The sequence below is a fragment of the Ylistrum balloti genome, unplaced genomic scaffold, assembly GCF_031769215.1.
Source record: "Ylistrum balloti isolate Yb309-2 unplaced genomic scaffold, AGI_CSIRO_Ybal_v1 Utg370668, whole genome shotgun sequence".
NCBI classification, from domain to species: domain Eukaryota; kingdom Metazoa; phylum Mollusca; class Bivalvia; order Pectinida; family Pectinidae; genus Ylistrum; species Ylistrum balloti.
In genome coordinates this window covers 147,223-367,359 of record NW_026782404.1, presented here as the reverse complement: position 1 = coordinate 367,359, position 220,137 = coordinate 147,223, and the positions used below count along the sequence as shown (strand labels likewise).

Genomic DNA, 220,137 nt, shown 5'->3' with positions numbered 1-220,137 from the left:
GCAGTAAACCTGTAGGACAGGCTCATACTTCTTCGTATTTAGGCCTCTAATATAGCTAATACTTTGGAACATGGAATACGTTAATGGCACAATATCAACATCTTACATTTAACATTGTTCAAACAACAAGTTACAGGTTTATAGCTTGTAGTCTATTGGACATATTGAATATGTCGACGTAACACGAAAGAATTAAAGTAAGGCAGCACAGTTACTTGAACACCATCTTTACAATAACATACATTATGCATAAGTGGTAGTGATCAAAGTTTCACACTTCTACTGTCCCATAGATAAATCTAAGTGTATACAGTTGAGAATGACGAAATTGTGTAATAAGTGGAAGAATATAAGATTATGACGTTACCATTTGCAAAATTACAAAACATGAAAGTTGTGAACACATAAAGAATATGTTGAAGGTAGTTATGTCATTTGTTGGTGTTTATTGTTTGAATAAAAATCTGTTAACCGGTACTCCTACCTTCATAATGAAACCTTCCTGATTGTCACCTCAGGTCCAGCTTCAGACTAGGACGACCGACCAGCGTTACCGTGGGACGATTGACGCTGTATCTGGAATTAACCAGACCGGTTGGGTTGGTGACCTAACAAAATATACTGTATTTAAGGAATAAGATTGATTGATTTCTTTGTTGTTTTTGTCAACAACACAATTAAGGTAGTTCCATTCAAAATCATTACAGAAGGACAAATTGGGAAATCAACGAGACATCAAAGATAACTCATATGAACGTCCATCAGGACATTTAAAGATGTTATAGTGTAAAGTCATTAAATTCTGTAAGGCTGTAATGATACTCTGATTTTAAATAACCAAACGGCTGAATTTACAAAGAGTAAGCTAATATGCATGTATATATTTCCTTAATGTGAAAAATGATCGTAGTGATTCTTAAATTCATCAAATTCATTTATTTATGGTGTGTGTTTTAGGTTCGAGGTTTTTTTCGAGGACTGTCATGGCCTTTGTTTACCTTCGGTATAGTTAACAGCATACTTCTTGGTGTCTATGGAAACACCATGAAGATTTTAGAAAAGAACGATCCAGAAGACCGGAAGAAGCATTATATGAATGTGTACTTCGCCGGATGTACCGGCGGAGCAGCGTTCCAAGTGGTGGCAATACCATTTGATTACATAAAAGTAGTTCTTCAATCTCAAATTCAGCGCAACAATGGAGGTATACAACATTGTTTGAAATTATGGACATTTTATTTCAGTCCGAGTTTTCATTATTTTCGTTACCGTACCTTTATTTCTTTTCTCTTGAAATGTAACGTTATTGTCGAATTCTCTGTTTTAGGCTCAGTGGAGATTCAAAATCGGGTGCGGTATTTTCGTGGACCTGTAGAGTGCACGGTCCACACCTACCGTACACTAGGTCTGTCAGGTCTGTATAAGGGTGGAACTGTGATGGCAGTAAGAGACATTCCGACTTGTGGCCTGTATATGCTCACATATTCCTACATCGGCGACCTTCTCAGGCGAAAACGGTGGACAGATAGTCGAGGTGTCATAGCTGAACTCATTTCCGGAGGATGTGCCGGCAGTTTGGCTTGGTTTGCGACCATGCCATTTGATGTTATTAAGAGTCGGTACCAGGCAGACTTTGATGGTGTTTATAAGCGACCTTTAGATTGTGCCATAGCTAGTTATAAAGAAGAGGGTTTCCGAGTGTTTTATAGAGGAACTGTTGTTACTTGTTTACGCGCTTTCCCGTCATGCGCAGTAGCAATGCTGGTTTATTCATATGTTTTAGATGTATTAAAGAAAACATGAACTCTCACTTGTTATTGTTCTTGGTTAACAAACGATCATCTTTCCTGCCTGGACCAGTAACAACCCGTAAAAGATCACTTAATTAATGTTGGTTTTACAACGTATCCAATCTGACTTGGATAAATATTATTCTGAACAACCCACAGAGGCAAAGAAAGTAATGGAGGATAGAAATACAATACAGCAGAATCAGGGAAGAAAATTCAAGAAAAAAAAGTGAAATGATGAGAAACCGAAGAAGCTACATGAAAATTTGAATACGAAATTAGACGCCATGGCATATGACACAGTCTCAAACAAAAGCCAACACAGAAGGAAATGTTCATGGTAGGGTCCTGAACCATCATGTTTTATTTTATCAAAGTATTTTTTATAAAGTAATGTAGTTTCAAATTTGAATGTATACTCTCAAATTTACATGTACAAAGTATACTCTTTCTAGCGAACACATAATTAACTTACACATGGCCAGCAATCTTTGTCGATCTACAAGTAATGTTACACGTAGTTAATTAACTAATAACTAGTGCACGTGTCAACATAAGTAACGCCATATGAATGACATGTAATCAGTATAACAATACACATCTATGTATCAGTACCTTATGTTACTTATATAACACTTGTTTGTTCATGTTCTCCCCATCTTACCTCTATCTGCCATCTCGGCCATTATTGTGTCATTTTTAAGTAATTGATTTATTTGAAAAAAATGAGTAAATATATTTCTCATCAGTACATTAGAAGTGAAGGCCCCATGGCTATAGAGCTGGTGACTTACAACATGGCCATCAGGTTGTGTCTGTAACTGGCCAATGTGCCATGTACATGTATCTAGAGATATTATTGATTGATACATTGGTACATTGTGCAATGGTTTACTATGTTATGTCACTTTATTCATTATTAACTGTATAACATGAAAACACACAGAGAGGTTGGAAGAATTAGAGGGTGGTTCTACGTTCGCTCTGACTTTTACCGAGGAAGTACAACTAAACATCTTAACTTAAGTATTGTAAAGGCATGTTTATTGTAAATATTTACCACACTGTTTACATGATTAGTGCATATATACTGAGAGTAAAAAGAAACGCAATAAGGAATTTCCAGGTCAACTATGGGAAATAGAAAAGAATTTTAGAATGTAATTATGGTATAACTGGAAGACAGTTGACCACACTGTCATCTACGAGAATTTCATTAGTGTACGTTAAGTAAACCTTTCAAATTTGACGTTGATTCAAGAGTACACCACTCAAAATGAAGTGCGTTCTGGACCCATCAATATCGTGTGTGCCCCCCGCGAGCTGCAGTAACTGCACGAACTTTTTTATGCATTAAATTGATCGGGGTATTAACCTTCCTCATTGGTATACGACTCCATTCCTCATCCAGCGCCAACGCCAACTGAGCGACGTTGCTTGGAGGATTCGGCCTACGTCTTATCCTTCTGTCCAACTCGTCCCATAAATGTTCTATTGGGGAGAGGTCAGGGCTGTATGGGGACCAGTCAAGGGTGGGGACATTGTTTGCTGCGAGATAACCACGGCAAACCCTCGCTACATGCGGCCGGGCGTTGTCCTGCTGAAACGTCAGTTGACCCTGCTGTACCAGAGAAACAATATGCGGCGTTTGGACTTGATCTCTATAGCGGACGGCCGTGAGATTTCCCTGAATAACGACCAGAGGAGTCTTGATACTATGCGCAATCCCTCCCCATACCATGACCGATCCTCCTCCAAAGCGGTCATTCTCTATAATGCAAGCATCTGCATAGCGCCCGTGGGTACGTCTTTAGACACGACGTCGGCCGTCTGCCCGGTAAAGCGAAAACCTGGACTCATCTGAGAACACAACCCCACTCCAACGTTGCATTGGGAAGCGTCTTACGGAATGTGCATTCAGCCATTGCATTCGTCTGGCACGTCGCGGCGCATTAAGCTGTGGTCCAACATATGGCCGCCGCGGTCTTAGACCGAAGACACGCAGTCGAGTACGCACTGTCTTTGGATGAATTGGAATATGATGACGCCCAATTGTGTTCCTTGCTGTTTCTGTGGCCGTCAGAAAGCGATTGCGTAGGTGCGAAAGTCACATTGCGCTATCCTGCCGACGCGTCGTCACACGAGGACGACCGCTTCGGGACGCTTTGCAACCCTTCCGGTGGCATGTAGTCTTTGGATGAGACGGCAAATGTTCGATGGATGGACTTCAAATTGATTAGCGACCTGATTTTACGGGGTACCTTGCATAAGAAATGCAATGGCACGACCCCTGTCAACTTCGGACAGTCGTGGCATTTTGAATGGTGAACTGTTTATGCTTAAAATATGAGAAATCAAGACGGATATGTCTGAAGATTCGCACACACAGATTTTGATCCAATCCTTTATACTCGGTTCGAAATATCGTGCTTTTGTCTCTTATTCTTTTGTACAAGCGGCGTGCGCAGTTTAGTTATGCATCAGTGATTTTAATACGGTACCATAGGGACACTTGTCAAGTTTCATGGTGTACGTCAAGGATTTAATTTACAATATTAACTTTCTGCTAATTGCGTTTCTTCTTCTTCTCAGTATAGTTAAATACATGCAAAGATTAAACTTTGTTCAATAATGACTGTTTGCATCAACTATTTTCAACATATTTAAAATATGACAGGATTTCATCCATACTTTCAACATATTTAACATTTAACAAGCTTTGATTACACATTACCAGACTAATGGTCTACATTTGTTATATTATCATGCCTCATGCATACCTCGGTTGTATATACTGTTCAAACAGGATCGCACTTGGTTGGTCGCGCACTTTGTTAGTCAACCAGACGCAACACTCTAAATCCTTTTCGGACGCTTACATGTAAAACCGTACAGTACTCTAACTTCTTGTTATTAAACTTCTAAATCTTGCGAATATACACCATAAGATTTACAACATAAAACAAAGATATAACTTTAAATGATATGAAAAAATATAAGGCGAATCATTTTATGGAAATTTAGATAACGTTTTTAGAAAATTATTTAGTGTCGGCCCCGAAATCGTATAGGAATTATAAAATCTAGCTGTCTGTAGAAATTCCTCCTCTGACTGATCCTACAAGTGGTTATACTGTATGTAACGATTGTGAAAATGCTGCCTTATTGAATCATTCTTTTTGTCTATACGCAATTAAGATGACTCGAACTTGCATGTTCTGCCTCTAGCTCCTAAAACTAATACATCACAAACTTCAGTGCACATAAACGTAGGTGTGTTAATGTTAAAGGTACTCAAATTAGGGAAAGCTTCGGACATAGATGGTAAAAGTCACCATATGGTACGGTATACAGCTTAAACCATCTGTAAACCTATGCAAAGTTTATTCAAGAGATCACTGTCAGAATGTATATATTAAGATTTGTGGAAACGGGCTATAGTTTGGGCAGTATTTAAACAAGATGAGAAAGAACTGCAAAGTCTTCGAATGTTATTGTTAAACACACACGTAAATATTTCAATGAAAATAATCTGTTTTATACCAAGAAATATGGATATATGCCAAGTTATAACACAGCCAGTAGAAGATTTGAGTGTGACGTTTCGATGACTACACGGTCACCTTCATCTCAGAACGCAACCAGTAGAAGATTTGAGTGTGACGTTTCGATGACTACACGGTCACCTTGTAGTTTTTAAAACACAACCAGTCGCAGATGTGAGTGTGACGTTTCCATGACTCAACGGTCACCTTCATCTCAGAACACAACCAGTAGAAGATTTGAGCGTGACATATCCATGACAGCACGGTCACCTTCGTCTTAGAACACAACCAGTAAAAGATTTGAGTGTGACGTTTCCATGACTACACGTTCACCTTCATCTCTGAACGCAACCAGTAGAAGATTCGAGTGTGACGTTCCCATGACTACACGGTCACCTTCATCTCAGAACGCATCCAGTAGAAGATTCGAGTGTGATGTTCCCATGACTACACGGTCACCTTCATATCAGAACTCATCCAGTAGAAGATTCGAGTGTGACGTTCCCATGACTACACGGTCACCTTCATATCAGAACGCATCCAGTAGAAGATTCGAGTGTGACGTTCCCATGACTACACGGTCACCTTCATATCAGAACGCATCCAGTAGAAGATTTGAGTGTGACGTTTCCATGACTACACAGTCACTTTCATCTCAGAACGCATCCAGTAGAAAATTTGAGTGTGACGTTTCGATTACTACAGGTCAGCTTCATCAGACAAATGACCAGTGTATGGCGTATTAGTACTGACGTAAGTAGTATACGAGGTGGTAAGGAATTTAAATTTCCAATCATTTTTTTAATGTAAGCGGGTTGCAACCGGCTCGTTGGTCTAGTGGTATGATTCTCGCTTCGGGTGCGAGAGGTCCCGGGTTCGACTCCCGGACGAGCCCAATTTTCGTTCCTACTTTTTGTCGCTTCGTTTCTAAAATTCATATCCGATGTAAGATTAAAGATGATGATATGGCTGTAACATAATTGTTTGCAAGTTGGTCATTCTGCAATTTTCAATGTGTTAATAAAATGAATTAATTAATCCAAACTTTATTAAAGCGAAACGCAGTGATAAAATTTTTTGTCCATCACCAAATAAAGTAACATAGTCCTACATCATTAGTGACTACGTTGTAATAGCAATTCAACAATGAGAAATCGTAACCAAACCTCTCTTTTGTCTAAACACAGATATCAGATATGTTGGAATATGAGCCATACGACGGACAATACTTCAGCTCGAAAAACACTGTATGTTGATTTGATACCAACAAAATATTCTTTCTGGGTCATACAAGATACCAAATACAGAGGATACCGAGGTGCTCATTCAATTACTTTCGAACTTTTTCGACATTGACCACTCATTGTCTTTACAAGATATGACGCCATTTGATAGAACGCGGGTGACGCCTGGTATTTTTTTCGTCGGCCAGTAAGTAGAGTACCCGTTTTATAGGTGTTCACGAGACTAGCTATAAACCATCCCTAACTTCTAAATACCCGTGAGGTTGCGTAGGTCGTTATCCGAGAGGGAAACTAATAACATCACCTTAATTCCTTCTTCCATCCCTTTTTTGTGTGTATGTTTTCTTCACCTTTCTCGTTCCTGCAAGCAGAGGATTTTTTTTTTTCGATTACCTGCACATTTTGATTAAAAAAAAATAAATCAGCAGTGTACATTACATTATAATGTAGTGTACATGTAATGTTGATCTTTATCTCTATCAGATTGATACTGACAGACAGCACTGTCCGCATGAATTTATCGTCCATAATGGAGAATAGAAAGAAAAAAATTATTCATCGGGCTCGTCCGGGATTCGAACCCGGGACCTCTCGCACCCAAAGCGAGAATCATACCCCTAGACCAACGAGCCGTTATACATCCATTGAATAGTTACAAATTAATATTCGACATCATATTGTAAACTCGGCACAAGATACACTGTGTGCTCTTTCATTATACTGAACAGAGTACTTGATTATTAAACAGGTAATTCATTGGATAATCGCCGTGGAGACCTAACACGCTGGAGCAGCATTAAATATCAATGTTCGTTTTAAATACCAATTGTACCAATTGAAAAAAAAATCTGCAAATCAGTTATATGAATGGGAAACTTAAGTTCTCTCATGGTCTTGTCAATCTACAGTAATAGATAATAAAACCGTTTACATGACAATGATAGCATCTGAACGAGAAACATTTAGCAGTACCACTGGTCCCTTTCCTATAGTTACGATATGGATTGGACCTGTATATCAGAACACTTTTATCTACGTAATTAAATGCACAGATATTATCTATCCTACAACGTAAAATATATGTTGTGATTTCGTCATCCGAGAGTGTTCTCCGATAAAGTAGGTAAATAGAAAAACGACTACAGTACACGTATACACCACGGAATCATTCGTGTTCACGAACATAGCTTCTTATCTTATTGATAAATGTTTACAGATAACACCTCTCCGGTACATCAAATTTTCTTTTCTTTCCGGTGTTGTTAATAGGTTACAAAATGGGTCTTAAATTAAACCAACCATTTTACTTGCACAAAAAAATTATCGAACAGAAATAAAGATAGAAGATTTTATTGATAAAAAAAACATAACAAAAAAGCACAAAATTAATTCGGGCTCGTCCGGGATTCGAACCCGGGACCTCTCGCACCCAAAGCGAGAATCATACCCCTAGACCAACGAGCCGCTCTTAAATACCAGTTGCCTGTCACGATATTTTAAATTTAAATATGACAACATATAATCAGGAATTTGGAGACTAATGTAGACTGTGGCTTTGTAATACTTTAATATAACATAGGTAAGTCAATGGTTAATTGTCTTATTTCTTAGTAAGTCTTACCTACAATAAACTTTAACAAGCATACTGGATTATAACAGATCACACCTGTAGAAAACTTCAAACTAAGAAGTAATATGAATAGAATAAAGTACTTTAATTACTTTACCGACTTACATATATACACATCACAATTTACATAACAATGATACAATCGGAATCAGCTGTATTTATCAATACAAATCACTAATAACGAGATCCATATCGGATAATGACCCACTTATATGAATATGAAGAAAGATTTCACCTGTAGAAAACTTCCAAATAAGAAGTAATATGAATAGAATAAAGTACTTCAATTACTTTACCGACTTACATATATATATTGTCTAGAAAAGAAAAGTGTCAGTGAGAATACATTAATGAAATGAATTTACATTTTATTTGATTGAAAAAGGAAATTGTATAAAGAATTTGGGAACGTAGTCTGCGATGTAAAAGTATCAAATGATTTCATCATCCGAGAGCATTCTGTGACGTAGGGGTTCAACAGGTAAGCGAATACACATATATACACTCGTTTGGTTCATTCACAACTTGGACTCTTATCTATGAGAAAATGTGGGTCGTATTCATGGCTCGTTGGTCTAGGGGTATGATTCTCGCTTAGGGTGCGAGAGGTCCCGGGTTCGAATCCCGGACGAGCCCCACTTTTGCAACTATCAACTTTTCCTACTCTCTCTCCTTCGACCTTCATCTGTCACATATGAATATTTTACAATAATTATTATACTGACCAACGAACTACAACGATTATTTGTTAAGCCCAGCCTGTGTAGCATTTTTACCCATTTCATTTGTAAGTATTTTATTTAAAAAAAAACAAACAGTTTTTGTAATAAATTCCGGAAGTAAAATTTAAGTAAACACATATGTTTGCAAAAAGTCTCGGATTTTAACGTTCACAGGAATGCAAATAACACAGAGACATTTTATAAGCCAACTAAAAAGTAAAAAACAAACTAAAACGTGGTATGAAGTTTCCTGGTGTGTTCTCCGGTCACTAACGTTTTTCTTCAACAACAGGAAGGTGTTGTTGGCAGGAAATAGGGTATCATTATACTATTCAAAACACATTCTATTATAAAGTGTACAGAGTTGATGAATTCTAACAATGTAAAAAGTTTATGAAATCTATTTCAGTTTACCAAAGTCGTGTTTGAAAATGTCTTCCAATTTCTTCTCCATATCTATCATTGCGTTTTTCTCTGTCTATACATTGATATTTTTTAAAGAGAATGAAGCTAATCAAGCTGGAAGTAGAAAGTTAATACTAGTCACCAGCTGGACATAAGAAACAATATTAAAATACATAATTCCAAATACTGTCAAATTTTATAAAACATGGATTCCAGCCATGCTATGCCCTTAAGATAACTATGAATTTATCAAAATAATCTTTAGTAATATGTGTCCTCCATGATATGATGTAAAATGTAGTATGTAATGATATATGTAATGACATACGATATGATAGGACATGATATGTGAAATGGTGTCATATGTATTTTCTGGTTAAAGAAAAGAAAATTAGTTTTAGAAAAAAATATTCACATATCCGAGATACTTATGTAAATTAAGTGAACTATCATTATGATATTAATTAGAGTTGGGAATTTATAAAAAAAAAAGTAATCATGTGTAATCTGATAAGTTAATCGCATGCTATTAACAAATGATATATTTCTGGATCAATATTTTTACAAAAAGTGTCATAAACTTTCAAATTATAACATAAAAGATGAAAGTAATATATAAGTTGATGTATACAGCAGGTAAGTTATATACATTGTAGGTAAATTTACCTGTTGAAAGTAACACTACTTTCAGGGAAAATATTGTAATCCATATAAAAACAAATTATCCTGAAGCGATTTTTTAATGTTATATAGAGATACACCCAGAACAATGGACCTATGTAAGTTTTCAGTAATAAAAGTCACTTCCGCGAATTGATTAATGAGCAGGACATGTCAAACCTGTCTTAATAGTGTTGGTCTATAACTACAAGGCAGTCCAATAGGCTGACATCATCAAAATCAGCCTTGGGGAAATGACCCATACAAAGGACAATACATTGAGCACGAGATACATTGTGTATAAGGGATTCTGCCAAGTTCCTCATACCAGAAATCGTTCAAGATGTCTAGTATTTCTTCTGTCTCCGAGACTTTAATAGGTTTCAGTCTGGGCATTAGTATAAAACAGTTATTTTAATTGTACAAAGTAATCTATCCAACAAATATGAGGAAGATTTATTTTTTCACATTCTTCTCGGTATAATACTTTTTAACCCGATTCGAACCCGGGACCTCTCGCACCCAAAGCGAGAATCATACCCCTAGACCAACGAGCCGCTGTTAAATACTCATTATCTGTTCTTCTATCGTTTTATATATATATATATATATAACAATTGAAGGAATTTCTTATTTATATACAACACAATTTACATGACAATGATACAATAAGATTCAGCTAAAATTATCAATACACATAAAATAGAGATCCAGATTATCGGATTACGATCCACTTGTATAAAGAATATTGAAAAGTGTCAATGAGAATACATTAATGAAATTAATTTTACATTTTATTTGATGGAAAAAAGAAATTAGATAAACAATTGGGAACGTTGTCTGCGATGTAAAATTTTCAGGTGATTTCATCATCCGAGAGCATTCTGTGACGTAGGGGTTCAACAGGTAAGCGAATACACATATATACACTCTTTTGCTTCATTCACAACTTGAACTTCTTATCTATGGGTTAAGCAGGCTGTATTTATGACTCGTTGGTCTAGGGGTATGATTTTCGCTTAGGGTGCGAATCCCGGTCGAGCCCCACTTTTGCAATTATCAACGAACTTTTCCTACTCTCTCTCCTTCGACCTGCTTCTTTCACAAATGAATATTTTACATTAATTAGTAAACTGACCAACGAATTACCTTATTTGTTATTTTTTGTTTAATTCGCAGAATTGAAAATCATATTAAAAAGCTTCGGCGGTGAGAGGTCATGAGTACGACTCTCAGGTGAACTTAGCCTGTGTAGCATCATTACCTGTTTCATTTGCCAGTGTTTTACTTTAGAAACTGTTTTGAATTAAATTTCGAAAGTAAACATTGAGTAAAGAAAATATTTCTGCACAAAAATAAAGGATTTCGAACGTTCACGGGTTTGCAAATTTCAGAGTGACATTATATAAGCCGACTGAAAAGTAAAAATAAACTAATCAGTGTTAGTGAACTTCCCTGTTCCATTACTACGTGGATAACAATGGAACTATGTCAGTTTTTTTATTTAATTAAAAATGTCATTACCACGAATTTATCAAAGAGCAGGGCAAGTCTAATCTGTCTTTCAGTAGTGTTGCTGTGTAACTACATGATTATCAAACAGACTGGTGTTAACAAAATCAGCATCTGGAAATGATCCGAGAGGCATCGTCTGTAAGAGATTCATCAAATTTCCCCATACCAGAAATCGTCCAAGGTGTCTAGTACATCCTACTTGTCAAATTAAAGGGGATACATGGGCACAAACTCAACTACACGTACTAGAAATCCAGTTTACTGGATCTGCTTGTTTGAAGAGATTACACGGTGTTATCTCTGCTGCTAGTCATTAATTCCCGAGGTGTTACATAATGTTGCACGAAACGTTTTCATTAATTGGAATAACGGCACGTTTCAAATTATACAGATGTACTTGAATTCGGATCAAAGTGGGCCTCTGCTGATTCTTAGAATGACAAGTTAGTTACATGACGCAGTGTAATTAATTTTCGCTATATATACACACTAGTAATGCACCAAATGTTGCCTTTGTATTGGTGTTTACTTTTGTGTTATTTGTATATTTCTAATTCTACCAAATTCTCCTTTTTTTCTCCGAGGCTATAATGGGTTTCAGAAAGTTTCTTAGATTACACCCTTATTTTAATGGTATAAGAAATCTATACTAACGGAAAAAAGAAACGCAAGTTTTTGTCCGGTGGTAAATATTTCAAATGTTTTATGGATGATCATATCATTGTTAAGATGTTTATATTAATTCCTCATAACTGATTAAAATTTGATAAGTTCTGTTGTCTTAACACAGACGGCGTTGGCATGGATAGCGTTTAAACGTGAATACCCTACGCCATTTCCTGATCAAAATCAATAGCGGGTGTGCCCACCTCGAGCTGCAGTCGCTGCTCTAACTCTCCTTACCATTGACCCCATCAAATTGTTTATGGTCCTTTGTGGGATGTTATTCCACTCCTGAAGAAGGGCCTGTGTGAGCTGAGCGACGTTTTTTGGGACGTTGACGCGCTTCCTGAGCCTCCTGTCCAGCTCGTCCGACAAATGCTCGATCGGGAACAGATCTGGACTGTAGGGTGGCCAGTCGAGTACTGGGACATTGTTTTGGTTGAGGAAGTTACGGCACACCCTACTAAACGTGCGGCCTCGCATTATCCTGCTGCAACGTAAGGTTTCGCGCTTGGATTAATGGAAGGACATGAGGAATGAGGACCTGATCCCGATATCGGACAGCTGTAAGATTGCCTTGGATGATCACGAGAGGAGTTTTCACGCCATGAGAAATCCCCACCTAAACCATAACAGACCCTCCCCCGAATCTGTCGTTTACTTTAACGCATGCGTCAAAATCTGTTCAAATCGTGCAGCGTCGCCCGAGGTCACAGTTGACCGAATTTAAACCGACGATTATTTAGACAGTACACTGAGGTATTTATGTGTCACATTTCACAACATTTGGTCCACGGATAAAAAAGTTGTATTATTAAAACTAAACTTGCGTTTCTTTTTTCCACTAGCATATTAGTATAACATTTTTGAAATAAAAATAAATCACCGGGCTCGTCCGGGATTCGAACCCGGGACCTCTCGCACCCAAAGCGAGAATCATACCCCTAGACCAACGAGCCGCTGTTAAACACTCCTTATCTGTCACGATTAACATAGGATCAGTATATTGTAGACTCTAGTATAGACTATACCACAGTAATACCGAAATACCTTAATATAACATAGGTAAGTCAATGGTTAATTGTCTTCTTTCTTAGTAAGTCTTACCTAATATAAACTTTAACAACCATAATGGATTATAACAGATCACACCTGTAGAAAACTTCCAAATAAGAAGTTATATGAATGGAATAAAGTACTTCAATTACTTTACCGACTTACATATATATATTGTCTAGAAAAGAAAAGTGTCAGTGAGAATACATTGACGAAATTAATTTTACATTTTATTTGATTGAAAAAAAAAATAGATAAACAATTGGGAACGTAGTCCGCGATGTAAAATTTTCAAGTGATTTCATCACCCGAGAGCATTCTGTGACGTAGGGGTTCAACAGGTAAGCGAATATACATATATACACTCTTTTGGTTCATTCACAAGTCGAACTTCTTATCTATGAGAAATACGGTCTATATATATGGCTCGTTGGTCTAGGGGTATGATTCTCGCTTAGGGTGCGAGAGGTCCCGGGTTCGAATCCCGGACGAGCCCCACTTTTGCAATTATCAATGACCTTTACGTAATCTTTCTCCTACGACCTGCTTCTTTCACATATGAATACCTTACAATAATTATTATACTGACCAACGAATTACAGTATTTGTTAAGCCCAGCCTGTGTAGCATTTTTACCCATTTCAATTGTAAGTGTTTTACTTTAAAAAAAAACAAACAGTTTTTGTAATAAATTCCGGAAGTAAAATTGAAGTAAACAAAATATGTTTGCAAGAAGTCTCGGATTTCGAACGTTCACAGGAATACAAATAACACAAAGACATTTTATAACAGTTTTTGTAATAAAATGTTGACATTTGTATTATTTTTATCGTATAAACAAATCTGTCCAAGTAATGTGAAGGTTTGTTTTCTACATTTTGTCTGTTTATGATATGTTTAGATTAAAAAAGGAGAATCATACCCCTTGACCAACGAGCCATTGTTCATGGCTGGACACTGAAGCTATTTGTTACCGAAATACCTTAACATTACAATGCTAATTCAATGGCTATTTCTTAATGCATCTTTCCTCCAATGAACCTCAGCATTTATCCTTAATTTGAACAGATTACATAAATAGAATACTTCCTCCTGATAAGCAATGTAAAAAGGATAAAGTTCTGTTTACAACACAACTTACAAAACAAAAATGCAATAAAAATCAATTACATTTATAAATACAATTTTTTTAAAACGATGTCCAGATTGTCGGATTACGACCTACTAGTATACATATAAAGGAATGAAATGTGTATTAAAATATCCCGATACTTCCACTGCTTTTTGGTATTTCTGGGTATCAATTCTTCTGGTAGTCAGTAGTGATCTTTTTCTATAAAAGCTGCATGCCACATTTTAATGATATACAGATGTCCTTGAATTCAATGGCAGTGCTTATAATGACCAATCATTCGTATTATGCAGGATCAATTAATTTTATAATGCAGATTTGCTGATTTTAGCTTCGTATACATAATGCATCAAATGTTAAATTTGTCTCGATATATGTAGTTTACTTGTATGTCTCTTTTATATTCCAATTTAAGACTTTTTCTCTGAGGCTAGAGTAGGCTTCAGAAACGGTCTTAGAATAAAACCCTTATTTTTTGTACGAAGACAATTGTCCAAAAGATACGAAGATCGATATTTCACATTCTTTTGTTTATGAAAAAAGAAAAAAATCTTCGGAGTCGTCCGGGATCTCTCGCACCCAAAGCGAGAATCATAGCCGTAGACCAACGAGCCGCTGTAAAACACCACGATCTGTCAGCTTTAACATTATAAGTTCAAATTTGACAAGATACAATCGGTGTATTGGATATTCTGTATTAACGAAATAACTGAATATTACACAGGTAAGTCAATAGTTTAGTGTCCTATTTCTTGCGTGTTACCTATAACAATCTTTAACAATCAAATTTGATTTAACAAATATCACCTGTTGAAAACTTCCACATAAAAAGGAACATAAAATAATATAGTTTTTCAATTTGTTTACCTACTTACATACATATACAATGCATTTTACATAACAATGATACAATAGGAATTAGCTACATTTATCAATACACATTGCTAAAAACAAGATGCAGATTATCGGATTACGACCCAATTGTATGAATTTAAAGAAACCTTTCAACGAGAATAAGTATCAAATAAGTATTTTTTATAGAAAAAAGGGAATCAGATATAGAATTTGGGAACGTAGTCCGCGATGTAAAATGAGTTTCAAGTGATTTCATCATCCGGGAGAATTGTCTGACACAGATGTTTAACAGTTAAGGAAATACACAATACAATGATTTGGTTCATTCACAGCTTGAACTTCTTATCTATAACAAATGTGATTGATATGTATGGCTCGTTGGTCTAGGGGTATGATTCTCGCTTTACCTGTTTAATTTGCCAGTGTCTTACTTTAACAACTGTGTTAATTTGAAATAATTTCGGTAACCGACAACATTTTAGTAATCTTCCCCTTAAGAAGCAATATGACAAGAATAAAGCTCTTCAATTGTTTTACATTGAATTCGGGCATTCATTTGCAAAATCAGGTGTGAATAGTTACAGTACCATTAAAGAAAAAGTGGGGCTCGTCCGGGATTCGAACCCGGGACCTCTCGCACCCTAAGCGAGAATCATACCCCTAGACCAACGAGCCATATATATAGCCTGCATTTGTGATAGATAAGAAATTAGTTCAAGTTTTGATTAAACCTACGGATTGTATAAACATTTATGTGTATTCGCTTAGCTGTTGAACTCACTCAAAATTTATTTAACATTGCAGGCTACGATATCAAAAATCTGTATAATATATTTTTTTCTTTCCAATAAATATATATTAAATTCATTCACCTATTCTCGCTGAAATCTTTCTTGTATTCATATACAAGTGGGTCGTAATCCGATAATCAGTCTGGATCTCGTTTTTAGAAATGTGTATCGATAAATATAGCTGATTCCTACTGTATCATTATTATGTAAATTGTGATGTGTATATATGTAAGTCGGTAAAACAATTATAGTACTTTATTCTGTTAAAATTACTTCTTATTTGGAAGTTTTCTACAGGTGTGATCTGTTATAATCCAGTATGTTTGTTAAAGTTTATTGTAGGTAAGACTTACTAAGAAATAAGACAATTAACCATTGACTTACCTATGTAATATTTAGGTATTTCGGTATAACAGTGGTACAGTCTATACTAGAGTCTACAATATGCTGATTCTATGTTAATCGTGACAGATAAGGAGCCTATATGATTCTCGCTGCGAGAGGTCCCAGGTTCGAATCCCGGACGAGCCCGGATTTATTTTTTTTTATTTAAAAAATTATATGATAATCTTCATATCTGCTAAATTTATTTTTATACAATTAAAATAAGGGTTTTTATTCTAAGACCCATCCTAAAATCTATTAAACCGTCGCGAATTTGGTGAATTTGGTGAAATTGGAATATACAAATAATACACAAGTAAACATCATATATCAATACAAAGGCAACATTTGGTGCATTACTAGTGTGTATATATAGAGAAAATTAATTACACTGCGTCATGTAACTAACTTGTCATTCTAAGAATCAGCAGAGGCCCACTTTGATCCGAATTCAAGTACATCTGTATAATTTGAAACGTGCCGTTATTCCAATTAATGAAAACGTTTCGTGCAACATTATGTAACACCTCGGGAATTAATGACTAGCAGCAGAGATAACACCGTGTAATCTCTTCAAACAAGCAGATCCAGTAAACTGGATTTCTAGTACGTGTAGTTGAGTTTGTGCCCATGTATCCCCTTTGATTTGACAAGTAGGATGTACTAGACACCTTGAACGATTTCTGGTATGGGGAACTTTGCAGAATTTGTTATACACGATGCATCACTCGCAAAATATATTGCCCATCGTATGAACCATTTCCCAATGCCGATTTTGTTAACACTAGTCTGTTTGATAATCGCGTAGTTGTACATCAACACTACTGAAAGAAAGAGGTCTTGTCCTGCTCTTTGATAAATTCGTGGTAATGACATTTTCACTCAAATAAAAAAATTGACATAGGTCCATTGTCTTCCATGTGGTGATGGATTAGGTAAGTTCACTACCACTGTTTACTTTATTTTTACTTTTCAGTTGACTTATGTAATGTCACTCTGTAATTTGCATACCTGTGAAATCCGAAACTTTTGTGTAGAAATGTTTTCTTTACTCAATGTTTATTTTCCGAAATTTATTACGAAAACCGTTTTTAAAGTAAAACAATGGCAAATGAAACAGGTATAGATGCTACACAGGCTATGCTCACCCGAGAGTCGTACCCGTGACCTCTCGCAGCCGAAGCTTTTCAATATGGATTTTCAATTCTCCGAACTGAAAAATAAGAAATAAGGTAATTCTTTGGTCAGTGTAATAATTAATGTAAAATATATCTATGTCACAGAAGCAGGTCGAAGGAGAGAGAGTAGGAAAAGTCCGTTGATAATTGCAAAAGTGGGGCTCGTCCGGGATTCGAACCCGGGACCTCTCGCACCCTAAGCGAGAATCATACCCCTAGACCAACGAGCCATACGTATCAACCAATTTTGTTAGAGATAAGAAGTTCAAGTTGTGAATGAACCAAACGAGTGTATATATGTGTATTCGCTTACTTGTTGAACTCCTACGTCACAGAATGCTCTCGGATGATGAAATCACTTGAAAATTTTACATCGCAGACAACGTTCCCAAAATCTATATCAATTTTGTTTTCTTTCAAAAATGCATATTAAATTCATTCACGTATATTCTCGCTGAAATCTTTCTTCATATTCATATAAGTGGGTCATTATCCGATAATCAATATGGATCTCGTTTTTAGTGATTTGTATTGATAAATATAGCTGATTCCTATTGTATCATTGTTATGTTAATTGTGTTGTGTATATATGTAAGTCGGTCAAGTAATTGAAGCACTTTATTCTATTCATATTACTTCTTAGTTTGAAGTTTTCTACAGGTGTGATCTGTTATAATCCAGTATATTTGTTAAAGTTTATTGTAGGTAAGACTTACTAAGAAATAAGACAATTAACTATTGACTTACCTATGTTATATTAAGGTATTACTGTGGTATAGTCTATACTAGAGTCTACAATATACTGATCCTATGTTAATCGTGACAGCAGCCTGGTTTTAACAGCGGCTCGTTGGTCTAGGGGTATGATTCTCGCTTTGGGTGCGAGAGGTCCCGGGTTCGAATCCCGGACGAGCCCGAATAAGATTTTTTATTGAAAAAAAATATATCTATACCGACAAGAATGTGAAAAATACCCATTCTTCAATTCTGCAATTAAAATAAAGGTTTTATCCTAAGACCCTGCCTGAAATCTATTACAGCCTCGCAAAAAGAAAGGCGAATTTGGTGAAATTGGTGAAATTGGAATATACAAATAATACACAAGTAAACATCATATATCAATACAAAGGCAACATTTGGTACATTACTGGTATGTATATATAGCGAAAATTAATTACACAGCATCTTTTAACTGACTTAACATTCTAGGACTCGGCAGTGATGGGAATGTCCAGAAGTTCAAAAATTTTTAGAAAGTTTTGCTGGAGGCTCTTTTTATTCCATTTCCCTTCAATAAAATAAGTTTTCTGTTTGGTTTCATTGCTAATAAAAATCAGTTAATCAGTAGCAAACTTGACAATGAAATCTTAATTATCATTAAATATTACATATATAAGGCAAGATGTCAACACAAAGCCTTAAGTGTATATAGTCTTATTTATTCATTCAGGGAATTTTATACCTTTCAGAAATATATTGCCAATAGTAAAGGTGAACAGGCACAGTTAAGTTTTAATGATGAATGGAGAAAATGGAGAAAATTATTGGAATTGGCTAATTCTTAACTTTAAATACATTTACGGTCATGTAGTATGTTTTACCGTATTTTAGTATTCTCTGTCTTTACAGTATAGCAGGCCCCTTGCTTACCCTTATAGTATTTATTTATTTATTTATTTATTTATTTATTTATTTATTTATTTATTTATTTATTTATTTATTTATTTATTTATTTATTTACCAGGTATTTTTCTTTATACTCGAGTCCCTATTGTTTCGCTGATTATTGCAATTTTTACTAACCCAGATCACCTCTCTCCCCCCCTCTCTCTCTCTCTCTCTCTCTCTCTCTCTCTCTCTCTCTCTCTCTCTCTCTCTCTCTCTCTCTCTCCTCTTTATCTTTATGTGTAGTATTGATGTATGTGTAGGAGTGGGTGTGTAAGGGTAGTGTTGTGATGTTAGTAAGGGTGTTGGTGAAAATGCCAGGCGATGATGTATGGATGGATTTCAAGTTATAATGACAAATTGTGTTGATAGTTAGGTTGATGATGAGGTGCATATGTGATAATGAATGCTGAGGATGAATCTATTGACATGAAGGTGGTGACAAAGGCATATTGAATATGACAATGATGAAGAATGTATTGACATGATTACTTGATTGAGATCATGATGACTGATGATTATGATGAGGAGGTAATGTTTATAATGAGGAGGATAATGATGATGAGGTAATGTTTATAATGAAGAAGATAATGATGATGGTAATGTTTATGATGATGATGATGATGATGATGATGATGATGATGATGACGATGATGACGATGATGATAATGATGATTATGATGTTTATGATGATGATGATGATGATGATGATGATGATGATGATGATGATGATGATGATGATGATGATGATGATGATGATGACGATGATGATGATGACAATGACGATGATGATGATGATGATGATGATGATGATGATGATGATGATGATGATGATGATGATGATGATACAACTTAATCGAGATTATGGTGATGTGTGAGTGAGCATATTGTATGTTGTATGTTTGATGATGTTTTGTTGATGTAATTGTTATGTACATAAAAACTCTTGAAAAATAAAAAAATAAAAAAAAACCAAAATTATCTATAGATAAGAAGCGTTGTGCGTCAACAAGAATGATTCTATGGTGTACACGTGTATTCGCTTACCTACTTTGAATGACGAAATCACTTGACATACATTTTATGATATAGACTACGATCCTAAAATGTGCATTTAATTAAGTGGTTCCAAAACATATCCCGATGTACAGATGGAGTCCGTATTTAAAAACTCTCTTCTATATGTCAGCGTGAGTCCCATTATGAACGTATTGTAATGATAAATGTTTCCCGTTCAGATGATTTCAACTGTAAACAGCTGTATTGTCTCTTTACGTAGATCGGTAAAACAATCCTGAAAGTCAGATTCATTTTCGTATAACTGATTTGAAGGGAAGTTTTTAAATGTGAGATCAATTAAAATCGAAAAGAATTTTTTATTGTAGAAAAGGTGTCTCAAGTGTCAAGGTGAAATAAAGATAAAATAAAAATTCCTTCCCAATGACTAATCTAGGTAGGTCTACATAGTGCCGAGTTTATCTTGTCGAATGTTCAAATATCGATGATGACATATATCGACTCGTTGTTCTGCGGATTAATTCTTGCTTTGGGTACGAGAGGTCCCGGGTTCGAATCCCGGACGAGCCTGAAGATATTCTTTTTGTAATATCATCTTTCAACGCCAACAAGGGCTGATAGTTATATAAGGTTTGTTCTGAAATTCTCGCACAAGACATCAGAGGTCCAGGGTTCAAATCAAGGACAAAACCGGCTTTTTCCATCGATATAATTTTTCACCTACATCATATAAAAACAGTATTACGGAAATAGTGCGGCTCGTTGGTCTAGTGGTATGATTCTCGCTTCGGGTGCGAGAGGTCCCGGGTTCGACTCCCGGACGAGCCCAACTTTTGAAACATTTTGCAATTTTATCAAACTTGTCAAGGTGAGTACTACATGGGGCACTCAATGGGGTGGATTTTGGCAATTGATACATTAGAACAGGAACGATTATAATGTACCATTGACGTTCTTGTCTTTCGTAACCAATCATTTAAGCTATAGATATAGGTAGGAGTTGGAGAACGGTCCCAGACTAAGAGATTGTAGCAGCAGGGGAAAAGGAAAGGTCGATACTCGCAGGGGCTATCACAATGTTTCAGGGGAACTTGTATGATATAATATAAATGGTACAGGCTGTAGACACTGATCATAATGCTGTGTCCACTATTATTGTTGGAACAAGGATAGGATGTTCTCATAAACACTTGTTAATGGGGTTACCTTTATAATAGGTTGATATATCCTGCGTGTATGTAAAGATATGAATACATATGTGCAAGGACAGTTTCATAACACATGGATCATGACCGTATGACATGTTCTAAGATTCGGTAGGGACGCAGTCAAATAATAGGGGTAGAAAACAAACGTTGGAGTGAGATACATTAAAGTAATCGATAATTTGAAAATATTTTATGTTTGCGTCCGGGAGGAAGAACGATATGAGAAAACATTGAAAACTAGAATATTTACAAGTGTCTAAGGTCTTGTCTAGAGAAAATCGGCAACACGAAAGCAATTACAATTTCACAACGTCTGCAATAGTGTGTATAGTATTTAACGCGTGGGTAGGTTTTCTATTTGCCAAATGGTACGTCTGTTTCTACAGTGTCATACAAAGACGGAACAGCTGTCAGATGCAGTTTAATTCATTGTTTGGCTCTACCGTGTTTTATCTCAAATTGTATATAAAAAAAACGCTATTCACTTGCGTGACTTTTGTACATTCTTCAATACTGCAGCGACGTATGTTTGCATATTTATATTGCTCTGGAGTTTTAATTTGCCTTCTCACTGGTTGTAAAAGAAAACAACAAAGTTTTTAATCAATCTTACGGTCACGACAAGGTTTTTTCTTGGCGTACTGAGTCTAGATTTACATTATACTGTTAAACACAAAAGCTCGGTTTCACAAATGCCTCTTTTCCATAAAAAAGGAAAGAAAAAAAAAACATAATCTTAACTTAATTAAAGATTGGATTAAGGAAAGCATCCCCTTCTCTTTAAAATAGGACAAATGTTTCTATGTCTTATTTTGATCTACGGTATGATATATGCTTCCTGTGATTTCACCGTCCTTGAACATTTTCGTGACAGTAGGCGAAAAATTAGATAAAATAGATTAATACTTACACCTATAGTGATCGTAAACATAACACACAAGATAAATACATACGTCGTAGTGATTATAGGTTAAGATACGTTTATGATACAATTCTCCTTATAAAATATTCTGTCAAATAATGTGTTTTAAACATTGAGAATTTTTTTGTGATTGTTTTCACTGTTTTTCTGTAGAGTGTACCTAAATTCATACTCGTGAAAACCACCTTTCAATACAAATTAAGAATGAGATACAGTAGAGTCAGATAATGAATGAATACTGGAAAATATATCGATATTTTCACAGATCCCCCCTCCCCTCAAAATATTCTTGGGGATTAATTGTCTTGTAGATTTTGTCTCGATTTTCATGTTGATTATCAAGAATATCATAGCAAAAAGATTTACGGGCTCGTCCGGGATTCGAACCCGGGATCTCTCTCACCCAAAGCGAAAATCAAATACCTAGACCAACGAGCCGCTCTTTCGAAAGCATAGATTGAAACAAAACAAAATGGAAATGTTTTATCGGGAATAATTGGTCTTGAGTTGCTACATCGATACTGATGTTTCTATGTTATCTTCAATCTTCAAACAATACATACAATATTGATATGATCAAGGAGAGAATTTACACATGTAACATTTGAACCTTATCATGGTTGATTATCAGACGTATGTAGATTCTGGTACTAATACACGCGCTGTTTATAATGATCGGTCACAGACTTCAGGAGTTCACCGAAGGAACTACCAGAAAAAATCCAGATGATTCTTCAGGAAGCGGCAAGCTCACGACTGGTATTGTTTAGAGATCACTTACAGTTAATTCGATTGGCAGCAAATCATATCCGCTATTTTAGTGCCAAGGTCAGATATACGAAATTCCCTGGATAGACATGGTGGTAAACTGTTTAATCTCTAACAAGATATATGTGGAGCTACACGTCGTGATCATTATCTCAATGACGACCCTGCAAGTAGAGCGTAGGCATTGTACCTGTTAACCCCATTTCATTATCATATCATTTCATTATGACACTACCAACTCTTGTTGGCATTTAAAAGAGCGTTCGCTCCTGTTAAAGAGGGTTTGAGTTCTGTCCCCTGGCCAAGATTCTGCTTCAGTGTTGTGTTGTTCTAGGACTGATTCGCTCATTGCCGGTATATTATGATCGGGAGGGGTGATTTGTTTTTTCCTACAACGAAACCATCAAGGACAGCTTTCACAAAGCTGTGTAATAAACCTGATGAATTCCATTTCCCTATTGCGAATTTTCGTTTCGGGATTGAATTCCCAACACATGGTGTTTACATACCGTATTTGATTCAATATTCATAGACCTGTTCCCAATGTCACACAGGCATACATATAAAACAGGGTTTTAAGATTTGGAATTTGATGGAAGATTTACGGTCGTCATACTGATCTCATTGAGATGCTCGTTAGTTTGCCTTTTGGTTGCGTTGTTGTATACCTTGTTCTCATTGAGAACGTGACATTACTTACATAAATTGACATGGCAGATGCCTACTGGAACATCGTACTGACATTCGTACAGAAGGAAAATTTGAAAGAATGTCATATTCCCTTATTGAGCCCTGTCCTTTTTGTCCCAAGGGAGACAATCCTAACATCCCTGCAGAAAGGATTTTACTGAATAATTTGCTCTATTTCCCCTATGCGGCTGCGTCTCAAGGCCTCAGGGGGTTAGACCCACCTTATATACAAAAATCAGCCCGTTTTCCCCCAAGATGCTTTTAACCAAATGTGGTCAAAATCTCCCCAGTCGTTCATGTCTAAAAGCGTTTAAGAGTAATCGATTTAAGTAATGTAGAATGCAAATCTATGGACAGCTTCTCCACATAGAGAACCTTGTATGTCCTGTATGTCGTGTATTAAGTATCCTTACTAACTAAACCTATTGGAAATAACACCAAATTGGTCTTATCCCGGAGTTGCACCAGTGTCCTCTTGCTGGAATCGCACAACTAGACCAACCACCCGCTTAAACAATTATAATGGCAAGTTTTCAAGTTTGGTTAATCATATCTTTACGGAATCTATATCTATAAGTGAAAATTATACCAAGATATTTTAGGAAAATGTTTTATCTGTAGGATAAATCTTTAAACAGGTACATGTAAGTTTGAAAAAGTTCTTGTGTGTAGATATGATTGGAAAATAACAGAGAGAAGAAAAAGTCGGACTCGTCCAGAATTCGAACCCTAAGCGAGAATCATATCCATAGACCAACTAGCCATACACGTCAGAGAACACTCTAGGATGATGAAATCACTTGATTTATATGTTGCTCATAGCCTGGTTCATAAATCAGTTTGTTCTGTAATGGATATGATAAAGACATCTGAACATGCCAGTAGCAGCGTTGGTTATCCTTGAATAGGAAATGACCCGGGACCCACCCAAGTTACATATTTGATAAACAAAAACTTCTTAGATATTGATCACCGATTAAACATATCCCATCCAAGTTCCGGGTTCGAAACCCGGTTACCGTTTAAACATACCCCGTCCCAAGTTCCGCGTTTGAATCCCGATCACCGTTTACACATACCCGTCCCAAGTTCCGGGTTTGAATCCCAATCACCGTTTCCACATACCCCGTCCAATTCCGGGTTTGAATCCCGATCACCGTTTACATACACCCCGTCCCAAGTGCCGGTTCGAGTCCCGGATGAGCATCACTTTCGACATGCTCAGAACTTTACCAAATCTTTTGCAAACCAAGTCTTTGTTTCAAGCATGCCTATTTTACCCGTAAAAGTTCTTCTAATCCTTTTATAAAATGTGCAATCATCACAATTCATGTCTGTTGCTACCAAACCAAAACGGATTCTTTAAGCGAGTAACAGACTTTGAGTTGAATGCATTGCTGTACAGACCGAAGACTTTTCTGAAGTACCTTTGTATCATGAAATTTCTTCTAACAGGTTGTGGAAAATTTTATGTCGGAAAAGAAAAAGTGGGGCTCGTCCGGGATTCGAACCCGGGACCTCTCGCACCCTAAGCGAGAATCATACCCCTAGACCAACGAGCCATGTTCAAACTATTTTCTTTGCAAGGGAGGTTTCTCAACTTGTACGTAGAGGTAAGACAATTTACCTACTGCCTGAGCTATTGATAAGGTAGATAGTCACGTGTTATGTCTGAGTATTGATGACGTGGCTCCTGATAGATAAAATATCCCTGTAATACCACTGTCTGGTTGTGTGTTCATCTCGCAGTGATACACGTGGCATATACATTATGTATTTAAACTAGAAGAAAACCCCGATCTGTGATTGATAGCTCTGCACAGTAACCTGAAAATACCGAATCCTGTTTATCTAATGTGTGAATGTAATGTTTCCTTGTTATCGAGTAAATCTAGTGTTTTGTGAACAGGCAGAATGGTAGTATCGTTTTCAAACAATCCCTCGACAAGTTTATTACATTGATATTTAAGGAAGTGGTTTTGTTATTGATAAATACAGCTGATTCCGATTGTATCATTGTTATGTAAATTGTGATGTGTATATATGTAAGTCGGTAAAGTAATTAAAGTACTTTTTACGCCTTTTCATATTACTTCTTAGTTTGAAGTTTTCTACAGGTGTGATCTGTTATAATCCAGTATGCTTGTTAAAGTTTATTGTTAGGTAAGACTTGACTAAAAATAAGACAATTAACCATTGACTTACCTATGTTATATTAAAGTATTAGTCAGCCACAACTACATTGTCTCCAAATTCCTGATTATATGTTGTCATATTTAAATTTAAAATATCGTGACAGGCAACTGGTATTTAAGAGCGGCTCGTTGGTCTAGGGGTATGATTCTCGCTTTGGGTGCTAGAGGTCACTAGAACGTTCCCGGACGAGCCCGAATTAATTTTGTGCTTTTTTGTTATGTTTTTTTTATCAATAAAATCTTCTATCTTTATTTCTGTTCGATAATTTTTTTGTGCAAGCAAAATGGTTGGTTTAATTTAAGACCCATTTTGTAACCTATTAACAACACCGGAAAGAAAAGAAAATTTGATGTACCGGAGAGGTGTTATCTGTAAACATTTATCAATAAGATAAGAAGCTATGTTCGTGAACACGAATGATTCCGTGGTGTATACGTGTACTGTAGTCGTTTTTCTATTTACCTACTTTATCGGAGAACACTCTCGGATGACGAAATCACAACATATATTTTACGTTGTAGGATAGATAATATCTGTGCATTTAATTACGTAGATAAAAGTGTTCTGATATACAGGTCCAATCCATATCGTAACTATAGGAAAGGGACCAGTGGTACTGCTAAATGTTTCTCGTTCAGATGCTATCATTGTCATGTAAACGGTTTTATTATCTATTACTGTAGATTGACAAGACCATGAGAGAACTTAAGTTTCCCATTCATATAACTGATTTGCAGATTTTTTTTTCAATTGGTACAATTGGTATTTAAAACGAACATTGATATTTAATGCTGCTCCAGCGTGTTAGGTCTCCACGGCGATTATCCAATGAATTACCTGTTTAATAATCAAGTACTCTGTTCAGTATAATGAAAGAGCACACAGTGTATCTTGTGCCGAGTTTACAATATGATGTCGAATATTAATTTGTAACTATTCAATGGATGTATAACGGCTCGTTGGTCTAGGGGTATGATTCTCGCTTTGGGTGCGAGAGGTCCCGGGTTCGAATCCCGGACGAGCCCGATGAATAATTTTTTTCTTTCTATTCTCCATTATGGACGATAAATTCATGCGGACAGTGCTGTCTGTCAGTATCAATCTGATAGAGATAAAGATCAACATTACATGTACACTACATTATAATGTAATGTACACTGCTGATTTATTTTTTTTTAATCAAAATGTGCAGGTAATCGAAAAAAAAAATCCTCTGCTTGCAGGAACGAGAAAGGTGAAGAAAACATACACACAAAAAAGGGATGGAAGAAGGAATTAAGGTGATGTTATTAGTTTCCCTCTCGGATAACGACCTACGCAACCTCACGGGTATTTAGAAGTTAGGGATGGTTTATAGCTAGTCTCGTGAACACCTATAAAACGGGTACTCTACTTACTGGCCGACGAAAAAAATACCAGGCGTCACCCGCGTTCTATCAAATGGCGTCATATCTTGTAAAGACAATGAGTGGTCAATGTCGAAAAAGTTCGAAAGTAATTGAATGAGCACCTCGGTATCCTCTGTATTTGGTATCTTGTATGACCCAGAAAGAATATTTTGTTGGTATCAAATCAACATACAGTGTTTTTCGAGCTGAAGTATTGTCCGTCGTATGGCTCATATTCCAACATATCTGATATCTGTGTTTAGACAAAAGAGAGGTTTGGTTACGATTTCTCATTGTTGAATTGCTATTACAACGTAGTCACTAATGATGTAGGACTATGTTACTTTATTTGGTGATGGACAAAAAATTTTATCACTGCGTTTCGCTTTAATAAAGTTTGGATTAATTAATTCATTTTATTAACACATTGAAAATTGCAGAATGACCAACTTGCAAACAATTATGTTACAGCCATATCATCATCTTTAATCTTACATCGGATATGAATTTTAGAAACGAAGCGACAAAAAGTAGGAACGAAAATTGGGCTCGTCCGGGAGTCGAACCCGGGACCTCTCGCACCCGAAGCGAGAATCATACCACTAGACCAACGAGCCGGTTGCAACCCGCTTACATTAAAAAAATGATTGGAAATTTAAATTCCTTGCCACCTCGTATACTACTTACGTCAGTACTAATACGCCATACACTGGTCATTTGTCTGATGAAGCTGACCTGTAGTAATCGAAACGTCACACTCAAATTTTCTACTGGATGCGTTCTGAGATGAAAGTGACTGTGTAGTCATGGAAACGTCACACTCAAATCTTCTACTGGATGCGTTCTGATATGAAGGTGACCGTGTAGTCATGGGAACGTCACACTCGAATCTTCTACTGGATGCGTTCTGATATGAAGGTGACCGTGTAGTCATGGGAACGTCACACTCGAATCTTCTACTGGATGAGTTCTGATATGAAGGTGACCGTGTAGTCATGGGAACATCACACTCGAATCTTCTACTGGATGCGTTCTGAGATGAAGGTGACCGTGTAGTCATGGGAACGTCACACTCGAATCTTCTACTGGTTGCGTTCAGAGATGAAGGTGAACGTGTAGTCATGGAAACGTCACACTCAAATCTTTTACTGGTTGTGTTCTAAGACGAAGGTGACCGTGCTGTCATGGATATGTCACGCTCAAATCTTCTACTGGTTGTGTTCTGAGATGAAGGTGACCGTTGAGTCATGGAAACGTCACACTCACATCTGCGACTGGTTGTGTTTTAAAAACTACAAGGTGACCGTGTAGTCATCGAAACGTCACACTCAAATCTTCTACTGGTTGCGTTATAAGATGAAGGTGACCGTGTAGTCATCGAAACGTCACACTCAAATCTTCTACTGGCTGTGTTATAACTTGGCATATATCCATATTTCTTGGTATAAAACAGATTATTTTCATTGAAATATTTACGTGTGTGTTTAACAATAACATTCGAAGACTTTGCAGTTCTTTCTCATCTTGTTTAAATACTGCCCAAACTATAGCCCGTTTCCACAAATCTTAATATATACATTCTGACAGTGATCTCTTGAATAAACTTTGCATAGGTTTACAGATGGTTTAAGCTGTATACCGTACCATATGGTGACTTTTAACATCTATGTCCGAAGCTTTCCCTAATTTGAGTACCTTTAACATTAACACACCTACGTTTATGTGCACTGAAGTTTGTGATGTATTAGTTTTAGGAGCTAGAGGCAGAACATGCAAGTTCGAGTCATCTTAATTGCGTATAGACAAAAAGAATGATTCAATAAGGCAGCATTTTCACAATCGTTACATACAGTATAACCACTTGTAGGATCAGTCAGAGGAGGAATTTCTACAGACAGCTAGATTTTATAATTCCTATACGATTTCGGGGCCGACACTAAATAATTTTCTAAAAACGTTATCTAAATTTCCATAAAATGATTCGCCTTATATTTTTTCATATCATTTAAAGTTATATCTTTGTTTTATGTTGTAAATCTTATGGTGTATATTCGCAAGATTTAGAAGTTTAATAACAAGAAGTTAGAGTACTGTACGGTTTTACATGTAAGCGTCCGAAAAGGATTTAGAGTGTTGCGTCTGGTTGACTAACAAAGTGCGCGACCAACCAAGTGCGGTCCTGTTTGAACAGTATATACAACCGAGGTATGCATGAGGCATGATAATATAACAAATGTAGACCATTAGTCTGGTAATGTGTAATCAAAGCTTGTTAAATGTTAAATATGTTGAAAGTATGGATGAAATCCTGTCATATTTTAAATATGTTGAAAATAGTTGATGCAAACAGTCATTATTGAACAAAGTTTAATCTTTGCATGTATTTAACTATACTGAGAAGAAGAAGAAACGCAATTAGCAGAAAGTTAATATTGTAAATTAAATCCTTGACGTACACCATGAAACTTGACAAGTGTCCCTATGGTACCGTATTAAAATCACTGATGCATAACTAAACTGCGCAAGCCGCTTGTACAAAAGAATATGAGACAAAAGCACGATATCTCGAGCCCAGTATAAAGGATTGTATTAGAATCTGTGACATATCCGTCTTGTTTTACCATATTTTAAGCATAAACAGTTCACTTAAAAAAATGCCACGACTGTCCGAAATTGACAGGGATCGTTCCATTTCACTTCATATGCAAGGTACCCGGCAAAATCAGGTCGCTAATCAATTTGGAGTCAATCCATCGAACATTTGACGTCTCATCCAAAGACTACATGCCACAGGAAGGGTTGCAAAGCGTCCCGAAGCGGTCGTCCTCGTGTGACGACGCGTCGGCAGGATAGCGCAATGTGACTTTCGCACCTACGCAATCGCTTTCTGACGGCCACAGAAACAGCAAGGAACACAATTGGGCGTCATCATATTCCAATTCATCCAAAGACAGTGCGTACTCGACTGCGTGTCTTCGGTCTAAGACCGCGGCGGCCATATGTTGGACCACAGCTTAATGCGCCGCGACGTGCCAGACGAATGCAATGGCTGAATGCACATTCCGTAAGACGCTTCCCAATGCAACGTTGGAGTGGGGTTGTGTTCTCAGATGAGTCCAGGTTTTCGCTTTACCGGGCAGACGGCCGACGTCGTGTCTAAAGACGTACCCACGGGCGCTATGCAGATGCTTGCATTATAGAGAATGACCGCTTTGGAGGAGGATCGGTCATGGTATGGGGAGGGATTGCGCATAGTATCAAGACTCCTCTGGTCGTTATTCAGGGAAATCTCACGGCCGTCCGCTATAGAGATCAAGTCCAAACGCCGCATATTGTTTCTCTGGTACAGCAGGGTCAACTGACGTTTCAGCAGGACAACGCCCGGCCGCATGTAGCGAGGGTTTGCCGTGGTTATCTCGCAGCAAACAATGTCCCCACCCTTGACTGGTCCCCATACAGCCCTGACCTCTCCCCAATAGAACATTTATGGGACGAGTTGGACAGAAGGATAAGACGTAGGCCGAATCCTCCAAGCAACGTCGCTCAGTTGGCGTTGGCGCTGGATGAGGAATGGAGTCGTATACCAATGAGGAAGGTTAATACCCCGATCAATTTAATGCATAAAAAAGTTCGTGCAGTTACTGCAGCTCGCGGGGGGCACACACGATATTGATGGGTCCAGAACGCACTTCATTTTGAGTGGTGTACTCTTGAATCAACGTCAAATTTGAAAGGTTTACTTAACGTACACTAATGAAATTCTCGTAGATGACAGTGTGGTCAACTGTCTTCCAGTTATACCATAATTACATTCTAAAATTCTTTTCTATTTCCCATAGTTGACCTGGAAATTCCTTATTGCGTTTCTTTTTACTCTCAGTATATATGCACTAATCATGTAAACAGTGTGGTAAATATTTACAATAAACATGCCTTTACAATACTTAAGTTAAGATGTTTAGTTGTACTTCCTCGGTAAAAGTCAGAGCGAACGTAGAACCACCCTCTAATTCTTCCAACCTCTCTGTGTGTTTTCATGTTATACAGTTAATAATGAATAAAGTGACATAACATAGTAAACCATTGCACAATGTACCAATGTATCAATCAATAATATCTCTAGATACATGTACATGGCACATTGGCCAGTTACAGACACAACCTGATGGCCATGTTGTAAGTCACCAGCTCTATAGCCATGGGGCCTTCACTTCTAATGTACTGATGAGAAATATATTTACTCATTTTTTTCAAATAAATCAATTACTTAAAAATGACACAATAATGGCCGAGATGGCAGATAGAGGTAAGATGGGGGAGAACATGAACAAACAAGTGTTATATAAGTAACATAAGGTACTGATACATAGATGTGTATTGTTATACTGATTACATGTCATTCATATGGCGTTACTTATGTTGACACGTGCACTAGTTATTAGTTAATTAACTACGTGTAACATTACTTGTAGATCGACAAAGATTGCTGGCCATGTGTAAGTTAATTATGTGTTCGCTAGAAAGAGTATACTTTGTACATGTAAATTTGAGAGTATACATTCAAATTTGAAACTACATTACTTTATAAAAAATACTTTGATAAAATAAAACATGATGGTTCAGGACCCTACCATGAACATTTCCTTCTGTGTTGGCTTTTGTTTGAGACTGTGTCATATGCCATGGCGTCTAATTTCGTATTCAAATTTTCATGTAGCTTCTTCGGTTTCTCATCATTTCACTTTTTTTTCTTGAATTTTCTTCCCTGATTCTGCTGTATTGTATTTCTATCCTCCATTACTTTCTTTGCCTCTGTGGGTTGTTCAGAATAATATTTATCCAAGTCAGATTGGATACGTTGTAAAACCAACATTAATTAAGTGATCTTTTACGGGTTGTTACTGGTCCAGGCAGGAAAGATGATCGTTTGTTAACCAAGAACAATAACAAGTGAGAGTTCATGTTTTCTTTAATACATCTAAAACATATGAATAAACCAGCATTGCTACTGCGCATGACGGGAAAGCGCGTAAACAAGTAACAACAGTTCCTCTATAAAACACTCGGAAACCCTCTTCTTTATAACTAGCTATGGCACAATCTAAAGGTCGCTTATAAACACCATCAAAGTCTGCCTGGTACCGACTCTTAATAACATCAAATGGCATGGTCGCAAACCAAGCCAAACTGCCGGCACATCCTCCGGAAATGAGTTCAGCTATGACACCTCGACTATCTGTCCACCGTTTTCGCCTGAGAAGGTCGCCGATGTAGGAATATGTGAGCATATACAGGCCACAAGTCGGAATGTCTCTTACTGCCATCACAGTTCCACCCTTATACAGACCTGACAGACCTAGTGTACGGTAGGTGTGGACCGTGCACTCTACAGGTCCACGAAAATACCGCACCCGATTTTGAATCTCCACTGAGCCTAAAACAGAGAATTCGACAATAACGTTACATTTCAAGAGAAAAGAAATAAAGGTACGGTAACGAAAATAATGAAAACTCGGACTGAAATAAAATGTCCATAATTTCAAACAATGTTGTATACCTCCATTGTTGCGCTGAATTTGAGATTGAAGAACTACTTTTATGTAATCAAATGGTATTGCCACCACTTGGAACGCTGCTCCGCCGGTACATCCGGCGAAGTACACATTCATATAATGCTTCTTCCGGTCTTCTGGATCGTTCTTTTCTAAAATCTTCATGGTGTTTCCATAGACACGAAGAAGTATGCTGTTAACTATACCGAAGGTAAACAAAGGCCATGACAGTCCTCGAAAAAAACCTCGAACCTAAAACACACACCATAAATAAATGAATTTGATGAATTTAAGAATCACTACGATCATTTTTCACATTAAGGAAATATATACATGCATATTAGCTTACTCTTTGTAAATTCAGCCGTTTGGTTATTTAAAATCAGAGTATCATTACAGCCTTACAGAATTTAATGACTTTACACTATAACATCTTTAAATGTCCTGATGGACGTTCATATGAGTTATCTTTGATGTCTCGTTGATTTCCCAATTTGTCCTTCTGTAATGATTTTGAATGGAACTACCTTAATTGTGTTGTTGACAAAAACAACAAAGAAATCAATCAATCTTATTCCTTAAATACAGTATATTTTGTTAGGTCACCAACCCAACCGGTCTGGTTAATTCCAGATACAGCGTCAATCGTCCCACGGTAACGCTGGTCGGTCGTCCTAGTCTGAAGCTGGACCTGAGGTGACAATCAGGAAGGTTTCATTATGAAGGTAGGAGTACCGGTTAACAGATTTTTATTCAAACAATAAACACCAACAAATGACATAACTACCTTCAACATATTCTTTATGTGTTCACAACTTTCATGTTTTGTAATTTTGCAAATGGTAACGTCATAATCTTATATTCTTCCACTTATTACACAATTTCGTCATTCTCAACTGTATACACTTAGATTTATCTATGGGACAGTAGAAGTGTGAAACTTTGATCACTACCACTTATGCATAATGTATGTTATTGTAAAGATGGTGTTCAAGTAACTGTGCTGCCTTACTTTAATTCTTTCGTGTTACGTCGACATATTCAATATGTCCAATAGACTACAAGCTATAAACCTGTAACTTGTTGTTTGAACAACGTTAAATGTAAGATGTTGATATTGTGCCATTAACGTATTCCATGTTCCAAAGTATTAGCTATATTAGAGGCCTAAATACGAAGAAGTATGAGCCTGTCCTACAGGTTTACTGCTTTAACTACTTGTTTACTTATTCGTCTTGTATGCTTTTCATCGGAAAGTGCAGAACCTTTTGTGTTGAACTGGTGGGTAGCAAGACTCAAGGTAATACAGAATTAGGTACTTGAATGGATTGTACAAAAGACGCACAGGGAAATACTGAACAATAGTAGATCCAGATAATGAATTAAACGACACAATACAGCTTTCATTCCATTCTAGTACACATCAGTCAGCTATTGTCGAAAATCAGAAGAAATCCAAATTCTCTACACACCTTTACGGTATCAAACGGGTGGCCAACCAACAGACCTGCTGCGCCTAAATAGAAACACGGAAAAGATTCATGTCTATTGGGTATAATGTTGTTCTGAATGGCATATCTGATCTCCTTTCTCATGAATAAATAAATAAGTCGTATAGATTAATGTTTGAAAATTTTATATCACAAATGCATTTACATTGTATATGTATGCATTATTCCATGGATTACTCGTACGTAACACATTTCAGAAATATTAACTTGTTAGAAATTGCTGTGGTAAAGTTTTATCTTGAGGGTCCAATAACATACCAATTAAATACTAAAGTGATGTATATAATTTCATATTATGGAATATAATTACTGTTGTATGGTATTTATAATTACTGTTGCATATTATGTTATATTTACTGTATGGAATTTATAATTACTTATGAACAGCATATACTTACTTCCTATCTTACCTCCCAATCCTCCTGCTAGATAGTCATGTGACCAGTGCCCCGACATCTTCTTGGGTAGGTACAGATGTAGTCCTTTTATACAAAAGTTTTTAATTATTTATGATTTCCATCTATCTAGTTAGTGATGTGCCATTCTATCGAATGTGCTTTTTAAAGTAAACCACTTTCATTCGGCATTTCACCATAAAAAAGCCTTTAGATGGTTTCAGTAAGTAATGAACTACATGTCTTTTGTGTGCTTTGGTAAAACAACAACAATAAAAACAGTGATATGCCAACAGAATCCGAATTCAAACTCATAACCGTTGAAACTAAGGAAAACATGAATAAGAGAGATTTACTCTGAAAAATATAAAGATAATAAGACCAGGTGTTCTGGGAGGGTAAGCATCTACAACTTCATTGACAATCAACATGTAAATCTTGGGCAGCTCAAGGTCCCACGGTCCCAAAAAACAACAGACATACTAACACGCACCAAATATATCCAACCTCAGATCGCACAAGAAGAATAAATCCAAATGTGATTATTACGACCATCGAAACTTACTAATATTTCTTACTGCGATTATTGTAAAGGCTGTTATTTTCAAAGATGAAATAACGTCGTTAAAACGAATTACTTGAAAACAAGTTATAAAATTATTATTACTGTTCGTTTCAGTAGCAATAAATCCTTTTATCACAAAACATCAAGAATTTGAGCCGTCGATAAAGTCAACCTTTATCGTAATGCCAACTATAGACAGTACCCACTTTGTTAATCGTCTTCAATTAACCAGTGTTAGGAGTACAAAACATGCCATACAGCTGTTTCGCTCTTCTTGGACTCGTCAGTGATGCCTAGGACGATTTTTAAACGTAAGAGGTGACCAATGAAAGTCATAAAAAGTCGAACAGAAAACTACAATGGGAAACGCAGTAATCCGAAAAGGCAGTGGTGCCACTATGGACCAATTTCATCCACTCGGTAATAAGCTTAGTTTTATTATGCTTTTTTTGTTTTATTTTTCTTTGACTTCCAAAATTTATTAGAGTCCCCACAAAAAATATGTTTTGAATAGCAAACTATAAAAAATATGATCTTAAAAAGTCTTTCTGGGGAAAAACTAAACGGAGACAGAACGGCCCAATTTGCTACCCCTCTTTTCGTGATTTTCAACATTATATACTATCAAGAAAAAAAATTAAATTAAATGTTTATGTTTTAAACTGCATCACTATTCCAGTGAATTAAAACACGACAAGCAGGATATGTTATTATTAATGCTGCTTACATGATATACACTAGTAGTACGTATCACGTCTTACCTGTCGTGGAGGACTTCTACTGGAGCTAGACGGCTCTCTACATCTATTCCGAGGAAGTCATTATCATTGCTTGTATTATATACATATGGGAAATACCAGATGAAGGTGTTCCTCCTTATCTGTCGTATCTACTAGCCATCCAGATAAGGTAATGACACTATTCTCTATAAAATCCCTAAATCCAGTTTACATGTGATAAACCTATATCATTCAAACTGCTCAGAAAGCTTACAGCAGTCCAACAGGTAATGGTCTATAAATAATCTTTGGAGTGATGGTACATTGTGTCCTGTCTTCAGCTGTTGTATCAAGCCCAAGACATCGGGAAATTGATTCCGATTCCATACGGAATATTGTATATTCATCAACATGAAAGTCTACTTCAACCAGTTTCTAGCCCTCCTATTAATGACACTTTATGAGACATTCAGTAACTTAAATCAGAAAACGATATCTATCATGGTGATCATTTAGACCAAGGATTGTATATTGATGTATATAAGCTTCGTTGAGATGACGTTAAACTCCGTAAAAAAAACGGCTACTACAACTTTAATTCTTTTTCATGATTCATGCATTCTGAAAGGTCGATGGAAGTAGTGTTGAAATTTATGTGATTACAGTATTTAGTGATGTCTGTATGTAACGCCTGTTATTTGATTGAAATCTCGTCAGTACGGTTACAACCTACCACACAATGTCGATTTCTATAAGTCACCCTTCCCTATTCTCTACTGCAAACCCCATGATTCACTGACGATTCCTAGTATAAAGAACAGTTAAATCAGTTGGCTACATACAGTATCTATCACTTAGTTTGTCATACTCACTTTTAACAAGGTAAACTCTAATTGTGGACCCTATATCCAAGGTGTGTATGGAACTGTTGTACTGATAGGGTATAATTTGTTGATTAGTGACAGAGTTCACCTTATAGAACTCTTTAACCGTCCGCAAAATCGAAATATAGTGCATTATAGGATAGCTTTTCACGTCTAAATAAAGATATTTCTTATGTGTTGACTAAGATAGCATACGTTTACGAAAACAATTTTTTGTGACTGTTTATTACATACATCGACGTTAAGGACCTGTTAAAGCGCCAATGTTTATAACATGCATCAATCCAATGTTGGATGTGACGACTTTTGCATATAGAACCTACCTGAATATGAATTTTGATTTCTTTGGCTGTTGGATTTCATAACAATGATTATTTATCTTTAATATTTCATGTGGACGCAGGAGTTTGTAAATGTGTGAGCCAGGTGGTGTCTAACACAATCGATCTTTAACATTTTCTGGTCAATATTGCCAATTTAAGCTATATTTATATTGAAAATAACTCCGTTTAGCAAATAAATTTCCGTATAGGACGGAGGACGACCTTATCCAAGTTTATATATACTAATGCAATTTGTAGAACTCGGACAGATCATAAGTGTAAATAAACTTGGATATTGTCATCTGCCTTCCTAACCAAACATTGTATTTGAAGTTCAATAAAACTATGATTTTCATCAAATTATGTTTAGGAAGGAACCTAGTGTATTTCTTAGAAATGAGAGGAAAGCGTGTTTTAAAAGATAAGTTTATTTCTGGTTCAGGACTTGTCATAGTCCTCTATACCAGACTCATTACAATACAGTATGAATACATAATAAAATACATATATCCAGTACTGGATTTGATATCTAATTCTGGATTGATGCTTCAGAATTAAAGAAAAGTTCTTGGTTTTTCCAGTGATCATCTAGTCTGTTTTTAAATAAATTAACATTCCCAGCAGATACAACATTTTCTGGTAGTTCATTCCAAATTTTTGCTGTTCTGTTTGAAAAATGTGTTTTTTTCTACCATAGTTGTGGATCGTTTAGGAAATATTTTTTGAATGACCTCTGTGACTATAGCGATCTGAGGCATCTCTCCATAATGTAATATCAATAAAACATTCATTATCATAAATTGGACTTGTTATTTTATACAGTTTTATCATATCTCCCCTTATTCTCCTGAATGCCAATGTTGGAAGCTTTAGTTTCTTCAACCTCTGACTGTAGACCTGGCCCCACTTGTATAAAACATCTCAACTTGAGATTTCCTCAAGTCGAGATTTTCCTCAGCTGATATCTCCTCAAAAACGGCTTGTATAAAATTTTCTCAAGGAACAGGAGGAAGGCATCGGCTAGGATGTCCTGAAATTCCTTGAGGAATTTTCATACAAGATATTTTCAAGGAGATATTAGCTGAGGAAAATCTGGGCTTGAGGAAATCTCAAGTTGAGATGTTTTATACAAGTGGGGCCAGGTCCTTCATTCCTGGAAGACACTTGGTTGCTCTTCTCTTGACTCCCTCAATCTTCTCAATGTGTTAATGAAGATATGTGGCCCAAACTGAACTGGTATAGTCCAGCTGTGACCTCACTAAGCATTTATATAGCGGAATAAATGACTTGATGTCAAAGAACTGAAAGTCCCCAGGAGAAGTGCAAACATGGAGTTAGCTTTTTTTACTTTTCTGAGATGTGTTTATCAAATGATAGATCAGCATCTATAATAACTCCTACATCCTTTTCTTATTTTGATCTCTGCAGATGTTTAACATGAAGATGGTGAGTTGGGTCTATATCATTTGGACCTCTACCTCTTTCCTTGCCTATTCGTATATGTTTATGCTTATCTGGATGCATCTTAAGTAGCCACGTTTTACTCCACTCACACCGTGTCAAGGTCCTTTTGAAGCTCCATACTATCCTGTTAATGCTTAATTATTTTATATATTTTTGTGTCGTCTGCGAATAGGTACATATCTGACTGGACCGTTCCTGGTAGATCATTTACAAATATTACAAACATCAATGGCTCTAGCACGGAGCCTTGAGGATTCCCGATGTAACTTCAGCCCAATCTGAATCCGCACCATTGACAGATACTCTTTGCTGTCGATCAATTAAAAATGCTGATATCCAAGAGATCATTTGATTTAAGAAATTATAAGCTTTTAACTCACTTAGGAGTAATAGTGATATATGAAACTTAGTTCTGATTGGCCCATCTTTGTCGAGAATTCTGAATTAACCGTACATAATTCGATCTCAATTATGGGCTTAAGAGATATCGCTGCGATCCGTGTGCTATAAGAAAAGTACAAAATGATATTATTTGGAATGATATGAAGTCCGTTTCTTAACTGGCCCCTTTTTACACGCTTCGATTTGTACACCCCATGTTTTTGGAGACCATGATGTGGCGATTGGAGACGGTGGAATCAGGACAGAAAAATCGAAATGTTCAAGCTCATCATACTGTTTGTTGGAAATTGGTCCCTGTTGGGTTCGTTATAGAAAACGGTCGAGGTAAGCGGCTGATGTAAAAACTAAAAAGTATTTGGTGTCCTTGATTGTCAATCCTGGTGGGTATATACGATAGGCATGGTCAATAAATTCCTTGTCTCAAAAAAGTGAAAATGAAGGTTTTGGTAAGGTATTTGTGACCTGTTTTGATAAGTTCTTAGATAAAAGTTAGCCGCGAGAGAGAGAGAGATCCCTTCCATTTGTATGGTAGTGTACATGGTGGAAAATCAAAAGTTCCTATATGTTTCTTTGAAGAGGGCTTTAACAATGTAAAAAAACTCTTTAGAGTTTAAAGCTGACATACCCTTCATTACAAGTTTGAAGAAATCTTATAATAGCAGTGAGGTAGGCATCAATGATTTTTCTTCATCCCAACACAAATCAGTTTCTTTTTGTTTTCAGATAAACTCTCACAGCAATGATACTTAATATGGTTGGTTGAAGGCTTGCTTTCTGTAAGTCTATCTAGGATAGGTATGAACACATTCTGTGAGGAGTTTCTAGGGACATTCCTGGGTTATTAATTGCATTCCGGTTCTTTGTCTGTAATTCTAGAAGCATTCATTTCTACACTTGTACTATAATAAATAATCCATGTCTGCAGTATCTGGACATAATCTGTGTATAAAATCAAAGTAGTTAGATAATAGTCCTATTTTATACACCTGTAAGGCCTGTATGTTAATGAAATATAAGGTCTTGATAAAGCATTAAAAATAGTGACAAAGTCTCCGATAAATACATATATTTATTATGTAACAACAATAGGGAAACTAAAGAAAAATAGTTTAATATTAATTGAAACAAGACATACATGACACAAGGAATTAAGCAGTCTCTATATTTACTGGTTTTGTTTAAGAATATATGATAACATATTCTCCATTGTTTTACTTGTAGCCATATATGCTCAATTATATTTCAAATTCTATCAAATGAGCAACATAAGATTTACTCAGAATTTGACGTATTTTTGAAAATAATAACACCTTGTTGATATGAATTATAATTACGTGACTTGTTGAAGGCACATATAACATCCGTACAGTAAATATAAAGGCCTAACAACTTGGAAGTGCTGACAAATCAATAAGTGCTGTATTACAGTGTTCAACTGTATTGATAGCAAAGTGCTGTTTTACTGCAATCCAATGTATTCAATAACAAAATACCATTTTAATGTGGTTAAATGTATAACGTATTCAATAACGAAGTGTTGTGGTAAACGATATTCAAAAACAGTAATTTTTTGCTGTGGTCAACTGTATTCAACAAAGTACCATTTTGCTGTAGTCAAATGTCTTCAATAACAAAGTGTTGTTTTGTTGTGGTCAACTGTATTCAACAACAAAGTGTTGTTTTGTTGTGGTCAACTGTATTCAATAAAGTACCATTATGCTGTAGTCAAATGTATTACAAAACAAAGTGTTGTTTTGTTGTGGTCAACTGTATTCAACAACAAAGTGTTGTTTTGTTGTGGTCAACTGTATTCAATAAAGTACCATTATGCTGTAGTCAAATGTATTACAAAACAAAGTGTTGTTTTGTTGTGGTCAACTGTATTCAACAACAAAGTGTTGTTTTTTTGTGGTCAACTGTTTTTAACAAAGTGTTGTTTTGTTGTGGTCAACTGTATTCAACAACAAAGTGGTCAACTGTATTCAATAAAGTACCATTTTGCTGTAGTCAAATGTCTTCAATAACAAAGTGTTGTTTTGTTGTGGTCAACTGTATTCAACAACAAAGTGTTATTTTTTTGTGGTCAACTGTATTCAATAAAGTACCATTTTGCTGTAGTCAAATGTCTTCAATAACAAAGTGTTGTTTTGTTGTTTTCAATTGTATTCAATAACCAATTGGATGGTTTATCGTTAGCTTCAACAGTTTTTATAGGTATGTTAAAGTGTGTAGTCTTATGCTTACTTTAATTTCCAACATAATTGTAAAACAATTTAAAGAAATTGGTATTAGAATTAATCCAAACTACCATTCTAGTTTACCAATAAATTATATCGATAGAATAGAAATTATGTGATAACAACTTACGGTGAAAATCAGAGAGACAGAATGCCTGTATACACGTATAGATCAGTAAGTGCAGGCTTATCACAAAGCTGGTCTAAAAAATGCAATAAATATGAACTAGTGATTTTTTCCATAAAATAGATAAATGTAAAAGGACTGAGCAGTATCAATCTGACGATACTATCAGGGAACTTAAATCTACATCTATCCACAGCTTGGATCTTGTGTCCCTATCTGACAAGTTTAATATTCTGTCAATCTTGTGTCCACCTCTCAAAGGACTTAAGACAAAAACCAATTAAAGCATTAATCTTCCTTTTTTAACCAGGCATTGTTTTTCTGTTCCCGGAACCATCATTTCCTGACTCTCTATACAATTTTATGTACAATCTATTAAAAGAAATTATACCATGGTTTTTTTAGGGTCTGCTTTGTCATAAACTCGTCTTCATTATGTAAGTCAACCTGACAAATAAGCACTATGTGAATACTACGGTAATTTATCTTATGATTTCTCATAAATTAACATCAGATTTTACAATCAATAATGTCTAGTTCATGAAAAGTAATTTTTAACCTGAAAATAGAACATTGTCTACATATATATTACATGTATTTCAAACCTGATTCAAAGACTTTGGAAAACAAATATTCAAAAGGGACATGACACTACAGGTTGTGGAATCTTAATCTGATTTATAATCGTGAAAATAAATAGAAATGTAACATATTATGTAAATAATGATTTGTTGATAGCACCAAATGTAACTGTATATACACATTAGAGTGTACCATTAGACCTAAATGCATCAATGAGTAAGGAACGTCTCACAGTGTATTTATAGACACAGAGACAAATGAAATTACCGGGAAACCCAAAATCCATCTCCCCAGCAATATCATCTGAAGGTAGCTATAAATAATCTCAGATATATATAATATGAATTACTTATAGGATTGCATTGGAATTGTTAGGATCAGACTAAAAAGGCATGACACACTTATAAACACATTGGTAAGGTATCTTCATACATAATTAAGTTAAACCACAACCTCGATATGTTAGAAGTAGTATGCAGATTCACATAAAAATCATACAAACAAATAGGGTCTTTAATGCACATGTTCATTTTGTGAATCTCACCAATAGAGAAAAATAAATAAATTTTTAGCAGACATTTGTTATAAAAAAAGATAATACATTAAGTTGTAAAATGGCTATGATATTTTGTGATCTTTATCAATATGATAGGAATCATGTCTCTAGCTGGTACTAGTTTGGAACAGGATAGGAACATCTGTCGCTAGATAATAAGGCTTGGAATGAAATAGAAATTCTGTCTCAAACTGGAACTTGTCTTCATTGCAATAGGAATGTTATCTCCAGTTGGTGCTGGCCGGGTATGAGACAGGAATTCTATCTCCAAATGGTATGAACTTGATAAAGATAGCAGTTCTGTCTCCAACTGGTATGGATCTAATTAAGATGGGATAGGAATTCTCTATGTAACTCATTTGGACTGAGATAGCAAAAGAATCATACCCCCAACTAAAATGTGGATTTTGTAGGATGGGAATTCTGTTACTTACAGACATGGCACCTACAGGTATGGAATTAGAAAAGGTAGGACTGTTACGGACCTGGGATAGGAATTCTGTTACCTACAGACATGGCACCTACAGGTATGGAATTAGAAAAGGTAGGACTGTTACGGACCTGGGATAGGAATTCTGTTACTTACAGACATGGCACCTACAGGTATGGATTTAGAAAAGATAGGACTGGTACAGACCTGAGATAGGAATTCTGTTACTTACAGACATGGCACCTACAGGTATGGATTTAGAAAAGATAGGACTGGTACAGACCTGAGATAGGAATTCTGTTACTTACAGACATGGCACCTACAGGTATGAATTTAGAAAAGGTAGGACTGGTACACACCTGGGATAGGAATTCTCTTTCTTGCACGCGAGAATCAAAACATCCATGAACTCAAGTGGTCAAGGAGTTCTGTGACATAGTAAATTGTTTAATTATATGCTGTCAGGATTTGTACTAGAAAGGACTTCCGTCTTCATGTGTCACAAGTCTGGGATAAGCTACAGGCTTGGAATTTTAACACTTTCACAGAATGACCAGCAAACACAAAACATTTCAAAACTGCATAATGTTGTGGTCATCACTATCTGAGATTGAAAAACATTGCTTAAGTCTAAAAGGAATGTATTACCATAACTGGTACTTCATATATCACCATTGGGAATGTGAAGGAGTATTGACAAAAACCCAAATTCCATATGTCCACAAGTGGGAAATATAAACAGACTTTAGCACTGAATTGGATGACCCGAGTTGATATCAATTCACAGGTTTCTTCCAATAACAAAAGATAACACATAAAATTTATTCAACAAGAAGTCACAAGTCATCACTGGAATATTGTAATGACTCGGACGAGTTTCATGTGACCTTCACAAGAAAATATATTGACTCACACTAGTTTTAAAAATAATGAATGAGTAACATTATAAACACAAATGAGTTCCCAACCATCATGGTTGGAGTGATAGTATGAACTCATTAGAGTTCCAAACTATCATCACTGGAGTTATAGAATTAACTCAGACGAGTTCCCAACCATCATCACTGGAGGTACTGGTACCGCGCCTGATGTGTTTTTCAAGGAGTGGATCACTGCCTGCTCGTTTGCGTAATAAAAACCTGGTCCTTCGCCTATAGATGTGCCCTTTCTGATTGATGGCCCATATATCATCTAATGCTGAAGCTGTTACGATAAAGAATTCAGGTAATTACTATATATCATAAACATAGGATCTAGGTAACAAAGAATTCAGGTAATTACTATATATCATAAACATAGGATCTAGGTAACAAAGAATTCAGGTAATTACTATATATAATAGGATCTAGTTAACAAAGAATTCAGGTAATAACTATACAGGATTAACCTACTAGATATATGTATGAAGATTCCAGGAACTTTTCTCCAGTAGTTTCCAGTAGGGTTCTCTGGTGTGACACCATACCGACACAGGATCTCTCCAACAGGATTCAATGCCCAAACATTTCTCTCACTCATGGTTATCTGTTGGGCCAGTGTTCCTGTAAAACAATCCTCAACTTTGACCTTTCTTTCTTTTATTACCTTAATAAGAACCGAAAGAGGTCAACTGAAACAATTTCGATACAGTAAAACTTCGGAGACATCCTTTCCAATGATATGTCTGGGTACTGATGGGTAGTCAACGAATCTGTGCATGAAAATCCTATGCATATATTTTGAATTGTAGTTTTATGAATCAAAATGTTGGAACAAGAGGCTCCAACAGTTTATCATCATTAATTAAGTTTTTATTTTGAAATATCTTCCAAGCTTGTGAAATAATATGTGATATCTAAGCACATCATCTTGTGGTCACAGGATCTAGAATCCGACACTTAAAAGTCATAGCTAATCTTTTGTAAACCAAAAGACTGAACAAAGATACATGGTCCTAATAGGATTCTGAATACACCTGTAAGTAAAGCTCTACAGCAATGACCATCGTTGACATCAAAGTCATTCTGAAGATGTCATTGATGTTCACCTCGGGAATTCTTTAATTAAAATAAAAATGAAAAGAGTCCTAAGAGAGAGCAACCAGGTGGTACTTTGCTATACGCAGCTCTGCTCCATCAGCACAAATCTCTATTGTAGACCATGTGTACCTATCTGAATGATTTGTCAAAAGTTATCAATCTCAGATATGATAAGTTATAAAATGAAAGAATAGAACCTACCTGGTACATGAACCCAGTTAGTACCAATAGGCATTCTGTCTGTAATACCTGTCCTGGTGTAAACCTGACGACGATTGTCTATAGCCCACACCTGTAAACAATCATGCATGTACTGGTAATATTATAGAACATTATTATAAATAAAACTGCTTCATGCAGTAAAAACTTTAAAGTAGTACACTTAACTACTGTGAATTGTAGAGTAGGTGTTACCCAAGTTTTGACTGATTGAGAGAAATTCCTAACTGAAGCTGGAGAGAACCCTGATCAATTAGCTTTAAAGCTTTTAGTTGTGTAGAATTTCCTCACACTCATCTATACTTTTCTTTGTTGATGAATATTTATGAAACTTAGGTCAGGACTACTTTTGATTTCTAGCTAGAATTCAGTCAATTTTGAAATGAGATACCCTTACTACTACATGGCATCGGATATCATCGAAAAATCAAAGTAATTTTCATATCATTGTTGTTCACTTTTACAATGGATATCACCCCTGTACATACCATCCAGTCCTTTGGCCCACTACAGATTTGTATAAAGGTTGTTCCGCTGGCCCCCGAGTCCACCGGAAGCCAGGCCTGTGTTAGGGAGTGAGAAGAGGGTGCCTTTACACCGATTCTCTGGTACACTACTCCATCACTATCTAAAGCCCACACATTTGTTTGTCCACATGACACACTCATTAGATGGACATCACCTGCGAAAGCAGACAAAAATGGAGAAATCTTTATAAAGGAATTTAAAAGAGAGTACAACAATACTGGTTGTTGTCTTGTTCCCAATTTGATTTTATAGATGAATTTTGAAATACAAATTGTTCTGAGAAACAACATTAATCTAAGATAGAAATTTATATTGTAAAATATTGCATTTAGAAACAACAAGCTAGATCTGCTATAAAAATAATGACTTAAAAATAACAAATTTGATCGTGAAGGATTTTGTCCCATTGCCAGAATCGTTTTCAAGAACATGTACAAATTTTTATCTAAATACTGGAATCTAATTTCTTAGAAGCATTTTTCATTTTTCATGAAGATATATTTATTTATATATTTATTAGTTATATTATACTGAGTGAATGGAATTAAAAAGTTGAAGCTCAGTATGGTAGTTACTGACATACATGATTTTGTGTCCATGGCTATATGTCCAATAAAATTAATTTGCATTATTACAAAGAATTCAAACTGAAGAGTAGGTTGTTGAGATAAGCTGATATGAAACAATCCAATTGTTTTATAAATGACCTCCTTACCAAGCTGAAGTAAGTCCAGTTTGATCCACTCAGTACCCTGAGGACAGTCTGGTCGGATTCCACCTCGTATGAAGACAAAACCATTCTCTGTGAGTCCCCACACAGCATCAGGACAAGCACTAAGCCCCACAAGTCTGTAACGGGGTGCCGGGTTTTCCACACTCTGTGTGTGGCCTGTAGTGGGTGACAGTGTGAACACATCACCGTTAGGCTGTACACACCACACAAGACCTGAACAAAACAGTAATCACAATCTTGGTTTTAGTTTACTGAGGGAACAAGGAGAAGACACCATTTTAAAGGAATTTACTGTATTACAAATACTGAATTTTATTGCTTTTTAAGTATTCAATGGTCATAAGGAATAATTACAGCTAACAAACGTTTGTCCTTTTTAAAATCAGAAGGTCCATCAAACAGCAATCACATAGCTATGCCATGGACATGTACATTAAGATCTATCATTGCTAGTTTAATAGTGTGGCTTTCAAGATTTTGTACTTATCTTATTTCAGTTAGTATTCTATCACACAATGACTTAATTGCAGATTCTTTACTATCAAGAAAATGGCCAAATGATCTGGTGCCAGTGATGTTTGGATTAGATAGAATCCACCTATAATTAAATCATTACCATTGTTATCATATTCTTAATGGCCCATCACCATAGGAAAGGCCATGACTGCCAAAAAAAAAGAAATTGTTTGATATTCATTTGCAAATGAAACTTAGATCTTTTCTCTTCTTTTCTCTTCTCTGTTTTTGCTCTTAATGATAAGAAATTTGAACATTCCTTTACAGAAATAGTGATAATAATCTTTACCTGCCAACACAACACAAACTATTCTCCTTGATGGAAGTCAAAGGTCAAAATGTAGGTCAGTGACCTTTTTTTTTTATATATATATGACAAACCAATACATCAAAGTGAACCTTTACCCAAGGCATTAAGTTCCAGTGACTAGTAGACAAACTATTTGTTTAAGTCAAAGGTTGAAATATATGTCAGAGTGACCTACTATTACTTCATGACACACCCATTCACACAGGTGAACCTACACCCCAAATATGAAGTTCCAGTGACAAATAGTGCAGGATGACAGAGGAGACAGCGAATAAGCAGACAAATGGACGGATCAAATGCAAACCTAAAGTCTATCCTGGTTCCTGGTGGGGAACTAATTAATAATGCTAGACAATCTATGGGCTATTCCAATAAATCTTTAAAGTAAGGGTAGACATGATCAAGCTGTACAAGATAAAGGAATGTTGTAATTCCATCATATTATGAGAGGGTGTATCACATAGACAGTGGAAGAGGCCACTCCATATACAAGAATTACATGTAATCTTGTTTCCATGCTTCTCCATTCCATCAGGATTATATAAATATATACAAAGGGAGAAATCAAGCTCCATGTAGAGCTAAACTAAAAACTTGGAACAATTAATTAACAAAGTTCAATGAATGGTAAAGAGAAGGTGAAATTCAGAATTGGAGAAATGTGTTGGAATGATCATTTCTAGTATATCCCAGGTCTGGATATTATAGCTAATTTACCTGGAGGGAAACATAGCCTGGTGCAAAGCTAAATAGAAAACTTTGACATGGCCCAATTAATTAACAAAGTCCATGTAACAGCAAACTTCAGGCGAAAATCAGAATCAGAAATGTGTGTTGGGATGATCAAAGATCTATATATATTTCAAGTTTGTTATGGTAACTTAAAAAGCTCAACACAACACTAAACTGAAAACTTTATCATGGCTGAATCAATTAACAAAACTTATTAACAGCAAACTTGAGGTGTATAGTTTAGAGTTAAACACAAATGTTGATGCTGCTGCCACATAATACCTAAGTCTTGTTTTGGCAACTCCATTGCACACCAGACAAAAAAAAATGATCTTTGTCAATGAAAGTAGGAGTATATGGTTACCGTGTTCCTGGTCCGATACTGAGGCTGACAGGAGCTTCCAGGCAATGGAGGAGGTGAAACCTGCCATGTTCACCTCCCTCCAGCTGTGACCTGTTAGAAAATGTCAAAGGGCAAACAGAATAAATTTCAAAAAACATTTTGGGAAAAAAACTTAAAGAAGGTATGATAGTCTTGTCAGTGGTATGAAAATTAGTCAAATATTCAGTTCCTATTCTAAAGCACCACAGAAATACATCAATCTCAGTTTTTGTTTGGCAAATATGACATTGTGTTCAAACAATATAGACTATCAATTTTAGTCCAATGACTAAGTCATAACAAACTGTGTGGCCATTAATGGACTTCAAGGATTTGAAATATGTTTTGCACTTTAAGAAACTTAACAACCCCATCTTCTTAAAATGTCTGAAGACCATTTTGTGTTATAATAACCTGATCTTATTTAGGAAAATCAATCACAGATGGTACACTCTATAAAGATAAATGCTTTGCATCTAAAACATTGAAGCTAATTTTATCCCATCTTCTATATGATCCAGGCAGGCTTGTATATGTGACATTTCCTAGCCTAGCTCCTACATGCGATATACTCTACCTTGTATACTTCCTCTACAGATCTGTAGTGTATTTTTGAACTCAGGACACACCCAGACACCTCCCTCCCCTGCGGTGATGAGTCCTCCACCTTGTGTACTGAGAAGATGAGCTAACTTCTGAGGGTCAAATTTCCTGGCAAGTGACAGTAAAGAGTCCATAGCTGTTTCATCCTGGACAAGTATTTCACTGACCGGTACCTAGGAAATAAAACAGCACTAGACAATGCAAAACTGACCACTAATTATTGTACCAATACTGATGTGCTTACTTAATAGAACTACATGTTTTTTCAACAATAGCAATATTTTCCTGGTATCAGCTCCTACTTGCACACATTCTGAGTTAAAGAACACCTAATAGTCAACACTGCATGGACAGTCAATCTCAGGGTAAAATATGTTACGTCATCGAATACATACCTGCCACCAACATTCCTGACCCATGGGTGTATCCATGGTTACTCCAGTAATAAACCAGATCCTGCCTAACAGATCTATTCCCCATCCAATGTTTTTATCTCCAAGAGCAACATATGAGAACATGGTATCCTCCCCAACACTGCAACACAACACGATTATACATTCACAATTACTTGAAACTATTTCACAATAAAAAAAACCTGAAGAATTTTAGATTGGAACAGGAACATAGCATTGTTGTTTTAGACAGCACTAAATGCAGGAATTTTTTTTAACAATGTGAGTAGACACACATCTTTCTTATCTGAATCAAATGGTACTTTACATAAAAAAGGAACCAGTAAGTAATTCCCTTAAACTGACAATATTCTAAGAATTAGAGATTTGGAGAAAAAAAAAGAAGTTTATTATAATCTATATATATATTTACTGGTCATTATGCTGCCAGGTCTTGCCTGCTGGACACACATCACTGACTCCCTGTCGGTACATCAGCTTACACTCTTCTGTCACTCCCCACACAACTCTGTCCTGACAAGCCACCTGCCTAAATCTCAGCGATTCTTCTCCTGGGACGTTTATTGACTTAAAGCATGGCCGATCCATGGACAGTCCATTTTGTATCATTATTTCCCCAGATACCTTTACATACCTGGACAGTAATTAAATTCAACAATTGTTTAAAAATGAAAAACAATTCTATGTATAAATATTTTTATCAGATGAAATAACCTTTGCATTTGTTGTTTATAATATCTAATACTAGGGTGAATGTATTTGTGAAGAACTTATTTATCTAAAATATCCCTGACTACATCTGAAGAAGCATGGCTTACTGAGAGGTTCATACCATTCTGAAAATAATCGTGTGAGATCTTCAACCATTACATGTTACTTTGACTCTGAAAATCCTATCAGTTGTCAAATATCATGATAAAGTAAATGCAAACCTGATATATTGAGGGTTCACAACATATCTTAACACACAAAAGTGAATATGGTTTAAAACCCCTGGTGACTGAATGCTGATGTCAGCAGTATGAGATCTGTCCTTAACAAAACCAAATTGTCTTACCAAGCACAGTTATTGTCTACAGCCACAAACAGCACATTACGTACAGCCTCAACCCACTTCATGCCTTCTGGATGTCTGGTAGTAATTTTAGTGCCTGCATAAACAGTATTCTTGTAAAGTCGCCACACAATAAATCCTGACCTTGAAACAGCAATCTGATGGCCAGGGTCCTTGATCTTCTGCCATTTGAGGCGCCCTCCCTGTAGACTACTGTAATACACATTACAGCTCTTGTCTACCACCCACACATGACTGTTACTGATAGCAAGACTTTGAAGGTTTCCTCCCGTTGTTGCCTCTCCCCAGTTATTGATCAGGGACTGTGGTATATCCTCACTAGGGTCGCTTATCTGTTTTATTTCCTTTTTATCTTTCATCTTTGAGGAAGATAAGCCTTTTGTTGGATCTGATGGAGAAGGAGTCAGACCACCAGTTTTACCATAAATATCCTCCATTGATGCATCTGGAGTCTTGTAGGAGAAAAATTGTTGTGTGTTATTGACTAGGTCATCCATCTTATCCTTAACAGTTTCTGAAGAGGTTTCCTCTTTCTTCTTTACTGAATATATACTGTCTTCCTCCTCCTCCTCCTCTGACACTACTGAGGGACTCTCGGTAGTGGGCACTTCCTTGGAATCTAGAATTGTACTAGATGTGAGGATTTTTCCAGAAGAGTCAAGTGAAAAATGAGGAGTTACTGCTACATCAGAAGAGGCTGTCATTGTAGTCATGGTTACACTAGAGTGTAACAAACTTGCGTCAACTTTGTTTGCACATTCAACAGTCACACATTTCTTCTTTGGCTGTTCAGTATCAATTTCATTAATTTGCATTCCAGGTGTCATACTACCTCCATGGCAACTATCCTGTGTATCGGTCACATCATGCTCACTAGTATTCACCTCTGCTGGAATAGGACTTGATTGGAGCCCTGGACTTTCAGCTCCTGAAGTCTTTGTCTCAATTTCTTGTCTGCCAACAGACATATTTACATTCAAACTTTCTAGATCATCTTTCTTGTGCGCTTCAGCCTCTATTGCATCCTGGGTCAGCATGGATTGCCCAGGAAGATCTGTCAGTGTTCTCTCAAATGACTCCAGCTCTTTGGACATTTCTCTGAATTTTTCTACATCATCTGGTTCATCCATGATGAGAGGTTCATAGACAGGTTCCTCAGATTTACTATCTGGACTGATAGATCTTGAGGATTCTTCCTCCTGTTTATCCTCCGGCTGGAGATCGGGACTTACAGATGTCACTTCAGTTCTTTGACTCTGCGATTCCCCTTCACCTGTACATAATAAACAACATGTTAAAGGCATTAAAAGGACAAAGTAAATAATGCAAGAATATGAAACACAATCCAGGAATAAGAGGTCTATAAGACCTGTAATATTAACTTCATTTATGAAGCGGAATATAAACAAAACTGATTCTGTTTCACCCAATGACACTTTTGTCCAAATATGGATCTTTTGACTAATCTAGACTAATCATAAGAAAAATTTGAGGGCAGGACAATGAACACAGCACCATCCAATAAGATCGTCTGTCTTGTGGACAAGAAAAACTTAAAATCCTTTTTGCTTGCAGAATATAAACATCTGTCTCTAGAATTTTTACTGACAAATTTTCTAAAAAAAAAAAAACAATAATATCTATTACAAATTTTAGATAGATGGTCACAGACAAATGGGACAAAAGTTTCTTGGTTTTTCTGTCGATCATAACTGTCTGTTATGCAGCCTTACTCATTTTTTTTTATTTGTAGAAATTAAGTTACAAAAGGGATCACTTCCTTTTAAAATTTAAACTGAATTCATTTGAGAGATATAATAATGATAATAAATTGTCACAAAGATATCTATGAATATAATGCAGCAATAGTTAGTGTGGCAATGTCATGTTTCACATCATACATACCATCTTTCTCCTTTGTAGCTTTTTTCTTTTTCTTTCCTTTTTTGTGTTTATGAGTGAACACAATATCATCACTTGAAGTCTCATGTTTCAGAACTTTATCCAGTTTTTCTATCATGAATTTGGGTTGGGGACTTGTTGGTTCCTCTGGTAGTTTAAGGTTCTCGTCATTCTGTGACATGGAATCCAAATTATCCTTCTCACACTGCTGACTTGACACTTCTACTGTACCAAAAGTATCAGTACATATCTCCTCTGATTCATTATCAGACACAGGGTCACTTAAGAATGGATTAAATCGTCCTGTGTAGGGACTAGATTTGTAAGTATATGGTTTATCATTTGACAAATCTTTTGCTTGTGGGGGAATTCCAGAAAATATTTCTATTGTGGGAAGGTCTGGAGAATCTAATTGAACAACTGGTGGCAAGATTTTACCGGGACTAGGACTGTCAGGAGTTCTAAATTGGTCAGTTCTATCTATTTCCTGTGAGTGACCTTCCATTTCATCATCATGTCCAAATCGATCCATAGAAGAGACAAGATGAGACACAGAATTCTCTACCCCTGTTCCGGCCACTTTAAACTTGTCCAGTACATTTGTTTGAAAGAACTTGAGTGGAGATTTGGATGGCTTGTCAGATTTAGGCCTGACATCTGGGTCTTTAGTATTGTCTGTGCTGCCTTGCTGCAAGTTTTTGTTCTTAACAGCATTGGCTGCTAGCTGTCTTTCCCTGACAAGACGCTCATACACACTCTCTGTGGAAATGCAATGATGAAACAAAATTTTTTTTTTTCTTCAAAATTATATGACTGATAATTCAAATTACATAATCATCATCTTAATGTGATATGGACACACTTTCTTTTGACTAGCTAGCTTCTAGTTTGATCAGATTGTATATCACAGTACTATAAAGTGTATAACAGTAGTCTGATGAAGAATCTAATAGCCAATCACAGTGCTGTATCATATTCCAGCAGCTTGATCAGAAATATGATACAAATACACTAAGGTTTCCAGTTAATGTAACTTTATACTAGTAATGTTTTCTGATATCTCACTATGGAATATTCTTTAACTAATTTCAGAACAAACCCATTACTAGCTAAAACAGAAATACAAATTATGGACTCTTTTAGGTAGTACATTGTTGCAATGTTCCAACAATATTCGTTTTTATATGTGGTATAAATATGAATATATCAATATTGTAATAATTAATTCCGTCACAAAGCTGGTGATTGTTCATTATGTAGAAACAGCTAATTTACTGTTACATTTTCATATCTGTTGCTCCCAAACCTACCTTGTTTTACTAGAGGCTTCAAACCAAGTCTTACTACATTTCTGCTTGTGTTCCTACGTAAAATAAAAAGGTCATCCTTGGTGACTACGACACCTACGAGGATGCCAAGTCGTGCTTGGCTGGCTATGACTGTATTATTGTCAGGGTTTAGTAGATACAAATGGCTGCTGGTCCATGTCACCAAGTACTTTTCCTGATACAAGAGAAGTGTTCCAAACTGCTGGTCAGAAGACTTGAGTTGTGATCTTGTTTGACCCTCGTATGGAATTATTGGGATGTCACGATGGGGCTGAGACAATATGTCTTTGTACAGGTTAGTGTTCAATACAACGCCATTGATTCCTGCTTTCCAAACACGCAGACCAGGACGAGCAGCGTACAGCTGTGCATCTTCAGGTCTACAGAGACCAGGGATGAAACAGGCCCCAAAGTTACCTAGTCTGTAATAAACAAGATCGTAATGACTGAAACGAGTATATAATTATATATCTTATTTTAGTGTTGACACTGTTAGCTACATCAGAATGGTTTTCAAAATCCTCTATCTACTACTGCTTCATGTGTTACTTTAACATTTTGTACGTCATAACAATGCATCTATAGTTTTCCTCCAGGTTTGAGACTTAGAATGTATCAAACATAAAAGTCATCCAAGACTTACATTTTCCGGTCCTTCTTGCCAACCTGAACAAGTTTGTTATCTGTGAGTTTGGGCCTGTAGACGAAGGAGCGGTGCAGTGTGGAAACCAGCAAGGACTTGTGGGCATGATGGAGCTGCACAATCTCCGACTGTTTCTCTTCATGTGACACACTTGACTCACAATGCCTCTGTACAGGTATATTGACAACAAACAGTTTTAAGTTCTATCTCTCTTAAATTGTTCAATGATGTATTTGTTGTACAAATCTATCTGAAAGTAAACCAATATTTTCTGAAGTCTTGTTTATTGGATAAGGGAACTAGTTTGTGTGAAAAAAGTTTGACAGCCATCTTTTTTTCACTCAATACAGGATAGAACTCTGGATTGTTTACAATGTATACAATGTTTTAAATACAGGATGGAACTCTGGATTGTTTACAATGTATACAATGTTTTAAATACAGGATGGAACTCTGGATTGTTTACAATGTTTTAAATACAGGATGGAACTCTGGATTGTTTACAATGTTTTAAATACAGGATGGAACTCCGGATTGTTTACAATGTATACAGTGTTTTAAATACAGGATAGAACTCTGGATTGTTTACAATGTATACAATGTTTTCAAATTTAATGGACAGTTGGACTAACAATACAATTCTGTTTGGATAATATTTTTTTTAATGATTTACCTCATAAAAGTCCACCTCTGTACAGACAACCAGACCTTTCTTGTCACCACTGAACAATGCCATTCCATTGAGACTCCAGGAGAGACAGGTGACACTGCTGTGGTGTAAATTCCGCACCACAAACTGTTGAAGCTGTGGGAATAAAATGTTCTTGGTAATCCAATCCGAACCTAACAGAGCTAAGTGTATCTGAGAATTCCAGCTGGATGAAACCAATGTAAATGCTGCAGATGCAGTGGAAATTTATTAGATCAGAAATACTAATCTGATTGTCTCAAACTTCATCCTTTAGAAATGTTTCGTCACATCCCATTGTTATATTACATTGATAATTACATGAAATAGCTTGATCTAAGACTGACACTTGATTATATGACATCTGATGACAAACCAAAGCATTTAAAATTTACACTTTATTTCTCCACCAAGACACCACCTAGATAATTACATGAAAGGACAAGATATTATGTACACAGACTTTAAGGCCAAACCAGCCATTACCAGAAGCCAAGCTGGCCTAATGTCTTTCTAGCTCGATGTAGAAGAGACTTCGGAAGCCTGAATCAGAAAACAATGCAAAGTAAGTAAGATACCCAATTAGTTTACAGTGAAAAGAAGAAAAATACTAATGCAGCCTGTCTCTTATCACTTAAAGAAGATCTGAGGAGACATACACACAGGTTGGAAGGTAGTCATCACTAACTTGTTTATTCTGCCCCGGTAATGTGGATGGCAACTGGAAAATGTAGATAATTCCACCATTTGTTCCCATGGCAACCTGGCTGTCTAATCCTTTATGCAGCTGTACAACACTAACAGTGTCATTATTAGACTGAAAATGAAAATATCCTCAACAATATTTTTGGTAGGATTAAGGATTTTGACACACATATAGGTATACTAAGATTCGTCATGCAACGTTACATGTCTGTTGTTTAGAAATTTCTAATTTCCAGCCTAGCATACACTGACTTAGGAACTTTTGGCATCAACCGTGCACCTATTGTGGTCAAAAGATGTAATAAATGAAGACTAATGGAATGCACAATTTGGACATCATATGATCAAGTAAAAAGAAATTGCTGGGCCCATAAGGCATTGACTTGTTCCTTACCTCTGTCCTGAGTTTGTATTCTACAGTACGTTTTTTCTGGTCAAACACAAAAACAAGGCCAACATTACAACCAAGAGCTATATAGTCTTCATTAGCATCTATACAGGAGAGAACCAGATCACATTGGGTAAGCATCCCTTTCTGGGCCTTTCGCGGAATCTGTGACAGCAATTCCTCCAAAGGTTCATGTTCACGAATGGCTGACAACTCATCTTGTGTTGTTTCAGTGGGTGTTACAGGGTCTGGACCCTTTGGACTATCAGATTTCACTTCGGTTTCCATCTTTTATAGAAGGTCATTCTGGTAAAACAACACATTTTTATATGAAGTGTCTATATTGTCAAATTAAAATAGGTTGTTTAGAAGTATTAAATTTAAATCCAAGATCATACACAGAATCCTGGTGAACGATCACATGCTTATTGTAACTGGCTGTCACAAGTTTATAACACCTCTGTTCCATCTACAATGTAGGTCTACATGTACAACATGTTATATAAGTATATGTCACCAAGGCATGGAAATGGGATGAAGTTCATAATCTTTTTATTATAATATCCCAACATAAAAAACCTACTAAGACAAGGCAACACATACACTTTCAATATCTTTAGAAACGACTGTCATACATGTAAAATATACACATCATCAGTACTGCATTGTCAATTTATCAGGCTTTTATACGGCAACAGGTGTTTTGCAATACCTCCATAACTGCAAATGTGTAGTGCTTCACTGCTTGTGCAGATGTCCAGCAACAGAATGAATGGTAGATGAAGAGAGATAATAGAAAGCCAGAAGAAAAGTGATGTAACCAGGTGTCAGAACGCAATAAGAATGCAACGCCAGTGCAAGCGTTGAAATGTTGAGATGACCATGTCACATTGAACTGGTTCAGTTACACACTACACATTCCACTGGACCTGTACACACACAGTGATGTAAACAACATGACACGCAAGCACAGTAACAACACATACATGTACAGAATACATATAAGCAAACTGGTACCGCAGGAGGTATACTATATATACATATTACATATAGATAATATAAAAATGGCACCTAGATTACATATATACCTGTGCAATACTTAAGTTCTAATTTGTGTACGTGTACATTACTTCATTTCTATGGTCCTGTAACTTTATTCCATAAACTACATGTATATCTGTGTTTAACATGTATTTACACAGTACAAATGTTAAACTTTGTAAATTACGTTGAAGGAACAATTTCATCGATGAAGGTTCACTAATTTTATGACTTTTATATTAGATTTACAAACTGTAAGTACATGCTCATATTGTCATGCTACGATAGAGGCCTCTGACACTAGTGACAGCTGCCTCATAAAGGTTTCCTCATCTGTTCTCATCACTCATACAACTGTTGCTTGGACTACCATATCGGAAGTCGACTTTACCTGCGTTGACAGTCTGTGTTGTTTATTCCATGCTTCCTAAATAAAGAAAATCTTCTGGAGTGTAGTCGATAGAGTTCAAGGTTGCCGTACCTATTCTTGTCCCGGATACTTTGTGCGTAAACCCGTGACTGTGAATTGTGAAAAGGTTTTTCCAGATGGATTTAAAGAAGTCATGAAAAGTCCCGAGGCTTCCGAAGGTATCATGAAGTGGAGCTGTCTAAAATTCAGATAAACAGACTATCTTTTAAAATATAAGTACTAAGATGCAAGGTGCATGACTAGTTATTAATGCATTGGTTTTGGTTTGATAAGCCTTCGGATTGATACTGCTGATTTAAAGAGATTGCTCAGCATATGTTTACCATTCAGTTTTAATTTCTGTCAAACTGATTTAACCTAGTACACTTCAGCCTATTTTAATCCTGAAACTAGGCTTTCTCATTTCTACTTTCACTTTTGAATTCCACGAAGCAGATTTATTGCAAGATTCACAGTAATTTTATATATCCGGTAACATTTGCGTTTGAAAGTCAATTTGGACGTCGCCGTTGAATTACTCGTATCACTGCTCTCGTTTCCAGTAAAATAAGATCAGGTATGCACACATCACATGTATAACGTTTAAGGGGTGTGACCATAGGATATTACAGATCTAGAAGAATCACGTGCCCATTTGGGATTCCTCCCAGGGACTCGTTTATATCGGCCGATTGACAATGTTCCTCGTCGTAGGGATCAACATTTAACCAAGTCCTAGACAATCGTGGTTGAATGTAGCTAGATTAATATAATCTTAATTCTCCATGGGATGAGATTGGATTATCTTAAACCTAAGGGGAAGATTATAAGTTATAAGGTGTACAACCCAACAATTCCACAGACATGGTAAAAGCCTGAAAAGTCTTTTTACGTTACAAAGTCCCAAAACATCCAAATGCTTTTACTTAAACCTCTGTATATATAAAATTACTAAAAAAACCGCTAATATGTACACAGCCGACCAAATGCAAACCTGGGGCATTATTTGAGCCCACATTTATGGATGTATTGCACTTAAGTTACAAAAGCCAAAATTTAGTCAGTTGTTTTACCATTTCATTTTCTACCAAATTTGAAATCTTTAAAATGCACTATCTCATATGGCACACATGTTTCTGGGGGCATTTCAAAAGCCAAAAATATGCATGTACCACTGGGTCACATTCTTACACTTCCAACGGCATAACAGATACCCAAAATGTTTCATTGGGATTGCAAATATTCACACTACACTTGCAAATCCAGGGGTGCAAAAAAACATCAATTTGTTCTACAAAATTACAAGACCTAATTACTAGCAAAAAACACCCAAATGATTCAAAGTTACTGCAAAAAACAAAATTTACTTTTGTATCACACTCCTATAGTGTTTTGAAAACTGTAAAATATCTAAAAAGCAGAGGGAATTAAAAGTGACATCATGTGTATCAGTATTCATAACCCTGCTATTCCAAGAACCTTATAAAAAGATTTGTGTATGTTGTTATACTAACGGACTATTTTTAACTGACAACTTTCAAGACAGTCTTATAGGTTTTTTTTTATTCTGCTGTTGTTTCTTGGTTTTCGACAAAAGGCAACAAATATTCATAGTCATCATTGTAAAGTCAACCAATTTTCAATTTGAAACACTTTTGGCTTGAATATGAATTTTAACCAGCTTTGTGAACAGACACAAATAACAAAGTCCATAGATAATAATTATGTTGCACACCTGAAGTATTATGTGTTAAAACAATAGACTCGCATCTATGTTCTCTATCCTTGTAAGTGTTTTCTCCGTAGTCGCGTCTTGGTAACTCAATTTAAGGTTAATGTAGATGAAAGGCAATCGCATGCTATGTGTCAAGGTTTTTACATGACAGTGAAAGTGCTTTTGATATAGACTGTAATTCACGACCACAAGATCTAAAAAAAAATGTTTTGGAAACATTTTATGGAGACCATCATTGATGCTTCTTAATTAATATATACAATGTATATATATATATATATATACTCCCCTTCCCTTTAAAACTATGATAAGGCTTTCAACAGAGGCTAACTTACAGACAATCATGCTGAGAATATGACAAAATTATTAGCAATGTTGGATCGCTGTTTAATGTCATTAATTAATTATTAAGGTATATACTGATGACTGTAAAGTTCATCTCAGGCAATAAATAGGAGTGGCCAACTTACTTCTTGGTGGAATAGCATAGCAGGTAGGATTTCTCATGGAATAGCTCCAACATGCTGAGAAACAACGAGAATAAAACGAAGATAACATATCCACAGAGACATTTATAGAAAGAAGTACCCTTTTGTCCAAGTGCAAAGATGTTGAATTTGACAACACTCATGCAGACAAGATTTGAGATTGTTAGTTATATGAATGGTTTTGCTGTGATGCACACCCTTTTGATTTGCTACTGGAGTTTTTAATCCATGATATTGGTAGTAAGCCTGCCTACATTACTTAATTTGATAATGTCCACACATTTCTTATTCTTTCCCAGAATCGATATCAAATTGAATGGATTTTACACTGATTAAGAATTGAAGTTATCAGTATTTATTTCCCCACCTTTATCATGAAAGAAGAGTCTTATAGATAGCAGGTATATGGTCAAGCTTTGTTAGTCAAACAATTTTTTATTCAATGTTCAACAATGTTACACATACAGGTATTGCTTTGTTAATTAATATCTTTTACTTAAAGTATGTTGTTGACATAAGTGTATGCCTTTTCAACAATATGTAGAGGGTGGTAATATATGTATGCTCATAATGAATTGATATTTCAATATTGATCAGCCCAATTAAAGACTTACAAATACATTTTTAAAAAATACATACATTATGAGATATTGTTACAGAATAGGACGGCATGATGATGGACCTGTTGTATCTTCTGGTTTAATGAGATTTTTTGCTACAGTATACGAAGGCTTGATGATGGACCTGCTGTATCTACTGGTGTGGCTGGTTGTCCTCTTTAATGTTGTCGCCATTTTGATGATATTGTGTGGGGATGCAGACATTGCTCTTCAAATTAAGTCCAAGTTTGGAAAGTCTGTCGGTAAGTCTGTGCAACTGTATTTCCATATTTACCTGTATTAGTCTTTTATGTAATAATATCTGTATTTCATTTTATTATTTAATGATTAGGAATTCAGTATCATTGTATTATTGTTTACATCAGATAAAGTAAGAATTTGTTTTGCTGAATTGTCATGCTAAAAGTCAATTAGTTTGTCCAAGTCTTAAAAAGTAGTGATGAATTATTGCTGTATTACCATAGAAGTATTTACCTGTAAAGGCAGTGAAACATTCAGGAAAATAAACACCTTACAAAGCAAATAATGCAAAAGTTGCCTTTTGCTGGTTCTTTAGATTTTCTAGTGAAGCAAAAAAAAATATTTTCTCATGGACATAAACACAGGTTCTCTGTTAATTTTACATTCAAGGTGTCATGTTTTCACGAAAATATAACACTTTGAAAATTATTTCTACAGTGAACAATAGTGACAAGAAATACTGTAAAAACATTTCTTAGGACTGTATTATTGTAAATGAGTATGATATCCATGTTATGGTTTTTCTTCAGAGTCACTGGCTGGTCAAGTTGTTTGGATCACTGGAGCTTCTAGTGGTATTGGGGAAGAGCTGGCCTACGAGCTGGCTAGGGCAGGGTGTCGACTAGTTCTATCAGCACGAAGGACAAAGGAATTAGAGAGAGTGAAAAAGGAATGCATGTGTATGTAACTATTATAGAAAAAAAAAGATTCTGGTAAAACTGTTCATATGCTAGATCTCTTTTAGATGGAATGTTCATCTAGGCGCTTTGGTGACATATGAATTCATAAGTCAATATGGTGTTCAATCTGTTAATATTGTCTTGTAGAGATTTCTGTGGTAAGCAGATATTAATGTTGATAACACAATTAAATGTGAGAACTTGTAGCACTTTCTGCTGTGCTGTATAGCAGCTGATGAGTACTCTTCTGTCTGTATTATATGGGAATGTACACAGTAGTAACTTAGGATAGCAAACAGCATGCGATACCTACTATAAGGAGCCTCTGTTCTTGTGCTAAGGACTAGTTATCTCACAAGTTTGATGAATGATACATGTAACACATGAATACACTTAGTGGTGGTGTGAGCGTTTCCTGTTACGTTTCTTTATTTCTGTTTTAGTAAGAGGGAGTGTTAAAGATGAGGACATTCTCATACTAACCCTGGACTCTATTGACTTTGCCAGTCATAAAAGTGCTGTTGACAAAGTCCTTGCACACTTCAAGCATGTAAGTATAATTTGATATCTTGTTATAGAATTATTGCTGAAAGAAAACGGTCAACCCTTCGCCATGGTCATTTTGAGGCGGGTCTCCTTTCAGAAGCTGATGGTTATCTTACTGTACAACATAAGGGACCAGGAGGTCTGTCTGATGCGAACACAGCACGGAATGGTCCGATTAATCAGCTTCCAGAGACACACAAACCACTTCGAGTAGGGGTTCCTGGACCTTTGTTAGCTTTTACAGCCGGTGGAGAATTTGTATAATATTCAACCATTTTGGCATAGTTTGTGACCTGTTTGGTGTACCTTAGTAGCAGGAAACATAGGACATATAGTGACAACTTATCCCATTGATCTCCAGATAGACGTGTTGGTTAACAATGCTGGTCGGTCCCAGCGAGCGGAATGGATGAAGACAGCACTCCAGGTTGACAGGGATATGCTTGAGCTAAATGTTCTTGGTGTACTTTCCCTATCCAAGCTTGTACTCCCCCATATGGCTGAAAGGAAGTCGGGACATATTGTCAATGTTTCTAGCGTGGCAGGAAAACTGGGTTTGTATTCATTTAGTAATAGATCTAGGGATTTTACTTTCAAAATAAAACTACATTTATGCATGTGGAGGTCGTTTTTAAGATATGTTCTTGTCATTGTCACCTATTATCAACCATTTACCTTGGTATATGTGTATCATGTTTATAGTCTTCTCTCGATAAGTGAATAACACCTTTCAATTCAAATTTAGAATTAGACAGGGTCTTTGAACCGTTAAAATCATTTTTTAATAGAAATTTACTGTATTTGTTCAGGTGCACCACTTTCAGGATCCTACACAGGTGCAAAACATGCTGTACAAGTAAGTATGTCATCTTAACAAATCCTTAGTTATGGTTGATAAATAATCATACTGTGGTAAAATATGTCAGGTTAGCATTCTAAACGTACAAAACGTATACAGGGTAGGTATACACAGCATTGTATTAAACAGGTTATACATGATAGCATTACAGTATAGTATTCAAGGGAACTTTTCAAACAATGTGTAAAATGTTTTCAGTATTATAAAGTCTTTAAAGTATTTATAAAGCTTCATGTTTACAACATGTACTTTTGCGAACATAGAACTGTGAAATGTTTAATGATTGGTTTGCAGGGTTGGTTTGATGCATTGAGAGTAGAAGTGGGTGAGAAGAATATCTATGTTACCAACATCTGCCCAGGCCCAGTCTTCTCTAACATCCTGGCGGTCGCTTTTACAGAAAATGCTGGCGAGGTACATCCACACAATCTTAAACAATTATTGTAGACTATATTTTTCAAATCCTTATGATATAAACTGTAGATGTTTTCAGTCCTTATTATATAAACTATAGATGATTTAAATCCTTATGATATAAACTGTAGATGTTTTCAGTCCTTATTATATAAACTATAGATGATTTAAATCCTTATGATATAAACTGTAGATGTTTTCAATCCTTATTATATAAACTATAGATGATTTAAATCCTTATGATATAAACTGTAGATGTTTTCAGTCCTTATTATATAAACTATAGATGATTTAAATCTTTATGTAAACAATAGATAATTAAAGTTCTTATTATATAAATGATATGTTAGGTAATTCCCTATACAATCACCAACCATTGACTGGCATTTGTTTTGATTTGTTTTCTTATATAATTATATTAACATTTGTATCGTATTAATTAGGAATTAAAGAGTCAAATGAACCCAAATGAAAAGCGGATGAAGACAGACCGCTGTGCTTATCTGATGGGGGTCGCCATTGCCAACAAGATGTGGGAAGTTTGGATCACAAGGAACCCTGTCCTTCTGTTTTGCTATGCAAACCAATACCTACCCAATGTCGCAAAATGGTGAGACACAATTTCTCATAAAATAATTAATATAATTTTTGCAGACTAACAGATCATTCAGAAACAAACTGATATATATTTAATCCTTTTTTTTCAGGATGGGCTGCAGAATGGGCCTTAAGGCTATTCAGAAGATAAGAGAAGGACAGAATTGATACTTCTTGGAGGAAAACTCAGATATCATAACTTTTTTATTGGGCCAGTCTTGACACCTATGGTTTATACTATTTAGTATTCAATGCTTACACAGATCCAATATCTAGATATCACTGTGAGTTATAAATGTTTATTGTTGAATTTTGTAACGTTTATGTGAATGGTACTTATTTAAAGTAAAGATGAACTTGTTTAAAACCCCGGTAAAGAAAGTAAAATATACTTAATATTGTGATGTATGACCAATTTTATCCACAGAGGGTTACCGGTGATTTATAACAACTGTAGGATTTGAAATCCATGATTTCAGTTTTCTGTAGCATATGTAGAAATAGTGAAAGTTGTAAAGGGATAGGTGTGCATGATAAGTTAGACTTCTTGGTACACACAGTAATGTGAATCATGTCATTCTAAAAACATCATACTACAAGTTTAGGAGATGATGTGGCATTTACCAATTATGAAATATTATTGTAAAGAATAGAACATTCTTAAGATTATTGCACCAGTTAAAAAAAAAAGTAGAGCTAACATTGTTTTATCATCTTATCGATATTGATAAATGAGTGGTACCAATATTTAAAAATATTTTTAAAAATCTAAAACTTTTCATTGTTTCTCAAAACTATTGCTTTATCAAAAACACACATATTTTACAATGTTTTTACATGTAGGTGTATTTTTAATGGAAATATTTAGTTGAAATGTCAATGGAAATGTTTTGTGTGGTGTAAGTCTAATTGTTGTGAATTAAATTTGCATGCAAGGGCTTTGTTTATTGTTTAGAAATATGCTGCCTGTCTTCAGATGAAGAGATGGTTATTGTTTCTATAAGTAGCACACAGTTACTGTTAGGACTCAGTATATCAAATTGAAACTTTATTATTCAACGTTATTACCAGACATTCTGTCTACTGTTTCTTTAGACAGTTATGGAAATTGATCTGAAACTTGTATATGTTCACTAAATTGCTGTAACCTTCAGACCACAATCTTAATTCATTTGAATAATAACAGTTAAGAATATGCACAAGACTACATAGCTTAGTGTGATGTCACTTGTCTGGTAGTGTGCTGGAATTAAGTACCCAACCATTTCTATAAGCAAGTGTCCTGAAGCAATCTTCAGTCTAGATGGATTGAATGTGTTTTAAATGTCGATCATGAGAAGTGGAGTAAAGACAAAAGGTTTAAGGTCTTGGTCATTACAATGATATACATATATATATATATAGTTTTTTTTTTTATAATTTGCTACTTTAGAGAACCATGTTTTATACCCAAAAATCTTATGTAATAACAATCTGGAATGTCACAAATATCAAATGTATTTCAAATTCTATCAACTGTTAGTAAAGTTATTTAGTATGTGTCTACACATTGTAGATGATTATTAAGTTTTCTCCTCTGTTTTTACAAAATTGTTGACTTTCTACGTCATAATGATTGTCAACATATTTTGTTTATGACTCTGTGTGGTTTTTTTTTACTATGTTCCTCAACTGAAATGTCAACACAATTCAATGGTAACAATACATAAAGCTTAAAAATTATTTTACATGCATGTACATTTTATGATCTAGTCAGTATAAAAAATCAGTGTTTTGTACGATGTTACATTACCTTTTACAGCAGGACTGAAATATCTTGTTAAATCATAAATGGCAGTGAAATGACCCAATGTACAATTTGAAGCAGTATTTGTAAGTGAAATGTAACGATGTGCATAGCAAAAATGTGCTATCACATGTCGTTGAAATGTTATTTTTATCAGACTGCTATATGCAAGTTCAGTGTGATAATTGTGATTTTCAGGGTTTTTTGTTTTTTGTTTATTTATTTTGCTCATTTTATGCAAATGAGATCATTTAAGATTAAAGAACATTAAACTAAAATTCAATGTGTTTGGCATCGAAGAGCAGTAAATCCAGAATGCTAATTAGTGTCTGGTGGAACAACACACTATTTACTTAGTTCTCTCACCGTTTTCTTCTATTGGTATTCTCAAGCTGATTTTCTCAGAATGTTTATGTAGACAGTAGCTGAACATATTTCTTTCTACTTCTGATCCATGTGATAGATGTTGTTTCAATAGCTAAGTGAGACTATTAAGCGTCAAGATGTGTGTGGGTGTTGTAGGTTGTGAATTATATAGAAACTCAGTATTGTGTTTGTAGAGCATACTGTTATGGTAATGATTGTACTGTATTGTCACAATGAACCTTGTAAATTATGTTCTGGATTACAAGATGAGGGACCTGACGACTGAAACAAGTCAATGTCGTAACTTTGCTTGGACTAGAGTACCTACAGTGATTTTTAGTTTTTGTCTAATTTTGTTTTTCCATCTCTTCTTTATCTAAATTTATAAAAGTCGATGACAAACATTAAATTTCTTTAGGAATATGCAATGACTTTTTTGATATCTTAAACTGCACTATTTTGTCCATTAGACAATAAAAGAAAATGTGTCTGTTCCAATAAAGAACTTTAAAAAGACTGATAACTGAATTATGTTCTTGATTTGTGTATAAAATGTCTGGAATAACAAAAATTCATAAGTACAAGCTGATTAAATTTGTCTGAAATCCTATACCAATTCCAAGGACCACAAATGGGAGTATCGAGCATGACATATCACTAGTACACACTCTATATTGCAATGTTTAGCATGATGTTACAATTTGATTATATCAAAACAATCCGAACAAACAAATTTTCATTGGATGCCTGTTATTGAATACTAAAGATGTGTCTCTATCTATGACAGGTGACTGATGTCAATGTACAATCAATAGCAACATCCAATACATCCATACATATCTCACCTTACTGGCGATAACTACATGTACACTGTACATAGTTTTGTACTTAACATGGCTCATCAGGACATAGTTACAACCAATATTTCCATCCCTGATATACCCTTATCCTGTGACATATGGTTACAGGGGCAGTAACTCCAAATTAATAATAAACATTCAGTATTGTATATTATATTGGAGAGTTAGTTACATCACTTATTGTAATTAGTTAATTAAATTATATGAACCAGTGCGTTGATTATCTTTACATATCCGATTTTCAGCGATTTACTACCTAAGGATCTTGCCTATGTATCGGACTGGCATTGGCTCTTTCCCCCATCTTTTGGCTCGCTTTTTCTATGTATCTGCTTTAGGAATCACAACTTCTCTGTGGAAAGTTAACGCAGTAGAATCTGGCATAAGCAACAACTGCCAACATATATGTAGGGAATAGAATTACCACCAACTATGAACCAGTAACAGGCAAAGACACAGAAGATACAAATGTGTACTTCAATCAATCCAAAGTGCACAGAGTTCGTTACAGAATCAAGGCAGCAACTACACACTCTGCATTATGCAAAATACAGCAACTTGTCTTTCCTCTCTTCCGTCCCTGCTGTCAATGAAGGACCATTGTACATTTAACATTGAAGATGCTGCTTCAACATAAAATATAACATCACTGTAGTTAATGTAATATTAATTTTGTCATATTACAGAAATGTCAGTTAAAACTGAAGTTTGTGAGACAGATGAAATCCAATTACAAATACACTTTACCTGACCGGTGCTGTGATACATATGCTATGCACTATAGTTAAATACTGATATTTCTTATTTAATCTACTTTATTGTAGGAATGCATTTTGAATGAAACTGCACCTGTTATGAAAATCATTATTTGATTTAAGATACTTAAAATCTTGGTTGAAATCAGATAATGATAAGGAAGCTATATACGAATAAAAGAAATATTTACATGACATATCTTGAAAGTACTGATAGTGTTCCAGAAGGTTCAGCGTCTTCTACTTTGTCAATAACACCTGTCATGTAACAATGTTAATGAAACGACCGGGTATACTAATGAACATCAAATACATCAAGTTTCGTATCACATGATCATCATCAATCTGCATCATCCATCAGCTGTCCACGTCTTTCATGGACATTGTGATACTGGGAACAAGCTCTTCAACATGGAATCAACTGTGACATGTTAACAATATAAGTTAAGGAAGTAAGGTTCTTTCCATTGAAAAAAATACAAATTCAAAAAATCTAAATCATCATGCTTGTCATATATCTGAGTGTCCCTGTTGTCTGCGTTGTAGGTAGAGATCAAGTTCCCAGTTCAAAAGGTCACAACCAGGGACCAAGGGGAACCATCATGCGCTTTTCCAGAAATACTGATAACAACCTATAGCAGCCAAATTAAAAGATGCCTCCTGTCATTTTGTTTTTCGTTATCAGCCCCAAAATGGAAGAGTGCACAACCATGGACCTGCAAGTTTAACTTACATTGCGACATTTGAAAATTATCCATCACTACTTCTCAGGAAATAGCTATAACAATTACATAAGGACAGACCAAGGACTAGTGTGACCATGAATGAAGGGCGATTTGAACAGTTTGATCATAAACAAATGTCATTTCTTAGGTGACACTAAGGCATCTTATGCTACCAGGAAAAGCATTTGTTTATATATATTCACATTATACAATACTCATCAACATGAATTTTACATAATATACATATATAGAGCAGGCCTATACAATTTACAGCATTTAGAAAATGTGACTTTATCATAAGGGATACGGGTCAGAAAATAGGGTGTTTTATAAGAAGTATTACAATTCCCAAACAATTAATGATATTACATTTATATATCAATACAGTGGATATAATCTTATTCTGATGATTCAAACCTGAGACATCTGACTTATAAGTCTTCTAATGGCAATTATTTTACCATTATAATTCATCTCCCCCTCCAGGAATAACTGATTTGGCATGGAGTTTCTGGGGGTTACAGCGAAGTTTATGAAAGAACTAAATCTTATTCAAGAGTCCCTACAAGGGTCCCAATGTGTTACAGCAGTAATCTTATTTTCATGTCTCCACTTTGATTTGAACCCGAGACCACTCCCTTACTATTCTGATGCTCAATCAAGTAATTGCGCTAAAGAGAAGTTTTCTCTATGTGAACGTTATATTATGGCTAGTGTTTTACCAGGATTACATACATTTATTATTAAAATTGCAAGAAAATTCATTTATCAGGGCATAAATCTGTCATTTTTTAGCATTTCGTTTCAACAAGACTAAGTTTCTTTTTTATCACATTAATTTTTTGTCCTAAACATTCATGTGTCCTGGCAAAACCGCGTTGGCGCCGTGTCTTTTCACTTATTGGCGGTAAATTTGTTCCTTCCGGTGAATATCTAGCTCGTATAACACCGGAACTACTTCCGGTAAAATAAAAAAATGAGTTCAAACGGTAGAATATACGAGCAAGCCGAAATTAATTGTTGACAACACAATATGCTCTAAGAGCAAAGACTACTGAAATACATGAGTCAACTTTGGTATTCAGACGATGATTTGCAATCTGAAAGTAAGTTTGAGACCTGTGTTTATTTTTTTTTTAATTTCATTACGTCCTACACAACGTTCTATATTTTGACATGGACTGTCAGACTGTTACCGGTCAAATAAAATGTGCCACCACGATCAAATCGACGATATGTTGACAGTATATTATACTTGCTCTATTCTTTGTTTTTGGCTTTATCGATGGAACTGACAATGTATAAGATAATCACCCTATACAGTCTTGACAGTGAAACTATTGTGCTAGTAATATTATGCATGTTATGTAAAATTATAGTAAGACTTGAGTATATTTCTGTGACTAAATAACGATACCAGTATTTGTGATAAAATGGCTGCATTTTTAATCGTTCTTCAAAGGGATTCTTTGAAAGGAAGCTAACTAGTTTTAATAATACAACTATTTGACTAAGAATTCAATCATTTCACACATGTATATTATATATTGTCACTGATGATAAATGGATAATGTCAGCATCATTGAATGTACAAGAGTTATTTAAAGTACATATCAGTCTGGATATTATTGTCTATGTCAGGAAAATGACTACTACAATGTGATTTCAGACTTTGTAAAGTTACAGTGGTTGACAATGGTTAGTTTATATGCATGACTGGAACCAAGAATCTACTGTATTAACTCTGATAATGTAACACCACATTAGGCCTACACATAACACAATACTGACTTGAGTAACCGGATACACACGGGATCGAAATTGAAACGGGTGACCCAGGTTCTCATTACAGCCCTAATTTTAAGTGATACACGAATGCCAATCTACATTACTGTAGCTTCTGCTTGAATATTGTATGAAGTGGCCTCCTCAATGTCGTCTTTGTTAAGACTTCTCATAATATAAACTTGAATTTTAACCAAAAATGATACAAAATTATCTTCATATAATAAAATCTGACATACATGGTAATAATTACATTGTGTTAAAAAAAAAAAAAAGAACAAAAAAAACCACCTGTGTTATACACGTCTTTGGTCAAGATTTTTTCCCGTTTTCTTCCTATCATGAAATGTGACGATACAGATGTAAATGTATTTAATATTGCATTATAATAAACATGTGTAAATTACATTGATTAGGAGTTATGTCATTATATGTGTCATAAAGTTTTAGCAATTTCAACTTCTTCTGAAAAGCTCCTGAACAAACTTAAATGAAATTTTACAAAAACCTTCCATGGCTAAAGGTGCAACAAAAATTTAAATGATATGGTCCTAGTCCCACAGAGGCCTGAGGAGCAAAGCCAAAAATGGTCGAATTGATTTAAGCTTCAAATATTTTCTTCTCAAATCCCAGGTATGATAGAATCACGTACTCTTCATGGATGGAAAGGCCTTCAGTTACTCTACCAAAATTTTTTTTTTATGACCCCAGGGTCTCACATTTCCCCCAGGGGAGGGGGTAAAGTTAACTATAGTTATATAGGAAAATCACGTTTTTGAACATTATTTATTTATTTTCAACTGGAAATAGTTCAAATCAGGTAAGAATTCATAGTTTAAGACTATAGATTAATGAGATGCACATATTGGTCTCAGCTGACCACCAAGGGCTGATGGGTAAGGCCAAAAATGGGTTAAAATGACTGAAATTTCAAAAATCCTCTTCTCAAATCCCAGGCCTTCATATGCTTTACCAAATTTGTAAATTTCATGACCATGGGATCTCACATTTCTCCCCTGGGGAGGGGGTAAAGTTTATTTATGTTACAGGAAAATTACATTTTTTAGCATAATTTGTTTAAGGGGGTATTATCTTTCAGAAATAGTTCAAACTTGGTAAGAATTCTTTTTATTATTAGTATAAGCTGACAGCTTGATGAGATGCACATATTGACCTTGACTGACCCCAAGGGGCTGATTGGCAGGGCCAAAAATGGGTCAAATTGACTAAAATTCCAAAGATGTTTTACTGTCCCTGGATGGAAGGTTTTATATTGGAAAATTCAAATCTTTAATGTAATTTCTTTCAATTCTTAACTTGGTTAGAAGCCTTAGTATGGAACAGCAGTTAATGTTATGCACAGTTTACATTTGCATTATGTGTACAATATAGATAAAGGTATATTACTTTTTTAACAACATTATTTCTATGACATATTATAAGAAGCTTTTTGACTGAGGTGACCATTAAGGCCCTTGGGGCTCTTGCATATTTTTAAAGGAGATGATTGTAGGATAGCACTAGCTATTGCTTTAGAACATTAACTAACAGCTGGGCTTATGCAAATTTGCAAACAGAGCTCAAGGTAACCATTACAATTTAGTGTTATGTATTTGTTTTCATCTAAATGTATAACTGCATTAATTTGATATTTTATTTAATTACCTTGCATTATACAGAGCTCAATAGTATCACTAACAGGCAGTTAGTACATCAAGTAGCAACAGGTGGTTCTACTGATTTTCCATGAGATGGAAGATTCCAATAAGCTGTCGGTCAAACAAGTATGGGATACATACAGCAGACTGGCATCAGCTGTGGAGACCGAGCCGTCACACTACTACCAACAGGTAATTTTAATCTCCCTATTTTGCTTAAAGTTTGCTCAAAGTAAACTGGTTACCTTTAAATATCTTGGTTTTTTTGCAGATAAATTAACAATATATTCTGAAATTTCCTTTATTATTAATATCACATGCAACTTTCCCTTAGATCAGAAAAAAATGCCCATTTAGTTTCTTTCATTAAATCTAATCTATTTATCAATGTGTATGACCTGGTGTAATTATAGATGAAGAAGGCGTCCTTGGATTTGTCACTCCATCTGGTATACCTACATCTCAGTAATGGAGGAGAGATTTCACACATCTTGTAAGTACAATTTATGTGAATACATGATAATAAGCAGTTACAAATAAAGCCTGATTCTCAAGCACATGTGTAAAAGAAATGAAATCTGGTCACCTTGCTAGTCTTGACTTGTTGGAAACCCAGTTTTCCATCATTCAGTGCTCAGCTTCAGTCCGAAAAGTTGCTACTTTGATCCCTAGCAGGAGCAGGACTTTTTTTTCAGGTTAGAGAGTGTTGAATACTCTATGTGTAAAGCATTTCATTCAGATCTTGTACTGTTGACACTCCATGTGTAAAATAATTAATTCAGATCTTGTACTGTTGACCACTCCATGTGTAAAGTATTTCATTCATATCTTGTACTGTTGACACTCCATGTGTAAAATATTTCATTCAGATCTTGTACTGTTGACACTCCATGTGTAAAACATTTCATTCATGTCTTGTACTGTTGACACTCCATGTGTAAAACATTTCATTCATATCTTGTACTGTTAACACTCCATGTGTAAAATATTTCATTCATATCTTGTACTGTTAACACTCCATGTGTAAAATATTTCATTCAGATCTTGTACTGTTGACCACTCGATATGTATGGCATAAAAACAAAATACCATGTACATGTGTTTTCACTCATTTTTCACATGCCAGAAAAAAGAATGGTCAGGAGATCTTGTTATTTGTTTCAAATCAGTAGATATGAGGAAGGAATGTTGGTATTGATAATCCTTCCTTAAAAATTGTCAACAAAACTTTAAAGTAGATTAAATGGAAACACAAGCATTTTTTGTCAGGCCTGAACCAAAATGATTTAGATGGTTTGTTGGAGCCTGGGCTTAAGTTGTCATTCATGACAAGTTCAAGCGATTCAGAAAGTTTCTGAGAAAACGTGATAATTATTTAAAGATAACATCAAGATATACTTAAGGTTAAAGGCATCAATTAATAAACACTTTGTGGGAATAAAGTAAAACATTGAAATTAATAAAAGTATGTTGGCTCTATAGGGGAAGTAGGCAAATTTCTTAATATCATTCTTCTCATGTTGGAATGACTTGATTCTGTCCCTGTTTGGTGTGGGACATACTTGGGTAAAGGGAATTAATTTTTTTATGAAAAGTAGATTCTGGCCCATTGGGGCCAGAGGGGCAGGGCCAAATAATGGAAATAGAGCAAATTCTTTAAAATCTTTATTATGTTGGAACTGAAGACATTCTTAGTGAAGAGAACTTCGTTATTTGCAAACAGCTGCATCTAACCCCCTTTTTGAGGAGGGTCGAGTTTATTATGAGGAAATAGATATCAGTGTTTAATTACTTTATTTAATTATTTATTTTAGTGTGGATTGTGAACAGCCTTATGGCTATGAGTCACCGGGGGAAAAACCAATAGATTCACTGGAACCAATAGATTCAATAGATTCAATGGAATCTATTAGTTGCTTTAATGTACTCGAAGACAGAATCAAAGATTTTAGTATTTGTTTTGCTATTAAAAGTGTCAGGCCAATAAAGAAGGAAAGAAGAAAGTTGGGTTGGTATCAGGTGTAAAACGGTTAGTGGATTGACATTTGGTGAAATTTAAAATACTTCTTTTTCAACAACAATACAGGTCCTATGTGCCTCTTGTCATTATGTAGAGTATGGCAATATATCAGCAGTTGCTAAATACATAATCTATATATGGATGTTACATGGCTTTGTGTATGATTTTTTTGTATACTTGACATGAATCCTTGTGGTGATTTAGTTTGTTATTTGTTTACCAGATGTAATCAATGTTTATCCTGCAAGCAGGTCAAAGTTTATGTTACAAACATCCATGTGTTTACAGTCTGTCTATATATATTCATGTAATCATTTATATAATCATTATACTTAATTTAGTGTTATAAGGGAAACAACTCTGTTACAACTTCAGGCAAGAACACAGTCACAGATACAACTTTATGAAATATGATCAAATACCAGACTTGATTTAATGTTGCTGATAAGCACAGTATATATATTCAATATGTATACATACTTCATCCATATTTTTTATAAACTTGATTACTTTGAAAGATGAAATATCATCTTCATGTATGATATGCCATTTTTTTGTATTTACAAAATGGGATATCTCTAATTCTACTTAAATTTATATCACTAATTCAGTTATGTAATAAATTGAATTAATGTAGATCTGACTTATGTGAAATATTAATATTACTAGATATTAATCCCTATAGTTGTCTGCCACGAGATGAAAACCCCTGCAATAGGTAAATACTTTCAAGGTCAAAGGGGTAATATATGTTAAAATCTTGTAACAACTTCCTCTCAATAAACAAAAGGCCTAGGATGCTGATATTTGGCCTGTATCATACCAAGATAATGGGCTATAAAACTTGTTGATATGAATTACTTTGACCTGTTTTCAAGGTCACGGTTGTCAAATATGTTAAAATGTTAAATCAACTTCTTCTCAATAATCAAAAGGCCCAGAGTGCTGATATTAGGCCTGTAGCATGCTGGGATGATCGCTACCAAGTTCGTTCATATTATTGACATTGACCCACTTTCAAAGTCACAGGTATCAAATATGTTGAAATGTTTATATGATTTCTTTTCAGTAACCAAAAGGCCCATGTTTCTAATATTTAGCCTGTAGTATGCATGGATGAATGACCACCAGTTTTGGTAGAATGAATGACCTTGACCACCACAGTCACAGGAGTCACATGTGTTAAAATCTTTAGATAACTTCTTTTCAATAACCAAAATACCTGGGGTGTTGATATTGGCCCTGTAGCATTCTGAGATGGAGGGCTACCAAGTGTCTTAATATGAATAAACTTTGACCTGTTTTCAAGGTCACAGGGAATAAAATGTGTAAATAATCTTTAAGTGATTCCTTCTCAATAACCAAGGGACCAAGAGTGCTGATATTAGGCCTGTAGCATGCTGAGAAGAACGGCTACCAAGTGTATCCATATTTTTGACCTTGACCATTTTTTTCAAGGTCACAGGTGTCAAATTTAAAAAAAAAAAAAATAGATTTAAAGAAATTCTTCTCAGTAATCAAAATGCCCAGGGTGCTGATATTAGGTGTGTGGTAAGTCGGGATGAAGGATTACGAATTTTGTTCATGTGATGACCTTTATCTTTCTAAAAGTTACAAGGGTCAGATGTGTTAGAATCTTCAGGCTGTTTATATTGGTTCTTTAACATAAGTGGATAAAGAGCTAACAAATTTGTTCAAATAATTGACCACTTACTTATATTCAAGGTTTCTTAGGTCAAATGAGTTGAGATATAAAATATCTTTTTCAACAAGCAATATGTCCGGAGAAATGACATTTTTGTATATTATGAATAAGATTTCACACTTGCAGAAAATGTTTTTATGAACGAACAATATCTTCTTTGTGAACTATAGAGTAGTTGAGCCATTTTTAGGCCTATTTGGCCTCTTTCATATATACGTCTTTATAGTCAGATAACCGTTAACGCCAGTACTTTGATAGTTAGAAAATTATTATTAATGTTTAATTGAAAGAAAATACTTCACCTGTTTATAACCATCATAATAATCATTGATAACAAAAGACAACCAATCCCCTACTCCCTAACTTATTTCAACTGCAAAGCATATATCCAAAATATGGAAGCAATCAAGAATATATGATGTTTGAAGATTGACTCTCAGTAACCTTAGCATTTTGTAAGTTTAAATCTATCCCTTGTTATAGATAGGGCACAGTACAATTTGTAGAATTAATGTAATGGGTTCTGACTATCTATCTACGATTTCAATTTTTGTACTGGTTTAGGATATCAGTGATGCAGAATGAGAATTACTTGATACATGCAATAGTCGAGTTTCACGATCCCGACTATTTGACTTTTTGAACACTGAGTAAGGAGAGTTCCATTCTAAAAGAAGGCGCAGGGTGTCAAAACTTCCCATTCAACATGGCTTCAAATGTAAATCTGCGCAATATTGATATGGGAGACATCGGTAAATTGAGCGTTGCGGTTTTGAAAGACATGTTGCAAGAGCATCGTGAAGGGTTAAAAGGTAATAAGGAAATGCTGGTTAGAAGATGTATTGCTCTGAAGTCCTGTTTATTTGATGAGCCGATATGTGTGAATTCTGAAAAAGATGGCCACGACTTTACGCATCAGCTAAAGGTCGTGTGTGGTCCGATGGTTTGAGAAGACTATGTGAGTGTAATTTTCATCAACTTTATAACTATTTAGTTGTGAGGACACAAAAGTTAGATAATGTGGAAATGGAGGGTTGATGTTACAAAAAATTCCAGTTGTACACCTATTTATTGAAGGAAATGTTTCCTCTGTTGAAGTCGCAAGGGGTCATGGATATACCTGGGTAAAATGAAATGTGTTTGCATCCATGAAGAAGACCTTCACAGTCTGCCATCCGCTTAACGGCTTTAAGATGTACAACGTCAACTCAGGGTACTGTTGGATGAGAGCTGTCAAACGGGTTGTCAACACCTCGCGCCTCCTTTTCATTTTTTAACCGGAGATTTTTTTCAAAGGGAGATAATACGAAGTTAGAATGTGAAACGAGTCTATTTTATATGTATGATGTATACACAGATAGTCTGTCAATTAAAACACAAAATCTTTTTCAAAAACCAACATCAAGAGAGAGACTGCTTATCAAGAGATTGTAGAATTGCAGATTAAAAAATCAATGACATTAAATAAACTACCAATTCTCAAATCATTTGTCAATTTTTATCTTGTGTAGTTTTGCATTTATATATTTGTTTTAGTTATCAACACAATTCAGAAAGAAGAATTCACTTAAATCTTAATTTTCAAGATTAACACCAAAGAAAGTACATCAGTTTATCAGCTTTGTTTTGTCAGATGATTGTGTAGTGGAAGACATGTTTGATTGTCACATCAGACTGAGAAGGACTTTCACATGAGACAGATATCCCCATTATATTACACCAATCTCCCTATCAGTACATAAGAGTTGACAGTGTTATGAAAAAAAGTGAATTTTTAAGAGCTTATTAAAAGTCACATGGTAAACATATAGTAGATTAGAAAGACAAAATGAAGATGATATTTATCTATATTAGTTTCAAATTGTTAAATGATCAAGATGTAGTCCTGGATATTAAAGATCTGTTCATCTTTACATATTGAATCTCAAACTAAAAATCATGTTGCAAGAGATGTAATGGGACTACATTCATTGAGTATTTGTAAAATGAAATTATTAAAAAGAAAAAGAAAACTTTTTTGCTGAAGGTCTGAAATTAATTAAAAATATTTATCTGTTAATTGTACCAGGCTTGTATTGATATTAGGTTTATCAAGTTCAGCTGTTATCATCCCTGGTCGGTAGGTTTGTATCATCCCTCTACAGTGTCTTCCCGGGAAGATAGCTGGTGCTGTGTTCCAATCAGTGCCAGTGTCCTGAGATAACTTAGATACTGCTGATGGTGAGATAACCCGTTGGTCTTTATGTATGAAAGGCAATTTGTACTTGAACATAAGCAGTCAGCTCCTGCTTTCTCCTGAAATCTACCTTTTCCCAGCATTTCTTTACATTAAATTCATGATATGTGTTCTTCTTTTTGTCACAGTATTAAAATGATATAACATGTATAACCAAAATTTGTCTTTGAGATTTCATATTTGCAATTATTGCAGGATAACTTTTTCGAAGCATGTAGTAGTAATCACATAATACTCTTTAAGGATTTTATAACTTCATATATTTCAAGTTAAGGAAGGTCAGAAAATTATTTTTTCATTTTCATTTCCATACAATGAGAAAACAGTTTCTGTTCTAGTAAATCAAATTAAAGTATTCTATTACCGGAAAAAACTGGTTTTTTTATAGTATTGTGTCATATTATTATTTATTATATAAAAGATGGCATGTGACAGTTGTGATAATTATCCAGTAGTAAATTATTGAAAATATCCTCTACTGCAAAGTGGTTGACTTAACTTATCTTGACACAGGCATCAGTTTGCAATATGAAAGGTGATCTATGTAAGGGAAAATATGACGGTGGAATGAGAAATGTTTCAAATATGTACATTTATACTGACTGTTAAAATACTGAATTAAGATTAATTAACATGGTTAAATAAACCAAGGGCTATCTTTTACAATACTACTCACAAAAAAATATGTGTTTACAGTCTCTATCACTGCTGTCAATTGCAAATTACTGGTATATCTGCCATTATGCATACAAATAGGACTGCCTTGTATACAGATTTATGTGCTGTTATCGATGCTATATCAGAGAGTTGCCCGAAGAGTTTTAGTGGTCAAACTTGATTAGAATCAGATTATTGCAACAGCATTACAACTTGGAGTAAAAACAACATGTTTTCACAGTAATGTCGCCTTAACTTCAGACTTCATGAATTTTCAAATTTTGTATCAATACATCTAAAAGCTGCTCTCTCTCTCTTTCTTTCTCTCTCTCTCTTTCTCCCTCCCGCCCTCTCAAAATAACCAAATGGTTCAGGATCATGATATTGAACCAGTAGCATGCTTGGATGAAGGACTATCAGGTTTGTTCAAATGAAAAACCTTGACCTCATTGAAGGTCACAGGGATCTAATATGCCAAAATTTTCAAACAACATTTTTTAGCCGCTATCATCAGATGGTTGGGTATTCAAATCGCCCTGCGTCCGTGGTCCATCATCCGTCAGTCCGTCCGTCTGTTGTCCGTCCGTCCATAAACAATTCTTGTTACCGCTATTTCTGGAAAAGTACTGGATGGATCTTTCTCAAATTTCATATGCAGGTTCCCCTTGGTGCCTAGTTGTGCATTGTACCTTTTTTGGATTGATTCGAATTCAAGATGGCTGACAGGTGGCCATCTTGGATTTTGGAAGTAAAAGTTTGTTACCGCTATTTCTGAGAAAGTACTTGATGATTCTTTCTCAAATTTCACATGCAGTTTCCCCTTGGTCCCTAGTTGTGCATTGTACCTTTTTTGTACTGATTCGAATTCAAGATGGCTGACAGGTGGCCATCTTGGATTTTGGAAGTAAAAGTTTGTTACCGCTATTTCTTGGAAAGTACTGGATGGATCTTTCTCAAATTTCATATGCAGTTTCCCCTTGGTCCCTAGTTGTGCATTGTACCTTTTTTGAATGATTCGAATTCAAGATGGCCGACAGGTGGCCATCTTGTATTTTGGAAGTAAAAGTTTGTTACCGCTATTTCTTGGAAAGTATTGGATGGATCTTTCTCAAATTTCATATGCAGTTTCCCCTTGGTCCCTAGTTGTGCATTGTATCTTTTTTGGACTGATTCGAATTCAAGATGGCCGACACTGCAGGAGGCCATCTTGTATTTTGGAAGTTAAAGTTTATTACCACTATTTCTTGGAAAGTAGTGGATGGATCTTTCTCAAATTTCATATGCAGGTTCCCTTTGGTTCCAAGTTGTGCATTGTACCTTTTTTGGACTGATTTGAATTCAAGATGGCCAACAGGTGGCCATCTTGGATTTTGGATGTAGAAGGTTGTTACCGCTATTTCTTGGAAAGTACTTGATGGATCTTTCTCAAATTTCATATGCAATTTCCTCTTGGTCCCTAGTTGTGCATTGTACCTTTTTTGGACTGATTCTTTCTCAAATTTCATATGCAATTTCCTCTTGGTCCCTAGTTGTGCATTGTACCTTTTTTGGACTGATTCGAATTCAAGATGGCCGACAGGTGGCCATCTTGGATTTTGGATGTAGAAGGTTGTTACTGCTATTTCTTGGAAAGTACTGGATGGATCTTTCTCAAATTTCATATGCAGGTTCCCTTTGGTTCCAAGTTGTGCATTGTACCTTTTTGGACTGATCCGAAATCAAGATGGCTGCCTTTGTCGACAGTAATACAGCACAAGCATATTGTCCATTATCCACCTGTAACTGACTGCTATCTAATAATACTTTGGGATCTTTTTCAAATGATATTTGCTAATAGGTGCTAAATAAAAATATCTTGTGCCATCATTGAGTACATTCAATGAAGACCAGTTCATGAACATTTACAACACCTGTAACAAACAAAAAAAAATAAACAAATCTTCAAGAACTGAAAACAGATCCTCAAATGGTGGGCGCCAAGATCCCTCTGGGATCTCTTGTTTCAATAACCAGGAGGTATAGGGACTTCATATCAGCTCTGTAGCATGCTGTAATGAAGGGCTACTAAGTTTGTTCAAATGGGTGACCTCCATTCAAGATCATAGGTGTCAGATGTCTGTTAAGGCCCATGGGCATCTTGCTATATTGATTACAGATAAGTAAATAATCATATGAGGCAGAGAATGTATATTGTTAATCCATTACTTATTGAATAGATGTTCTGGTAAGTGCATTGCTCTTTTAAGACTAGAATATGTAATTATTATTTGAAATTTAAGTTTTAGTTTTCAAGTATATTTTGTGATAAGGAAATGCAGTAAGTAACAAATCAAGATGAAGAATGTATATCTTGTCCTTTTCTTGGGAGTGAGAAAAATCGGTTGTAAATAACTTCTCTGGTACCCATATATATTCTGTTTAAATGGAAATTATTCTTCAATGAAAATATATTCTTGAATCACTGATTATATTTGTATCTCGATGTAATCAAATCAAAATAGAGAAGAAGTCACACCACAGCATCGTATGTGGTACATTATTGTAAGGGAGGTAATTTTCACAGAAACAAAATTCTGTGGCATTGAGTGCTTCTTTTTCCTTGTTTCAGCCTGTTCAGTGTTTACATATGTACAAGTTAGCAAATGTTTCCCTCTCTTAAAAGCTTTTTCATTTACATATTATTACAACCTTGCTATTGGAAAATATATATGAGATGTTTAGATGACTGCACTGTCATCTTCATCAGACAAATGACTAGTGGGAAGCATACAATTTGCACTGACGCAAGATGGTAATGAAATCCTAGGAGTTTTCTCTTTTAATTATTTACACTAAAATGGAAAGTAGTGTGATGAGATGGTGATATGATTTTATAGAAAACAGGTGGAATTGTTGAGCTTCCATACATAATTTATTGCTGTCTTATCACACTACTTTTTGTTACAATGTGTACTTCACCCAGAATATTGATAAACTGATTTTATTATCAAGTTGGCTGTAGACAGTTACAGTGATTGTGTAAGTCATGGATGTGAGTTATTTACCTGTGCATCAGAACAGTTACAGTATTTACAAACAAGTAGGTGACATGCCTTACTCTATGTACATATATCTGGGGTCATCTACCCATGTGTTATTCTAATAAAGATGTGTACGTAGTTGGGGGTACACAAACTGTTAAGTACCCTACACACCTTCACAAGCAGACATGAGGATGATAGGTTGTGTACCTTGGCTCGAGGTTATTTACCGTTGTGTGATTAGACATTTTACTTCAGGTCCTTCACATCTTACATTTTGAAGTTTTTTTTATTTATTGTACAATAAAAAAAAGAAATAAAAATCTGTTTGTTCCTGCCTTATGATAATGTTTGTAAAATATGTAGTATTTTACCATCCTATCAAGAAAAACAGGCAAACATACAATATCACATTATACATTTCACTTTCTGTAAACACAAAAGACTTACAGGATTTACATGGAAATATAAATTTTATTTAGAATATTTACAAACAGTTAGTGGTAAAAGTGAAATCAGCACCTTGTCACTTGTCATTCTAAAATGATTTTGACATACCTGGTCAATACACCTGAGTCATCAACCTGTATGACATTTGTCTCATTATCTATGATATATTTATACCTACACATTCTAAAATTCATCAGTGATACAACTATTCCTGTTGTCACCTAACTTATATAAGATGTTTGTGAGGATTTGGCACAGTAAACATATTGATGTGAATCCTAGTGCGTAACAGTTACTATAGTGCATATACAGGAACTCTTCGGTTCCATCTGCATCTTGGTATACCTTACTTATGAAGAAACTAACTGATCATTGTGGATACTTGTCTGTTTATGAAGTTATAAGCTGGATATGCAAGTTCCCAGATGAAGCTGTGACATTGTGTGTTTACTGTTTTCAAAGATAAACATGATGTGCTGTCTTATATATCTGTGGCTTTAACCTAGGATAATGTAAGTACTTGTTTAATATCAATTATTAGATGAAAAAACCCTACTTTATGGTCCATGTAAACTATGTCACTATTACTGAATGGGTTTACAACAGTTTCCATTTTATTATAAACTAAGGACCTATCATAATCACAGTACGTACCAGTTTATAATGAATGGATTTGATATGTCCTGTAAAACAATGAATAACATAGTCGGAATCTGTATAGTAAGTGGCCATGTAGTCATCCAGTCTGGTGTCTGACCAGTGTCGAGATAGGACCCTAAATGAAGTCCATTGTTGATGGACTGGTTATAAAACAATATGAACAAAAAAGTTGTCCAGATTTTCATTCTCCATGATAACTTTTGGGATGATCTGTTTTCTTCAAATTAAATCTCAGTATCATTATAAGGAAGTCCTTATGTGTCTCAGCCATTTTCAATTCTTATAATCATACATTCCATCTTACTGAAAGATCATGTCAAGCATTTCAACTAAAATTACAAGCATTATGACATCAGAGCTGCTGCAAAGATACAGACAACTTTCTATGTGATACAGAAAAGAGTTTTCTTTCTTCAGTCATCTCCACTACACCAGTGAAATAGGGAAATATTTGATGAAAAATTGTATATATCTTTTATGTGTATGGTATATGAAAGGAAAAACTTTGCAATTGTTGTAAAATAAATGGAGTTTATTATTATATTATGAATGGAAAAAGGAGTTACCATTATATGCTTTTGATGTGATAAGGTATATTGTGTAATGAGTTTCATAAACCTCATACATATGACATGGATACAGATATAAGATTCTGTTTATCAGGTAACCAGTATTCATGAAAACAGCATTTCTTAAGTATCTTGGAACATTTTCTATTGGTTTCTTACTTATATAGATATACTTAATTAATATGAAATCCAGCTAGAAAGTTATTCTAGCAAATAGTGAAAATAAAAACATTTATTCATTCAGCATATTTTTAGAGTGATCAATAATATAAAATCTAAATGTGTGATATTTTCATTCCATTACAATTATAACAGGGCAGTGATGTGATACAAATAGTAACTGTATGTGTTGAAAATATAGAGCAATATATATTGGTTTGCAGTTTCAGTGCTGAGCTTGACAAGATTTTCAGTCTCTTAATTTATTAGAAAATAAGAAATTAAGATAAAATCTTATAACTCTGTAATAGATCTGTCAGCACATTTAACTGACATGTCTGTGATACACAAATCCAAAACATTTGTATGATAAGTTTCAAGTACACAATCATTTGTAAACTAGTAAAACCCATTAAAACCTGTGTGAAATAATGACACACTGGCCAATTAACCTGTCATGTTCTTCAGACCATGAACACAGCCACATGATGTGAAGGGGTTTAATACACATGATAAACACACGGTAGCTAGCATCATGTGACGTTTCTCTAGCAGACAGTGTAGTGTATGTAGGACGTTTACAATACTTTAATACTTTATACTAAGGTAAGTGCAGTGTTATTGCCTTTGGGCAGTTGGTTAATTAGGGTCTATATTGAAGTGTATTATACAAATGTATATAGTGTCTGTCAACATTCAACCATCATCTCCTTCATGGTTCGTTTTATTTTAGGAACAATGTACTTTCTTTTTTATGGATTAATGCATGTACGTATGTATGTGTAAATGGCATACGCAGTAACAGTAACGTTTTGACAAACTTTCAGTTTCTGATTTGAAAAAGTCAACTTCCAGTTTCTGATTACAAAATGTCATTAAATCTATTGATAAATAAGTGCTGTCATCAATGCAGCATAATTGATAATGATAAAACTGGAGCAGCAGAAGAAATTTTAATTGAGTATAAAACAATAATGTAGAGGTAAAAACCTGTCAGTTCCTATAGGTGTCAATGACACGAGAATGTAACACTACTATAGACATATATCAGCTGGTAAGATACAATCTGATAGTCAAGATCCCTATTATATTACAATTATTTAATTACACTGTCCATTTGTGTATTGGTATGATTTGGAAAGCAAGCAAGCAAACAGATGGCTTAACATTTCTTGTTGTTGTTGAATATTTTTTTCAAGATAAGGTATTGATGGTCTTAACCAGGACCAGGTTCAGATATCTGAATCTCTAAAACAGGACCTCCAAATATTGGTGGATGTCTTGATGTTATGTCCTTTGTCTGCTACAATATCATACTTTTATGGCATATTATGATACACACACATTCATATTGTTTAATTATTAAACAGGATAGAGGTCTAGTTTTTATTATGCAAAAGGAATTACATTTTTGTGTAGTTTTTTGTTTAAACCTCTAGAGTAGAGAGCTATTATCAAGAGGAAGTTGCCCACTTGTATGCATGTGTGTACGTAGGCTATACTTGTATCATTATGTATTCCAGGAATGTCAATTCTACACTGTTATGTTTGTGAACGGCCATTTTACATGCTTTACACTTTAGTGCACTGATTGTAATGTCTGACTATATTCATAAATATATAATATCAGAAAAAAGATTGTTGATATATTTACCTATAATTTGATGCCAATATTTACATTCATTATGTCTTTGATATAACATACAGTTTCTGATGATTCTTTTTTACACTTTTCTCTTTTTTTCTCTTTTTTTTCTCTTTTTTTTCCTTACCTTTGAACTCTTTATCTTTTTTAAGATATGTTCTATTTTAGTTGTTTCTCTTACATTATATTTGTCTTAAAGTGACAGAGACTGCTTAAATATCACAAACATAAAAACAAACAGAATTTAGACGAGCATGATTAGATAAGGTAGACAGAAACAACATTGTAACGGAAATTTAGGAATGAGATAAGACACTAATTGTTTAAACATGGTGTCAAAATGGCATAAAATTATCAATTTGACTATTTTTACAATTCCTATTTGTTAACATGCACAGATATTAAATAAGATAATGGGGTTATCTAAACTACATCAGTCTGACAAGGAAAAATGATAAGAATATAAAAACCACTCACATTTTAGCAGGAAATTTTATATCAGGAAGTATAAACCACAGCGTTGTTTGAAGGAGGATGTAATCCAAGGCCTAGGATCTCTCTGGATAAGAAACCTTATTAAAGTAACCCAAGCATTTGACATGATATCAACAAAAAGATATCAACAAATGCAGACCGAAATTTTATGTTATGTTTTTGTTGTGTTTTCAGTGAAATGAGGAGTGTGGTAAACTCACTCTGTCAGGAGTTCATGAATGACATCATCCAGGTAACCAATTGTGAGGATGATGATGATGACCCTTCTGCTCTACAGAACTACCTGGAGAGAGGCAGGGGCTGGCTACTTCTCCTACTCATCAGTAAACATGGAGTACAGGTATGTATAAATCCCCTCCCTACAGAACTACCTGGAGAGAGGCAGGGGCTGGCTACTTCTCCTACTCATCAGTAAACATGGAGTACAGGTATGTATATAATCCCCATCGTTGTGGATTAAAGTTGTTTTCATATAACAAGAAATTAATTATTTGTTTTAATTCAATACAGGCAAAACTGATGTTTGAAATCATTTGAATTATGAAAATAGCTTGTAATAACATTACTGTTTTTTCATACACAGGGACTATCAGTGGGTCGAGACTTCAGTAACTTGCTGGTCACCCTTCTTCCCTTCTGTCTTAGATTCAGAGAGGACACCCTCCTCCCTGGAGAAACCAAGGCTGGTAAGTAACTATAGCAGAATATACTAATGAATATATACCAGTCATTCTGTTTTCCTTTTAAAACTTGGTTTAAAATTGTTGTATGCTAAAATTATAATAGAAATTAGGTTAACAATGAATGGGCCTTGTAATGAAAAAATGATTACTAATTTTACCTTGACAAATTCATATCATGGTATCATATATTATTGTTAATTTATCAGCCCTATACAAAAGGTTCAGTGATAAGCTGAAGTTGAACATGATTCTACACCGAATTTTGTAACTGTTGAATAATGGACCAGAAAAGATTAGCACCAGCACCACAAATTTCAGTTCTTAAATGGTATCCCAAAGCATACATTAGCATCCTATGTGATACATAGTATTAAATTGATGATCACGTCTATGTATAGGATTTAATTGTTTTTTCTTCAACCTTTATCGACTCTTGTTTGCTTTTCCTTGTGTTGAGAACTATTTATTACCACCTAAGGTATTTACCTTAAGATAACTATCACCAATATGAAACTTATCTCCAAGCAACTGTTACTAGTTTTTTTATTGATTTTCAGATATGCTGACATCTAAATCATCAACTGATTGTCTACCACCAATAGGGAATGTGTTCTCCCAACTTGAGGTGTCATATAAATGGCAGAAGTCTTCCCAGACAAGAGACAAAGCAATCCCCAAACACAAGCAGGTCAGGCATCGCCATACCAACAAACCAGATAGAAAGCTTCGGAAGCAGGCCCATAAAAACCAGAGAGCTGGAGAAACTTCGGACCAAGATGAAGGGAGTAACCATTCAAATGAAGACCAAGCACCGAGGATAAGACGGAACAAGAGGCTGATTAGAAGATGTTTAGTGTCAAGTTCACGATTCCAGGAGAACTATACTCGACAGGATTCCATGATAGAGGAAAATGAGCAAGAAATTTATGCCATGTTGACGGAAGTTAAAAAAGATCCAAAGCTTTGTAGTACACAGGACCTGTGCAGTCTGATACTCAACCTTATCCAGTCCTTGTGTTTACTAGACTTAGACCAGGTGTCATTGATCAAGGTCATATCGCCCTCCATCTTGCCACACTTGTTGCATCTGTTAACTGGCATGTATCCCTCAGTAACCACTGAAATGGATGAGTTGTTAGCTTCTTCCTGGAAAAAAGATGACAGTATTTTCTTCCAGCGACAGTTGTTACGGGTTGTTCTGTCCCTGTGTGGAGTCATATCTACTCAACAAAATGGTGTTGGAGTGATCCTGGGTCACAAGGTTACGTCAGTCTTGTTGGATGTGGCCCAGCAGGTCAATCACTTCCAGGAAATCAAAATCCAGTTATCCATGACAAACCAGCCAAGCAGACTGGAGTCAGGGAATGTCCAGGTTGTAGATCAGGAATTCTGCTTGTTTTCAGAGATAAACATTGGTCTGCTCATGTGTTTTGACATGATATTTCAAAACTTGCCTTTCAATCTAGTGTATATTAAAAATGCTGTTGAACTTGTAGAAGATTTTGGCCAAGGACAAGGATTCAACTTTTTAGAATGTGTAATTAAAGAATATGACAGACAACAATGCAGTAAGGCTGGCGAGTCTTGTTTCATGGACTGTATTGATGTAGAGCCAATTAAGATCATCAGTTCTTTCCTCAACACCTTAAAGTCGGTCAAGGTGAATTACATCCACTCAGTGTCCTGTCTGAAAAGGAAACATCAGAAATGTTACTATGGTTCCTATTTTGACCACCACCATGACATTCTGGGTCAGCCATTTACGTTGAAGTCCGAGAATGAGGTAGATCATTTAGAACATTCCACAACACCCTTACCCGATTCTTGCTGTGGAGTTTGTCTGGTAGCATCCTGGTGCTCCTTTCTGCTCTCTATTCTTCCCACCATCAAATCTAAAGTGTCCCAGGTAGATGTGCTCAGTACATTGCACCTTTCTTCCATGTGTTGTTGTGTTCCACTGGAGTCCATTGTGTCCTGTATTACTGGCAGTATGTGTACATTCTCTTCAGCCATCCAGAGTTATGCTCTGGAAACACTTAATAAGATTATCTTGTTTCCTTATCTAGGAGGGATGGACAGTTATAGAAGTACTGGCAAATCAGTGTATTGTAGTTCTCAATTTTGCCAGAAGTATTCAAATTATTCTCATTCTGACTCTAAAATGGCAAAGGCGAATGACACTTTCCAAACAAATATTGACAGTGGTTTTTCAAGTAGAGATGTATCAAGAAAAAGTTTGACACAGTGTACAGAACCAGTTTCAAGGTGGTCATCTATGGAGTATTTTAGAGCACTGATGTTTTCCTCAAATGCACACCTCAGTGAATTGACAGCAAAACATATTCAGGTATTGGTCATAGGTGCAAAACCTGACTTGAAGGAGGAAATTTTCTTCAGAGTGTATCTCCCAGCATTCAGATCATTCATTGGAACATGGGGAAAAGTGTCACAGAGCTCATCAGAGGAATGTGATGGGATCCAGTTCTCCATAGCTACTAAAGTACATTGTCTGTCAGCCTTGCCCTACCTTCTACAGGTAGACTCTGTGCTCAAAGTGTTTCTCACCAAGCGGGGACTAGGACAGATCTGTGGGATTCTGGAAGATGATGCTCTTCGTGAACCAACCCTAAAGGTGTTCGAGGCCTTAGTTCTTTTAGATGAGAATCGACTAAAGTGCAATGAAAATGAAACAACAGATAGTGATACTCTTAAAGGTGGAATGGTCATAAAAGCATTTATAGATGGTCTAGCTGTGAAAACAAAAGGGGATATCAATGAAAAGTCACTTTGGCCAGGATGCTGCTCCACCACAGACAGGTTTTCAGAGACAACAAAGGACAAAGAAGGGTCTAGAGTGTGCCTTAGAAACCTAGCTTTGATGGTTGACATGTGGGAGACCTGTAGCAAGCTGTGTATTAACAGTGATAAGTTTGTGTCTCATTTTAAGGATTCAGACTCTCTGATCATAGCAGAGGATATATTGATGGTGATACTGAAGCAGATGTATTCACCAAACTGTGAGATGCCATCAGACACATCAGAAGACTCTGGTGCGGAGTCCATTGGATTTGGGAGAATTATGCCTCCTGTGGGTTGCTTCATGTGGTTATCCTTACTAAAGGCTCTCCTAATTGTGTGTAGTGCCTGCTACAAGAACACTGGGCACCAGGTAAGAATCTTATGTTCTTTACATGCTACTGGAACATTGATCATTAGGTAAGACTATGTACTTTACACGCTGCTGGAACATTGATCGTTAGGTAAGACTATGTACTTTACACACTGCTGGAACATTGATCGTTAGGTAAGACTATGTACTTTACACACTGCTGGAACATTGATCGTTACGTAAGACTATGTACTTTACACACTGCTGGAACATTGATCGTTACGTAAGACTATGTACTTTACACACTGCTGGAACATTGATCGTTAGGTAAGACTATGTACTTTACACGCTGCTGGAACATTGATCGTTAGGTAAGACTATGTACTTTACACGCTGCTGGAACATTGATCGTTAGGTAAGACTATGTACTTTACACGCTGCTGGAACATTGATCGTTAGGTAAGACTATGTACTTTACACGCTGCTGGAACATTGATCGTTAGGTAAGACTATGTACTTTACACGCTGCTGGAACATTGATCGTTAGGTAAGACTATGTACTTTACACGCTGCTGGAACATTGATCGTTAGGTAAGACTATGTACTTTACACGCTGCTGGAACATTGATCGTTAGGTAAGACTATGTACTTTACACGCTGCTGGAACATTGATCGTTAGGTAAGACTATGTACTTTACACGCTGCTGGAACATTGATCGTTAGGTAAGACTATGTACTTTACACGCTGCTGGAACATTGATCGTTAGGTAAGACTATGTACTTTACACGCTGCTGGAACATTGATCGTTAGGTAAGACTATGTACTTTACACACTGCTGGAACATTGATCGTTAGGTAAGACTATGTACTTTACACGCTGCTGGAACATTGATCATTAGGTAAGTCTATCTAAAATTCTGTAGGAGCATTGACAATCCAGTTAGAATCTTCAGAATGCCATTTGCCATCAGATAAGAATCTTAAGGCTGTTATAGAAACATTGGTCATCAGGTAAGAATGTTTAGGTTGCTATAGAAACATTGGTCATCAGGTTAGAATCTTAAGGCTGCTATAGAAACATTGGTCATCAGGTAAGAATCTTCAAGGTTGCTATAGAAACATTGGCCTTTCATTAATCTTATGTACTTTAATATTTCTGAATAAGGGAAAAATTTTCAATGTTAGTATGATATGTAATTATTTTATATTGACTGTATGTTAAAACTGGGGATTTTTCTAAAAAATAAATCCGGTAAGTGTGCTACTTTTGGTTTATCAAAGTACATGTCAAGGCCAATATAAAATGGTTATCATCTGTTTTATGTGGTTTTGTAAATGATAACCTTTTTATCATCGATAAACCCAAGATTTGTGTTATACAGGGTCACCTGGGATATTTTTATATATGTTATAATGTACAGATTTTGTCGGGATGCTACATTTTGTACATTGACATATAGATAATGCCCTGAAATATCTTTAGTTGAATTGAAGGAGTTAATCTATAAGTAGGATTATAACAAAGTCATAGGTTCTTGACAAAGATTGGTTCTCATTTCTGTCCTATGTGTTCACATGTTAATCTTGATTCTTGCCCAACTTTTCATTTCCCCGTTGTTCTAGGAAACTGAATAAAAATTATAGACATATGTGTTACACACACTGAAGACCAATATCCAGTCTGAGGATGAAGGACAATGCCAGGTCTGTCCAACACTTTGTCCTTCACTTATTCTGACATTGTTCTTGCTTTTTCAAGGTTAAATAGCAAATTTGGCTAAATAATACCTTGTCTCTCTCTGAACTTCATTGTTGTATGTGGAGTCCCACTCCCATATAGGTTGAGTCTAGAACAGTATTTACCTAGATAAAAATCTGCAAAGAGGTACAAGGACACAAAGTCTTTTTCTTTCTTGTTTAAATAATATGTTTTGTATTTAGTCAAGTTATTGGTGCAAGGCCAAGTCATAGTTCAGATCTGGCTGAATAACACCCCATGCCACACTATCCAGTTTCATCATGAGTAAATATTCTATTATTACTATAAGTGAGGAGTACATTTCATGGATCCATCAATATGTAATCATACCATTTCTGTGTAACAATCACTGTCAGATTGTACTGTTTCCATAGCACAATTTCCCCATTGTAAAGAAATGGACTTGACCTACCTGAGCTTAAACAGTTTATACATCTGTTACAATATAACTGCAATATTTGTAGATAACCCAGATTAACTTATCTATTTCATGCTTATTTCCTAAATAGGTCATGATAACTTAATTATAGGTGTACCAGGTCAAGTTCAGTGGTCAGAGATATGGTCAAGTTTAAGGGGTCAGTGTCAAGTTCAGTGGTCAGAGATGATGGCCTAAATCTGTCATGGAAGTCATTACATGTGAACGAGTCACTGTTAAGTACTCATTAAGACAGTGATCACAATGTAGACAAAGTCTGAGTAGATCTGTCTGTCTGTTCGACACACATTTCTTTATTTTGGTTGAGAAGGGGATTTTATATATAAATACCCTGGTTGCTCAATAACTAGTAAGAGTTAACTCGTAGCTAGTGAAAAATTCCAAATTGGTGCCACTGAACTAATAAAAGTGTAAAATTAACCTTCAGAATATATCAATCTGACCTTTCTCAACAAAGCTATGACTGTGTTATGAAAAAGAATGTTTCAAATTTAGTTAAATTCGTTTTAGAAAATTTGCACTAACCACTGGTTATCTCTAACCAGCCCTTGAACAACTGGGACCAGTGCATCAGATTTATCGTTACTTCTTCTGTAAAGTGTTGGGATAAATGGATACTGAGTCCATAAATAATACTGGTGTTTTTTTCCACACTGCTGATATAGACTTAGACACTGAAAGAAAAGTAATCATATTACAAATACTTATTTTTCAAATATTTAGGTTATAATTTCTGACCAAAATTGTCATGACGAGTATCAGGGTGTTTTTAATGATGTAACTAGGCATTTTCCAACCCACATTACCTTGGCTGTTGGTAGAATATCAAACACAATCATCAAAATTAACCCTCATGCGTCTATCACCTATTTCTTAAATGACTTTTCAAGAATATGACCCTGAAGGCCACTGAATTAAACATTGTACATCTTGTTATAACAAGAATAAAGTATTGTTTGGGTTGATTGTAATGACTATATGGATACCTGTTACAGCCAGAGGAGAATGACCTGTCAACTACTCGCGCAGAGTGTGAGGAGGTGATTATAATTGTAAACAAATGGTGATGGTTCCGACCCTCTCTATCTCTAGTCTTTAACATTACTCAACCATCTATACCTGCAGAAATGTAGTACAGAGACATTACAAATTATAAACCATTTTCCGTTGTAGAATTGTAGTCACTGGTGATGGGACAATGATCGGGTATAATCTGTTATTTCTTGATCGATTAACGGTACCCTAATATTTTCCTGGGTGTTTTTTTTAGCAAAAATAAAATTAATGTTATGCATAATAAAGATGGAATTTGCCAATGATATTCATTCTGTTATCAATTCTAGGTAAGTGAGGTATTTCATTTTTAAGTTACAGAAAAGACAATATTGCAATGGAGAATACATTTACTTTCTATGGATATTGAACTCACAGTCAGTCAATTATGTAATCGATAAACTACATTCAACAGCCTTTCCAATTTTAACCTATAATTGATTGTGGATTTTAACTAATTCCCACCATTAGTAACTAGTAGAGTGAGAGACTACAAATCAAGGACTATCTATAGGATTGAAGCTAATAGAGGGCCTTCCATAACTAGAATAGTGAGAAAAAGAGATTCCTTTCCTCTAGACTTCTGTATTAAGCTGTCTATTGTAGTGAACTGTCTATAACTGTAGAATAGTGAGAAAGAGAGATTCCTTTCCTCTAGACTTCTGTATTACAGCTGTCTATTGTAGTGAACTGTCTATAACTGTAGAATAGTGAGATAAGAGAGATTCCTTTCCTCTAGACTTCTGTATTACAGCTGTCTATTGTAGTGAACTGTCTATATAACTGTAGAATAGTGAGATAAGAGAGATTCCTTTCCTCTAGACTTCTGTTTAACTACTTTTGCTGTTTGTAATTCATTAAGGTTGTAATACTGACAAGTGACATGTTTTATGTACTTGCACTGTGTTGCAGTTGTATTATGCAAGTATTGCAAGCCGATTATTCCCAATAAAGTTGATATCATCATAAAGGTAACCTTTGGCAGCAAGGATAGCTATTATACATGTCTTCCTTACATTATTTCAGTAAATGTAATTTCAACCTGTTTCATTTAATATTTTCTTTGTATTCTGTGTAGGATAGAATTCAAATTACAATAAAAAGACAAATTGAAAATTAGATTAATTGAGAAAATTATTTAATTCTTAATTTCAGCAAATTTGGTGTAAAGAGAGTGAACATTTGAACTGTTATAAACATGATGTTTACAGCATTATAAAATAAATAGACAATCTCTTTATTCAACTTAATATGTTAATTTACTGACATTACAGAAACATCTTGAGGAGAGGATTTGGCAGAAGGTAAACAATGCCTTCCTTGGTTGTGCTCAACTCCCAGTCTGCAAATTGAAAATGCTCTTTGACATTATTTTGTCATCAGCCATGCCAAAAAAAACAAGTGTCCTAGATGTAACACAGGCCATGAACTTATCTCACCAGGTAAATGACAGTGTCTTTCGTCGATTTTTTTCCTTTCGTCATTTTTTTATTCTGTTGTGATTGCTGTTATTTTTTACAGCAAACCATGTGTTTCTCTGTCTAGTTTTACTGAAACACTTATACTCAAACGAGTGTAATGGGTCACTATATATAGTTACTAAACACAGAGTCTGTTCTGTATACCATTTCATAAAGAAATTATGCTCTCTCTTGAATGGTGTTTCACTATATATAGTTATTGATTTTGATTAAAACTTTTAAAATTTTGTCAGCTATTTTTTTTTTATTATTAAGGAGTTATGTCCCTTGGTTCTCTGCTATTGATTTTGAAGGAGTTATGTCCCTTGACTAATATTGCATTTTCTTTGTTTTTCTCACAGTTTATTAAGGAAGACCATATAGATGATGATGATGTTAGACAGATGTTACAGAGTCATAGTGATGATGACCTTGAGTACCATGGGTCAACAGAACGAGGATATGATGCTGACACTGAGGTAATGTCAGAGGATGATCTACGCAAGATTGGCGTGATGGATCAACAGGTGCAGCGCGAGTACTTCCCAGCCGTATTCCGCCTAGTGGTCAACCTTTTGGTGGCCTCTCAGAGACAGGGAGAAGGATGCGAGATTCTACCAGATGTCCTTGTCAAACTTTTACAAACACTAGGTGCCAACCATGTGGCAGTGTTGGCTGTCAGTGAAAAGGTGATTGTGGCTGTAAAATGATGGTTATAAAAGTCCTTTCTTGAGTATTCTGGTGTTTAAAAAAAAATGGATGAAAATAGCTGTTCAATATGTAAATGCAGGTGTACAATTTGTGTTCCTAATAGTGTCATCAGTCAGCAGTTGAGTGTTAATGTGATGAGAATGTTCATTCTCATGTACTATTCTATTTCTAAAATCCTGTTAAACATCTTACAAGAGTTAATGACATAAAGCTATTGTCAGGGCTTGTCAATAAAAAATTTTGAAATGTGTTACATGAAATGAACCCAGCTGCTATTTGTAGCACACATTTTAAATGTTTATTTTCAACTCGCCAGGGTCTGCTACATGATATTTTGGTGGGATTCTGGGAAGAATTAGTATCAAAGACAACTGCAGAAATTGGTAAGAAAAAAACATGTATTGCAGTGTCTGGATCAGAAGTATGCACACTGTGCCTGTGTACTAGTCCAAAGAGTTCTGACTATCAATCTGCAGATTTGTCATGGTCATTAGTGAGAATTCCAAACTATATAAAAACACAATGTTTTAGTGACTCGTGTATGGGTCGGTATTCAGGCAATGTTTTATATAGTTTACAACAGAATGGTAGTCTCTTCCTTGCTTATATGTTAAGGCAATTAATTAAATGTTGTTCTTTAATTTTTCCAAACATCATATGCTGTGAACCTATATGGTTGAAGTGGTACAGTACTAGTACATATATAATTATAATGCTGATATATATAATTATAATGCTGTGTCCCTATATGGTTTTAGTACAAAAGGCTCTGATGTCCCTGATACAACTACTTGCTCAGCATCAAGTGACAGCCAAGGAACTCCAGATGATCATCCGTCTGCTGCAACATCAAGGGATACCACAGGTTTGTTAAAGAATATAATACAATTTATCAGCCTTTATACATCTATAGGTGACATCCCGTTTGAGGAATTTTTTTGCATTATGCAAATGCAAAATTTTTACACTTCTGTATTTGACAGGATCTTGTGGTGTCTACATTGCTGTCTATTGTGGAGAACTCAAGGACCATGCCTTACCACTCAGTGACTTTTCCCTGTAAGAGAAAGAAAGTTAAGGACACAAAGAAAAAGAGGATGTCATCAACTCTACAAGGGAAACACTTATTATCAGAGGGATCAGCAGAACATAACAGGGTTTCCTCCAATCCATACGGGAGTGTATCCTCAATACCCATGTCTACTTTTTCAACCTCAGTAGATACCGCTGATGATGTTGTCAGGGACATTGATGACCTTGAAGGAGGTGTGAAACAAGAGCCATGGCAACTAGCAGCCATCAGCCAGGAGGTGCATGGAGGTCTGGTGTGGCCTCCAGGGATAGAGGGCTTCAGTTTGGCAATGTGGCTACAGATATCTGATAGAGCCGTCCAGACTCAGGGACATACTTGGTCTAACAAGACCCAAGACTATTCCACTTCAATGGAAGGTAAGACTGCTATATATCTGAAAAACTGCAATAAAGCATCTCTATATTCTGCTCATTTGTTGATTTCTACTTAATTATAAATATCCACTAAAACCTTAGCAACAGAGCAAATCCCTATGAATCCATACATTTGCTGTACCTGTAACATAATTAGTAGCTTTTCTACTTCAAACCCAATCTGAAATTTCTCCTGGGCAATTTTTTTCAGACAAGTAAAGGCAAGGATAGAACTAAATAAAATTACTTTGAAATCTCTGACATGGCTCATGTCTGCTGATATTTAATTGGATGAATTATGGTCCTTCATACCTGTCCACTTAGTATCGGGAATAATCAATCAAACTTAATTAGATTTCTCTATTAATGTAAAATCTTTGACATGTTTGATATCCACCATAAGACAAGTATTCAATACTCTTAAGGATTTCTCATTCAGTATACTTCGTATGTTTGTATCATTTCACAGGAACTTAGTATACATTGGTAGTAAAAGCAACACAGTGTTTTCATTCTTGCTGAGAGAATAGTTAGACAAATAAAATACTGAAGATTGTGTCATTGTAGGTGAGCATTTGTCTGACACCATCACGCATAGAAAACAGTCTGAACTTCTGGCCTCAAAAAATCTCTTCCATGTTGTATCCATTGGCAATGAAGACAAATTGTTGGAGATTTGGGTGAACATTTCCAGTAGGAGTCTCTTGTTCAGGTAAGCACCATACGACTGTTTGTTTATCCTGAATCCTTAAAGCTTCATTGTATGTAGAGGAAACAAACAAAAAGTTTGTGGAAAAAAGACAGATTTTGTCTGTATATAAAACTTCAGTTATTGTTATTGAATCTGAAACAGACACATTTTGATATTGTCTGTATTGAAGGTTAATACTGAAGAAAACATTTGTAATTTCAAAGTATGAAACCTGGTTTGTCATAGGGTCACATCAGAAACAATACAAATCACTGGATCAATGCAAAAGGAGGCGGTTTGCAAGGATTGCCTCCGTTTGGAACAGTGGCATCACCTGGTGGTCAATTACAGTGAGGAACATGACAAAGAATTGAGCAGTGATGACACTAACCCAAAGCTGGAAGTGCTGAAAGGCAAGGTATGAGCAGCAAAGAGAGTTGGTCAGCATCACATGTACCTGTAGTTACTTGAGGCATTTTTTGTCTGAGATTAATCTAAGCTAGATACATAAACATTTAATTTTTTTGAAAATTAAAATTGTAAAATTTGAATTTTTCACAGAACCAGAGAACCAGAACATGTTGTAATGAATGCCACAACAATAACCACTCTAACAAAATACAGCACACCAATTGACGGAGAACAGTATCGTGTATTCTGTAGGAACTTAAGCTTGACATGCTTTACATACCTCAAATTAATGATTTTATGCATTCTCAACTTAATGTTAATTTGTATCAGGTGACCTTGACCTTGGATGGCTGTAGGACACACACTCTTTGGCTCCAGCACCAGGTGGCACCATCTCCTAAGAAACATGCTCACATTGATACCCAACATCTTACTGTTTGTCTGGGACACTTGTTAGATGAGCAGTCAAGCACAGATCCTCTTGCATCTTGGTCCCTTGCATCCTTTATGCTCTTTCGAGGTAAAATCAGTCAATTATTTGCTTAATACTATGAATTTTTTATTGGTATCACTGTGATCTTGGCATCAGTTCTGCAACGGCTTATTGATAATGACTTTTTCCAGAATGTTTTCAATGTTGTTTATGATTATCATGGAAAATGTAAACAAAAAGTGACTTTGCTGTGAAATAATTCAAGGTTGTTGTGTTGGTGGGGAAGAATGCCTGCATCTGTACACCCTTGGGCCAAGCTGCCATACACTGAGTAAATGTGACAGTTCAGGTGTGGGTCGCTCCTACCCTCCCAGACTGTCCAAGGCCACTGTGGCGAGTGGAGGGGTTGCCATGGATACCCTAGTGAGCCTCAAAGATGATGACCTTGACAGTCTCAGAGTAAGTCTTTTTGTATTGATATTATTTTCTTTGATCAAAATATGACTCTGATGTAAATCTATAGCAAAAACTTCTTGAATCCTCAGGTTTATCAACAGGTTGGAGACAATAGACTATGCTACATAGATTTTATGCTAACAATGATATTTTTTCATCTTTTTTAATTGTTTGTAGTCAAGTGTAGTTCTTTCATACGATGCATGGAACTCTGACCAGATGGGTTATTACTCAACCTTTGGTCCCACCAATGAAGAACCTGCCACTATTATCACTAACCTTGGGCTGACCAGTGTCCACTCCAGCCTGCTGTCACAGCAACCAACCAACATCCCCACTGAAGTCCAAGGTGAGATAACTGCTCACACTCATTATATCTTAGAGAAGGCACTAGAAGAGGTCGGAGGAGCATCCGCCATTTTGTTCCTGGTTGCGAAGGTATATGAGGATAAGGGTGAACAGTACACGGACTTAGAGGTGCGTCAGTCTAAAGCTCTACAGCTGTTGTTTGCCTTTGTCAACCATTCATCCTACATAGGACGGGACTACATAGCCTGTTCTGGTCACCAGCTCCTCACCAAAGTCCTGACTAGCTCTCACAGTTGTGTTGGCTATCATACTCTCAAGGTAACTTTATTGAAAAATGTCAGAAGAGTAATGCTGCAGAGACAGTATTACAGCTATAGAATTTAGAAGTAAAGAAAATTCCCTGTCTTGAAATACAAAAAAATATTTCTTCCCAAAGTAGATTCTGTTAGTTCAATATTCATAATAGAGCAAAATTTCTCATTTTCTTTAAACAATTTAGTGAGATTATAGATACATCAATTCCATGTTGTTACCATGTTCTTACAAAATGATAATTTCACACAGGTGTTGATGGATGCTAGTGTCAGTGAGTCACTGTTCCGTACTGACATGGGTGAGATTCCCTTGGTGTTGCGCCGTAAATCTGAGGCAGTGGTGACCAACATGTCCGTGATTGAGGAACTGCTCCTGAACTGGCGGATCTGGGAAAATTCTGAATGTGGAGTTTTACTCCTCATGTTCCGTGCTCTTGCCTCACTGATCAGGGAAGATCACCCTCTACAAGCCTTCAATATTAAGCAGTTCCAGTCTATCAACATTCTTAACAAGGTTTTCCTTATGTACAGGGTAGGTTTACTCTCTCTACTCTACAGGTTAGATATTCAAACTTTAAAATTATGAGTACTATTAAATACTAGATGCACTCATTTTATATTTACTTTAATATTCTCAAAATTGTTCAATAATGATAGTATGAAAAAGATTTGTATGCATCATGAAATCCTTGGCGCATTTGTCTTGTCAATCACAGATTGGTAAGATTTCATTACCGTGCAATGTTGATTAACATTGCACTGCACAATTAGGAATTATTTCAGATTTCTGATATAAGAGTTTCCTTTTTTCACATTTGTACAGGCCCCAAAAATCTCCCTTAACTTAAGGAATTTTCCTTAACTTAAAATCCCCAAAGGAAAGCATGTAAAATTATGTAATACTTTTCTATGGTAGTTAAAATTTCCTGAAGTTAAAGAAGATTCAATAAACTGGAGTCAGTAGGAGAGGGTATCTTTGCTGTTCAAAAAGTAATTGTAATATATTCTTTATGAACTAAGATATAATGTACCTGATGCTATCAGTTCAGGTCTACTAATAGGACCTGCTTTATATTCCTTGTTGCCAAAGTGTTGTTGTTCTTTTTTCTCTTTCTATGAAATATGTATATATCTAATATAAGATGAATTTGGTCCTTTAAAAAGTGCTTTTTTTGACAATATATTATTTCTGGATTTGCAGGAGAGAATTCAGGATGCACGTCCTTCTTTCTCTACAGACATCGGTCAGTCAGTGGTCAGTATATGCCAAAGCATGATGGGATCGCCTCCTGATGTCCATCTGATTGTGTCTATGTGTGATTTCTTGTTAAATGTCCACCCAGCTGCGAGCACATACATCAATCATGCGAAGGCAGACTTCTACTTCAGCCTGTGGTGGGGTAAGTCATTAAATGATGACTATTGGAAGGATAAGTTTTTCAGTGTATTGTATAAAAAACACAAGTAATCAATACAAGTTTAGAATTAGATACTGTAGAGCCAAATGATGAATTATGCGGTATTAAGCCTAGACTTTGGAAAATCAAGATTGACTGGAGAAAAAAAAGGAATTTCTCTCAGACCTTGGTCTGATCATAGTTTACCATAATAATCTCAAGCTGAGGTCTCATCATAGTTTATCTTAATACTAGATAATTCAACATTTAGTATGCTTTCAATGTTTTAACAAGCAATCATGCTACACTCTGGATGACAAAATATCTGTAGTTCATGCCTGCATTGTTCCAGATCTACCTGAGACAAATGCAATGAAGAAAAAGGATTATTTGTCCCAGATCAGACGCCCAAGTCATCAGGATACCCTGTCAAGTATTTCAGAATCAAAGTCAAGCTCCAACACAGGTATATAAAAAAATTATGCTCTGGAAACACACCTGATGCTGCCAAACTGATACAAATAACCTGAAGACATCAGTCTTACTGTTGTCTGAAGGTTACTAACTGAAAACTGAATAGGAAGTCTGTTCATCATTTATCTACACAAGGTTCACTGAAATTGGTTTTGACATAAGGCACTAACTTTGACTGTGTCAAATTGGTATATTGTTTGATGGTTAACAGATCCTTGTATATTTTACAGCCCCTGAGTTATCTGATGAGGCCAGTAATGTCGCCATGAGCCCAGAAGACGCCCTGTTACCAGAGAACAAGTGCCCTTCTGTCTCCCAGACAAGTCCTGTCCCACCAGACAATGATATCAAAACAGAAGGTATGGTTGCCTTGTATGACTAACACTATTGATAATGTTGATGATAATAGTTATATAGATGTATGATATTGATATGTAGCAACTAATAACAATACTTCTGAAATTCCTAGGTATTGCTAAGTTATCGTCACAGAAAAACAAGGATATCATTAATACGAAAATCCAAAATCATTTTGAATAAGAATAAAATTATAAACTTTTACATGGCTGTTATCTGTATTACAGTTTGGGCAACATGGTCAGCTGTACCAGGAGTGAGTGACCACAGCAGTGTCCAAGTGGATACATCAGAGACTGTTTCTGATTTCGAGAACAATGAAGGGAAGCATCTTGTTATCAACACCAATACCACAGACATAAGCTCACTCAGCTCCTCACTCAACGAGGCATCCGACTCTTCATTCGACAAAGTTACAAACAACTTTCCTGTGATTTTACAAGAAAATTCACTACAGATTTCCACATTTCCACGACAATCTGAGAATGAAGAGGAAGGGTTATATGCACCAAGGTCGGACGTAAATTTTGATGTACCAGACACTGATGCTGATGAATCGGAGAGAGAAAGAGGGCTCACAGCCCTGTGTGTTGGTAAGTATAGTGGAGATTATGACTCTGTATGAGATATTTGATAGGAAAGTTTATTTTTCTCTTTAGTAGTGGTTTATTATTATTTTTTTTTTGTGTAGGTAGGCAAAGAGAGATAGATAGCTTATTGATATAAGGGTGGGTGGTTCGGTGGTGCAATCGTAACGCACTTGCCTTTCACCTACCTGTCTGGGGTTCAATTCCTGGAATGGACATGAAAAGGTAAAGGATCACTAGCCAGACAATGTGGATTTCCCATGAGTACTCCAGGTTCCTTCCAGAGTAAGACCCCTGTACGGTTCCAGCTGGACCAACAAGAGTGATTGATAAAAGCTGATAGCTTGTTTTGCAATTGTTGTAAATAAATTAAGTTTATATCAATAACATAAGAGTTGGGTCTTACTAATTTATACATAGATAGGGAGTAGGTAGAGATCTGATGCATTATTGGTAGATTAGGTGTAGACTCATCCTATTTTAAGTGGATTCAATATTGAGCAGATACGACATTTATCCAGTAGGAAGAAACAATGTGGAAAATGGGTTGTCTTATTTTCCTGCAGGTGGGTTGTTTGCTATACAAAAGTGCTTATTTTCTTGTGTGTAGGAGATGCTTGTATCTGGGAATTAAATGGTTTGTAACAAAACTAAGTGATTATTAAGTCAGATGCTAAATGAAATAATTTCCATGTGTGTACAGAATTGCTACGCTACCTCTTCTCTATACCATGATAAATTTTGTTTCTTCAGGATTACTCCAGACCCTGTCAAATGTCTTAGTAACCATGCCTGACAGTACAACACAAAAGGTTTTTAACAAAGTCCTTAAGCCAGATATCCTCATTGTCCTGGCACACAACAGTTCTCCACAAATCAGGACAGCTGTACTCAAGGTAAGGTTCTCTGTTTAAAGGAATGTATTCAATATGAACTTTTTTCTATTCAATTCAAATGAATCGGTATGTTATATTACCTGGTGTAATGATTTCTTAACTGTGACTCCTCACCTCTTTGTCAGTTACTGATGGCCTACCTGAAGCGAGCTACACTGACCAACTCAGAGCTGGTGGACACTTTTCTCCAGAAGATGGGTTTTCTGCTGATTGGTGCTCAGCTCTATCAGTATCCTACCCACCAGGAACAGATAGAGGAAGTCATCTCACTCATCATGGACCGACCCTTCAACTTCACCAGCAGGTACAAAATGTTCATACATAATAGAGGATCTAGTTATGATTTACAAATATCTCTGCTGAGTATATTCCTTTCATAGGTCTTTGGATTTGTATAACCATTTTTCTTGTAGGTTGGACATGGAAATTTGTCTGGAAGACTTGTCACCACTACAGCAAGCAGCCATTGGTCTTTTTACATCTCTGCTCGACATGACTGTGTTTGATTCTGAGCTTTGTAGTAACAGTCTTCTTCTCACTCTACAGGTAAGACTTAATTGTAATTTACTCACAAACACCTTTTACAGTTGAGTTGTCCAGCTTGTATAGGTAAGTCATTTTTAAGATTATGGAGATGAGACATATTAGTCAACAAATACATGTGTTATACAGGCCACAATACACAGGTGATTAAAATGGTTTATATGTTACCTATGTACTGTGACTTGTGGTCCACTAACAAGGGTGAGCTACTGACCACATATCAGCTAGGCCATCACACAGGTGATTTTCTGACCAACAGACATGTACATATGTGAGCTGGGCCATCACACAGGTGATTTTCTGACCAACAGACATGTACATATGTGTGCTGGGCCATCATACAGGTGATTTTCTGACCAACAGACATGTACACATGTGTGCTTGGCCATCATACAGGTGATTTTCTGACCAACAGACATGTACATATGTGTGCTGGGCCATCACACAGGTGATTTTCTGACCAACAGACATGTACACATGTGAGCTGGGCCATCATACAGGTGATTTTCTGACCAACAGACATGTACATATGTGTAATAGGCCATCATACAGGTGATTTTCTGACCAACAGACATGTACATATGTGTGCTGGGCCATCACACAGGTGATTTTCTGACCAACAGACATGTACACATGTGAGCTGGGCCATCATACAGGTGATTTTCTGACCAACAGACATGTACATATGTGTGCTGGGCCATCATACAGGTGATTTTCTGACCAACAGACATGTACATATGTGTGCTGGGGCATCACACAGGTGATTTTCTGACCAACAGACATGTACATATGTGAATGTTAAGCACTTGTGAGTTACTGACCACTTCACATAGGTGAGTCCGACCATCATACAGATGAGTTTACAGACCTCTAGACACATACGTTGCAGACCAAATTCATAAAATAAGTTATTTATCAAATACACAAGAGTGGCACAAATCACTTTACTATAATGAGTCACAAGACATCTGACACCAATTATTCAACTACCATCTCACTCAAATAAGTCACCTACCATCTCACTCAAACAAGTCACCTACCATCTCACTCACTCAAACAAGTCACCTACCATCTCACTCAAACAAGTCACCTACCATCTCACTCAAACAAGTCACCTACCTTCTCGCACAAACAAATCAACTACCATCTCACTCAAACAAGTCACCTACCATCTCACTCAAACAAGTCACCTACCATCTTGAACAAGTCACCTACCATCTCACACAAACAAGTCACCTACCATCTTGAACAAGTCACCTACCATCTCACTCAAACAAGTCACCTACCATCTCACTCAAACAAGTCACCTACCATCTCGCTCAAACAAGTCACCTACCATCTTGAACAAGTCACGTACCATCTCACTTAAACAAGTCACCTACCATCTCACTAACTCAAACAAGTCACCTACCATCTCACTCAAAACAAGTCACCTACCATCTCACTCAAAACAAGTCACCTACCATCTCACTCAAACAAGTCACCTACCATCTCACACAAACAAGTCACCTACCATCTCACTCAAAACAAGTCACCTACCATCTCACTCAAACAAGTCACCTACCATCTCACACAAACAAGTCACCTACCATCTCACACAAACAAGTCACCTACCATCTCACTCAAAACAAGTCACCTACCATCTCACTCAAACAAGTCACCTACCATCTCACACAAACAAGTCACCTACCATCTCACACAAACAAGTCACCTACCATCTTGAACAAGTCACCTACCATCTCACTCAAACAAGTCACCTACCATCTCACTCAAACAAGTCACCTACCATCTCAACAAGTCACCTACCATCTTGAACAAGTCACGTACCATCTCACTTAAACAAGTCACCTACCATCTCACTAACAAACAAGTCACCTACCATCTCACTCAAAACAAGTCACCTACCATCTCACTCAAAACAAGTCACCTACCATCTCACTCAAACAAGTCACCTACCATCTCACACAAACAAGTCACCTACCATCTCACTCAAAACAAGTCACCTACCATCTCACTCAAACAAGTCACCTACCATCTCACACAAACAAGTCACCTACCATCTCACACAAACAAGTCACCTACCATCTCACTCAAAACAAGTCACCTACCATCTCACTCAAACAAGTCACCTACCATCTCACACAAACAAGTCACCTACCATCTCACTCAAACAAGTCACCTACCATCTTGAACAAGTAACGTACCATCTCACTCAAACAAGTCACCTACCATCTCACTCACTCACCTACCATCTCACTCAAACAAGTCACCTACCATCTCACTCAAACAAGTCACCTACCTTCTCACTCAAACAAGTCACCTACCATCTCACTCACTCAAACAAGTCACCTACCATCTCACTCAAACAAGTCACCTACCATCTCACTCAAACAAGTCACCTACCATCTCACACAAACAAGTCACCTACCATCTCACTCAAACAAGTCACCTACCAAGTCACCTACCACACAAACACCATCTCACTCAAACAAGTCACCTACCATCTCACTCAAACAAGTCACCTACCATCTCACTCAAACAAGTCACCTACCATCTTGAACAAGTCACCTACCATCTCACTCAAACAAGTCACCTACCATCTCACACAAACAAGTCACCTACCATCTCACTCAAACAAGTCACCTACCATCTTGAACAAGTCACGTACCATCTCACTCAAACAAGTCACCTACCATCTCACTCAAACAAGTCACCTACCATCTCACTCAAACAAGTCACCTACCTTCTCGCACAAACAAATCAACTACCATCTCACACAAACAAGTCACCTGCCATCTCACTCAAACAAGTCACCTACCATCTCACTCAAACAAGTCACCTACCATCTCACACAAACAAGTCACCTACCATCTCCCACAAACTAGTTACTAGTTATCTGACACAATGAAACAAGTCTGCAGTTAGCTATACATCACTCACAACCTCATATGCCTTATTAAAATGGGAAGTTTTCATTCATGGAGTAATTTTACTTTAATTTGTATTTGTAGAAATTTGTTACTTTAAGTTAAAAGTTTCAATGTGTACAGTAATGTTGTTGATGAACGAGTACTGAATCACAAGTTTTGTCATTGACAGCTGTTTACCAAAGATTCTACTTTTGGATCCATGATGTTAGAGGTTGGTCTAGTAGAAACTCTCACCAACATGCTGGCTCGAATAAATCGATCCTACAGGTAAATATATACCAGGAAATTTTAGTTCCCTTGTTGAATGCTTCTTCTTACTTTGTGTTATATTATATCCATCATACCTGTTGTTTTATTATATCATACTGTTGTTATATTATATCATACCTTTTGTTATATTATATCTTACTGTTGTTATATTATATCATACTGTTGTTATATTATATCATACCTTTTGTTATATTATATCTTACTGTTGTTATATTATATCATACTGTTGTTATTTTATATCATACCTTTTGTTATATTATATCTTACTGTTGTTATATTATATCATACTGTTGTTATATTATATCATACCTTTTGTTATATTATATCTTACTGTTGTTATATTATATCATACCTTTTGTTATATTATATCTTACTGTTGTTATATTATATCATACTGTTGTTATATTATATCATACCTTTTGTTATATTATATCTTACTGTTGTTATATTATATCATACCTTTTGTTATATTATATCTTTTGTTATTTATATCTTATATTATATCATACTGTTGTTATATTATATCATACTGTTGTTATATTAGGTCATACTGTTGTTATATTATATCATACCTTTTGTTATATTATATCTTACTGTTGTTATATTATATCATACTGTTGTTATATTATATCATACTGTTGTTATATTATATCATACCTTTTGTTATATTATATCTTACTGTTGTTATATTATATCATACTGTTGTTATATTAGGTCATACTGTTGTTATATTTTATCATACTGTTGTTATATTAGGTCATACTGTTGTTATATTAGGTCTACTGTTGTTATATTATATCATACTGTTGTTATATTATATACTGTTGTTATATTATATCATACTGTTGTTATATTATATCATACTGTTGTTATATTATATCATACTGTTGTTATATTATATCTTACTGTTGTTATATTATATCATACTGTTGTTATATTATATCATACTGTTGTTATATTATATCATACTGTTGTTATATTATATCATACTGTTGTTATATTATATCATACTGTTGTTATATTATATCATACTGTTGTTATATTATATCATACTGTTGTTATATTAGGTCATACTGTTGTTATATTATATCATACTGTTGTTATATTATGTCATACTGTTGTTATATTATATCATACCTTTTGTTATATTATTATATCATACCTTTTGTTATATTATATCTTACTGTTGTTATATTATATCATACTGTTGTTATATTATATCATACTGTTGTTATATTATATCATACTGTTGTTATATTATATCATACTGTTGTTATATTATATCATACTGTTGTTATATTATATCATACTGTTGTTATATTATATCATACTGTTGTTATTATATCATACTGTTGTTATATTATATCATACCTTTTGTTATATTATATCATACTGTTGTTATATTATATCATACTGTTGTTATATTATATCATACTGTTGTTATATTATACTGTTGTTATATTAGGTCATACTGTTGTTATATTATATCATACTGTTGTTATATTATCATACTGTTGTTATATTATATCATACCTTTTGTTATATTATATCATACTGTTGTTATATTATATCATACTGTTGTTATATTATATCATACTGTTGTTATATTATATCCATCTTACTGTTGTTATATTATATCATACTGTTGTTATATTATATCATACTGTTGTTATATTATATCTTACTGTTGTTATATTATATCATACTGTTGTTATATTATATCATACTGTTGTTATATTATATCATACTGTTGTTATATTATATCATACTGTTGTTATATTATATCATACTGTTGTTATATTATATCATACTGTTGTTATATTATCATACTGTTGTTATATTATATCATACTGTTGTTATATTATGTCATACTGTTGTTATATTATATCATACTGTTGTTATATTATATCATACTGTTGTTATATTATATCATACTGTTGTTATATTATATCATACCTTTTGTTATATTATATCCATCTTACTGTTGTTATATTATATCATACTGTTGTTATATTATATCATACCTTTTGTTATATTATATCATACTGTTGTTATATTATATCATACTGTTGTTATATTAGGTCATACTGTTGTTATATTATATCATACCTTTTGTTATATTATATCTTACTGTTGTTATATTATATCATACTGTTGTTATATTATATCATACTGTTGTTATATTATATCATACTGTTGTTATATTATATCATACTGTTGTTATATTATATCATACTGTTGTTATATTAGGTCATACTGTTGTTATATTATATCATACCTTTTGTTATATTATATCATACTGTTGTTATATTATATCATACTGTTGTTATATTATCATACTGTTGTTATATTATATCATACCTTTTGTTATATTATATCCATCTTACTGTTGTTATATTATATCATACTGTTGTTATATTATATCATACTGTTGTTATATTATATCATACCTTTTGTTATATTATATCATACTGTTGTTATATTATATCATACTGTTGTTACATTATATCATACCTTTTGTTATATTATATCATACCTTTTGTTATATTATATCATACTGTTGTTATATTATATCATACTGTTGTTATTATATTATATATTATCATACCTTTTGTTATATTATATCATACTGTTGTTATATTATATCATACTGTTGTTATATTAGGTCATACTGTTGTTATATTATATCATACCTTTTGTTATATTATATCATACTGTTGTTATATTATATATATATTATATCTGTTGTTATATTATATCATACCTTTTGTTATATTATATCCATCTTACTGTTGTTATATTATATCATACTGTTGTTATATTATATCATACCTTTTGTTATATTATATCCATCTTACTGTTGTTATATTATATCATACTGTTGTTATATTATATCGTATATTATATCTGTTGTTATATTATATCATACCTTTTGTTATATTATATCTTACTGTTGTTATATTATATCATACTGTTGTTATATTAGGTCATACTGTTGTTATATTATATCATACCTTTTGTTATATTATATCATACTGTTGTTATATTATATCATACTGTTGTTATATTATATCATACCTTTTGTTATATTACATCCATCTTACTGTTGTTATATTATATCATACTGTTGTTATATTATATCATACTGTTGTTATATTATATCATACTGTTGTTATATTATATCATTATCATACCTTTTGTTATATCACATCCATCTTACTGTTGTTATATTATATCATACCTTTTGTTATATTATATCATACTTTTGTTATATTATATCATACCTTTTGTTATATTATATCATACTGTTGTTATATTAGGTCATACTGTTGTTATATTATATCATACTGTTGTTATATTAGGTCATACTGTTGTTATATTATATCATACCTTTTGTTATATTATATTGGACAATTTAAGGTTTCATTCTTTAAATTGCAAAGGAAACAATGAAAATGTAAAACAGTTTTGGCATTTGATTCAAGTTATTATCACAGTATATAGAAATGATATAGTATTGGGCTCCTACATGATCCAAATGATTTTTGGTTGTAGGGATGGTGACCAGGGAGAACTAGGAGATCATCAGAGGTGTGTTAACACCATACAGCTGTTGTTGTCTACCATAGTGGTACGAGAGTTCAGGTAAGTACCAATAATGTATAGCTCAAAATTAACTCTGCCAACTTTAATTTTTCTCCAGAAATTATGTTGTACAGTTTCTTTCCATCATCTTGAGTTACACTATACATTTGACATTTCTGATCACTTCGAATCATGAAAAATCATCTCTGACTTGTTATTATCTGAGTACTAATAGTTTCAGTGGTTATAAGTCAATTCTGTGATTTTGATTCAGTGATTCCCAACTTATCTAAAAGACTTGTATACTGGTGAATACTTACTCCCAATGATAAGGGTTTTTTTCCCTTGCCAACCTCTGTCCATGATTTTATTTTAAGTTTCTTATTTCCATGTTATCAAAGACTTAAGTATTAATTTTCATTGGAATGAGTTTGAACTTTGACCTTTACACTTTGGTCTTTTGAACCAGTGCCAGTGGATCATTACATCTACAGAGGGTAGAGGAGATCCTGGAGCTGCTGAGATACCTAGAGGATAGAGAGTTACAGAAGACAGGTAAGTTGAATAAAACACCTGTAATTAAATCAGATTTGTAAATGAGAATCCTTATACATCTGGTTTTTTAGCAGATTACTGGATATCTTTGCCAAGATGTTAGATCGTGCTGTATATACAGTTCATGATTGCATCTTTCTTGTAGAGTTTAGCCTAGTAATTATACCATTAAAGTTGTAGGAAACTGTACTGATTTTGACTAACATGTTAAAGATAAAAGGAGAAATCCTGAGAAAATAAATCACTATACAGTACATGTGTAAGCTAATGATGCATGGAAACAACACGGGCAACCATTAGCCAGTAGTCCAAATGAACTTTACGACATTCTAACCAACACTATTTGTAGTGTAGAGTTTGATCAATTGGTTCTGTACACAAGCTAAAAGTTGTAATTGAAACCTACAATTTATGGTTTTGAAGTCAATATAGATTTGTTTTCTTTTTTTTACTATACAGGAAGTAAATCATGTAAACAGGTCCAGTGTATGCGAGCTATCGAGCTGCATATCATGTCCAGTATCTTACACTACATGGAGTGTGCCAGTCAGGAAAACAGACCTCTCTGGATGTCACGACAAATTTCATCACAGGCTTCCAGTTATTATGGTGAGTTCTGATTGATCACATGAACTGTGTAAACCAATAGATTTTAGAGTAAACTCCAGGTATATATTCTCGTCAGTCATCTTTACTTCAATTTGTTTTGTGAAGTGTTAAGCATTGTATTATAATCCAGGAGGTTTTACATTAAATATTCTGTAATGTGGACAATAACTCGGGCAATCTTGTTGAGTTGTACCCTCTACAGTTTTCTGCTGTACCAGTGTAGCATGGTGTTTTGAAGCATGGGGAATGTAAGAAGTTGATTGAGTCATTAATTCTTAAAAATTTGGTACCTCCATCTCACAAAAAAGTTATATCTTTAAACAGAATATGTATCTATATTGATCAATAACTGCAAAATATGAAGAACAACTGACATTTTCACCCTCCATTTTTGGGTAAAAGTATCATACCAGGTAGATACTGCTGGACCTGCTCCAAGCCTTAAAACCACTATCATCACAGAATTTGATTACTATGTGGTTTATATTTCATTATCATCAAGATAGTATCCTTGGTGACACTATGTTGTGATAATGATGATAACAATGTGATGCTTACACTAACCTGTTTGATTGTAGGAGGTATTCGACCTCGGCACAACTTCTCTGCACCACAATTTCCCTCCCAAGGACACACCCCTTTGGGGTACCCCTCCCAGCCTTACCTCCCAGCATATGGCACAAATCACCCTTCCAAGCAGATCAGCTCAAAATTCCATTTATCATTAGATCTTCCATATGAAGAAGCCCAATCCAGCGACACAGAGAGTCATATATCATATGGAAGTGCAAAAGTGCTGCCTGGAATCAGCCGAACTGTCTCCTTTGACCAAAGCCAGGCAAAACAGGGTAAACCTGGTATCATTACTTCAGTGCTGGAGACATTCGGACGTAAAAAACGACTTAGTGTCATCCCAGTTTCACATTCGGATCTCATAGACAGATTCAAACGCTTCATGGTTATAGCTGTGGATATGTTTGTCTTTTCTGGTAAGGAAATACAAATCTCATGTACAAAAGAACATATTTGTATTTGAAAAGTCTCAATTTATGTTTTTGTTTAGATTTTTGAATTTACAAACCAGCTGTCAAGTGTAAAAAAAGAACAAAATATATTTACATTTATGTACCTATTTATAAGCTAAACAGCATTTTATACTATTCTGATTGAAGTTTAAAAAAAAGTTGTTTGATTTAGGCCTTAGGTGTATCATAGTTTAGATAAGTTATGAATTGTTAATGCTTGGACAACACTCTCTACCTTTGACATGAGTTTGGTGTATGAACACTTTTATAGATGTATGATTCACCTGAGAATGCTGTAATTTCAATAGCTGTATGGTTCATACACTAAGAATATTCTACTTTTGATAGTTTTTTTCCATATGTGATGAGGAATGGATACATACATCTTTAATTTTGTCTTGAGAATGCCCTGGTTGTAATGATTTGGTTTCTACCATAAAATGCCATTCTTTTAATTGATGCATGCTTTATGTGCTGCGAATGTCCTACTTAGATGTTTTTGTCTTGTAACATTGTACTTTTCATGGGTATATGGTAAATGTCCTTACATTTGATTGTTAACAGACAAAGATACTGTGAAGAAGGAAGGCCATACTCGTACCTTGAACCTGCTGTTTGAGCGTCCAGAAGTAGAAAGCTTGGAAACATCACATATACGCAGGCTGTTTGACTTCCTGTATCGGGCATATGAAATGACACTAAGTCAGGTAAGAGTTCTTTATTCACTTCGACCACCTATATTTCATTTTGTTAAACATACTTTGCATTGCAGCAGTGATTCAGTTGTTATGAGTAATGTTTTTACTTTTAATAAGGAAGGAGATTTGATCAATTTGGATTTTTTTCTTGAGGACAAAAATTACATCATGACATTATGAAATAGTAATGTATGTAATCTGACATCTACATTACATTTCCAATGACTTCATATTTAACTGTATTGCCATGGTTACAGGACAGAATGGTGCCTAAGAAGCCCCGGAATAGTTTAATGTGGGCTGCCCGAGATGTGACACGGGTACAGATGGGACGGCTTATGACATTCCTCCTCTCTCCACGTCAGGAAGTTGACAACAGAGCCTACATAGTGTCCTATATTCGTGGGGAGGTCCGGGGCATTGAGATCCTCAAGGTTATCCTAAACACTGCCAGTGATCTGGTAGGTTTCCCTTGATGTCATTGTGACAGGTTACCTTGTATCTTATATATGTTGTAAATGTACACAGTATTGTAGTTATTGCACTTTCTTTATGGTGATTATGTAGTAATTACTGAGAATGTGCTAATTGATCGTTATTCTAATTTACCAAAAATTATTAACACACTAAAATATTATTTGTAAAGTATCTATAGATTCATGTTATGATAGAACACATCAAATGTTTAATGACTCCACAGTACTGATTAATCTTTTATGAAAACATCATTACTTTGTGGACACAACATTTGCTGGGATTTGAATTTTGTTTAATTAGAAAACTTTTCACCTTTTTCAGTCAGTCATTTTTTCATAACAAAGAAGGCTGTCTAATACCAAGATATTCAGTGACTATTTTTCTATTGATAGTGAGACATATTGCTGTATATCTTATTCGTACAAGTAGGAGGGAGAAGACGTTGATATTTTATTGGTTAATGTTCTGGTGATGTGTTGTATCACTCCGTATAAAAAAGTTGGATTTTAATGAAGATCTTTTTAATGTTAAGGGTTTGGAGATGGCCTACTATATGTTTGACCTACTGACCACCTGGGATGATTGCCTCAACATACAGCAGAGGGAAGATGCTTTTAAGATCTTAAACACCATGAAGAATGCAGGAATAGCTATCGTGTCCCCGAATCCAAGTAAACAAAAAAACACTGAAGAGTGCTTTAAAGAGGTAAGGTCTCACCATTATTGCAATTCAATGAAAGACATGTTGTTCATGTTAAAAATTCTGTTTTCTTCTCAAAATTGCATAAATTAAAAATAAAAAATGCTTAAGGTGAAATTGAAAACAGTTTATGCCGCATGTGAACTCCATTGATTAATTACAAGTAAATGTATAACACAGGATTTGAAAGACAATGTAACCCTTCTTATTGGTAAGTCAATTAGAAAAGTCTGATGGGAGGCAGCAGAAAAATGTCCAGTTTTTATAAACGTGTTGGTACTAAGGTTGATCAATGCTGTATGACTAGTACATCCAAGTTTCACATCATTAGTGTTCCACTGCGCTGAGGTACACTGTCAATATTTCACTATCAGCCTTTCTTCTTAATTCAAATTTGCTGTATCACTTTACTGTAAATCTGTCAGTAATACTGAATACAATACCTTTTTTGTTTACCAGGAGAAGAAAATGATTAGTATCAAGTTTGAAAAGGGAAAAAAACAGATTGCAAAGAAACACCTCCAGACAATGGAAAGGTTGGTTTTGTTATTAGAGAAAAGTGATTGTTAATCTTACGTGATTTTGATTCTACTATAAGTGAAATACAAGTTTTATTACGCTGCAGTATTACAGAGTAATATCTGAAGGGCAAAATAATCCCAAAATAGTCACTTGACTAAGGTCACACCACTTAGGTCACACTGCCTTGATATATCATTTTCCATACAAATGTGAATTTCATGTCATCATTTCATTATCACTAGTTGACAGGATCAAACCCAACAATGTGGAGGGCCTCAGTGTCTGTCCATCAGGGTGTCTCTGTCTATCCACTTTTTATTTTTTTATTTCTAATTTTTAGAACAGAAGTACCCTATATTAAAATAAGAAATTTTACCAGACAATAAACCATTTCATTACATATTGCACTATGCTTACTGTGTTTATATTGGAGGGGCGGCAGTGGCCAAGTAGTCAAAGCCTCTGAGTGTCTTTGTCCCTAGCCCTTCAGGTCTGGGTCGCTGGTTTGAGGCCTATGTGGGGCAGTCGCTAGGTACAGGCGTAGGTTGGTGGGCTTTCCTCCGAGAACTCTGACCAAGCTACCATACCTGGCACATCCTGATCCTGGATGTTAATAGAACATAAAGCAACAATAACCAAATTAGTATTGGAATCAACTTCTTTCTGGTATTTCTATGACACAACGTTCTGTTGCGTGGTCCATGTTATGTGTTTGTGCAAAATAACTGAGGTCATAAAGGTTGTTGCATCAAATTCCTTGATTTCAAGCGCTCTTTTCTAATTGACTCAGTCCTTTAATTGTCCTCTAGCTGGCTGTGAGATTGAAAGGGAAAGTTTACAATGTTCAGTCATGACTTCTGACCATATGTTTGGTAAACTTTGTCTAAGGTTGGAAAAGTTTTCATAATTATGTAAAGAAAAAAAAGCAACAAATGTATAATGTCTTCTCATGGTACAATAAAATATATTTGCCCCTCAGAAGTTGGAGTTGACTTTGTGTTATAGTGTATAACACATGGTCATCTTATATAACACATGGTCATCTACCAGCATCTCAGGCTAAATGTTTTTAACTACAGCCTGGAGATGCATGAGATATCTGTATAATATATGTAAATGTGCTAAAGAGGCTGGTATTCCTAAGGTCTTTGTCACTTTCTGAAAATAGAATTAGGATGCTGTAATTGTTTGTTTGTATTAAATGATGGAAAATCTATAGTATGATAATAGAAATAAAGATATTTTGAAGAATTTCATTGGTAGATGCTCTTTAATTTGACAGGGTGCTGAAAAGGAATGACAAACTCTACTCACAGTTATCTACCCTTGCCATGGATATTACTCAAACAGTGACCAGATTACAGACGACTGAGCGCAACAAGTTTGTGGAGCATATCAAGCGCAGCATGACAGAGCATATACAGGTTAAAAAGTCCTGGCAGAACATTGTACAGAACCTTACACATGAGAGGTAGGGCTCAGAAATCTAGCTCCAAATTTACCGAAGTTTACATAAATTTATGCCAAAATAACAGTCATTTAGATTATTCTTCTAATGAACGGATTTAGATTGTAGATATTTGATGAGAATGTTTTGATTGGATTTCGAACACCATTTTTAGCTGTCCAATAAATAGTACATGCATAAAACATTGTTCCTTCTTTAAAAAAATAGCTTGGTGTTTCTTGGTATTTTACCGCAACAAATAGGATAATGTATAATGTAACTAGCTCTGTGGGAAATGTGCCCTATAGAGATAAACATTTGTGGTTGTTTTCTCTGTAATTATCAGACCATATTGTATGTTGTTTCACAGGGCTATCTGGTATTGTGCTGACTCCTATCCACAGTCATGGCAACTCGACCCCACTGAGGGACCCAGTCGTATAAGGAAGAAGCTGAAACGCTGCCACCTCAATATCAAATCAAAATTCCTCAGTAAAGATGCAGCCTGTAAACTTGGTATTTATATCAGATTCTTTCTAGCAGCCAACATGCCTGGTAAATGAAAATTAATAGCATCTCTTATTTACATCAGTTGAGATTTCAGCTCCTGTGTAGAAATAAATTGAATGATTTGCATAATTACAGAATCTGAAGCTGTGGATCCCCCACTTATCTACCTTTTTGAGGACGACCATCAAATATCTGATTCAGCTGCTCTCATATACCAGCTTTACCGCAATGAGAAAATACAGTAAGTATACCTCATAATTCATAATACTGATAAACCAGCTCTACTGAAATGATGAGACCAATATACGGCAACACACCCACAGTCAAAAGAACCTATAAAAAGCAAAACATATTACTGTTAATTGGTAATTTGAATATATGAATCTGCATTCTTTATAATGAGGACATACAGAAAAATTGATCTCACTGGTAGTTCAAACACCTGATAGATAGTTAAATGTGCATTAACACAATAGTTGCAGTAATTTTCAGTCAGATATATAGAATCAAAGTAAACATTTCTGACATAAATGACCTGATGACCTTTACCTTTTTAGACACACTTGTAAGTGTAAAGCCGTGTCACCCAATAATGAGAGTAATGGTGAGCTGTTGATTGGTAAGTTACCAATTTTCTTATGTTTACCTGTGTTGATGGACATTTGAACGGGAAACTACAGTAACAAATGACTTAACACTTGACTTCCACATATAATTTCCCTGATTATTGATATTACAAATAATCATAGGAGGATTAGGTGATAAGACATTATATTTGTCTGATTCATCCTATTTTTGTAGTGTATCAAATGTGAAATTATAAAAACATGGAAAATAGAAAAAGAGAGTTTTACTTCATTATCCAAGTTACAAAATTTTACATCTAAACTGAGTTTGATATTATAAAACCACATCCATGATTGCATGAAACTTTTCCATTTCAGGAGAGAATAGCATCTTCTTTGTGGCAGATGAAGCCATCTCTGATGTTAACTATACACAGGTATTATAAATATTCAGATACAGCTGCTGTCAGTATTATGAGATTTGAAATGAAGTTTAAGCAATCAGTTTAATAGATTAAACATCCTCCTACCTAATAACTGGACATTTTACACACACAATATTGATTCAGTGAAATTGAATCCACCACTAACAAAATAATGTTCAATTTTGTATGGAATATGTAGTTACTGAAGAGGGACTGAGGAATTGTATATTTTTGATCAATTCTTTTGTATGTAATGACCAGGTGTTGCTTGGCAACAAGGACCAGTTGTCAATGACTTGGCCATATGAGGATGTGAAGGAGATTCGTAGGTGTTGGTATCAGTTACGTGACATAGGTATTGAGATATTCCTGACTAGTGGAAAGACCTGTATCCTGGCCTGTTATAAGACAAGGGTAAGTGCTCAGCACTGGCCATTTTGTTGCATATTCTTGTTGAAAACTGGTATCACCTTTATTTGTAGAAAATATTGGAATTAAGTATCAACAAGCCATTTGTCATAAATTTTCAATCCTAAATTTACTCAGGGTATACTAATTAGGGTTTAATCAAAATACTAAATGAAGATGTTAAAAACTTCTGCAATTGCCCTTAGAATTTAAATATCAATCTTTTTGCCAGACTGATCTCACTCTGTTTTTTAAATAGAAAATTTTATGTTGTAGTTCATTCAAACAATCCTCACTCTGATTGAGTGTCTTATCAGTTCTCAGGTCAATTTATCAAAATGTTCTGTTCAGTAACATTGACTTGGCTCCAGACTCCGCTGGTTAGATCTTGAATTGTTTTTACAGGAGAGAGATGAATTACACAAGGTTCTTTCTAATCTTGAACTTCCTAACCTGATGGAATCTGAAGATCTCAACCACATACAACGTCTCTGGTTGTTAGGGGAGATAACCAATTATGATTACCTCACCTACCTCAATAAAATCTCCGGGAGGTCCTTTAACGACCTCATGCAATATCCGGTCTTTCCATTTGTACTGAGGGACTACGTCAGTTCTGTGCTTAATCTCATGGATAGCAATGTGTATAGGTAGGAAGCATATCCTTATATATGATATGATTAAATCAAAGAGCACTGTTTGTTTCCTAATACCCTAATACCCTTCGTGTATAAAACGCCCATGAGCTGTATATATCAAGCCCAATAACATATATGACATTTGTAATTTTGAAAATTTGGCAAAAATTTTGTTTTCTCATCCAATGTTACAAACACAATATTTTTTAAACAAAAACCTACTTACCTATTGGTTTTATATTCAATTTTTAGAAATCTGGAAAAACCCATCTCAGTTCAAGAGAAAAGCAGGGAAGAAAAGTACAAGAATAACTATGAGGTAAATTGTCTTTACTAATACAAAGTAACTTACACAACACATGTAGCATTTAGATTACTAATTCACTTTGTATCTCAGGTGACTTTAAGTAATATAGTTTTCCTGTTTATGATCAATTGGAAGCAATTTCAGATTATCATAAAGTAGATAAATTTTTTAATGTTTCCTATTTTAGAGGAACGAAACACTCTACAGTAGATTATGATGTTGAAATATTAAGAGTTTTTTTGCTATATTTGACCTATAAAGCTAATCACATTTTTGTCAATTCCTTCCTTACTCATTAATGTTACAGATCCTGAAGCAGGAGTACTTACGTGAAGGACATACTGACATATCTGGTCTGAAGATGACACCGTTCCATTACGGCAGTCACTACTCCAATAGTGGCACTGTGCTCCACTTCCTCATCCGCCTTCCTCCATACACCAAAATGTTCCTTAGCTATCAAGGTAACCAAATGCATGTTGTTTTTTGGATAAAAATTCTGTCACTCATGAAATTATAAGGGTACACAACTTTTGGGAGATTGTAAATTCATAGGGATCTACTGTTCCACAATGCCTATTATACTGTCCAATTTCAAGGTCATTGTTTCTTGTACAGACACAAAGTTGGGCACTTGATGACCTGTCATAGAGAAATATGTGAAAATGTATATATTTCAAATCAAATTTCTCTGATGCATAGCTTCAAACTTGAGAAATATCAGTAAACTCATTCTGGCTAGGTAATATAAGAGATTTTTCATATAGAGAACAATGCTGATCATTCATCCTTTTTTTTTGATTTCATCAGTGTTTCACTTCCTCATAATGTTATGTTTCTACAGATGACAACTTTGACCTGCCTGACCGCTCCTTCCACAGCATTGAAACAACATGGAGACTTGCTAGTTTTGAATCTACCACAGATGTAAAAGAGCTCATTCCTGAATTCTTTTTCCTACCAGAACTTTTGGTAAATTCCGAGGGTAAGTAATTTTGGACTTGAAGGTCAGATATGGAATTGATATTTGAAATACGAACTAAAGTTCTTGTTAATTATGTAGTTTGTAATAAACATACATGTCTGTGCTGTTCTGTGTAGGATTTGCATTTGGTAAGAGACAGAATGGCCAGCAAGTGTCTGACGTAGTTCTACCTCCATGGTGTAAAGGAGACCCCCGCCTGATGATCCTGGTCCACCGTCAGGCCTTGGAGTCAGATTATGTCAGACAGAACCTTCACCATTGGATCAATCTGGTGTTTGGCTACCAACAGACAGGACTTGCTGCAATACAAGCCATCAATGTGTTTCACCCTGCAGTAAGCAACATTAATTTATTGTTTTAATCACTACTGATTTCACAATAACATAATGGTGTTACAGTCTTTTTCCAGATGGCAAAATCATGTATTAATCAATTTTATACAATTACTAACACATATTATAACAGTATTAACTGATTTTCCTTTGCTTTAACCTCAATTTTTCTCTGTATCCTTGCTTTATGAGAGGCAGTCCTAGATGGAGTGAAGTTGGATGAAGGATTCAAAATGGTTAAGATTTCAACATTCTTCTTTAGAACCAGATATGCTAGAATCATCATTGAATGAAAGGTCATGAGAATGACTTTATATAGATTTATAGGTTTCATCCTTGACAGGAAGTACAATTTACTGAATGATGTAGATGTAGTCTCCCTTCAATGTTATCAGCTGCTAGTTTTTCAATTACTATATATACATTAGTATATCAAGTGTAGTTGTTTGGCTTTGTTTACAAGATTTTCTCGTCACATCATAAATGATACTATTCAGGCCAATTGAATGTATTAGGATTGTTAATCGTAACTTTGATGTTGCAGACATACTTCGGGATGGACATTGACAGTGTAAAGGAGCCCCTGAAGAGACAGGCTTTGAGGACTATGGTGAAAACATATGGACAGATGCCAAAACAGCTGTTCAAACAGCCCCATCCTCAACAGGGTCAAGCTCAGCCTGGAATTCTGAAACAGCTGATTGGTCAGACAGGGCTGAATTACGACTTTGACTACCGATCAGCACCTTATGTGGTATGTATGGACATGTGTATAGGTAACATTTATCAACTTTTTACATAAAAAAGCTATGATACCTTGTGAACCTTTATCTTTATGCCTTTTAAACACTTTATACAGTGGCGGTCATTAGCCAAGGTTAAAGGGTCAAAGGTCACTCGACCACTTCTTACATTATCATAAAGTTGCAACAGATAATCAAATTTTACATTTCCTGGTGAGAATATGAGGTTGTTGTCATTTCCAACTAATTTTGTTTTTATTTTTGCTTTCAGCCAAGTGTGGTCCCCACTGTGAATGGCCTGAAGTGGGGAGTGTATGTAGGTTCACCCCAGTTGGAGCCCCCAACTGTTGTATGGCAGGAAAAATATGATAGGGCCATGGCCTCCATGTTTGCATTGTCAACAGGAGAAATAATTGGTGTTGGGGAAGACAGCTACTGTGTCACCATGAACAGCAAACAGAAAGGTAGCTAGGTTCCTGATCATGTTAATGACACCTAGTAGTATATCTTAACAATAGAGAGAGGATTGTTAACAGTAATGTTACTTAACATTATCATTAATATCTTCCAACAGAAATTCTTGATTTACTGACATCAATTTCCATTTGTAATTACAGGAAATGTAATAGCTGATGCCTTAATTAGGAACAATTCTTGATTCACAGACATCAACTTTCATCTGTAATTACAGACAATGTAATAGCTGATGCCTAATTAGGAACAATTCTTGATTCACAGACATCAACTTTCATTTGTAATTTAGTCAATGAAAGCATCCTTTGTAATTGCAAACTTTTTTATTTTGTTTTGTTTTAGTTTCCACAGTGAATGTTTCAACAGATGTGACATGGGCTGCGATCATTGACTGGCAGCAACCTGGAGGAATCCTAAGAATTAAAAATGACAAAAATCGACCAAAAAAGAATTTTCTGCAACACAGCCCTTTTGAGCAGGTAAAGATGAGTACTGTCATATCACATTTTTACCCAGTACTATCAGAGAGGGACGTGTTTTAAGGTTTTACCTCAACATAAGGGGGAGTTTGTAAATCTTTTTGATTGAACACTGTAGTTCAGAATCAAGGTCACTAGAACTGTTTATGTACTTTATGTTTTGCATTTACACACAGGACAGTTAGGTAGAGAAGATACATGTACTTCCAATTTATCTATTGGTCAAGAGATCAAAGTTCAAGGTCATTGAAATTTTATGGATAGTTTCTGATTTACAATTAAAGTAATTAAGGAAAGAAATGAATGGTAACACCATTATCTTTTATATCTATATTTTTCCAGATAACCTGTTTAGCATCCGTGCCAGATTGTCGTCTGTTGTTTATTGGTGGTACTGGTGGTGTGATCACGGTATACCAAACCATCCACAACCAGGCCAAGGTGAGAGGTCTTTCAAATCAAATTACATGCGTAACTTCTGTGTTGGATGGTGACTTTGTTCAGCACCACCAAACAGGACTAAGATTAGTATTCCCTTATTATATGTATTTGGCTTAAATAAACTCCTTTATTAACAAGTGCCAAAGTTTGAATTTGAGCACCTCTTTTTTTATATTGAGTATCATATAAAAAATATGGCTTTGTGAATTAGTATATCAGAGTTAAAGCTCTTTGCCCACCATGTGTAACTTTAAGCAGGTTATATATGTCACATATCATTTAATTTACAATTGTGAATATCCAAACCTCATTTGCCAATGTGGAACTTATTTTTTCACCTGAAGGAGAGCCACATCCAAGTCAGGGGCAGTAAGAGGATGTTACATGGCCACAAAGATAGCATTTCCTGTCTAGTAGTCAGTAAACCCTTCAGTGTATTGGTCAGCAGCAGCCACGACAATACCTGTATCATCTGGGACCTCAACAGGTGAGGCACATGACCACAATAGATGAGAGACAGGTATATGAAGTAAAAAGGCGAGAAAGAGGCATGTGACTATAACAAGTGAGAAAGAGGTATGTGACCTCGACAGGTGAGAGAGAGGTATGAGAACTCCTCTAACAGTATGACCACAACAGGTGAGACATACATGTGATAGTATCCAGTGAGAGAGATCTAGTGATGTGACCTCATCAGACTAGAGAGAGGCATGTAACCTCAACAGGTGAGAAAGTCACCTGACTTCAACAGAGGACCAAAATCTTAACATATCATTAGGACCAGATGAAATGCTGCACTGACAAATGTAAAATATTAAATTCTTTAAGCCATCAAATTTCAACACATCATCATTTTTTTTTATCAAATTACCTCAATGAGGAATTAGTGCATCGACAACCATTGCTACATGTTAATTATTGCAATCATATTGCTGCATGATACGTTCAGTGTAAAAAATGCTAAAATAAGATTGCGGTTAAATGAATATTTTATGTTTTCAAATTTTGTTTGAAACCTGTAAGTATGGAAATCAAATTGTAATCTGTGATGTACTCCTTGGGCAGGTTGTGCTATGTGAGGTCAATCTCAAGTCACAAGTCTGCTGTGAAGTTAGTAGCCATCAGTCCACAGCTTGGAGACATAGCCTCAGTCAGCAGTCATGGTAAGCCTTCATTTATTTTGTATTTGAATTTAGTATACCAGTAGTATTAAATGAGCAATTTTATTGATAATGCAGTTTTCTTTTGTTAGTAATATATAGCTGGTCGTTTACATTAAGATTACTATGTAATTACCACTAACAGTTGAAATGTTCAGTGAATGCTTTGTTACTCATCATGTGCAGCTGTATGTTGTGAATCATATAAGTTGTCATCTGCACACCTACCAGAGGGACATCAGCAGAAATGCCCTAATGGACCAGTGCTGTCAACTGACTACCAAGATTTGTAGAAATAAACAATTGCCTGCCATCCAATCCTTCAACCATTGTACTGGCCTTTCAAAGGATTATAGTTACAGTCATAATGAATGCTAAAATTCATCTACTCCTAAAAGCAATATTGACAATTAAAACATACGTTTCAGGGCCGGGAAGCTGCCTGCAACTCCACACAATCAATGCTGCTCTTGTGGCCTCTTGTGTGTGTGAAGACACCATTCACTGCCTCGCATTCTCCGCTGCTCCAGAAGGCCGATCCATCAATGTGATTGCAGGTGGTCTTAGCTCAGGGATGGTCAGGTAAATATTTGAGAGTAACTCTCAGCGGAGTCACAGCTAGACAAATGTTAGATATATTGTATTTTTTAAGCCCATGCCCTGTTATCAGACGATCTATATATTTGCTATACTATTTCATTGCCTTGCAATAAGTCCACATGCCCTGACTGAGAGTAAGGAGTTTAGGCCCTCTGGGTTTACTATTAGATCTTTGAACAGTTAGGGATAGCTGATGATGATAATCACATGAAATACATGTGCTATTGCGTGACATCATTGTGATCAATCATTTCTTCTTTACTGACCTTTGTTAGAATTTGTGACTAGATCTACAGGTAGGCACTCTGTATTAGGTCAATTTCTATGATAAACTAGAGAATCATGTGATTGCTTTCAACAGGTTGTGGAGTAGCTGGAACCTTACAGTTCTGAGGGATTTACAGCATGATTCCCTCCTCGCCAAACCAGTCATTAGGTAAAGTAATGTCTTTGTTGTATAGTCAGCTCATACTACTGAGACACACCTCTGTATTTCATTCATGTCCTTACAATAGTTAGTGAGTTCAATAGAGATTAGTCTTCAAATATATATTAACTCTGTACATTTCATCAAGTGGGTAAATGAAAACTAGAATAAAGCAATGTTATGATCTCTTCAGCTTTTAAACAGGAAGCATCTATAAATGGAATATATACATAATGTTTATACTACATGTACGACAATGTTTGGGAAGTAATGCAGAACTCCTGAAAAATAATGTTCAAGGAGAGATTTTAAAACTGGTTTATATGGCATTTGTTGTTGTTATCAGAAATATTTAATTTCAAAGAAAAATGTAGTTAAGTATGGCATATGTAAAATAAAAAATAAAAAAACAAAAAATGAAAATAGGAACTGTTAGAAATACTTAAAGAAACTAAATGACATCATTTGAATGGAAGTTGCACTCCCCATTTGAAATCATCAAGATGCTGATTGACACTGAAGTTTCATGAAACGGTCTCAGGAGTCTGATGGGATATCATACATTTCATAAAAATCACTAGATCATGTAAATTTGTTTATCAAATGTATTATTAAATGTTGTATGGTATTTATTTTTTCAGCCTGGCTTATTCGTGGGACTCCCAGCGACTCTGTATGTGTACTTCTGATGGGACTGTTACCATGTGGGAGTCAGTGTCGGGTAGACCTTCCAAGTCATTGTCGCAGCAGTTTATGTCGTTCCTGTAAACTGTCTGCTAGTAATGTCACACTGATCTTCAAAGTCATTGTCGCAGCAGTTTACGTCATTCCTGTAGACCGTCTGTGAGTCAGCATCAGACAGGCGTTCAGAGTCATTGTTGCAGAAGTTTACGTCATTCCTGTAGACCGTCTGTGAGTCAGCATTAGACAGACGTTCAAAGTCATTGTCGCAGCAGTTTACATCATTCCTGTAGACCACCTGTGAGTCAGCATCAGACAGACGTTCAGAGTCATTGTCACCATCCTTTGTGGGTTCCTGCAAACTCTCTATGTTTTAGATTATGTGAAGCCAATCCATACAGGGGAAGGATCAGATCTCCATAGTTGATGTTTTAATATTAGTGTGTTATGTTTGCTTTAGTAAATGCTACACTTTAAATGATTTAATCGTAAAAATTGTACCAACTCAAACTTACAAAAATGCAGGTACATGTACATTTTACTTGCCCAACCAAATGATGCGAGGAAACAAAATTACAGCGATAAAACACTATATTTGTCATTTTATTAGCCAGAGCTGAAATGGTAAGTCTTCGTTTCATGCTGTTTGAAGGAGACAACAGTTTGAATTTGACATTATTTTAACTTATTTCTTCAGTAAATATTACTGGTTAGATAAGTGTAGTCTGTTTTAAATGTTTGTGCTTGTGATTGTAAGTCATGTGCATAATAAGACCTAAAAATGAGCTTGCCCTATACGACATAAGTAATCCATTTAACTTAAAACATTCCGGAAGTGAAGGAACATACATATACATGTGGAAAGGTTGATATTTATTTTTTTCTTTATAAATGACTGGATACTATAGGACCAGATGTTTTATGACCCATGTAAAATGTGTGATTTGTGTATTATCTGTAGTTTTATGTGATGGAACCAAAGAGACAAATTATTTATCCACTTAGTCCTGTTTTATATAGTACTATTGCTTATTACATATCTGAAGGCTGTTTTACCGAGTATGATTGTTTATATCTCGGAACTTTTCGTGTCAGCTTATTTTTGTACCCATCAAGTGTTATCATTAGCTTTGTAAATGGAAATTAAATTGAATCCAATAACTTCTTCATGTATACATTTCTTATGTGCTTTTTTAGTCTACTACAATATTTACAGAGCTTAATTACACATCACCATTAAATATATATTTATGTAATACACACTTTACCAATATTCATATATGTAAGTTCTTCTGGCATTTTATCTCTTTGTGTATATCTATAGAGAGGTCTTTACATGAAAGTCTGAAGAACATGTATGATCTTTTTCATCTTGAAATTATAGACAAGTTTTTAATAATCTTGATTGATTTACCATATCATGTATATTGTATATCTTTAAGACTGACTAATAATCAGTGTTTAATATCTTTATTGTACATTCCGAGAATTGGAAAGGTTACATAGAAAAATTGTTTAAATTTTACATAATTACATTAATTTACATAATTATAGTTAAATTAACAGACTGATTGCTCTTCTGAGTCAGATAATGAGGAAAGTTGTGCATTAAATATTTTCATCATGACTTTAAAGAGATTTAGCAATATTTGAAGTGATTTCATGCTGTGAATCTTACTTACCGGTAATATTTAAGTATTTAATGCCAAATCAAAATATTAACAGCATAATACATGTATTTTTGTCATAGTTTACTCGTAAAAACAGGCAGTGTGAACAGCAGTTCAGTAGTGGGGCCAGAGTAACACTCAGCTTTGTGTTGCTTGTGTAGTTCTCTATTTGAAGATTTTCCAAAGTGTTGAGCTAGTCTTTCAAAAAGCTGATTTTATGGTAACCAAATATTGGTATTGTACCAAATGTGTTCATGGTGTAGGAAAAATGATCATGTTTGAAATTATTAAAATGTGTAAGTGTTGTTATGTTCATGACGTAAATTATGTTAGCAATATATGTTTAAGATAAAATCCCAGAGGTGCTGAGACTATTATATAAATTATGTAAGGAACAAATGTTTAAAATAAAATCGCAGCAGTGCCGAGACTGGCTGTACGTTTTTTTTCCAGTGTCACAGCTTAGTGGCATCATCATGGTTCAGTTGCACAAAAAGTAGCAACAGAAAATATTACAGAATCAGAATTTCAGATATCTTAAATTTCAAATTGATTCTGTAAATGTATTGTTAGGAATATTGGCAACAAAGTTTGGTCATGTGATAAACAGAATCCTAGCAACAAAGATTGATCATGTGATAAACAGAATCCAACATCTATTTGTCCCTCATACAAATGGGTTGTTAAAACAGCCTTATGTTTCATATATAAAAATGAAAACTCATGTGATCCTTGATTTAAGTTGAGTAAACAGTTCTCTAATTACAGCATTGGAATATAACAGACAGGGTTGTTGAGTTGTACTAGATGTATGTATGTATGGATGTATTGTGATAGACAATGTCCAATATGTGTGTGATTATTGGTTCAAAGTACATTGGTAATAAGTGAACAGGTAAAACAGGAGATATGAAGTTTAAATTCATGTTTTCCTCCAATGGTATATTTATATACCTTAGATAGAAACAAATTGGTGACAACTGATCTAGTCATTAATTAAATGGCCATAGTCATGCTTGGAAAGCATGTGACTTATTTTACAACTTTCTTGTTGAGCATGTTTTTGTTGTTTTCAGATATGTTTTACTGATTGCACTTAATGCATTGTTCTAATCAGTGAAGCTCTTTTGATCAATGCTAGTAGACAATTAAGTGTATAGAAATGCTCGTATGTTTACTTGTATCTACTGTTATGTTTACATGTACTTGTAGCTACTGGTATGTTTACATGTACTTGTAGCTACTGGTATGTTTACATGTACTTGTATCTACTGCTAAATGTTTTTACATATATCGACTGTCTAGTATATTTATAAGTATCAATTGTCTTATATGTTTACTTGTATCTACTGTCTAGTATGTTTACATGTATCTACTGTCTAGTATGTTTACATGTATCTACGGTCTAGTATGTTTACATGTATCTACTGTCTAGTATGTTTACATGTATCTACAGTCTAGTATGTTTACATGTATCTACTGTCTAGTATGTTTACATGTATCTACTGTCTAGTATGTTTACATGTATCTACTGTCTAGTATGTTTACATGTATCTACGGTCTAGTATGTTTACATGTATCTACTGTCTAGTATGTTTACATGTATCTACTGTCTAGTATGTTTACATGTATCTACTGTCTAGTATGTTTACATGTATCTACTGTCTAGTATGTTTACATGTATCTACTGGTTGTTTACATGTTTCTACTGTCTAGTATGTTTACATGTATCTACTGGTTGTTTACATGTATCTACTGTCTAGTATGTTTACATATATCTACTGTCTAGTATGTTTACATGTATCTACTGTCTAGTATGTTTACATGTATCTACTGTCTAGTATGTTTACATATATCTACTGTCTAGTATGTTAATATGTATTTACTGTCTAGTATGTTTTAATGTATCTACTGTCTAGTATGTTTACATGTATCTACTGTCTAGTATGTTTACTTGTATCTACTGTCTAGTATGTTTACATGTATCAACTGTCTAGTATGTTTTAATGTATCTACTATCTTGCCTAGCATGTTTACATGTATCTACTGCCTTGTCTGGTATGTTTATTGTAAAGAATTTGCATTGATCTAACCTTAGAAATAGCAACTAGAGATTTTGCTAGGTTACTTAAAATTTTGTTATTTTCTTATAACAGAGAGGAGATTAACTAGTTTGAACATAGATGGAGATATTCTATAATATCTATCAATATATTGAGTTCTAAGAACATTGTAAAACGAACAAACAATTAAATGCAATTCATCTTCAATATCTGAAGTTATATTTTTGACATATTCTCTCATTTCTTGATGTTCTTCTTTCGTATCTGCCCCTTTCTATGCGAAGGTCATGTGAAGATAACCTAAATTCTGCAATTACTGAAGTATATGACTCTGGTAAAGATTTCCTAAGATAGTACTGAAGACAATTAACATCTTGAGGGAAACTATACAAAAAACCATTTATAAGAGTTATGAAATAATTTGAATTTTGTACAGAAGCATCAATCAAGCATTGTTTAACGTCGAATGTAAACTGTCATTTATAACAAACATTCTGGTTAAATGAAACATATCCAAAACCTAGAGACATTAATGTTTTTATATTAATGAGCCAATTTGTTTTTGAATGAGATACAGATAACACGTCATTATACAAGGCCTTCAAGATACCATTCTCCATCTCCAATGATTCTAGCTAGTACTTAATAATTCTTATTTTATGAATTACTGAAAATGCTAATCTACCAGATTCAGAGTACAGCATGTTGTTAGTATATTTTCTCACCCTAAGTAAACGCCTGCAAAAATCTGTATTTATTTTTTCTACAGCACCTTTATCTACTTTGTAGTATGTTTACCTGTGTCTACTTGTGTACTGTCTATTGTGCTTACTTGGGTTTACTGTCAAATATGTTCACCTTAGTCTACTGTGTAGTATGTGTAGTGTGTGCTTATATTTTTCTGCTGTCTTTGTATGTCTTCCTCATATTTGTTGTCCTGGTACCTATATCTGCACTCACAATGTATTAATTAACATCCACACATTTGTTGTTAATGTATATATCTATCTCGACCATTGTCTTGTTTGCTCTTATATATCACGTGCCATATGTGTTGTCAATTGTTATTACAAATGTGTTTTATTATAATAATTTTACATCCCTGTACTATTAATTTATTATAGATAATCTGAGAAGAGTAACCCTATCAATACACTCCTTATATTTATTTAGTTATGTGTGTGTTAAGGAATCACTGTGATATGTTGAAGATTTTACTATTAGAACTCCATGTTATTTTTATACTGAACTTGTTTGAAAAACAAACTTTTAAACAGTAAATTATGTTCTATTGATGGTTTGTTTGTCTTGATGATTTCTTAACAAATTGATACCAGTTGCCTGGCTTGAAGGGTTTCATTGCTTGATATAATTGTTAGATTACATAGCCCAGTGAGCCAAGCAAGTTGATGTTGTGGAAAAGTCGCCTGACTTAAAGGCTTTAGAATAGAAGTTCTTATAACACAACCTGTAGCAGATTAGAGTGTGATGTTGCGATGACTATACAGTCACCTTCATTAGACAAATTACCAGTGTAAAGTGCGCTAACACTGACATACATAGTGTACAAGACAGTACACCAAGGTCGAAAATAGTGTGAAGAGATGGTAAACAGATTATAGACCAAAAAATACACCAGATGGTAACAGTGTACTGTAGTCAATGTGGCTACTTTTAACACTTGGTCATACAAGTGTGACTCTGTGGCCCCTCCCCCACCCCCCTGCCGCCTTAATAAGTACTGGCCCACTGCAGCGTATTCATCAAGTTGGACCTCACAGTTTATGATTTGTTTCTGTTCATTTGTCACATTAAAGATGCCACAAGACCACAATATGCTACCAGCAATTGCCTGCAGAATGAACTCCATCATTGAAGATTTGATCCTTTGGTTATAACAGAAGTGATTGGCACACCTGTAATATATAAGGAACTTGACAAATCTAGAAGAATGTAGCAGATGATGGATACAGGTTTCACACTGACCACATGTTTGTTAGTCAGCTATAACATGGATATTTACTGAACCCCAAAAGAAAAGCAAGTCCTACTTAAGTTTTTGTAAGAAATCAAAAACAGAAACCAAATTTTTACTTATTTATTCAACAGTTTTTTTAAATTGAAATTAAACAAAATGTGGCTAGATTTTATTTCCTAAAATTTACTTTTTCTACTGTCTATACTATGCAGGTACCCCCATGAAAGGAAAATCACAAATCGGTCAATGATGTGTGTTTCCGCCTAAGGCATTGATAAAGGATACATGGAATTGCTGAGTCTGGAAGAATGCCTGGGTTTCTGTTCTAGCTGTGCACATGGCAATGGAGCTCTGCCAGCAGCGATTTTTCTCCCAATTTCATCCCACACGTTCTATTTGTGCCATATCCAGTGAAAGAGATAGCCAAGAGAGGACATTCATATTATTCTGTGCAAGGAAACCCATAGGTACTTGAGCAGTGTGGGGACGGTGTTTCCTTGCTGGTCAAACTGTAGTTGTGACTGTGCAGCAAAAAAGGGAACAACGTAAGGCCTGAGAACATTGGCATTTAATGCCTTTCTGTGTAGGTGACGTCGGCAGTCTCAGCAGACACTGGGTGCCATCCAACTCTGATGGCAGCTGCTTTTCTAGTTGCAGGCTAGGCCCAGTTATGAAGGCGAGTTACCAGAATGTAACGATCTTTGGCCAGAGTCGTCACCCTTAGTCTCCCCAGCCGAGGACGATCAGAAACAGTATCCGTATGTTAGAAGCGTCAAGCAAGCCTGGTGAAGTTATGAAGGTGAGTTACCAGAATATAGTGATCTTGGGCCTGAGTTGTCACCCTTGGTCTCCCAGGCCGAGGACAATCAGAAACAGTATACAATAGTAGCAGAAGTACCCGCCTGCAAACTTCCAAGAACCATTTTTCTCTGCAATGAGCATTATTTGTGCTACCGTCATTGAATGAATGTTTTTGGGATAGACCACTTTATAAAGGACATGTCTCGATGAACACTCACCTGTATAGGTAACACCTGTGATTGCAAAAAGCATGCCATTTCATCATTGGCATTCACAACTTCATATTATTGATATTAACACTAGTATACAAAATGTCAACTAAAATTTTTCACATGAAAATGTACTTGCATTTTTTATGGGGTTCAGTATATGTGACTTTTTAAAATGGCTGATAGATTACATACATCCAGGATGAAAATACAGGCCGAATGTTTCTCTAAACATTTTCTCAGCTGGTAGGTGTTGCCTTTCAGGCGTTATTTTCACCTGTTCATAATTCCGTCACAATATATTGCAAAAATTTGTTAATGATTGCTTGATTCAATCTGAAAGATTTTAAAACTCTTCTGTAACTGAATTATGAGATGGCATCAACAAAAATTCACAAACTAGAGAAAGCTTATATATTTATTGAATAATAAATATGTATATTTATTGCACTTGCACATAGAAATATGTATTCACAACATTGAGAATGCTTTTACAAAATGTAAACATAGTTTAAATGGTATTAAAAACTACAGGAGTAATAGTTCTAGCATATATATAAATTGATATAGAATGTCTCTATGTATATCAAAAGAAATTTACAAATCTTTAAGTGTAATATTCTTCACCATGTATATAAAATGAGTTTCTCCCACACTGCAGTGTCTCTGTTGTTAAAAGTATTTAAACTGATTTCATGTTCATAATGGAAGAATTCTTCCCTTCTCTGTTATTAATAATGGTACAGCATTTATGAATCATAGTTATGGTTTTGATTCTCACAATAGAAAGAAATTATTAAGCTTAGAAAGACCTGTACTGATACATGCAAGCTTTGCCCCCATCCACCAAATGCTGGAAGAAACCGGGAAAATAATGCAAATAACGTATTTCATTTCTGGAAAAATTTGTACTCAGGTCTGTGATACCTGTTAACTTTTGTACATCTATCGATTTTCAAATACTTATTTCTGTCATTGTGGTGCAGACCTCTCCTTATGTTAAAATCATTAAGGTAAGGCAATCAGCTGAAAATACACTAGATTAAATACATTGACAGAGAGCAATATGACCTTCTGCTCGCCAAAAATTAAAATGACCCTTTTTAGTTAGCCTATAAATTAACATGAAAATTACTACATGTATATTAACTTCCCATGTTTTAACTTGGACAATTTCAAAAATTACAAAAAAGCCTGACACATTGTTATTTGTGCATGCATCCATCTATGAGATATATTTAATGTGTGGTGAATACTCCCTACAAACAACATGTAGATAAAGGCTTACAGTATTGGACACTTTTCATTAAAGCATTGGTTATTTCACAAATTTTTTAAAGCTTCATAACCTAATATTTTAAAAAAAAGACCTTACTTCCAATCAATTAAGTAAGTACATACACATGACATTACAAACATGTTTGAATAGTTAGAGTGCTACTCTGACAACAGGATACTTCCACAAGTTTTAGTAGATTTTTTTTTTACAAAAAGTTTTAAACTTTTTACACACAATTACTTTACACATGATTACAAACTTTCAACAGAGAAACATGTATTTTGCCTTACAAATGATCATTTAAGTTAACGAAATAAATTTCAGAATGCAAAATATAGTCAGATCTTTTAAATAAAACCAATACATTTATACTAGTCTTAACATTTCAATTATGAAAAAATAAAATAACACTTCCTGTGCAAAAGCACTTTACAAGTTGTTATATTTCTATATTTATTATACATATGTTTTATGTTAATATTCAAAAACATAAAAATCACCATCTCAACATAAGGATGTGAAATGGTATGGTAGTGACAACCTTACAGTATAACCCTAATAGGACAATGCTAAAAATTGAGCAAGTTTTTCTCAGCTTATGACCTACAAAATAAGGCAAATAGAAAGTTATACCAAGAAATACTGCAATCTTATTCTTTTGTTATGTCCATGTGTCTGCAATCCATTGCTTAAGTGTGGTTATAGGTACACTGTAATATATTAAGCCTGAAAAAACATCATCAGCAGCACAAATATAATCCAGATCTGTCAAATGTTTAAGTGTATAATTATCAGTTGATGGTCCCAGTGGTGAGATGTCATGCTTTATTGTCATCACTACCAGTTGTCAAGAAATGTGAATCCAGTGGTGGGAACAGATGAGTTTGGTCTCTCCTCTGCAGACACCTATTGGAAAGGAACATGAAGAAAACTTATTATATCAACGAGGAAAAAAAACAATTTCATTGATAAATCTTGTTAAACTACACATACAAAATTATGAAAACTAGTTTTTAATTCTTAATTCCTATTGAACAATTCATTAATAGTATGTAGTAACAGCAGGATATGATATGACAGCACATCTACATGGTTCACCAGGTATTAATATAACCGATAAGTTACCAAAGTATTGGATGTAATACATGATGTATTAAATGATTCTCACCTCTGAATCTCGTAAGACAACCATGTCTGACCCAGACAGAACAGAGCCATGTGATTCAGTGAGTAGTCCTGCCTGATCATCAGTTAGGTCCAGGGTCCTCTTGGCTCCATCAAACAAGTCCATCTGTTCTTCCCGCTCCATCATCTGCACCCTTGGCTCCTTTAACAATGGTTTCCTTGATGGTGATGAGGTTGTACTACTAATGCTCTCTGTCTCCTCATCCATTAAATTCTGTTCTCGGATATTCATCATAGGGTTATCAAAGACATTACTTTCTATGTCTTTGTGTGCCTTGGGGAAGTCTTTTTTGGACATTTCATCTGTCATAAGTTCTTGTTCTTCTTCTTGACGACGTTTTGAGAATGACGAAGACAATTTCAGCCTGCTAGCAACAGGAGACTTGGATGAAGCTTTTTTTGGAAGTCTTTTAGCTGGTTGGGGTGCTATTTGTGAGATTTCTTCCTCATTGTCCTCTGTATGTTTGCTTTCAATAACAGATGGCTGTGAAACATCAGAGACACAGCTATCCCTTGTATTACCATGACCAATACCATAGCTTTCATTGGTCTCTGGCAAAATAAAATTATTTGGATCAGATTTCCAATTTTTGTACTTGTCAGTTTCCCATATACTGGGGTTGGAGTTGTAAACAAATTCTTGTGAGGCTGTTGGTCGTTCATCATTTTCTTGTCCTGTCTTGGACTTGCCAGCCCCTTTAGAAGGCTGAGGTTTAGAAAGCTTTTCTGGGTCCAAATCTAGGAGATTAAGGTCTTGTTGACTCTGGAAGTATATACCCATATACCAGTTGTAGTAGTATACTCTGCATATACAGAGTTAAAACTATCACTTTCAGGCATTGATAGTGCTGATAGTCAATGCATCCTCGATACTCCATGGGTTACAACCAATTTCACGCTTGAGCTCTGCACCCTTGGAACACTTCAATGCAAAATTGAAAGCTCTACATTTGACACTTTGTGTATGATACAAGAAGACTTGTTTGATACTTTGATGTATATAAACGAATCACAAGTTCGCATAATGATACGTAGTACTGGCTTTGAGCTTGCACTTTTTTCCACCTGAAACCTGCACTAGATCAATCAAATTAATTGCTTGTACCTTCAATTTCACCGTGAAATGTTCAAAGGATGCAGAAAGCAAAAGTGATTGTAAACTCTGGAGTATCAAGGATGAGGTCAATGATACCTAGAGACAAAGAGAAGAAGAAGGAGACTATATTTCTGATATGTGAAGTGACTGGCCTATGTAAATATGGATTACACTATCGAAACCTCCACCATTCTAACTATGGTTCTGTCAACAGCAGAAGCAGTTGGGTGTTTCAATTTGCATGTATCACAATATTTCAAAAGTCTTATGTTTAAAATGTTCATTGCACCTCCACCATTCTAACTATGGTTCTGTCAACAGCAGAAGCAGTTGGGTGTTTCAATTTGCATGTATCACAATATTTCAAAAGTCTTATGTTTAAAATGTTCATTGCACCTATCCAGAAATGTACTTTTAATTTAGAACTATACTTATCACAGAGTTAAGTATATTTTGCTTATATATACACCCAATTATAATACTTCAACTGTATAACTAAGTATTACTATACAAACTTTTCACATACAACTTTGATATAACTTTAATATACAGTTACTTCAAATCTGTATGTCAAAAGTATATATGTTTGAGTTACACTTCTGACAAAATTGTATAGTTTTAACATAATTAGTAATTAAAACTCAAAAATTTCAAATATATACCGCTGTACTATTTACAGTTACCAGCACATACCTTTGAGCGCCATGAAAAGGGAGCGGAATGAACATCTTGCCACGACCATATCTGCAATATGTAACAAGGACAGAGTCATCAAGATCCCCTGCCCATGTTCAATTGTAAAATATATATGATTGAATTGAGCAACGACGAAAACTGGAAAAGATATCAGCCGTTCAGGTCACAGCAGCCTAATTAAATATGCATAGAATTTGCCGATAATCAAACTTGAACAAGGGGTTAAGCTAACAAGTCTACTAAGCAAGTCTCATCATATTTCATTCGTTCCTTCAAAAGATAACATGAAGAAAGCATTCAGTTAGAGTGCCAAAAGATATCAGCCAATGAGGTCATGGCAGTGCATAAAATATGAATAGAATTTGTCAATAATCGAACCTGACCAAGGAATTAAGGTAATAAGTCTTAAAAGCAAATTTCCTAAAAATCTTTTCATTCCTTCATAAGATAATGTGAAGAAAGATTTTCCATAGAGTGATAAAAGACATCAGCCAATCAGGTCACACAAGCCTCATTAAATATGTGCAGAATTTCCTGTTAATCAAACATGGACAAGGGATTAAGGTAATTAGTACACCAACCAAGTTTCATCAAAATCATACCAGTATTTCAAAAAATATACGGAAAGCAGCATCCAGAAGGACAGAAAGATGGATAGAACCCATTTAAATATCCCCCGCCAGCTTTGTTGGGCAGGGATGAAAAAGCACATTGTATTATTTGTATATATACCTTCAAACTGAAACAGTGAAATGATAAAAAGTCTAGTTGTACAACATGCCTAAAATTCCACATAGAAATACATATCCTTTAATAGAATGGTTTTAGGTATTGGCTTCAGGGATATAGCAAGTTTCTGGTTCCTGAGAAATAAATGAAAAAGACCTGCATGGCTGCTACATCCCAAAGCCCACTTTGATTATATATTAATAGTCCGTTACTACGTAATATATGATGTTGACGTTAAATATTTAATGAAATTAAATGTTACTGGTAATAGTAGTGATCTATATATTCGTCATGAAACTCAGTCAAGTAAATTTAGCAGTGTGCAACAACATATCAGTGGTCATTATATCACAATATTTCAATTTATCTAGTGACAATATAATGCAATATCATTTTCATTATTGCGATATATGTAGCAACTTTCAACTGTTTGAGGGATTTAACCACATAACTTTGCACAATCTTGTTGGCTATTTTTTTAAAAATTCAATTCGCGTCGATGAACTAAGTAAACCATTGCATATTTAAGCTATGGCTCTCTTATATACACATTTGTTCAACACAAATCATATAACCAAATGCAACTGGGTATGTATTGCAATTTGACACGCCCATTTTTGTTGTATCTGTATATGCTATTTACGGAACAAATCTTATACTCACGTCACTGTCCATGTCCACGATTATTTTTTCTCCTGACTGGATGTGTAATTTCGGGAAAGATACGGCATAAGTATTGTCTTTTGCATCGGAAATATATTTTTCTCGGACATTTCGGTCAACGAAAAAATCGTCAAGTGCCTCTTCCTGTTTCTTCCAATTCAATCCTCCCCATTCTTCATTCAAAATATTCTTCGCCAATCGTGTCTCGTGGACGATTTTTTTGGATAGTGGGTTAACAGATGCAAAATAAGCTAACGCTGTGTCTTCCATACTGAGTGTGTGCTTCAAAATGAATATAAGAAAGACTATCGCGAAATTCTACTACTTTTCTTTTCACGGCGACATTGTTGACTCGTACTCAATGTTGTTGAAACGCTTAAGCTTCAATACGACTTGGGAAAGGTGTAGATCGGGATGGGGTAGAAGCAGGATTTTCCAGATGCCTGGAAAAGAGCATAGCAGATATGACTCGTTTAGATGAATTATCTGGCAATTCCATCATCGATGCAGATGTTCTAGCTGTCGAGTACAATCCCGGTAATGCCACAAGGAGCAGTGAGCAAGATCTAGATATCGAGACATGTCATCACTATGACAACTTTACCGATGAGGGCATACAGTGTGACACCTGTAAGCGATGGAACCACTACAAATTTGAGGTTTTTGTAGTAAAACCAATGTTTATGATATAATACTCACCACCATATAGACAATAGCGTATTCCCACCGACAGCCCATAATTTACATAACAAAAAGAAAATAAATATCCAGTGAGAGGACCCTTAATGCTTGGTACGAACGCACCGCGCATGACCCGAAACCTCACTTCCGCACCCCAACAAATTGGATGAGAAGACAAGGGGAGGAGGGAGGGACCTCCAATATATGGTGGTGAGTATTATATCATAAACATTGGTTTTACTACAAAAACCTCAAGTTTATTTCAATAATACCTCACCACCATATAGACAATAGCGAATTTGTCTTACCGTAGAGGAGTCTTCGCAAACAATCACTAATCGTAGCAAAAAACAGCATAAAAAAACCCATAAGGGTAAAGGATATTTACAATTAAAACTCTAAAAATCCTTTTGAGCCGCAAGGTAGCCTTCCTAAGAATTGACTGGGGGACATGTGACTGTCTGAGCAGTGACAAGAGGACCCAGAGAGTACAACCCATCTGCATGGGAGGGAAGCGACCGAAGGTAAAAATCAGCAAAGGTGTTACGGCCTGCTGAAAGAGCTCTAACCTCATGTGCCCTCACTCTAACCTTGTCAGAAGTGTCAGCACTAGACCCCTCATAAGCAGTCCTGATGGTGTCACAAATCCACCTGGAAATAGTCTGAGCAGAGATATCAGTCTGCCTTGATTTAATGGGCAAGAACAGACGGGATCTAGACTCCCCCCCCCTTCTTGGTTTTATCGAGATAAAACCTCAAAGCCCTACAAGAGCAACAAATTCTGATTCTCAGCACCAGAGACCTCCTTTAAGGCAGGAATCTTGATAGGCTCTGGTGAAAAATTAGGAACCTGATTCTTTGCCAAAAAAGAAGGGTCAGTAAGAACGGTAACTGAGGAATAGTCCCGAGACCACGTGAGACAAGAAGGAGAAGAGGATAGAACATGGATTTCACTTCTCCGTCTCCCAGAAGCCAACGCTATCAAAAAAACGGTCTTCCAAGAGAGAAACTTGGAAGGAGCAGAACCCAAGGGCTCATAAGGAGGCTTAGTAAGAGAATCTAAGACCAAAACCAAATCTCACTGTGGCATCAGCAGTCTAACCCGAGGCTTCTCCAAAGAGAAGGATCTGAGAAGATTGGACAAGGAGGAACAAATTCAGATATCTGAACGACCACGGTAAGAAAAAACATTGGCAATGGCAGAACGATAGCCACGTATAGTGCCTGGAGTTAATTTCTTAACCTTAAAAAGATAAAGGAAAAACTCAGCTATCGATTGAATAGAGGCACAGAGTGGATCAATCTTCCTGCTGTGACACCAATCACAGAAGGCTGACCATCTGGATTGGTAGACGGCAGATGAGGAAGATCGTATTGATCTGGTGATGCCATCTGTAACCTCTTGAGAAAAGCCTGTCTGGAGGAGGGAGACCGAGATAGCCTCCACGCGTGAAGGTGCAGGCGCTCTGGGTTCTGATAGAACTGTCTGGATTTGGGTTGACTGAGAAGATTCCATTTGGGAGGGATAGCCAATGGAAGATCTATCAATAAGTCCAGAAGAGCAGGAAACCAGGGCTGTCTGGGCCACAGAGGTGCTATCAGAAGAACTGAGCAGTCGTGCTCCATGACCTTCTGCAGCACCCTGCCCAACAGATTGAAGGGAGGCAAAGCATAGGCTAGGAGACCGTCCCAGCTTAGGGACAGAGCATCTACTGCCCATGCCATAGGATCTGGGACAGGAGACACAAACGTCTGAATTTGGAAATTCAGAGCTGTGGCAAACAGATCGACTAGGGGAGTCTCCCACACCATACAAATGGCTCTGAAAATTGACCTGTTCAAAGTCCATTCTGTGATAATTGGACTCCAAGACCTGGAGAGGGTGTCTGCTAACACATTGAGATGACCTGGAAGATGTCTCACTGTTAGGGAAAGCCCCATGGAATGACACAGGAGCAGGACCTGACAAGCGAGAGCACAAAGTTTGTGAGACCTTGTCCATCCCTGATTCTCCAGATTAGCTACTACTGTGGCATTGTCTGTAGCCAGACAGATGGACTGATCCTGAAGCAACAGACGCAGAGACTGAATAGCCAGCAGAACTGCCCTCATCTCCAGCACATTGATATGCTCCTGGAGTTGATCTCCCTGCCAGACACCCGAACGACAATGACCGTCGAGGTAGGCCCCCCAACCCATCATAGATGCGTCCGTATACAGGGTAGCTGTAGGGGGTGATCTCCGAAGAGAGACGCCCCTCAGGACATTGCTCTCCAAGGCCCACCACATTGCCGACGCCTTCACTGAATTGTCCAAGGAAATGTGAACATCCCACTGATGAGAGGCCGGTTTCCATTTGGACAGTAGGTACATCTGAAGAGGTCGATGGAGCCGACCCAGAGGGATAACATCCGAAAGGGAGTTGAGAAATCCGAGAAGCCTCAGAAACCACCTGACCTGAATAGAGTCCAAACTGTTGAGCAGAAGAACCAATTCCTTGGCCTTCTGGAACTTGGACTGAGGTGGAACAACGAAGTCGATATCCGTAAGGAAACGGTTTCCCAGGAACACAAAGTCCTGTGAGGGAAAAACCTCGGATTTCTTTCGAGAAGGGATAAAGCCCAGGCGAAGAAGGGTAGTCAAGACTGACCTGGTGCTGCGACTCAGAGACTCTGGATCTAGATGCAGCATCAAGGAGTCGTCGAAATAAATATGGATATCTACTCCGCGACTGTGTAAATAGCCCACAACCACCTGAAGCAGCTTGGTAAAAACCAAGGGGGCCATGGTAAGACCAAAGGGCATGGCCCTGAACTGGAACACTCTGCCCTGAGATGTAAATCTGAGGGATTTTCCTGGCCGATTTCTTTATCAGAATGTGGAAATAAGCGTCCTTGAGGTCTATAGAGGTTGCCCTATAGAGGGGATCCTTTAGAAGAGGGATACCCAGACCCTCGGACACCACCGAAATTGCCCACTTGTCCTCGGTAAGCTGCTGCCAATCCGGCAGAAAATGAGAAAGGCGACCCCCAACGGGAATATCTGGCCTTGGGAGCTGGAGACCTTCCCCTTGGATCGTCTATACGACAGGGCAAGGGGCAGGGAGGAACCGAGGGACTGAAAGAGTCAGGAACTCTGCCCCTTCTTACCTGCATTCTGCTTGCCTCCCCCTTCCTCCCTTGTGACCCCGACCACCCCATCCCCGAGAAGAGTGCCCCCCTCGAGAAGTCGAGGTAACAGACGACTGAGCCTGATGCTGAGCCGTCTTAGGGCCCTTCTTAGGTTTGCCTGGGCGCTGCACCCGTCCAGGCTTAGGCTTAGCCTAAGTTTCTCCAACCGAGCTGAAGCCGACTTGTCATTGTTGACTCTGTCCATGACAGAGGAGAGAACCCCTCCGAGCATTTCAGAGCCTGACAGGGGAGCAGTCATGAGATCCGATATAAAAGGCTCTCCAATAGCTAGTCTTGGCTTCAAGACTGAAGCAAGACAAGCCAGGATGAAATCCGTCAAAACGGCCAGAATGAGCGCAGTCCCATCCATGTGGGCCCGGTTCATAGCCTTGCTGTCAGATAGACTCTCCTCCGAACGAGAAGAAGCTACAAACAAAGCAGAGGAAAAAGAATCTGCATAAGCCAGCACGTGAATGGCAAGGCGAAGCAGTCTTTCCATCCGACTATGCTCTTTGGGAGACAAATGAATCATGTCATTTGATCTTCCAGGCCAGCAGTGGTCCAAAAGGAGGTCCACCTTGGCTGGATTAGATTCTATTGAGGGGTCGTGAACTGCATATCGAGAAGGACTGAACCCCTCAATATCATTCACCCCTAAAAGCAAACCGGAAAGATCCTGCTTCCTATTAGCAGAACATTTGGCTTGAAGAACCTTCTGAATCTGAGCCAATGCTGAGGAAACCATAGTACCCTCCGCCAATGACCTACCTGATGCCCTAACCTCAGGGTCTGAGGGAAGAAAGGCACTTAAAGTAGAAGTCCTCTCTGGAAGACCCGAAGCCGAGGGAGGAGGGCAAAACTCCACGCCGAGGAGTGAAGCAACCTCCAAACGCAGACCCACAGATGGTGAACTACTACAAGCCATAAGAAAGTTAAACAACAACAAAGCTGCAGACATCAAAGGTATCACTGCTGAACACATCAAGTTTGGGGAAAATGTCATTCTAAACAGTCTAAAGAACATCATTGCTGGAATTTTTGCCAGGAAGAAAATCCCGAACTCTTTAAAAGAAAGGCAACTTACACCTGTATTTAAGAAAGGCGACATACAGCTACCTTCAAACTTCAGAGGAATCACTATAACCCCTATCCTTCTGAAGATCATTGAACACATTCTACAGAACCGACACTCCACTATTCTGGATAAGACACATTTCCCGATTACAAGCAGGTTTCACCAAAGGAATTTCCTCTCTGAACTCAGCACTTATGATGTCCGAATGTATCACTGAAGCAGCCAGGATAAGAAGCCATTATACTTTGTAACGCTAGACGTACAGAAGGCTTTTGACGTGTAGACCACGTAATTCAACTCTACTTAGATGGAATCTCCAATCTGGAACATTGTCAAAGACATGTACAGTGGAGCAACTACCAGAATAAAGTGGCAGGGAGAAGTATCAGACAGCTTCCCAATATTACAGGGAGTTAGACAGGGCGGGATAGTCTCTACGTCACACTACAAGAGGTACAACAACACCCTACTAATGGATCTTGAGAAATTCAACGGTGCCACTATAGGATCCATACACATCCCCCACACAACCAGTGCCGATGACACTGCCCTCCTGACACATAGTGAAGCTGCGATGTAGAGTATGCTAGACTACGTAGAAGTATTCACGAAACGCTCAATATACAACATCAACCCCACAAAAAACAAGGTACTGCTCTACAATGTACAACAATCAGATGTTAAACTCAAGATATACAATAAGGAGATAGAGATAGCTGAAGAAAATTAACATCTTGGGATAATCAGGAACAATATCAACATCCGCCCGGACACAACAAAAAGGATACAGTTAGGACGACGAACTGCCTATTCGTTAATGGGTGCTGGTTTCCATGGGAAAAGTGGAGTTACACAGGAAATTAAGGCTAACCTTTGGAATACCTATGTAACCCCAAGACTTCTATATGGCTTAGAGATCCACCACCTGGCATCTTAAGATATCAACACTCTAGAAGTATTTCAAAGAAAAACTCTTAGACAGATCCAACACCTTCCATATAGAACGCCAAGCTCGATAGCCCTAGCACTTCTAGGAATCCCGACCCTCGAATCAGTAATACACAAGAATACTCTTAACCTATTCTACAACATAGCACACAGAAAGGACAGTACTGAATACGAGATCGCCACACGACAGCTAGCTCTACAGAAGTTAAGTTCCTCCAGCTTCTTCGCATCTGTCAGAAGAATACTACTTAAGTATGATTTACCAACTGCCTTTGACTTGTTGAAAGAGTTACCACCAAAAACTGTTTGGAAAAAGATGATAAACACCGCCATAAATAACAAAGTAGAAGAAGAATGGACAGAACACAGAAAGACGAAACCTTCACTAAAATATGTCAATGCTGAAACACTCAAGGTCGGAAGAGTCCATCATTTATACGATGACATCTCAAGTAGCTCATACGATATCCAAAGAGCAGAAGTAAAGGCAAAACTCTTACTGGGAACTTATACACTTTGGAGCAACAGGGCCAAATTCAACCAATATGAAGTCGACCCTACGTGTAAGCTTTGTAGGACAGCTCCAGAGACACGTCAGCACTTTTTGGCAGAATGCCCATCTCTAACCAGTATCAGACAATCAACCATTACAAGATTTCAGACTATCAAGCCGGTAGCCTTTTTTATCAACACAGCTTCTGATGACAGCACCCATTCTTGCAAATGTTTAGTAAAGATGACATAAGACGTATAGAGAGAACAAGTAGGGAGTACATTTTTAAGTCTCATTTAAAAAGGTCATACATTCTAAGTACACTCAGTACACTAGTGTCATACAGCTGAAAATTTTATTTCACAGTATGCCTCATTACAATAGCTCTCAAGTTACGCTATCTACTCATTAACATACTCATGGTGACACAACCGATTTTGCCCTGAATCATGTGAATAGTCAAGATAAGCTGTAAAGTCAACTCGAACGCAAGGTGTACCTCTTCGTTAAAACACCCAGATCCATATATATTAGCCTCAATGCGGATTTTAAGACATTCATTGTGTATAGTGTACAGTGTAAATAGACTGCGCATGTGTGGTGAAGGTACATTTTGGACTTTTTATAGTGAAAACGTACGACGCTGGAAATCCAATTCTAGTGGTGCCTCGACAAGTCAACGGGGGAACCGCACAAACGGTTTTTCAACATTTTAAAGTGGCATTTTTTATCAATATGAAACTTAAATATTTTAACCAAGACCATTTAACACCACAATAATTTCACACAAAAAAAAACAAGTTAATGCCCAAATTCTTCCTATAAACTGGCCGATTTTGCCCGATCCAGTAAATTGTCATTCGGTCCTGTGCGGCACATTACGTTCTGCGAAAAAATATGATATTTTGGCCGTTTTTTATCAATGTTAAACTGTCATATTTTAACTAAGACCAATTTACACAACAATAATTACAAAAAAAAAAAAAAAAAAACAAATTTAATGCCAAAATTCTTCATATAAACCGGCCGATTCTGCCCGATCCTGTAAATCGTTTTTCGGTCCTGTGCGGCACATTACGTTCTGCGAAAAACTACGATATTTGGGCCGTTTTTAATCAATATGAAACTATCATATTTTAACTGAGACCATTTAACACAACACTAATTACACAAAAGACAATTTAATGCCCAAATTCTACATATAAACCGACCGATTTTGCCCGATCATGTAAATCGCCTTTCGGTCCTGTGCGGCACACTACGTTCTGCGAAAAAAACCCGATGTTTTGGCCGTTTTTTATCAATAGGAAACATCATATTTTAACTGAAATTATTAAACACCACAATAATTACACTAAAATACAATTTAATGCCCAAATTCTTCATATAAATCGACCGATTTTGCCCGATCCTGTAAATCGTCTTTCTGTCCTGTGCGGAACATTATGTTCTGCGAAAAAAATACGATGTTTTGGCCGTTTTTTATCAATAGGAAACATCATATTTTAACTGAAATTATTAAACACAACAATAATTACACTAAAATACAATTTAATGTCCAAATTCTTCCTATAAACCGGCCGATTCTGCCCGATCCTGTAAATCGTCTTTCGGTCCTGTGCGGCACATTACGTTCTGCGAAAAAAATCCGATGTTTTTGCCGTTTTTAATTAATAGGAATCTGTCATATTTTAACTGAAATTATTTAACACCACAATAATTACACTAAAAACAATTTAACGCCCAAATTCTACATATAAAGCGACCGATTCTACCTGATCCTGTCTTGCGCGACCAAAACAGATATGAGTGTTTTATGTAATACTTCTTCATTTTTCCTTAAAAACTTGTCATAATGTTTAACATATGACGATATCAATGCAAAAGAAATTCATAAAAATCATTTAAACGGCCGTAGTCTACCCCGGTTCTGCCCGATCCTGTTCGATCCTGCCCGATCTTGTAAATCGTCTAACCGGTTAGCGCCAGCCTTTGTGAAAAGTACCCGTTCGGACTCGTTCCTCAAACATTAAATAGAAGATTGAGCAAACTTTTCATATTAATATCGATTACGATGTTGTAAACAGATTTAGAATTTGTACAAGAAAACAATATTATATCACATCCATATTTCATTCGAGACAACTACAGTATTTAAAGTATCATCGGTAAATTATATTTACGCCAAAACTTGATAAACGCAAGCAGTCCAGCTGTAGTTCGTGTCTGTAAATGCGCGTTAGCAATGTCATCTGTGATATGTACATTATAGATATGTTTACACATAGTAACAACATTATCTTGCTTTAATCATTGGATGGAAATTGCCGGATTTATTTGTTTCCAGTGGAAAAAAACCAGTGGAAATTGAAAGTGAAAGTTTACGACTCAGTTTCCAATGAAGAATGCCGTGAGTTGTGATTCGAAAACCTACTTTCGATTTGTGGAGTATTTCTTAGAATTGCACAAGGCTAACGCAACGGCCACATCGACAAAGTGAATGCTTCAAAAACATTAAACCGATTAACAGGGACGGCGAAACGACGAATAATGGCGTATTATCAACGTAACCATCAAAGGTAAGGAATATATAATTACGGGATTGCAAACTGTTGAATACAATCTTTGTTAATCTTGGCTACTGGTCACTATTTCGTCCGGTTAATATTCCATACCACTGCTATCACACGCCCATGCATAATTTACTTTTTATTAGTGGTATCTAATTCATTTGATGAATTTATTATGTTCACATATGGTGTCTTCTATAATATTTTGTTTTTATGAACTTTCCTTAGAATGGAATCCAATATCATATACTTATAATGCCAGGTCAGACCAGTGTTGAGTTATAGCTGTCAAAATTGTAGTTATTTATAGCTATACAGTCATGACGTCGATTTTTCAAATGTCATGAATACGGCTTTATTTCAAACTGATGGAAAAACATTATTTTTGGAGATAAAATGCAAGTGCACAATAGTGGCACTGAAAGTAACCATGGGTGTTTATAAACCACATCCGAACACACTGCACTTAACAATTTTGATTCAAAACAATATAAGCAATTATTGAATTAATTAGCTCAATTAATACCTATCAAAACTCATTGTAATCTGGTTTAGATTTTGTTGTTTAAAAACAACCTCAGTAGTTTCTACTTGGTTTTTAATTCATTATGTTAATATACCACAATAATTGTGAAAGCCAACTTCAAAAATTATTGTGACATAAGAACCAAACTTAGCACAGATGATTATTAACTGCTGATGACAATCTGATTGAAACCAGATCAGTCCACTCAGATACTCTACATTTCTGTGTAAGGAACATAGGAAGGTAGAGTATCAGAGTGAAATGAAAGATCTGGTTTTAGACAGATTACTGTGGATTTTATGATCTAATATATTGTGCCCTATTCAAATATCATTTGTCATGTAAATACACAACATTCATTATATTAGAGATGGATTATGTAAGTCTTGGTCAAATGCAAAGTCCACAGTTGTCATGTTACAGTCCTTGGTTTATAGCTAAGAAACACAAGGATCATTGGGTGGGTTCTCACGGCATTTTGATTGCCCCTTCTTAAATAATAGAAACAAAACCCTGCAATGTAAAACGAAAAAAGACAATAAACTCTCACTCTCTGACACATACATATATATACTATAGACCTGACCATGTTTAAACAAGGGAAATAACTCTATGACAGACTTACGTTAAGCTACGAAATAGTGCAAATTACATAATTAGAAATGTTGAATAAATGTTATACATTAGAGTTCTGAACAACTAAACTTTACCAGACTAAAACAATACAAACTAGTAGTTTATTTCATTAATAACCGGCTACATGGGCTACAGAACGTAACTGCATAGTAAAATATATAATTAAACAGAAAATTTGAAACTAATTACTAAATAACTAGAATTAGTTATATACAACAGACATTTACCCTACAACTGTGATGCAGAGGTTTCCTATAAATTCCCTTTGGGACGTAGGTGTAATATAAATGTAATATAAACCGTTGCTGCGTGTATCTCGGGTGGAAGTGCCCGGGTCTGGTTACAAGTGAAAAGCAAGTCTTGTCTAAGGTCACGACCTACACAAGTGGTCAGTCCACAGTGAGGTGTCAAAATATGCATACTTGACATGACATAATACATAACACTAAAACATATGATACATCCATATATACGTACACTGTACATTAATGCAAAACCAAATACATATAACCATTAATAAACCCCCTTATGTATATACATTTTTGTATATGTAATAAGCTATTAGTAAATAGCAGCATATACAGATTATACCCTGTAACAGTTATAACCTTGCATAAAATTATGGTCAAAATTCAAACAATTTTTGAGAAGGTACAACATGTACAAAAGTAGCAATTACAACCTTTAAGATTTTTTCGTTGGACATATGAGCAAATGCATTATTGAAAAAGTTTAAGTCAGAAGACAGATGGACAACTGGACAAGCTGGTACTTTTCCTCTGTACTTTGGTGCAAGAGGTAAAAAGTATTATACTCTAATATAGATTGTAGTCTGGAAGGGAACTAAATATTACAATAACAAAGCTTTTCAAAAGCTTGCTTATTTGGTATCCTTTCGAAAAGATTGATGCATGTATTGTTCAATAATGTTTTTTTTTCTCCAATCCGCTGCCTCATAATGGCTGCAGTAGGGAACCTGGACATCAAGGCAATGTTCAATATGGGCCTGGAGGAGGAAGAAGAAGAAGAGGTGAATTCTACTGTTCCGGAAATGAAATTCGAAGTCATTCAAATAGCGGACAGCAATACAACAGTGGTCCAAATGAAGACTTCCATGATCCTCTTCCTCCTCAGGAAAGAGGAAGGTCACACAATGCTAGTCAGGGAGCCAATTTCGGACGTCCAACATCAGGACACAGAAATCCCAGTCCAAAAACCAGAAATAAATCTCCATATGGTCGAGGGATGAAGAGAGATTGTTATGGACCCACAGGACCTCCTAATCCAATGATGTTTACAGACAGCAGACAGTTTTATTGCGATCAGAGTCAAAGGAGCTACTATTCTAACAGTAGTCAGGGCAGTGGAGGAGGAAGACACAGGGTAGGTACACAATTATCATAGACACCAATGTTGGTTGGTATGTACTGTATACACCTTATGCTCATTATGAGTACACACAGAAAGTCCTTGCTTGTTAAAGCTGACAATGCAAATTAAATAGAATTAATTTTGAGATAACAAAAATTTCCCTTTCCCAAATACTCCCAAAATGCCCCCTATGATATCAATATCTTTGGGTCAGTGTATCTAAGGAGGTGATCAACATTTTAGTCCAAGCCTTGCTTGGAAACGAGTACAGGCATCCCAGGGTATAAAAGGCCTACGACCTGTCAAACCAGTTATCAACCTTTCAACATTGACTGCCCGAAGTGAAACTCACCTGTATATTATATGATTAAAAGTACGGATGACCAAAAAAAAAAGAGTGCACTCACTTGATGACTTCAAAGTTGCGTGATGATGATCAATACTTCTCAGCTATCCAAAAATATATTTTAAAAATGTGATAGAACTAAAGAACACAGCCCATCTGTCCATGTAGTCCATCGCATATATCCGAGTCCAAGAGTGAGGGATGTTGTCAAGACACACAAATAATAAGCAAATCCAAATGGTAAGGATTAAAACATTTCAAAAAGTCCACAAATTATCTGCAAAATTACAAAAATGCACAAAATACAGGTAGCTGAAAAACAAAGTACAACAACACTAAGTTTGAATACAAGTCAATGTCCAAGTGAAAAATTCACAAGTAATTTTGATTATAGAAATACAAAAGCTGAAATAAAAGTAATTTCCAACATGGTTAAGCACACAATGCCTGAAAAGAAATTTTCGAAGTCCAGAAGCTTAAGAAACAAAACAAACCAAAATGTAACGGTATGTATAGCTGCACAATTAATACTAAGTAAAAGTTAAGTAATCTATATCAACTCTGTGAAGCATCAAGCAGTGAACCGCAAGCGCAAAAGTTCAGCACACAAACAATAAAGATCAAACCCACTCAGGATATGACATGTTAGTGCAATGTCAGCTTATGTCTTGGTCAGTACCTCAACTACCAGCAAATAAAAACAAGCCAATAAAGACACACTGCAAAATTGACCAAATAAACCAAAGGAATAGGAATAATACTTACTGAAACAGGGAAACAGATGGGCAGAGGCACAATAAGGCCTCCATACTCAATACTTACTGAAACAGGGAAACAGATGGGCAGAGGCACAATAAGGCCTCCATACTCAATACTTACTGAAACAGGGAAACAGATGGGCAGAGGCACAATAAGGCCTCCATACTCTGAAACAGGGAAACAGATACTTACTGAAACAGGGAAACAGATGGGCAGAGGCACAATAAGGCCTCCATACTCAATACTTACTGAAACAGGGAAACAGATGGGCAGAGGCACAATAAGGCCTCCATACTCAATACTTACTGAAACAGGGAAACAGATGGGCAGAGGCACAATAAGGCCTCCATACTCAATACTTACTGAAACAGGGAAATCCGTACTCAATACTTACTGAAACAGGGAAACAGATGGGCAGAGGCACAATAAGGCCTCCGTACTCAATACTTACTGAAACAGGGAAACATATGGTAAGAGACACAATAAGGCCTCCATATTCAATACTTACTGAAACAGGGAAACAGATGGGCAGAGGCACAATAAGGCCTCCATACTCAATACTTACTGAAACAGGGAAACAGATGGGCAGAGGTACAATAAGGCCTCCATACTCAATACTTACTGAAACAGGGAAACAGATGGGCAGAGGCACAATAAGGCCTCCATACTCAATACTTACTGAAACAGGGAAACAGATGGAGAGAGGCACAATAAGGCCTCCATACTCACAGTCACATCAGAATTGCACATCACAAATAGATCAAATAGCACAAAATAAACAAGTGACAACATAAAACTCCAAATAGAAAAGACGAAAGGTAACATAAATAATTCACATCATTGCAGGAGTGTCACAATTTATCATCCATCTTCAGCATAGGTCAAAATTCCAGGTAAACAGCACTAGTGGAGAATCTTGTCCATGGAAGCCTATAGGCCTAATGGTAAACACATGTGTGGCTGTCAACAACATCCGTTAGTGGTGTCTTCCGGCAGATGTACCTGGGGTTAAAATGTTGTGGCGGAATTTGGTTCTGATGATCTTGTCCATAGGCGTATAAACCCTCTTGTGTCCGGACCCTCAATCAGAATTTGGTCCCTACATGGGCACCATTTGTAGCAGAATGGTCATAACAAAGCTGCTGGGTTCGATGTTTTACATTTATTAAAACAGAGACATTCTGTAACATATAGGATAAAACAAAATCAGACTCTCACACACATCTGACATCTACTGACAATTTAATCTTCAACAAATCACAACTTTAACAAATAAGTGAAAACAGTATCACAATACACATTTAACTTTACAGATATATTAGTATTCATTACAATGAAATAATTCAATTACATTAAATATATAAAAGTTCACTTACAACATGTTACGTGCATTATTGTTACACGCCACAACACAGATGATACCACATAATTTAGTTGAGGGGTTGACATCACAGTAGCAGGTGCAAATGCTACAATGAATACAATACATATTCTTACTTACAATATTCAAATACAACATAATCACAGAACGTAACGTTTCAAGAAATATATATACATTAAATGAAATACTGATCACAATATACTGTGCAGTTACACTTTTAAAATAATTTGTTAATATTTCACTTACACAATTACTCATTCAAACAGATGGGATAAACTAGGGAAAAAACTAGAAATAGAAAAAGTATTAAACTTACCCTGAAATATACAGGGACAGTGTTACTGACAAAATAGTCCAACCATTCACTCGGAGAGATAGAAATTAACTATACCGAATTACTAAGGACAGAAAAAGAAATCCACAAGACAGAAACTTTCAACCAATCTAGCAACTTCGTGAAAGTTTGTCAAGTGTAACAAGTCCAGTCCGTAGCTGACCACAACTTACGTACAGCACACATACATATGTAAAGCGCCAAAAAAGAAACGTACTCACGCTATACCTAGTATACGTACTGCTATACATTGACAGGCAAAACGTAACGCGAATTTTACAGATAATATACAAGTAAGTATAAAACAACAAATTCTGTATATTGTACTAAACGACAAATAAATATAAAATATTTTATTTATTATATTTGACAATCAGTATAATAACTAATTAATTATGACCCTGTTACAATGCTTGACCAGTAAAACCCATGTGAAGTGGTGACCTGTTGTAGATTGTCTGAAATTTTACTAGTGAACTCTTTTTGTGAAGAAATAATAGGAAGTAGTCAAGCTTAATACGCAAGAATTTATGTCTGCACTCTGGAAAACAAGGGAGGGTTTATCGTGGATGTTCATTTGTTGATATATCATGTGTTGTTTCCTCCCAAATGCACAGCTCAAGGTGTGTAAATTGTAATGTAAATAAATGTGTACTTCAGTTGTTTGGCTAATATTGTATCTGTTTGTAATAGATTCATGTTCAACATCCATTTCCAGGTTATTCAGTCACTTGGATGAAAAAAAATAGGAGCGAGTAAATGTTCTCATGCAATGTATGTCTTAGTGGCGTTGTGCTGACATTGAAATTATGATAACTGGTTCAACAGGTTGCATGCCTTTTATACCCTGGGATGCCTGTACACATTTCCAAGCAAGGCTTAAACCAAAATGTCTGCCACTTCCTTAGATACAATGACAAGAATATATTTTTAGCATAGGGGAGGTCTCGAAAGCATTCTAAAAAATGTATATTATTTTTTTTTTTATCTCAGCATGGATTTTTTTTAACTTGCATGTCAGCTTAAATCAATATATCACTGGTGAAATGTTTGTCCTTTCTTTGTTAATAACATAAGGTATGGAAACAGTTTGACAAAATCAACATTAGGTCTACCATGTTAGTACTTCTTATTGATGAAAAAGTCATCATTACATGTATGGTATTTTTCTGTTCATAGGATTCCAATTCTGATTTCCATCTCTCAAAGAAGCTATCATTTCTTCTGCGCCATGGAGCAGAGAAGGAGGGATTCACCTTAATGCCAGGTACTAATTGCAGTGTAAAGTAAAACAAAAACTGCAGGCAACGTTATTATACCCCACCTTTGTTTTTGTAGTGTCATTGTCTCTTGAGCTATTTGCTACAAACTCAAACATCAGATGATCATATTTTGAATATTTCTGTATTGAAATTTGTGAGGCAGTAATACCATAGTTATGTTTTACTTTGATAGTATAAATTTGTATTTCAAAAAGCTATTTATCAGTACCGTGTGTTCTTCTTTGTTTTCCTATATATATCTGATATAATCTTGTACATTTGGCAGTTGAAAAGCACTACCTGTCCAGTTTCATGGATTATCTGAGTAAAGCTAGTTTATCAAATATGGTACTGATTATTAGAATTGGCATTCAAATCTACTGAGTTCATCTCAGAAACAGTCCCTTAAACTCCTTTGCCTTCAATTCAGCCCTAATGACCTTTTATGTGTTGATGGGTCGTTAAGAATGTAATAATGATTTGGATTCAGAGGGGTGTTAATGGAACGAATCAAGAGTCTATCTATATGTATTTAAGTATTTAATGTTGCCCATGATTGCCAACTTAAGGTAGTTCAATGCCTATATTTATCATTTTCAATTTTATCCCATTTTAAGGGGAGGCAACATAATTTTTTTTCTCATGCAATATACATGTATATGCCATCGGCAGTTCATGAGTTGGTAATACACATCTGGTTTTGGTAAGGTTACACCATAGCAATGCTATATAATGGTTTATATATATAGAAAAATATATGATGAAAGATTTTTGGAAAAAATAAAATATGATGGAAGACTTTTTTAAAGAATCAATTTGTATTGAAATCATAATTAGTGAATATTAACTCTGGTACATATCTTCAGCTTTGTATCTTAACACTTGTTTTTTCAGGTGGTTTCCTTTTTGTAGAGGATGTTTTAAAACTTCCTTCCCTCCAAGATTTTCGAATTGATGATGTTGAACGAGTTGTTGCAAACAATGACAAACAGAGATTTGCTCTCAAGCGAAATCCAGAAAACAAGCGATTGATGATACGAGCCAATCAGGGTCACACTATGGAGGTAATCTCTGAGAGACTACAGAATAAACTGTGGCAGTAAAACTGATATGAATCTTTGACCATAAAGATAATACCCTATGAATCTCAATATTCCAGTGTGATTGGCCTGGTAGGTAGAAATATATCAAAGGTTAATTTCTCAAAGGTTACACTCACCAGAGAGCTTATCTCCCATAGATCTCAGAACTTATTGGCATTGTTCCTAAGATCTTCAACAGAGGAAATATAGATTTTATGACACACCATAGATGTTATATCAGTATCTTAATGTGTATCAGAACATGTGCAATGTACCTACAGGTACAATAATGTACCAGTAATTTAATCCATGTTAGGAGCAACTAATACTGGTACATGATTTGTAGTGGACAGCCGTGAAAGTGATTTTGGCAAACCTTTTGTCAATTCGAATAGGCAGGGAAATTTAGAACATATGATGTTTTTGATAAAAACAATTATTTTCTGTCTAGTGATAGTTTGAACCCTCTCTAGTCTGTTTCATTTAAAATTCAAATTTTTCAAACATATCATGACACTGCACATATAAGTATGGATAAAGATGTTGATGTCACAATAATCGCTCCATGTGGTCACTAATATTCACATGGACAATGATTGCTGTGGGTCTTAACAGGCTATAAATGACAATTGTAAGCAATTGATACCATCAAATTAACCACATTCATGTCACTTAATTATCATTGATTTAGTATGATTTCTTACACATCATGCCATAACACCATGCTTGTGCCTTCTGACACAATTACAGGCCTCAACTCTGTATTACAAGCAATTAGAATACATGGACCACAGGATATTGGCATGTGTAATGTCAAAGAACAACAGTGTTTCAATTCACTTTTTGATAAGATAGTCATGTCAAGACTATCCAAATAGTTGTAAGAGGCATTTGATTTTAACAAACACTAACCTGAAGACATGTAAAGTCTCAATTCACACTGCTTACTGATTCGTCAATGCTAACTTCTGTGTATACAAGAACAGACATATGTCGGGCTACATTTAATATGGCTTTTGCAAAGTGATAAAGAACTAAATGAAGCCTGTGATATCTTAACAGTATTAACATGTATTGCAGTGCAGTAAGTGTTTCAAATGAAAATCATTTTATAATCGACATATTGTTTTAAAGAAAATGCTATTACTGAGCAGTAGTTTGAAAAATGAAAATCATTTTATAATCGACATATTGTTTTAAAGAAAATGCTATTACTGAGCAGTAGTTTCCTGCCTTGCTAAGATGATTTTAAACATAATGTCATGATTTTGGTAATGCGAACTCTGATAGTTTGAACTGTAATTTATTTTCGCAAGCAAGATCTTGTTTCCTTCTTTCATATCAGTTTTGTTTGAAGTTATTCAGGTCACTTCTGTTTTAAAGATCACTGTTGTTTGTGGGATAATTGACACATTTATTATTATCTTTTGATCGTTTTATTGTCATTTTGATCCAAATTATAATTGTCTTTTAATAGCTTCTGTGATCAATAGCTGTCAAAGGGCTGCACTATACCCATAATCATCACAATTAGATTTTCAGCTCTAATGTAGTCCTCCCCAGAGTGGTATGTACACAGGTTTGTTTACTTTCAGGTAGATGATTTAGACCTGAAACCCATCACCAGTGCTAACGAGGTAGACCAAGTCATTCATGGTACTTACTGGAAAAGCTGGGAAATCATACAGAAAACGGTAATCATTGACTACAGACACTAGTGCTAATACCATGGCCTAAGATTTAACCCTAACCTACTATAAACCATGACCTGAGGTTATAGTGTAGTTTACCATGGTATCCAAATTGCCATATATGTCTGTGGTCTGTTTGTCTGTATAAAAATTTTGTTATCGCTATTTCTTAAGAAAAACTGGGTTGATCTTTCTCAAATTTCATTTGTAGGTTCCCCATTGTCCCTATATGTGAGAGTTTGATTTTGAATCTGATAAAAAAAAACAAAATGGCTTCCACGTGACCATCTTGCATTTGGTAGTTAATGATTATCATCTTTGTTTCTGCAAAGGAATGTTCAAATTTCTAATCATTAAGAGCAAAAACAGAGAAGAGAAAAGAAAGGAAATGGTCCAGCTTTCAAAGAACAAATAAAGATCAAAGGATGGTGGGTGCCAAGGTCCCTGTGGGATCTCTTGTAATTCATGGTAACGACTGAAGGTCACAGTGCCTAGCCTTTACTCTGAATGACCAGCTGACATTAATGTAGTCAAAATTCATTGTGCCTCAACTTTATTTTGGATTGTTTTAAAGCCCATCATCAATTGCAGTCATTTTGAGTCTGCCCTTAAAAAGTATTGACTGTTGAAGATATGCATCCAATGATTCTGCATTCTTACAAAATGTAACCTTTCCTGTTTATCATACTCTCTGAAAATGCCAAAATTGGATACAGGCAGATTCACTAAAATATTCCTGACATTATTGAAGTGGAAGCATACTGATATAGGTTTAGAACATTTGACAGATTTTCGAAAATGGGATGACAGGCATGATCACCCAATGCATAGAATCAACAGACCAAACTGCACACATTTACTTCAGTTGTAATAACAACTGGCTAAGTTAATAATATGTATCCTGTACTAGTGATAACATGAAGTAAGCATTTTATTTTGATTGATATTGTTTTGCAGGGTCTGAGTCGCATGGGAAGGAATCACATTCACTTTGCAGCAGGAGAACCAGGCGAGAATGGAGTTATTAGTGGTATGTATTACAAGGTGACCATCAGGTCATCAGAAGTATTACAATGGTTACCTCAGGTAACCAAAAGTATAACAAGGTGACCATCAGGTCATAAGAAGTATTACTATGTTTACCACAGGTAACCAAAAGTATTACAAGGTGACCATCAGGTCATCAGAAGTAAAACAATGTTTACCTCAGGTAACCAAAAGTATTACAAGGTGACCATCAGGTCATCAGAAGTATTACAATGTTTACCTCAGGTAACCAAAAGTATTACAAGGTGACCATCAGGTCATATGAAGTATAACAATGTTTACCCCAGGTAACCAAAAGTATTACAAGGTGAACATCAGGTCATATGAAATATAACTATGTTTACCCCAGGTAACCAAAAGTATTACAAGGTGAACATTAGGTCATATGAAGTATAACTATGTTTACCCCAGGTACCCAAAAGTATAACAAGGTGACCATCAGGTCACCGGAAGTATAACTATGTTTACCCCAGGTAACCAAAAGTATTACAAGGTAAACATCAGGTCATATGAAGTAAAACAATGTGTACCTCAGGTAACCAAAAGTATTACAAGGTGAACATTAGGTCATATGAAGTATAACTATGTTTACCCCAGGTAACCAAAAGTATAACAAGGTGACCATCAGGTCATCAGAAGTATAACTATGTTTACCCCAAGTAACCTAAAGTATTACTAATTGACCATCAGGTCGTCAGACGTATTACAATGTTTACCTCAGGTAACCAAATGTATTACTAGGTGACCATCAGGTCATCAGAAATATTACAGAGTGTACCACACTTCACCAGAATTATTGCAATTTGTACCTGAGGTATTCAGCAGAATTGGGAAGGTGTACATCATGTAACTTACAGTATTTCAAAGTGTATGCCAGGTAACCTCAAATATTAGAAAAAATTGAACTATAGAGTTAATAACAAATATGAAGTGTGGAAAATTATTTTTCTTGCTTTGTCTGTTTTCATTACTCTCTCAACAATGAATATATCAAATTTTTCACAAAATTACCTTAATGTTAATGATTACTTGCAGTTTGGGCAAGTTTAAATATCTTTTTTAATTAAATAGATTAATTAGCTACATATACAAATGATAACTTGCTGAAAATTTTGTCTTGTAATCTGAAAAACATTTTAAAATATGACACCATGTAATGGAAACTTACTAGCTGTGCATTATATATAGCTGCAAGTGTAAAATGTATAAAAGTATAAATTGTAATGATAAAGCTATAGGTGGATGTATAAAAACAGGTGAGTAAAAATGATCATACATGTATAGTCACAAAATAAATACTGGGTTCAGTATACACACATTTATTTCTTCCAATTTTACAATATTGTCTGGATTGACAAATATTGTTTATAATGTGACTAGGACTAGATCTGGACACAATTACTAAGGCTTATGAATATCTGTATCTATTGGCATGATGTTATTTCAGGGATGAGGTCCTCCTGTGAGGTGATTATAATGTTGGACATGAAGAAAGCCTTGGCTGGTATGTACAGGAATTGAAACTAATAAGAAAACTATTATTAGATGGAGATTTGGGATATGTAATGATATACCATGTAGTATATATACCATATTATACAGGGTATTTAGCTGTACATGTAATCAGATGAAGTACACAGTCATTCCATATATATATTTTCAAAGACGAAACATAAAGATCTCTATGTATGGCACGACGGACTTGAGAGTAAAGAGAAATATCAAAAACATGTCTTTTCGATTCAGGCCCAAAAATTAGAATGAAAAAAGGAAGAAAAATTTAGGTAGGATAAGGAAGAAAGAATTAAACAGCGCATGTCACAGGTCAAGTGGTCAGTCATTGTCCACAACATGTACAATATGTAACCTACAACAGTATGCCTATTCCTGGCCTACTAGACATATACATTTAACAAATCGAAAGTAACCGATGCATACGGGAATGAACACGAATAAAAGACACAAATATAATGTAATAAAAACAAACAGTCACTTGTATTACAGGATGCCAAACTTAGTTTTTGTGGTTTTTAGGTCACGTATGACAAAGTCTCATGGTGACCTATTCTAATACCCTTCATGTGGTGTTGTGTGTCTGTAAACAATTTAACACTTTTGACTTCTTCTCAAAAACCCCTGATACAATTTCATTGAAATTTTGCAGAAACCTTCCCTGGCCTAAAATTAACCTAAATTGTGAATTACACAATCCCCATCCCCCAGAGGGCAAATGGGGTCAAATTGACTCAGATTGACCAAAATGAGGAGGAATGGGTTTTTTAGACTTTACTGTAATTTTCATAGAAAAATTGTATTTTTGAGCATAACAATGGTTATTTCCCACAGGAAATAACTTTATAGAAATTATCAGTATGGGATGACAGTTTTGATGGAATGCATGTATTGACACTGTCTATATTCAGGGTCACAATTTCTATTTCATGACACTTGATAACTATCCTTTAACCTTTATATTCAATATTGCTTATCTCAGGTGACTGTCAAGGCCACTAGGCCTCTTCTTCATAATTACGATTTCCTTGACAGTTGACTTCGTGGACAGATATAGGTCAATAAATCTGCTTGTAGTAGTTTTAACAGCTAGTAGACACATGACTTTGTTGATTAAGAGTACCCACAAATCTAACAAAAGCAAAACATGAAAATGAAAAATGAATGTTTGCCTTGTCACACTGTGTTAATATATCTATATCTGTATATTGGTATGTTATACAATATACTGTAATATGCATATTCAAAATTTGCTAAACTTTATTTCTGTATCTTACAGATGGACTCAAGTTTTTCCGTTCAGCCAACAATGTGATCCTGTCGGCTGGAGATGAGCGTGGTATTATCTACCCAGCTTACTTTGATACTGTTGTACAAAGATACCCAAGTAAGTATTGCATGATCAGCCACATTAAATTAAATTGAAATAGCTACAATATTGTTTACCACTGTTAACTTACATCGTGTTTGTCCATCTCACAATTTTATATACAGGATTCTCATGGTGTATATCATGTTTTTGAATAACACACATGGATGTTCATGTATCGCAATGGCAGAGTTTGTCATCTGTATTAAATTTGCTATCAAGTTTGTATTAATTCAACTACATAATATGTGCTCAGCGTGATTTCTCTGATTACTAATTAATTAATGGATAGTCTTTCTGAAATGCCAGGAAACAAACTTCATACAAATATCTATAGGCTTCGTCACAGAATAAACAATGTATATTTCACTTCTTTCTGTATCAGGAAGGATGCTGCAGTTTGACAAGAATATAACCAAGACAAATGTTCAAGAAACTGCTCCTAAAAGCAAGAAAAAGAATAAAAAAACAAAAAAGCGTGGGCGAGAGGATGAGAGTGAGGAAGGGAAGAAAAACACAGGTCAGGAGAAGAAAGAAAAGAAGGAAAACCAACCAGAGATAGATGTTGACATATCAGACATGTTTATTGAAAAAAAAGACACATCCGAAGATACAACAGAATATTTACATGAAGAAAAAGAGAAAGTTGATACTCCCATAGTTGATGAGAATCCAAGTCAACCAATTGTTCCTTATTCGGACGACGAATGGTCCGAGACCAACTCAGAAGTCAAAGTGGAGGAAGGTTTGATATCTTTGTTTCATGCATATAATGTAACAAACAAAAACATGTTTCTATAGAAATATTCATGTATGTTTAGTATCTTTAGGACTTATTTAATCTTTTGTCTATATCATGTGTAAAACCAAGAAACCTTGATTTAATACATTTGTAATATGATAATCAAGAGGAATTCATTTGCCCAATATATTTGAATAAGCCTGTCAGTATGAGATTAAAAGTATGTGTGCTTAAGTATCCAGAATTTTTCTCATACCTTTCAATAGGAAACTTGTGTTTTTACACTCAGTGATTTGCTGTATAGGTACTGAAATGTTGTGCAGATAAACTCTAACAAACTTATGAAGCAGGTTTATTCTGGTCTATCAACTGCATGTGACAAAGTGAGGAAGTGATTGTTAATTTATAAATCAGCTGTTAAGTACATGGTTAGGTTCTTCTGTACCTGAGAAAGACATATATTGTTCTGTCAGTCATATTTCCTTGTTCTTAATGTTTAAAGTTGACATGGATTCTTTGCACTTGATAGAGTATGAGGTTACAGAAATCAGTGACAGCCCTGAGAGTAGAAGTGCCGTAGAAAGAATTTGTGAAACAAAGTCAGCAGTGGCCATTTCATGCTATGGAGACAAATTGGGAGAGGAAGAAGGCAGCATTTCTCACATTCTGTGTGTGGACAGGAAAGACTGTTTTCTGTTTTGTGTTGGGGAGAATAAAAGTTTGATAACAGATGGCAAACTACATGATTTTCTCACTTCTAAAGAATTCCCTAAGGTAGGGAAATATATAGTAGCCTTGTAACTTTATGCACAAATGGTATTTGATGATAAAAATTTTCCAGAAATTATTACAACTTAGTTGAAAAATTTTAAAAGTAAATTGATTGTAACTCTAAATTACATCATATATCAGATTATAAATTAAATCAAACTTAATTGCAGCACAATTGCAGAAATCATATACATTATACTCACAAAAACCAAAGGTTTAGCTATAAGTTAAACGAAACAAACTACAAAAAATATACATGATTTTATGTTTCATGGATACTATCCTTAGATGTCTTGAAAAACGGGAATTATTTGACTGATTTGCCAGTAAGTTGCTTACTCAGATTAAATGTTTATTATCAACACACTCCATCTTTTCAGGTTTTCCATGGTTGTGGCAATGCCTCTCAGACCCTGTTTAAACAGTTTGAGATTCTTCTTGATGGTACAAACATCTATGACACAAAGGTTTGTGTACTGTGTCTTAATTAATGTAGTGCTCCTGGACTGCAGTGTTGCTAGCTTCTTTTTTACAAGTTATCATATATCAATATAAGAACAACTTCTAGTTGTCATTAACATCAATATCAAAAATGCATTGAACAATTTTACCTTTAGTCTGAGAATAGCTTTAGCATAATTGGTAGTTCTTTTAAAATATTTTGCCTTTTGGAGTCACTTTTTTTACCTTTATTTCGAAGCAATGCTTAACTTTTACTAAATACCAATAAGTAGACGGTTTTGGACCATACAGGTGTAACCTATCTTCTACATGTTTATTCAGGTAGTTTATGATTTGATGGTGGAAGCAGGTGAGGGTAACATTACAGACTTTGAGAAGGTGAAGTTCTGTCCACAAACTTGGCCAACTGACTTTCCGTCCACTACACTTGAAAGTCAGAAGATAGATGAGCGGGATAGATGTGTATCAATCCTTAAGGCCTATGAACTGATGGTCAAAGTTGATGGCATGGAGAAGAAATACAAAAAAGAAATATTTGAGGAAGCCAATCGGTTAATTGGCAAAGAAAACATTAAGGCCTTTAGGGAGGCTAGGAAAGTCAAGGCTAAAGAAGCAAAATCTCAAAGTGAACCACCACCAAAGAAATCTGGGAAGAAGAAAAACAAAAAGTGAGCAGGGTGTCTGCCTATGGATAATTGATAACATTAGAATTTAGTTACTAGGAGGGCCTTATTGATTAGCTAATGTTACAGTTAATGATGTCATTGGTAATCACAGCCATGGTACACACTGATGTACACCTTATACACACTATTTTGTATTAATGCTGTACATTTCCAAGCTTGGGCATACATCGTTATATCAACATCTGTTTGGCAATATTAATCAAGTTGGATAACAAATTTCTTTTTTGAAATATTTCATTTAAGTTGTATATACAGTTTGAACATTATTGTAGTTACAAAGGAGTCATGATTTTGATATATAATATGTTGAGGATAACATAGATATATTGTGTGGATAGTCCATTTGGACTTTAAAACTTTTTACCATAGTATGTCTTAAGCATATTGTGATACTGTCTGGTTAATGAAATCTATCCACCTTCTACAGACTCTGAACTACGAGAATGTAAAAAGGTGTATAAAGTAGTAAGACTTCACAAGACTGTAAACAGTGGAGGTTTTATATAATCGTGACGTATTTGTACCTCTCCAAACTCAAAACTATGAAAGTTTATATAGAGTTACGATTTACAGTAATTGTATACTTCTAAAAATGCAAAACTATTTAATTTTATAAAGAGTTATGATGTAGTTGGACTTCTTTAAACTGAAATAGTATTATGAACTTTGTCAAGTGAATGATTTCCGAATTGTCTCTGTATTTCATTGAGGAAAAGAGCATGTACTGAGATGAAGAATTTTATCTATGCCTCCAAACCTGTTGTTTTTTTAATCACTTTTTTTTCATAATATTTAAGTTTGATTTTGCTTACTGACAATATATATATCTTTGTGTGTTTTACTTAGTATTGCAGCTGTCTGTGGCCAATGTACATAAACCAATTGTACAGTTTACCTTTATTCTGTTTGTATACACGTACACAAACCTGCAATATGTACACAAACCTACAATGTAGACATGTTTATTCTATTCAGCAATGAATGATTATTAATGTTAAATGATATCAATAAAGAATCACTGAGCTTTTTTCAAAGCAAATTAAATGAATGATGGTATAGACCAGAAATTTGTGTGTACATTTATCAGGCTGTTACTCCAAACCAACATTTGTCTTCATTCTACATCTGTAGCTCAAACTAATTAAGATTAAACTTGTGTGTCTGGTCCTTTGTGAGACACTCTGATATTGCAGTTACATATGTGACATAGGAGTAGAAATATCTGTGTAATTCTTAATTATCTTGAATATTGTTAGCTATGTACAATGTTTACATCATTCATACTTGTAACATTTGTTTTAACTTTGTGCAGAGAATTGAAATATCATCACAAGGTTTTCAGCTATCTGTGTAGGATCTCAATTAACAGATCTCTACAGAATTTGAAGTCATGTTGTAGTTACAGTTTTTTTTCTTTTCTTTTTTAATAAATCTGATGGTTAAGTACATCTTTGTAAGCATGCTAAAAATGGTGCAAGGTCTCTGCTAAATTCAAAAGAATAAAATGTTTATTCCTAGCAAACCATTTGTTTGGTGAGGTAGACAATATAATTTTGCAAGTTTAGTTACCTTTTCCAAGGGTAATAGAAGTAAAAACTAGAAATTGTAGTGTGTGATTCTGTTTTATTTCACATAATTCTTCTTAAATATATCCAATTCTGTCACATTGATGTATCTATTACAATTTTCAGTGCAGTGACTGATATATTGCATGCATCAACTGCTAAAATAAAAACAAATATCAACAAACATTTTGGAAGCACAAGTGTTTATATCCATTCTGCATGGCTTTCATTGCAGCAAGTAAATTACTGATAAAGTTTTGAAGTTACAACAAGAAAATGAATGTTAATTATAAACAAAAAGAAAAATGGTTTTACAGACTCTCCTCCATTGAAAATCACAATTTTGCTAACTTTAAATTTACAGGCAAAGTGGACTCAGGAAAGGTTTCAAGGACTGTTCCTTTAGGAAAATAGTCATATTGCAGATAAGTTTCTTTATCAAATCTACTAATTATGCATATGATCAGTCACTGTAATAAGTTTTCAAAATAAGGCAGTTTATATGAACAAAGTTTGAAAGCCTTTCATTCAAGCATTAGAGAAAAAATAAACTTCCAACCTTTTGTCATCAACAGAAGTGGTTCGATACACATTTGACATATGAACCAAGGTAGTAGGCTTTTTATCACAGCATGGCACTGATCTAATATCATGATCTTAATACTCTTGGTTGTTATGCGAGATGTCATTAAATTTGATCCCTTGGACATTGATCAGGTCATATATATGAACAAATATTGACCAGTTATTTGAAGGCAACATTGACAGTAAATGTACGAATGCTCAGCGCTATGCCACGCCATAACTTGCTTGCTATACAGACAGTTTTTTTTTATAACAAGAGCTTAGCTGTCATCTCCAATGAACACTTATACCACTAGAGGCTCATCATTTAACCTTATACCACTAGAGGCTCATCCTTTAACCTTATACCACTAGAGGCTCATCCTTTAACCATATACCACTAGAGGCTCATCATTTAACCTTATACCACTAGAGGCTCATCCTTTAACCTTATACCACTAGAGGCTCATCATTTAACCTTATACCACTAGAGGCTCATCATGTAACCTTATACCACTAGAGGCTCATCCTTTAACCTTATACCACAAGAGGCTCATCCATTAGCTTTTTTCACTATAGGCTCTTTAACCTTATACCACTAGGGGCTCATCCTTTAACCTTATACCACTAGAGGCTCATCCTTTAACCTTATACCACTAGAGGCTCATCCTTTTACCTTATACCACTAGAGGCTCATCCTTTAACCTTATACCACTAGGGGCTCATCCTTTTACCTTATACCACTAGAGGCTCATCATTTAACATTATACCACTAGGGGCTCATCCTTTTACCTTATACCACTAGAGGCTCGTCCTTTGGAAGCTTCCATTTTATCAATATATCACCAACATATCATGACCAGCAGTTTCAGTGTCACGGTAATAATTTATGTAAAAAGGATTCCAAGTTGCACAACAGCAGTGATTAGTTATGACATGGGCTTCGAATATTCTAAAAAGTCAGTGGGTATGATGAATATGTGAAGTTTGGATTGTGATAATGTTGCTGGTATTTTCTTTTCTGATGAAACCGTCCTACACATATGGGTGAATCATCTTGGCAATAGTTTCAGCTCATTTTCAATAAAGAAGTGAAAAGAACTGTTACCTTATTATGAACACTTTGTTTTCCAAGAATTATGAAGTACAATTACGTTATATTGTTGTACTAAACTACTATGAGGCATACCTAGGTAATTTCTGACTACTGAAAACAAATGGAGAAAGAATATATTTAGGTACTTACTGGCTGCCAATCTCATTTTCAACTTGATGAAAGTGCTTTAATGTCTTCCAACTGGGTCATTGTCAAGTCAACTCATTCTCACTTTCTGGTTGTTCAACAACAATCACTCATTTCATGCCGAAATTTGACCATTGCAGTTAACACCTCCCACCAAAACCATGCTCATATTTCTTTGGTTGTGTGCAGTGTTGTTTCTTACAGAAGATGTGGTTAATCATAAATCTTATCTGTTATTGGCTATGGTTGAACACTTGAGAAGTTGATTGTGAAAGAAAATGCTAAAGCGGAAAAAAAGATTATTTGTGAAAACAAAAAGACCATGGTAGTAACACATTTGTTCGGTAGCAGTTACATTAAGAAGTTGTGTAACTATTGTATTGAAGATGTTGCAGTTCCGGGAACAACAGTATTTTGTGGTAAGGAGGCCTTCATACAGATGGAATGGACAACTGTCTGCAGATCTTGCTTCTTTACATGTAGGATTGAATAACATCACCACCATCTCAGTACCTAAAGATATTGCCACCTTGTTGATACCTCTTGGTAACAGAGATCATTATTAGAGGGATTTTTTCCAAGTGTCCTGGCCTAACTCAGGAAGTTTTATTAATTAGCATTTAAATCTGTTTTATATTTTCCATATATTTGTTCTTTTAATATTGATTGTTGACAAATTGAAATATATCTTTATTAACCGTTGTGAAATATGAATGGAAACAATATATTTTATGTAACAAAAAAGCAGTTACGTTGAAAGGGAGGTAATAGAAGCAGAGACTGGCTAATTATTCAGATAAGATTCAGTATACTTGTTCACATTTCAGTAAGATTTGGGTAAATTTGGTCAAGTTGTGGGTAGATTTGGGCAAGTTGTGGATATACTTGGGTAAGATTTAGGCAGGTAGTGATAGATTTTGGTAGAATTTGGATATGATTTGGGTAAGGTTAGGGTAATATTTTGATAGATTTGGGCAAGTATTGGTTAGACCTGGGCAAGCTGTGGGTAAGATTGGGTAGACCTGGGCATTTTGTGGGTAGATTTGGGTAAGATTGGGTAGATCTGGGCAATCTGAGGGTAGATTATGGTAAGATTTACGCAAGTTGTGAGTAGATTTGGGCAAGTTATGGTAGATTTGGGTAAGATATAGATAAGATTTTGGTAGATTTGGTCAAGCTGTGCATAGATTTGGGAAAAATTTGGGTAGATTTGGACAAGTTGAGGGTAGATAAGGACAAGTTATGGGTAGATTTGGGTAAGATTTGGGTAGATATGGGCAGGTTGTGTGTAGATTTGGGTAATTTGTCGTGCCACATGTACTTACTTATTATGTCCATGTGTACACTCCTGAACTTTTAAATTATGGTTACAACATTGACTTAGTACAATGCCATAAAAATGACGTTCATAATATCCCAAATCTAGAAAAACAAATCTACAAACGAGGGCAAAATATAAAACAAAAGAATAATTGACACGGATCCGAAGATCCGGGCCCGTATTCAGGAAACCATTCCCATACTCAATCATGAAATCTGTGCTGAATCCATCTTTCTTTAAACTCATTTAGATCACAAAATAACATTTCACAAAGGCTTTAACATTGAAAATAATATCTCACTTTGAGTCTTTCGGAAATTCTTCAGGTTATCGATGTGATATTTTAATTCAGATATCAGGTTAATCATTGGCCAAGGTATTTGTGCACGAGAATTCCGGGATGCTATGTAAGCATTTTCTGTTTCACTGACGGCGCTCGCCATACTAAGCTTATCTTATACAAGTATGTCACGTTCTCCGTGAGAACTAGGATTGCCTTGAGAAAAAATCACTTTACAAAGCAAAGTGACGCCTTTATGGTTGCTTTGTGCTTTTATTGGGGTAACATGTTTTGTATTAGGCTTTGTGTCCTACCCTCTTATACGCTGAAAGGCCTTCGTGGACGTAAAACCCGTTAGATAGCTACCCTGATTCTCATTCTATACATTTGTCTTGTTAATGTCACCAGGTGTATACTATGGAGGAATGAGGATGAAACCATTCATTTTGATAAATCGGGAAAAAGAAGCAGAACATTTGTTATAAACGTCAGTGATTAACACACTCTGTGGCCGAATAGAACAAAGGCGTCCAAGTTGATTTGTTTGTTGTGTGAATGAAATCAAACCGACCATATTAAATAATGTTTGTTCAGTGTATATGAATAAAAGAAATGGAACTCTCCGTTAAAACCAATGCTGGTTGTGGTGTACCGTGTCAAAATGAGGTCCGTTTTGATAAATGTTATTATTCTGTAACAGACCTTGTCACGTATGGCGATCAACAAACATTTTTTATGGCAGAAAATGAACCCAAACTATCCATCTTGATAAATGTGAATATTCTTTAACTGTCCCATTGGTATTGGTATGTACACTGTAGTCAGCATTAACGGATGGTTATGGATGTATCACATATTCTGATCGATACGTTCAAATAACGACTTTTTCCATACTTTGCCAGCAATATTTCGTATCATCTTCCACACTTTCTCTGCCCCATTTAGAGCTTCAAATTCTTGACGGAGCTGTTCGCGTTCAGCTATTTCTTTGATGTATTTATTTCCACTAGTTGTTGGATTGTACGTCTGGGCTCTTCTTCATTTGGTTCGTCCTGGTTATCCGTCTGCTGGTATCTTTCGCTTCGAATGCCGTTATCTTGAGTTGTTTGTACTGCATACTTGTGTTTGTTCTCCGGTGGCGTTTCAACAGGTATAACTCTACTGCCTGTGTGTTCGTGTTCCTTATCGTGAATGATACACGCATCAAATTTTCCTGAACTCCTTTTCGGCAATGTTCTTTCTTCGTTAGCTTCCTCGTATGTTACTTTTTCTATCTGTTGCCATCTTTGTAGAAGTCTAAAACTCTTTTCTCTTGTTTTCGGTCTGGTTTGTGTGCATGCTTTGCGTTGTCTTGTCCAGCGTTAGGTCATTTGTGTCTTCTTCATCGGAAGAAAGTATTTGGGTATTCGCTGGATGGCCATCAACTTGTAACTTGTCGATATAAGTAATCAATTCTTCCATATTATCTCCAGGTGTAGGTGTGCAGTGTTCTTCAATCTCGCGGAATATATCATTGGAGATGTTACCCCTTTCATTAGCAATTTGGTCGATCATCTTGAAGAGCTTGCGCACATCTTGGTCTCTGCTAATCAGCGTGCCTTCATTGTTGAATCCAAGGAAGCGACGATCACATCTGGCGATAACGCTATCCAGATACGGTTGTTTTGAAGATACGTATTGGGCAATCGTCAAGTTGTGAGACATGAGTTGATCTTTCTTAGTGAAAACCACTATCAAATGTTCACACATCTGATGTTCTCCAAATATACCGGCAAGCATTTCGACAGTTTCGCGGTCTTCTTGTGTAAATCTGCCTATTGACACCACCAGGATAATAATTGCGTGTGGACCGGGAGAGGCAATACCTAGACATCGCACAACCTCACGGCAAGTGACATCGACCTCGTCCTTGGTATCAAATAAGCCGGGTGTATCAACTACCATAATGTTTCTGCCAAATCTTTCTTCAATCGCGTGTTGACACTGCTTAGTTTCCGACACTGTTAACGGACTGGCTTTAAATCGTTTACATCCTAGAATTGTGTTTGCGGTCGCACTTTTCCCGACACCTGTTTTTCCAACAAGGACAATTCTGCGCTCTTCCAATTGGGTTTCCAAGTAATTATCCATTGCCTGCAATGAAAACACCAGGTAATATCTAGTTGTTTTATATAATGAAAACAGGCAAACGTACCGATGCACTTGGTCACGTAAATATTGTAACAATTGAAATATGATAGCGATTGCTGAGATTTCTCTTTGATACATATATTTCAAAATATTTGTTCTGTCTTTCTGTGCATATACTTATATTTGCGAGGCATTGACACCATAAACTGGTCAGATAAATGTGTAATTTCTGTTAAAATAAATGCTATCCAGCGCGTGACCACTGTGACGTCAGTATGTGGCGTCGAGATCCAAATGATGCTTTAGATTATTGATATCGATGACGAATGTCAGCAACATGAGTATGTAAATTAGCGACAATATGATGTCTGTCTACAAATATCTGCCATTTACAGCTACCATGATACTACAAGAAAACCGCTTATTCTAATGATTTAATAGACACGTTTACTTTATCTAAGCCAGAGTGAAATGAAATTATACTTACAAAGTAAGAAGATTCTTATTTCTCACTTGATTGTTGCCGGAAATGAAATAAATGTCCACAAAATGGCGTAAAATATCTCTAAACTTTTTTTCTGGCTATGGACAAGAGAATCCTCACTTATTTTACGTATGGAGCAATATGGTGTCTTTCCCTGGCTTTAGATTAATTCATTACTCTTACGCGGTCGAGAATCTCTTCCGAGGCTAGATTTTTATTTTTGTTATGCGTTCAGAAAACCATGGACGATTCCTGACTAGTGTCTTTATTTTTGTATTACTATTGTAATTACCTTGTGACTAGTAGTATATCAACACCCATCACACATGAATATTACCATTTGTTCCCCTCGTTATAACAAGACGGCTATTGGTATTACGGGGGCATAACTATTCCTGCCTATTATGATGTCATGGAGCTCTCTTCCCGACCGTTCAAGGTTTCCACTGTTCCCGTTACTGGATTCCATCTTAATTATGTTTTTCTCTCAATAAAACCGTTTGGGTTCATGTAAATATAAATAATCAAGTATTTTCTGTGTATGATTATAGTCGATGTAATTGAAAGAAATCCTTGACTGACACAGCGTCATATTCAGTGTGATGTCACCAAAGAAAGAGAAATATCGAGGAATTATCGTCAACATCGAACCGCTACATTTATAAATCTAGGGACATTTAAAACGAACTGATATTTATTTAATTTTTGAAGTCACGGCGAAATGTTAAATAAAATAGAAATGCATAACGTCTTTACATCAGATAATAATGATATTCCAGTAAGGTACTAGACAACATCAGAAATAAGGGTATGTGACCACAAGATTGAATGGTTGTAAGTTCAAGGTTTAGATACTCCTCCTTCGGTGTTCGTTATTGTGATATTATAGAAAATTTTTAAAAAAATCGTATGAGATGATAAATCATGTATTTGCATCAGGCTATGTAGGGGACGGACGAAAAGTGGTGTCATAATGCTATAAAATAGACACTGTTAAGGTATGTAAGGCGTGGTTTAGGTGAGTTTACAAGAGGAAATGAACACCAAAAGGTAAAGAACTAATTATCTCTTCCCACTTAACAGAAAGAAATACTTACCAAATATTGTCATACAATGATGTCAATTTCTTCAATCGTACCAAAAAAGAGGCCCGCACTAATTTCTCTGACGGATGATCTTACTAAAAAAAAGCTTTTGACCTGATTTGATACGTTTTCTTTTAGTCTCGATATTTGTTACAGAATGAAACGTACATAAACGAAGCCTACCTTACGCCCCTTTCTATATCTGATAACATGTGCATCTCAAGAAGGCTTTTTACTCTGATTATGTGTACTAGGGGTTGGTGAAATGTAGCACAGAGACTTGCTCTGATTTTGTGTACAAGGGGTTGGTAAAATGTAGCACAGAGATTTACTCTGATTATGTGTACTAGGGGTAGGTGAAATGCAGCACAGATACTTGCTCTGATTATGTGTACAAGGGGTAGGTGAAATGTAGCAGATATTTGCTCTGATTTTGTGTACTAAGGGTAGGTGAAATATAGTTCAAATAAAAGAATTGCTTTTGGCTAATCCTTGTTTGAAAAAGTAAATTATTGCTACAGATAAAAAACAAGGACCCCCAAAAATTGATCAAACCTGTTTCAACAAATGACAAAGAATGTGAAAAGTTTCATTAATCACTTCTTAACTCTAACCAAGTTTTGAGCATCTGGGGATTTGTTGTAAAGTGTTCAGGCCGACAGAACACTGAACGATTACGCCAGGAGAAAATTCTGTTGTCGATTTTGTTCTCTTTGTATGTATACGATTGTGCAATTCATTTTGGGAAAAAAACTGTCAATCTATTGAAATTCAGCTACTCAACCTGTTCCCACTTATGTATGCAAATGACGTGGTCAGTTTGTCAGAGACCACCGGAGACCTTCACAACGTATTACACTCGCCCTAAAACTATACATATAAGAGGGACTTAGCTGTAAATTCGAAATGGTAGAAACGTGAAAGCTTATGAACACTGGATATATTATGGAATTTATTTCAATATAGTTGATGAGATGATATTAATTACCTTGGCATTAAAATATATATCAGAGAATTACAGAGAAGGGCCTTAAAGCAATATTTTCATCTATAAAGGTAAGTTTGTAAGAAACATTATTTTAATTTTGAAAGACGAAAACATATCCCAAATAGTATGGTAAATTTTGAACAAGGAAGATATCCCCTGAAATTTAATAGAAAAATTGAAATGTCAAACAATGGCACATTATCAAGAAATTACGGAGTGTAATGGTCACTGGCTCTTATACTAATTCTAAAGATCGAATTGTAGACAGTTATTTGTAAAAGTCTATAAACAATCCCTTATTGATGGATGTAGAGGGTTCATTCACACAAACTAAAGCTTGAAATAGATCCCATAATGTGAAGTAGAAATCGTACGTTTTGTTGTAACCAAAATGACGAAGAAGATGACTGTTATTTTGTTTATAGCTCACCATCAGATGGTTGGCTGTTCAAATCGCCATGCGTTCGTCGTCCATCCTTTAACAGCATTTGCTTTTTCTTGAAAAGTACTAGACGGATATTTTCTTTTCAAATTTTATATGTATGTTCACGTTGGTCCCTAATTGTGCATTAAACAATTTTCGGACTGATAAAAAAATATGTCCGATCTTGAGGCGATCATCGTGGAATTTTGAAAATAAGAGTTTGTTATCGTCATATTTGGAGTACTGGATTGATTTTTTTCAAATTTCATATGCAGGGACCCCTTGCGAATTGTACTATTTTAGTTTGGCTGACCCAGAAAACAATATGGCCGACAGGCGGCCGTCTTGGATTTTCACAGTAATACATGTAGTTTGATATCCTGCAGTATTTCCAGAGAATTACGACATGAATCTTTCTCAAATCTCATATGATGATTGCCATTGGTCCCTTATTCTGCCATTTTTATTTTGGGAGAAATCAGAAAAACCAAGCACTGAAAGGCGACTATCTTTTACTGTATTTGAAACTTGAAGATATCATCGTGATTTCTTGAGAGAACTTGTCCAATTTCTCATAGTTAAGAGCAAGGATAATGTAAGAAGGGAAAAAATACAACTTTTAAAGAACAGTTGAAGACCAAAAAATGGTGGGCGTCAACTTGGTTTCCTTTGGTATCTCTCTCTTTTTAGGCTAAACGTACTCAGTACGCATTGCCTATTGCGACGGCCTTTCAGACAAAATTTACCGATCCTGGCCTTCTCATTGGCTGAAATATCGAAAAGAGTTAGAGCCCTCTAGCGGCAATTTTCTGCGTAAATATTGCCGCGATCTTTCAAATTGCTATTCTAAAGCATCCAAAATTAGTTAATTTTTTTTAATAACAATACGATTACTACACATTAAAAAAAAGAAGCACAGTGTGGTTGAACTATTGATAAATTTTGAACAATATATTGTACGGAATTCTCGACATGACGTAAGCGTACAGAACACCGTAAGTGCGAGTTGATAAGAAGCTAGTCTGGGGGCTTGGTTTGAATTATCAACTAACAGCACTTATAAACAAACAAAACTTACAAACAGAACATCAATTTTGTTTTAATCCTTGTCGTTTTGACAAGGTCGTCTTAATATATAACATCACTTTACCTCAGTAGACGTCACCGAATAGGACTGTTCGTCCCACGCGCACACCTGCCGATATGACACTTTTTCAGGTTTTTCACACCCACCGCCATGATATGTTTTCAAGTTTTTAAAGATAAAAAGTTTGCGCGTTGTACATTTGGTGCTCATGATTTATGTATAATATATTTTTAATACTGTACTGATCATGATGTTAACTCTGTTATAACTTATATTTTTTGTCTTTTAGTCAGTTTTGTTTGATGAAGGTTGGTTGTGGTGATTTCTCAAGGTTTGTTAATGTGTATCAAAGTTCCTTGAAATGAAAATATTCCTTCAAACAAAGCGCGTATAAAAAAAATCCAAAAAATTCATGTTTATAATTATCAATTAACTAGAACGAAATATTTCCATAACATATTTATTCATTTAGCGTGTCATGGTGACATTATCTAATGCATTGGAGATCAGAAATAGTAGTAGCTACAGTGAAAATATTGTAAATTTTGTATATATATGGAAGTCTGGTTTAATCTCAAAGAACTATGTCTTTATAGACATAAGAAAAGTCTAACCATGATACTTCAAGGAAGATAGGCATGTAAATACATTTAATGTAATTACTTACACTTTAATCTATCTGAAATGCTGTGTACACCTTATCTACTTTCCTCAACTACAAATATAATTATAATAAGTAAGGACTATTACTTTTCAATACATTCAAAATAAAGAAGTAGGTATAAAGTCCTTTCGATTTGTCTAAATCCTCATATTGATAGGATAGTAATTGCAACATCTTGGGTATTTCGAAGGTTTTATTTAGTCAACTTCATCATAGAGCTATTTATCATTTGGCTTGTTGGCGATAAATATATGGTTGTGTGTATTTTGTTATTATTTTTTTTTTTTACTTATTTTGATTTGTTCACATTATTGACGTCAAATTTGAAATAAGAATTAAAGAAGATATAAAATCGCTTAAGATTAAGAAAAATAGCCTCTGGTTCCCTTATTTTATTAATTTTTGCATTTCAAAGTGTAGGAGTATGGGGAAAGTAATATAGCTTTGCGGTTATTTGTGAACATTTTTCAATTCGTTTATTTCTCTTGATGATCTATCCAATTTATGCATGAAACGCCGTTAGAGTTATCGCTCTTTAATGAAATCTCCAGTACCCGGAAGCTGCATTGTTTTCATTAGACCCTTCCACCCACCTGTGATTTTACATGTCAACTATCATTTCATTAACTGATGTTGCAAATAATGCGATGCCTTGATCGCTGACTTCTGTCAGCTCGGGGACAGGTCAAAAGATGGAGCCCCGAGATGAAATTCCCAGAGCGTTGAACATCCCAAGGGAATATACTCAACGTATTTCCAAAACTAGAGTCGTCTGTTTGGTAAGTGACGATGCTGTGCAATATTGATGCTGCTTCCTCTGATGGTGTGTATGAAAACCGGCCGTCTGAACAAACTTTTTCCTGTGAAAACTTAACATGTTATCAGGAAATATTTATGGAATGATTTGTAAGCATTGTAAATTATAATGAACATTAATTAAGGTTTTTGTTTGAGAAAAATAAGTAATACATACATATACACTTGTATTTTTTTTTTGTTTTTGTTTTTCATCCATTATTCATATATAAATATCAATATGTGAGCTCAAGTCTGGTAGTTGCAATTACCTCTTCTGAAGCGCTACAACCTACAGTACTAGTGGAAACCGCATAATATCAGGTGTCTTTGTCAGAAGAAATGTGATCATAACCAGGACATAACATGAACAGATGACACAAAACTATTTTGTTTTCTACAAAGTGTTTAAAAAAATGATTTTGTAATTTTACTTTGGTTTCAACTTTGTACTGTGAGAATGATATGGTCTTTCAAAGTAGAATTCAAAGCAGATTGCACATTCTATAAGTAAAAAGAAGAGAAAAATCACTGTTACTAAGGGAAAAACAAAGAAAAGGATATACAGTATGGAATGGTTTTAATTATACACTGATTTCCTATGCTTAATTGTCAGAAAATATGTTGTTATGAAATAAACCCACAATTGACACATTACTTAACAATATGGATTAACATAAATGGCCTAAAAACAATAATAAAACACAAAAGGTAGCTGTAGATCAGAGGATGGTTGATTTTATGCAAAAGTCATCACTACAAAGTCATTGTCCTCATAAATCAAGGAAGTAAATTACTGAAATCTATAAACCAAGGGAGTTAATTGGTGAAATTTATTTTACTATAGCATTACAAAGAGTTAGGGACAGTGGCCCATGCTTCCTATTATATTTTCCTGCTCATGTATGTTGAACAAGAGAAAACCGAAACCTTGGTTGTAAACACTGGTGTAAAGAAATAGCCTTAATTGTCCTTAAACAACATCAGATGGTCCAGCATCATGCTGTGTGGCTTGCCTCTTGTTACTTGAAATTTACCTCTAGCACAATCCTTAAACTCACGGAATAGTAAGCTATATTGTAGGCCAAAGGTCAACTTCTGGAATGGAAAGATATGATAGTAAGTGATATTATAGTCCTAGGCTCACATTGGAGAAGAGATCAAGAGTTTGAAAAATTAAATCAAGTGTTGACATCTTTTCATATACTCGGAGGAACTTCGATCTGAATTGTTTAATGTGATTTCAGCGCATGATCATTATGATATAATTTCTATAAAACTTGTGGAAAACCACATTACTCCAAATGAAATGCTCACACATCACTCATAAATTAATGTTAATTATATACTCAACCTCAGAAGAAATACAACTGTTATATTTGACATGTCAAATATGTGAGCTTATTCGCTAACTTTGATAGGATTTATCTTTTTTCCCCACATGATTAGTCTCAGCATACATTTAATGAATCAGCTATATCTGTTTAGTAATTATATAACATTCCTTAAAATTCTTCAAATAGTGTTCAGTTTTGACTGAAAAATGACTGAAAAAACATTGAATTCAGAAATGTTATATGATAAATATATTCATTGGCTAATAGTCTTTTGTTTTCTGTTTATTGGCAGGTGTCTGAAAACTGGTTGCAGCTTGCTGTTCAGGGAAATGTAGAGGGACATAAATGGGGTAATCTGTTGACAGTAGCAGAGTCTGAGCGTCTCCTTGCGCCTTCAACGGCAATGTTACAACATCCATGGCTAAGGATATCTGTCAAAAGCATACTTAAATCAGATCAACTGATTGATTGGTAAGTTTGTGAAATGATTGTAAAAACACAGTTGTTGTCATTGTTTGCAAACTGTATGAAATATCTATGTAATACAACCTCAATAAGAACAATACATCTGCTTAACAAATGTGATAATAAGAACTGATTAATTAATTCTTTAATTTGTTTTTTTCTCAGTTTTATAGTTTTGATTAATATCCAGGTATAAAAGTGTTTGTTGGAAAAAAAAAACAATGATACATTTCTTTAACTTCAGGCCCCAGGATGAATCTTTGTATAACACTGATCTTGATGCATCACTGCTGGGACATTTGTCAGAGACTAGCAAAGAAAACTTTCAGAATTTGTGGAGATCTGCATATTATCGTTATCATGGAACTGAGGAAAGCAGGGTGACACAAAGACAAACGCAGGTAAGATTAGAATCAGTCAAGAAAAATTCCAACCATGTTATCTTCAGAATTCTCCCAAATCCATTTCAATACACTTCTAACTGCTAAAGCTCTGTATTTGCACGGTACATACATTATTTATAAATGTGATAAAAGGATACAATCTGTTTACCTACATGTTGAAGCTAAAATTTATGAAAGATTTTACATGAGTTTCCATTTTAAAAGCAATTCTAAGAAATTCTCATTTTAGCAAGCATCTACAAAATTAAAAGGAAAAGTTTGTGACAAGATTTTCCATGTATCTATTGTCCTCACCGTGAAGTAACAACAGGTCATATAGCATGATTACATATACAAAAGTATGACATAAGTCCTATAACGATATCATGAATGCTAACCATGGATTTTTTTCTTTGTGTCTTTTTGTAGTTCACAGGAGCAGTGAGGCAATACCTCCATCGATTACATCCACAGGCCTTTAATTGTCTAAACAAGAGCAAAAATTACCAGTTTGAACCCATGACTGATCAGCCAAGTGCTTCCTCAACCTTCCTTCAGAATATTGTTTCAATTTTAACTGTAGTTGAAACAGATGTGTATTTTCATCTTATACAGCCATACTTTGCACAATCTCTCCATGACGTAGTCACCTTTAGTCCTTCAATATTTGAATCATCTTTAAGCAAACCATTGTTTGTATTGTACCAGATCCTCCAGTCCATGAGAACATTCCACAAACATGGATTGTCTGCTGGGGATCTAAACATGAGGAATATTTTGATTGATCACAAACTCTGGGTGTATGTTTCTAATGTACCAGTGAGGCCTATAAAACTGAGTGTTGGGTCTAGTGGTTCTCAGGACTCAGACACCATTAATGCCCTTGAAAGTCAAGGGACCACTGAAGTCGGACATGTTGGAGATGAGGTGATCACGGCTCCAACACTTCAGAGACTTTTTAGTGAGAGTGACACTATGGTAGAAGATGCAAGAAGATATTTACAGTCTAGTCAGAACTTTAAATTTGAAATCAAACATCTTCCTGATTTTGTAGAACAGTGGATGAATCGGAAGATAAGTAACTTCAGATACTTAATGGTGCTAAACTCATTAGCAGGGAGAAGAACAGGTGATCCCAATCACCATCCTGTTTTGCCATGGGTCATGGATTTTTCTGGCCCAGATTTTGGATTTCGTGATTTGAAAAAATCTAAATATAGGTTAAACAAGGGGGATAATCAACTTGATTTGACATATGAAACATTCTCAGGACTCTCAGATGATTCTCACATTCCTCATCATGTTTCTGATGTTTTATCAGACATAACATACTATGTATATAAAGCACGACGCACATCAAAATCGATTCTGTGCACCCATGTAAGATCCCGATGGGTTCCAAATGAGTATCCTAGTAGTATGCAAAGGATGCAGGAGTGGACTCCTGATGAATGTATACCAGAATTCTTCACTGATCCAACCATCTTCACTTCTATGCATGAGGACTTGCCTGATCTGGAGTTACCTCCCTGGAGTGCAACTGCAGAAGAGTTTATCAGTAAACACATGGAGGTTCTAGAAAGTGAACAGGTGTCAAGTAATCTACATCACTGGGTAGACCTCACCTTCGGTTACAAGGTAGGTCATTGGTCAGGCCATGTTGTCTGTGAACAATCAATTTGTCAGAGAAATTGAGATCAATGGACAATTTTCTTTTGGGTATACTTAAAATCAGAAATGTGATTAATGACAATCCCTGTGTCAATTAATCTGGTATATTGTCCTTGATATATGTATACTGTTTCACTGTTAATCTGGAAACAATCATGTAGTTTAATTTCATCACATCTAAACAGAACTGATGATCACATGTTGGATCTTTTTGTTTATTTTGTTAGCTGACAGGATCAGCAGCAGTGAAATCAAAGAATGTAAACCTACAGTTGGTGGATGAGCATAAACATGTGACCAACAGGGGTGTGGTTCAGCTGTTCAAAATGCCCCATCCCCATAGGATCCCTGTTTCCCAAATAACGGGGCAACAGCCACCCAGGCTACCAAAAAACATGATGCAATCTCAGGTGAGATAAATCAAATATTTCTACTTTAACTAATTCTGTTATTCTTGTTCTCAAGTCTTACTAACAGTATCATTGTAATTCTGTATTGTCTTGTTCACAAGTCCTACCAATAGTATCATTAAATTTCTGTAATGTCTTGTTCACAAGTCCTACCAATAGTATCATTAAATTTCTGTAATGTCTTGTTCACAAGTTCTACTGATAGTATCATTAAATTTCTGTAATGTCTTGTTCACAAGTCCTACTGATAGTATCATTAAATTTCTGAAATGTCTTGTTCACAAGTCTTACCAATAGTATCATTAAATTTCTGTAATGTCTTGTTCACAAGTTCTACTGATAGTATCATTAAATTTCTGTAATGTCTTGTTCACAAGTCCTACCAATAGTATCATTAAATTTCTGAAATGTCTTGTTCACAAGTCCTACCAATAGTATCATTAAATTTCTGAAATGTCTTGTTCTTAATTCTTATTAATACTATCATTACAGTTTTGTAATGTTTTATTCTCAACTCTTACTAATGGTATCATTACAATTCTGTAATGTTTTGTTCTCAACTCTTACTAATGGTATCATTACAATTCTGTAATGTTTTGTTCTCAACTCTTACTAATGGTATCATTACAATTCTGTAATGTTTTGTTCTCAACTCTTACTAATGGTATCATTACAATTCTGTAATGTTTTGTTCTCAACTCTTACTAATGGTATCATTACAATTCTGTAATAGTTTTGTTCTCAACTCTTACTAATGGTATCATTACAATTCTGTAATGTTTTGTTCTCAACTCTTACTAATGGTATCATTACAATTCTGTAATGTTTTGTTCTCAACTCTTACTAATGGTATCATTACAATTCTGTAATACTTTGTTCTCAACTCTTACTAATGGTATCATTACAATTCTGTAATGTTTTGTTCTCAACTCTTACTAATGGTATCATTACAATTCTGTAATGTTTTGTTCTCAACTCTTACTAATGGTATCATTACAATTCTGTAATGTTTTGTTCTCAACTCTTACTAATGGTATCATTACAATTCTGTAATACTTTGTTCTCAACTCTTACTAATGGTATCATTACAATTCTGTAATGTTTTGTTCTCAACTCTTACTAATGGTATCATTACAATTCTGTAATGTTTTGTTCTCAACTCTTACTAATGGTATCATTACAATTCTGTAATACTTTGTTCTCAACTCTTACTAATGGTATCATTACAATTCTGTAATGTTTTGTTCTCAACTCTTACTAATGGTATCATTACAATTCTGTAATACTTTGTTCTCAATTCTCTTACTAATGGTATCATTACAATTCTGTAATGTTTTGTTCTCAACTCTTACTAATGGTATCATTACAATTCTGTAATACTTTGTTCTCAACTCTTACTAATGGTATCATTACAATTCTGTAATACTTTGTTCTCAACTCTTACTAATGGTATCATTACAATTCTGTAATGTCATGTTCTCAACTCTTACTAATGGTATCATTACAATTCTGTAATGTTTTGTTCTCAACTCTTACTAATGGTATCATTACAATTCTGTAATACTTACTAATGGTATCATTACAATTCTGTAATGTTTTGTTCTCAACTCTTACTAATGGTATCATTACAATTCTGTAATACTTTGTTCTCAACTCTTACTAATGGTATCATTACAATTCTGTAATACTTTGTTCTCAACTCTTACTAATGGTATCATTACAATTCTGTAATACTTTGTTCTCAACTCTTACTATGGTTCATTACAATTCTGTAATGTTTAATGGGTATTATTACAATTCTGTAATGTCATGTTCTCAATCATGTTACAATTCTGTAATATCTTGTTTTTAAATAATTTGATTGAAATAAAAGGAAACATACAGCTGACATATGTTTGCAAGTTGCAGTTTAATTGGTTAGTTGAAAGGTCATGTTTACATTGTCAGATCTTCATATGTAGTGTATAGTCAGATAAAGGTATATAATAACTACAATAGAATAGTTGGAATAGAAGTACTAAGGTGGTGCAGAGTTTCCAACTGTAGGAATGTTTCTTATGCCATGCTGATATATACTGACCACACTAAAGAACAAGTATTGTAATGAGGCCTGTAAACTCTCTTTTTGAGACTGTATTCTATTAAATAATATTTACATGGTCTATATTCTAAACAGATTGAGAAAATGTATTTCTACCCACCCAGTTTAACTGGGTTTGAAACGGTACACGGAATCCAGCAGGTACAAGTATTTTGAACTTGAAAATGAGTTCAGGGTCATAAGAATGCTTGGTTTTACCCTTGCTTGTGTATGTGAGTCAGAGTCTGAACTACACTTTTAATTGACAGCTATATTCATTGGTTACATGCAGCTTAGTTTTATCCTTGCTTATCTTCATAGCTTTTCTGTGTAGAATGAGTCACAGTCAGCATTACATTCCTTGTCAACAGAGAGGTTCCCAGACACACAAATGAATTCCTTTTTCACACATACCTAATATCATAATTTATTTCCAGAAATAGATGTGTGCACCAACCTTATCATCCCCCCCCCACAAAGAATGTTTGAGGTGATATAGGGATGTTCCTGTACACACATATGTACATAAGTTTTTACGTCATGCCTATCTCCATTAGCACTCTAGCTGCTTCATTTCTTCAGGGATATTGATCAAATTTCACACACATGTAAAGAAAGGACTTATATGTCTATGGTGAGATGAAAGTTTCAAGGTTCGAAAATCAAGGTCACCATTACTATTTTTAGCTCACCTGACCTGAAGGGCTTGTCTGGCCGAACATGTGGGTTTTCCCTGGGTACTTCAGTTTGTTCCCACAGTAAGACCCCACTCATGCTTCCATCTGGGTCACAAAGAGTGATCAATATAATTTTAAAAAACAAACAACTATAGCAAATTTTGTAAATTTAAATAAAGTTGATAATTTATTCTTTAAAATCCTATTCCTCCTGTAGGAATGGTTGGATTTTGCCCAAATTGGGTCTGAAGCATTCTTGGTGAAGGGAAGTAATTTTTTTTTGTAAACAGTGGGTCTTGACCTGCTGGGTCAGGAGGGGGACAGGGCTAAATACAGAAATATACATGTATAGCAAATTCTTCAAAGTCCTGAATCTTCTGAAGAAATCTGTCCCAATTTTGCCTGAAGCATCTTCTGTTAAAGGGGACGAATTTTTGTAACAATAGTAGGTCTGACAACCCGGCCTTCCCCCACATTATTTGGCCATAAGGGTGGGGACAAATAGGAGAAATAGAGCAAAAACTCTTTACAATTATAATTTTTGGCCTAAAGCATCCTTGAGTGAAAGTAAATCAAATTTATATCCACAGTGGGTCTTGACCCCTGGGATGGGAAGGGCAGGAACCATTGTAGGGAAAATAGTGGCCTTTTCTAAGGGATTTTTATGAAACTGCTTACATTTATTAAGGACATAATATCTATTTAACATTCTAGTGCCTTCATACCTTGAGAAATTTTAATTAAAATTCACATTCATATACCCGGTAAAGGCCCATAATATCTGATGAGTTTGCATGATAGTAGGGTCAAGGTAACAGTTAGTATTTCAGAAAATCTTAGTCAGCACTGTAGTGGCTTCATTCTGTGGGGGATTTTGATCAAACTTGAATCAAGGTGGGCCCTTGAAGAGATTTGTATCATTTATCATGTCTTTTTTTCATTTACAAAACTTACTACAGTCAGCCAGTTAGATTTGAACGAGAATGGCTGGCCCACTCAAACTGTCCACAGTCCAGCCTTGGTCTGGATCTGTAGGACTTGTGTGAGTGTATAAAAACATCTGGATTTATACTTAAATGTCATAACTTAATACCATATGTTTTCCCTACAAATATTGACATCATAATGGTGTGTCTATTACTACTGGTGATGTCATCATTGTCATCAGTAGATGAAAATTGAAATAAAGAGCTGGAGAAGAGTGAAGTGATTTTTCACTGTTAAAATATATGAGTAACACAAGGGTTCACATTGTTATAGTTTACAAAAACATTTACTCCATACACCAGTTAAGCTTATTTTAGTTGTATAATCTGAAATCACATGATATAAAAATCTTGTCAATCTGTCTTTTAACATTCTTAAATTTAAAAGGGAGATATGTAGTTCTGTGGACATTGAATCCCCAGTTAGTTTATCTAATTGTGACTTTGGCCTAAAAGTATATAATATCTACAAATGTACTATCACACAGATGTCTAATGATCATAACCCATGATTAGATGATATTTCATATTCATGTCAACAATCTCTCTTCATCCTGTCAGACTAGCCTTGTATATACCAACACCAACCTCCAGTTAATTCAATGTGTAATCTGATGTATATGAAAGTTTGTTGTTGTTTGTGTAAATGTTGTAGAAGTGTATCCCTGTATTGAAAGAAGCCCATGTGTCCAACATACAAGTTCTTATTTTAAGTCAGGGAGTTGGCTTATCACAGGACAATAAGCCCAGTGGCCAACATACAAATTCTGACTCTGTCAGAAAGAAGGCTTGGATGGGCATATTACCAGGCAACAGCTTATTTGTAGATGGATAAAATATGTTAAAGTATGTTAAAAGTTCCCTGACTTATTATTCAATAGTGTAAAGATCAGTACTTGTATGTGTGGGAGATTTTGTTTGTATTATCTATGCAGATGTAGGTAAAACCTAATCTGTAGATTCTTTAATATATAATCCAAGGTTTTAACATTTTCCATATAGATAGGGAAAAATTGTATGAATATGAAAATATTTCTCTTTCTTCAGTGTTCAGTATGGTGTGTTTACACAACTGTGACCCTGATGCTGTGGCCTAGTTGTGTATACATATGAGTAATATATTGATGATAAATTTGTATTAACTATACAAACTTGACCTTATAACAACTGTTTTCGTATACTTTTTTATACAGATGCTGGGGGATTCTGTGGAGGAGACAAGTTCAGGTGACAAGAGGTAGCGTGTAAACTAACTTACTAAAACAATTACACAGGCAACATGCGGACATATTGTTTTGTTGACAAATAACTGTTGACAAGAAATCCACATATAGGGCTTTAACACAAAGTGATTATGATCGTTAGTGGATCATAAAGTATATTCACGTACAGAAAAGCATAGTGTTGAGCCTATACTCACTGAAGGCAGTTCATGTGATCTGTCTCCTGATGATGACAAATAAAAACTCTATGGTACTTACTTCTCACTGACATTCAACTTTTAATGACTAGTGATAAATACAAGATAGATTTTCATTTATATACCTGGTAGGTGACCAGAGGTGAATGCTATGGCACAAACATATTGAACCTGTTGTTGAATGACAACTATCTCACTTCATGCTACAGAAGATTGTTTAATTCTGTTGAATTTGTTTTCAATTTTTACTACAGGTCATCTGGTACAAGTCAAACAGTGAATGTCCAGCGCCCAGAGCTAGCCACCATTCTTCTTCCTAAGTCTTATGACCCGATTTCTGAACTGGACCAACTCGAGTCTTTATATAGCTTCTCCAGTCATACAATGATGGAGTTACCAAATTCAACTAGTGTAAAGGTACAGTGGACAGCCTTTCTAGTAATTGGAGATTGTGATTAAGGTTTTTATTGTAGTATTTCATATGTGAAGGTTTGTGAATATTGTACAAACATCTACTGTACAGGAGTAATATAAGCTATGATAAATAAAGGTGTTCAAGATATTCTTCTGATTAACCAAGAGGCCTATGCGTAAAGTATTTGGTCTGTAACATGATATGGTGAAAAGATATATATATAGTATTATATGTCCACCTAGATAAACATAGGGTATCTTCTACCTCTATGGGCAATATATTGTGTAATCATTGAGGTCCAAATGGTTTTACTGACCTGATAACATTTGCTCCTGTATGAAATAAGGCTGATACTTTGGCCTCTGGCCAGCCTTGACTAAAGCTTTTGAGGATGGTAACAACATTTGAAGATTTGTCAGGATTTATTCTGAATTGGTACATTTAATAATAGACAAACATATTCAAACCTTCCTGCAGTGCAGCCAAAACCTGAATAACCAAGAAGCAAACCAAAATGTATCTCAATATTAAAGAATATTATGGTATTATTTCTGAGTATGTATGAAGAGGGTATTAATCACAACATACTCACGCGTTACCAATAAGAGAGTGTTGACTTTATTCGTCGACTAGTTTCGCCTCTGTTGCAGAGGCTTTTTCAGTTTAATCGCCCTGCATACCTTCTGGTTTCCATACTCACAGCGAAGTACCCACTTAATACCCACTTACTCATACCTGACGTTGGCTCCTTCTTTTTAAAGTATTATTTCTGAGATGCAAAGTCAAAAAGGGGTTCATATTTCAATGAAAGAAGTACATTGCTTTGAATGATTAATGTCACAATATACATAACTTTCACTGAAAGAAATAAAAAAAATGCATGTGAAGACTTGATGTACATAAAGTACAGTCTTTCTGCAGGAAATTCATCACAAATTTATACAGTGTTACAAATGTGATTGAAGCTGTAGTGTCAACAAATGACAACAAACTTCTCTATTTCACAGCAGCCAAAACAAAGCAGGATTCATTGATGTTTTTATTTTATTGAAATGCATATTTAGAAAATTAGTAAATATCCATCATGTTTGTGCATGTACAATGTCAATGTCAAGTAAAAGTTACTCTGTGGTAAAAAAGATTTCATGACTGTTGTAGTCCCCACATTCCCCTGTGAGTGGGTCCTTAGGTGTACTGACAAAAGACATGCAGGCCTTTGGCTGTCTGGTGTGTGAGATGTTTCTGACTTCCTCCCTCCACATGCAGCCCACACAGTCATCCCTCATCCATCGCTACAATGTCCTCAAGTCAAAATTCAGGGAAGGACATGACGACTTCCCCAGGTACATTGTTGTCATTAGTGATACCAGGGGTAGGATATACCTTTACTCATTGATGGATATTGTTTTTTCCTGTATTGCTTTTCAATTATACTTGTATCTTAAAGAAAAATCAGCAAGGTCTGTTCTTAGATATGTAAATTCTACATTAAAGCTGTTGATATACACATGATTTTATAGAAATGTTTTCTTGCTCTGATATTTGTTCTATGCTCTGACTGAAAAGTCTTTCCAGCATGATGTTATATGATGGTTTCATTTTCATGTTTTAGGCCATTACTTAAAGCAGTGGAACTACTTATGCAATTAAAAGACTTTAACTCAGGACATGATGATGGTGAAGTAACTGATTTTAGCTACCCAGTAGTGAATAGGTTAGGGTTACCTCCCCCTACACCACTTCAGCTCCTTCACCCAGTCCTTGACATGTTTCCCTTTCCAAAATATTTCTCTGATCTTTATATGTGTCTTTGTCGGCTCAAAGTCAAGGACAGTGACATTGAGCAGGCCAGATGGTCATCCAATTACCCACCAAATGAAAAACAGAAGGTCATTAAAATCATTGCAAGAGAGAAAGTGAAAATTCTTCAAAACTTTCTTGAGACATTTCAAGGACATCTTAGTCAAGAAGGATTAGAATTAATACTACCATATGTAGAAGATTTGTTCAGAGATGACGTAACAGCAATACCTGCAGCTTGGTCACTCTTTAATTTGATCGGTCAAGAGATAGGACCTAAGGAAACAAGTAACAGGTTTCTTCAGCATCTTGTGAAACTTTTCAGTGGTGAGAATCCCTCTCCAAAACTGATGAAAATCTATCACAAAACATTCCTGATACAGATGCTGCTAAGACTGGGTCTTCAGACATTTCTATCCAACTTTGCCACCCTTCTGGTAGAAGCAGTTGCAGGATATAAGAATTATGTGTTTGAGGAACTCTTCATTGATCAACAGGAAAAAGATGCACTTGATGACCTTGTGAAACGTGCAAATGATGAAGGTCTGACACTACCTCCATTAGAGGAAGAAGACCGAGATGAAGACATGGAGATAGAGAGTCAGTTCTCTGAATTCCCAACAGAATCAACACAAGATGATATAGATGACATTGATGATGAAATAGCAGATACTATATCCCTTAGTGAGGACAATCAGAATGAGGCTGATGATGAAGATGAAAGGTCTGAGGATTCTCTAAATATAAGTGTTGATGATGAATCTGACTGTCGGAGTGATTGTGAGGCTTATGGAGCAGACAGTGCAGAGCGGGCATCTATTCACAGTATCTCTCACCTAATTGACAAATCACAAGACCTACAAATGGTAGCTGAGAGTGAGGGAGGTTCATTGACAGATAAAAATAGAGACTGGGAAACTCCACAATTACAGGTAAGTTTTCAAAGTCAGTCTGTAGTGCATAATACTTGTCTTACGTTCCTGATTCCTGTACTGAAAGAAAGTACTGATTCTCATGTATGTTAAAAACATTAAACTTGCTCTTTTCAATTTCCAGAATCACACTGAAAGTGATGATATGGTCGATGATGTAGAAAGTAAAAATGGTGCAACTGAAGTGAAATCTAGTATGGTACGCAGTGAGACAGATGAGTTTGCACACAGTATGTCAGAAAGAACAGCAGAGGAGGTGGTTAACATCAGTGATGTGTCCGCAGAAAGTATTAAGTGGTTGTCCCAGAGACTTGGGCCTGTTCTCACTGCCAAATTCTTGTCTCGTAATCTCCTCAGGATGCTGGCCCTGTGTTACTATGGAGAGGAACAGCTGATTGTACTAGTTGAAGCAGGTGAGGGTGTTCTGACAGGCATTAAAAATAGCTTTGTTTTCTCATTCAAGATGATTGGTATTTAAAGTACTGTACTTTGTAGATTTGATCCTAAATTACAGTATTATATTTAAATAACTTTTGGTCAAATTTCTAATATGGTGTTTCAGAAGCTTGTTAATTTATCATTTACTCTCACTGAGTAGTAGCATTATAGGTTCAGCATCAGTTCCCCACTATCACAAGAAGACTTACACAAACATATTGCAGACTTCTAAAAACAAACACACCAAACACATGCACTGGTCTTACATATGTAGGAAGGCTGTCCTTTAATGGCCATAGGTGTTACTAATAATAGGAGTCAAGCAATATAAAATCAAACTAAATATCTCAATATTCTTACATATCTGTCATCTAAAATCTGGAGAACTATAATCCTGCTATCTAATGATCTTATTATCTTAATTTTTTTATCTGTAATCTTCTGATCTTAAATCTTTTGACCTAAAATCCTGTGATCTGTAATCCTATCATCATAGATTTTAGATTGGAAATCCAGTGCTTTGTAATGCATTGACATGAAATCTTTTGATCTTAAATCCTGTGATCTGTAATCCTATCATCATAGATTTTAGATTGGAAATCCAGTGCTTTGTAATGCATTGACATGAAATCTTTTGATCTAAAATCCTGTGATCTGTAATCCTATCATCAGAGATTTAAGATCCAGTGCTTTGTAATGCATTGACATGAAATCTTTTGATCTAAAATCCTGTGATCTGTAATCCTATCATCATAGATTTTAGATCAGAAATCCAGTGCTTTGTAATGCATTGACATGAAATCTTTTGATCTTAAATCCTGTGATCTGTAATCCTATCATCATAGATTTTAGATCAGAAATCCAGTGCTTTGTAATGCATTGACATGAAATCTTTTGATCCAGTGATTTTAGATAAAATCCAGTGCTTTGTAATGCATTGACATGAAATCTTTTGATCTTAAATCCTGTGATCTGTAATCCTATCATCATAGATTTTAGATCAGAAATCCAGTGCTTTGTAATGCATTGACATGAAATCTTTTGATCTAAAATCCTGTGTTCTGTAATCCTATCATCATAGATTTTAGATTGGAAATCCAGTGCTTTGTAATGCATTGACATGAAATCTTTTGATCTAAAATCCTGTGTTCTGTAATCCTATCATCAGAGATTTAAGATCCAGTGCTTTGTAATGCATTGACATGAAATCTTTTGTTCTAAAATCCTGTGTTCTGTAATCCTATCATCAGAGATTTAAGATCCAGTGCTTTGTAATGCAGTGGCATGAAATCTTTTGTTCTAAAATCCTGTCATATGTTATTCTGTGATTTTAAATCTTGTGATCAAATATCGTTTCATCTGTAATCCTGTGATCAGAAATATTATGATTTGAAATCTTGTGATCAGAATTGTATGTATATACAGATACATTCAGAACGCAGTCACAAAAACCTTATATATATACAATTCATTCTATGATCAGACAAGAAGTTTCCAAAGTCGTCAAGGCTTGTGTGTGGTGACCGGAATGCTCACAAGGTGTTGGAATGTCTATCCTGTATTGCCCAGATGTATGGAGAACAGGTGATCCTGCTGCAGTACCTCCCCTGTATAGTAGACATGGTATGTACTGCAGTAGAAAGAAACAAGACCAGAGTGGTTTGTCTAAGTGAATGTGATTATTCATTGTAGTATACTCCAATAACCAGTTATCAAATGCCTGGTTTATCACAGTGTAGGACTCTACTAAATATATAAGAAAATGACATTGTAATGAATTATATTCTGTTGTCACTGCAGATTCCATCTCACGATACATGTTACGGTGATAATAATATCATAATTATTGTGACCTCATAAATATAGCAGTAATCAGTCACACCAATCTTGTGGTATTGCTCTAGTGATGATATCTTTACCTGTGAAATCTTTACCTGTGAAATCTGTATTATTCTAAAAAAAAACTGCTCATTAAAACTTCATGCTTTTGAATAATTTTTACTCTGATGTTTTATTATTAGGTTAACACAGCCAAGAAACGTCTTACACAGAAGGCAGAGTCTGGTGTGATAAGTGCTCTGGTCTTATTGAGACACATACTGCCTTACCTGTCTGATATATCTCTGATGGATGTTTTACAGGTAAGATAGATATCTGTTAGATGTTTTACAGGTAAGATAGATATCTGATATATATCTGATGGATCTTTTATAGGTAAGATAGATATCTTATATATCTCTGATGGATGTTTACAGGTAAGATAGATGTCTGATATATCTCTGATGGATGTTTTACAGGTAAGATAGATATCTGATATATCATGTATTCATTAGGCATTTCTGTATTGAAAATAACATTACAATACAAGTTAGACTTTCTTTTCTCTGCAATGCAAAATATGGCATAAAAGTAAGTCTTGTCTCTTGTAGATACATAACAGGTAAGTAAGGTATGTACTACAGTATACATACAGGTAAAATTTGTCCAAAATGTTGAATTATATTACTTACAGATTTTATCACAGAAAAATTATATGAAATCTCTTGTCACAGAGAACAAATATTAAAGCCATAAGGATTGGAGTTAATGTAAAAGTTAAGCTTGTTTTCACATCCCAGATATAATACATGTATATGTAGTCATGTTGTACAGATATCATTTAATACACAGCTATATACATCACACACTGGATAATGTCAAACAAATAGACTTACCTAAATAACAGACCACAAACTTGACCTGAGTCAAAATTCATAATTGGTGATTAATGGACATGTTTCAAGAATGATAAATTTATCAAAATGCTCAGAAGTGAATATATGATGATGTTAATGTTGTAATGTGTTATTTTTGTTTCAGGACACAATCATCAGGGATACCGTTTTACCTGTCATTAAGCTCATATCTTCAGCATCCCATAACTTTCCAGGAGGAAGTATGGTACGCACTTTGGTCTGCCACAAATTTATAGATGTGGTTTTCATCATTGGTTTACGTGTAGGTTTTGAAATGACAAGGAATCTCATGACTGGACTCCTTATTGATTTTTTTTCCTGTTTCACACAAGTTCACGGTAACCAACCGCAAGTGTCACAGGCAGCAGTGCAGCAAGAGTTGGCCGACCAAACACGACCCATTAAATCTCAGGGTAGGTGCTTGATCACCACGCTATATAATCATCAATTTTATGGATGAGAACATTATGTTACATTTTCTTGTTATATTTCATATCTGCATTGTTTAAAGGTACTGGTCAAATAGCTTTAATTTCAATTTTAATCTCATTCCAAGAACGTTGCCACACAATAAGTTCTGTTAAAGATTTCTGACTAAAGAAAAATATATGGGTATTCTTGTAATGATATGTCAACTTTCATATCAAGATTTATTGTCTTTTGTTGTAAGTGGTAACTGAATATATAATAAGCAATGTAGTGATACCATTATTAATAATCATTACAGCCTCTACTGATGACTCGTACTGTAACATCAGGATGGACAGCAGTACTAACGAGTACACTATTGGTACACCAGTCTCCCTCGGCAACTTCATCCCCTCCCCCTCCTCAGGACTGAGCCCTGGAGGGTGGCAATCCTCCAGAAAATCCCCATATAGCCTCACTGTCACTCCATATGATGAGCGAGGTAAATAAGTGTTTACACTCATACTACATAAATTATAATGTTTTCATAATAGTCTATTAAAAATGTTTCAGTTCATCCATTATTGTAATATCGTACATTGTAGGCAAATATTCATAATTGAGGAGCACTTATAGAAAAGGAGCCATTTTGTCAAAGTGATAATTTGTTTGTAATTTCAAAGCTGGTGAACATGTGTTCAGAGAACACTTTTTCTACAAGATGGCTATAAACTGAGAACAGACAAATGACAGCTGAAAAAAAGTTGGTAGAAAACTTTTTTTTAACTTTTAGTATGAATGGAGCTCTGACAGAATTATGTAGCAACACAAAATTATCACATGTATCAATCAACATTTTTTTTTTTTGTCATTTTGACAAAAGTTGAAAGTTGTAATGAAACATTAAATGTGTTTTAAAGGCTCTCTAAAATGGACGTAAGTTTTTTTACACTTTGCTGCTGTTTACATATTTACCAATTAATTTCTATGTTGTATTAGAAGACTCCCCAGAGTATGGAACAAAGGACAAAGAGAAAGCCCTACAAGATCTGGTCACAGTGTTCTCCCCTGAGCTAGCTATGGCCTCCTATATACCTTTCTGTCGTATATTTGGCAGGTATGTGGTAAATGTAGGTAAATGTGATTTACAGGTATAAAAGACAGGAAGTCAGGCAGATACCATACCCCTGATCCGCAATAGTTAAAAATAAATGATCTGCCCCATTGTATCATGTATGGGAAGTTTGTGAAAAGACAAATATGAAAACATGGTTTTAAATTGTATTTGCAGTAGATATCAATAACACAATTTGTTGATATTTAGAATCCATGTAAAAGTTTTGTGTCTGTTGTAGTATATACATGGAGAACAGTCTACCAAATGACGACATGATCAGGCAGCTATGTTCGCAGTATGATGGTGAGCTCAGTCCAACCCAGAGTAGTGACTCAGAACCACCGTCCCCTGTACATGAAGGTGAGTGTTACCTAAACTGTGTTTCTTACTCTGCATGATTCTAGCTGATCAGATGAAATTTAAGATGAGATTCCTTTTAAAAAATTTCATTTTGATGAATAGTAATGTGGAAACCACTTATCCATCATGTAGACCAATTTGAAAATAGAGAAAATCTGCTATATCTAAATATTGTAAATCAGTTATATTTCACATTCTCGCATTAATAAGCTAGGAGAGTCAATCATTAATTCAAATCCTTTGCAATTATTTGTATGAAAAAATAATTCTTGATGGCATTCATGTTAGCCAATATCATAGACCAGAAGAGACCTGGTCTATAATAGCTCATCATTTACGAATTGAAAGTAATTTCCAAATCAGCGTTTATGAAATCATGTATTCGCTAATGTGTCTGACAGGCCAGTTCGCGAAAAATAAATTATTCACAAAATGTAAGTGATTTACAGCATGGGTCTGATTAACCTCTCTATTATCAGTAGATAATAACATTTTCTGTAAATGTGGACTTCAATATATCCTCTCTATTATCAGTAGATAATAACATTTTCTGTAAATGTGGGCCTCATAATCCTCTCTATTATCAGTAGATAATAACATTTTCTGTAAATGTGGGCCTCATAATCCTCTCTATTATCAGTAGATAATAACATTTTCTGTAAATGTGGACTTCAATATCCTCTCTATTATCAGTAGATAATAACATTTTCTGTAAATGTGGGCCTGATTATCCTCTCTATTATCAGTAGATAATAACATTTTCTGTAAATGTGGGCCTGATTATCCTCTCTATTATCAGTAGATAATAACATTTTCTGTAAATGTGGGCCTGATTATCCTCTCTATTATCAGTAGATAATAACATTTTCTGTAAATGTGGACTTCAATATCCTCTCTATTATCAGTAGATAATAACATTTTCTGTAAATGTGGACTTCAATATCCTCTCTATTATCAGTAGGTAATAACATTTTCTGTAAATGTGGACTTCAATATCCTCTCTATTATCAGTAGATAATAACATTTTCTGTAAATGTGGACTTCAATATCCTCTCTATTATCAGTAGATAATAACATTTTCTGTAAATGTGGGCCTGATTATCCTCTCTATTATCAGTAGATAATAACATTTTCTGTAAATGTGGGCCTCATAATCCTCTCTATTATCAGTAGATAATAACATTTTCTGTAAATGTGGACTTCATTATCCTCTCTATTATCAAATGTAGATAATAACATTTTCTGTAAATGTGGACTTCAATTTTCCTCTCTATTATCAGTAGATAATAACATTTTCTGTAAATGTGGGCCTCATAATCCTCTCTATTATCAGTAGATAATAACATTTTCTGTAAATGTGGACTTCATTATCCTCTCTATTATCAGTAGATAATAACATTTTCTGTAAATGTGGGCCTCATAATCCTCTCTATTATCAGTAGATAATAACATTTTCTGTAAATGTGGACTTCAATATCCTCTCTATTATCAGTAGGTAATAACATTTTCTGTAAATGTGGACTTCAATATCCTCTCTATTATCAGTAGATAATAACATTTTCTGTAAATGTGGGCCTCATAATCCTCTCTATTATCAGTAGATAATAACATTTTCAGTAAATGTGGGCCTCTGTTTCCCCTGTCTAGCCACACCTGCCTTGGGAATTGGAAGTAATGTGGCATTGCTAGGCAACAGGATCCAACTTACCTCCAGCACAGCACAGGGCTCAGACTCCTTCAAGGTTGGACCCATTCACAGGAACTCTCGCATACTCAGAGTGGATCCTGATGAAACAAAAAGGTAGATTTATTCATGAACTACCCTCTGACATTTCTTTATACTTACTTGTACCTCATTTTGTTTTTATATGAAAGTTATTCAAAGATTGTGCATTGCAGAAATACCGTAGTTGTTGAATCAGGTTTTCATTAAATTGAAAAGGGCACTCTGTACTAAGTAGTATAATTGTGTTATTCAGCTATATGTTTGAATAAAATACTGAATCATTTGACAGTCTATTGTTATCATATTTAAGTTATGATATGCTGGAATGGGGCATATTATCAGCTATACAAATAAACTCATATTAGTTTACTAGGTAATAAAGTTAAAACGTGTTCTACTATTGTGTGTGAGTAAGAACTGTTTGATGGGGTCTTTCTGTTGTTACAGTGAACAAATGGAACATCACAAACGCAGGCACCTGAGAGGGAACTGGCTGGCTTACTGGGAACATGAATTGGGTAAATAGATATTGTGTATTTGTTTTCATTGGGCCAATATCTGAACTTGTTCCCATTGTGGCTGGTTCATGGGGATTAAATCCCATTACCCGCCGTTAGTAGTGATTAAAAAGGCATGTTTTATGTTAGTTTCCAAGTTTACATGAATCCTATGATAAGATTTTTTCCTGCGGTTTTGATTCAGTTTGAGAATATTTGATTTCATGTTATCTTTAATATCTTTGGAAATAAAGTTAAATCCCCCTGAATGTTATAAACAATACAGTGTACACAGAGTTTTAGGGAGAATTTAATGTAAAGGACTAACAAACGCAGACTATTGGATGGTGTTGGTAGGGGTGGGGGAAATTGTAGTCAGTAAGTTTGTTTTGGAGACTAGGTTGTGTGAGGACAGAGTGGTGTGTGAGGACAGAGTGGTGTGAGAAAATTGCATGAGAAAGAGTCATGTTAGACATAGTAGTGTTAGATATAGTGATGGAAGACAGTTGTGTGTGAGACTTAGTGGCAAAAGAGACAGTGATGTGTGAGATTGAGTGGTATGAAAATGAGTAATATGTGAGATTGAGTGGTGTGAGAATGAGTGGTGTGTGAGATGGAGTGGTGTGAGAATGAGTGGTGTGTGAGATGGAGTGGTGTGAGAATGAGTGGTGTGTGAGATGGAATGGTGTGAGATGGAGTGGTGTAAGATGGAGTGGTGTGAGAATGAGTGGTGTGTGAGATAGAGTGGTGTAAGATGGAGTGGTGTGAGATAGACTGGTGTGAGATGGAGTGGCGTGTGAGATAGAGTGGTGTGAGATGGAGTGGTAAGAGAATGGGTGGTGTGTGAGATGGAGTGGTGTGAGATGGAGTGGTGTGAGATAGAGTGGTGTGAGATGGAGTGGCGTGTGAGATAGATTGGTGTGAGATTGAGTGGTAAGAGAATGAGTGTTGTGTGAGATAGAGTGGTGTGAGACTGAGTGGTGTGAGATGGAGTGGTGTGAGAGATGGAGTGGTGTGTGATGGAGTGGTGTGTGAGATGGAGTGGTGTGAGACTGAGTGGTGTGTGACTGAGTGGTGTGTGAGATGGAGTGGTGTGTGACTGAGTGGTGTGTGAGATGGAGTGGTACGAGACTTAGTAGTATGTAAGACTGATTGGTTTGTAAGACAGTTATATGTGAGATGGAGTGGTGTGAGACTGTGAGTCTGAGTGGTGTGTGAGATGGAGTGGTGTGAGACTGTGAGTCTGAGGGGTGTGTGAGATAGAGTGGTGTGAGACTGTGAGTCTGAGTGGTGTGTGAGATAGAGTGGTGTGAGACAGGGTGATTCGAGACTTAGTGGTATGTAAGACTGATTGGTTTGTGAGACAGTTATATGTGAGATGGAGTGGTGTGAGACTGTGAGTCTGAGTGGTGTGTGAGATGGAGTGGTACGAGACGGAGTGATTCGAGACTTAGTGGTATGTAAGACTGATTGGTTTGTAAGACAGTTATATGTGAGATGGAGTGGTGTGAGACTGTGAGTCTGAGTGGTGTGTGAGATAGAGTGGTGTGAGACGGAGTGATTCGAGACTTAGTGGTATGTAAGACTGATTGGTTTGGGAGACAGTTATATGTGAAATGGAGTGGTGTGAGACTGTGAGTCTGAGTGGTGTGTGAGATAGAGTGGTGTGAGACTGTGAGTCTGAGTGGTGTGACACTAAGTGGTGTGAGACTGAGTGATGCAAGACAGTGATGTGTGAGACTGAGTGATGCAAGACAGTGATGTGTGAGATGAGTTATATGAGAATGTTAGATTGAGTTATATGAGGATGAGTGGTGTGTTAGATTGAGTTATATGAGAATGAGTGGTATGTGACATTGAGTGGTATGTGGGACTGACTGGTGTATGAGATTGAGTGATGTGAGAGATGGAATGGTATGAGCTGAGTGGTATGTGAGATTGAGTGATGAGAGAGATGGAATGGTATGAGCTGAGTGGTATGTGAGATTGAGTGATGAGAGAGATGGAATGGTATAAGATAGAGTGATGTGTGTGATGAATGGTATGAGCTGAGTGGTATGTGAGATTGAGTGATGAGAGAGATGGAATGGTATGAGCTGAGTGGTATGTGAGATTGAGTGATGAGAGAGATGGAATGGTATAAGATAGAGTGATGTGTGTGATGAATGGGTATGGGCTGAGTGGTATGTGAGATTGAGTGATGAGAGAGATGGAATGGTATGAGCTGAGTGGTATGTGAGATTGAGTGATGAGAGAGATGGAATGGTATAAGATAGAGTGGTATGTGAGATTGAGTGATGAGAGAGATGGAATGGTATAAGATAGAGTGATGTGTGTGATGAATGGGTATGAGCTGAGTGGTATGTGAGATTGAGTGATGAGAGAGATGGAATGGTATAAGATAGAGTGATGTGTGTGATGAATGGTATGGGCTGAGTGGTATGTGAGATTGAGTGATGAGAGAGATGGAATGGTATAAGATAGAGTGATGTGTGTGATGAATGGGTATGAGCTGAGTGGTATGTGAGATTGAGTGATGAGAGAGATGGAATGGTATAAGATAGAGTGATGTGTGTGATGAATGGGTATGAGCTGAGTGGTATGTGAGATTGAGTGATGAGAGAGATGGAATGGTATAAGATAGAGTGATGTGTGTGATGAATGGGTATGAGCTGAGTGGTATGTGAGATTGAGTGATGAGAGAGATGGAATGGTATAAGATAGAGTGATGTGTGTGATGAATGGGTATGAGCTGAGTGGTATGTGAGATTGAGTGATGAGAGAGATGGAATGGTATAAGATAGAGTGATGTGTGTGATGAATGGGTATGAGCTGAGTGGTATTAGACAGAGACATATGAGACAATGGTCTTTGAGAAGGAATGATATGAGACTGATGGTGTTTGACTGAGTTGTGTAAATGTAGATTGGGGCTGACTTAGAATGAAAGGTATCAGAATGTCAGCTGGGGACTGAGGTCAATATCAGCTAGGGACTGAGGTCAATGTCAGCTGGGGACTGAGATCAATGAGTGTTGGTAATAAATTCTGTTTTTCATGCATGAATTTATTTAAACTGAATAAAACCTTTTCATTTAGTTATAACAACAAATTCAAGGTCATATATAATACATTGAGGTCACAGACTGAAACTATAACAATTAATGTATAAATTCTTTGCATCTGCTAGGTGGGAGAGGGTATCAGTCATCCTCAGGATGACAGCTCTAGTTCCCAAATTCTTTAATTCAATCAGGTTTCCCTCCTTTGAGGTTATATGATAAAAAAGCATTAACACGGGAGATTTCCCAGTCTGAAGTATGAGAATGAAGGATGTAGATTTAGGACATAAATTCTGTAAGACAGATATTATTTGCCTTACCGAATAAATAAGCAGAGTACGTAAGCATTGTTGGAAAGAATGTCCAAGCAATTATTCTTCAAGTATTTAAACTGACAATCAAAAGGTTTCAAATATTCTTATACTCATATCCAAAGTCAGTGTCAGAGGAAGGATGTTGTAGTCTGAAGAAATTTTGGTATTTTTAGGTCTCAGTGAGCGGGATAACATGTTCAACTTTAAGCAGATCAAGCTGCAAACATTTGAAGGCCATAGTAGTAGTATCCGGTCACTGACTGTGCTGGACAATGAAAACTCCTTCATCACTGCTAGCAAGGACAAAACCGTGAAGCTTTGGTCCATCAAAAGCTACGGGGACGGTGCCCACAAGTATGTAATGATCTCATGGTCCTGAATAGTGATACAATATGACAGACGGTGCTCACAAGTATGTAATGATCTTATGGTCCTAAATAGTGATACAATATGACAGACAGTGCTCACAAGTATGTAATGATCTTATGGTCCTAAATAGTGATACAATATGACAGACGGTGCTCACAAGTATGTAATGATCTTATGGTCCTAAATAGTGATACAATATGACAGACGGTGCTCACAAGTATGTAATGATCTTATGGTCCTGAATAGTGATACAATATGACAGACGGTACTCACAAGTATGTAATGATCTTATGTCCTTAATAGTAATACAATGTGACAGACAGTGCTCACAAGTATGTAATAATCTTATGGTCCTGAATAGTGATACAATATGACAGACGGTGCTCACAAGTATGTAATGATCTTATGGTCCTGAATAGTAATACAATATGACAGACAGTGCTCACAAGTATGTATTGATCTTATGGTCCTGAATAGTGATATAATATGACAGACGGTGCTCACAAGTATGTAATGATCTTATGGTCCTGAAAAAAAATATAATACCTTTTCTACCCTACATTAAAGTAAATTGATTTGTGTTTGTGTCAGGAGTAAGTGTCAGTGGACTTATCAACATCACAAGAAGTCTGTGTTCTCCGTTGCCTACCTCGAGTCTGTGCGACTTGTAGCATCCTGTGATAGCACCGTCCATGTGAGTACATTTTAGTATATTTAGCCATGTGTTATGTGTTGACTCTCTAGGCTTATTGTGTCGTCTTGTGGTGCCTTTTGCTGTAGATCTATAGCAGTTTACAGTTTCAATATTTTTAGGGTTACCATGGAAACAATACTAAAAATCACTGAGTTTCCGAAGTGTATCTCCACAATCCTTTAACTAGGCTGATTCCAGTATTTCAGGAATATATCTCCAAATGGTTCAAAATAGCTTGATAAATAGGACTCTATTCACCACTTCCATTCCATCCATCATATTGATTATTACCTCTAAACATCTCACTGAGGTATCACGCCGGTGGCTAGGCTTCCTAGGCAGGGTTCAGAATGACTATGACCTTGTTTTATTAACTAATACTGACTTTGATTGGTTTAGATCTGGGACCCATTTACGGGAGACGTAGTTCGTCGCCTTGAATCGTCCCATTACAGCCCTGTAACAGCACTAATCCCCAGTCCTTCACCCAGCACCATGATCATCACTGCCACCAACGACTCCACCCTCAGGTAATATTGACCAATCACAATAAACCATACCCGTAACAATTTCTTTTTATGTACAGAAAACATTGGTAGATACATGTTTTACTTGTAAATTTTGAAACAGTAATGTTGTTGACTGTAGATGTTCATAACAATAAGATTTTGGTTGTAAATGTCTCCCACAAGAAGGTTTTCAGCAGTTAAGAAAATTTGTATACAGTGTATTTTATGTCAATATTTCATTTTTCATCAGGTTTCTGGACCTTCGAGCAGCCAGTTATGCCCATGAATACAGGTGTACGACAAGCACAGCAGGTACATAGAGATATCTTACAGCAGGCAGTGTTAGATGGGGTTAATTAGCCATTTGGTATTCAGAAGAACACATCTGATATCTACATGATTTTTTGTATAGACCAAGTTTTTTTTTTGTGTCTGTATTTTCTCATTTGGACAGACATGTGTTTCCTTTTGACAAGAGGAAAATCTTCGTTTGATCATTTTGTTTTATATGTACACCTATAGGGCTCTTCATCTATAGCCTGGATCAGCTGCTAGCAAGACTTTGTATAGCTAAGACCATATTTTACGCCATGAAAAGACAATGCATATGTAACTCCATGGAGAGGATATAAAATATGTTATGAAGTTAGTTCATGAAGTAGTTAATGCTGTTATTTTTCTAACACATCTATATCAGATCAATAGATTAAAAAGAAAACTCAAAAACATTATAAGGGGGATATTGTGTTTTGTATGACAACTTGAACTATTTCATGCAGATATTACTTTGCTCCTTTTCTATTTGGAATGAAAAATCATATCATCTACATTGTTCGATTTATCTCCCTTCATCCATACATTTAAAGATTCTTGTACACTTAATATTTTACCATAATGTCTTAATTTTGCAACAACTAAAAAGATGTTGAAGTGTTTTAGATTATTCTTTGGAGGATACAAGTGTTGCATAGATGATCATACATATTTGAAAGGGTAACTGAATCCCGACATGATTCTCAACTGAAAGTTTATAGTTAAGTTTCATTTTCAGTACTATCACAGACTTCCAATCAATATCAAAGTCGTGGTATCACTAAGTCTCCGTGATCAGGTTTCTTACATGATTTATCAAATAGATGTTTGAAATATTTTTCACTTCTGAAAATTATATGAAGACAATAAATTAATTGAAAAGTTTATGAAAAGTTTGATATGAAACAACACTGATTAGTATAGAGTTAATTATTTATGATAAATTCTGTTGTTCGTAATCATGGATGAGAAAACAATTAGGAGTGTGAAAGACATATTGCTTAAAAAATAAAATTGTGATTGGCAAATTACATAGATGCAAACAAAAGCAAAAACGTCATTGAATTTGTGCTAAAGGTTAGTCATTATTTAAATATCGGTGCTAAAGGTTAGTCGTTATTTAAATATCGGTGCTAAAGGTTAGTGCTAAAGGTTAGTCGTTATTTAAATATCGGTGCTAAAGGTTAGTCGTTATTTAAATATCGGTGCTAAAGGTTAGTGCTAAAGGTTAGTCATTATTTAAATATCGGTGCTAAAGGTTAGTCGTTATTTAAGTATCTGTGCTAAAGGTTAGTCGTTATTTAAGTATCTGTGCTAAAGGTTAGTCATTATTTAGATATCGGTGCTAAAGGTTAGTCGTTATTTAGATATCGGTGCTAAAGGTTAGTCGTTATTTAGATATCGGTGCTAAAGGTAAGTCGTTATTTAGATATCGGTGCTAAAGGTTAGTCGTTATTTAGATATCGGTGCTAAAGGTTTGTCATTATTTAGATATCGGTGCTAAAGGTTAGTCGTTATTTAGATATCGGTGCTAAAGGTTTGTCGTTATTTAGATATCAGTGCTAAAGGTTAGTCGTTATTTAGATATCGGTGCTAAAGGTTAGTCATTATTTAGATATCGGTGCTAAAGGTTAGTCGTTATTTAGATATCGGTGCTAAAGGTTAGTCATTATTTAGATATCAGTGCTTAAGGTTAGTCGTTACTTAAATATCAGTGCTAAATGTTAGTCGTTATTTAGATATCGATGCTAAATGTTAGTCGTTATTTAGATATCGGTGCTAAATGTTAGTCGTTATTTAGATATCGGTGCTAAATGTTAGTCGTTATTTAAATATCGGTGCTAAGGGTTAGTCATTATTTAAAGATCAGTGACAGTTCTGATTACATATTCATGTCTTGTCATAAGCTTATAGGCCTAATTAGTGGGTTAGTTAGTTAGACAGGACTGATGTTTAATGTATCTATTTATGTTGGTCAGGTTTGATTCGCTGTGTAACAGTCAGTCCAGACAGCCATTGGGTGTCGGTAGGATTCTCCTCAGGTATTTTGTCCATCCTTGACCTTCGCACAGGCATAATGATGAAGTCCTGGAAAGGTCACGAAGGTGACATCTTACAGGTAAGTCTTTTTATTCCAGGACGTAGGTATATGTATATTCTAGGCAAGGACGATGGTCCTGATGTTTTGTTTGGTTAAAAAAATATCACTTATGAATTTGTATCTGGACAACCTTGCTGGAATGTTAAAGCTAAAGGATTCTCAGGGGTTGGGTTCTTAAAAAATTTTACAATCACCTTTAAACATGTAAGAACTATTTAGGCCAAAACCATATCTTATCTGCCAGTACTCCATTAACTTTGTACCATTAAGAATTAATGTATAAGATGTTGAAATTGGTTTATTTGGTGAAGTGTTTCGCATTGTCTAGACAAATTATATCTATAGTTATTATGTTTCCAGATGAAAGCATACAATAAGACAACCTTCCTCACCTCGTCGTTTGACCAAACGATGAAGATCTGGAACACTGAGGACAACAAGGACTTTCCCTGTCTCAAAGGTGAGCATCTAGTCTGGGATAGGACCATGAGGTCTTTAGAAAAACCTGAAAATATTGCTCTAACTTTTACTTTTCATTTCCTTACTGCAGCAAACAGGTTGGCAAAACCTTTTTAACTTAAAGATACATCTGAATAAAACATGGCACCTGAACAAGACTTAACTGAAACTGTTTTAAAGATGATCAGTGGGTAAACAATGCCAGGAACATTATGTTTATATCTTTAAATACCTGTACTTCCATCTGTTACCTGTCTAATGCTCATCTATAACCCATCTAATGGTAAGATATATTACCTGTCTAATGAGGCCACCATTTACCTGTGTAATTGGACCACAAATTACCTATGTAATTAGTTCATGTTACCTGTCTAATGGAGTAAGATTTTACTTGTTGAATGGGACCACCTGTTACCAGTGTAATGTGTGTACTTTACATGTTTAATTGTGCCACCTGTTAACTATTTAATTGGGACTACTTGTTACCTTTGTTCATGTTACCTGTCTAATGGAGCCATGTTTTTCCTGTCTAATGGACCATTTGTTACCTATCTACAGGGACGTTGTGTTACCTGTCTACTGGGACCACATGATATATGTGTTGAGAATAATTATGTATCATGTATTGCAGGTCAAAGTGAACCAGTTCATTGCATGTCTCTCTACAAAAACCAAATAATCTCAGGAACTACTGGCAACAGAATTGGTGTTCATTCTTCCATAGAGAACCAGGTAATATCAAGGTTTAAATTTATCCAGAAATGTTTCCAAGGTTGATTATTAATGTCACTGTGTAAATCTAAATGGAATGGACTGCTTAGTTCAAAGTTAAATCTGTGAAATGTCAACCGTGTTATTAAGCAACAGGTTTTAAATCCATAATGAATACATTCACAATGGAACCACATGCCTTCATATTTTTAGGTCATCTGACCCGAAGGGTCTAGATGACCTATAGCCATTGTGTTTCGTCCGCCGTTCGCCGTGCGTCGTCCGTAAACTTTTCATTCAAAAAACTTCTTCTCAAATACTAGAAGGCCTAGGGGGCTAATACTTGGCCCATAGCATGCTGGCATGGAGCCGTACAAAGTTGTTCAAATGAATGACCTTGACCAACTTTCAAGGTCACAGGGGTCAAATATGTTGAAATTTTTAAACAACTTCTTCTCAACAACCAAAAGGCTCAGAATGCTGATATTAGGTCTGTAGCATGCTGGGATGAAGGGCTACCAATTTTGTTCAAATGAATGACCTTGACCCTTTTTCAAGGTCACAGGGGTCAAATATGTAAAAATATACAAACAACTTCTTCTCAATAAGCAAAAGTCCAAGAGTGCTGATATTGGGCCTGTAGAATGCTTGGAGGAAGGGCTACCAAGTTGGTACAAATAAATGACCTTGACCCACTTTCTAGGTCACAGGGGTCAAATATGTTAAAATATACAAACAACTTCACTTCAATAAGCAAAAGTCCAAGAGTGCTGATAATGTACCTGTAGTATGCTGGGATGACATGATACTAAATTTGTTCATATTAATGACCTTGACGAACTTTCAAGGTCACAGGGGTTAAATATGTTAAAATATACAAACGACTTCTTCTCAACAAGCAAAAATCCATGAGTGTTTATATTGGGTCTATAGCATGCTGGGATGAAGGGCTACCAAGTTTGTTCTAATGAATGACCTTGACCAACTTTCAAGGTCACAGGGGTCAAATATATTGAAATTTTTAAACAACTTCTTCCCAACAACCAAAAGCCTCAGAATGCTGATATTCGGTCTGTAGCATGCTGGGATGAAGGGCTACCAAGTTTGTTCAAATGAATGACCTTGACCCACTTTCAAGGTCACAGGGGTCAAATATGTTAAAATATACAAACAACTTCTCTTCAATAAGCAAAAGTCCAAGAGTGCTGATAATGGACCTGTGGGATGCTGGGATGACATGCTACTATATTTATTCAAATTAATGACCTTGACCCACTTTCAAGATCACAGGGTTCAAATATGTTAAAACGACTTCTTCTTAGTAACCAAAAGGCTCAGAGTGCTGATATTGGGCCTGTAGGATGCTGGGAGGAAGGGCTACCAAGTTTATTCAAATGAATAAAGCCCACTCTTTTAATGGAAGACTCACTGTTGTTAGAGTTTGGCTTGCTTTTTGTCAGATGACCGTTAAGGCCCATGGGCCTCTTGTTTTCTTTTGTTTTTGTTTTTTCTTTGTTTGTCTTCTTTGTTGAATGTAGTAATATTTATGGATCTTACTAATGAAAAATTAATTTAGATGTAGTTTCAAAAGAACTGTTCATTTTCTTTTCTCACTGACCTTTAAACTAAGTCTTTGTTTGTACTTTGTAGGCTTCCTTCACCGTTACCAAACTGAAGGCTGACACTTTTAAAGGTGTGCTGACTAGTATGGCTATCCTACCAATGAACAGAACTTTATTACTAGGAGCTGACAATGGTAGTGTTCGCCTGCTGTGTTGAAAAGGACCATATACTGTGTCCAACAATGACTCTGTGCATTTACTTCATTGATCAGGAAAAGAACTTCTGCCTGGTCATGGCAGAGTCTGTTGCATTGGTTCTCTTATACAAAAAGAAGATAAACGAGGACTAAATACAGTTTGGATGATGTTAAAGACAGTGTACTTTTTATGTAGTCTAGAATCTTCAGATGTTAACCTTGGACTTATTATTTAGTCTGGAGTCTTCACACTGTCACCTAAATCTTAATGTTTAGTCTGAAGTCTTCAAACACTAACCTAAATCTAAATGTTTAGTCTGGAGTCTTCACACTGTCATCTAAATCTTAATGTTTAGTCTGAAGTCTTCACACTCTAACTTAAAGCTAAATGTTTAGTCTGAAGTCTTCACACTGTCACCTAAATCTTAATGTTTAGTCTGAAGTCTTCAAACACTAACCTAAATCTAAATGTTTAGTCTGGAGTCTTCACACTGTCATCTAAATCTTAATGTTTAGTCTGAAGTCTTCACACTCTAACTTAAAGCTAAATGTTTAGTCTGAAGTCCTCACACTGTCCCCTTAATCTAAATGTTTAGTCTGAAGTTTTCACACTCTAACCTAAATCTAAATGTTTAGTCTGGAGTCTTCACACTGTCACCTAAATCTAAATGTTTAGTCTGAAGTCTTCACACTGTCACCTAAATCTTAATGTTTAGTCTGAAGTCTTCACACTGTCACCTAAATCTTAATGTTTAGTCTGGAGTCTTTACACTGTCATCTAAATCTAAATGTTTAGTCTGAAGTCTTCACACTCTTGCCTAAATCTTAATGTTTAGTCTGGAGTCTTCACACAGTCACCTAAATCTTAATGTTTAGTCTGGAGTCTTCACACTGTCACCTAAATCTTAATGTTTAGTCTGAAGTCTTCAAACACTAACCTAAATCTAAATGTTTAGTCTGGAGTCTTCACACTGTCATCTAAATCTTAATGTTTAGTCTGGAGTCTTCACACTGTCACCTAAATCTAAATGTTTAGTCTGGAGTCTTCACACTGTCATCTAAATCTTAATGTTTAGTCTGAAGTCTTCACACTCTAACTTAAAGCTAAATGTTTAGTCTGAAGTCCTCACACTGTCCCCTTAATCTAAATGTTTAGTCTGAAGTCTTCACACTCTAACCTAAAGCTAAATGTTTAGTCTGAAGTTTTCACACTCTAACCTAAATCTAAATGTTTAGTCTGGAGTCTTCACACTGTCACCTAAATCTAAATGTTTAGTCTGAAGTCTTCACACTGTCACCTAAATCTTAATGTTTAGTCTGAAGTCTTCACACTGTCACCTAAATCTTAATGTTTAGTCTGGAGTCTTCACACTGTCATCTAAATCTAAATGTTTAGTCTGAAGTCTTCACACTCTTGCCTAAATCTAAATGTTTAGTCTGGAGTCTTCACACTCTTGCCTAAATCTAAATGTTTAGTCTGAAGTCTTCACACTGTCACCTAAATCTAAATGTTTAGTCTTGAGTCTTCACACTCTTGCCTAAATCTTTAATGTTTAGTCTGGAGTCTTCACACAGTCACCTAAATCTTTAATGTTTAGTCTGAAGTCTTCAAACTGTCACCTAAATCTTAATGTTTAGTCTGAAGTCTTCACACTCTTGCCTAAATCTTAATGTTTAGTCTGGAGTCTTCACACAGTCACCTAAATCTTAATATTTAATGATGAAACATGCTTCCTCTCCCACCTTCTGTTTACCAGTTATATGAAGATAAGCAGCCCAAGTTGAAATCATTGTGATTGGGTGTAAGTCTAATGCATTGTAGATACTTTTTGTGCCAAAGCAAAGATTATGTTGCAAGCCGTCAATATATTGATGTAAGAATTATTTCATAAGAAAGCTTTTTAATTTATATATTTATTTTTGCCATAAAGTATTTTTGATTGATTATGTACGATTGGTCAGAATTTTACTTTTAATAATACTCAGTTTTAAAGCAGTTTCATGAACACGCATGCATGACAACAGATGAACAATAACCAAAATTCCTACATTTTATGGACCAAAGATGACTTTTTTTGTGCTTTGATTTGTTGGCTTATTGTTGACGTGTACATTGTTTCTCTGATCTACAACACTCTCTGTAGCCTATATAGACTTCGCTCTCTCTACCTTATTCAAAATGATAGCCTTTTCACTATTTCATCCCAGTCTTTTTTTTTTATACACTTAGCTACCCAGCCAACATATACTGGGCCCTTAAAATTCACATTAGGAACCTACATACAAATACCACGGCCAGGGGAAAATCTATCATACTATTATCACATCAACATGACACCAGCCAAGTCATCTTCTTATTCACTTTGGATGAGACAGATATAATGTTATTGCAGGATAAATAGAGTACTAGTATATTTAACTTTTGTTGGAATAGTTATGAGACTGAGACTTTTGTCTTTACTTAATTGATCTTAAAATATTGTTTATAGCAGGTGGTTGTCAGCCTTCACTGCTGGCAGGGGTTATCAGAATACCATATAATATCTGTAGTATAGATCTGTTATTTGATACAACACAAGCCTTTGAGTGCATGTCAGAGCAACAGAGCAAATGATGTGACAAGCTAGAAGAAGATGGTGTCAATACTACAGATTGTATGATACTCTTTTTCTAATGCTGTAAACCAGTTCATTCTTGTGGCCACTTATTTCCACAGTGTCATTTTCTCATGTGGCCTGCTTATTTCCAGTTTCATTTTCTCTTGTGGCCTGCTTAGTTCCAGTTTCACTCTCTTACAGTACTTTTTGCAACCATATCTAAACAGTCTTTGAGATGTTTGTTATAAAGTTAACATGTATGTGTTTTGTGACTGTTCTCAAACTTGAATGTTGTGAAAATAAATTGCTAATGGATATCTGTTAGTCCAAAGTAGAATGCATTCATTGAAAAATAAATGTTAACTTTTTCCTGATAAAATGTTTGACATGAACAAGGTGATTTTCTTTTTTCATTCCAAGATGACTGTTCCATCATTTATTCATGAAATACACCTGTACCATGTCTAGTCTTAAATTTCTGGTATAGCAGAATAGAATAGTTATGTCATTGTTGTAAATAGTTTCCGTCTTGTTCTACCAGAAGGTCTACACTGGCTTCAGATAAGACAGATTACAGAGACATCAGATGTATTTTGTGATTTGTAAGTTCTGTATGAGGAATATGGGGGTTTACTGATTTATTTCTAGTTAACTTTCATAAAATATTGAATGTTGTTGATATAAATGTCATATATCTATGCACCTTTTATTACTTTCTCTTTTTTTTATATATATTTTTTCTTGGGGGGAAGGTGGGGGACAGGGGGGGAGGGGGGAAAGGGCACAAAGAAGAAAATTTACACAACTTCAAATCATACAATCAATGAATAATTGTATTTCTACGTGAAGTTGTCATATATGTACAATATCATTGTGATGCCCACCAATCACATTAACTTGCAGCTTTCTTAAAGAACAACCTTAATGCATAATACACTTATTATTTTATTTGGTCACTGTTTAGTGAGAGGACAACCTGTCTATAAAAAGTCCTGTTACCATAGAGATACACTGTTTAACATCCACATGTATCCATAGTTTTGTATTTGTTGTTTATTTCAATATAAAATCAGCACTCAGAATGGAAAGGTTTACCACATAAAATCAAAGCTTTGAGACCTTGTATTAAGGTTTATCATGTGGTCACAACACATATTTATATACTCTCATGTTTTTATGTTTTTTTTATAGTCTTGCCATTTTGATTTAGTGTCCTTTCACAGTCAACTTCATGATCACAAATTATTGACTTGTCAAAATGTTTATCTTGACATTCACGAAATGGAGTCATCTTCATGTTCATAGATTGAAAATATTGATATTTACTGTATACCTATTATTGAATACTATTAAGTTATTTATTTAACATGAATAAACATCTTTTTACGACAGTAAATGACAGATACCAATCTACAGCTTAATAGGGTACCGTTGGTTACCTGTGTTACATGTCGTAACTGTCAACGTTTTGATAAACAGTAATATCATACATATTTATTGAAAGATGTTAAATAATCTAATGTGTTCATTTGTAAATTGAATGGAGTAAAAGATGATGTATGTTATTAGAAGTAAGTGTTAGTTGTATATATGTGTGTATAATGGTGTTAACATCATATATCTACAAAAATGGATTTAAAGATCTCTCTGTTATAGTTATAAGTATTATTTAATCAAGAAAGCATTGATTTTTATTCTCTGAATAGTTGCTAGATAACGATTACCTGCTAAATAATTAGTAGGGCCAGGATCAGTGATGTTGATGCCCTATAGTAATTACAGTGGTTGTCACACAAATCTTAATTGATTGCATTAATTTGTACACCTGTTAGTGAACCTTAAATGGTTTAAATGGTGTGATTACTTTTCATGGAAACAATTTTAACAACACTGGAAGAGTTTGTTGTCAATGCTTAATATAAAGTTAAGCAAAAATACAACACAAAAAAATAAACAACTATCAGCTGCCTGCAGTGTGTTGAATGCTGACCATAGAAAGTAACCATAGATGTATCTAAAGTACTTAATACTACAACCAAAAATAGTGTTGTCACATGTACTTACTAAGGTTTACCAGGTAGTAAATCAGTAATTCTACAACCACTTTTTGTGTGAAATGATTTAGTCAATCCTACCACGATATACAGTTGTCAGATTTAGTCAGTCCTACCACTGTATAGAGTTGTCAGATTTAGTCAGTCCTAAAACTGTATAGAGCTGTCAGATTTAGTCAATCCTACCACGATATACAGTTGTCAGATTTAGTCAATCCTACCACTGTATACAGTTGTCAGATTTAGTCAATCCTACCACTGTATACAGTTGTCAGATTTAGTCAATCCTACCACGATATACAGTTGTCAGATTTAGTCAATCCTACCACTGTATACAGTTGTCAGATTTAGTCAATCCTACCACTGTATAGGGTTGTCAGATTTAGTCAATCTTACCACTGTATACAGTTGTCAGATTTAGTCAATCCTACCACTGTATACAGTTGTCAGATTTAGTCAATCTTACCACTGTATACAGTTGTCAGATTTAGTCAATCTTACCACTGTATACAGTTGTCAGGTTGTCAGATTTAGTCAGTCCTACCACTGTATACAGTTGTCAGATTTAGTCAATCCTACCACTGTATACAGTTGTCAGATTTAGTCAATCCTACCACGATATACAGTTGTCAGATTTAGTCAATCCTACCACTGTATAGGGTTGTCAGATTTAGTCAATCCTACCACGATATACAGTTGTCAGATTTAGTCAATCCTACCACTGTATAGGGTTGTCAGATTTAGTCAATCCTACCACTGTATACAGTTGTCAGATTTAGACAATCCTACCACTGTATACAGTTGTCAGATTTAGTCAATCCTACCACGATATACAGTTGTCAGATTTAGTCAATCCTACCACTGTATAGGGTTGTCAGATTTAGTCAATCCTACCATGGTATAGAGTTGCTAGATTTAGTTAATCCTACAATTTTCTATGGAGTTTCTAGATTTAGTTAATCCTAAAATCTCACATGAATTTTATATGGAGTTGCTAGATATGGTTAACCCTAAAACCATTTAATGAGTTGTTAGATGTAGTTTATCTTGGATTTGTTAGATTTGGTGAATCCTACAATTTCATATGGAGTAGCTAGATTTAGTTAATCCTACAATTTTCTGTGGAGTTGTTAGAATAAGTTAATCCATCAATTGTATCTACAATGATGCAACCCATGTCATCACAAGATACATGTATTGAGTTATGGAATTACCATGTGTTGAGTAATAATAATGTTTCAATAAAAAATGTGATTTAAGTTTAAACAAAACAGGAAAATTAGTAGATAATTGGTATAGAGAAAATGTAGTGCAAAAGAATATATTATAGTGACCTAGGATTACTGGTATGTATGTAGTGTAAGGATGTGTATCTGGTAACCATGGTTACCTCACTAATAAATGAATCATAAGGATATAGAGTGTGGTCATCCTGGTTACCAATAATTGTATTATAAGGATGTATAGCATAGTAAACGTGGTTACCAGTAAATTTATTCTAATGGTGTATACAGCATGATAACCTTGGTTACAACTTAATGAATTGTAAAATGGTATGTAACTAGGTCACCATGGATTACTAGTATACAATAGTGTATAGAATTTTTCATTTGACATTTGAATTGATGAAACAAGATTTAATCATTTTAAGGCTTGCTAAAATGAAACTAGTGGAAATGAATTAGAGATCCGAGTATTTATAACATGATTGATCAAGGGTCATCAGTGAATGTAATGGAAGGTTTAATAGCCAGGTAATCAAGGGTTACCAGTAAATGTAGTTGAAGATTATAGAGCCAGGGAATCAAGGGTTATCAGTAAATGTAATGGAAGGTTATATAGCCAGGTAATCAAGGGTTACCAGTAAATGTAGTGGAAGGTTATATTGCCAGGTAATCAAGGGTTACCAGTAAATGTAGTGGAAGGTTATATTGCCAGGTAATCAAGGGTTACCAATAAATGTAGTAAAAGGTTATATAGCCAGGTAATCAAGGGTTACCAGTAAATGTAGTGGAAGGTTATATTGCCAGGTAATCAAGGGTTACCAGTAAATGTAATGGAATGGTATATAGCCAGGTAATTAAGGGTTACCAGTAAATGTAGTGGAAGGTTATAGAGCCAGAGAATCAAGGGTTACCAATAAATGTAGTAAAAGGATATATAGCCAGGTAATCAAGGGTTACCAGTAAATGTAGTGGAAGGTTATATTGCCAGGTAATCAAGGGTTACCAGTAAATGTAATGGAATGGTATATAGCCAGGTAATCAAGGGTTACCAGTTAATGTAGTGGAAGGTTATATAGCTAGGTAAACAAGGGTTACCAGGAAATATAGTGCCAGGGTATGTAGTCAGAATATCAGGGGTTACCAATAAATATAGTGTACATAGCTGGTAATCAAGGGTTACTAGTAAATGAGTGAAAGGTTACCTGGTATATAGCCAGGTAACAAAGGGTTACCAGTAAATGTAGTGTAAGGGTATGTAGCTGGTAACCAAGGGTTACCAGGAAATATAGTGTAAGGGTATGTAGCTGGTAACTAAGGGTTACCAGGAAATATAGTGTAAGGGTATGTAGCTGGTAACTAACGGTTACCAGGAAATATAGTGTAAGGGTATGTAGCTGGTAACTAAGGGTTACCAGGAAATATAGTGTAAGGGTATGTAGCTGGTAACTAAGGGTTATCAGTAAATGTATTGGAAGGTTACCTGGTATATAGCCAGGTAATCAAGGGTTACCAGGAAATATGATGTAAAGGTATGTAGTTGGTGACTATGAATTATTAGTTAATGTAGTGTAAGGGCATGTAGCCTTGTAGCTCATGGTTACCAGTAAATGTAGTGTAAACTTGGTAACCATGGAATACATATACCAGTAAATGTAGTGTAAGGATAGTGAATAGGCGTAGTTAAGTATATGTACATAGTATATGTATATATAGAAGTATATGAACAAATATAGACATTAATTTATTGTTGATGATGTGATGTGTATAGTTTTGTATATGGATTTTAACATTCACATCTTTTAAAAAATATGTGAATTTGTGATAATCATTACTGCATAGATATCAAAATAAAATAAACTATGTGTTGAAAAATTAAACTTCATCATTGTTTTGTCTGAATCATTCAATACCAAAAAGGGCAGTGGAGCAGGCCAAAGTCAAATGGAGTATGGATGTTTAAAGGAATATTGGCTGTTCAAGTGGAGTGATTATCAACCAAAATCATCACTGAAAACATGGAACGATATATTAAGAAAGAGTATTGTCAAGTGACCTTGAGAGACAGAATCAAAATAGGACAATACAAAAAATTGTAAGATTATTTCAAGAATAATTTTTCATTAGATTAATATAAAAAAACATACCTGCAGCATCAAGGTATCTCGTTGCCTGTGCTGTTTTGCCTCTTGTTACTTCATACGTTTGGTTTTGTGTGTGTATATATATATATATATATGTATATATGGCAGTCGTATTGTTGTCCATATTCATAGGTGATGAATTGATATCAAGTTGTTCAAGTGAATTACCTTGACCTACCTTTATGGTCATAGAGTTGAATATGTTGCAGTCTTCAATCTACTTCAACTGATTGAGCAAGACACCAATGGTTATGATATTGTGCCTGAACCAAGCTTAGATGAAAGGATATCAGATTTGTTCAAATTAATAACCTTTATTTTAAGGTCCAAGGAGGTCAAAGGTCATATATATTACAATTTGTGAAGTGATGGAATGGATGCAGGTAACAGGTTAGTGAGATATGTCCAATAAGCATCTTGTTAAAAGTTACAACTTAATATCACTGTCTTGGATATTTATGAAAATAGTCGCAGTTAACTATGTGAACTATTTTGACATCTTCATCATGGAATGAATGAACAATTTGACATATAAAGGTCAACATTGCATTTAATAGATCTCCAGTGTCCAGCTAAAAATGAATATAGTGACAGTGAAAGAAATTAAAAATCTTAAGAACATATTTGGTGGAGTTTGATTTTTATGGAATGTTATTTTCAGTAGGGTGGCCCAGTGTAAGCACACTTGCCTTTCACTTAGCCATCCAGGGTTCAATTCATGGGGGAAGGACGTGAAAAGGTATGGGGTCACCTGCTGGACCAGGTGGGTTTTCCTTGGGTACTCTGGTTTCCTCCCACAGTAAGACCCCCGCACGGATCCATACAGGCCAACAAGAATGATTAATATAAGCTGATAGCTTGTTTCACAATTGTTGTAAAATAAAGTATATATTTATATCACAGACTTTGATAATACAGGCACATACAATTCAATAGATAATCCAAATAACCCTTTTTAAAACTTGGATGTGATGAACTAGTTGGTATTACTGACCTACTAAATTAGTATACCTATCAATACATTTGTATATACAAGAAAACAAATCAGTCTGTGTTTATTAATTATGGACCTGATGGACTGAGGGTCTTTGATAGCATAATCAAGTTCATTATCCCTACATAACTAAAAATTCATTCCCAAGGGTCAAAGTACACTAAGGACTGAACCGTTATCTACACTGTCCATTTACAAAACCTAGCTATGTTATTATTCTGGCAGAGTTTAAATGTCCAGACCATGACAATATCACTGATACAGGTTGTACAGGTCTCCTGTGTATGTGTGGTGGGTGTGGGGTAAGGTATTATATGTACCTGGTAATGTGCTAAACAGCTTACCTGTACAGTTTAAAAGACAAGACAACTTATTATGCATTGGTATACCAGTAAAACCTTTAAAGTTTTCATAACTATGGGTTATAAATAGAATCAATATCGCCTATTGGGGTATAGTAATCCTCTCTCAATATCACTACTGTGTTCACTAAATCAACATTGGTAATCATTATAGATTAATTGACACAATAATACATATGCGCTGTATACAGATTGTGTACATGTTAGCCTTTTTCATGATTAACTCCTTGTGTTATAAAAAAAAAACAAAAATAAAAAACAGCACAAAAACGAAAGAAAAAATCAATAACACTGCCTGGTCATATAAATAATAAATAAAACAGATTTATAATAACTATACGTAGAAGCTGGGATAAACTGGAGTACTTTAATTTTAAATATATATGTATACTCATTAACAGGCAGTCCATTCTACAACCTGTCCACACAGGCTGAACTTCGTCTGGCCCATTATTAGAGTTTAAATTCCATTTTGTTTGAATCAAAAGATTATAATTAAAAAACGTAAGATAAAAGCCCATAGCAGTTTATTGATCTTGTGGCTTGAAGTCAATATTTAAAATTAAATCCCTTACGTAGGTATGTAGGAAGCCTGTTATAGTGTATTGGTGTACTGTAAGTGTAAGACACAAAGTTCTGAGGTCAGCTACCATACTGGCAACAGGCGATATACAGCAGGGGACAGATACGGCCGGAGATCATTGTTTTACCAATGTGTCTGGCAGGTGACAATGTGAAACACCTGAAGGGTGAAAATTTGTGATAATGTGTGGGTTGGTTTGTGACAACCTGTCCCTACATACTTAGGTAACCATCACAGACTATGTTAGAAGCAGAGACTGTCTGGAACGTATAGAGAACCATCACATATAACAGCCTCCAGATAATGGTAGGATCAATGACTGTTTGGAATCCATCGGTAACCATCATAGACACTGGTAAGATTAGAAGCTGTCGGGAACTGTATAGTAACTATTACAGAGACTGTTTGAAAACATAAAGTCACCATAACAGACGAAGATTAGTCACTGTTTTGACCCCTGAGTAACAATCAAAGACACCTGTAGGACCACCATTCTCCTGAAAGTGATAAAGTGTAATTATTTACTTACAATGGCAGTGAAAAGTTTACTTTAAATAACACAATTTGAGCTACACCGATATGTTTAATCTGAGTCAGAAGTTTAGGAATGTTGTCTAAAATCTAAAATCTAAAATGGGCTGCAATCTTGGAGGTGAGGCTCCAAAACCAAGTTTGGAACCAAGTCCTCATGATGAACAGAAAGTGAAAACAAATCCTCATGATGAACAGAAAGTGAAAACAAATCCTCATGATGAACAGAAAGTGAAGGCAAGTCCTCGTGATGAAAAAAAAGAGAAGGCAAGTCCTCGTGATGAACAGAAAGAGAAGGCAATTAACAGGGAGGTTATCCCTGAATTCCTGCGGGAGAAGTCTGCACAAGTGGAACAGACGCAGTTCATTCACACACACAATATTCAATCATTGTGTGCAACAGATGATGGTGTGTGGATTGCATCCTCTGACAGTACAGAGCTGGTACAAATGGACAGTGATGGGGAGAGAGGACGCAGTGTGGAAATGGTCAGTGGTATTGAGGGCATTAGTATGAGTCCCCTTAGTGGGCGCTTATGGATATGCTGTGATGATTCTACAATCAGAGAAATGACACTGCCTGAATCTGTACATTCCCCACCCGAGTCTGCACAGGTACGATTTGAGACAGGATGTATGTGTATTTGTGTGACCTACAATGAATATATTGTCATTGGTACGTATATGGATGTTACAATTTACTCACAAGATGGAGAAGTTGTTTTATCTACGCAGAATGTACCAGGATCTAACATCATAAAACCTTACAAACTTGCAGCTTGTAAAAAGTCACGTCGGATAGCGGTTGCGGACTGGGATGATGCTGTGTGTGGAGGAGAAGATAATCCCAATGTGGCAGTCTTCAATGAACGTTTAGAATTTCTACATAGATATCATGGAGAAACAAATTTAATGAAAAAGCGGAAAGCTGCTGTGACCAAGTTTTTACCGTACGACCTGTGCTTTGACCAACAGGGTCTGCTGCTTGTAGTGGACTATAAGATCAGGTGTATAAACATAATTGACACAGGGGGTCACTTCCTCCGCTTGTTGTTGGCCCTGCCCACTAGTGCAGTATCCCCTATCTGCCTTAATCTCCATAACAATCAGCTCTGGGTCGGCTGTTCGGACAAATCACTCAAAGTGTACAAGTATGATGAACTTACAGAAAACTGAGAGGTGTATGTGTAACAAATACATTTGCCTATGTAACTGTATTGTTTTAATTGAATTTTCATATTTATAATTTAATATTCTAAAGTTAGTTTTTTTATCATCCTAAACAAATAGGTGAAATGTCAGTACACTAGTTGGTAAGCCTCCTAATAACAAGTGTTCAGTTTTAGAAAAGTTTACAAAGCTATAGGGATAAAAGTAAAATATTGTATGGTTTTCCATATTAAGAACGACTGAGTGAGCATGGACAACAGTTTTAACAATATATCAGATACAGTGATGATTGACAACAGAACATGTTACAGTGGAGAGAAAATGGGACATCACTGTTACCTGTATTTGTTTGAAATCAATTTATTTCAGTAGAAGTGTGGCTGATTCTTTTTCTCATATAAAATCGAGTTGCCTATAAAACTCTGGAAACTTTTCGTGTTTCCAATTTTTTCAAGTCTGCTAAGCAATCTTCTTTGTGGGTCATACATCAGTATGAAAATCTGATGTGGTGATTTTTGATCATGTCACTTGGAGCCCCCAAAAAACCTGATAGAATGGAAAAGACAGAATACTGGTACTTTAAAAGATTTTTCTGTCTCTTTGTGTCAAAAAATGGTACACAGGTTATTAACATATTAACTAGAGAAAGAGAGTTAGAGATATTCTCTGTCTGGTGTGGGTGGAAAACTTTTTTTTTTATAGAAAATTTGTGTGTCTAGTGTGAATGGAAAAATGTTAATGTTATGTCAGAGGGACGAAAGTTAAAATATTTGTGTGTGTCTAGTGTGAATAGAAAAATGTTAATGTTATGTCAGAGGGACAAAATGTAGAATATTTTTGTCAGAGATTCAGTAAGAATGTACAATGTTATAATCCTAAAACCTTGGAAAGCTGATGGCAAAATAGTTTGTATTGTAGATAGATAAGAACCAAACGTATGTATATATGCATTTTACATTAACTATTAACACATAATATAAAAATATGTACCATTCTTATTGTAAAACCAGTTTAGTAAATTACCCAAACTAACTAGGGCTGAATCAGATAATCTATCCCCTCTTACTCATTTCCAACATGTGGAAGTCCAATACCTCTTCAAACTCAAACTACCATTCCTTTAGCTCACATTTGGGAAAGTCCAATAACCCCCCTAACTCAGACTTGAGAAAGTCCAATACCTCTAACTAAAACTACCCTCCTCCAAATTCAAACTTGGAAAAGTTCAATACCCCTTTTAACTCAATATCTCCTTCTTATCTCAGACTTGGGAAAAGTTCAAAATCCCTTTAAACTCAAAAAGTTGGATATCTCTTCTAAATTAAGTAAGAGGACACAAAATATCAGTTTACTTTCCATAAAAGCTAACAAAGAAGACTTATTTTTCAGTTTCTTTCTCAAGTACAAGCTGGAGAGGTAACACATTGGTTTGGATCCATGATTGGATAACTCTTCTTTTTACTTGAGCTGAGATCATTATGCTGATCACGTATCCATATGCCAAAACATTGCCATTTATATGTATAGATGAACCATGCTAACTTCTCTAGTTATATGTGTACCAAAGCCCATTATCACCAGTATAAATATTCATGCTTCTCAATTGTCTTTTACACAAGAGAGTGTTTTACTGTATTTGTAGAATTAAACACCCTACAAACTTTTGCCCTTTGTCCAAGCCTCATTCCTCTATATTTTCCCCCAGACTTGATTGTTAGAAGGAGCCATCTTTGACTTTGATCTGCCAATAATGATTCATATATGTCACTGTAACATTCTTCTACTTAGGCATTTAGATACAATACAAAATTAGGATTTTTCAGTCAAAGAAACATAAGCATCAGGGCGGTTAATGCCACTACGCTAGTGATTAAGTCATCATGTTATCTCATTCCAGGTTGTCAAAATGAAGGGCATTTATATGTATGTGTTATATGATTCTTTCTCTAGCAATCTCTTGCCAGATTTTAAATGTTGCCTTTTTGTTTACATACTGTGACATATTAAAGTCAAACACTTATTACTGAAAATACCTCACAGACTCACTATATGTATATAGGAATCTAAAAAATGTGCCAAAATAATGTTTGTCCATTTTTGAAGCAGGTCACCTGACATGCTATTATATGTATAACAACAAGAACCTAATTCCAGATTATGTGATATTGTCCATCTTAGACATACTGGAAATATAACAAGTGTACAAGATTTCCATAGAACTGACTCAATGTATTTTATGGAATGAAGAGGTTCGTTATAGATGTTAATAAATACAAACAATTAAAAATATACAATGTGGTAATATGCAAATGTATGTCATTTAAGTGCTGAATCTGTTTTCTTTGATACTTATGCATTAGGATATGTGTGAAATAAATCAATGCTATATCTAAGATTCAATCAAATAAACTATACAATGCTGCCAACACTCCATCCTCACATTATCATTACTGTGTTCATCAGATTTGATGAAAATCATTTTTGCATGAAAAATTGTTCAGAAGGAAATTTCTTCCCAGAATATCCCAGAATGCAGTGGGGTACTATATAGCAACATTATGTATATGGTAATTGGCCATTAGGCTTGATACATGTATTTGTTAGTCACAAGTCCTCTGCTACTACTGTTACTTATTCATATTTCATGTGGGAAAGTTGTTCTTATGTTAATATGTGAGAATAGCCAGTCACCAATTCAAATCAATTGTAAATACTTGTACAAAAATAATTCTGGATGTCATCCATGTTGATCCAGTTACCAATCACTGTCCTAACTCTGGATGTCATCCATGTTGATCCAGTTACCAGTCACTGTTGTAACTCTGGATGTCATTCATGTTGATCCAGTTACCAGTCACTGTTGTAACTCTGGATGTCATCCATGTTGATCCAGTTACCAATCACTGTTCTAACTCGTTACCAATATACGAGTCTTGAAGAGTCCATGTCTCCAATAGTGCCTTATTTGTGAAGTTAAAGAAATTTCTATCTACATTTGCGAAATCATGGATTCGTGAAAATATCTGAAGATGTAAGTTTACGGAATGAAGTTTTCATTTATAGTATATGACAAGTATAATTTGACATTTAAACAAGGGCAGATCACTCCTCCTTTACAAGATCATATACATGATATAAGAAACATCATGTATTTCAGGATACGTCAATGAAAGTTTTTGTATTCCAATAATAAAGATATCAGTAATCACTGATGTTTAGGTCAGTTTCGATCTGTTACGTTCCCTTCAGCAAGTATCTATGTCTGGAACTCCTTTATCTCTTTATATTATCAATATTTTAAAATGATCAAAACAATGGTTCACGAAGAACTGACCATTCAAATAAAGATGGTGGAAATATATCAG

The 220,137-nt window shown here is 35.4% G+C and overlaps 11 protein-coding genes and 13 non-coding genes across 25 annotated transcripts; 12 read left to right on the top strand and 12 right to left on the bottom strand.

Annotated features, from left to right (window-relative positions):
* Positions 1-518: 518 nt before the first annotated feature.
* On the top strand, positions 519-1,803 carry LOC132557397 (solute carrier family 25 member 45-like; the record flags this gene model as incomplete). The annotated part of the gene is made up of 3 exons (XM_060221894.1): positions 519-599; positions 958-1,204; positions 1,328-1,803. Coding segments are annotated over 3 exons (804 nt in total), but the record flags the coding sequence as incomplete, so codon positions are not given.
* Positions 1,804-6,158: 4,355 nt separating this feature from the next.
* On the top strand, positions 6,159-6,230 carry Trnap-cgg (transfer RNA proline (anticodon CGG)). Its single transcript has one exon. It is a non-coding gene; the product is annotated as a tRNA-Pro (tRNA).
* A 909-nt stretch (positions 6,231-7,139) lies between these two features.
* On the bottom strand, positions 7,140-7,211 carry Trnap-ugg (transfer RNA proline (anticodon UGG)). The gene has a single exon. It is a non-coding gene; the product is annotated as a tRNA-Pro (tRNA).
* A 760-nt stretch (positions 7,212-7,971) lies between these two features.
* On the bottom strand, positions 7,972-8,043 carry Trnap-ugg (transfer RNA proline (anticodon UGG)). Its single transcript has one exon. It is a non-coding gene; the product is annotated as a tRNA-Pro (tRNA).
* A 730-nt stretch (positions 8,044-8,773) lies between these two features.
* Trnap-agg (transfer RNA proline (anticodon AGG)) lies at positions 8,774-8,845 on the top strand. The gene has a single exon. It is a non-coding gene; the product is annotated as a tRNA-Pro (tRNA).
* Positions 8,846-13,061: 4,216 nt separating this feature from the next.
* On the bottom strand, positions 13,062-13,133 carry Trnap-ugg (transfer RNA proline (anticodon UGG)). Its single transcript has one exon. It is a non-coding gene; the product is annotated as a tRNA-Pro (tRNA).
* A 521-nt stretch (positions 13,134-13,654) lies between these two features.
* Positions 13,655-13,726, top strand: Trnap-agg (transfer RNA proline (anticodon AGG)). Its single transcript has one exon. It is a non-coding gene; the product is annotated as a tRNA-Pro (tRNA).
* A 2,094-nt stretch (positions 13,727-15,820) lies between these two features.
* Positions 15,821-15,892, bottom strand: Trnap-agg (transfer RNA proline (anticodon AGG)). Its single transcript has one exon. It is a non-coding gene; the product is annotated as a tRNA-Pro (tRNA).
* Positions 15,893-17,728: 1,836 nt separating this feature from the next.
* Positions 17,729-17,800, bottom strand: Trnap-agg (transfer RNA proline (anticodon AGG)). The gene has a single exon. It is a non-coding gene; the product is annotated as a tRNA-Pro (tRNA).
* A 614-nt stretch (positions 17,801-18,414) lies between these two features.
* Positions 18,415-18,486, top strand: Trnap-ugg (transfer RNA proline (anticodon UGG)). The gene has a single exon. It is a non-coding gene; the product is annotated as a tRNA-Pro (tRNA).
* A 2,522-nt stretch (positions 18,487-21,008) lies between these two features.
* On the top strand, positions 21,009-21,080 carry Trnap-cgg (transfer RNA proline (anticodon CGG)). Its single transcript has one exon. It is a non-coding gene; the product is annotated as a tRNA-Pro (tRNA).
* Positions 21,081-25,330: 4,250 nt separating this feature from the next.
* Trnap-agg (transfer RNA proline (anticodon AGG)) lies at positions 25,331-25,402 on the bottom strand. Its single transcript has one exon. It is a non-coding gene; the product is annotated as a tRNA-Pro (tRNA).
* Positions 25,403-26,989: 1,587 nt separating this feature from the next.
* Positions 26,990-27,061, top strand: Trnap-ugg (transfer RNA proline (anticodon UGG)). Its single transcript has one exon. It is a non-coding gene; the product is annotated as a tRNA-Pro (tRNA).
* Positions 27,062-27,969: 908 nt separating this feature from the next.
* Trnap-cgg (transfer RNA proline (anticodon CGG)) lies at positions 27,970-28,041 on the bottom strand. The gene has a single exon. It is a non-coding gene; the product is annotated as a tRNA-Pro (tRNA).
* Positions 28,042-32,382: 4,341 nt separating this feature from the next.
* LOC132557395 (solute carrier family 25 member 45-like) lies at positions 32,383-34,943 on the bottom strand. Its single transcript, XM_060221893.1, has 5 exons — positions 34,898-34,943; positions 34,449-34,492; positions 33,587-33,667; positions 32,982-33,228; positions 32,383-32,858 (listed from the first exon to the last, which is right to left on the bottom strand). Exons 1-5 carry the CDS (start codon positions 34,941-34,943, stop codon positions 32,383-32,385), a joined length of 894 nt encoding a protein of 297 aa, XP_060077876.1.
* A 9,254-nt stretch (positions 34,944-44,197) lies between these two features.
* Positions 44,198-57,855, bottom strand: LOC132557394 (tectonin beta-propeller repeat-containing protein 2-like). Its single transcript, XM_060221892.1, has 17 exons — positions 57,787-57,855; positions 56,361-56,660; positions 55,950-56,078; positions 55,247-55,378; positions 54,574-54,740; positions 53,913-54,352; positions 52,606-53,361; positions 50,683-51,973; positions 50,038-50,259; positions 49,608-49,746; positions 49,187-49,385; positions 48,592-48,681; positions 46,652-46,882; positions 45,897-46,090; positions 45,391-45,481; positions 44,563-44,712; positions 44,198-44,374 (listed from the first exon to the last, which is right to left on the bottom strand). Exons 2-17 carry the CDS (start codon positions 56,640-56,642, stop codon positions 44,211-44,213), a joined length of 4,677 nt encoding a protein of 1,558 aa, XP_060077875.1. The 5' UTR covers positions 56,643-56,660; positions 57,787-57,855; the 3' UTR covers positions 44,198-44,210.
* Positions 57,856-58,291: 436 nt separating this feature from the next.
* LOC132557401 (dehydrogenase/reductase SDR family member 7-like) lies at positions 58,292-66,646 on the top strand. The gene is made up of 9 exons (XM_060221900.1): positions 58,292-58,381; positions 60,749-60,889; positions 61,418-61,567; positions 62,011-62,117; positions 62,475-62,667; positions 62,923-62,969; positions 63,267-63,386; positions 63,830-63,996; positions 64,094-66,646. Exons 2-9 carry the CDS (start codon positions 60,763-60,765, stop codon positions 64,149-64,151), a joined length of 969 nt encoding a protein of 322 aa, XP_060077883.1. The 5' UTR covers positions 58,292-58,381; positions 60,749-60,762; the 3' UTR covers positions 64,152-66,646.
* A 19,066-nt stretch (positions 66,647-85,712) lies between these two features.
* On the top strand, positions 85,713-125,752 carry LOC132557393 (lysosomal-trafficking regulator-like). Its single transcript, XM_060221891.1, is given in 51 exon segments — positions 85,713-85,874; positions 86,118-86,220; positions 86,775-89,386; positions 92,520-92,576; positions 93,852-94,019; positions 94,400-94,738; positions 95,065-95,131; positions 95,507-95,613; positions 95,732-96,197; positions 96,762-96,906; positions 97,132-97,303; positions 97,627-97,816; positions 97,995-98,188; positions 98,363-98,812; positions 99,059-99,340; positions 100,010-100,208; positions 100,558-100,671; positions 100,910-101,038; positions 101,264-101,629; positions 102,377-102,519; positions 102,645-102,823; positions 102,933-103,065; positions 106,162-106,259; positions 109,818-109,907; positions 110,317-110,402; positions 110,862-111,011; positions 111,590-112,000; positions 112,601-112,743; positions 112,992-113,195; positions 113,744-113,917; positions 114,371-114,447; positions 115,716-115,904; positions 116,251-116,396; positions 116,496-116,631; positions 116,948-117,009; positions 117,335-117,393; positions 117,643-117,795; positions 118,195-118,439; positions 118,680-118,746; positions 119,042-119,198; positions 119,579-119,719; positions 119,836-120,053; positions 120,596-120,805; positions 121,066-121,258; positions 121,611-121,747; positions 122,090-122,188; positions 122,533-122,675; positions 123,254-123,351; positions 123,777-123,930; positions 124,310-124,384; positions 125,017-125,752. Coding segments are annotated over 51 exon segments (11,019 nt in total). The 3' UTR covers positions 125,144-125,752.
* A 7,570-nt stretch (positions 125,753-133,322) lies between these two features.
* LOC132557407 (uncharacterized protein C1orf198 homolog) lies at positions 133,323-137,776 on the bottom strand. Its single transcript, XM_060221906.1, has 4 exons — positions 137,426-137,776; positions 136,031-136,081; positions 134,225-135,004; positions 133,323-133,962 (listed from the first exon to the last, which is right to left on the bottom strand). Exons 1-4 carry the CDS (start codon positions 137,693-137,695, stop codon positions 133,894-133,896), a joined length of 1,170 nt encoding a protein of 389 aa, XP_060077889.1. The 5' UTR covers positions 137,696-137,776; the 3' UTR covers positions 133,323-133,893.
* A 499-nt stretch (positions 137,777-138,275) lies between these two features.
* On the top strand, positions 138,276-164,090 carry LOC132557400 (uncharacterized). 2 transcript variants are annotated; one of them, XM_060221899.1, is made up of 13 exons: positions 138,276-138,316; positions 146,140-146,371; positions 148,493-148,907; positions 152,895-152,982; positions 153,872-154,041; positions 155,655-155,753; positions 156,708-156,780; positions 158,245-158,301; positions 159,589-159,696; positions 160,064-160,423; positions 160,950-161,194; positions 161,572-161,658; positions 161,975-164,090. In XM_060221899.1, exons 2-13 carry the CDS (start codon positions 146,343-146,345, stop codon positions 162,323-162,325), a joined length of 2,082 nt encoding a protein of 693 aa, XP_060077882.1. In that variant the 5' UTR covers positions 138,276-138,316; positions 146,140-146,342; the 3' UTR covers positions 162,326-164,090. The 2 variants fall into 2 exon arrangements, with proteins under 2 accessions (XP_060077882.1, XP_060077881.1); XM_060221898.1 differs by lacking the exon at positions 138,276-138,316 and having other exon boundaries at positions 146,041-146,371.
* On the bottom strand, positions 139,376-140,893 carry LOC132557392 (uncharacterized). The gene has a single exon (XM_060221890.1). The coding sequence runs from the start codon at positions 140,891-140,893 to the stop codon at positions 139,376-139,378; it is 1,518 nt and encodes a 505-aa protein (XP_060077873.1).
* Positions 164,091-168,608: 4,518 nt separating the features above from the next.
* On the bottom strand, positions 168,609-169,442 carry LOC132557391 (GTPase IMAP family member 9-like). The gene has a single exon (XM_060221889.1). The coding sequence runs from the start codon at positions 169,440-169,442 to the stop codon at positions 168,609-168,611; it is 834 nt and encodes a 277-aa protein (XP_060077872.1).
* A 5,424-nt stretch (positions 169,443-174,866) lies between these two features.
* On the top strand, positions 174,867-205,134 carry LOC132557390 (WD repeat-containing protein 81-like). Its single transcript, XM_060221888.1, has 26 exons — positions 174,867-174,953; positions 176,599-176,777; positions 177,016-177,172; positions 177,584-178,792; positions 179,053-179,235; positions 184,172-184,215; positions 184,653-184,815; positions 185,972-186,156; positions 186,426-187,545; positions 187,670-187,958; positions 189,467-189,606; positions 190,005-190,124; positions 190,843-191,131; positions 191,446-191,628; positions 192,126-192,243; positions 192,482-192,603; positions 194,251-194,404; positions 194,777-194,847; positions 198,374-198,554; positions 199,161-199,263; positions 199,663-199,793; positions 200,023-200,084; positions 202,064-202,203; positions 202,546-202,645; positions 203,276-203,376; positions 205,006-205,134. Exons 1-26 carry the CDS (start codon positions 174,867-174,869, stop codon positions 205,132-205,134), a joined length of 5,760 nt encoding a protein of 1,919 aa, XP_060077871.1.
* A 10,570-nt stretch (positions 205,135-215,704) lies between these two features.
* On the top strand, positions 215,705-216,778 carry LOC132557404 (uncharacterized). The gene is made up of 2 exons (XM_060221904.1): positions 215,705-215,803; positions 215,870-216,778. The coding sequence occupies exons 1-2, from the start codon at positions 215,705-215,707 to the stop codon at positions 216,776-216,778; spliced, it is 1,008 nt and encodes a 335-aa protein (XP_060077887.1).
* The last annotated feature ends 3,359 nt before the right edge of the window (positions 216,779-220,137 follow it).

What these genes read in the sequence shown, in the direction of transcription:
- LOC132557395 (XM_060221893.1), bottom strand. Translation starts at nt 34,943, where the DNA reads ATGTCGGGGCACTGGTCACATGACTATCTAGCAGGAGGATTGGGAG. An exon ending in GAATTAACCAGACCGGTTGG is followed by an intron (nt 33,229 to 33,586) that starts GTTGGTGACCTA and finishes TGTGTGTTTTAG; the next exon opens with GTTCGAGGTTTTTTTCGAGG. An exon ending in AATTCAGCGCAACAATGGAG is followed by an intron (nt 32,859 to 32,981) that starts GTATACAACATT and finishes TCTCTGTTTTAG; the next exon opens with GCTCAGTGGAGATTCAAAAT.
- LOC132557394 (XM_060221892.1), bottom strand. Translation starts at nt 56,642, where the DNA reads ATGGAAACCGAAGTGAAATCTGATAGTCCAAAGGGTCCAGACCCTGTA. An exon ending in GGCAAGAAGGACCGGAAAAT is followed by an intron (nt 54,353 to 54,573) that starts GTAAGTCTTGGA and finishes TGTTTATTACAG; the next exon opens with ACTAGGTAACTTTGGGGCCT. An exon ending in ACTGGACTTACTTCAGCTTG is followed by an intron (nt 46,091 to 46,651) that starts GTAAGGAGGTCA and finishes CTGCTTTCGCAG; the next exon opens with GTGATGTCCATCTAATGAGT.
- LOC132557401 (XM_060221900.1), top strand. Translation starts at nt 60,763, where the DNA reads ATGATGGACCTGCTGTATCTACTGGTGTGGCTGGTTGTCCTCTTTAAT. An exon ending in AGTGAAAAAGGAATGCATGT is followed by an intron (nt 61,568 to 62,010) that starts GTATGTAACTAT and finishes TTTCTGTTTTAG; the next exon opens with TAAGAGGGAGTGTTAAAGAT. An exon ending in GTGCAAAACATGCTGTACAA is followed by an intron (nt 62,970 to 63,266) that starts GTAAGTATGTCA and finishes ATTGGTTTGCAG; the next exon opens with GGTTGGTTTGATGCATTGAG.
- LOC132557407 (XM_060221906.1), bottom strand. Translation starts at nt 137,695, where the DNA reads ATGGAAGACACAGCGTTAGCTTATTTTGCATCTGTTAACCCACTATCC. An exon ending in TCGTGGACATGGACAGTGAC is followed by an intron (nt 136,082 to 137,425) that starts GTGAGTATAAGA and finishes TACATATTGCAG; the next exon opens with ATATGGTCGTGGCAAGATGT. An exon ending in CCTTTTCATGGCGCTCAAAG is followed by an intron (nt 135,005 to 136,030) that starts GTATGTGCTGGT and finishes ATATACTTCCAG; the next exon opens with AGTCAACAAGACCTTAATCT.
- LOC132557392 (XM_060221890.1), bottom strand. Translation starts at nt 140,893, where the DNA reads ATGGCCCCCTTGGTTTTTACCAAGCTGCTTCAGGTGGTTGTGGGCTAT.
- LOC132557400 (XM_060221899.1), top strand. Translation starts at nt 146,343, where the DNA reads ATGGCGTATTATCAACGTAACCATCAAAG. An exon ending in TGTTGTACAAAGATACCCAA is followed by an intron (nt 159,697 to 160,063) that starts GTAAGTATTGCA and finishes TTTCTGTATCAG; the next exon opens with GAAGGATGCTGCAGTTTGAC. An exon ending in AGAAGTCAAAGTGGAGGAAG is followed by an intron (nt 160,424 to 160,949) that starts GTTTGATATCTT and finishes TGCACTTGATAG; the next exon opens with AGTATGAGGTTACAGAAATC.
- LOC132557391 (XM_060221889.1), bottom strand. Translation starts at nt 169,442, where the DNA reads ATGGATAATTACTTGGAAACCCAATTGGAAGAGCGCAGAATTGTCCTT.
- LOC132557390 (XM_060221888.1), top strand. Translation starts at nt 174,867, where the DNA reads ATGGAGCCCCGAGATGAAATTCCCAGAGCGTTGAACATCCCAAGGGAA. An exon ending in TCCCCTGTATAGTAGACATG is followed by an intron (nt 189,607 to 190,004) that starts GTATGTACTGCA and finishes TTTTATTATTAG; the next exon opens with GTTAACACAGCCAAGAAACG. An exon ending in CCTGTGATAGCACCGTCCAT is followed by an intron (nt 199,264 to 199,662) that starts GTGAGTACATTT and finishes TGATTGGTTTAG; the next exon opens with ATCTGGGACCCATTTACGGG.
- LOC132557404 (XM_060221904.1), top strand. Translation starts at nt 215,705, where the DNA reads ATGGGCTGCAATCTTGGAGGTGAGGCTCCAAAACCAAGTTTGGAACCA. An exon ending in ATCCTCATGATGAACAGAAA is followed by an intron (nt 215,804 to 215,869) that starts GTGAAAACAAAT and finishes AAAAAAGAGAAG; the next exon opens with GCAAGTCCTCGTGATGAACA.